Genomic DNA, 246,432 nt, shown 5'->3' on the forward strand with positions numbered 1-246,432 from the left:
TAAGTATTGTCACTCATTGTGTGTTGTCAAAAGAAATAGGGAAATGTGGATCACACCTCAAGAAATGATGGGGGATTTTATGTACACACACGAACACATACAAATACACCCTATTCGTATGTATTTAGAATGACATGTATTAATTCTATATGATCTTATTACTGATGATGAAATAATCATGCACTTGATAAAATAAAAGTTAAAGAGAAAATAAAAACATTACCTTAAGAGAAAATAGCAGCATTTTTCAATAACTTTTTCAGAAGTTCTTTTTAATAAAGACTTTTAAATATTTATCTCAGCTCTGATAGTAACTCTACCACAGTACAGCTGGAAAAATACAATAAATGAAGGAATAACATAGGAAAAGTCATTTGACTAATGAAGATGACAGAAAGCAATTGACATTTTATAGGGATTAACATGCTTAAACCTGCAGTGTTCTCATGAGTCAGGGCTCTTAATGTCTTAATATATTTTCCTCTGTGAATTTGACTCCATCTTTCTATAACTAATAAATTTTTTTATGAATTGTATTTCCAGTTACTGACTGAACTCTGCTGTGTGTCTCGAAGTCCATTTAGGACACTGCCCTGTATTACTTTAGTTTGTAGGTACAGAAGTGTCGGCATCAGTGAATTCACACTTCCCAAGCACAATCTCTGATAGCCAATATTTGGGACATCAAAACATCCTATTAATTTTGAGCAGCTAGGTAACTTTGCAAAATCTCATACACATGTCTAACTTTCTGGGGCAATGAATGGCCATTTCAGTGCTTCTCATCTATTTGTGAGGGACCTGGCATCTGATGCCACGCAACAGGTTGCTTTGTCACTCAGAAATTAGTCTTCTGACCTGCACTAACAGCAGCAAAACTAAATTTATTTGCATACGTCACAACTTCAATTAATATAATTGGTTTCTTCAATGTCAAGGATCATTAGTCTATTCTCATCTTGAGTTGACAATGCAAAAGTTAAGGTCTTCTTTCATCTTAAACCTTTTTAGGTCATCCTCAGTTTTAATTATCAAATTGGGGTACCAGAATGGATAAGAGAATGACAGATAGTCAGACTAGAGATGACTGAGAATCAAAATTAATATATTTGGGATATTTTTAACATACTAAACGTCTATGTAGCCTGAATAGTGTCAGCATTTCCTAGAGGGAAAAAAAAAGTTCTGTACACTTACATATACCTAATATACATTTAAAAATAAATCGTAGTGCACCTCTCTTCCTCACAGAATACCTACTGTTGGAGTAGCAGAGGAGGCAAAAATATTTTGTGCCACTTATCTTTGCCATCTATCTGTGCCTGCAAAACTGAGTTTTGTATTTGAGAAAAAAGTAGGTATTTTCTTCTCTTTTTCCAAAATAATTTTATTTTATACCTTTAATATTTCCTTTCAGTCTGGTTCACTAACGAAAACCAGGAAATTTATTGCAGTTCAGCATTCATTTGGGTTAATACTACATTCATATACACAAAGGAGGGAGAAAAAAGAATCAGTCTATGCTTCACCATTGCACCTGCTCATACCACAAAAAAACTCTTTCAGAATACCACAAAAGCAAATGTCAATTAAGATCTATAACAGCAATGTTAGCAGCATATTTAGAAGTTAAAACTATAAATATTATTTTACAGCAAATCTTATTGACGCTGGGTTTCAACTTCATCTAACACTGGCTTCCCAAAGGAAGCAGAGCGCAACATATAGAGTCAGGAGACTTCTTTTTTTTTTTCCCCTCAACAAATACCTCCTTATATGACCTTCACTGCAGTAAGTCATCCCTCATTTGCATATTAAATGAAGATAATAACAGACATTCTAGAAATGCTGAACCTCATCAGAATTTATGGTATCAATGCTTTTCCAAAACAGTCATTAAAACTTACTTCAGCAATGTTTGTATTATTTAAATATTAGTGGTTTGTTGCTGAAAGGTGGCTCAATGTTGTATAATAAGCAGGAAAATGTGGAAGGGAACCCCTGGGCTAAGCAATGTTTCTCTTTATTGAAACTAAGGCATTACAGTCGCCATCCTCACCTGGTGTAGACGGGCAGAGAGACAATCATATCTCACTGGGCAACACCACCACAAAAAATCAGAGAAGTGATTTCTCATTTCCCAATTTAGAAAAATACCTTTGGCAGTGGGTGACTTTTAGCACTTTGCCAACCTTTTTAATGCCATTAAAACCCATTGCAAAGCAAGGGGCTTCAAAGAACCCCCCACTGCCAGCAGTCTCCAGCCATCCTCCCCAGCAAATGCTTCACACCAGTCAGGAAGATGTGGACTCCATTCTGCTGGCTTCCACAGCCTTCCTGAAAGACCTCGCTCCCCCTTTCCTCCACCACAGTCCCTGTGGTGGTGGACCAACAGGAAACCCAGATTTGTTTGGCATTACCAGCTCCTGCAGCAATACTTGCCCCAGTGTAATATATGTATCTCATATATGCATAGATCCCACATAAATACATGTGCGATATCACAAGACATTGATTCAAGCAAAATTTTCTAATAATTGCACTAGGAAAAGAGAGAAAAAAATTGAAAAACAGACCATAAGTCTTAGACACATTGCTCAGATGCTCATTTAATTGATCCCGTGCCTTGGTCTGAACTTCTCATAGAGCGCATGCCAAATTAAAGACAGTAGAAGAACCTAAAGGAATCAATGGAACGCCTGTCATTAATTGCAACGGAAATGAATCAAAATGGTTGGTAAAAGCCCTAAGCACATAGTGTATTGCTTCTTTCCTCCTCAGGGATTTTACATCACCCCACAATGTGCCAGTATCCACCTGCCTGGCCAGGACATAACATAAAGAAACAGCCTATGGACTCCCCAGCAAGGCACTCAGTGTCACTGGAACAACTGTTCTGTGTATCCTCCAGTTCCATTCCCAGTTGTCCTTTAGATGAATTCCCAGAAACCCATTTGTCCTAGAAAGTTTTAAGATGACAGAATCTCACAGCGTGTAATCACAGTGTGGTACCAGAGGAATTTGAAAATTGTCATAAATGTGGAGGAAAACAATTACAGCAATTGGACTAGGGATGTACTTCCGAAATTTGTGCTGTGAGTAACAGGCAATGGAAGCACACGGAGAATTGCACTAGCTTCCACAGGTCTAAGGAACTGTATAAAAGTGCTCACAACCCCACACTCCTCACACCGCTCCTCTTGGTTTACTCTCCTCTGTGAACTTGGTAAGTTCAGATCCTGCTCTTATAGATATTCATCTAACTTGGGAATGAGTCCTTTACTAACATTCTCTGATCCATAGCGATGGTAGAAGTATCTTATCCTTTTAATCTGTATAGTAAAAAACAAAAGTGGGATATTGATGAATGAACCTTTGGATATCACTGGTTAAGATGTGAAGCCTAGTAAGAAGTTTTGTCTTCACATATAAGAAGCCAACATCTCTACTTCTTTGGCTTTTTAAATGGAACAGAAATTGCCTTTCTTTACTTAGCAGACCATTTTCAGTGTCCTTGCTAGAACTGGCACTAACAAAGTATGAAAACTGATGTTCCATGGGAAAGGGAATAGTTTACAGGATGAGATTAAAACTAGACAAGGAGACTGACTTTAATGAACTCGTCATGTTGTGTATGAATGCTTCTGGGAACATTGGAAAATGCTGTGCAGGATTCAGGTCAGGCATTAGGACACCTCCACGTGCATATCCTGAGCTGCAGACAAGCTGCCAGGATTGATCTCAGCTGCCTGTTCTGGGTGCTTGGACACCAAATGACACGAACACATCCCTTGGGATGTGTGTCTGCAAGCTGAACCTTCTGGATCCAAAGTCCAGAAATAGAGTGTTATGTTCACTTTTAAGAGGAGAAGCTAAAGAATACAAACTGTGTCTCATGATCAAATCTAACAAGCAGGGAGCACAGAAAGGGGCTGGATAAAATAGAATTACATCCAAAGGCTGAGGGATTTGTTTAATATTTCTTTCTAAATCCACCATACTCATGCCACTAAGCCACCACTGCTGCCGCTCCCTGCAAGCTGAGCCTGCCATTGACCTGCTGCTTTGTTTCAGGTTTGCCTGCCTCCCTCTACCACCCCAAGATGTCTTACTGCTGCAGCTACCCATGCTACACCATGTGCTGCTCACCCTGCTACAGGACTGTGTGCTGTCCCCGCAGCTACAGCTGCTGCAACCCCTGCATCTACCGGACCCTGTGCAACTACCGGAGCAGGTATAGCCGCAGAGACTGCTGTAGCTACGGAACCACATGCACAACCCGATACTGCTACCCTTCCTGCTGCAATTACATCTATAGGTGCTGCTACCCTTGTTGTTAAACCCACTGGCAATATCCCTGCAACAAGAATCCTGACCCGGCGAGCAAAGACGAATGGCTAAACTCAGAGGCAATGTCTGTAGAAGTGCAGAGCCCCTGTGACAGCAACCAAAGTTCCTGAGAGCGGGGAGCTTGGTTGATCTCTACTATTTCTTGACATTTATATTTTTGCTGTTCTTTCTGCTGCTTCCTTTTTTTCTTAACTATGACTTGTTTGTTGATCCTCTCCTGCATTGAAACCCTTTTACACCCCTTCAGCCATGGGAGCAATGATCTGCAGTTCATCTGACGCTTCTCACAGTTGCTGCAGTGGTGCTAAAGGACTTCTGCAAAACTAACTTTCGTGTCATCTGCATTTTCAATAACTACTTCCAGTAAGGTGCCGCAGTACTGTGTAATGGAAAAGTATTACAGCTGTCTCTCCTTTGATCTGGATTTACAAGTACTTAAAGGATGAACAACCCAGCTTCAACAAAGAGGAATGTTCTGTACAGCACCGTGCAATGACTCATCTTCTATAGCTCTTTCCAGTATCCCAAAACTGTAATCTTTCTGTATCTGTGCCAACTCCTTTTCTTACTGCATTAAATTTTTTCTGCATGAAAAAAAATAATTGGAGTCCCATTTGTTGTCTTTCCTCTGTCCCTGGTTTACATGAATATGCTGAGTGGTGGCATTTTCGAGGGACTTTCTGCTTCATATGCCTCTATGTTCAGAGCAGCTGGCCCCAGTAAATACTCTTTTCTTCTCCTCTACCCCTCAGAAATTTGAGAAATGCCACAATTTCTCCCTTTCCCTTACTTAATTACCAGATTTAAGATTAACATATTTCAGCATAACTGGTGGGGCTGCACCTCGAATGCTGTGTTCAGTTTTGTACCACTCGCTGCAGGAGGGATGCTGAGGGGCTGGAGCGTGTCCGGAGACGGGAACGGGGCTGGGGAGGGGGCTGGAGCACCAGACTGATGAGCAGCAGCTGAGGGAGCTGGGGGGGGTCAGCCTGGAGAGGAGGGGGCTCAGGCGGGACCTGATGGCTCTCCACAACCACCTGAACGGTGGCTGGAGCGAGGTGGGGTCGGTCTCTTCTCCCAAGTGACAAGAGGAAACAGCCTCAAGTTGCACGGGGGGAGGTTTAGATTGGATGTTAGGAAAAAATTCTTCACAGAAAGGGTTATCAAGCATTGGAGCAGGCTGCCCAGGGAGGTGGTGCAGTCACCATCCCTGGGGGTGTCCAAAAAATGTGTAGATGTAGCACTTGGGGACCTGGTTTAGTGGTGGGCTTGGCAGTGTTGAGGTAGCGGTTGGACTTGACAGTCTCAAAGCTCTTTTCCAATCTAAATGACTTTATGATTCTATGATAATAGGGCTGTAATAGTCTTTATAATGATGTTTCAAAATTGAAAAGAATTAGTCTCAGGCCTCTGTAAGGAGTATATGAAAATGTTCAAGTGAGCAGAATATTGCCCTTTTCCTGGAAACCAAATTCAAATGTCCTTGTTCTGGAGTTACAACTTCCCATCGCACTCCAATTTAACAGACAAATTCCATTATGAGCCAGTGGAATGTAGGGAAAAATAAAACCCCATACTAAAAGCAATGGGAAAAGAGTCAAGGAGGAAGCGGTGGCTTTTCCTGTCTTGATGCTGACCTTAAAAACTCAAAACACTGCCTTGATCTTCCACACAGACACTGGGTAGAAGAAAATCCATTTCTGCAGGTGCAGTTACAGCAATTTGCTAAATCCAGGGACTAAAAACTAGACAACAGAAAGAAAAGTGGGGGGAAAAAAGAGGGGCAAATAGTCCTTAAAAACAAACAAAAAAAACCATATGAAGCAGTTCTCAGTCTCCCCATGGTATTTTGGTAGCTCTTGTCTGCTAGCCACCCCTGGCCAGGGAAGCAGTGAGAAAGTGCCATCATCTTCCTCCTCATACAGCCACAGTCTCTCAGTTGTGGAATCACAGAATCATTTAGGTTGTGAAAGACCTTTAAGACAATCAGGTCCAAACTGCCAAGCCCACCACTAAACCATGCCTTAGAGCACCACATTTACACATTTTTTAAACACCTCCAGGGATGAATGGTGACTCCACCACCTCCCTGGGCAGCCTGTTCCAATGCCTGACAACCCTTTTTGTGAAGAAATTTTTCCTTACATTCAATCTAAACCTCGCCTGGTGCAACTAGAGGCTGGTTCCTCTTGTCCTATTGCTTGTTATCTGGGAGAGGAGACTGATCCCCACCTCACTACAGCCTCCTTTCAGGTAGTTGTAGAGAGCCATAACATTCAATGGGAGAGAAAAAAAAGGTCAGTAAGATCAGTCATGACGGCTTTCTTCCAAAATACAGCCTCTGAGTACACTTCCCTAAACTGACAGACAAAAACACCCCACAGCCATGCCTCAGAGGTGCCAGCCAGTGGATATCCATTTCTCCTACCAAGCTATCTACACTGCAAAGAGCAAATTCCTCCCACTTCTCCATCAGGGAACCCCTAATCTTTCAACCCTGATCTTTCCAGGTCCCTTCCAACCTGGGCTGTTTAATGATTCTATGCTAATATGTAAAACACAAACTTATTTCAAAATTAAAACACCTGATGAGTCCACACATTTTCAGTTACCTAGGACCTCTTCAATATCAGATCACAGCCAGTGATGGATCGTGTCCTGATCACATCACATTAGCCCAACAGCAGCACTGAAGTATTTTAAATGAATAAATTATTTAGAATACACCAAGCGAAAGCCCAGAGCTGTAGAAACATGCATAACCAGAGATACAGCTGAAGTTTCTTGCAGCTGTAAAAGTCTGTGTTTCTCACCTTGAGGAGGGCAAGTCTCTACATGCAAACCCTTGAGTACACAAAGTTTAAAACTTTGCCACCCCACCTGTGTGATGCTATTGTTTTCAAGATACTTAAGAAATGCAAGTGAAAAATAAAACCAGAAATGCAGTATTGATGCAGCAGAAGTTTTAATATGAGTGAAAGGCAGATACACCTTTAAAGGCATACAGAACTGAGAGACTACATTCCCGAAGACACATTACACCCTGCCTATAACCATTCATTCTGAGTTAATGTTTTGTACATTACTGCAACAAACATAAAGACAGTTTACAAAAAACTGCGGTATCGAAGAGAAGCAAGCTTTTGATCAAGAGCAGAGTCTGAGTGGAGAAAGATCAAGCAGACACTGAGCAGTGTAAAGATGAATCATCACAAGCACTTCAACAGCAGCGCAGAGCCCTCAAAGCCGCGGTGGAGGGTGGCTGCTGTCACCAGGGCTCTGCGTGTCGGGGACCACTGCTGCCAAGATTCACCGTCCATCTGTGCTTGCCAGGCCTGGGTTGATCTTCACTTCAGGGATGTTCCCGCTGGGTTTAGCAGGGGTAGCAGCTCCCGTAGCCGAACCTTTGGCCATATCGATAACCGAAGGGGGAGCCGTAGCGGCCAGAATAAAAGCCTGGGTAGTTGTAGCAGTCCCCAGAGCCAAAGAAGCCCCTATAGCCACCATACAGACCCCCAGAGCCATAGCAGTCCCCAGAGCCATAAATGCCCCGGTAGCCGTAGAGACCGCCATAGCCGTACCGGTCCCCAAAGCCGTAGAGGCTCCGGGAGCCATAGAGGCCCCCGTAGCCCCGGTAGCCACAAGGGCTCCCACAGTCGTAGCTCCGGTAGCTGTACAGGCTCCCGTAATTGCAGGGAGAATAGCAGTCATCATCGCACTGGCCTTGGAGGAAAGTCATCTTTCTGCAACTGAGGCAAACCTGAAATGCAACATCGGGGAGGAAAGCAAAAGTAATAAATACTTCCAGTGGCAGTAACAGTCTTAGAGCCCACAGACTTCCCCACTGGCCCCATGACACCAAGGACAGAAGTAAAATTATGACCAAATTCCTCAGCTCCTTCCTACATCCCATTTCAGATAGGATGTAATTTCTATCAGGCAGATTTCTATTAGACAGATTTATATCATTTTCTCTTTTACCCACCGATTGTAAACTATTCTATTTCTTTTCTTGCTTACTGAGATTGGTGAAAGCATTGACGGTGGAATATACCTGCTACAGATCAAACCCTCCCTGCTGCTGTTTCAGGATTTTTCTTAGAGAATATTGTTAGGAGTTAACAATCCTAAATTTCTTTTAGGATATCAGCTTTGCATAGAACTCTACATTGCCAGATCCTTCAAGAAAGCTTAAAGCAGCTCATGCTTGCCATGGTAATACACTTCAGCTCTTCGGTCCATTGCTCCAAGTCTCATTTCAGTAATTTACACTAATTCTGATGAGCGTCTGGAAAGGCTGACAGCAGACGCAAGAAACTACGGAGCATTGGCACACACAAGAACATCTGCTGTCCTGCCAAACAGACCTGAAGCCTTCCCTCAAAATAAAATCGATTTATGGAAGAACCCTCTGAGGGCCACAGTGGGGAGACCTTTCTCCCCATCTGCTGGAGGCAGCTCTGCAGACCCCACAGCCAGGAATCCTTCACAGGGAGCCGCATACCCCAGGTACCAACAGGACCAGGAAAGATTCAGCCCCAGCTCTAAAACTTGAACCTGCCAGCTCCTGTTCTGCAGAAAGCACAGCTAGAAGGAACAGAGAAATCCTAAATTTCAGAGAAGCCCCAATCCTAACATAAATTATTAACCTGAAATTTCTAGTCCTTACGAAAAGACTGGATGAAGAAAAGGCTTACCGAGTTCACCGGGAGGAGAAAGGCAAGAAAGAGAGCTGGTGAGGAGTCTGGAGCTCCAAGTCCTTTTTATACTGTTTCCTTGCCTGCCTGGCTTATCTAAGACGCCCTGTGTATTCAAAAGATTTGTAGCCTTATTGGTTGGAAACCAAATTTGCCTGTACACGTCATATCTTCAATTAATATAATTTTCTCCATTGTTTGGGATTATTAGTGTGTTCCCAGCCTCCTGTATGTCACATGTATTACAGGTTTCTTTCATCTTAAAATGTTCTGGGCCAACTACATTCCTGATACTATTTTATTGTCTTCCCTGTCAAAACTGAAGTTTATTTTTATATGATATAAAAGCATTTATAAGTTCCCAATGCCATTGGAGAGAGAGTAAAAAAGTAAAATTTTCAGTAAAAAAGGAAAAACCTTCCCACATGTTAGAAAATATCCATTGTTCACTAGAAACTCTGATGCGCCACGGCACCAGGCTTCCCGTTTAAAGGAAATGCAAGCACATATTTAGGTATTTTATATTAAGCTACATAGTAACTTCCGAATAAATCTTAATTGCATTCTTCTAAAATGTTAATGGTGCATAAAATTCATGCTGCTGCATGAGCAGAAAGAATGTTTTCCACAGAAATATGACTACAGCATTGTTCACAGTTTAGCTCACTAGAGGGCTTGACCGTGAGTTCAGTAGAACAAAGTGAAGAATACAAGTATGAACCTGGTCTGGAAAATAATAGATGATAAGGATTTTGTGAGGTGTACTAAATGTTATTTTCCAAGGAACCATGTTAATATTTTTTTTTGCAAAGAATCACCCACAAGTATCAAATATGGTACAATAGTGAGGAATGCTGGAGTTTACTGCAAAGCTCCTTGTATGACCTTCACCTAATTTCTGGCATTAATTTGAATATAAAATAAGGGTAACAATGAGCAAGCAGGATGTTGAGGCTTCCTCAGAATTTTGAATACCAAAGCACTTCATAAACACTCATTAATGTTTTCAATTTGCAAAGTGTTGCAGTATTTAAATATTAATAGTTTGTGTATTTAAATATTAATAGTTTGTTACCGAAAAACACCCCAGATTTAATAATATGGTCACTTATAAGACACATCAAGGTGTCTTGCTTCTAGGTCCTAATAAGTTGATGCATTATATGTTTTATGACAGTAAAAAAAACATTTAAAAAATCTTCTAAAATCAGAAGAAATATTTGGGAACATTCATAAGGCAGTTGAAACATTTCTTCAAAATCACTGTTGTAGAACCTGAGAGAAAAATCAAGCAAAACTGCTGGCAAGAAATCCCCACAGGACCACTGGGCAGTATGTACAGGTCATGATGATGTTGAATAGAAGCTCTACTACATTTCGGCACACCAAAGAAAAGCCTACTCCTTTTCTCCCCTGCGTGTTGCACCATAAGATGCAAAAGCCAAGTGAACAGAATACCTACAAGGAGATTGCGCAACCAGTAATGGTCTAAACATCTCCCAAAATTATTCCTATCCACCCAACTACAAAGAATTCCATGCAATTTTACTAGAAATGTGCTGATCCCCTTTCTTCTTGTTTTAAGATGAAAGAAATTCTAAAGGTATTACATATGTGTCATAACTTCGAACTTTGAAAATATGAAAATCACTGGCTCCAATTACATCAATTTAAGGAATAATGCACACAACAAGATACGTTGTATAACTAACACCTAAGTTTAAGAAGGTATATATACGGACCTACACCTCCGAAGTTTTATCCACTTCGCTTGAGCTTCTCCCCTCGCTGAACCACGTAAGTCAATACTGGCTCTATTCTCTTTCCGATATACAAATATTTTCCTGTATATATCTATATTTTTGTATAAATATGTGTGTTTATGCACATGGACATATCTATAAGAAAGGTACAGGTGTGTACATATATATATGACATACATAACAGGTGTCTATGTATGTGTAAAGATTTTCTGTAGGCAATTTCTTGTCATTTTGGAGCTAATCCCAAACAAAATTCTCTGCAACATCATGGAATTCCTTCACTGAAACTTTTTACTCTTCCTGAGCTAATTTAATAGTAGGGTTTAAAGCACTGAAAATTTGAAATTTACTGCCACAATTTTGAAGTCATAAGTAATTTCCAGTTCCAGATTATTTTCATTAGGTGTTGGGAATTCAGATCCCTAGATAAAAACTTTATGAAACATTTATTACTTTAAGTAGACAACCTGGAAGGACATTCCTCCATTTCATCGCATTCTTTGAGTTTATCCCATGCTGAGTAGCACGCGGTACTACAGGAGACAAGGGGATGCATGTGGTGGGCTGTTGGTCTCATCTGAATAAGCATCAGTACCTGAACTAGTATATTTTTCTTTAATTTGTTCCAATTTCTCTAACTTCTTGGGTTGGAAAGTTCTAGTTCTCCGTTGGTAAAAAGCATATTTTCATGTATAGTCAGCCATTTCCAAAAGTTAAGGGGAAAAAAACCAGAAAAGTTGTTTGGGATTCAGAAGATTAGAAAAATAAACAAGATGGTTAAGAGGATGAAAGAGACCTGCAGGAGGGACCAAGCTACATTTCCTCAGCTCTGCCCAAGCTCTGAGCCTTCCCTCCTGCTGTCAGCAGCCCATAAACTCACCTTGCTTCTGGGTGTGTGTTTCAGGTTTACCTGCATCAACGAACGATGACCTTCTACAGGGACCTCTATGACAATGGGTGCTACTCACCATTTGGCTATGAAGATCTCTACGGTTTTGGGGGTCTGAATGGCTACCGATTTGGGAGCCCATATGGCTTCTACCGGGACCAGTACCGATATGGTAGCCCATATGGCTACAGAAGCTTTGGGAACCTCTATGGGAACAGAGGCTTGATCGGTTATGGAGGCTATTATGGGTATGAGGACTCGTATGGATTTGGGTATGGCCACCCCTTTTCTCGTTTTGGGAACAGATACAACTGCTGAAAATGCTGTTGATGCTGAACCAGCAGAAACAGCAACGAAGAAATGAAATGTGGACATGGATTCATGGCTAAGGTTATGGTGCTGAGAAGCGCTGAGCACCCATGCCTCCGGCTGAGTTCAGTGGGACATGTGGGTGCCAGGCTGCATAAGACTACCCCATACATAACCCTCTCTAATATCTCCTGTTTCTTCAACTGTTACTTTAAAGGGCAACTTGAATTACAGCAAGTACTGAGGCGTCTTTTCAGCATGTAGATGGAGGAAAGCAAGAGTCTCGGGTGTGAGTAAATTACCTTTTAAGTTAATTCACATCCACTTTGTATCGCCATATTAATAGCAGTTTCCTTAACCACCATGAACAAGTCCACTTTGCTCAGCTACAAACTCCACCACAGATGACATCTAGCAGAGAAGCTCCTTTTATACATCCCTGCTGTGCCTCATCTGGCAGCAAACATGATTTACAAGCAACTCTGTGAGCAAGAAACGCATCTGGACTGTCAAGCTCCATTTCCACAAGAGAAATCATCCTCCAGCATCAGACACTCTAGTTGCTGAAGACCCTTCTGTAAAACTGCAAACTTATTCTTTATTACTCACTGTTCCGCATTTCCATTAAAATTACTCTGCTGAATAGTATCAGGTGTCCAGTCTTCTCCTTTTGTCTGTGCTCATACACCACTGTAAAGGGACCAGCATCACTGCCACCCTAACCAACCACAGAACCATACCTTATGAGGGGGGTCTAGGCTCTAGATGTTAGAAAGTATCACCAACCACATCTCGATCTGAAATGCTCCAGCCCCGACTCATTTCCCAGAGCAGGAAGGAATTCTACCTTATTTTAACAAACCTGTGACCCTGGCTTTACACAAATACTGTTCCAGAAAAGGCCATCACCTGACTGTCTGTATTACCAAATACACACAGTCCTGGAGCAAACTGGGGTTTGTGCTTGAAAAATAACTTTCAAAAGCAAGAGACTGAGTGGAAGTCATGGTCTGCCAAGGAAAGACAGCAATGATGCTCAAGGTTAAAGACACTTAAGAGAAAAAACCATAGGCAACCAAGCCATGACCATTTGCTGGAGAGATCTCCTTTGCAAACTGAACAGCCAGGTTATTCAAGGAGTTCTTGTCAGCCTCTACCATGTCACCTTAGGAGACTGAGTAGTCTTAATTTAGGTTTATAATATTAAAGATTATGATCTGGCATGGAACAAGGTGGTTTGACAAGCACAGCCTAGACAAAACTGTATGGGTCCCATGCAAGCCCAGTCATACATCAAAGACATCACCAGAAGTCAAAATTCTTGCTGCACAAGTGACTGTGAGGGGGCACCTCTTGATGATTTTCAAGAGACAGGCTACATGGCTACCCCTTCTCTTCTCATGGTGGCCACCTGCACAAGCTTTTCTGCATTCCTTAGCTGACAGAGCGCAGTGGAGGAAAGAGTCAAGAAAATAACCAGTGGAGCAGATCAGAGAAGCCCTTTCACAGGCATAAAGCCAGTCATAGTTAGCAGAACAGTCCCCAAGGTTTAAATGCTATTCCTCCAGTCCAAAGTCCATTTCTTTACATTCACATTGTTGCTTTCACTTAAACCATTTGACCTTGACCTGGATGGTAGCAGAAGACGAGCCCCACAGATCTATTTCCTTGTCTAGGAAGGAGCAGCCACAACCAAGAGATGGGCCTGATCTGCTACCTCATTGCTTGGAGGTCACCTCTTTGTGTCCTAGTTTGAGCAAGACAGAGCCAGATCAGGATGCCCCAGGAAGAGGGTAAGAGCAGCAACCTCCACCCTCGCCTCCTAGCATGGCATGTTGGCAGTAAATCAGCACAACCCTTTGAAACTGGCAAAGCTATTAAGACATCTTTTGTAATCCTTCTGCTAGCTGCTGTCAGCAGCAAAATGGGCTGGGTTCCCCAGGGAAAACATTAACAAACGGTGGAGTCTCCCAACACAATAAATTCAGCTTATCTCACTTGGATGCCCTGTGGCATGCAAGGCTTTTCCCACCTGCGCGTACAGCACAGAAGGGCTTACACGGAGCTGCACAGGAAAAGAGACAGAATAAAACATGGAAAACCAAACATTTGGGTGAAACCTCTCCCTGCCCAAGGTCCTTTGGCCCCAACTTAACACCAGCCCCTGTCCATGTCTGCCAACGTAGCAGTATTTACGACGCTTCCAACATCCCGCTTGGTTCATTACCAGCGGTGCTATCGCTTCCGACAGCGGGTGCAATCACCACCCAATGCCTGGGGAACATGACCCACAGGCTGTAATTGCCTGCCAACCCCAGCCTTCCCAGACCTGTCACCTGCCTCTGCCACACTGTCCCAGAGCCACCTGGGCACCACCACACTTCCCTTCTTGCTTTGAAGGTGCCAGTGCTCTGGTTGCAGCTCCAACTCTGTGTGCATTGCTGTGGGTGCCCAAATGCAGCTGGCTGCTGCCTCCCAGCTAAGCCACCTCGGCTCTCCCTTGCACTCTCCCCTCTCCAGGGATGCAGAGCACAGCCAGGATCTCCTGCCCTGCTGCAGATCAGCCTCATGCAAACACTGGAGCCCAAGCACCACAGGGAGGGAAACCAATTTCTCCCCCCAAGGTGCGCCTACCACAGGGCTCTCAGACTTTAGTTACCAACCAGGGACTGGCTCATTTTACTATCTACTCATTCAAGAACATCAGGGTGATTCAAAAAGTCCCAAATCTTTGCAAAATTGGGGTCCATACACACACCCCATGCATCAGCCAATAGCACTGATGCTCATTTCCCATGGATCCATCCTAACATCTCAGAAAGCTCTGAGTTTCTGATACACCTGTTCTGTGGTGTGTGAAGCGCATTTTTCCCTGTTTCATAGGGTTTTGTGCCCTAAGGCTTAAGAAAAGTTGGATGATTAGAGGAACTTTGTGCCTGCTTATGAGATATTATCATAAGAGATGACAGATAGCTAATTTAGCTAACAGAAAACGAATGCCTGTAATTTCAATTAAACTTCTGGATGCCAGTCTGAACCAGGATGTATTTACTGCATGCATGTGGGAAATTACCAATTTAAATGCACCTTGTGACAACCCACACTTGAGGCATGCTGCAGGAGATGCCTCCAGCACAAAGATACACTGCAAGAGTGAGGATCATCTTTAAAGTGGAAACTTATCCCTGACTGCTGCACAAACTGGACTAGAACATTTTTAAAAAAAAATTTTAAAGAGTGCAATACTACAACAAAATCTTTTATGAGAAGAGAAAATGGACCATGGTATAGGAAAAGGGGCCTTACTGGAAGCAACAAGAGAAACAAGAAGCATTTCAAAATTCACCATATTTAGATGAATATTTTTATCCATAAGGCAATAACGAACCTAAAAGACATTAACAAATACTTCTATCTTGGCAGCTTCTTAGTAAGATATTAATATCTTTAGTCCTCTGAAAGCCTCAGAGCATTTCACACAAGTAGCTTTTGTATCAAAATGAGTAAAAAGTGTATTATAAATAGTTCTATAGAAATCCACTGGTAAAATTTCCTATTTTTACTGACATTTGGTGTTTTGTGGTAAATGCGTCTCCACTTATTACATGGAAAGTGGAACCTGAGAGGCCTCAATAATAAATTTCAGTTCATTTCCAAGTACACCATTAGCACAACAATAAAGATTCCTTCATCTGGTTTCTGAGGTCTGGGAGATTTCTCTTTTGTAGGGAAGGATTTACGTGGTTGGTGAGAACCCGGGTTAATCACCTCCTCTAAGGCTCACCAGCAGTCAATTACACACCATTACAATGCCAGGTCAACTTTGTTTTCCTTACATGTCAGGGTAATAATTCTCCAGAGAGCGACTAGCATGAAATAATCCAGCATTCCCATGCCAGCTTGCAACACAGAAACGCTGTAACAAAGTATTATGCATATATATATATATATGCATAACATTTCAAATACAGAAGCATGGAAAGCTTGGGAAACTTTTATTGATATATTCCTCAAGAAATTCAAAATTCTGTGAGCCAACATCACCGTGCATAGGGTATATTGTTGTAAAACATCCAGCAGAGTGGTAAAGCCAAGAATTTTACACTCAAAACCAGCTGCTTTTACATAACATTTGGCTTCAGATTCTTCTTAGTAATACCAGCTACTCTCCACACGCCTCTGCTCTGATGCATTGTATCGCTGCCTAGATGGGGAGGTTGAGCCTGAGGACACCAGGTAACACTGTGCCAGAAAAGCCGATACTGAGGAAAGAGCTCCAGACCAGGAACCATGAAAGCAAAGACACGGGCAGCAGGTCATGAAGAGACAGATATAGCACAGAGGTTGCTGTGGGAAGGAGATGCATGCACAGTCCGCTGCCAGATGTCTCAAGGATATCATTGTCCTGTAGCAGGCTGACAGGGTCTGCTTAGTGCAGCGAGACAAAAGCACCTGAATTAGGAGGAGCAGAGGGGAACACACATGTATGCACGCACGCATAGAGGCCAATAACATGTTGCAATGTCATGTTTAATAAGAAGCAGATCATACAGAGGTAGGATTATACAGTACAGATTACAAATTGCCCACAACCTATGGTTTGATGCAAGATGATTCATGTAGTAACTGATGTTGCTTCCTTGTTGCAGCTCTGTGTTGATACTCAGCCCTGATCATAGCAAGACGCATACAGCACAGAAACAGAGCATAGGCTAGTTGACTCCGCAACTCCTTTTTTTATATATCGGTATAAAATAAATATACACCAGTAGCCACAGAAAGAGCCTACAAAGGGGTCTATAATGGTTATCGTACCAGATCCCTTTATATTGCCACAATGATACCTACAAACCCCCAAGGAATTAGTAATACAGTCCATAGCATCAAGAACGGAGCACTTAGAAAGATGGGAAGGCATTAGAAAATCAGGAAAGATAACCTGAGAAGGATGTAAATGTTTTTTTCAGAAGATCTGAGCATGTACGGATGTGTTTAATGGCATCTCCAAATGCTCAACCCTTCCTAGATGCTGTGCCCTGGAGCTCAGCCACATGTCTACATCCTGCTTGCCATCTCCTGGACATTATTCTTTCAGCAGCAACTCTCACTAGGTTTAGCATGGTCTACAGCTTCCAACCGGGTACCCCCGTCCCCACCTGGCACCACCATAAACATGTGAGCCCCCAGGAGCACGGGCGGCACTAAAGCCAGTTCCAGCTTCAGGAGCTCCTGCAGATCCCACGACGCTCTGCTGCGGGAAGGTGCTGAGGATCGGTCCAGGGAAGGTCACAACCACCGGCGGAGGGTAGATCACCACTCTGGAGTCGGGACACTGCCGAACACAGGGCTCGTTGCAGCTGTCAGCGATGGGCTGTGGAGCAGCCACCCCACACGGGGAGGCACCACCATCAGTGCATGTACCCGAGCGCACCATTTTTCAGGGATGGTCAATCTGAAGTGGAAGACAATGGTATAGAAATAAGGCACAAATTCTTAGAAGTTTCACAATCAAATATTATAATAAAAGTCTGCTGATAGGCTGGAGGGAAAGGTGGAATTTTCATAGCTCCATTCCTAGAAGTTATCTATAAAGCTTGTATTGAAAACAATAATGTCTGGAAATCAGTTTTGAAAACAATAACATCTGGAAATCAGTTTTCATGAAAAATTGATTGAAGCCCACCATCCAGATCTGCATTTACCAAAGCCAGCAGCTCAACAGTCACAAATTTATTAATTATATCAAAAAAAACTTCAGACTTGTATCAGAATATTCGCACGGCATTCACCTTGACTTAAAACTGCAAACAAAGGCTTTGTTAGAAAGTGGAACTCAGAGGAAACTTACCTACTTCACAAGAGAAATAAGAGAAATGATCATACAAGATCTGATGTTGAGCACTTTTATACTTGCTCTTAGACTGCCCAAAGCATGAATCACCTGTGTGCATAACATCCTAATCAATTACTAAACGCATTTCTTTCAAGACTTAACCTTGTTAATGAATGCCAATTGTTTTAAATAAATCACTTTGTAATTATTAGTTTGTCCCTCTACCGCGTATGACCTGTACTTTACTGCCTTCCAGTCTCTGCTGTTTCAAAACTTTATATAGAGGGGATAACTCTGCATCTTGGAGAAAGACAAAATGTTTATATGGTTTATGCTTCACATTCTCCATGAACAGACTCGATCCTGGGCAGGTGGTAAACAGCCATTTGCTTGAAAGAAAATGTACTTGACTCAGCCCAGGAAATGTTGCAAAAGCGAGGGACAACCTGCATCCTTGGCCTAGGGGTGGCCAGGTTCACAGCTGCGTGATGAAAATGAGCTAATACAAAGTCGGGTCAAAGCTCTGGCACACTGAAGAAATCCTGAATTTTTATAGAGTTATATGTACCCAAATAAGTCAGTGCAGCTCTTCCAATTAGACACCAAGCATCTGTTGCTTTAAGTATGCAAGCTTTGACAATAAAAAAGAAAAGGAAAAAAGGGTAAGGCCATATTTTATGTGAAATTTAACGCCCCATATTGTGAAGCTATAAATCATGACCTGATTAGGGGAATGGCAAGAAGACAATAAATACGGTGTGGCTTAGGCAAGACCTTGTCAGACATTTTTTCCAGCGAGTTGCTTCTTCAATAAAAAGGCACTGAAAGCCATTATAATAACAACGCTCGTTGTGTATATAGGAGGAGGGGAAGATGCATTGTGGAATCCCAGTTGGTGATGTACTGAAACTGCAGGTGTGGGGTTATCGTCCGTGTTAAACAGCAGCATGAGGCAGCAGCTTTCTGACACCCAGCAGCAGAGTCAGCAACAGGTGCCAAGGATGGCTGCGGCGTGTGCCATACCGACACTCCCACCAGGCCATCGAGGGCAGCAGCTTGTCCATTCTGATTTACACTTCATTTTACTTAAACATATTTTGCTACTTCTGTAGTAATAGAGGCGACTTATTTGGGCTGTTCTATTATACTAAACCTCACCTCAAAGCCTTCTGCCTTTGCCCCAGCAGCCTGTTCTTGCAAGGAAAAGCCTTCCTTTGGTGGAGTTAGAGGTGGTAACACTGCAGAACAAAGTTTCCCCCTTCCAAGTCATCTCATCTTGTATATCATCAGATTGGCAGTAAAATTACTTTGAAGGACAGGACTAGACCCCATTGCACTCTATGCTACGGCGGAGCAGAAACCTCAGTCAAGATTTCCACAATGATGGGAAGTGACTGGAATGCTTCCCTACTTTAACTGCATACTGAGATTTATATTCATAGTCTCATAATGTTTGATGATTACATATTTGTAATTCCTTTGGAAAAATTGGCTCTACCTTTTCTATAATTGAAGATAACAATGTGAATGACAACATACGTCTTTATCTTAGCTTAGACCTGGTAGCAATTTATCCCTGACGTAATTCCTCAAAAACATTGGAATTAAATACCTAATTACTGTTTTCAAGTTAGACAGCTGAAAATAAAACTGAACATTAAGTCCTATATATATTGAGAAATATATTAATAATTCTGTCTTGAAAAGTCAAGATCTTCAATCCCATGCAAGAGGAACCTACATTGCTGGGATTTGTTTCCTTCTCTGCTGCAGACTGCTTGGGGTTAATGTCACTGCAGGGTCCACTTATCTGAACTTAAAGGTTAACAACACTGACAGCAGGCATGCCAATGCTTTCTGAAAGCATTTTCAAAGCACATCGTAAAAGCTCATTAGTGTTCTAAACAACAGATGTTGTCATATGATTATTTTTTTTAACAAGAGTATTACAGCTGCCAGCTCAAAGGCTACCAGAGAAGACAAGGAAATAAAAGTGATGAGTCAACGAGTGAACCATTGCCAAAACCCAGTACCTAAAGAGTGCGTCCATAAGGAAGCAATGCAACAAAACAGTGCACGTGTCAGCTCTATTTACCAGTCAAAACAAGCTTAAGAATCAGATTCCAGCATCTTGAAAGCTAACGATACTAAATACAAAAATCATCAGCTTTGTATCCACCAGGAGACAGAGAAAACGCCTGAGCTGCAGACAAGCCATCAACACCTTCAAGCCCTTGAAGTGCTGACAGGACACATTTATTATGTATTTAGCCGAAATGTTAAGATTCTTCAAAAGATTTTAATCGTCCTCTGTCTGTAAGGATACGCAGGACAAATGTATTAACCCTTAGGGGACCAAGCTGGAGGTCACCACAAGAGCAGGGAGATCTCTAAAGACATCCATCTGATTACACTGTTCAAAAAAGCAGATAAAGAATCCAACCCATCCCTGAGATCATTGAAACACCACAACAAATGGATCTAATTTAGGAAGTTTAAAACTCTAAAAACGTGTGTGGTTTAGTGTGCACACCACAGCAGATGAGGCAGGAACCTTAGAAACAATTACATCAATTACATGTTGGCTTTGGCTAATAAGGACTTTGAACCCAAAAAGGTGCCCTCTCCACCAGTCTGTCTAGGGAAGTATAATAAAAGTAATTTGAGGCTCAGATTTTCATCCATTTCCCTTTGTTTCTCCTCCTTAAATCAGCTCAACTGTTTTATAACCACCACACTACAGCTAAATAGGCTGTAACCTTGAGAGGCTTAGCACATTTAATTTTATAAAAAAGACCACAGACATGAGAAGCCACTGAGGTTTTTCCCACTTTGTCTTAAAGTTAGCGATATCGGAGCAGCTGTGAAGAGAGCAGTTGCAGGGGGAGCTGAATTTGTTTCTTACTATAAGTATGGAATGAATAGTGTGCAGCTTTTAGAAATAAAGTCTGGTGAAACCCTGGAATTACATTTATTTTCATTTGCTTTACTTCAGACAGCAGTTGTGCACTCCACCTTTCGTTTGCATTAAAAGATTTCATTTTACTGTTGCATTTCATGCTTTGCTGCTCTCAAAGGAAAAAAGCTTTCTGATGAACAAGGCTTTAGATACCCCATGAGTAGAAGTCCAGAGCTATTTTATTTCTGAATGACCAGCCACACAGCTTGATGCCCAGCTTACAAAAAAAAAATAATAAATGAACCACAGGACGGGCTTGGAGGTGTTCTGTGCAGTGGAAAACAGGCATCAAGGCTGCTTGGTGGATGTTTGCAAACAGCTCCAAAATTGTTGCCCTGTACACTTAACCAAACCTACCACTCTCCACTGGCCCAGCCTCAAACCACCCAGCACCACCACGTTATTCTGCGGAGAATGACACACTTTCCCATAACTTAGCCTTCCATTAGGTACTTTGAATTTAATAGTTGTAAACAGCCACAGAGACAACACGCTTTGAAGAAAGCCAGTGCTGGGCTCAGCATCACAAGAAGATTTTAACTGCTTCCAGCAAATGGGAAAGAGAGAATTTCCCACCCAGACATATCCTCTGCTACACAGTGCACCACTACAAGGGCTCTCAATCTTATCAGCTGGTCCTGATACTTCTCATTGATCCATGTGATAGCTCATGCATTAACAATAAGCCATGAGCCATGAATTCACCAGGAAGGTTGAAGAAGGAAAATAAACACCCATTTTTCCCATTGCCAAGGGTTATTATCCAGCAGTGGAGGCTGTCCGTGCTGCGTTATGAGCGATGCAATAGAAAGGTGAAGAGCAATGATCTGCTACACCCTGGTGCTACACCAAGGTAAATGCAGAGATGGAATTGCTAATAAACGCTCCTGCCTTTGAGTGTTACTGCTGACTTAAGCTTAGCTCACTGGACATTGCGTTACCTGCATGCCCTCTGGGAAAATATTTTCCCTTGAAGCAGATGGCATTGGCTATTGCTTGATATCTTGTGATATTAAGATGAAGCACAGGTCTTACTGCCTGTAGCCATCATTTTGTCTCAGAACAAGGGGTTACAACAAGAGCCAGTATTCAGGGTTCTAACTATATTCCCCTTTATAACATACAAACTTGCACTGTATATACTAGCTATGGAAAATCAGGGAGTTAAAGCATGAAATTCAGCCAGTGTTTTCCTAATGAAATACTCCAAGCTGAAAAGAGGGAAAAAAGGGCAAGAACATTGAACTTCATCAAACCACAGTCACGCCTCATGGCATGACCTCTAACAGAGCCTATTCTCATCCCACACCTCAGCTTTGCTCTACTGATAAATTAAGCTGATCCTCACAGGTACCATGCTCGGCAGACCTATGTTTACCCATTCATAAAACAAGAATAGCACTGACAGAGGCTATTAAATAACATCTTCATAACACAACCTCTTAAAACTCCTCACAAACGCTTGTTAATGTTTTATATGAGCAAAGCTTTTCAGGCTGAACTGCATTATAATGAACACCAGCACATACCCAATTTAGAGGCTGCGTCTCAAGACATCAAAGGCTATAATTACATCACACATAGGGAGCAGTTTCCCTTCTGATGGACAAGCGCAAGGCACACACAGAGGCAGCATCCACACAGGCACAGCTGACATCTAGGTGCAAACCAGCAGCTCTTGGGATGGTCACAGGGTAAGATAAGAGGGTCAGTAGAAAGGGATTCCCCCCCTTGCTGTCACTGGGACACTAACCTAGTCCAACCTGGAAATTCCTTGTTTCGCAAAGGACACCAACCAGATGCCACCAACACATTTGCTAATGAACTAAGAGTCCCCGTAGGACCACAGCTGCCTGTATAAAGCACTGCCCAGGCAGCCAAGCTTTATATCCTTTGCAAAGTCACAATTCCTTGCAAATTAGCTATGCCAGTTCCCCAGCAGATTTCCATTTGCCACAGGACAAATCCTGGACACAGCTCTGAGTGTTTTGGACCTCACCAAAAGACAGTACCAGCTTGCCTGCACACCTTTTCCACTGGCCTTGTTTCAGCCGTAAAAAGCAACCAACTGCAAAGCCTAATAAAATCAGGGAAGGACTCTTATTAAGTTTGAAGAGCACTAGAGCAGCCACACAATGAATAGCTGCGTGCATCAGCCTCATTTTGCAAAGCCGGATTCTTCAATGCCCCCAGCTGCCTACCTGCATTGAAACGAACAAAAGGGGAAATGGAGCGAGGAAGATCATTGCCCACTCCCCCCTGCTGCTTCCTAATTGCTGATCTTCTAAAAAAAAAAAAAACCACACCACACACCACCACCACACTTTAGAAGAACGACAGATAGACGTAACAAATGAGGTCAATGGAATAAAAGGTTATCTTTTATTTCTCCCATAAAGATTTAAAATGGAAAGAACCCACAGGGTGTGGGGTGCATTTCGTGGTATTTGGGAATAACAATATATTAATAATCACAAGTGAGTAAAATAATTATAGCCAATGAAAAAGTTCCATATGAACAAATTGTCTCCTGTATCTAATTAGGATTTGATACACAGCAGCTCAGGTTTTCCATGCAGTCTTAAAAGACAGTATAAAAACAAGCATTTCCAAGCTTTCAATCCAGTTCTTACTCTCTGCCGTGAACTCGGTAAGTTATTTGCTTATTTCTGTCTCTAACTAGCAAAATATCCTTTTTTGGTACTTTGAACTTGAATCTATATCCTGCAGAAATGGTCTGATGCTGAGAATTAAGATGTTTTTTTCTTTTAAAGGATCTTTTGTGGGTATGTGGGGTTTTTTTTACAGGCATAGACAGATACAGGCTTTTAAAGTTGAACTTGAGACTTACAGAACCTCCCTCAATTTGGCATGTGATGTTTCCACTTTGATCTGGCTGTCTAGGTACCTGTATCTTTAATTTGCTTTGAAAAAACTGAATTCTAGATTTCTCCTATGTTAGAGGCCACTGATTTTAGCAGTTCAAATAACTACTTCTGTTGGCAGCTGATTTTTACCATCCTAGTTGGAGACTGATGTAGATTACTTCTGTTATACCACAGAGGTTGATTTTAATCTGGAATAACTGAAGGAAAGTTTGGCTTCTGCATATTCAAGACCCCTGTCTCTACACACTTTTGGGGAGGTTCTTTACAAAAGCAAATATTACCTGCCCGCTTTCAAAATATAGCAAGAAAACCCTGATCCAGTCCTGCCTGGCATTTCTCCCACGTTTGCAGTGACTTGTCAGCTGACCAGCAAATGGAGATGATCTACAGTAGCTGGGACCTGACCCTTGAGGGCTTGTCCTTAGAGCAGTCCTGTACATCTGCAAAAGCAACTGCCACCAAATTGCAGAGTACAGACACCCAAGTGCCATTTGCTAACGCTGAGGAAAGCTGATTTGAAGTCAGATTTTAAATGTTAATTAGGAACTTCAAGGTCTCGGCACTTCTCCATGCTCAATCTCATCTTTGGAATGGACACCTCTTGTCTTCCAAGTATGGAGAGGCTTCTCCGATGTCCCACAGCTGGGCAATGCCTCTTGCTGGCAGCTGGGGCAGACCCTGCACCCTCCAGCCCTCAAGGCATCCCATCTCCTTCCCAGGACCAGTTCAGCCCTGGCAATACGGGGTGTCCACAGGCTAATCCAGGCAGCTGAGGTGCAGACACCAGCAGACACCTCCTGTGATTCTTGCAACCCTTTGGTCTCCAGCTTTAGTGGAGAAAAAGCAGGGAGTAGAGCAAGAGACAGCAGAGTACAGAGCAGCCAGTAAAAGAGCTACACAGCTGCATCCTGAGATGCAGAGAGTTATATTTGACTTTTTCTACTCATATGGGATACTGGCAGTTTGAGCCAGACTCGTCTGGTCCTGAATGAACATTAGGCATTTAAAAATAGACCTCTGCCACATCACCCTGCCAATTACAAAGATAGCAATACTCTGTTCTGCAATTTAAAGTAGCATAAAGAAGGGCAATACTTCCTTTTGCTGTACCTATTGCCAGCAGAAAGCAATTCCAGTTTCAGCTGAAGCATCGGGAAAGCAAATAAATAATAGCCCTTGCCACAACAAGATGAGAACCTCAGCACTAATCCCAGATACGCCATTGCCTCACTAGCTGAAGCATGTAGGTCACTTCGCAGCTATGCCTGGAACTCCCCTTATTCTTGGGATAATAGCTACCTGCTCCACAAGACACCCGAAGCTATGACAGGGATCGCTAGCTAAATGCAATGCTGTGCAGTTTCTGCTATGGAGATGAGGGCTGAGAGTGCAGCAAGCTCAGAGCAGAAAAACAGCTTGTCAGATAAAACGAGTGATCTGCAGGGAATTCCTTTACCTTTATTTCCTACTTTATTTTTTAGGCTCATCTCCATCCCAGAACAATGCCTTATTATGGGTACCAATACAAGCAGCAGTACTATATTCCAGGTGGAGCGAAGTGTGCCACACCGGTCTTCACGCACTGCCACAACCCCAGTGCGGTGAGGTGCACATCATGCACACCATGTGCTTCCAAAGGCACCAAGCTGTGCACCGTGACCAAGACCGTCCAGAGCAGCCCCAGGTGCTACGCACCATGTTCATCACGATGCGTTGAGACACACATTGTGGAAGACCACTCCTCCTCCTGCAGCTCCAGGTCTCCTGGTCTGTGCACCATGGCATTCCCTCAGCCCCACGTGCAGGGCAGGGAACATCTCTGCGTGACACACTGCGGACAGCCAGCCATTACGAGATGCCCTCAGATATGCGCTCCAGCTCCCATGTGCCAACACAGCGCGTGTCCATACTCGTACCAGTGGTCCAATAGCTACCACTATAACACCGGGCACCAATAAACTCCATGGAGGTGCCCACAGAACAGCCAGGTGATGAAAAGCAAGACACACACCCATAGCTGAGTTCACAGGCACAGCTTTCAGAAGCACAACTCTTCTGTTGTGACCACTGGGGCTTGCAGACAACCTGACCCCTTTACAAACCAGCCCTTATTTAATCCTCTCTGTGTTATACTCTGCATTATGTTTAGAGGTCTCATAGCTTCATCATTATGGTCTCCTGTCATCTACAGAGGGCTTGGATTTCAACAAAGACAGTTTTCCCACGACTGCCAGTGTAAGTGATACCTGAGTTTTACCATGGGCATAATCACTCACATGGATGACATTGTATCTTCAAAGCAGCTTCAGCTAGCCCAGTGCCACCAAAAACTAGGTCCTTCCACGCTAACACTGCTAAGAATACACATTTCTTTCTGCTTTCAACAGTGTTCCAGAGGAGATTTTGTAAAGAAACTGGTTTCTAAATCTGTGCTTTGTTCTGTATGCAGCCAACAGAAATAAGTGAATGTAAAATGGTGGAAAACAGGACTTGACTTTCAAGTCAAGGGGGTCTACTATGTGAAGCAGCTCACTCTGGAAGCACTTACTACTTAAATATCCACCTCTGATGTACCAGCTGAAGTCAGAGAATACTTGCTGTATAGCCTGCATTACTTTATTCTCTGTGGTAAATAACCATCATCTCACATAATAAAGCCTCTACTGCATCAAACTATCTGCTTTCTATTTTGGTGGGTTGGTGGGTTTTTTTTCATCCCTTTTCAGACTTGACTCAGAGCAGAAAATCCCCAGTTGTACAGCAGCCATGGAAAGACAAGCTCTGCTTCCACCTGTGTGGGTAATACTCAGCTTCCCACAGTGGATTCTCAAAACAACTCACAGAAAAGCTGTAAGATGACTAACACAGTGAATCAATAAGCTACTAAACACTGGAATTGTCAGGGCAGAGCTCTAACCCCTAGACCACAGTGCTGCACGCGGTACAGCATTCAGCTGTTCACAAATCGAGGAGTTATGACCCCATCCACCACTAAATACCAATTACATTTACCCTAAATCATTCCTTGTGCATTTGTAACCTGCACCCCAGCAATTCCTTGTGGTCGGTGGATTCAGGGAACATGAGGGAGCCCCAGGCAGGCACACATTCCCTCACAGCAGAGCAGCCAAGGGCTCAGCACAAAGCCCTCAGGCAGTCAAGGACCCACAGTGCCACAAACACCCAGCCGTTCAGAGTAACGCATCAGTATCAGAACAAGGCATAGCAGAAATTAGATTGGCATTGATTAATTTTTTTTTCTTCTATCAGCCTTGACATTCATTGAAATCGATAATCCCAAATACGTCGCTTTGTCACAAGGTTAGGCAAGCTACAGGACTCCAAATTCAGTTAGATTTGCACAGCAAGGAAGCATCTTTTAAAAGAACAAAAGGTCTGAAGCTAGAAACAAAGCAAGTAGACTGTTTTACAGGGAAAAAAAAAGAGAGAAAAAAAAAAAACACACAAAAAAAACCCCAGAGACAGCAGCTCTGAAGAGGCACCACTTCCCTGGAGTCAGCAGAGGTGAGGATGACTTATGCCTGCTCCAGATATGCCTACTAGGAGAAAAGTAATAAAGTTATGCTCTCCACCAAGTAGCCAAAGGGCATGCCTCTAATGTGGTCGCATTCAAAGGAGGGTGAAGCTGTTTGGCAGTGCCCAGCAAGGGGAGCGCTTCCCATCCCCTCTCCTGGCTGCTACGCTACAGCCCGTGAACATGGCACCTCAGCAGGCTGAGGTTACAGCAGCAACGTGAGCAAAAGAGCCATTCTGCATCTCTCCGCATGGTTTTTCACCCATACCTTCATGCTACACCCAGGTTTAAGTCTTAGGTAGTCAGAGGTTTCAGTACTGTGTGTTCATCCAGGGAACTTCACTGTTTAAGAGCTCGTTACCCCAGTTCATCAAGCTCTCTCCATCACTTGCCCACAAACACTTCTCATTTGCCCAACTCTGCTGAGCTCCACCACTTCTGGACAATAGCATTACAACAAAAATGTGTGATTTGTATTTAAATGAGTCTTGCAATACAGCTGTCTGCTCTTTCAACAAGCTGGGTGGCAACCACCACGTTTTTATTATTCCTAATTAAAAGCAGAAAGGGTGAGAAATTAGGAAGGCATTTAGTGTCTGCCATTCCGAAGTCTATCAAATTTTCAGAGCTGACTACAGAGGCAAACAGATGCATCACTGTGATTAAATTCAAAATGCCACGCAGTCAGGTTAGCCCGGCCCAGGGAGCCAGGGAACATCAGGGCAGAGCTACACCACAAGCCCACTGGTCCAGCAGCAAGGGCAAGCTGCCACAAGGAGCTCAGCACCAGCCACACAGCCCTGCCCTCGGACGCTTACAGGCTGAAAGCAAACAGCAACTCTGTCACCTAACACAACGCTACATTAGGTCCTCTATCACTGAAGATTACAGGATTAAAATCTTTCAAAATGAGAGAGCTTTCAGCAGTAGCTGATAACCAGCAGTTCTTGGTAGCATCACAAAGAATAATTTGGATGAACCCACCAATAAAAATATTGTAAAAGTACTTAGCATCACAATCTTTCCAGTTTCAGGTGGGAGAGCTTAGGAACATGTTAGAAACCTCCGTCCCATCCCAGGTTTAAATCCTACTCAGTGTACTTGTCCCCAGCCAGTCCCACAGGAGGGAACCACCTGACAACCTGGGGGCTTCTCAAAGAGCACATCAAGTTCTCAGCAAGAGTCAGCAGGACCTCAAAGCGTTTGTAGTCTGAAGTCACATTCACAGGGTGAATTTGCTCTCTCCTGATCAGCTTTGGCTTACCACATACCTACAGTTCAAACCCCAGCGGGAGGAGAAAGAGAAGGGCTGCAAAAAGAAGGACAGAAGCATGTGATTTACTTAACAGCGGCATCATCTCTAACAGGTAAGAGCTGAAGCCAGCCAGGAGCATTCTGTAGCTAAGAATTTGCTCTTTAGTGAATTTCTGATGCAATTCAAAAGCATAGTATTTGGTCTTTTGACTCCCACACTATAAAAATCATCCTGCCTCCAACACTAGCAGCAAAGCATCCAAAGCAGCTGCTAGCACACAGTAGCCAACGATTCACAGGAAAGCAGACCCAGAGGCTCCTCTTGCTGATGTGATGGAAACGCTTTCTGCACATGACCAAAACCATGCATTGCATCAGCTGGGATCGGAGCACAGATCCATGGGAAAGCAGGTCCCTGCATGTCCCCCAGAGCTGCATTCCCAGATCCCAAACCAGCACCAGCTCTGCAGCTGCAGCCCATCTGCTCTCATCATTGACAGCACCTGCTGCTCAAAGCCTTTCACTTACTACTGTTCCACATATGGCATTCAGAGTCTATTACTTTTTCAGCTTGCTGCAGACAGTAATCTGCACTGGAGCATCTCCTTGTCACGCTCACAGCTGTCACCTAGGGGATGTGTATCTGTACTTCAGCCACTTGCACTGGAAATAAGTGGATTTCCAACAGCCCCGAGAGCATCCCAGTTATCCCAACACACCTACAACCACAGCCCGGTTAACACAGCTTAGCTGTGCCCTCCTCCGGACACTGGCAGCTTACACAGTTCCTGGTTTGTGCAGGATCTCCAGCAGCAATGAAGCTAGCAGCTGCTTTCTTGCAATTAGCCAAGCTGTATTTTCTTCTGAAGCATACAGTAGCTCCTTCCCTCCTCAAAATGGGCCAGGTCAAGGACACACTTCAGTGCTGACAGCCCAGAACTGAGCATCTGCTCAGCACCCAAAAGCCAGTGATAGAAGAGAGCAAGCCAAAGGTTAAGATGTTGTTCTCCAAAATGTTAGGGAGGTGCTTAGATGCCACAGAGGGGTTGAAAAGTAGGTAGGAGCCTCTCAGACTTTCTCCCCGCAGTCTACAGCCCAGATATCAGACAGAATCCTGCAAGCCAAGGCTTTAACACCTTGAGAAACTACAGAAACAGCCAGTGGAAAAAAGAAAAAAATCAAGAGCTAAAGCAGCCCCAAGATTATTCCACCTAGAGATGGCAATAGTGAAGCACAGCTCTCCATAGCAGCACACAGGTTAAAACCACCTGAAACCATTTTTCACCACAGCTCTTGATACAGGAATTAAGTTTCTGTGGTGATCTCACAGCAGGGCTGCCTACAGATCTGCAAGCTTTTCTTCACTCATAAGCCTTTTGCTTGGAGAAGTCTCCCCCTTACTAAGATAAAGCAACCCTAGGTGGGTTTGAGTAGAAAAGCAGCTTGCAGATAAATGAACTGATATAGATACGAAGCTGTTTCTGGAGAAGGAGACAAATCAGGGTTTCCTCTGCCATTCAGGCAGTACGATCACTAGCACTTCCTCAATCCATTGCACAGAAGAACAGAGAAGCAGAAAAGAGCTTAGCACTGCATTCAAAACAAGTTTTCCTGTTTCTAAGATCCAGAAATCTCTACAGGCTTCACAACGCTAGCTTAAATAAAGTATCCTACTCATAACTGAGCCCTACACCAGCAACTCTTTCAAAGGATCCTCCCGCATCAGAAAAGAGCAAAGGTTTAAGGGGAGACAGTTGTATTTAGTGTGTGCCTGGATCATTGGCTAAGGAGCATGGGGCAGCTGAGAGTGATCTGTCTGAAAAGACATAAAGGGGGCATGGGCTGGGGTTTGTGTGTTGTATATAGGGAGGGAGGGGGGGGTGTTGGAGCAGCATTGTTTGTTAGTGTTGGATTTATGTCTTGAGGGTTTTTTCTTTTATTGTAATATAAATCTCCTAATGTAGGTCTTTGGCTGTTGAAGTGAGAGTTGTGATCTGGCTTTAGTAGTTTATTGAGCACACTGGATGTTATTGTAATAGATCCTTTTAAATCTCTTATGTGCTGGGTTTGGGGAGAGCTCTGTTGCTGGTTTCTCTCTAGCACAGCAACCTGTTCACAACTCCTATTGCTTCAGAAGCAGTTTGCAGACCTTAATATGTGGCTCTTTTCTATTCAAATCTTCTAGAAAATCAGAGCATCCTAGAAGCTGTCTGAGTTAACAACAGGCTTTGGAGGGTTTTTGTTGGTTTTTTTTTTTCCTGTGGTGATGATGTGCTAAAAAAGGTGGGGGTTTTGGGACAGGGTTAATATACTTTGAAAGATGCTTGTTGGTTTTGCTAGCTTTGGGAGAAATGGCAAAAGGTGGCTGAGAATAGCTCTTGAGGAAAGCCTCTTCATGTGTTTATGCAATTCTTTTAAATTCCTAAACACTCTAGCAGATGTGGGAGCTTCTTAACTGTGGGATTGGAGAAGCTCTCCTGTCTGAGAAAAGTGACATCAAGCTCTTCAAAGCAAAGAGCATCAGCTAGATGGTCGTAGAGCACCATCCTGTGGCAGTGCAGGTGCTGAGCTGGAGGAATGTGTTCCCTCCTGACTCACCACCCCTCGTTCCCGGTAGAGCTGCAGGTGCTTGCTGTAATTAGCTGATGTGTAAACAGAACTCGGCTGATCCCCAGCCCAGATACTGCTGTGGATGCAAACTGGTGAGGAGTGAGACAGGCAGATGAGGTATTTGCACAACACTTGTGGAAGGTCTGGTGTTCTCCAGGCACATCTGTAGGGCTCAGCCCCTGACTTGTGCTGGGAAAAAAGGCGATGTTTCACCTGCAGCTTTGTCGGGCTTTGTTCTTTGCTTTGAAGGGGGAATCCGAGGTGGTGTGTAGGGTGATTTTGGCAGTTAAAGAATGAACGTGGGTGTGGGAAGACAAAGCAGCACAGGAATGGCGTGCTGTGCTGTTGAAATTGCAAGTTGCTGCACTGATGACACACTTTGGGCTGTAAAGTCAGTGATAAAGTGATGCAACACAGGCCAGCAGTGGGGATCTAGAAGAACAGGTATATGATGCTAGAGACTCCTGTGTGGTGGTACTGGCTTGCCCATGACTAAGTGAAGTGGTGCAGAAATGGGCCAGCTTTGAAAGGAAGGAAGAGGTAAACCTGACAAATGTTAATATCACATTACTGTGAGAAACAAAGGGTTTCAGCTGCAAAGGCCAAATTCTAAATCTTCCTTGGCTGTGGAGGTCACAGACCTCACAAGATCCCTGGTGCAAACGTGCCAACTCCTTTCCACTCCTGAGGGACTTGCTATTTGACTCGAGTTTCTGGGAGTTTATATGTGGCTGTCCACACCATCAGCTCCTGCATGGGCCCATCATATCATGGCCCTGCTCGTATCCTGTGGGGATGCTACAAGCAGCTGGAGGCTTTGAAAGGAGAAAATCTGGTTCCATTGCTGCCCTTGGTTGTGTATAGCAAGTCTTTTCACTGCAGGAAGAAACAAGGTTTACTGCAGTCTGAAGAGGCTGCCTTTCTCCCTTCCACCCCAAGTCCCTTCAGCTTTCTCTGGGTGGTGCTGATGGGATGAGGGTGCAGGGGACTGACCTGCATTGCCATACAGCTGTGCTGTACATGTAACTCTAGGAGGAAAATCTGGGGGGACTCTTCCCCCTGGAATGTGTGTCATAGAGACCTTCTTCAGGTGTCCCTGCCCCATGCAGAACATAGTGTTTCTGATGTGCCCTACTCTGTCCTATAAAACAGATCTTGGTTTTGCTGTCCTCGACTGGCATCCCCATGTAAGTAACTAGGAATCCACTGTTGAAGGGGAATTTCCTAATTATACTTAAAAACCATGATGCCCTGGAGCCATGAGGCTTCCCCCTGCTCCGAAGTTATCAACTTAAAACCAGTGTTGGTTCTGGTGGACCCTGTGGCCTAATTCAAGGTAGCTATGTGGTGCCATGAGCTGGGGTCATTGGAAGGGGTCCCCTGTGTTGGTGGCATTTCTTACTCCAGCTGTCCTCACGTTACTCTCGGACAAGCTGATCCTGATTTAGTCTAGAAGCCTCTCTTGTGAAGCCTATGGGGAGTTCCCAGGCAAATAAATTAACTGTCGGATATGACCACTGATGATAATGAATGGAGCAATTATGACTTTCCATTTGAGGACTGTAATTTTAATGGGCTGGTGCAAACCAGCTGAATAATATGGGAAGGAAGCTGCATCAGTGTCATAGGTAAAAACTGGGCAGATGACCCACTAAACAGCTGGGTGGATCATAAAAATAGGAAGCTATGCAGTTAAACTTGCCAGGTGATGAGCAGCTCCGTCTTCCCAAGGAGTGTGTCCTGCACACAGCCATTGTCACCATGGATCCATAGTGGACAGTAAAATGAGGTTGGACATGACTCATTTTGAGTGCTGCTGATGCTCAGGTGACAAATGAAGTGTTCTTCAAGCAAGCTCTCCTGGCATCCCAGAAATGCTCCTAATCCCTATCGGAGAGGGGAGAATGAAAAAATGCCTGCTGCTGAGGAGATTCTCCTAGGGAATGAGGTGCTAAGGCAGTGGCCATCACCTCATCACCACTCCAATCTCCTCTGTAACCCAGTCCCATGGGGTATTGTGCATGGGCTCTGCAAAACTCCTGCATGTGAAGATAAAATGCTTGGTGCAAAGCAGGATAAAATAGACTTACCCCAATATTTAGTGCTGCAGGTGGTGAAATAAGACAGCCGTGTAGGTTTATTGCCCCCCTTTGCCATGAATGCTGTTCTCTTTTGGAAGAGCTTGAAATCCTGAGTTAGGGAGGGCATGACCTGCCTGCTTGGGCTTACTGGGAGACAGCAGAATTGCCTTCCCTGAGGAGAGCCTGCTGCATAAATAAGCTGTGAATTTATTTATATATATATATATATATATATAAAAAAAAAAAAAAATGAAAGGCCTGGCTCTTCTCATGCTGCTGTAACCCCGGAACAGCTTCATCAAAGCCAAAGGACTTTAAAATATTCCTTGCACCTGATGCCAGTGGGTTGGACAGTGGGCAGATGCCAGATGCTTCCCATGAGCATCCTGTCACATGTCCCATTTCCAAAAACATGGATGTGTCTCAGCCACAGCCCTGAGCTGAACGCATCAGTAATCTTCAGCCTGAACACCCCATAGCTGGCTGGCAAACAACATTTTCCCTTATCAGGGCAGGAAGTCTGGCTCAGGAGGTGATGCGTCTTTGTTCAGCCACCCTGCAGGACCCTGGGGTGGGTGCGGTGCTGGTGGTCCCTTCTGTATCTCTTCCCCATCTGAGAATGAAATGCCCTTTTGCCACCTAATGAGGTGGCCATGGTCGTGGAGCTTGCTCTCTGGTCACCATCTAAGATGTGGGAAATCTAATACCAGAGGTAATGGGCTTGTTTGATTGGAACTGGAATTACATAAACAATATGGACCAAAGATTTACTTTTGAAGGAAGGTAGTAGCTTATTACTGTGGGATTTGCATTGCTTTATGCCTGGGCTTTTCTGGGTGCTCTGTGTGTGCAAGAAAACCAGGAAGGAGCTTTCAGAAACCAGCCACTTCCCGTGATGTGGCTCTCGCACAGGATGCGCTGTTGCTTTCCTCATCACACTCATGATGCTCGTGCCTGGGTCTGTCTGGCCCCATGGCTGCCAACACCAGAGCTGTGGAGGGGAAGGGCAACTGTGGTGTCGGAGGGCACCATGCCTGCAGCACCGCGGTGCCTTTCATCATGTTACCCTTCGTGCTTCAATCTTTGCTGTCATTACAAAATGTCTCAGCGATGAGACTGTGGGTGTGATAAGAGATCTGCATATCTAATGTAGCGGGGCTATTGCTCAATTTTGACTTATCTTCCTTTTTGCTTTATCTGCCTGTTACTATCTTACTTGGTAAGGCTTGTCTCTAGGTTGAGGTATGCCAGAGGAAACAGTAAAGACCCACGTATAATTTTTTTCGTAATATTCTACTTTTTTCAGTAGACATTTCAGTTATTTAATAGTAATCATTTCTGTTTGCCAACGCTGCTGTCTCTTATCACATTCAGCAAACATTGGTTGAAAAAAGTGAAATAACAGGAAAAATAATTGCCTTCTGTTGTTTGGTAGAACATTTATGTAATGATCTAAGTCTGATATCAGCAAAGTATATCACTTCCACACATAACCTAGTGAGCTAAAAACCATTTGAGGTGACCAGCTCTTTGGTATCTAGCAGACTCCAGGTGCGGTATAGCATCCAAGCACACCCGCCACCAAATTTTGTCAGATATTGAGCAGAGCAGTTGGAAACCCTTTGATCTCAAGGACGTTTCTTTGATGTTGCCTCTGTGATTTAAAGCCAGACAAACTTGTGTTAGTGTGAGCTTTGCTTCATGCCATGGCAAAGCTGAAGTACTGGACAAGTGTTACCTCCACCAATAGGATGGGCCCAAGTCATCCTGTTTCATATCTCCCAACTTTCCATCGTAACACGGGTAATCTCCCAATGAGCTTCGGAAGAATGAGGAACTAAGATGGGGGAAAGAAGAAAACCAAAAACAGGGTGTGCCCATGGCTTTAATCTGTGTGGTAAACTGCAGGGACCAGATAAAAGTGAAACCAGGAAAGGAAGCCACAGCCGGACAACTGACTGTTCAACTGCCAAAGCCACGGTCTAGTAATAATCAGGGAAAGTTGGTCCTCTTGGGGTACACAAACCTTGTCATCACCATGTCCATGTTCCTTGGCAGAGAGATACAAATCATGTTGAAATTAGGAGAAATACTCACAGAAAGCACCCTACCCAAGACCACAGATGGTTAAGTATTGCAATAAGGGCCAAAGGGCAATTTCTCAATGGGCAGACCTGGGGGGAAGAGCTGGTACTGAGGAGGGGGAAGGATTGAAAGCTTCAATCCCAAAAATAGAAGCAGAACCCAAGGGGTGGAGGCAGAAACAGTTCCAGATTAGAAATAATCCTTCCTGCACCCATCTGACACCAAGGATTAAGTGGGCAGGGAGGCAGGCTGTGCCTCGTCTGAAGAGATGGGAAGTGAGGGGACAGGTGTGAAGAAGAAGTGATGCTGTGGGGAGGAGAAAAGCTATTCCTGCTCAGTTGAGGTGGATCCACGTCCGCAGGACAAGGGTGCTGACTGCAACAGGGCAGGGGCTACCACCACAAACAAAGAATGGCATCAATCCTGGCCAGGGACTGTCAGCCATTGCCAACACATGTTGCACCTGCTGTCTGGGTGCCTGGTGTACCCAGCAGCGAGTCTTGCATCACCGAGTTGTCTGGCAGTAAGGGCAGGCTGCCTGTCGGGTGAGAGTGGGTAGGTCTTGCTTTGGTGGCAGTGAGCTGATGAAGAGATAAAGCTGTTCTGAATATTCTTCATGAACAACTGCCTTTTGTGAGGACCACTGAGCCCAGTCCCTAAAGGCTCAGAGCAGATTGGGGTGCAAGGGAGACATCATGCTCCAGTTGCCCAATGTGTGCCCTGTGTCCACCTCGCTGGCGCAAGTGTCCCACAGTGCCCCAATGTGCATCATATGGAGATGCTGAACATCGCAGGTATTTGGTGCATTAGGCCATTTTATTAAATGTTTTGCCATATTCGTCTACTGAGGGAGAAACTGGAATCTTAGGGAGAGATGGTTTACATCAAGGAACAGAAGAGAATCCTCCATCCCACCACCACATTGTCTTTGCCTCCCCATCCTTACCCACCAGCCTGTGATGTGCAAAAAGCTGGAATAAAGAATTCAGCAGAAAATAATCTAAGGGCTTCAGAAACTGGAGTTTATGAAACTTCAGACCTCCAGTGTGCCTTGGTCACCCCAACATCCATCCCAGCTGCTACTCGTCATCCGGCAGAAGCGTGGCCCTCTCTTACAGTCTGGACAAATGTGAGGATCATACCTCTTTCATAACCCACGCAGAGGATATAATCAGGAGGTATCGAGCAAACGCATCATGAGAACACGTATGCCTCTGTGGCAATTATACTCCACCCTCCAAGCTGTGCTTCGTAGTGCACAAAAATATTCAGTGCACACAGTGTTCTTTGGGGGTCTCTGCATCAAACCACTTAAAGAGAGCTCTGCCCCCCCAGATGCTGGGGAGTTCTGCCTCTGCAATGTGATTTTCCTTCAATTAAGGAGGGTTTTATCTGGAGATGAGGCATTATACTGGGAATTTAAAGTTCTGGTTAAAGCCCCAGCCTTGAGACTTTCCCAAATCACGCTCCCCTATGTGTAAAACAGGGACATAATTCTGCTTTCTCTGATTTCTAGTCTTTGGTACTGAAACTCCCATTTATATACCTAGGAAAAGGGGCCTTCAGTAGTGAGGAGCGGCTGGTTGGAAGCAAAGCACTTTTATAATTAACAGATGAATGACCTCAGTTAGCTCAGCCAGGACTGAGACTAGCTGTAAAGCTGATATCAGTTAAGGTGAGCATTCAAATTTGCTGTTGAAATGCAGGAATATGGTCTCAGATTCTGATTTTCTTTCTGTCTCTTAACAGTGTGGAAATACTACTGTTTTGCTGCTTGCAATGAGTCCTTTTAACAAAATGCCAGCACCTCTGTGCTGCTCTGACCTGCCCAACCAAGCTAACAAGCCTCATTTAGAGCAACCAAGTCAAGCTTTGTTATGCCCCACTCCCCAGCACACGTACCTAAAATCCCAGGACTCATCTTTTATGTGCCAGAACATGCTAAACCTCTTACCACTGCATCCTGACTGCCCTTGATCTTAAGAGCAGAGATAAACAAGCTGTTCTAGATATGCTAAGTATATGCTACAACCACAGCCCTTAATTTGGTTTTCAGACAAACAATGATTCCCTTAACATCTATCTTCCCTGCCCTACTTACCTCCTCAGTCCTGGCGCATCACAGAGGGGCTTTGTTATTACCTGTGATTGTGTCTCCATCATGTTAAGAGCTGTATAGTCTCAGCTGGGTGTTTCTAGATATAAAAATAGCAGTTGTATTGTAGAAAGTACTGTACTAAACCTTAGGGAAAGACAAGGTGGTAAGGGGAAGTGATTTTTATTTTATTTATTTGGCTCTACCTGCCTGCATACTCATCCACATACTCTCAAGAAGCTGGAGGTGTATGAGAACCTGGTGTAGCATCACTTGCAAGCCACACAAGGATCACCAGGTACTGCATCTGCTGGGTTCCTCTTAACTGGCAGCAATGAACTGTGTTTTGTGGCAAGCCTTTCATAAAAATCAGTAATTATAGTGGAATATTTTGCCCCAGTCACTCTCCTTAGTTCCTGGGCGAGGTTGCAGCCTGCTGTCCAATTTCATTATTTTACACATTATACAGTTACCATCTGTCTCCTTGCTGGCATAAAAGAAAACCCACTAGTGGTATGAATATTTTTCTACCCAGAATATGGCTTTGCACGTTGCATGTTTTTACAGGTGTTTGAAAACTGAGGGTGGCTGATAGACTTCCAAAGGTTTTTCTAACAGACAATGGAAATATATTCTGGGGCCTCTTACAGGTAAAACCCTGCAGCTGTCCCACAAAACCCCTTTCAGGCGAGAGCCTTCAGCAGAGCACTGTTCTTGAGAGAGGGTCTCTTGTCCTCTGCCACCAATGGTGATACCTATTTCCTCCCAGGAGGGTGGCCATGTGTGTGTGGGGGGGGGGGGGGGGGGGGGCGGTCAACAAAGCTGTCAGGCACCGCTGACAGAGCAAAGCATCATCGGAGAGTGCAAAGATGAGATAAGGCTGAGCAGGTTTCATGCTCCAGGGCAGGAAACGCACACGGGCAAAGCAAGGAAGGAGGCACCAGCAGAGACTACAGGTGGCACAGCCTAGGGCTCTCTGTCACAAAGCGTGGCTCTGAAATAATAAAGCAAGCTACGGCTGCCTCAGTCAGCTCCATCTGAGTGAAAGATCCTTCCAGCACTGCCACTTAAGAGCTTGCCTGCAGCTGGAGGGTTTTATTGGAGGAACTTGCTGCTGCTGTTGGTAATAATTCCAGTTTGGCAGAAGAAAAGACATAAAAAGTGTGAGCAAACTGTATATCCAGACTAAATCCCCCTGCGGCCCTTACAGTTAAGGGATGAGGTGCTACAAGAGGAGAATGACAAAGATGACCCTTTTTATCTCTTAACCCATGAGTAAATGTATCAAAATACTGTGTGCAGCCTGCAATAAACAATACTCTTTCAGCAAGAGGGCCTTTCACTATTCTTATATCCTCCTGGGAGGTTTAAAAAGAGCTTGTTATATATTTATCTGCCCACTGGATATAAAACTCCCAGTATTGTCCTGATTATTTTTTTTCAAAACTGCTCCTTTTCTGTTATGTTCACTCTGCTTATGACAACGTAGTCAATGCCCAGAGCATCCGAGAATTTCTCACTGCTATTGTGTATATAACTACCAGTGAATGTGTCAATGAAATAGCTTTTGGACTTTCCTTAAAGCTCAAATTATGTAAACTGGCCATGTCCCCTGGCTATGTCAGGCACAGTTTAAGCAAAAACACCAGGAAGTACCAATGAAGCTATGAGTCCACCACCCTGAGGGCAAAGACACCTCTTCCAGTGCCTGCGCGGCTATAGGTGACTCCCATGATGGGAAGGGATGTGGTCACCATGCTCTCCATGCTCTTGCAGTGCCACTAGCTCGCTGCCATTACTATTAGAGAGGACAACCGTCCCCTCTGTTCTTGTGCTGAGGTCTCTGCAGGCCAGCAGGGGTAAAACCAAAATGGTCAGAGTCCTAAACCAGCTGCTCTTACACCACTGCAAGTCTACGTGAAGACCACTTCACTGCTTCTTTGGCTGTTTGGGCTTCCTTCCTCCATTTTTCTGTAGGTCAAATCTTCCAAGGCTATAAATCACCTGGAGCCTCCCAGATTTGCATCACTTCAGGCTCTGGCTGTATAGGCATGTGTTGTCTTTGGGGAAACTTAAACTCATTGGACCAGCGTCCAATGTGTGTCCCTACAGCCCCTGGCAATAACGTGGGTGTCATTAGAAACATATAATACACTCCTACCGGTCTGCCAGTTGCAACACAATATAATGACATGCCAGAGCCATGTCTGGGTGTTCAGAAACATTTTCTAGAATGAGAGATAAATTATCTATGTCTATAAAGACAAAAGTTTCTCTTTGTCACCTCCTGTTTCCTTTCTGGAAGGTTGGACCCCTCTGTGTAGGGCAGATGTGAAAATAAACCACTTATTTTTCTGAAAATCCAAGAGTATGTCTGCTTTCCTCCATTTCTTCACTTTACTTGTAGTAGGTGGAGCCATCCAATAACTTTAATATAGGCGAAAACAAAAGAGGTGGTGGAAGGAAGATACCAATCAGAAATGACAAGCCCAAGATTATGCCAAGTAAGTGGGTAGTTGTGGTTGGGTTTGGCTGGTAAATAAATCAATCATTGTTTCTTTCCAAGAGGAGGACTAGATACTATATAAAAGTTCTCACACACCACGTTTGTTCACTCCATTTGACTTCTTTCCACTGGTTCGTGCCGTGGGACACGGTAAGATATCTCATGCTACTGATGAAAACTAACTTGGCTGATTAGCCTTGGAATGCTAAACTGGAAAAGGTGGGAGTAAATATGGGGTTTGGGTCTTTAGTCAAAAAATTCTTCCTTATTTACAGTCAGGTTTTTACTTCCTAATGATTCAGTCTGTGGAATTACTTAATCCCACAAAAAAGGGGGAGAGCTGGGACATAGAGAACATGGTCTTTGGAGCCCCTCTGATTTCATTGGGCCCAACACCATGTGGCAGCTCCTAAATACTCTTGAAATATAAATCTTAAAAAGGGCAGGAAAAAGTCTTTTTGCAGGTACTTCACAAGGAGTGGGAAACAAAGGAACTGAAATACAAAATGGAAATCTATTCTCATTTTCCAGCCTTTTATCTAAACGGGAAAGCATTCTCTTTTGACTACCATTTTTCTTGGAGGAACCACTTTCTCCCCTGGCACGTTTGGACACTTCAACCTGCTGACCTGTAGATCATTTTCATTAGTAGAGCTGTCACTTACCTGATAGAGGAGTATAAAGTACTACTGCCTGCAGACAAGGATGTGGGCTGTGGTGGGGTTCAGTGCCGAAGAAGTGCTCAAACTTCACAGCATCCCTGTAGGTTTCAGCCTTGGGCACAGGCACCCATCAAGCCTTCGCAAGTGGTGACCCAGAGCATGCTGATGAAGCTTTGTGCAGCTGTGTCGGGTTTTTTTTTTTTGCATTGCTGACATCTTTCCCACTGACTGTTCCTTTTTCTTCTATTTTTAAAGAAGAAATAAAGCAGTCACTGTACTCTTTTGAAAGCAAGATTGAAGCATTTCAAAGTGCAATGAAGTTATTGTTATGCAAATGACGACCTGTGTTCTTTGTTTCTTGTATGACATGGAATATTAATACCTATCCCCAAGCATTACAATCCTTTCACAATTCCCAGACCACATTTGGATAAGGGTAATTCTGGTGCACCACAGCCTTGTGTACCTCTTTCAGTGGCACACCACTCTTGCCAGCTTGCTACAAGAAGGAATTATTAAGGAATGATTACGGTTGCACCTGTCCTAGGAAATAAAAAGACCAGTTATATATGGATAGAGGAGGTCTTGTAGAAGACCTGATCAAGGGATATGGAATGAGCTGGAAACTTCCTAGATCTTTCATGGTAATCATTTTAAATCATAAATTCCCGAGGTTGCATTAGCTATCAGAGGTGGATGGGGGGTGCAAAAAAGGGAGCAGAAGACATTTTCATATATTGGCCTGTCTTTGGAAGGGGATGGGGAGGCACAGTAACACAAATTTTACTCCCCCTGGGTTTGCTAAGGTTTTTTTTTCTTTCTCTTGGAGGACTTCTCGACACCTGGAACGATGGGCTCCCACCAGCAGAAGGGTGACGGTCAAGGGATGTCTGAGCAGTCTGGTGGATGCCATGGCAGTGGTGGTGGAGGAGGTTCATGCCACGGGGGTGGTGGAGGAGGATCTTGCCACAGTAGTGGTGAAGGAGGATCTATAGGATACCAGACCCAAGGATCATCCTGCCACGGAGGAGGAGGCGGCAGCAGCTGGGGCGGTGGTGGTGGTGCTATTTATCAGACTCACATATCATCATCATCCTCCTTTGGAGGAGGAGGAGGAGGTTCAGGCCATCAGAGCCAAGGATCCATCAGCGGCGGCGGTGGAGGTGGAGGAGGTGGTGGTGGGTCAGGCCACCAGGGACAAGGACCCATCTGCATTATTGGAGGAGGAGGAGGTGGTGGTGGCGGAGGCAGTGGTGATTCAGGCCACCAAAGTCAAGGCCCCATCTGCATTGGAGGTGGTAGCATGGGAGGAGGAGGAGGAGGAGGAGGAGGAGGAGGTGGTGGTTCCAGCCACCAGGGCCAAGGCCCCATCTGCATTGGGGGTGGTAGCATGGGAGGAGGAGGAGGAGGTGGAGGAGGAGGTGGTGGTTCAGGCCACCAGGGACAAGGCCCCATCTGCATTGGGGGTGGTAGCATGGGAGGAGGAGGAGGAGGTGGAGGAGGAGGTGGTGGTTCCAGCCACCAGGGCCAAGGCCCCATCTGCATTGGGGGTGGCAGCATGGGGGGAGGAGGAGGAGGAGGAGGTGGCTCCAGCCACCAAAGCAAAATGCCCATCTGCATCATTGGTGGTGGTGGTGGAGGAGGAGGAGGTGGTGGTGGTTCAGGTCATCAAAGCCAAGGCTCTATCTGCATTGGAGGAGGAAGCGGTGGTGGAGGTGGTTCCAGCCACCAGGGCCAAGGCCCCATCTGCATTGGTGGTGGTGGTGGTAGTGGAGGAGGAGGTGGTGGTTCAGGTCACCAAAGCCAAGGCCCCATCTGCATTGGTGGAGGAAGCGGTGGTGGTGGTGGTGGTGGAGGTGGAGGTGGTTCCAGCCACCAGGGACAAGGCCCTATCTGCATTGGTGGTGGTGGTGGTGGTGGTGGTAGTGGAGGAGGTGGTGGTGGTTCAGGTCATCAGAGTCAAGGCCCCATCTGCATTGGTGGAGGAAGCGGTGGTGGTGGTGGTGGTGGTGGAGGTGGTTCCAGCCACCAGGGACAAGGCCCCATCTGCATTGGTAGTGGTGGTGGTGGTGGTGGTGGTGGTGGAGGAGGTCATCAGAGTCAAGGGCCCATCTGCATTGGTGGAGGAAGCGGTGGTGGTGGTGGTGGTGGTGGTGGAGGAGGTCATCAAAGTCAAGGCCCCATCTGCATTGGAGGTGGCAGCATGGGAGGAGGAGGAGGAGGTGGTTCCAGCCACCAGGGCCAAGGCCCGATTTGTATTGGTGGCGGTGGTGGTGGAGGAGGAGGTGGTTCAGGCCACCAGGGACAAGGTCCCATCTGTATTGGAGGCGGCAGCATGGGAGGAGGAGGAGGAGGTGGTTCCAGCCACCAGGGCCAAGGCCCCATCTGCATCATTGGTGGAGGTGGTGGTGGAGGAGGAGGTGGTTCAGGCCACCAGGGCCAAGGCCCCATCTGCATTGGGGGTGGCAGCATGGGAGGAGGAGGGGGAGGAGGAGGAGGTGGCTCCAGCCACCAGAGCCAAGGCCCCATCTGCATTGGGGGTGGCAGCATGGGAGGAGGAGGTGGTGGTGGTTCAGGCCACCAGGGCCAAGGCCCCATCTGCATTGGAGGTGGCAGCATGGGAGGAGGAGGGGGAGGTGGTGGTGGTTCAGGCCACCAGGGTCAAGGATCCATCTGCATCATTGGAGGAGGTGGCAGTGGAGGTGGTTCGTCCAGTTCTGGAGGTCTATCCATTCAACAGCAGACCCAGCCAATCTCCTGGCCACCGCAGACTAAACACAAGTAGTGTCTGCAGAAGGGACTGTCAGATCAAGAAATCCCAAGATTCAAACACGCCTCACATTTCTTTCTCTTTTAAATTTAAAAATATTTGCATCATTCCTTTCTCTTCTTCCTTGGGATTTTTCTGTCCAGCTCCCCAGCTGACCAGAACCTCTGGTGTTGTGTATCAATAACTTCCAGCCAGGGTTGTTTCATATGTCTGTTATCTGCCTCAATTTTCTAGTGCTTGCCTAAGCAATAAAACTTGCAGTTCTAGAGAGCTTCAGTGTCTGAGTTGTTCGATTTTGCTTTATACCACGGCATTTGCATTATTTCCTTCATTATGGTTTTATTCCAAACTAATGCTGTTGCAATAAGCTCCAGAGCACAAGTGCATTGAAAACCCACCTGTAGGGGAGATGCTGGATTCACTAAACACTCTTAGGTCATCTTCTAACGTCTGTTGCTACTTGTGATCCCGACTTTTGCCCATCAGATAAGGTACCACAAACTTAAATGTTGCAGTCTCTCTACCTCACCAAAATGTCATGCAATGCCCAAGGAAGTTTTAAATGGGTCGGGAGAGAAAAGATGCAAAATAACTCTAGTATAAAAGATTACAAGGTACTAGTAGGGGTGTGAAGGTGAAGCCCTTGCACGTGCGTGGTGGTGCAGGAGCTCTCGATGCTCCAGCTGCACCAGGCAGCTGTGGAAGAGAAATGAAGGGTCTCTGCAACCCTGGCTCCAGCTGTGAACTCCTAGGCAGGGACAGGACTTCAGAAAACCCCTGCCAAGGGCTGAGATGCAAAGCCTAGAGTAACTAGGGATCTCCTCGTTCCCACATGAATAAAACACAGCTCCAGGTATGAGTCTTCAGAGGGAGTTTCCCTATGGGAAGTGATTTCTTTGATGTGGTGTACTTTGGCAATTAGCAGGGAAAGGAAAATAAACCTTCTCTGCTTGCACTGTTCTACATGAGGCAGATGACAGACGGCTGGAAGTGTCCGAGAGGAGAAAGGGTGACCCGCACCTAGAGTGGGTAAAAGCTTCACATTTACATATCCCTCTACCCTCTGTCCTCTCCTCCTTGGGGACCCCAGGGACACGAGCATTCTCAGCACATGTCCAGACGAGCTGGTCCAGCCCATGCAGCCACTGGAACAGCTGAGTTACCTAAGACCGTATTATGGAAAGTCATAGGGTGCTAAAATACCAGTGACTGGGAGCTGCGCAAACACTGCCATTGCCTGCACGGTGCTGAAAAAAAGCCTGGGGTCCTACTTCGAGGAGGTGGGAGTGTTGCTGTTGAACGTCCCTACACTCAGAAATGTCCCAGGACCAAGAAACCCAGGAGCCCGGTTTCAGAGGTTCTCCGGGTGACAGCAGGAACACAGCGCATCCTCAGATCTTGTTCCTTCTTCAGAAACACTAGGGCCACCTCCCAAACTCGGATGAAATCATCCCTCTGGTTGATAGCCATCAAGATGCTGATACTGGATGGATGTTGGATCGGGTATCCTTTACCTGCAGCACTTTAACTCCTTTCTAAAACAGGCAACACCACTCCTCTCAGAGCCAGTGTAAAGCCTACCTGACCTCTGAACTGTCCATAGAGGGGCGGTCAAACAAAAATCTTGATCAAAGCTTCACTGGTGTAGTGGAGAAGAACAGGCATGTGAGATTCCTTTGCTGCCCCAGCAACAGCAATCCTATGCAGTGCAGCCTTCTCCGTTCCCCTGGGCATCTCCATAGTCTGTAAAGCACAATAAACATGGGTGTCCACAGTCCCCTCCACTGACCGTCACCACCCCATCAGCACCTCCCAGCTCAAGCCAAGGGTGCTAGCTGGAGTCCTGCAATCCCACCTTGAAAGTCAGCTGCGGGAGCTGAGCTCACACGTGACACCTGCAGCCAAACTGCAGGCAGCCTAGGAAGTGATGCACTAGAGAGGCATTGATCTGATTGAGTGAGTCAGGACAAGTGGGCTGAAGGAGGACAGTTAAGTTAGTAAATAAACCGATCACCATTCCTTTTGATGGCTCACTTCCCAATTGGGGAAAGGAGAAAGGGTATAAAAGTTGTTGGATCCCACGGTGCTGCATACGCTCAGCTTTGCTCTGTGGGACACGTCGTCACAGCTGAGAAGGGTGAGTCCATTTCTGCTGGAGGGAGCAGTTCTTCTCTTACCTTCAGGTTTGCAAAAGATAAAAGTCTTGGTAAAGTGATGTCTGATGGGGAGTGGCTTGAAGGGCTGGAAGGTTGCACTGATGAGTTTAATCCTGTGGATATCAGCAGAAGCAGGATCAACCCGCACTGCTGAGAGTCATGTTTCATCAGTATAGAGCTGGAGGTGGAAGAGCTGTGGGATAAAAGACTTTAAGTGGTGAGTTCATTAACCTGAGCAATCTAGGAATCTGTTAGCAAAAGGCTCTGTGTGTGGCTGGGATCTATGGAGCACAAAGTACAGAGAAGGAAGGGAGTTCTTCAGTTCTGGACATGGTCTGCCAAGGTCATCGGGCTGAACACAGGTCCTTCTGGATGGCAGAAACCCCGTGACAACACTGGCTGCTCACGAGTAAAAATCATGCTGTTCCTTGCAGGGTCACTGCTCAAAGATGTGCTCCAGACAGACCTCCGGAGGCTGCCATGAATCGTCATCCCAGTCCAGCGGATGCCACAGCGGGGGCTCCGGCTGCCACGGGGGCAGCTCCTCCAGCTACCAGGCACAGGGCTCCTCCTGCTGTGGGGGCTCAGGATCGGGCAGCTACGGCGGGGGCAGCGGGGGCTCTGGCAAGATCATAGTCAGCTCGGGCGGTGGAGGAGGTGGATCCTGCTGCAGTGGGGGCTCCTCAGGCTATGGCATGGGAGGGGGGTCCAGCGGTGGCAGTGGGGGATCTGCCCAGAAGATCATCATTAGCTCAGGTGGTGGAGGAGGTGGCTCATCAGGCTGCTGCAGTGGGGGATCCAGTGGTGGGTCTTCAGGAGGCAAGATCATCATTGGAGGTGGAGGCAGTGGCGGGTCCTCTGGCTGCTGCAGTGGAGGATCCAGCTGGGGTGGCATGGGAGGAGGATCCAGTGGTGGGTCTTCAGGATCAAAGAGCATCATTGGAGGAGGAGGTAGTGGAGGATCCTCTGGTTGCTGCAGTGGGGGATCCAGTGGTGGGTCCTCAGGAGGCAAGATCATCATTGGAGGTGGAAGCAGTAGTGGGTCGTCTGGCTGCTGCAGTGGAGGATCCAGCTGGGGTGACATGGGAGGAGGATCCAGTGGTGGGTCTTCAGGATCAAAGAGCACAATTGGAGGAGGAGGTAGCGGAGGATCCTCTGGATGGTGCAGTGGAGGATCCAGTGGTGGGTCCTCAGGGGGCAAGATCATCATTGGAGGTGGAAGCAGTGGTGGGTCGTCTGGCTGCTGCAGTGGAGGATCCAGCTGGGGTGGCATGGGAGGAGGACCCAGTGGTGGGTCTTCAGGATCAAAGAGCATCATTGGAGGTGGAGGCAGTGGAGGATCCTCTGGCTGCTGCAGTGGAGGATCCAGCTGGGGTGGCATGGGAGGAGGATCCAGTGGTGGGTCTTCAGGATCAAAGAGCATCATTGGAGGTGGAGGTAGTGGAGGATCCTCTGGATGGTGCAGTGGGGGATCCAGTGGTGGGTCTTCAGGAGGCAAGATCATCATTGGAGGTGGAGGCAGTGGCGGGTCCTCTGGTTGCTGCGGTGGAGGATCCAGCTGGGGTGGTATGGGAGGAGGATCCAGTGGTGGGTCTTCAGGATCAAAGAGCATCATTGGAGGTGGAGGTAGCAGCGGATCCTCTGGATGGTGCAGTGGGGGTTCCAATGGTGGGTCTTCAGGAGGCAAGATCATCATTGGAGGTGGAGGCAGTGGTGGGTCCTCTGGTTGCTGCAGTGGAGGATCCAGCTGGGGTGGCATGGGAGGAGGATCCAGTGGTGGGTCTTCAGGATCAAAGAGCATCATTGGAGGAGGAGGTAGTGGAGGATCCTCTGGATGGTGCAGTGGGGGATCCAGTGGTGGGTCTTCAGGATCAAAGATCATCATTGGAGGTGGAGGCAGTGGTGGGTCCTCTGGTTGCTGTGGCGGAGTATCCAGCTGGGGTGGCATGGGAGGAGGATCCAGTGGTGGGTCTTCAGGATCAAAGAGCATCATTGGAGGTGGAGGTAGCAGCAGATCCTCTGGATGGTGCAGTGGGAGTTCCAGTGGTGGGTCTTCAGGAGGCAAGATCATCATTGGAGGTGGGGGTAGCAGTGGGTCCTCTGGCTGCTGCAGTGGAGGATCCAGCTGGGGTGGCATGGGAGGAGGATCCAGCGGTGGCAGCGGAGGATCTGCCCAGAAGATCATCATTAGCTCAGGCGGTGGAGGTGGTGGCTCATCAGGCTGCTACAGTGGAGGATCCAGTGGTGGGTCCTCAGGAGGCAAGATCATCATTGGAGGTGGAGGCAGTGGCGGGTCCTCTGGATGCTGCAGTGGAGGATCCAGTGGCGGCAGTGGCGGCTCCTCAGGCCATACAATCATCATCAGCTCCGGAGGGGGCAGCGGTGGGTCCTGCCAGTCCATGCAGCAGAAACGCCCTATTGTCATCCCCAGCATCCAGTCCCACCAGACCAAGCAGGCCTGCCACTGGCCCCCCAGCCAGCAGAAGTAACAGCCGCCCGTGGCCTTGGCACTCAGCAAGAACAGCCCTGCCTCTGCCATGTCACCTTTTTCCCTCCAGACCTGGATCTCTGGGCCTGTTTCTCCCCAGCGTGTCCTCTTCCCTTGTCTTCCCTTGACACTGCATCCCCGTGCTGAGAACTCCCAAATGGCTTTTCTCACCCACCAATATGAAGGGAAATAAAGATTGCTGTGTACAGAAAGAACTGCTTTTACAAGGTTGTTGTTATCTTTTGTCAGTCCCCTTTTTGCTTTCAAAAAGTGAATAATACATCAAATGCCTTCAGCTGTGATATGTTCTTCAGCCTGCAGTGCTGGAACAGATGGTTATTAATACATCTTGCTTGAGAGAAACCTTGTGGCTTAAACAGATCATCATTGTCCCTCTGGCAAATAACGTCCACCTTCTTGCAAATAATGTCCACCCAGGCTGCAGTTTTAATCCAGGAAATAGCCCCACCTCAGTTTCCCCTTCCCAGAGGAGTAAGCAGACCACAAAATCTGAGTTTCATTTCAGGGTTTTGCCAAGCAGACAGCAGCATTATTTGGAAATACGGTTGGGTTTTTATATGCTTCGTTTCTCCAGATTTATCGCAAGAAACACATTCATTACGGTATGAAACATTCAGTAGCATTTGTGCTGAAGTCAGCAGCAAGTCCTCTTCAGGACAGGTGTGATCACAGTCTTGCATTCACCACATTTTAAGCCAAGAGGGGGTTTTGTCCATCTTGCACACCCATCTGGTAGGCAGGAAACAAAATTAGGAATAAACAGATCATTGGCCGTGCAAACGCTTCTGCCTTTTGCAAAAAAATTGGAGAGTTCTTCTCTCACCAGCAGTATCTTCATCACATCCCATGCTCTGAACATTAGCATTACTGTGCATGAAAGAAGCTGCTGGGAAAAGGGGTTGTAGGATCTGGCCAAGGTTTTTCTCTCTCTCCTAGCCATGCACACCAAGGCAGCATCCACTGAGGTGTCTGCAGTGAGGAGACAGCATGAGCTCCCAGCCCATCCAGAGGGTGACTGGACTGCAGGGCAGCAAAGGGCCCAGATGGGGCATCAGAAAACAGGCGGCGTGGCCCAAATCTGGGGCAGCTCCACTGTGAAGCCTTTTGCATCCACCCTTGCCTTTGTCCCACATAGCTATTAAAGCTGCTCTTTAACCTGGGGGGAGTTGTGGCAATGCCGGTCCCTCCCACAGCTGTGGTTCCAGCCACCCTCTTCCTCTACGTATGGCAAGTGCCATACATGTGTGTGTCCTGCAGGTTCAGCGTTTCCAGTCCCTGCAGGGTCCAGCCTTGAGGTCTCCACACACTAGGGTTTGCAGAAGCACCTCTCACCACCCCTGCTGAGAGCTTCCACAGCCTTCCCTCACACCCTGGGTGATGAAGAGCTACAGATCCTAGGTGCCCCTTTGTGCAAGTCCTTACAGGTTAAATGCAGAGAAGGGATCAAGGTGTTACGATGCTCCGTAGCGCAACGCCTACACCTCACATGCGAGAGTCAGAATTGCAGTAAGACTCAGATTCCACTTTGGTGATGGGAGTGGAGCTTAGGCCACTGGAGGGAGTTCAAAGAAAAATTAAGGAAGCCCCCTGCATCCACGTTCCTGGTGCTGATGGTCCTGTCCCCATACCAATGGAGTTGCGTGCATGCTCAACCTTGTGTTCATTGTGACAGGGCTTGGCAGCCTGCTGCCACTGTCATGCATCCTCTCAGCTCAAACCCCCCAATTACACTTTCCTCTACTCAACCTCCCGTGAGGGTGGATGCTGTTGTCAGCCTCCAAGCATGCGTGACGCAGTGACAGGATGAAGCTGCTGCAAAACATAGCAGCCAACGCTGTGATAACTGTGCTGACAAACTGTCATTCTGCAACAAGCAAAATGTGCAGGTGCCTTTCCAGCCTCAGGTGTGGGTGGCCTGGCCAGTGAAGCAGGACCCTTATAAAACGGGTCCTGCTGAGACAGAGGAAATGTTTAATGTCCTAGAGTTCAAGGGCAGGGTCTTGAAGGTTTTCAAATGCACCTTTGCAAACAGAAAGTTTTCAAGACTTCCCCCACGACAGCCCGGTGATTGGGCCCCTGGGAAGCTGGAGCTGAGCACAGACCTCTCTGCTCAATCCACCCTCATCGTCCACCCTGGGCTCCCAAAAGGATAAGGAGAAATGGCCCCCACGTCCCTGCCATCCTCATGGGGCCCTCTGAAATGAATCTAGGCTGAGGAGCTCCAAAGCGATGCGCTGCCCCACCAGAGGTGATACATCTGGCCTGTTGAGCACATGGTTGCCTTTCCTAGCAGGCTGGACATGCTGCTGCTCCCCATCCAGATTCCCATCTTCCCAGTCCTTGAGGAAACCCTCTTTCCCAAAAATTTCCTGGGACTCCACTCTAGCAATCCTCCACCCTTGTCCTTCCATCATGCTCTGGCCCTAACTCCCTCCAGCCTCCATCCCTCAGCACCTGCTCTGTCTCCACTCTCTGCTGAGCACCCAAGAAGATGCAGCCAAGCAGAAATGCATTGGGGAGCCCCCAGGGTAGACCCCCAGAAGCCATTTCCCCACAACATCTCCAAGCAAGACTCACGGAAATGAATCATTAGGTAGAACTAGCAACTGCAACGTTGAACGTCATTGCTGCATCTCCTTCGTATCACCTATCTGCTGCAAGTGAGTCAAAGAAGGAGGTAGCTAAAGCCAGGCTCAGTAAATAAATCTATCAGCATTCCTTAGGGTGTCTCACTTCCCTTAGGAGCACAGTGCATACGATATAAAAGCTCACCTATCCCAAGGCTCCTCATACACCTGCCACCAAGCCTTGAACGCATTTCCAGTTGCACTGAAGGTAAGCCCATTGATATGGAAACTTTTTGAACCCCTATGCAGAGAGGTTGCTCCACCAGTTGGTCTCCGAGCATGCTTTGAGTGAAGGAACCGTGCCGGCTCGACACTGGATGGGGTTGACTGAAAACCAGTTGGTGTGCCACCAGAACCGCCTTGCTTAGAGAAAGGCAGCTGGTACTCCAAGGGCGCACAAATGTGGCTGAGTTTTCAGCTGCTGTGAGCTTTAGCAGACTATACATCCAGAAGGGCATATAGTGGGACTAAGTTTTATAGACTACTGGCTCTGAGCATGTCAGAGTATGTGTGCAGATCTCTGGAAGTACTCTCAACCTTCCTGCACACAGAGTTTTTTGGTAACTGCTGTGACCTGCAAAGTGGTCCCTGGGTGATTTCCATCACAGGTCCTTCCTGCAGTCCAGCACGGGTGAGGGAGTTGATGAAGCTGCCATTCCTATAGCACTGCTGAAGATGGGGCAAACAGGATATTTCATGGATACCCCTCCATGTCTGGGTTACTGTGAAGGTTCAGTAGCACATCCAGGACGCTCCTTTCTGACAACACCGTTCCTTGCAGGGTCACTGCTCAAAGATGTGCTCCAGACAGACCTCCGGAGGCTGCCATGAATCGTCATCCCAGTCCAGCGGATGCCACAGCGGGGGCTCCGGCTGCCACGGGGGCAGCTCCTCCAGCTACCAGGCACAGGGCTCCTCCTGCTGTGGGGGCTCAGGATCGGGCAGCTACGGCGGGGGCAGCGGGGGCTCTGGCAAGATCATCATCAGCTCAGGCGGTGGAGGAGGTGGATCCTGCTGCAGTGGGGGCTCCTCAGGCTATGGCATGGGAGGGGGGTCCAGCGGTGGCAGTGGGGGATCTGCCCAGAAGATCATCATTAGCTCAGGTGGTGGAGGAGGTGGCTCATCAGGCTGCTGCAGTGGGGGATCCAGTGGTGGGTCTTCAGGAGGCAAGATCATCATTGGAGGTGGAGGCAGTGGCGGGTCCTCTGGCTGCTGCAGTGGAGGATCCAGCTGGGGTGGCATGGGAGGAGGATCCAGTGGTGGGTCTTCAGGATCAAAGAGCATCATTGGAGGAGGAGGTAGTGGAGGATCCTCTGGTTGCTGCAGTGGAGGATCCAGTGGTGGGTCCTCAGGAGGCAAGATCATCATTGGAGGTGGAGGCAGTGGTGGGTCGTCTGGCTGCTGCAGTGGAGGATCCAGCTGGGGTGGCATGGGAGGAGGATCCAGTGGTGGGTCTTCAGGATCAAAGAGCATCATTGGAGGAGGAGGTAGCGGAGGATCCTCTGGATGGTGCAGTGGAGGATCCAGTGGTGGGTCCTCAGGGGGCAAGATCATCATTGGAGGTGGAAGCAGTGGTGGGTCGTCTGGCTGCTGCAGTGGAGGATCCAGCTGGGGTGGCATGGGAGGAGGATCCAGTGGTGGGTCTTCAGGATCAAAGAGCATCATTGGAGGTGGAAGCAGTGGAGGATCCTCTGGCTGCTGCAGTGGAGGATCCAGCTGGGGTGGCATGGGAGGAGGATCCAGTGGTGGGTCTTCAGGATCAAAGAGCATCATTGGAGGAGGAGGTAGTGGAGGATCCTCTGGATGGTGCAGTGGAGGATCCAGTGGTGGGTCCTCAGGGGGCAAGATCATCATTGGAGGTGGAAGCAGTGGTGGGTCGTCTGGCTGCTGCAGTGGAGGATCCAGCTGGGGTGGCATGGGAGGAGGATCCAGTGGTGGGTCTTCAGGATCAAAGAGCATCATTGGAGGTGGAGGCAGTGGAGGATCCTCTGGTTGCTGCAGTGGAGGATCCAGCTGGGGTGGCATGGGAGGAGGATCCAGTGGTGGGTCTTCAGGATCAAAGAGCATCATTGGAGGAGGAGGTAGCGGAGGATCCTCTGGATGGTGCAGTGGGGGATCCAGTGGCGGATCTTCAGGATCAAAGAGCATCATTGGAGGTGGAGGCAGTGGCGGGTCTTCTGGCTGCTGCAGTGGAGGATCCAGCTGGGGTGGTATGGGAGGAGGATCCAGTGGTGGGTCTTCAGGATCAAAGAGCATCATTGGAGGTGGAAGCAGTGGAGGATCCTCTGGATGGTGCAGTGGGGGATCCAGTGGTGGGTCCTCAGGAGGCAAGATCATCATTGGAGGTGGAAGCAGTGGAGGATCCTCTGGCTGCTGCAGTGGAGGATCCAGCTGGGGTGGCATGGGAGGAGGATCCAGCGGTGGCAGCGGAGGATCTGCCCAGAAGATCATCATTAGCTCAGGCGGTGGAGGTGGTGGCTCATCAGGCTGCTACAGTGGGGGATCCAGTGGTGGGTCCTCAGGAGGCAAGATCATCATTGGAGGTGGAGGCAGTGGCGGGTCCTCTGGATGCTGCAGTGGAGGATCCAGTGGCGGCAGTGGCGGCTCCTCAGGCCATACAATCATCATCAGCTCCGGAGGGGGCAGCGGTGGGTCCTGCCAGTCCATGCAGCAGAAACGCCCTATTGTCATCCCCAGCATCCAGTCCCACCAGACCAAGCAGGCCTGCCACTGGCCCCCCAGCCAGCAGAAGTAACAGCCGCCCGTGGCCTTGGCACTCAGCAAGAACAGCCCTGCCTCTGCCATGTCACCTTTTTCCCTCCAGACCTGGATCTCTGGGCCTGTTTCTCCCCAGCGTGTCCTCTTCCCTTGTCTTCCCTTGACACTGCATCCCCGTGCTGAGAACTCCAGGATTAACTGCCGTTTCTCCGGCTGTTGGTGTTGGGATGCCTTTGGCAAGGCTCTGCTGCTTTTCCAAAGAGCATTTTAAATATCCAATAAATGTAATAATATCTCAAAGCTGCCTTTTTGGGGAGTTTTTTTTTTCTGTGTTCTCAACCAGCATCTGATGGTCTTGGAAGTGGAAGTCTATCTGATGAGTCATTTCACTCCTATTTTAATGAAGATGAGGGGTTTCAGTAGTGCATTGGTGTAAATGCAGCTCTGAATCCACCCAGGTTATAGCCCCAGAGAGTCTGTACCTTTGTTTTCCCCCAGACTCAGTGACAGAGTAACAGCACAGCCTAAGATGTGAAGTAACCACAGCACCCAACATGCTACTGGCTCCCATGGATGGTGCAGCCATCCCAGCTCATGGCTCTAAGTCCTCTGAGGTACCAGCACCCAATGACCATGTCTGTGGAGCAATGAATTGCTGCTGGGAGACATGACCACCAAGCTCAGTCCTGATCAGCAGGGATAGGGCCAAGCCTCAACAGCAGCTGTTGCTGCCCAGGCTGGCCAACAACAGCATGCCAATGTCCACGTCCCTGCCATCCTCCCCCTTCCCTCCCAGATTTGCAAACCTCAGAACATCTCTACCCAGAGGGTAAGCCTCACACACTGAGTCAGCCAAGTCAGCCTTGGGCCAGGCAGAAGGAAATAAGCCCAGCAGCAAGTCCCTCAGGCGATGGCACACACTCCAAATCATGCCTCCAGGCTTTAAAGCTCTCCTTAGCCAAGATTTTGAAATCTGCTTTGGAATGCTAAGGGTAGCACCACCTCCCCTGTGCACTGCTTTCTGCCCAGTAGACTTTTGCCAATTCTGGCACTCACTGTCCCCACGGCAAAATGTCTCAGAGCTGAACAGATCGAGTTCAGCCCAGGAGACACGTGCTGCGGGGCTGAGCTGGAGCATCGTGTCAAGCAGCACCACCAGCATGGCCATGACACATCTCCCCTGCATCCCTCCACATCAGTCTCCCTGGAGTCCTTGGTGCTCTTTCCAGAAGGACACCGCATATGAAAGTGCAGAAGGAAGGCACTTGGAAGCATAATCCTTCATTAGAGGAATAATCCAGCCACAGTGGGCTTAGCTGTTAGGACATTCACACCTCTGCAAGTCTCTCTAAGCTTTCTCAGAGCATCTCTAGCACCCTTGCAAAATATCTGAGCCAGGCCCTTCACTTTTGACAAGCTTCTGGTTTGGAGGCAAATGTCTTCCTCAGAAAATCTCCCACTGGAGCCACCAGTGAGATGCCAGAGGGATCAATATGCTGTGCGGCCACCAGACGCTTTCTGAGCATTTGCCTTCCCCTCTCCCAGGTAGCCATGGATCACATCCACCCTTGCAGCGATGTCCTGAGCCACAAGCACTGCCACACTGCTGAACCACAGCCTTCTTGAACCTTCCCTGAGCAGGACCTGGTCACCACCACCCTCTGCCCCACACTTGTTAACCCTCTTGCTTAGCATTTCCCTACACCCATGCTCCCACCCACCTTCCCCAGTCTCCCCCTGTGTTGCCACCTCGCTGGGGGCTGAAGCAGTCCTCGGTAGCTCAGGGCAGGAGCACAGGAATAGGATCATTAAGCAGAAGTAGCAATTACTGCCACATGCAACTCAACAAGCAGCGTGAAGGAAAGATATTGATCAGATGTCATGAGTCAAAGCAAACACTGAAATCAGAGTTTGGTAAATAAATCCTTGCCATTCCTTAGGGTGTCTCACTTCCCGTAGATGTTGGACGCCGTATAAAAGTTCCTGTCTGTTAAAGCTCCTCGTTCAGTCGACTTTTATCTTCTAAATGTGTTTCCGATGGCTGAGGAGGGTAAGTCTGCTCTTTTCTGGGACTTTATTATTCCATATTCATGGGAAATATCTTCATTTGAGATCTTGACATGTGCTTGCAGCAGTACCCACGCTGCCTGAGCATCCACAGCAAAGTTCTCAGGACCTGTAGGGTTTCTTGCTGTGGCACAGATCAGATCACTAGGAAGCAAGGTGAAGTCAGGTCACTGGACTGGGACCCACAGGGCTCAGCAGGCTGAAAACCCAGATGAGCCTCTAGTGAGACTAGTATGTGGTGACTGCACAGTCTTTTCAGTTTTGAACACATTTGCAATGTGCAGGACACATTTTTTATATTATTTAATTGCAAGCCTATGGTGTACTTCGTAATGGTTACATACCTCTATAGCTGTGCCGATTATTTTATGCATAGACCTTTTTGGGGCACTACGCAATGATGGCAATAACCCAGATGGCAACGTCATCTTGCATGGAAATTTTGATCTGCCACTCTTGCAACAGTTTGAAAACAGGAACAAGGACAATCCTTGCTGTTTTTACAGCTCTGTGATTACAGTCATGAAGACGAGTGGGGAAAACCATGGCAGTTACTAGATGCTAAAAGATTATACTTCCGATTTTAATTCGCTAGAAATATATCTTGGAGATAAGAAAGAGAAAAGCTCTCCCAGTAAGAGTCAAAATACTCTTGCATTTGAAGACGAGCTAGGCAGTACCTGGTTTTGACCACATCACCTGAAACCTGCCCACCTGCCATGGTGCCAAAAGTAAGCAAGACAGTGCAGGTTTGATTGTTGAGGGTTTTTTCCTCTTTCAGATTTATCACTATCTCCGAGGGAGATGTGGCCGGCGGAATAGGGGCTACAGCAACGAGATCTCCTTGCACCACAGAGGACACTGCACGGGCAGTGGGAGGATCTCAGGCATCCGGGGACATGGCTCTTTGTCCTGGGATGGGGAAGGTTCGGTCATCTATAGCCGGAGACCTTCATCTTGCCAGCCCAGGCCAACATCATCCCCCTACAGTGCTGAAGGGGGGTACAGATGTGACAGTGGTGGATCTATTGTAATAACCAGTGATGACAGCTGGGGGACATGTAGCTGGGGCGCTGCAGGGAGGACAGTCCCAATCTATGGCACCAGTGGGGGAACGGGGTGCAGCAGTGAGGACTCGGGCCATAACATCATTGGCACCGCGGGCGGGGGTGGAGGATCCAGCTGCCACAGTGGGTACTTGGGCATCACTGCGGGAGGAGACTCTGGGTATGGATACAACGCATCACCACGAGAAAACGTCTTAACAACAGGGGGTGGCAGCGGTGGGTCCGGGTACTATAGTGGAGGATTGGGCTATGGCATCGGGGGATGCTCAGGCCCAGAGCTCAGCTCTGGAGGTGGTGGATCCCCCCAGGCCACGCAGCAGAAATGTCCCGTGGTGGTTCCCGACGTCGAGGCCCACCAGAGCAAGAAGAGCAGTCACTGGCCCCCCAGCCAGAAGAAGTGACTGACACAGTAGCCCCCCCTGCTCAGGCAAAAGTGCCTTGGATATGCCCCAATGTGGCTTTTCCCCATCCGTGTCATTCCGGTCGGGGAGCTTTGCATTCCTCACGTGGGGCTGTGCTAGCAACATTGCTGCAAGCACTGCTGGGAAAAGTGATTTGTGCTTTGGTGACGGGGAAAGATTCTTCTCTCCATCTCCTTTTGCTCGTGGGTTGGAAAATAAAACTTCATCGTCTGTGGGAAATTCCATTATTGGAATTATTTCTTTAACTTCTGGCTCCTTCACTCAAAATACAGCCAGACACTCAAGGAGCCTCCTTCACAACACAAGATTTACCTTCAACTTTTTGGATATATATTTTCCAACCACCTTCAAATGTAATATTAATTTTACTTTTAATAGAATTAAAATACATCATTTTCCACAGCAAGAGAAGGTTCTTGATTTGGCTCTTGCTGAGGCCAGAGCTTCCCCCGTGCTGTCCCCATCAAATGGAAACACCGTGCCCTGTCGACAGCCTCTGCACGGGTACGTAGGCCAGGCTCTGAGCTACGTTAAGGAGATATGAAAAGCTCCCAGGTGATTTCCAACTGATTATTATTTACAGCGTGACCTTGGGAGTGCAAGGTTGTTTACTTGGAAACAATTACACGCCAGGCTCCTGGCCCAGAGAGATTGCAGGGGATGTTGTAAGCCGGAGCACGTAAACCTTAACACTTGCACCAGTTGCATGAGGCAACTCGACCAAGCTCGTTTGCTTCTTGGCAGTAACCTGTTTCATGACATTTTTTGATAGGGTCAATCCCTAAATTAGGCACGGGAAGAAGATGGTTCCTCTGTGCTGTGCTGGTGGGATAGCACGGTGGAGGCTTGAACATCCAGTGCCGGTTGTTAACACGGTATTTGCCAATCATTCAGTGTTTTGGGACTGATCCTTGGGGTTTTTTGACTCCTCCGTATCGGTAATGAAGGAAAAAAACACCCACAGATCTGTGCCCATTTAAAAGGGAGACAAAAAAGCAAAAATCACATTTAAAAAATATTTTTTACCATTGCTGCTTTCACTGACCTGCAGGGATTTTGAACCTTTTAGCTCAACAAAAATCCAGAAAACTTTGCCCCAGTGATTGTAAAACACCACAACTTACAAAAAGCAAAATTTTCTGAGATCTATCCCCATGTTTGGTGCCACAACAGTTATCTTTCACACTGTAAAATGTTGTAAGACTGTGGTGCAGGGAACATTACACAAGGTTTTGTCATCAGCCATATTAAATTCCATTCTAAAATTAGACAGTGTTATCATTAATTTGCATCTACTTATATTTTTTAAATCTACCACTTTGTTATTGATTTCTGTTATTTTCCCTGCTTCACCTGATAGAGCATCAAAGGTAGCAAAAGAATTCAGAAACCTCAAACAACTTCCAAGAGACTTCCAGAAAACTGATTAGAGTTTGGAGTATTTAAAATCTTCTTATCTATTCAACTCACTGACCAAAAACCATCTCAAAATTTCATTTAAAAAAAAAAAAAAAGCAACAACAACAAAAAAAAAAAAACACCAGAAAATACAAGACACTTTGAAAGTATATTTCTTATTCACTGTCCCACCTGGCCGATTCATGAGGCTTGTATCAAAAAAGCACTCCACAAGCTGAGGTGTTAACTGAGCTAGATGATGGAAGAGCGTAATAAAGTCAGGGGAGAAGGAGGATGCTCTTGCATCCAGAGCTTGAACAAGGAGCTGGGGCTGCATCCCACTGCCTTTCTCTGCAGGCTGGAGCGGCTGCAGCTCACCTCCAGCATGAGGCTGGGAGCTGGTGGAGGCTGGATTTTACACACAGGCATACACATGAGCCCTGGGAGATGCAGATTTCCTCCCCACTCATTGCGCAACAGGGGAGGAACGAGTCATCCATCCTTCATGGCTGGTGAGCTGTGGTACTGCAGGACTCTCATCCATGAGCGTGTGGGTGCTTGCAAAAGCCGTGGCCCCTCTGCTTCGGCTGTTTGTAAACAGGCAGGCTGAATGGTAAACATGAATCTGGCTTCTTGATGAAAGTCACTAACTGGCGCCTCTGGATAGAAGCTGAAGAAATTGTTTTAGAGATAGCAAGCGGGAGCCACCCCTCTGGTTCAGATGGTCGGTCGATCTCTGCCCAACAAATCCTTGCCGACTCCCATGTTTGCAGAGGGAGTTAAGATGCAAAACGAGTAAAAACACAGAGTGAGCCCTGCTGAAATTGCACAGTCAAGCTGCTAATGGGAGGGAAAAGGAGAAACCGGGGCTGTTGCAAAGCCGTGGTTGCACAGATGATTGCACCAGGGCCTGGCGAGAACTCCAGGCTTGCAGCAGTCTGCTGCTTTGCACCCAGGGTGCACCCATCCTGCCCCAGGGAACAGCTGGCTGAGCTCAAGGTGCGTGGTGAGCTTGGGTACCTGGTCTCTGAGCTAGCACTTTACTCACATCTTACTCATGAATGCAACGTTTGCCCAAGTGGCTTCTGTAGGCACACATTTCCCATCACGAACACTGGCTGCTTCAGGGGCAGGCAAATAAAAAAATGCAAAATGTTATAAAACCCAGAAATTTTAAAAGAGCTATTCGCTTTGGGGCCTTTTGGTATTGGCCAGGAAAAATGTCAGCGATGGAAATTAGTGATAACTACGTCAGTATCGGTGAAACGGCTATAAAATCAGACATGAAGTAGATGGACACAGGTAGAGAAACTGCCCCACATTTTTGCGGTATTCACAGGTATAAGCCAAGACTTCCAAAAGTGGGCTGGACCACTACCTGGCTTTGACAGGTCTCTTTCCAGTCGTAGCTCTTGGAGCCTGCCACAGTGGCCACAGGCTTCATTATCCTGGTCTTACTGTTCTGGGAAATGACACAGTCAGAGAGCGGAGATCGCGAAGGGACCTTCAGCTGCCAAGCTTCTGGCACCTGCAGATGTCTTACAGGGTGAGGACAACTTTAAAGATGCTTTCAGAGTATGTGTGATGATGACTTTCTAAAAACTCAGCATTTTTTATGGCGAGGACCTGAAAGTGGTGGCTCTTGTCCACTGCAAAAGACCCCAGTCCTGCCAAGAGCTGTTGAAGGTGACCAGGCATTGTGACCTCTCCTCCCTGCCAGACTTTGGGCAAGAGGTTTCAGGAGGACAGAAACCCAAAAAAAGCACCACCTTTGCCATCCATTTTGCAATATAAAACTCATCCGGGCATGACGGTGAGACAGTCGAGCCACCCACACAGTTTTCACTCTTGGTGCATTACAACCTGCATGGGGCAGGGTGGCAATTAAAGCTGTGTAACACAAGGAAGACAATCTACTCTATGACAAGTCAATCAAAGAAACCGGGTTGAATAAGCTTTTGAAGGTGGTGGATAATTAGAGGTGTGGCTGTTTTGTAAATACATTGGTCATTTTTCCCCAGGGGTTTATTGCATTTTCAGGAAGAGAGTTAGGAACCGTATAAAAGTTCTCGGAAGGGAGAGCAGCTCATTCACTCAGCTCCCCTCCTTCTTCAGAGCCTTCACAGCCTTCAAGGTAAGTTGCTACTACACGGCTAACATTTCATCCCTATGAAAATTTGCTGAACTGAGCTGAGCTATGCTCTAACAAAGATGAGCCTCTGCAGGCGCTGGGATTATGGGGAGCCAAGTTCTTGCCTCGGTGGCTGGGACAATTTTGTGCTATCAAAATTGGTCTCAAGGCTGCCTATGCTAAGAAGCAAAATTTATTATTCTTCTGTATTTGGTCTACTTCGGTACTTGGCATTCCTAGTTTCCAAAGGGCAAAGTGGAAATAAAAAAGTAAAGAATGGGATTTGGGAATGAGTGGGAGACAGCAGGCTGATCCTTTGTAAGAAACCTTGCGTTAAGCTGGGAATTTTAATTGCACTTGGGAGGTAGACTTCTTTACTAAGCTCCTTTGGAAAATGTCAGTCTTCAGGAGTTGAAAGTATTAAGCTACCCTTGAAGAAATGTAGGAAAGAACTCAGAAGGCAGATTTAAACTATGAGAAGAAGAAGTAGCATGAACAGCCTTTGGCTCATCTGGCTGCATGCTGGGTGCCTTCTGCCTCCTTGAAATCTCAGCTCCCCTCAAAAGGGGATTTAGATGTGCACGTGCAATTTTCCTCATGCCTCAGGAAAATGGGCACTGGTCAGCCAAGGGTCCGCAGGGCATGGAGGGAGCAGAGGACGCAAGGCAGAAGGAAAGCACAGGAGTCTCTTCATTCTGAGCACCTGCCTTTGAAAGTGTGTTTTCCCAAGGCTCTAATACCACCTGTCCTGGCTGTAAATTCACTGGTTGTGCGAGGACCCCTCGGGGCTGTGAGTTTTTCAGACCCTTGCCAAGATGCCTCTTGCTGGTGCAGCATAAACTGGCAGCCCACAGCGCATCTGCTGCTCCGTTACACAGCTCAGAGGTAACCCCAGGGTGTCCTGCACGAGTGCTCGTGGGATGCAGCAAGGGAGAGCAGGGAAAAGGCCCCCAGAGTCCAGCAGAAATGGGGAGATCAGGGCTGCTGGGGGTCTCATAAGAGTGCTCAGGTGGTGTAGGCTGATCCGGCACTGCAGAAGTAAAGCCCCAAGTCAGGGAAAATGGACAGGCAGACAGGCAAATCCTGCCGAGCCCCAGCAGGCATGTAAACACATGAAGGAAATCTGAACCCAAAGCAGAGCAGGGGAAGCACTCTGCTCTTCAAGCATCTAACGACAAAGGTCTCTCCTTCCCAGGGACTGCCACACCAACTGAAAAATGTGCTCCCGTGGAGACAGAGGCTGCCACAGCACTGAGAGCTCCTCCTGCCACAGTGGAGGTTCCTCCTGCCACGACAGCGAAAGGTCCTGCCATGGCTCTGAAGAGGTCATCTGCCACGAAGTGAACGCCGTGCAAGATGTGACGCCAGTGGTGGTCCTCTCTCCCCAGTGCCCTGCGGCCACCGTGCCTGGGCAGGTGTCGGTAGCCCCTGCTCCCTGCCAGCAGCAGCAGCAGATCAAGCAGCCAGTGCAGTGGCCCCCGCAGCAGCAGCAGAAGTGAAGGGGCAAGGATGAGCCGACAGTCAGCACATACCATGGGGCTGCACGTCTCCCCTCTCCCCCGCAAGATGCAGCCCTGAAGCTTGGGCAGGTCCTGCCCCTTCCCTCCAGCACGTATTACCTCTCCCTGCTCCTGATAACGCAAAGTGGCATTAGCATGGCAGAAATGTGATTTGCCTTGGCGCGCACGAGAATTTAAATCCATTAATTTCCTGCTTCTGTCTCCAGTAGCAAAGATGTGATATTAAAACCTAAAGCTCACAAAACATGCTGGCGTCCTAGTGTTTTTCCACCATCACCCTCCCTCCTTATCTTTAGCATCATCCCCAAGCCTACCTTGATTAACAAAAGCTGCTTTTCACAACTTCCCCCACTTCCCATTGCACTTCAACAGTGGTGATGTGTCAGAGCTCAGCTCCCCAATCCCCACACCTTGTGCATCTGCCAGACAATTCCAGATGCTGGGTTTGGAAAAGCCGTCTGGGGTTGAAAGTGCAGATCAGCATCTCTCATCAATCCCAGCCCTTGGCTCTGCGACAACTGGCCCTGAGCCTCAGACCCTCACAGGCACATTTTGAAAGAGCCAAAGCTTTGGCTTCAAGATGCATATAGACAGCTGGTAAGCACAAAGGCGGATCCATCTAGGAAGTCTGAAAATCACTAATGGCCATAAACAAGAAGGTATAAGCAAAGTAAGGGTTATGTCACACTTTATCGTCCTTCTGACCTGTTCTAAATAGAGAATATGGGGTTAGACAGATATTTTGTGCAAGGTAACTCTACCTTCTTTGAAAATCCCAGCAAAGTGTCCCTACTGCCTAGATGAAATACTGGCTGATGCAAAATAAAAGGGGGTTTAAGTCAGGCCATGCATTGCAGCATTGACTCCCAATGTGAACTCCAGTCCTGTAAACACCGTGCATACCTCGAAATCAAGAGCAAGATTGCCAAAGACAAAAATGTTCCCAGTTCCTACCAAGATTTAAGCTAACTTTTCTCTGCAGAAACCATAAAAGTTCTGAGCTTTCCTTGTAGATGTAGAGAAAAGGAATACCAAATGGACAGATGGCCAGAAAAATTAGCAGCTGTATTTCCCACCACACTAGATTCACCCACAGGGTCTCCTTCAGCATCCACCAGCACGGAGGCGGATTGCTGCAGGAATCCGTGCCTCTGTGGGATGAGAGAAGTGTTGTGTGTAATGCGCTACATCTTTAATTAGCAAAGGGTTTGCACTGAATCTTTGAAAGGAACAAGAAACTTATTATTAGCACTTGTTTTATTATTACTGTTAATTAAAATAACGAGGAACATCATTCCCATGTGCAAGGTACATGATTGCAGGTGCAAGGAATGAACATCAGGTCAGAGACGTGCAGCTCTGACTGTGCACGGAGGCGCTGCATGGTGCCGCCAACGGTCCCTGTCCCCCCAGACCCCCAGGTACCCCTCTGCCAGTGCCAAACCCATCCCGTGCCAAACGGGAGGTTGAAACAAAGCCAGACTGGAGGCTCCAGGCTGAGTTTGAGTCTGCCTGAAAGCGTTTTGGGGGAAGGGGAGATAAAATCTCCTATCTTAATTCTTTCTAAGCAGTCCAAGTTCTCACCTACGCTCTTGGCTAAGCTGAAGCGCTGCAGGTTGTGTCATTCCTTCAAGGAGACTTAGGAAGAACTTGAGGAATAGAGACAGCAAATCTCTCCTGAGCTGGAGTTTTGTTATCTCAGCAGACACATCTGGGAAGTGAAGCAGGAAAGCGGATTGCACAAATTCAGCAGTAAATTGTCCCCACCTTCCCCCTGCCACGAAGGCCACAGCAGCAGCAACGCCTGTGCTGAGGGCAACCTCTGCAGAGGACATTTTCCGGATGGTGCCTCCATCAAGTCAGCAGGAGAGGAGTGGGCGAGAAACAGACTGCAAAAAGCATGATAAACCCAAGGCAAATACTAGAAAAGTAAGATGCGGGGGGGTGGGGGGGGGGGGGGGTGGGGGGTGGGGAGCAACAAGCACTGGGGTCCTACACAACCCTTCTGGCTGTGTCGTGGATGCATACGGTGGTGCTGCGATGTGAGACTCTGCAAGCATGCCAATGTGAGGGTCCTGCACACCCTGGTCTCCCATCAGTTGTAGCATCCCCCGTAGCACCTCTCAGAGCATACCTCACAGCTCCGGCATGCCCCACACACCTCACAGCTGCTCACCAGCTCCCTGGCAGAGCAAGAAGACCTGCTTCCCCTGCACGGTGCTGGCTCAGAGCAGACTGAGCGGCGGTAGCTGTAGTGCCGAAAGTCGTGGCCACCCTGGCATGAGTCTGTGCCACTGGCGCAGCCGGGGCCATAGGCATAGCGGAGGGGGGTGCGCCGGGTGTCCAGCCAGGAGCCTGCCGGGTCATACCAGGTTGAGTTCAAGTTGAAGAAGGATTCCCTCCCAGAAGAGCATGCCATTTTGGGTGGTGGAGTACACTTAAAGGAAAGGAAGCTCGGTGTTGGAAGCAAGACAATGTCATCTTATGCATTTTTTTTATGTACTTAGTGCACTTCAAGATAAGCAGAGCCAACCAGAAATAGAGGATTTACCTACAGCAAATTTGGATTTCTTTTTCCCACCTGTTTCATCATTGTCTATAAGGTATTTGCTGGATGACATACTAGATACTGTAATATTTTTCCAGCAAGTGAGATATTTATTCCAAAAACCTAATTTTAATTGTTACTTTCAATAATTAGATATCATTTATCAATGAAAGAAAATAAATATTCCATAGAAAGTATCTCTCTCTTGCACTATTTACAATAAACAAGCCGTTTGCTTTTAGGTAGAGCCAAGTCAAGTGGGTAAACACAGAGCCACAGTCTACAAATAAGTTTCCATAAATGTTCCAGATCATCAGTTAAATCACATACCTCAGCCAACAACAGGGAAGCAGTAAGAGAAGTAAAGTCAAACTGAAGGGAATGGCCTGAAACAGGGGAACTTTATAGAGCAGGAGGCTTCAGCAGTGAGGCATTCCTGCAGAATGGGGGCTTTGCCCTCCCCTGACCACTGCTACTTTTATTTGCTGCCCTTGATTCCTGATATTTACATCTGTCACACTTTTTTTATCATATTCTCTGTTTATGTAACAGCAGATTTACTCCCATACTTAATCAAAGATTTCTAAGGGCACTGCCTAACTACAGCCTAAATAAAACTTTGCAGCAATGTATTTATAGGCTTATCCTATACATTGTGATACTGAAGTACAGATGTGAATGGACCTGTTTGAGGGATCCCAGTGACTCAGTAGAGCATCACCCAAAATCAATTGTGCCTGATGTCTAATCCACAATTCCATCCCAGTGTTGACACATTCTTGCCTTTTATGGGACAAGAAAATGTAATTGATAGGTTGGATGGGCATGACCTGTACGTAGACACGGAAAGACTGAAGTTCATCCATGATTCACAGGAGAATCCAGGCTCAGAAGCATCCACCTCTACTGTATTACACTGGTTTATTTTTTCTTGAGCTACAGCCATGTCTAATGCATATTTCCGTGAGAGCTGCAGCGATGCCACGGATGAGTATTGAAAGCAGCAGTATTAGCACTCTGTCCCAGCTAATAGTCCAACTATCATCTTCAACATCATTGTCAAATTAAAGATATTAAACCTTGATCTGGGGGCAGCACATGGCCCACCTCACAACCTCAACTACTAAAAATTTCCAGAAAGTAAACTAAAGACAGGTTTTATTTAAAATGTTGGGGAAAAAAATTAGAAGTACATAAAAGAAGGAGAGAGGAAAATAGGAACAGGAGATTAAACCTCTAGGAATGTGAGCAGGACTTAGCCTGGTGGGTTCACCTCAAAGCACTCTGCTCCAGGATTTGGTACCACTGCCATCGACACCATATTGCAGAATCAGAATAAAACAACATCTATAAAAGATATATCGGGTTTGCATGGCAAGGTTTTGTAGCAGGGGGGCTACAGGGGTGCCTTATGTGAGCCCCCATGTCTGACAGAGCCGATGCCAGCCAGCTCCAAGATGGACCTGATGGTGGCCAAAGCTGAGTCCATCAGTGATGGCTGGTAATGCCTCTGGGATAACATATTTAACAAGGGGCTAAAAAAAACCCAACTGTGCAACTGCAGTTGGAGAAAGGAGTGAGAGTGTGAGAGCAACAACTTTTCAGACACCCAGGTCAGGGCAGGAGGAAGCAGGGGGAGATCCAGGCACCAGAGCAGAGATTCCCCAGCAGCCCGTGGTGAAGGCTATGGTGAGGCAGGCTGTCCCTCCACAGTCCACGGAGATCCACGGTGGAGCAGATGCCCACCTGCAGGCCAGGACACATCATGCAGACAGGTTGAAACTGTCAGTGCAGGACATCTTTAGGGTAATGCTAAATCTCTCATTAAAATATCCGGTACTATTGGGCAATTCAGCTGGAGTATTCTGGCCCTAAACGTAACCTGCATGACTTAACACTAGTAATCATTTTTCTTTCTCATGGAGGTGCGATCACGTTTAGCTCTTGGTCCATGTGACATCCTGGCGCAACTTGAGGATTTGGTACTTCTGAATGACAAACATCTCTTCCGCTTGATACTTGTTGTCCGTGACCAGATCCATTAGTTTCTTCAGTATTGGCGTCACTTTGTGTGAAATACCTTCCAATCTCTTTCATAGGGAGGTGAAGGAATTAGAGTGCTATTAATAACCCATGGGACAATTATACTGCTAAAAGCACAGTGCATCAAAGGGAAAATGAGGGAAGCTGAACACAGCGGATAGAAATGGGCTGGGATATGTAATTAGGTTACACTTGCCAAGAGATGTCTCATGTCCCAGATAACCCTTTGGAAGAGTATAAAAGGTCTCTCATCCCAATTTCCTTCATTCGGTTCTCTGTTCCTGTACACCTACATTTGTGTTGCTGAAGGGGTAAGTCCAATTTTTCTATTTCTCTTGAGTTTCTTCAGCTCATACAAGCTTTGGTAGAGTTGGAGTATAATACTCACTCCCCACCTCTGGACCTCGGTGATGCCAGAGCCCAAGTTCCTGTTACCCACAGGAGCTGTTCTATGAACACAAATGACAAGTGGGATAGATTGGAAAATACAGAGGGAGGACAGTCAGAGGACTTTATGGAAAAAAGGCTTTGAAGCTTTGGAGTAGAAGGCACTGGAAGGCCCAGGGCTGCGTACGGGCAACAGATGTTTTGAATAATTTCTCTCTGAAAAGCAAGTTGCATCTCTAAAAGGTCGTGTTTTTAGTGGGGGATATAAATCATCTCCAATACTTAATCAGCACTGAAATAATTTTCTTATCCCTGAAGAACTAGACATTAGGAAGAAAATGGGGAGTTTGAGAGCAAATTAGAGAATAGAGGTATGCTCACACACATCAGGGCTGCTGTACCAGCATGACCGTCTCTCTCTTCCCTACAGCTTTGCCAATACTCCACAAGATGTGCTCCCGCAGGTCCTGCCACAGCCACGAAACCTCCTGCCACGAATCCCACTCCCCCTGCCATGACTCGGGGCCCTCCTGCCACGACTCCCGGCCCTCCTGCCATTACACCATCCAGAGGCAGCCCGTGCAGAAGTACAACTACGTGACGCCCTGCTGCCCCCCGGTGCAGACCTATTGCCCCCCTGTGCAGCGCTATTGCCCCCCCATGCAGAGCTATTGCCCCCCGGTGCAGCGCTATTGCCCCCCGGCCCCCTACTGCCCCCAGTACACCAAGAACATCTGCAAGCTGCCACCGACGTACCCCAAGTACTAGCAGCAGGATCCAGCCCCAGCACTTGGACCTACCGGCTCGCTTCTCCCTTGGATGCTCTTGATGCCTGAAGCTTGAACCATGGGTTCTCATTTCCCATTCTAGGCTTGTGTGAATCCTAGAATACTTCATCTTTTCTTCAAAATATAAATCAGATCTGTTTTAATTTATTTAGCATGCAAGACCCAGCTTATGTTCTTTTCCAAAAGACTGGGAATTATTTATCTTGGCAATGGCTTGCATACAATGTGTCAACCTCCAAAACACGCAAATGAGACAATAAAATTTCATTTCCAAAAATAGAAAAAGTTTACAATTTTTTTTATTCTTTGACCTCTTTACTTGAGAATTATCTTTACTTCTGACTTCTTAGACATTGCTTCTCATTCTTTTCTTTCCAAACTTATCACAAAAAACCCACATTCCGAATTTTCAAAGTGAATGAAAGCCAGTCATTCCAGATGCATTTCTACAGCAGCCGAACACATTTATGCGCAACATACAGAGAGCTCAGCTATACCCTGTTTAGCCTAGGACTGTCTTCCTCAGTCCCCTGCTTCAGCGGCACCTCATACTTTATGTGTCACTCTGACTCAGAATTACAAACTTTTTGAGGTGTCCCATAAATGCAAATAGGTGCCCAGAGGTCTTCTCTAACCCGCCTTTTTTAACTGAACTGCAAATTACTGCTCTCAATGAAAACTGCACACACTTAAAAATAAATGCTAAATCTCTGTCTACTTTTTTACAACCTAAGATTATCCTTATCTTCCCAGTCACCAGCCCATCTAGCTGAGACATCTGTTCTAGAACAGGATCGCTCACTTCCTTCTGCCAGTGCCTGTTTCCCTGCATCACAAAGAGCTCGACAACTTAAAGCTTCACCTTAAGTTGCTAACTTTGAGTATCTAAAAAAGGGTGAGGTGAATGCACCCTGCGTGATAGGGAACTGACACAAGGGCCTTCCCCAAAAATACCATTTTAAAAACCTAGATGGACAATTTCTACATTATTTATAACTCTCAGCACTTTTCAGAAGACTGCAGGTGAGACTTTCCTAAACAAGGGCTAGCTCTGAAAGATTTTTTTAAAAACTTCTTTTTGTTGCTGAATCACAGCCTTGAAAAATAAATAAAAAGAACTTTAACCAGGACATGAAACCATGCTTTCCCAGGACGTATTTTCAAGTTCAGAATGAATTAGCATCTCGCAAAATTGTTGTCAGAGTAGCAACGTAGCAATACTTTTTTTTCCCCCAAATTGGACATGAAAATAAACCCTGAAAGATATGAAGACCACCCCAATAGAGATAGCTGCTCCCTTCTGAACTCGGTGAGCAACTTTCAAGACCCACTTGTTCTAGTTGCATGAGGACAGACCCATGGGATGCTCCTGAGGAGTTCCTGCAGCACCCACCGGGATCAAAGTCACAGGAAAGGAACAATTACCCATTTCATTGTCCTAAATTAAAGCCTGGGGCCACTGTGAGAGAAACTTGGTAGTAAATAGTAAAACGCTGCAATGTGCAAAAACTACAAAACTGCTTAAGATGGGAGCCTGAAGCAATTTGGGATCTGAAAACAGGATGCCAATAGTTAATAGCTTCCCAGCACAAATCCTTCCTGCTTAGGATCTGAAATCCCCTTCTTCTAGGAGGAGTGTAAACAGGATAATATCGTGGCACAATGGAATAACAGCTGATGGGTGATGGACTCACAAACAGAATGAAAAAAACTGGAATTGGGAACATTCTTCTGGTGTCATCTCCGGTGTTGAGGCATTAGGTGCATTTGAGCTAGTCAAGAGGACTTCCCTCTAAGTGGAGTACATGTGAGTTGTGGCTGTTAATTACAGTCCCTTGTGTCACAAAAAAACATATCAATCAAAACGTGAGTCTGCCATGCAGACCAAGGGGCAGCATGCGGGGTAGAGTCAACACTTTTGAATTGTACGTTGATGCAATACTGGTTGCCCAACAACAAATCACTTAATAACTCTGGGGTTAGGCTCATTTTTAATATGTAAATATGCAACTGCCTTCAAAATTCCCTTATAAAGCAGATTGGGAAATTCACTGCCTATTAACAAGTTAAAGAAAAAGTCATAATTGTTCTTCCTGACTCTGTCAAATCGGAAATGCTAAAAACTAGACACAGAAGATGAATGTGACTACTTAATTGTCAGCATTGCCAAGAGATGCATAATTTCTTGGACAACCCTTTGGAAGATATAAAAGTCCGCCATCCCCTGTTCCTCCTTCATTCAGTGTCAGCTCTCAGTGCTCTTCCTTTTGCCTTCTCAAAAAAAAAAAAAAAAAAAAAGGTAAGTTGGATTATTTGATATATCTACTATTGAGCAGCAGGAGCTCACATAGGAATTCTAGCTGACTAGTTCTGCATTTAGACCTTACCTTTGTCTTAGAAATTTATTAATTTCAGTGACTGAGTGCCTGAACCTGTAAGCTACACGAAGGGTGCTCATGGTCTGCTCACAGCAGATGGGATGACCAAAAAATAGGAGTAATTGAAAGACCACGTCTGCAAAGACACAGAGTCTTTGGGATCCAGCAAAGAATGAATTCCCAGACTAGCTGGTGATGGAGGGAAAGACACCTCAGACAAGTCAGTGCAGTTTTAGAAGTAAATTTTACCTTAAAAAGCCAACAGTAGCATCTTGGTAGGGAAATTCCCATCAGAGCTGGGCCATCGTAGAGTATCCCCCAAAAGACAAGGCAATATCACTTTCAGGGTCAAGATACCCCATATATTACAAAACAAAGGAAAACAAAACTTCCCATACCACTACAAAAAAAGATCCAAGGGAAAGGCAGAAGGTTACAGTGGGGCAGCCGTGACAGCTTGATGGTCTCTCTCTTCCCTACAGCTTTGCCGATACTCCAGAAAGATGTGCTCCCGTGGGTCTTGCCATAGCCATGAAACCTCCTGCCACGGATCTCGGTCTTCCTGCCACGGATCCCACTCCTCCTGCCATGACTCGGGGCTCTCCTGCCATTACACCATCCAGAGGCAGCCTGTGGAGTACACCTACGTGATGCCCTACTGCCCCCCCATGCAGCGCTATTGCCCCCCGGTGCAGCGCTATTGCCCCCCGGCCCCCTACTGCCCCCAGTACACCAAGACCATCTGCAAGCTGCCACCTACATGCCCCAAGTACTAGCAGCAGGATTCGGCCCCAGCACCTGGACCCACCGGCTCGCTCCTCCCTTGGACACTGTGGCCACGGATCACCTCATCCTTACTGAAATCCCTGTGTCTCTGCCATGTGCCTCACTGCTGGTCTGGATGAAGTGTTCCCCTAATTATCATTTAAGGTGTCATTCTTTCTAATTATTCAGGAAATGTTCTTTCTAATTATTTGGTGCATAATTACTGTTGGGAATCTTTCTGTGCCATGCACTTCTCTTTCAGACTCATCCAGGTGAGGGAAACAATAAATCTTGTAATTCATGAGACCCGCATTGTCTTTCTTTATTCGCTTTTTCCTTTAGACTTTTTTATTTTTTATTAAACTTCCGTTAAGTTTCCTCATATTCTCAAAGTGCCACGATAGTTAGTAGCCAATAACAACAATTTCCACCTTCATTTGGGAAAAACGGGACACATTAGTAAAGGAAAAAATTCTCAGCTACCATAAACCTACATCAGCCTAAAGGGCTGAACAGAACAAAGTTTCCCCTGCTTACACCAGACTATGAGCTGGTCTACACAGATTTTTGTCCCATCATTTTGAAAAAAGAGCAAAGACAATTTAATTCAGGCTCTTTTGTTCTGGAGACAAGCACAGCTCATTAAATGAAAGAGGAATAATTAGTTCATAAGCTGCTAATAATCCTACTCAGTACATGCAATAATTTCCTTCAAGCTCAACTTTGGAACTTGGGCAAATAAATGTTTTCAAATATCTTCAGACCTCTGAGCCTCTGAAAACAGAAGTCACAAACTTCTTCATATTCTAGTGTTGTTTGTCACCAATATGTATTTTGGAGCAGAGAAATGGGTTAGACCTCAGAAGGTCCATCTCATGTAAGACTCCTGTGCACTCACGTAGACCAGATCTGAGCACCACAATATGTTATTATGGAGAGCTCATAAACCAAACCTTGCTGAATGTAACTGAGCAAGTACCAGTCACCACATTGCTCTAAAAATGACGCTTCATCACTGGAGGTTGGTCTTCCCTTACATACACCCATAAAAGAACCGCAAGCAATGGGTGGTAACTCTTTAGAGATCATGTTTTCCTTAGCAGGATCTGAATTTAAAAGATTCAGAAACATTTTTTGAGGGGGTGTGTAACAACACCCCAGTTTTGGAAGGCTTTTGAGGAGGTAGAAAGATTTCAGATGAACATCAGTGTGCAACTGCAGGCCAAAGCACGGAGGGAAGGAGACACAGCATCGGCTTTGCTGACTGGGCAGCTGCAGCCTCTCCTGGTGTTGGACCCACAACTGAGTCACAAAATGTCCCTGAGGAATCCGTGCAATCCTCCCTTCCCACACAGAACTCACCACAAGCAACTGTATCGCCTCTAGCCTGAAGAAAAGCTGTAGGACACCCATACTTTAGAGAGAGCTTCTTGTTAGCAGTCAGCGAATTACTCTAATGGGTAACATTTTCCAAAGTTGATGAGTTATGGGCTTCATTTTCTTGTGCTTCAAAGACCAAGTCAAACAGGATTATAAATCCAGCTTTAGTGCCCATAATTTCCCCACTAATAACAGAACCCAATATTTGCTCACGCTTCAGCTCAGATGCTCCCTTTTGCTGAATCCTCTGCTTTCCAGACATCTCTGCAGGTAAGATTGGGTGAAAAAAAGTACAAGAAATCAGCGAAGGGAAAGAGAAACCAAGGAACAGAAAAACTGAACATACTCATACCCTGTACGGAGCTCATCACCATTCCTCTCTGATCTTAAGTACTAAATAAGCTTTGATACAAGTGGAACATCCTGATGTGGTCAGCCAAGTCATCAGGCAAGTCAAGGAACGTGTGAAGAATCAGAAATAGTTTCTTTTTTGCCATACCTGGGGACCGAAGAGATTGTGCCAGCCTTCCCAGCATCGTGCCATCCCCATGAGTTGCAGCTGGCAATCCCATTTCCTCTTGGCATTCAGCAACGTGTAAATTAAAATCCTGAGCTGTCACCTGCACAAAACGGTAGGCCTACCCCAGGAGTCAGCATTTCTGAGACTTAAAGACCTTTCTGTCACTGATGCAATCCCAGTTGCCCATTGGCAAGCTAATTAACACCTATGAGATTAGTGTCCGTCTCCAGGAAATGGGAAAGAAATGCCTCCCAAAATCCTTATGTGCATTAGGAATTACATATGGGATGAAATACAATGTGACAAAGAGGAAATGCTAAAAATAGAATAGCGCAAACATCCGCGGGATTGAGTGTGGAAATAATTAAATTGTCATTGTGAAGAGGTGTCTCATATCCGAGATAAACTTCTGGAGCTGTATAAAAGATCACTCAGCCCAGTCCTCCTCAGACCTTCGCTTCCAGACACTTCTCCCTGTAGCTGAAGAAGGTAAGACTGATTTTACTATTTCTGATCGTGCTCTGTGAAGAAACCTCCAGTAGAGGTTTTTATGGACCTCCTGGGAGCTGGGACTTAACTAAAGGCTTTCTGCTTGCAGCCTCATGGTGCTCTGAGTGCCATGGTGCATGGCACATGGAGGGAGGAGGACCACCGGGGAAGGTGCAGCAAAGGCACACGCAGGGACCCTCGGGCGACACAAGCTCCGTGCCCTTCCACAGGGGAGATGGAGTTTGGGAGTGGCTCGTGGGGCTCGTTGCATCAGCTCGCAGGGACCTGGCTTCACGCAGGAATTGTCAGAGCAAGCCCTGCGGATAAGGCAGGACGGAGGGTGCATTCAGTTTGGGTTAGGAAGGCAAAAAGAAAGGGAGAAACAGTTTGCTGGGCATCTCAAGATAAATATTTTTTTAAAAAAGGGGAGGGAATAAGAAATGAATGTGGACCTCCTCTTACTCTGTTCATCTTTTGCTCCTGACAGCTTTGCCGATACTCCACAAGATGTGCTCCCGCAGGTCCTGCCACAGCCACGAAACCTCCTGCCACGAATCCCACTCCTCCTGCCATGACTCAGGGCTCTCCTGCCATGACTCCCGGCCCTCCTGCCATTACACCATCCAGAGGCAGCCCGTGCAGAAGTACAACTACGTGACGCCCTGCTGCCCCCCGGTGCAGACCTATTGCCCCCCGGTGCAGCGCTATTGCCCCCCCATGCAGAGCTATTGCCCCCCGGTGCAGCGCTATTGCCCCCCGGCCCCCTACTGCCCCCAGTACACCAAGAACATCTGCAAGCTGCCACCGACGTACCCCAAGTACTAGCAGCAGGATCCAGCCCCAGCACTTGGACCCACCGGCTCACTCCTCACCCAAAGCCTCAAGCCCATCTCCTTGCTCACTGCTCGCCAGCCGTGCTGCTTCTCTGCAAACAAGCACTTTTAAAACAGTTGGAAGGTAGCGCGATATTAGGATGATGAAGTCTCTCAGTTTAATGAACTTTGGAGCTGTTATCTTCTTCCTGCCAATGCAAAGCTCACTGTCCACTGGGAATGGTTTCTTTCTTGCTTTGCTGCTTCACTCTCCAGCAAGACAATAAAAATTTTATCTCAAGCCTACCTAACAGTTCTGGATGTTTTCAGTCACCACTCCATCATATCTGCTTGCATGGTGGCATCAGTTTTATCTCATGGGTTTAGAGCCATGCTTTAATCACTGGTGAAAATAGATAAAGCAGGAGGAACATCAAGGAAACATGAAAGTCAAGGAAAATGTCTGTGGCACCTACCAGTGATGCCAGGAGTGCTGCAGCACATGCAGAAGGCTAGGAGGAACACGTCGGGTTAATTCCTGATAAAACCAAATATTTGCCCTGAGCTCGGCAGACATAATGGGGGTTTCAGAGTCACAGCCGGGGGGCTTGGTCTGCACATTCCTGGTTTTACTGCAGATGCAATCTTTAAAAGCCGCCGCTATATTTGGAAACAAAACAAAGCAAATCCTGCAGGGTTTGGAACCTGCCTTGGAATACCCTCAATTAAACAATTCCTACAGTGTAAAATGAGAGAAGCTTTCCCCAGCATGATTCATCCACCCCAGGGCAGGCATGGGAAATAGGCTGGATGAACTGGACATTGCAAGGACCTGCTAAATGGCCGGTTGGTATAGAACTAATTGGAATTAGTTATTTGCAGGTTATGGAGAAAATCGTTATTACAGAGGAACAGCCTGCTAAAAAGTAAAAGTTGCAAACAGGATGCAGAGGGCAGTTAATGACTCCCCTACACTCCAGCTGTTGCCATGGCTGAGAGATGAGTCATTTTCATACGACCCTTGGCAGCTACTTTAAAAACTCCTTTCCTTACTCACTCTTCACCTCTCCGCCGTTGAGTATTGAGTCAGTAAGGCTTTCTGTCCATAGGAGCGTGTTTGCCTTCAAGTATATACATCCACTTCCCCTTGCTGCCCCAGGCCTCCAACTTTCTATTCTGTGATTAATCATGGCGCTTTTTATTTCCTCTTCCTTTCCCAAGTCCCACAAAGAGCACGAAGCCTCTGAGCTGGTTACGCTTCCTGCTGTGCTCAAGCTTGAAGTTCCTGTTAACTTGAGGATGAGAAATGGCCGCAATTACAGGGAAACAAGACAAAGGTGGTTTTGTTTCTATTCTATTCTAAGCTTCTGTCAGCCCTGGAGAGGTTTGACACCTGGAACATCAAGGAACAAGCCTTAATGAATGCTTTAGCTTGTTAGAATACCTTCTTTTTTAATTCAGAGGCCATGGACATTTGGCAAGAGAAGTCCTCTATACCTAATGCTCTGGATAGCTTAGAGGAACATTTCTGCTCTAATGAGTATGTGCTAAATAACCTAACAGTGGATTTCCACAACAAGGATAAATTGTGAGCAAACCCCGGAGGATTAACAAGGAGGAATTCACCTTAGCTGTTTCACGGTGAGGCTTGCTTCACTGCATCCATAATTCTCAAATCAGAGTGGTGTTACTCTGGGCACCTTACAGAGCCTGCTAAGTTCATTCACTCAAGATTAACTTTAATTGGGTTGGGGTTTTTTTTACCTAATTTGAATATTATTTTTTTTTAACTTCTCTTGTAACATCAGCTATGGGTCTCCCAGCTTCCTGTGGATCTGTCTTACATGGCTTTAGACACCTCTGATGTTCATATCCAGTTCTAACAGTAGTGGTGGGTTTTATGACTCAAGGGACACTGCATGAAGCAATGCACCAGGTTCGTACAAAGTCAAGCAGAAAACTGCCTCACTTTGACTAATATCGCTTACTTTACCTCGCTGCTCAGGATCCAACTTGTCTGTCTTTTCTCTGCACGCTCAGAAGTCCCCTCCTGGCCACCTCCCAGGTTGCCATGAGCCAGCTTTATTGTTAGGCGAGATGCAGGTACTCAGCTTGTGTAAATCTCTATCGTTAATTAGATTGTAATGTGTGGCAGTGACCTGGTCTAACCCGTCGTTAGCATGAAGCGAAACTCAATAGGGAATGAAGCCTGTGTTTTAGTGGGCAGGAACATCAACCTTGGAAAGAGCTTGCCAGGAGAAGTGGTGACTTCATGGTGCTTTGAATTCTTCAGAGCAAGACTGGGTAGCATTTTAAAAGCTGGGATGTAGCCAGATAAAATCATTAACTACTCAACAGAAACCCATGCTGTATGTCACCAGAAGTCAAACTGAAGATTCGCGGTGACCCATCTTGTCCTCAGCATCTGTGATCTGGATTGCACCGTCTTTCTGTATAAACAGAAACAGCCTGAATCTTCTCTCCTCCACCTCAGCAGAAATCAGGGCATCTCCAGTGAAGCTGTACCCTGTAGAGGATGGTGGTCAAGGGTCTTTCGGTGCTCTGCTCCCACAGCAGCCCTGCTCCCCGGCATGATCTCAGAAATGAAATATTTAATCACGTCAGTCATGATCGCAGGTCCCGTGAATTTCCTCTGACCGGAGAGAGATAATTTTTTTAGAAGACGTAGTTTAATTTGAAATCCTAAAGATGCTCAGGGCATCACATGAGGCCTTCAGGCTTTCATGCAAAATAAATATTAACGTCATTAATGAATAATTGCAACATGATCATTAACATCAGAACTAATGAATGTCAATGGGTGACTGAGAACTGAGCATAGAGTTATTCAAAAAATAACATCCGTAGGTGGATCTTTCATTACTCAAGGGCATACTAGGACTTAAAAAAATGGAACTGGAATTTTGCAGATCAAGTTATGCTAAGTGGAAACAGGATGTAAAACTTCCAGAAAAGTTTTGTGTTTTGCTTTTATTTAAAGTTGTCCAAAAGGAACTGGAAAAATATGGACTCCAATTTGACCCAAACTCTATTCCAAATTTCCATAAGGAATTTTCACAGTACTTTGCACTTAAAATTTCTGATATTGGCAAGGCCAATGGCATGTGTTTTCCCATGCATGGATGGAATGAGGCAGCAAGGGATGAGATGTCAAGAACTTTCTGTTACATATTTGCCCTTCTGATGATCAGAAACCCTGAAGACAGACATTGGGCTTCACCATTTCTGCATCCAAAACCAAAACATGGGGCCTTGGAATTACACTTCCTGGAATTCTATTTTTAAAAATCATATTGAGGAGTGACTGACATCCAGAAGGCCTCTGCATGCCTCTGAAATCAGCTGCTCCTCAATCTTAATTATGATTTTTATGTTAATTGAGTACTCACTAGCACTGAACAAGCCACCTAGCATCTCAATATAACAGCATTACCATATGCAAAATGAGCAGAAACATACCTCCACCAGCATCACACAAGAATTAACTTGACATTAAAAAATTGTAAAAAATTTACAGAACAGATTGATAATGACACAAAATTGAGGGGCTGGTCAAAAACCACGAGGCAAAGACTAAATAGATGAAGGGACATTCAACAAGTAAGTATAGGCTTAGTGCGTAAATCACAAATTGCTGTGGGGTACCTCATTTCCGGCAGGACAATTTTGAGCTAAATAAAAGGTCTCCCCATCCCTTTGCTCCTCACTCAACTGCACTGCTCAGCTAGCACGGTAAGTGTTAGCTATTAGCAGTGTTCCTTGATAGCAACGGTTCTCATTTGGGTTTGGTCAAGCAATGAATTGAAATGTGTCTTTGTATCCGGTCTTTGTGGGGTGTTGGGTGAGATGACCTTTAAAGGTCTCGTCCAACCTAAGCTAATCTATGACCTGCAGCTGTCTCTGAAAACCAGATTTTCCTAGCCTGTTGGTCCGTTGAGTATTGCAAAAGACAGTTGGCAGAGAGAGCCCAGCGGAAAACAAGCTTCTTGGGATGGAAATCCATGGAGTGATCTTCATGGATGAGCACAGGAGAATGAGTTTCCAGGACAGTTCAAAAGATGCAGAGATATCGCTGGGATGGTGACAGGTGGCTTGGTTTCTGTAAGGATCTTTTTTTGCAGCTCAGGAGAAATAAATGGGAAGTGGTGTGTGATATGGCTGTTGCCCATAGGCCTAGGTGGTGGCATTGGTATTGGACACAAGACACATCTGTGTCCTAGGAAAGATGGGTTGTGTCTGAAAGTACATTGTGTTTCAGGTCCTCGCCCCTTCCAGCCTTGACTACGCTGCAACATGTGCTCTACTGGATGTTGCTCCACCGGGTGCTGCTCCATTGTGAAGAGCAAAACAGTGTGCTGCAGCCAGCCGTGCCAGAAGACCATCTGCTGCGAGCCATGCCAGACAAGCGTCTGCTGCAGCCCATGCCAGCAGTCCTGCTGCTGCGACCCGTGCCAGAAGCCCTGCTGTGACCCGTGCCAGACAACTGTCTGCTGTGACCCGTGCCAGAAGCCCTGCTGCGACCCGTGCCAGAAGCCCTGCTGTGACCCATGCCAGCAGTCTGTCTGCTGCGACCCGTGCCAGAAGCCCTGCTGTGACCCGTGCCAGAAGCCCTGCTGTGACCCGTGCCAGACAACTGTCTGCTGCGACCCGTGCCAGAAGCCCTGCTGCGACCCATGCCAGAAGCCCTGCTGCGACCCGTGCCAGACAACTGTCTGCTGCGACCCGTGCCAGAAGCCCTGCTGCGACCCATGCCAGAAGCCCTGCTGCGACCCGTGCCAGACCACTGTCTGCTGTGACCCGTGCCAGAAGCCCTGCTGCGACCCATGCCAGAAGCCCTGCTGTGACCCGTGCCAGACAACTGTCTGCTGTGACCCGTGCCAGAAGCCCTGCTGCGACCCGTGCCAGACAACTGTCTGCTGTGACCCGTGCCAGAAGCCCTGCTGTGACCCGTGCCAGACAACTGTCTGCTGCGACCCGTGCCAGAAGCCCTGCTGTGACCCGTGCCAGCAGTCTGTCTGCTGCGACCCGTGCCAGAAGCCCTGCTGTGACCCATGCCAGCAGTCCTGCTGTGACCCATGCCAGAAGCCCTGCTGTGACCCATGCCAGCAGTCTGTCTGCTGTGACCCGTGCCAGCAGTCCTGCTGTGACCCGTGCCAGCAGCCCGTCTGCTGTACCAAGGTGTGCCAGCCATCCGTCTGCTGCTGTGGCCAGCGACCCTGCTGCTGCTATGGCTGCCGTCCCTGCTGCTGCTCTGGATGTCAGTCTTGCTGCTCCTACGTGGTGAAGAAGAAGCCCGTCATGGTGTGCTGCAGCCCCGTGCAGTGCTGCTCTCCCATGAGGAAGTATTGCATCCCCATCCAGCAGTGCTGCGCCGCAATCAAGAAGCGCTGCTGAGCCAGCTCTGGGTAACAAAAGCAGCTCTGCCAGCTCCCATCTCTGGTTTGCAACAAGAACAGGCACAAGGAGATGAGAACCTGCTCATTTGCTTCCAGTTCACATGATGATGGAGTAAACGCCTCGCTATTCTCTTCTTGTTTTCAAATTTAAGCTGTCTTCTTTCTGCCCTTTGATTATTGAACATCTACTCGAATGTATCACCCACTGCACATGGGAAAGAGCTGTTAGATGTTAGTGGCGCTGTTAATTCTCTTCTTGGTGTACAGGTTGTGGGGTACCTTTGCTGTCACTGTGATCGTTCTTCATTTTCTGTCTTGACTTGTAGGCAATAAAACTTAGCATTAAGCAAAACGCAAAATCTTGTCTTTTGGTTATTCTTACATTTCTTTGCATGGAATGTGCCTCATTCTGTGCCATTTCCTATACGGGCAGCCTTCCTGATGGCTACAGATGTTCCTCCATGGCACAGCAGAACACTGGGGAAACAAAGAGCCACTCAGCCATGATTCCCATTGGCATAAATTAGGTCACAGCTGAAGACAGCAAGCAAAGTAGTATGATCCCTTCTTGCATCTACTGATCATCTGCCTCAGTTAGCTCAGTTTTTTACTATAAAACTAAAGGGTTAAGGTAAATAAAACTTAAAGGGGACAGGCTGAAGGAAACATGTGTAACTCCACCATCTGAAAACATACCACCCTATAAGATGTATAGGAACTCATCCCTGATACTGGAATAGGTACTTCAACAGGCACTGAGAGGAATTCACTACTCACTGATCAGCAGGCATCACCTTCTTCTACTACCATCTTCAAAAACAAAATTTCAGAAAACACTTTACATCGGTGAATTATTTTTATGTGAGCAGAGATTTTCATATGCAGCATTCCTGGATTACAGGCAGTGGAATGAAACTCGGGTGTTAGCATACAACTTAAAAGCTTCATTCCTAAAATAGCACACACATGAGTCAACAATACCTTTTCTACCTGGCTGGGACTTCCTTTACTATTAAAATTCAGGACTCAGCTCTGAATTGCATGTCTCAGGAAAATGCCTTGAGCACTGTCTTGATTATTTCCCTCAACAAAATCTCCAGAGCATATACAAAGTCTACATTAGAATAATCTTCTCTACCACGTTAGACTCTTCTGAAAACATTATTCAGGTCTTTAGGAGTTTTTTATTAATAGGCAAATCAGGTACAATATACTGGCAGAAGGATATCCTATATCGTACCATAGCATACTATACAAGAAGTGCATTCTGTTAAAGGAAATCTTGTGAGCATTAATTTCATCACGTGTTGGAAAAGCTGCCATGGCAGATTCCTCCCCACTCACAGAGGTACTGCAGCACTCAAATTTACATAACCACCATGGAAGTTTACAAAGACATCATGGCACGGCATGACATGGCATGTAATAGGAATTTAGTGTAGATGATGTTATTTCTGACCCAACTATGCATTAAATGTCAGCATCTCTCCAATATCTGTGATCTGCATAAGACCCTGATTAGCAACAGCCTTGCAGGGTTCACATCCATTTCTAAGAAAGACATGGACCTGTTGGAGTGAGTCCAGAGGAAGGCCACAAAAATGATCCAAGGGCTGCAGCCCCTCTCCTACGAGGAAGGGTTGAGAGAGTTGACATTGCTCAGCCTGGAGAAGAGAAGGTTCCAGGGACACCTTATTGCAGCTTGCAATATTTAAAGGAAGCTTGTAAGAAAGATGCAGACAGACATTTTGGCAGGGCCTGTAGGAATAGGACAAGGGGGAATGGTTTTAAACTAAAGGAGGGGAGGTTCAGACTAGACAGAAGGAAGAAATTTGCTATGCTGAGGGTGGTGAGACCCCAGCATAGGCTGCCCAGAGAAGCTATGGATGTCCCATCCCTGGAGGCATTCAAGGCCAGGTTTGATGGGGCTCTGAGCAACTTCGTCTAGTGAAAGGTGTCCCTGCCCATGGCAGGGGATTTGACTAGATGGCCTTTAAAGGTGCCTTCCCACCCAAACCATTCTATGATTCTAGCACAGGGATCATCTTGGCCAATATGGCAACAATAAAGCCTGATAAAAAGGCGATGAGTGACTTATTTGGTGGACGACATGTTTGAGGGTTTACACAAAGAGGACATTACTTCCTTCAGGCAGGTGTCTGGCTATTATCGCGTGACCAGGACAATGCTCCCCTAGGGACAATTCCAGATGAGACATCCAATGTCATAGGAGGTCACGTTCCCATCTTGGGAAGATACTACGTGTCCCAGCCACCAGGGATCACCTGCCACCACTCCAGCCTCACATTCCAAGTCTGCTGAACATGATACCAGCCTTTATTTGCCATTAATAGTTGCTGCCTCCGCATCTTAGAACTCTCATTGCTGTCACATCTTATCAGATGAAAACTCCATCAACACCTTCTTCTTCTCACATGGCATTGTGCTGGCTCTGCACATGGCCACAATTCCTCCCCATATCCCCAAGCCCATTTCATAATATCTGCCTTAATTCCAGCCATCTTATCCATTCCCTCCCGGCTGTTCCATCAAGCTTTGCACGTATAACAGCCTTGGCCTTAGCATACCGCAGCCCAAACAACTATAAGCAATTGCTGGAAAAGTCCTGTTGGGTGCCTGAACTCAAAGCATCTGTGAGATACAAAGGCATGGAGCGATGCACTCAGGATTGGATTGCCAGTCCTGAGCCTCATGCTTGCCTACAGTGGCACAGAATCAAGTTGTTAGTGTGAAACACTCAAATGTGACCATCACAAATACTATTAAATGCAAGCTGTCTCGGTCTCGCGGGCATTAGGAATAATCTCAGGAAATGGAGTGTACAGAAACAACACAGAAAAAAAGCTAACATGTGTGAACTACTGCTTTGAAAGCTGTTTAATTTAAACTTAACCCATCCCTTCCATGGATGAAAAAAAAAAAGTAATACTTTAGCTGAAATAAAAAGCAGGGGGGGTGAGGACCAAGCACCACAGCGGGAGACCCAAGAACAAAACTGAGAAAGCAGAAACTCTTCAGTCTTAACTTTGACCACACAGCCACCCCTCAGAAGCAGGAAAAAAGGATTCACATTGACCAATAGTTTCCACTGGTCCCCCAAAATCCCAGCCAAGCACAGAAGGGACACATGAGCGGTGACATTTCCAAGTTCCAGGCATGGTTCTCCCACTCCTTCAGCACCCGCCTCCCCCAGGCACATTGTAAGTGTCTCTGTGTCTCAAGGTCATTCCTCGGGAAGCGGATAGGAATGCCTTCCAGCTACCTCCGGCTCCCATTAATGCAAATTCATTAGAAAATTTGTGCCTGTTGTTTAGCTGTAACAACTAATTCCAATGCAGAATTGAGGTGGTGAGCAAACAGAAAGAGGTAAAGATTAAATACCAGAAGACACGTGAGTGGCGTATACTGGGTGATACACAGCAAAGTCAGAATTGCTGAAGAATGCTTCATTTCCAGGGGGATGGCTTTGAAGCATATAAAAGTCCTCCCATCCTGGTGGTCTCCATTCGCTCACCTTGACTTCTCCTCTCTTGTCCTCACTGGTCAACAGGGTAAGTCAGAGCTTACTGCTTGCCTTTTCTTCTGCATTCTACCGTACTACTGTGTGCTTTTGCAGGAAGCCATCAAGGATTTCTTGTACTGTCTAGTTTGGGAACAGTTCTGAGGTTGGTTTTGGGGTCCACCTGGGTGGCTTCTTTCTGGTGGAACCAGTGTTGGACAATATGCCAAATGCATGGGTGTCCGATGCAAAAATCTGGAGATCTCTTGGACAGGCTGTTATGGGATTCTAGACAGCTGGGAATTCCCCAGTCAGTTTGGGATGGACTTTGGGATAAGCATGTTGCAAGATGCCTAAACAACTGGGACATTCAGGCAGAGAAAAAGAGAGTCTCTCTGTTCCTTCCAGCTTTGCCTACACTACTACCAACAACATGCCCAACGGAGGTTGTGGATGCTGCAGTGGAAGTAACTACTCTGTGTGCTGCTACAGCACCAAGAAGCCGTGCTGCAAGATGCCGATGTGCTGCTCGCCCATGCAGTCCTGCTGCCCCACCACCTGCTGCATGCCCATGCAGACCTGCTGCATGCCCATGCAGACCTGCTGCTACACCATGAACAATGGAGGCTGCTGCGGTGGCAGTGGCGGCAGCTGCTGAGGTGGCAACTAAACCCACTCAGTGAAGGGCAGGCAGGGCTGCACTGCCTGCTGCTTCCCTGCTGGCTCATTCGGTGTTAGACATGGATACGGATACTGCCCTAAATGCTCTTCCTCCTTTGCTTAGAGACTGTAGATCTTCTCTTCTTTGTCTACCTTTAATCTCCAAATGCTTGTAATGTGCTTTGAAACTGCTGCCCACTGATCAGCATGATTTTCCTCTGTAAGCACTAGTCCTGCTGTTAATTTTCCTCTTCGTGTTGGGATGTTTAATTCTTTTCATCACTGTTTTGCTTCAGTCTCTCTGAAAACCAATAAAATCTGTAGTTCATGACACTGCAAAACTCCTGGTGGTTTTCTGTTTGCTAGCTGGTGAAGGCAGGGTGCATCACCTCACCTATTACCTTTTCTTTGCATTTTTTTCCAGCGTTGGGATGTTCCTGCCTAAAAGGTGCCAGCTAGGGGGGGGGGGGGTTGCCTACACAAGAAAAATCAGTGCATCCCTGATGCAGTCCTGAGCTTCTGCATGGCTCTATTCAACCATGAACTGAGTGTCTGTCATCTCTCCAAGCAGTATTTACCCTCTCACTATAAAACTAGAAAGAAAATAATACATAAACTTGCAAAGGAGCTGAAACAGTTTGACACATGCACATCCCAACTAGGAAAGCTCCGTGTATTTCGAGCAGCGAGAGGTCTGCTTCAGAACCTGCAGACAGTCCCTGTAAATGGTTTAACATTTATGAGGTGGAGGTCTTGCCTCTGCTAAAATGTCTGGGTTACCAGATATCAAGTTAAAATATTAGAACAAATGGTGAGAAACCTCCACCATCTTCAAGGAGCGATTGGGTCAGTAAGAGTTGTACCAAAATATAGCATGCAAGATCTGCATCACAGTCTTCATCCTGTGTTTAATGCCCTTTACTGCCTCTGTTTCCACGGAGGAATGCGCCAGTCCCTTCTTTGCATTAAGCCCACTCAACAAAGGCCATTCGGTTACGTGGGTTACACGGATGGCTGACACAATGACCATTGGTGGGAAATGCCCACCTAGATCATCACTCCTTGCAGCTGCAGGATTTGCCAATGGGAAATCTCCCTCTGGAGGCACAAGTGAAGTGTGCCCCTTTGCCTCATTATTTCTTTGTAAATTAATCAGTTCTTATGGGCAGGCAAACAATAGATATGACTTCTTATACTGTACTGAGAGCTTTTGTGGAAATTAGCTGAAATTTACAGCTAGCAGCTTAAACATTAATAATAGCTAAAGCAGACAAAGCTAGGAGCTTAAACTTTAGTAGTTAGAGTAGACAAAGCTTATAGATTGTGGTATATGAACTGTAGCAACCATATTACAACGTTTGGCTGAAACTGACCAAAAAGGATGTGATACTGTGTGAGAAGATGACCATTTAGCAACTGCTTAGTAACAAAACAGCAAACCAACCAAGCCAATAAAAAGGAAGAAGAACCCAGACCTTAGTTTTACTATTGGTCTGAACTATGAGGGGTGGGAACTTAGATTGCCCAGAGACTTTTTTTGTCCAGGATCCCTTTTTGGAGGCACCTAGCTTGATCTGTAGCACTATTAATAAAAAGTACTTTCATAAAGAATCTATATTTCAGCTTATGTGGAAACTTGGAGTCAAACTCGGTTATGGTGGCTGGCATGTGTAATTTCCGTAACAGAGCTGCTCCGAGGGGACCGGCTGGGAAGGTAATGCCATGCATGTTCTTCTACTCTGTCTGGAGAAGTTGCAAATACATGTGCTGCTTCTCCAGCATTTCACTCAATGAATTACTCTCATTCCAGGAAAGCAGGGAAAGGAGCTGGCTGCATTTACTGCAGAGGTGAAGCAGCACTAAAATCACAATCCGCTCCCCCTCGCACCATGCAGAAAGCAAACCGAGGCCCCTGCTAGCATTCTCGGGGTTGGTAGCAGCTCATCTAGGAGTACCCCTCTTTGGAGCACTGCAGGGATCCCGAAGGATGTCAGGCAGCAGGCAGGGAACTCGCCAGGCAGGCTCCACCATCCTCTCATTAGGCAGCACTCCCCTCAGGATAATGTGGCGAGGTCTTCAAATGACAGCTGCAATTTTAAGCCGTGGAAAAAATTCCTCCCAAATACCCTGTGTTCTTGCCAGCATTCAGCCCCACAGCAAAGCGCATTGGAGGCAGTGGCTGGCGTTAAACAAGCATTCATCCACCCTGGCTCAGTTGCCCAAGGCTCTGCCTTACCTTGACCTTTCCCCCATCCTCTCTCCCTCCCAGAAAATGGTTCCACCTCAGCAATGTCTCTTCCTGCATCACTTCTGCGTCCCTGCTTCCCACTTAGCTCCATGACGCCAGTTAGGACCAGTTTTCTGTGTTTGTCACAACTCTTCCACCTTCATCTTCTTCTCCACCTCTCGGTCCATGTTGGGCAACTTCATTTACAACTTCAAACACCCACAGAGTCCTGTACAACCTCCAACTCTAAACATCCCTCCTTGCCTGCTGAGGAGCCGGGCAGGTGGACTTGCTTGGTGCCAGGGCTCCGGCACACAAGGGGGATCCAGCTGGATGCAAGGGAAGGTTGCGCAGCGACATGTTGACTTGCAGTGCACCATGCCCAGTCCCAGAGCCATGGCTCCTTGCCTTGCCATTTGCAAAGGCAGTGCTGCCCCTGGACCTTTTAATTAAAATGAAAAATATTCCAAAGCGAAAATTCAATTCAGAGTTTTCAAAAATGTTTCTAGGAAAGCAGCCCCAGCAAAGCAGAGCAGGGACTGAAGCGCTCTTGTGCTAGTAATGCCCACGTGCAAACCCAAACCCCCCCAGACTGGAGGATTTACACAAGTTTAGGCAAGCAAAAACACAAAGATGGCTTTGGCATCTCAAAGATGCTCTTAGCATGCATGAGGACACAATGATCTTGCATGGAGTCACATGCAGGTGACTGAGACCCCAGAGCCAGCATGACTCCCAACACATGCCAAACACATGGTCTTCTTGCTCCCTCTTCACATGCATGTCCTATGACCAGGAACAAACATACCTATTTTCGTGAAATTTTCCAAATGTTTGTTTCAAACACCAGTCCGATGAAGCAACCTATCATGTGCCTGAAAGACACAACCCAGGGGTTCAGTTTTGGCTCTCATACTGACTCAGCACCAGCCCCTGCTGAGTAAGTCCCTTAGCATCTTTGGCTGTCACTGTTTGCATTCGTCAAACAGATACAAGGATGCATTTTTTGGCTCCCTTGCAAAGCTGCAGAGAGGATAAATTCATTAGTATTCATAGAAGCCCTTTGATTATCTGCAGGCTAAACAATTATGAGGCAAAACAAAGGTAGTTATCACAAATAATAAGGCAAAGAGTAAATACCAGAAGACACGTATAACTAAAAAGTATGGGTTTGGGTTAGTAAACAGGGAAGTTCAAATGGTCAATGGCTGTCTCACTTCCAGGAGGTAGGTGCTGAGGACTATAAAAGGTCTCCTGGCCCAGCTCACTTCATTCGCTCGTCTTCTCTTCCCTTCAACTCTCCTCACTCTTCAACAGGGTAAGTGAGAACATCTAAACCTTCCTTCCTTTTCAAAAAAGAAAAATGCGATGGATGTCTTATAACAGGATCCAGATACAACTGGGTAGCTGGGCTGGGATTTGAAGCTGGGCTTCTATGAGCTGTGTACTAGGAATCACGGGGATGAGCTAGAAGCATTGAAGGATGGAGAGGCTACAGGAGTGTCAGCAGGGCCATGCAGACCGAGGGGACGGAGGGCGGCTCAGGACGGCTCAGAACAAGGGCTGTGTGCGCTGTGCTGTGTGATTCTTGCTAAGACATTCGGAACAGCCTGGTACGAATAGGTGGGCATCCACATTGCAGGAAGAAGACAGAGTTATGAGCAAGATTTGCTACAAACAAGACAGCACTCAGTTTCAGCTCCTTGAATCTCAGAATTTAGCATAAACCGAGCTTTGAATTAATTCTGTATTTCCAAATATCCTGCTCCCAGTCACAGACTCTCTCTGTTCCTTCCAGCTTTGCCTACACTACTACCAACAACATGCCCAACGGAGGTTGTGGATGCTGCGGTGGAAGTAACTACTCCATGTGCTGCTACAGCAGCCCTAAGTGCTGCAAGATGCCGATGTGCTGCTCGCCCATGCAGTGCTGCTGCCCCACCACCTGCTGCATGCCCATGCAGACCTGCTGCTACGTCATGAGGAATAACAATGGAGGCTGCTGCGGTGGCAGTGGCAGCGGCTGCTGTGGTGGCAACTAAACCCACTCAGTGAAGGGCAGGCAGGGCTGCACTGCCTGCTGCTTCCCTGCTGGCTCATTCGGTGTTGGACATGGATACGGATACTGCCCTAAATGCTCTTCCTCCTTTGCTTAGAGACTGTAGATCTCTTCTTTATCTGTCTTTAATCACCAAATGTTTGTAACGTGCTTTGAAATTGCTACCCACTGATCAGTGCAATTTTCCTCTGTAAGCACTAGTCCTGCTGTTAATTTTCTTCTTGGGGTGTGGGATGTTTAATGCTGCTGATGTATCATACTCCCTTTTCTTGCTTTAATCTCCAATTAGTCACAAAAGACAATAAAATGGATAAGTTATGACACTGCAAACTTCTGGTATATATTTATTCATTTATCTTTTGAACTATAGCTCTGGTCTGGGACTTTTTTAGCAGTTGCTTAGTTTCTGAATATAATTATATTTTCAACTGTTTCTCATGCTCCTGATGACAGCAGCACAGCATACGCAGTAAACTTCTTGGATTAGTCTCTCATCTGGGGAAAAATAGCGTTTGCTAGTGACAGTTCGTTACCTAAGCTACACGAGTATCCTCCTGGCCATGCAGTTTCATGCTGTCTTTCCTCTGCTTTATGACCATGAAGATACACAGTCTGCAATCAAAGCATCTGTATGGTCCTAAAGCCAGAGCTACAGGTTGTCTTTGTTAAGGGAAATCTTTCCAGCAAATTTGCTGAGCTTTAAAGCAAGCTTCTTAAAAGGCTGGGTATCTTGTCTATAAGGTTAAATAGACCAGCAAGCATGGTCTGCATGGTGCAGGGAGAGAGGGAGTCATTGAAAGATGTGGATATGTAAGTCTAGCCTGAAGGTTTCAGAAATACTATCTAATTTCACCTGGAATTCTAGTAAAATGTGGCAAATTTTAAGAGAGGAGATTCAGAAATTAAGTATTTGCACTTCATGATTTGTAATATCCTGGGGAAGGGAACTGACTCCAAAACATCTCTTCTAAGATGAAAAAAATCCAAAACCAGCATAATCCTGAGACTGGGGTAAAGGGCTATAAATCTAAAATCCCTGTTGGCCCTTAACAGATACCAAGGGTTTTTCCATCCTTACATGCAAGCCCTGTGGCTTCCTGCAAGGCAATTTGCATTTTTCCTGTAGCTGAAGAACAAATTATCTCAGCAGTAGCAAAACTGTCAGGTCCAAGCATGCGCCCTGGAGTCACACCCCTGAATTCTGCACATGCTTTTCCCTGTGATTCAAACCTGAACACCACCGGACAAACCTCTGAGCATCTCTTAGAGACAATCTACTGTGGAGCGAGCACAAGGAAATACCTTTTGCACTGGACAGCCCCGGGGCTGCTGGCAGAGATACTTTGCTGGTACTTAAAAAAATGCCTTGATCGTCCACAGAAATGCAAAGTGGAGCAGCTGCATGGAAAATGAGTCAAAGCAGAGATGTCAGAAAGGTCGATATGGTGCTTGACAAAGCTTGACATTGTTGGTTTCTGAGGTCAGCATCCCTTTGTAGTGTCCTTGTTCCAGATGTGCAGCGCATAAAAGGGCTTTCGGTGTTGTAGCCACTCACTTGACCAAGATGCGCCTCACTTGGAAGAGAGTTAATTCATTTAAATAGGGGAATATACATCCCATCCACAGCCTGACGTGGTCCAGCCCAGCGTGCTGTGTCCATAGGGAGCCTGTATTCAGAGCTCATGCCTTCCAGTCATCCATGCCACACACAGGGCAACAACATCTGCCATTCATCATAATCCTGATGTCACCCTTGCTTCCCTCACCATCTCTCCAGCTGGCAGGTTTCTCTGTGCTCTGGCAGGTGATGAGCATCATGTCTGGGTATCACAGACCTTCCCTGACAAACAAGGTCCAACCTGCAGCCCCATCCGCAAAGCCAGCTGGAAAACTTCCCGTATTTTTCAACAAGGCAGTAAAATCATCTCACGTCAGCTGAGCATCAGGCTGGATTTCCAGCTGTGGGTAAAATGCCCAGAAAGCAGTTTGGGGAAAAACCTCAACTCCATGGAGCACACCACGAACATGATTCCTGGTTTAGGGTTGGTCAGGGTGGTGTTAAGCTGAAACAGAGTTGAAAAATCAATCACTTCTCATTGAAAATGGAATTTCACTGTTTTTCCAATTTTTTTCCTTTTTTTTTTTTTTAAATTGCTCTTTATTCTGGCAGGAACCTTGCTTGTTTTCAGTGATAGATTTTTCTCTGTTTTCTTTCAGGTCCGTGAAAAATCAATATGTCTGCACCAACACCCTGTTTCAAGGCATGAGCCATTGGGCACCTGAAGATGGGGACCGGGCACCAGTACCTGTGGCCTTTTTTGAGGTTTTCCCACTACCACGAAAGACTCCTTTTGGGCACATCACTCAGCATTACGGTATTCCAGGTATCCTTATCCCAGGATCCCATCTGACTAACATTAGGTAACAGCGTATTTGAACACGACCTATGGGAGAACTAATTAGATAATGGCCACTGCATATGCAAAGAGCTAAGCCGACGTTACATCAAGGCAGATGCTAATTGCAGCTGATTAATCCAATAGCAAGTGCCAGAAAAAAATATACATACAGAAGTGGCACTCACGGCTCAGCTATTAATTCCCATGGCATGCCTCATTTCCAAGAGAGCTCGGCCATGTATAAAAGCTTTCAGCCCCAGCTCTGTCCTCAGGATTCACGCTCCCTGCTCAGCCCGTCTGTCACAGATCACAGGGTGAGTTGGATTCTCTCAGCTGTCTTCGATTCCTCTTTTTTTTTTCATAGAAACAGCAGAAAAGAAAGAAGTCGGTGGGTGTTTTTTCTTTTTCCCAGACTGCTTATCCCCAAGCGCTTGGCCATCTCTGCCACAGGATGCACTACCATAAAGGCAACAGCTATCAGGATTTGTGCTACGACAGCTCGGTCTGTGGCGAGAAGGGCTGGACATGGCACGGTTCCACAGGGTGCTGCCACGAAAGTCCCGTGGGCACCACAGATGTGCCCCCATGCCATGACCCCGGCAGCCTCAGCCGCGACATTGAGGGGTCCTGCCAGAGCCAACCGCAAGGCTGCCAGCCCATGGAGCCATGCCCACCCCAGAGCTGCTGCCCACCACAGCAAAGCTGTAATTTCGGGAAGCCCCGGCGGCGGGTGGAGGTGAGCCACGTGCAGCCCGTCTGCCCCCCACCCATGAAAATCCATCGCCGGCCGCTGCAGCAGTACCGCCCACCCCTGCACTGCGAGGAGCCGGAGTGCTGCAGCAAGCCCCGGCGGCGAGTGGAGCAGTGCCCCGTGGAGGATGCTTGTCCCCCCGTGATAGTGCATCCCCGGCCGCTGCAGCATCGCTGTCCCTGCATCCAGCACTGCCGTCCACCCATCCAGCACTGCCACCCACCCATCCAGCACTGCCGCCCAGCCGCCGTGCCCCTGCATCCCGGCCAGCACCAGCAAAAACAGGTTCCTCTCTTGCCACCCTGTCTGCAGAAGAAATGAGCACGGGGCCCAGCGAGGCTCTAGGACACCTCCCCAGCACGTGCCCACACACCGCGTGAGGGATGCTTCGTTCCTCGCCCAAACTGCTGATGCTCTTACCTCCACTTTCAGCGCGATGCGATGCCACCGCGGCTGATGGCTCATTGCTGCTCTTTGCACACTGGATTCAGGGTCCACAGCCCCCTGCTCCCCCCCAGCACTGACACTTTAAATTCCCAAGGTCCTCTCCCACCAGGGAATAAGCTTTAATCATCCAGACCCCACTTCGCTCTTCCTCAGGGTAGAGCAGATGTTTCTTCACTCTTCTGAGAAGGTGAGCAGCCTGGGGATGGAGAAATCGAATGGAAGGAGCCTGAGCGAGGACGGGGAAGCAGCCTGTCACAGAGTCACCTTCTCCAATTTTAGCAGACTGTGATTTCAAGGTCGTTTGAAAACAGAGACAGGACTGTACTGGGTAAAAAAGTACACACTGCGACTGCAGGAGCATCAAGGACTCCAGCAATTTTATTTTCTCCCTGTGTATTCAAGAATAAAGTTGAAAAAATTTAGTTGACACTCGCTTCTCTTTTTTTACCCCCAAAAATATTACCAGCTCTATAATGAGAGGCTGTTAAAAAGTCATGGAAATTCTCACAAGGAAACTTGTAAATCTAAAATCGAAATTCCAAGTTCACACATGAAGATTTCAGCTCCGGCTGCAGCAGTTCCATCTGGCTGAACTCCATCTGCACGCTGTAAAATCCTCCCCACTGTGGTCACCCTCCGCAGAACTGATGGATGGACTTCACTATGGTCCAGATCTAGGTACAAACAGTTTGCTCTGTATTGCGTGCCATCACCTTCATTAGCTAGATCATAACACTGCACCGGGGAGGCCATCCATCATATAAATGTTAATCATGATAATAAGCATGTGCCCCAGCACGTGAGCTGTGTCTGTGCATGCCAGGAATGCCTTTTCACTCCCTGCAGGAGGATGCAAGCCAGGCTCTACCTCTGCATCTCCCCGCTGCCCGGCTCTTGCAGGCATGCTGGTAATGTGTTGCATCTCTCTCACTTTGCCAGAAAAGCCTTCCACTAGGTGCATTAAAATATATATTTTTGTTTCTTTGTACTGCCTAAGCACAGCCCCCGTGTGTCTGCACAGCCACTAGCAACCACCAAAGAAAACAAGAAAGAAAAATGAAATTCATTCTTGTTTTCTTAATGCAGAAAACCACAATTCATTTTTCTCACCTCTAATTTTAACCAAATGAAAAACCACTTGCATAGGAACTTTAACTTCCGAAATCTCTTATTTTATTAGCTATTTTCTTCCCAGCCTCTTCTCACTGAAGCCAGTTCCCAGGCACCGTCCCAGTGCGGTGCCCAAAAAGCTGGCTCAGACCCCACAGACCAAGGGCCAGCTAGCCCTCACAGCAGTGCTTGCTGATCAGCTTTGGTCCACCTTTCCTGCCAAGCTGCTTTTCACCAGCTGCCCCGGCCCTGCCATCCCAGTTAGTCTATTCCAGCTGCAGGAGCAGTTTCCAGCCTGCCCGCATCCCATCCTACAGCAATTTCATAGAACCATAGGATTGTAGAAAGGTTTAGGTTGGAAGGGGCCTTAAAGATGATCCAGTTCCACCCCCCTGCCACAGGCAGGGACACCTTCCACCAGCCCAGGTTGCTCCAAGCCCCATCCAAACTGGCCTGGGACACTTCCAGGGATGGAGCACCCACAGCTGCTCTGGGCAACGTGCGCCTCCCTCACAGGGAAGTATTTCTTCCTAATATCTAATATAAGTCTCCCCTATTTCAGTGTAAAGCCATTCCCCCTTGTTCTATCACCCCATGCCTTTGTACAAAGCCCCTCTCCAGCTTTCTTGTCAGCCCCATTAAGTACTGGAAGCTGCTGTAATGTCTCCCTGGAGCCTTCTCTTCTCCAGGCTGAACAACCCCAGCTCTTTCAGCCTGTCTCCACAGCAGAGGTGCTCCAGCCCTTGGATCATCTTCCTGGCCTCCTCTGGACTCACTCCAACAGCTCCATGTTCTTCTTATGTTGGAGGCCCCAGAACTGGATGCAGTGTTGCAGGTGGGGTCTCACCAGAGTGAAGCAGAGGGGGAGAATCCCCTTCCTCGACCCACTGGTCATGCTGCTGGTGATACAGCCCAGTGTTCGGTTGGCTTTTGGGCTGCCAGTGTACATTGTCGGGCCATGTTGAACTTCTCATCCATCAACATCCCCAAGCCTTTCTCCTCAGGGCTGCTGTCAATCTGTTCCCTGCCTAGCCTGTATTTGTCCTTGGGATTGCCCCAGCTTGCATGCAGGACCTTGCACTTGGTCTTGCTCAAATTCATGAGGTTCGCACAGGCCCACCTCTCAAGCCTGTCAAGGTCCCTCTGGATGGCATCCCATCCCTTCAGCATGTCAACCACAGCACACAGCTTGGTGTCACCAGCAAATCTGCTGAAGGTGCACTCGGTCCCACTGTCCATATCACCAACAAAGGTGCTGAACAGCACCAGTCCCAGTACAGACCCCTGAGGAACACCGCTCACCATCAGTCTCCACACTCACCCCAATTCAGTGCCACCTGTAGATTTGCCAAGTCCACCCCATTATTCAGGACATTAATGAAGATGTTAAACAGCACCAGCAGGATGAAAAACAGCCAGTTTTTCACCCACCAGGTAGTTTACCCACCCAGTCCATACCTCCACTAGCTGCCAAAAGCATTGCAGAGGTTGAGGTAGTACCATCCATCACACTCCACTGTCCACAGAGCCAGCGTCTTCATCACCGAAACCCGTCAGCACAATTTCGTGACTCTGAGCTGGCTCTTTCCAGTCACCTGATGGTGTTTCAGGCACCTGGGAACGCTCCTCATGGATAGCAGAAGGGGAAGGCCAGGACATTAGCACTGTGCACATCATGGCTCCTGACTCACAGGTCACCCTGTAAGTGTCTCGGTCCTGTGGAGATGGTGAATAAGTACATTATTACCTGCCTCACACAGCCGATGTGTGGCTTAAATGATGGGAGTCCTTTATGTGCACCTCTTGGTAACTACATTATAATTAAGAGATGCTTATCAGGAATCATGAGTCAAGCAGAACATGCCAAGCACTGGGAACAGCATCCAAATGGAGGAGATGTTTTGCCAATAAACAATTTTAGTCCTCGTTCCTGCAGCGTGTTTCATTTACAAGGGGAAGACTTGGGACCATATAAAAGGCCTCCGTCCCTTGGCCTCTCACAATCTGCTCCCCTGGTCAGCGTCTGCCTTCCCCTGTGAATTGGGTAAGACACATCCCGGAGCAGACGGGTTCATTTCTGGATGGGTGTCTGGATTCAGGATGTCACAGACCTGGCATGCTTGCACTTTCCTTCAGACCACACAAGGGCTAGAGGGCAATGGGATAAGCCAAGAAAGAAGCTGACTGGGGGAATTGGGGTGGGATTTACAGCCATGCCACTATATGTTGCAGTGCCTTGTGGTTGCTTCTGAGCTTGGAGGAAAAAAAAATCAAGGTTAAGGTCAGAAAGACAGTTTGGACATAATCCGACCATTATTGGGCAACTGCAAGGACTTCCTTTAGTTCCAGGCTTTCAGGATAAGCGAGGTTGACCTGTGTGTGGGTCACTAAAGCAACTTTATGAGAAATTAAATGAAAAAGAGGAGATGGAAATGCAAGCCTGTCTGGCCATGTGTTTTTCAGGTTTTTCCCTACAGCCTAAACATGATATACTCTTCTGGAAGAGAATCATACTTCAACTTGAACTCAACCTGGTATGACCCCTCGGGGTCCTGGCTGGACACCCGGCGCACACCCTTCCGCTACGGCTACAACACCTGCTCCTCGGGGTGCGACGGTGAAGGCATTGAAGGCATGAGAGGGCACAACTACCGTCATTATGGCTATCGACAGCCAGTCTGCTCCGAGAGATGCCACGGCTATGCTGCAGCTGATTCGTGCCACGGAGGAGGGGGGTCGAGCTGTGCCAGGAGGCCCACGTACAGCTATGGGTCATCGGGGGGATGCCACAGCTACGGGAGGTCAGTTTGCTCTGAGAGGTGCCATGGGTCCTCGGGTTCGTGCCACGGAGGTGGTTCGAGCTGCGTCAGGAGACCCACATACAGCTACGGGTCGTCAGGGGGGTGCCACAGCTACGGGAGGTCGGTCTGCTCCGAGAGGTGCCATGGATCAGGGTGCCAGGGGGGGAAGCCCTGCTACAGCAAGCCCGCACAGTGCGTCCCCCAGTGCTGCCCAGTGCAGACCTGTCCCCCACCGGTGCAGCAGGGCTGCGTGCCTGTGGCAAAGTGCATCCCAAGCCAGCAGCAAAAGCAGGTCTGCAAAGTGCCAGCTCAGAAGATAAAATAGAGGACATGAGGAGTGGGGATGAATGGGGGAAACTTCTCACTCTTGCAACACTGTCCTGATGGGCAGCATGTCCCATGTTGCTCAGGGATCCCTACTTTTCCTGTCATTTTGCTTGTAACATGCTTTGAAGGTGTAACCCACTGTCTGTGAAATATTAAGCACTGTTCACCTCCTTATTTCACAGCAGACATGGAGGCAATAAAAAGCTACAGTTCATAACCCCCTTGCATCAGCGGTTTCTGCTTCATCCCTTTGAATTGTTTCTGTTCCTCCTTGTTGGCAAAGCTGGTGCCTGCAGCACCCCCGTTCACCCTCACATCAAGGTTCCTGGTTGATTCAACCTGATTTATTCCTACTCTAGACAAGTTCCTTGTGGAGAAGTAACTAACAGTTTTCATCACAGACTATTTATGCAACCCAGCAATTAAATACTAATTTACTAACGTAAAAAGAAAATCCACACATTTCATCAGAGAGGTAAAAATGAGTGGGTCTGCTTGGCGCGTCATTTCATTCACTGATGAGGCAATGGGTACAGTTCGACTCGTATCATGAGCCTCCAGAAAAATCCCCAAGAAAAAAAGTCAGGAGGAGGGTTCAGGAATGGGAATGGCATGGCTAGTGCAGAGCAAGAGGAGATGCTGAAGCTGGTAGAAGAGAAATGCTTTGGCCCATGGTCCATGAGACCTTCAGAGAACACAGGCATGACAGAACTTGTCTCACCCCAAGGGAGGCAGCTCCTGCAGGACCTACGTGTCTTCAGCAGCTGATAGTGATGCTCAGTGCTGTGCTGGTGGCTGAGAGATAAAGATGTTGAGAAAGACCAAGGAGGGGTGAGATCTCTCAGCCTGAAGGCTTTGACCCAGGGAGAAATGGGGATCATCTGGCCAGGAATGCATGTCAAATGGAAATTAGGAATGGGTTTGTAGATGTCAGGTGGGCACTTGGCTGGACCTACTGTCTCTAACAGGGTAAAAGGCCCCCAACTCCTCGTGAATTATGGCCTGGTAGGGTTAGAAGAGGGTTCACCTGGGCGGACTGTTGCAGCAAAGCAGGGATCTGGATCCAGTGACTCACAGCATCGTGTTCCCAGTGGCTCCTCGCACCTCACCCAGCCCAGGTGAGGTCCTCCATCGTCTCCATCTCCTGGTGTCCTGCCTGGCCCAGCCTGCAGGATGTGACACATCGCAGAATCAGCTGCTTCACAGCATTAATGGTGGAGATTGCTCCTGCAGCACCGTTTGGATAAGGAAAAAAAGTAAGAACAGGCACAGGGTGTACCTTCCTGGGATGGAATTTTTATAAGTGGACACACGGGAGCTGCTGACGTGCTCTGCCCTGACACCGCAGCGAGCCTTCCTTGCCAACCTCTTCCTCACACGTGTGCAGAGGCTAATGCCAGCGTGCACTGCAGAGCACACGGTCCCCATCCCAGGCATGGCTTGGTGGGGTGGCCCAGCCTGGGGGCAGCCCAAATGCCCACCCCATTGCAATGGCACAGCTGCCCCAGTGCATGCAACACCACTTGTGCAAGCCTCGGGGACCTCCGTGGAAAGGAAAGTGCCGGCAAACTATGACAGCTAAGGATGGGGAGTGGGCAAAGGCATCCAAATCCACCTTCAGATACTTCTGGAGCTTGCTGGGCTGTGGAAAACAGGGATGGAGTAGACCTCAAGAGGGCAGCTCCTGCTTCCCACGCACCAGGGCAGAAGTTGTTTTGCTTAAGCTGTTTTGAAGTAGATTTGTCTAACCTCTATTGAGAGGGATTTCACATGATCAATCCCTGTCTGAAACAAAAGAGAAATCTTTGTGTTTCAACCACTTTGCAAGGATTTGGAGGTTTGAACTTGTACCTGGGGTGTCCCTCAGATCCTTCTAAGATCTTGGCTTTCTTCTGTGCTTCATTTATCCCCTTTGTAAACAGAAAACCAATAACTGAGATATGGAAGAATCATGACCATGTATAAGCCACCCCAAATCCATGATACAAACTGGGGAACAAACCATCTCCTGAGATTTGTATTAGGACAACTGCAAAAATTCCTTCCATAAAACCAATAAATTACCCGAAGAGGAAAATAACCACCCACTCAGAACAGGATCAAGGGGTGCAAGGAAGCCTCTCCCAAAGGCAAGGAGCTTTGCAGGAGATACATGGAGCTCAGAGACCAGATGTAGGGTCAGTACAGTCCAGTCTTATACATGGGTCCAGGTCTCCGACGTGCATGAGCATCCTCCCCACCAGACCATGCTCAGGTGAACGTCTCTATCACTGAGAGAAATTATAAACATGTTTGTCACCATCCACGTGATCTGGGGTGTGATTAGTGTATCGTGAATAATAGTTTCACAAGAATTTTCATTCTTCATTCACGTTTGTGAAATAACCCCAGACACATTCTGATTTCCTCACATATCAATTCGTTCAAGTGATTCAGCTCCATTGGTTAGCAAAGAATTTATTTGACTCTATTTTATTTTAATTCGATCTGTGCTATTATTAATATTACAGTGGCCTCTAGAGTCCTGGATGAGATCAGGCCTGGTGTGCTCAGTAGGCGGAAAGACACTTTTCTCCCCAAAGCACAGCATTAAATCAATGGAGACACAGGCCCTGATGCCGTCCTCAGCGTGCAGGTGAGGATGGAAGGACAGAGGGAGGAAAGCTCTAAGAGCCACAAGACTTTCCCCCCTACTTTTTTCTGCAATCATAGTGTAATAAAGATAACAGCAGATATTTGGAACAGATATCGTGGGAATGGGACACTGCTGGAGACCTTTTCTCCTTCTGAGGCTCCTACCTGGATTCTCTCTGTCTCCTCTAGGGTTTAAAATTCCTTCTGTTTGGCTTAAAAGTCTCTCTTTGAGCAAAGAAAGGGCTGACTTGAAATACTGCAACACTCCTCTTAGTGTTGTTTTACTCAGAAATAGGTTTCTCTTTGATGTTACACCCCAGCCATGTCCCACCACCTGCGTTTGCCTGCTCCTGTCGTCCCAACCGGACACATCCAGCAGGATTTTGCTTCAAAGTCTCATATCACCATCTCCCACCTCTAAATCTCAAACCCAAAACTCAGTGACAGCTTTAGAGCCTGGAGGCAACTCAATTCTTTTCGTAACCCACCATGGCCAAGCCCCATCATCCCAGCAGGGGTGTGTGGCCAGTGCTGGCCCCCAGGGCTCAGCGGAGGATGATCACACTCCTTGTTTTTAGGGCACCCCCCACATAGACCAGCCCTGGTCTCTGTGCTCACCTTCTGCCGCCCCATCATGTGCTCATACCTGCATCCTTAATTCCCTTTGCCTCCTTCGCCCACTCATAACCTAGATTTTTTTCCCAAGCTGCCCAAACACACTCATTTTCCTACACACCACCATGGTCTTATTTGTTCTCTTTCAAGACCTTTTTATTTTCTGGATCCCTTTGGAATCCAGTCATCAGCCCACCTCCCTATCCCACCTTCCCACCCACTACCATTTTTGCATTGCCTACTTGGGCTCACAGCTGCTTTGCATTAGACACAAGAAGCAGGGAAATGCTTTTGTCAAAGGCAGCAAGACCATCCAGAAACCTCCCCCTCCCTGCATGTGAACCACACCAGGCGTGGTGGGCAATTAACATTTTTATGGAGTAACGAGAGGAATGGTGATCCCAAAGGTGGGATATTGATCTGCTCAGAATACCATGAGTCAAAACAGCAGTGTAAAAACTCTCCAATTAGCAAAGTGCTCGGGGTGGTGAACAAGCAAGTCCCTCTGGTAGGAACTCGTCTTGTTTCTGGAGGAAAAACACTATAAAAGATCTGGCACCCGATTTCTCTTCATTGTCTCAGCTTCACATCTCCTCTTGAATTTCTGCTGAACAGGGTAAGTTCGGCTGGATCAAACTTTTGCGCTTTTAATGATCGTCAGCTTTGCCCTGACCCTGAGGTCTTGACCGCTTCTCCTACACATCTCCTCTCTGTCACTGGGTCTGGTCACAGTTGCTCTGTCCTTCTGCCTAGGTTGTCTTCTCCATTCATGTCTATACATAAATAATAGAAAGCAACTAGGAAAAATTAAAATTTGCTGGTTCAGTCAGGAGTCTCCAGATCTAGCTCTGGACTTTGTCTTGCCACCACTTCTCACTAATCAGCAAGTGCTTTAACTTTTATCTTATATATTTGCTAAACACAGGAGAGAAAGGAAAGACTTGCTCAAAGGAAAACAGCACGGAGCACTTCTGTACAGGTCAGAGACCGCTACGGGCAGATGTGCATTCCACATTTTTCTCTTTTCTTCAAGAACCTGGCTTACAATGAGAATTTATTCTTGATATATAATCCCATCTCACTAGTCATTTATTACTGCTAGCTGACAGATGTGACAGTGTCTCTTGCCTTTGCACCCACTCAAAGATGATAGTCTTCCCAGCAGGTCTGCAAAGATGTGCTCCCGGCAAGACAAAGACCAGTGCCACCAGCAAGAACAATCCTCATGCCACAGCAGTGAAGGGTGCCACAGGAGCTGTGGTGGATCTGGATGCCATGGGAGCAGTGGTGGATCTGGATGCCACGGGAGCTGTGGTGGATCTGGATGCCACAGGAGCAGTGGTGGATCTGGATGCCACGGGAGCAGTGGTGGATCTGGATGCCACAGGAGCAGTGGTGGATCTGGATGCCACGGGAGCAGTGGTGGATCTGGATGCCACAGGAGCAGTGGTGGATCTGGATGTCACAGGAGCAGTGGGGAATCTGGATGTCATGAAATCAGTGGGGGATCCTGCCATGGAAAACCACAGGATTGCCAGCAGCAAATTTATCAAGTATCCTCAAAGATGAAGTGATCAGGACATTATCTGCATGTTACACACACGCATGTCCTTGATCTTGTGCTGAGTTCAGAAAGCTTTGCATGTGTCCTAGCAATCTTCAAAGAAAATGTCTCCTCTCCCTCCCCTGGAGAGTCCTGTGCCTCTGATGAGCTTATCTGTGGGTGCTAAAATAAACTGGGTACATTCACACGGGTGCAGTGCTCTCTCTATCAGCCTGTGACTATATATGAGCCATTACAATTCGGAGATCATCAGGGTTCCATGTTCACGATTTTTCTTTCACCTGCGTTATCACAGTACAAGACTCCTTGTGTTAACAGCCCTGCAGTTTCCCTGCCCAGGCACAGGCCACAGGGGTAGGCATTGTCCCTATGGACTCCATAGGAAAAGAGACAGAATAAAGTTTTTTAAATGCTGACATTGCAGGAGGCTATTTATTACTGGCCTCCTTTTTTTATTACTTTTATTTTATTACTTTTTTTATTACTTAGGCCTCTAGAGTGCAGGCAGCTCTCCTCCACGCAGCCTGCCCACAGAGATGGACACCCAAAACCCTCCACCAAGACCCCATGGGCTGCATTGCACAAGCCCTCGGGGCCAGCTGTGGGCACAACTGTGGGGCAGAAAAAGTCCTAAGGCAAAGGCACCCGTGGTGGGGCAGAAACCCCTTTTTTGCCATCTGGCCCCAAGGTACCATCCTTGGAGCAGGTATCTCCACATGTTTACAACAACCCCCCCCAGCAAGCCTTTCTAGAAACCCTCTGCCCAGCACTTCAAGAGCCCTGGGTCGAGCCAGGGGCGTTGCAAGATGGTAGCATTACCCAATGAGCTGAGAAATTTCCTCTCAACCTATAATTAAAAGGAATTGTGTAATTTATTGGTCTGCTATTGCCATTCATGAAATGGATGCTGCCCTGCTAAGATTATTCTCAAGTGTGTCACGATGATCAGAAATATCTGGCATTGCTGAAAAGGGTGCAGATGGCAGATGGCTCCCGGACCAGGCTGCCTGCTTTTAGTGTAGGAATTGTTTGAAAAAACTGGTGGTGGGGGTCTGGCGTTTGCCTGAAGCCCCCATTGCAAACTGCATTTGCATATTAAGGTGGACAGCCACCAAATCTAGAGTGACTGGGACTTGTGGCTGGGTGCTGCTGATCATTAACAAACTCAAAACAATTAAAACACGAGGAACTGAACACAGCACAATGTTGAGAGCCAAGAATTACTTTGAGTCTTTTTTCACAGAGAGAATTTCTGATGCCAGAACAAAATACAATTAATCAGAAGTGTTCAAGCCTAGGTATAGTTTGTCCTGATGCTGTTCTAGATCATAACAACAATTTAGCAATACAAAAGAAGCAATTAGGCTGCTTACCTAATTCATTAACCGTGCCCTGTCCACTCACCTTTCCAAAAATCGTCCGTGTTTCAGTAACAGCAAATATGTCGGATGTTTTTGGGGTTGCAGGAACCGCTCAGGACTTGTAGTGGCTTAACGAAGGTTCAGACACTTGCATTCAAAGCAAGAGTTTGCAAGAGGCTGGCGAGGCTCCTCAACGTCTGGCAGCTTGTTCCATTTTCCAGCCACTTCCCAAAGGATGCCGGGTCTCTCAAACAGCATTAGCAAAGGTGGGAAGAGGCTAAGCCTCCGTCTGACTGTGGTCAGCATCTGGGAATAGCATAAAAAACTCAATCAGCATGGAGAAAGAAAAATAAAAGGTAGGAGAGGTGGACCAAAAATATCAAATGCTCGAGCATCTCTGCAGGCAAGTGAAATATTTTTCAGCCAGTGTTGTCCATGCACTTTTGCACTGACAAAATCATAGCAATTCCCTGTTTCAGCTAGCAATAATGATTTTAGTCTTTTATTCGTGCCTGTTTAATTACTGAAGTGTCTTCCACAAGTAATGGCAGAAAAGAGCAGAACATCTGGTGCCTGAAGCACTTCCTAGCCCAAGCAGCAGAGGCAGAGGAAAGGAACAGGGACTGTCTCAAATTATTGCTTGCAATTAGCTGTCAGTGCAAACGTGGTACCTGGCCTGGCCTGAAGGCTCACGTGGGTCTGTGCATCTGTCCCAATAACACTCGGATTTGTTGGCCAATTACAAGCTAATTGAGGAACAGGGAAAATTGCTCCAAAAAAGGATGTTCCTACAAGGTTGGAGAAAGTCCCCGGGGTCTGCCAGCTCCCCACGATGTGGCAGCCACCCCAGGCCACTGTGCGTCACTGAAGACAGCACCCATGGGAGACCTTCTCCTCCACATGCCAGCACTGAAGCCACTCACAACCTGGAAAAAAAAAAAACAAAAAAAAAAAACCCACCCATGTTGCCATTCCAGAATTACTCACAAGCTGAAAGTTAACCACATAATTATGTACCTCACTAATCCTGGATCACTACTCTGGGCAGGTCTTCCCCCTTCCAAAAATAAGAATCCCAACTGCCTTTGGTTCTTCTTGTAACAGCAGGAAACTTTTGACCAACAAAAACGTTGTATAGGGGTTATCTTTTCCCCCTCCTCACTACTCTACCATATTTCAGCTGGTTTTAAGAGAAATGAGCCAACAGTGGAATCAGTCAAATTGCTGCTGAGGAAGAGTAGTCTTCCATGCCAAAGGTGTTGTTGGCACTTATAGGACTCTCTTGGCTTATGGGCATTCGCAGCACTAGAGCACCCCAAGGCATTTTAAAAGAATGGTGTGATTTAGCCGTGGACATCCCTCCCCTAAACGCAAAGCATTCCCCAGCTGAGAGCAAGACCAAAAACAAACTGGCAAAGCTGTGGAAACCAGGGCCACCCACACTACTCCCCCACTGGAGCTAAGCACAGGTAGAGCTGGCAATTAAATATTTCTGCGGCACAGGAAAGACGACCGGTAGGAAGAGGCAATACCCAGCACAGATGAGGTGAGTCATGCGAGTAACCTGAAAAGTGGGGAGGCAAAAAAAAAAAAAAAGCCATCGATGAATTAAATGAACCAGCAGACCTCTGTGACAGGGAGGTGCTTCATTTCCAGATGGGATGTGCAGAGAGGGTATAAAAACGCTCGTGTCCCGGAAAGCCTCATTCCCTCCTTACCCCTTCGCTGTACGAGCATCTCAGGTAAGAGGGGTGATGCTGCGGGGCTGCAGGCTCAGGGCAGTGTTTGAAACTGGCTGGGAAGGGGATGGGTTTGGAGCAGGCTGAGCCCAGCACCTTGTGTTGGAGGTTGGGGATTGCTCTGCGGGTGCTTGGAGGAGGGAGGTGGGGTGAGGAAGGAGCGCGGGGGATGCCAAAGAGAGCAGAGACATTTGGGGTTGGAGGGAGACTCTGGGATGATTCTCCCTTGCCTCTGGGAGCAAGATGGCTCTGCTTTGGAAAGCCAGCCATGGTCCGCAGCTCTGGATGCTCCCACCGTCTCCAGCAGTACCTTCAGCAGGGCAATACCGCAGGTGGTACAAGAAGACGGTGAGAAGTTTAAAGGCAGTTGGGGGTTCTGGCTAAGACTGGATAAATATATAGGCAGATTTGTCTGCCCTGGAAGAGCAGAAGCAGGAAAGGAAAGTCCCTGGCAGCTCCTCTCTCCCCACAGGTCACCCCCAAACACAACGATGTGCTCCCGCCAGGACAGGGACCAGTGCCACAGCCAGGAGCGCTACACCCGCCAGAGCAGCGGTGGATGTCACAGCAGCGGTGGCGGTGGCTGCCATAGCTCCGGCGGTGGCGGTGGATGCCATAGCTCCGGCGGCGGTGGCGGCTGTCACAGCTCCGGCGGTGGTGGTGGCTGTCACAGCTCCGGAGGTGGTGGCGGCTGTCACAGCTCCGGTGGTGGCGGCTGCCACAGCTCCGGTGGGTCCAGCTGCCACAGGACGCCACAGATGCAGGTCCCGCAGCAGCAGCAGCAGCAACAGCAGCAGATCCACCAGCTGCCCTCGCAGAAGATGAAGTGATGGGGTGTCCCCCACAACCCTGCTCCTGCAGCAAAGCCAGGCACAGACCAGCTCCCTCCAGCCTCCGCAAAGCTTTGCAAGCCCCGAGGTTGCCCGGCTACAAACCCCCTCCCCTGCCCTCCAGGACCATCGTGCCCTGGCAAGTGGCATCACTCGTGCCTCCGCCTGATGCATCAGGCTGGGCTTTGGCCCCAGGAGGTGTCCATGAGACAATAAAGCATTAAATTTCCCAGATCTCTCTTGTGTTGGCATTTCCTTAAGCTACTCATCCTTCTTTTCCACACATGCTATAGAGACACAGCTGGCTATAGAGGAATGTCTCCTTCTCTGGAGACATTCCAAACCTGCCTGGACACGGCTCTAGGAGAACCTTCTTTAGCCGGGGGTTGGAGTAGATGATCTCCAGAGGTCCCTTCCAGCCCTGACCATTCTGCGATTTGGCCATAGGGTCTATACAGCCGCTAGCAGGTCATGTACCTTAACCAGGGGAAGACACCCCTGGGAAAGCACCCAGCCCATCACCACGTGTGCACAAGGAGCCCATTTAGCATTGCATTTTAGGGAGAATGATATTGCTGCGTAAAACAGTGCTCTTGAACCCAGCAAAGTCTTCTCGTGCTTTCTGAAGCTCGTCACACACATGCCAGATGAACTCGGCAGATAATCCTCCTCCATGAGCTGAACTAAGGGTTGCAAAGAGTCAAGGGAAGAGCTGGCAGGGAGAGAAGCTGAATCCACCTCCCGGCACAGCCAGGACCTGGCAGGGGTGCTGCTGGAAAGGCAGGGAGGCAACCAGGGAAGGGGTTTTGCAGCTGGGAGCTGCGCAGAGCCTGGCCCAGATGTGTTACAGCCCAGTGCAGAGCCTGAGGGAGGGGAGCCCTGCCGCCAGCCCCGCTCGTCCCAAGAAAACCCTAGAAGGGATTACTATGTTTTGAGGTTCCTTTCCTTTGCCTTTTAGGTTTTTAACCTAAAAAATACTTTTTTTTTTTTTCTCTTATAACCACAATAAAAAAGGACAGAGGCTTCTCTGCTTCCATTTTGATGTGATTTCTTTTAACTGAAAGCTGAATTAGCACGTCTGAGAGGCTGGGGACGGCAAGAAAAACACCAGCCGTTATGAAACTTGGTACAGGGTTGGTTATACTGAAAATATATGTCCTTTCTCATTGAATGCATGAGCTCATCACCTGAAAAGCAAATCATCATTAAACTCTCCTGTGCAGAACATCACCCCTGACCTGGGCAAGACACGACTGCTACAGATATCCTCCAGAAAAGACAAAAACTGGAAGAAATGCAAAAAAAAAGAAATGTAAACAAAAAAAGAAAGAAAGAAATGCATTTTTCCCTCAGACTTTAGTCACTGGTTATTACTTTGGGTAGAAGGAGGGATGCACAGAGCAATAGCAAGAAGCTCTGTGAACATTGTGCTCAGCCTGCACAGGAGCCAGCCCCTCCTGAGCATGCACGCACTTGCTCCAACAGCCACATGGATTCCGCCTGCAGTGCGCACAGCTCCAAGTGGGTGTCTACCCAGTTCCTCTGCTAATTACAATTGCAGCCACCAGTTTCTGTACGAAATTTTATGACATCAGTGGCAGTCAGCACAGTAAATGCCGGCTGCATGTCGTGCTGGGTGAGCCACAGGTCTAGGAGGTTGGAGGAGAGCTTTGCAATCCTCCCCATTGCTGACCCCTTGGGTAAGACGGATGACCATTGCACCAGGTGGGAGGTTCGTGATGGACACTTCCAAGTATCCAAAATTTCCAATGTGAGTAGCATGATCCATTCATGCCCTGGGGACACTTGCAGCCCCAAGGGAGGTTTCATTCCCTTGTCACCACATCCTCCCCTGATCAAGCTGGTCCACGTGCACAGGGACCCCAGCGCCAGCTCAACCCCCTGCCAAGGTTTGTTTGCCTGGAGCCAGGCAGGAGCCACCCAACAGCTTCCAGAAGAAGCAGGAAGGAGCTAATTTTCAATGCCACTAGCGGTGCTGAGCACGACGAAATAGCACTAGTTGACGTGTGCCTTGGGAAAGACATTGGCTTCCAGTCCAAATAGTCCAAGCCCCAGTGCTATCCCCTCCTCCCTTGGAGAGCTGCCAAAGCATTTCTTTTGGGCAACAAGGTGGATCTTCATGTTTGTTTGTGTGGCTGCCGGTGTCATCTTCTATCTCAGACTTTTTCTTGCCTTTATCCTGTAAATAAGGAGCTGTGGCCCTTTAAAGGTCAATGTACTTTGTGTGGCGATGAAGTGCTGGGCAGCTTTTCAGCCAGGACATGGCTGTGCAGAAGGGCCATCTGTGGAGCTCCAGCTTGGCTCCAGAAGATGGACCGATGAAGCAGGCAGCACCAGATGGGTCTTTTAATTCCTCGGTCTTCATTCCCTGATCTTTGTCATTAAGAGAATGGAAATAGCCAGTCTTTGTCAACTAAGCCCTCAAGGAGCTTGTTCTGATGTATGTGAACGTAACAGGACTTGCAAGGCTTTAAACAGTCCCCAGGACCATCTTCTGGCTGCTTAGATGCCTTCTGGGGGGGGAATTCACACCCTTTAAGTCAAGGAGAGGAGCCAGAAAACCTCTGCTGAATACCTGAGACCCTTCTCTAGAGGAATCCCAGGAGGACCTTGTCCTCACCCCGCTGGCTGTCCCCATGGCCATGGAGGATCTTTCAGACCAAGCATCTCAGGGAGAAAAGAGGGCAACTTTCTACTCTTTTTTGCCTGGATTATTTCTGGCTTTATCTGGTGCCTGCTCAATAGCAGGGATTAGACTCTGAGAGCAGAGCCTCGTGACATGGGGTTATAATTATGCCTGGATTTAATTTAACAAAACAAACCCCAAAGACGGCCTTTGGAAACCCAGGCACCCACAGGTTTTCCTATTACGGACAGGTGAGGCTGACAATTAGATACTTATGTGGCACAGGAAACAGATAAAAAAGGAGTGATACCCATCACGAGTGAGTCAGGCAAGCAATGTAAACAGAGGGCGGTTTGATGGGGATTGGGTATTAAATTAATAGACTGCTATGACAGAGAGCTGCCTCATTTCCGGGGACAAGGGATCTGAGATGTCTATAAAACTGCTCCTGTCCCAGGATCTTCATTCCATCCACTTGCTTTCCTTTTGAGCTCAGGTAAGTCTGGCAGCGCAGATGGATTTGCCTTCCTTGGGGACTTAATTCCCAGCAAGGGATGCAGAGCACGGGTTTAATGCAAACCCTGCTGCTGGGGTGCGACGATGCTCGCAGGGCAGCAGGGATACAGAGCACGGGTTTAACGCAAACCCTGCTGCTGCATGCATGCAGGGATGCTCGCAGAGCAGCGGGATGCAGAGCATGAGTTTAATGCAAACCCTGCTGCTGGGGTGCGAGGATGCTTGCAGTGCAGCGGGATGCAGAGCACGGGTTTAATGCAAACCCCGCTGCTGGGGTGCGAGGATGCTCGCAGTGCAGCGGGATGCAGAGCATGGGTTTAATGCAAACCCTGCTGCTGGGGTGCGAGCATGCTCACAGGGCAGCGATACAGAGCACGGGTTTAGTGCAAACCCCAGTACTGTGTGCGGGGATGCTCTGAGATCAGAGATGAGGATCTGTCTCACGGCTGGGCCATGCTGTACTGCTTACACCCAGCTGATGGAATCCTCCATCAGTGGATGCAGGGCACTGCTCCAGACCTGGGGGGTCTCCCAGGATCCTGCACAGGAGTGCAGGGGGTGGGATCACAAACAGGGCAGGCACAAGGGCTGCAGGATTGGGGCACTGGGACAACCAAGGCAGTAGGACATGCAGTAGTCCCTGACAGCTCCTCTCTCCCTACAGGTCACCCCCAAACACAACGATGTGCTCCCGCCAGGACAGGGACCAGTGCCACAGCCAGGAGCGCTACACCCGCCAGAGCAGTGGTGGATGTCACAGCAGCGGTGGCGGTGGCTGCCATAGCTCCGGCGGTGGCGGTGGATGCCATAGCTCCGGCGGCGGTGGCGGCTGTCACAGCTCCGGCGGCGGTGGCGGCTGTCACAGCTCCGGCGGTGGTGGTGGCTGTCACAGCTCCGGTGGTGGCGGCTGCCACAGCTCCGGTGGGTCCAGCTGCCACAGGACGCCACAGATGCAGGTCCCGCAGCAGCAGCAGCAGCAACAGCAGCAGATCCACCAGCTGCCCTCGCAGAAGATGAAGTGATGGGGTGTCCCCCACAACCCTGCTCCTGCAGCAAAGCCAGGCACAGACCAGCTCCCTCCAGCCTCCGCAAAGCTTTGCAAGCCCCGAGGTTGCCCGGCTACAAACCCCCTCCCCTGCCCTCCAGGACCATCGTGCCCTGGCAAGTGGCATCACTCGTGCCTCCGCCTGATGCATCAGGCTGGGCTTTGGCCCCAGGAGGTGTCCATGAGACAATAAAGCATTAAATTTCCCAGATCTCTCTTGTGTTGGCATTTCCTTAAGCTACTCATCCTTCTTTTCCACACATGCTATAAGGACATAGCTGGATTAACAAACATGGTCATGCTATTTGTGCAGGGCTGGTTTATCTCTGAACCCTCATGATGCTCCAGTCATCACCCATGGTTGGTATGGATCATTGTTGGGTGCTCACCAGCTCTGCTCTCGTCCATCAGCCGGGACCAACAAGTCATAGGGGAAGCACAAGAACATCTCCCCATCCCACAGCATGTCCCGTCTGGGCCCTACACCCCGAGCATGGCATGGGTTGTGGGTACCCCCAGTGCTGCCAGAACCCCAGGGCTTTGCATCCCTGCCCCATCCCCCTGGGACTTCCCCACCACAACAGCTTTGGGCAACTTCCTACCCAGGGAGACTGCTGGTGATCACCAGGTGGCTCACAAAAATCAGGCAGGCATTGTCTTGTACAGTTTTTATTGCTTTTTTCTGGTGTTACAACCATTTATGTAAGAAGGAGAAAAATAAGCCCCCCCAAAAAAAAATATTTGGATATTTACAATGCAGCAACATCACGGTTAAGACGGCTGATGTATTAACCCATTCAGACAGGTGACAGCTGAAGGACCAGATCCTGCACTCATTAGCTGGAGAGGGATAATCTACTGCAGAAAACATCCATCCCTGTAGCACAATGATCATAAAGCAACTCCTTGCCAGAAACCACATCTTCCCCGATTTTCCAGAAACTTGCAGATGGGGATATAAATACTACAGACCTGATAACTACCTGCGGTACTTTTTTCCAGTGAAACTCAGGGTTTCTACCATCCCCCTTGCTACTAAAACAGCCTTGGGTAGTTGGAATATGTATCAGGAGCCACATTTTAACCAAGCACAGCTGAGGAAAGCAGCCCTGTTTCTTCACCCACTGGCCACTCACTGTTGGTAACATTTCTTTGTGCAGTGCTGTGCAGGTTAATTACATGAAGACATAGGTGAAAGATTTCCATAAAATAATAATTTAAAAAAAATAATAATAAAAGAAGGCTGTGCTTCCCTTTTTTTAATGGAAAAAACGGCCAACATGCTGCCCCAGCTGCATTTCTTAGACTGAAACATCCTCATAAAGTGTTGAGGTGCATTTTGGACATCTCTCCCCCAGACCTGTGGGAATTTTGCTGTTGACTTCAAAGGAGCTGGAGATGAACTGCCATCCATAGACCTTTAATTTTCCCTGAAGAACTGCCGCTCTTTATTCATTATTACTGTACAGCCTGAGTCAACTAATTGCATGGCTCATTCCAGCCCTATTGACTTGTGATTTTTCACTTTCTACCCATTAAAAACAAAAGGAGCTCATGGAGGAAGGGGTTGATATGCCAGCCGTTGCTCTACCGTTGTGTTTATGAGAAGAAAACAGCAAATCTGCCCCCACCCACCCACCCCCAGCCTTCAAGCTGCATTGGCAAAGCACCCCAGAGAGAAACCTGTGGAGCATCGGGACAAAACAAGAGACCCAGGGTTATTTTTGCCTCATGGAGGTAATACATGAAGTGGGGCACGGTCTTCACATCTGCGCCATCAATGGTGCAAGGGCAGGCATTGCCTGCACCGGAGGAGCAGAGAAAGCCCAAAAGGTGATCATACCGTGCCCACATGCTGCTGGCACCTCTGTCCTTTGCCCACAGGGCAATTCAGGGATCCTACAGGAGAGGAAAGAAAACCCGGGGGGGGCAGTTCGCCTGTGACCACCCCAAAGCCCTGCTGAGGTTGGCATCCCTCCCCGCCAGCCTCCATTTCCCCACCGCCCACCCTGCAATACCTGTGCTGTGCACTAAGCTTGTGCCAAATAATTGTGCGATTTTATTGGAATTATTAGAGCTGATTAAATACTCTCTAGGTCCCCATGGAGCTGGATTCCAGCTCCTGCCTCCATCCCATCCTCCCCGATGGATTGGGCTTGCTGGGACAAGGGGTAAAGCAGACATGGAGAGCTATGCACCACATCAGGGTGACACCAGTCCCAAGGAAGGATCCATCCCCACCTCACCAAGCAACGCAAACACTGTCTGGGGGCTTTGCCTGCTCACTGAGCTCCCTGAGCTCTCCCTTACCTCCTTGTCTCTGTGGTCCAGGAGCAGCAGCGGCCACCCTTCAGTACACAGAGTGTTTGGTAGAGCCCCTCTCCTTCTTGTTCATGGGCTCCAAGTCCGAATCCGGCAGGCTGGTGATGTATCTGTACTTGCTGGTGGGTGACCTCTGAGAGGAAAGGAGCCCATCAGACCTTCCCAAAGGGGCAAGGTGGCAGAGTGAGGTCTGGGGCCCCTTATTGCAAGGGCAATGCAACAGAAAGGATAGTCGCAGCAGGCAGAGGAGGCTGCAGAGGCCAGTGCTGAGGTTTTATAGTGTGGTATTACACCTGGATTTGCCCAGGGAGGAAACAGAGGCGCAGCAGGACCAGGCATCTCTTCCTCACCCTCACCCTCCCATTCTCTGCAGGAAAATGGGGACAGTGGGACCAGGAAGGTTCCATGGGAACTGTGCTGCCTTGCAATGCAAACCCAAGGAAATTGCCCATGATGCTGAATCCCAGAAAAATCAAATATTGGAGAAATCCGATTGCAACCCTGGATGTAGGGTGAGTGTTGCAGGACCCCTCAGCACTCCCGACCACCCCTAAACATCACCCCAGCACCTCTCCCATCCATGTTTGCACCCTCCAGCCCGTACAGTTACCTTGACAGGAGCAAACTCCTGTTGGATCAGCTTCTTGAACTCACTTCTACTGAATGGCTCAGATTTCTTCCCCTTCCTGGCATTGCCCTGGTAACTCTCCATCATGTCAGTGATGGCTTTGATGAGCTTAGACATGTCTCTAGTCCTGGAGAGGAGCAAAACTTGAGGACAGAGCGAGGTGGCAGGGACAGCTCTGCCCCATAGGAAAACCCCCGCGTCCCCTTCCAATAACTCAAAACTTATTCAGTTCAGCTTCAGCCTTTCTAAATTTCTTTGCCAAAGGTAAAAAGAAACCTCCTTTTGCTGGATGCTGAAAGCTGGGCTGCCCTTGCTACTCTCAGGACTTTCACCTTAATTTACTTCATTTCTCCACATCCCTACTCCCTGCTTAAATTAAAAGGAGGAAGCTCCCTGTAGCCATCTCAGGAACTTGTCGGGTTCAATGAATCAGCTCTTGCAGCTACGGAAAGTGCCGTGTCTCCACACCCGCCGCGCTCGGGGCTGGGCAGAGGGAGTCCGGGCAGCTCATCCTTGTGCTTGTGTCTTTAGACCATGCTGCCCTGAGCCCTGCTGGGAAGGACCGGTTGCAAAATGACCCTGAAAACATAAAAGCTCATTTCAAGTACAAAAAGAAACGGCGGAGACTCACCCTGCTCACTTGCATCAACCAGCCGACGGGTGCAGATGGGACTGGTGGGAGCAGCTCTGTGCAAGCTCCTTGCAGGCTGCCGGGGCGTGGGTGGAGGGTGAGGATTCCTTCCGGTCAGTCCTGTTCTCTGGCTGCCTCTCTGCATTGCTGCGCTTCCCAGGGAGCCTCCCTCATTATCCTTCCCTGGGGAGGATGTTTACCAGCACACCTGGGAAAGTTGTATGTAGGTCAGTGTGCAGCTCTGCTCTCCGCAGGCGTTGCTCCGGGACCCGAGCAGGGGGAGCAGGGTTTTGCACAGGGGTTTGCACTGGAGACATCTCCTTGGATAAAAAAAAAATAAAATAAAAAAAATCCCAACCAACAAAAGCTAATCAGAGGTTCTCTTCATAGATGAAAGTTTGCATTGAGCTTCCCCCAAAAGGTTGTTTTTTTTCCTTTGCGACCAAGGTGATTTCTGAGTTCACAGGGCTTTGCAATGCTGAAGCTTAGAAAATGTCATTAAAAAAAAAAAAATCCTGCAGAAAAGGTGTATTTAATCTTATTTTTGAGGCTGTCTCATGTGGGCTGCCACTGGGCCCAGACTGCAGTCATGTTTGCCCAGCTTGGATGATGGCGGCAGTGCTGGATTTCTTCTGCTAGAAAGGAGAAAGAACACTGAGCTGCTTTGCAAACAGGGCAACATGCTCCTGTGAGGGATGACAACATGGGGACTCCCCGTGACACCAGCCCCAGGTGGCCATCACCAACAGGATTATGAGCTCCCTCCCGCGGGAAAGTCGCTTCCCACACATCTCACTGGGACAGGTACAGCCACCGCCCGTGCCAGCATCGTGCCCTCGGTGCCAGGCTGCACGTCAGCCCCGATGGACCAAACCCAGCCGTGCATGGGACCAGGCTGCACATCAGCCCTGATGGACCAAACCCAGCCGTGCATGGGACCAGGCTGCACATCAGCCCTGATGGATCAAACCCAGCCGTGCATGGGACCAGGCTGCACATCAGCCCTGATGGATCAAACCCAGCCGTGCATGGGACCAGGCTGCACGTCAGCCCTGATGGATCAAATCCAGCCGTGCATGGGGCCAGGCTGCACATCAGCCCTGATGGATCAAACCCAGCCGTGCATGGGGCCAGGCTGCACATCAGCCCCGATGGACCAAACCCAGCCGTGCATGGGGCCAAGCTGCACGTCAGCCCTGATGGATCAAACCCAGCCATACATGGGTCCCCAGGCTGCATTTCTGCCCCGATGGATCAAACCCAGCCATGCATGGGGCCAGGCTGCACGTCAGCCCTGATGGAGCACACCGAGGCTTGCATGAGGCCAGGCTGCCCCAGAGCTCCCAAGGGCAGAACAAGGCACAGGGGCTGCAGGGATGCTGTAGCAGCCGTGACAGGATGCTGGGCTCTCCGCCAGTTCTCTGTGTGGTCTCAGAGAAGTCAATGACCCCAGGTTTGCTCACCTGGAAAGGGGGTGTAACAAGCCTTCCCTGCTATGAAGGGTGTGCCAGCTTTCATTAAGGGCTTAGGCACCATCCCAAGATTGTCAGATAGGGTACGTAGCCAGATGAGATCATGCTCTGCATCAATCTTCCCAGGCGGCATTTGCAGGGGCAGGTTCACAGCAGCGTGTTTGGGTGAGGAGGGGTTGCTGGAGCCAACCTGTGCCGCCCCCGTACCACTGCTGACACTGCCAGCACGGCACAAGACGTCTCTGCAATTAAGTGGGTTGTAAATGAGATGCAGACCACGGTCTAGAGCTAAATTTTACCCTGGCACAGTGAGGCAAGAGGCAGCAAGTCACTGCAAGCCCTCTGCAGCAAGTGCTGCCCGGCACATGGATGCTTTCGGTGGGAGCTGGATCAGCTCAGGGACTGCTCTCACATGTATGATTCCCTTGAGCTGGAGCTTTTGGGAGAGCCCCCAGCCCTGGGGACTCACTTCAGGGCTGTATTTGGGACAGCCAGGCAACTGGGCACAGACAGCAGCACAATTTACCCCGCAACCTTCTGGGGTACAGCCTTGCCAGGTCACTTAGCACAAACCCCACAGTGAGACAGACATCCCCACGACGTCTCTCCCATAAGCTGGACCACCTGCTGCTCTTGGCCATGCCTTTGATGGAGACGTAGGCAAAGGAGCGTTTCTCATGGGCTGGAGTCATGCCGATGGCCAAGAACTCAGGGTTTAAGGCTTTATGTTGGCAGGTCTCTATCTCTGTATAGTGATCTTGGAAGAGCATCTCTCTGCCATGGGGATGGTGCACAGCCAGGTGTGAAAAGGACCCCAGGACTGGGGATGCTGGGGGGGTGGCCAGGCACGGTGGTGCAGAAGCCACTGCACCAGGCAGGAAACGCTTGCAGAGAAGGGCAACACATGGCAATGGCACCTACAACCACCGTCCTCCTCCCTCTGCCGCTACCGCCCTGATTAGCACACATCTGCCCAGGGGATGAGGGGAATTAGGAGGAAAATTGCTCTGAATCACCCTGAGCAAGTTCCTTCCGCCAGCTACTCCCTCTGAGCCTGCTGCCACCACGATGCCATCCTGCGGCAGCACGTCCCCATCCACAGCAGCGTCAGGCTGGCTTTGCTGGGCTCTGAGCACTGCTTTGACCGTGATGCCAGGTCAGCTCCTGGCCACGGGCCTCACCAGCATGCCGGGACCAACCAGTTTTACCCCACTGTGCTCATCCCTATCAGCGTGTCTAGACTGATAGCAAATGTGATGCACATGGTACATCAAAGTCCCAGCTTTCCACAGCTCTGAGCATTGCACAACCCTTCCTGTGTCAGCCACCGGGCTGCTGACCCCACATGGATGGGTCTGGAGGGGGTGAAGGGTGTCTGCAGCAGGTGGAGGGGGTCTGTGGTGGGCAAGGCAGCCATGCAGGAGGGGGATGCTGGGGCTGAGCTGTGCCTCCCAGCTGGGACTGAGCTGTGCCTCCCAGCTGGGACCCAGCTCAGCCCCAGCTGGATCACATCCTCTTGTTGCAGAGTCGTTCATAAAACCCAGCCCTGTCAGTCTCAACTTTTCTTTTCCAGTCTGGGTGCTTTGGGAGGGAGTCAGCACTGTGAGGAGCTGGCAGGGCCACTCCAAGGCTGTTTTGATGGGACAGGGTAGGGTGGCAGTTAGGGGAGACATTGTCCTTGGGCAAGGTGGAGGCTGGGACACTTGGCAGGGCATGAACACAAGCTGATGGCATTGCACATCACCAGGGCGAAGCTCAGGAAGAGGGGTGTGGGGTATAACTCCCCCCCAAACAGGGAAAGGAGGTAGATTTAGCATGTATCTGCATCCAGCGTTTGTGTGCTGTGTTCAGCTGTACCCTGGAGGAACTGCAGCGCTTCTCCCTCCTCCTGCTCCCTGTAGGATGCAGGTAAGAAAAGCTGATGTGGTGGTGAGAAAGAAAGGAGCCTTCACCAGCAAGAGTGCATGGGTGTTTGAGTGGGGGGTGGGGAGTGAGAGAGGAGTTCTGGGTGTTTGCAGATCAGTGTGTGTCCTAACGATGCCAACTTAGCCCCAAAAATCAGGTTTTGTTTCAGACACGTAAATAAAAATATTCCTGCTAATTGCAAACAGCACTGGTGATGTAGATATAAGGGATACGATGGGGGGGGGGGGGGGGGGGCACTGCCTGTGGTCCGTGGCCTCGGCCGCCCTGGGGTGCAATCCTGGCCAGGAGCACGGGCTCCTTGGCTTGCGCTGGGGCTGGTGGCTACCCCGACCGCCGCGGTGGCACATGCCACCAGGTGGCAGCAGGAGCCCGAGCCTCAGCTTGCAGAGGCCAAATGCTGCCTTATAACCTGGGGGCGAAGGTCAGCTGGGGCTGGGGGCTGCCCCCCCCACCCCCCCCCCACCCCCGCCTCCTGCTGTGTGCTGCTCGCGGAACCTGGGGAGCATCCCCAGGCAGGCAGTGGGCAGCAGAGCATCCTGCCCGTCAGCCTGGGCGAGCGTTCCCCTGCGGCACAGCCCGGTCACAGATGATGCGCTGCACTCGTTAAGACAGATATAGCGATATGTTTGTTGGCATAAAATCCAGGGATTTGGTCAAGTTTGACGTTAGATTTTGATGTTTGATGGTAAATGTGGTGGTGGTTTAACAAGAGTCAATGGCAAGGTACACCGGATTATTTACCGCACTGGGGCAAACAAAACTATTGGGAAGACCTTCCCGTTGCATCATGAGGTTGAGAAAGGACCCCCCTGTGTTCCAAACCCCTTCTCAGAGGGGAGCTCAGGCGTGCCTAGATTCAGACTTAGTCTCAAACTTGGCCAACGGTTCATGTCCAAAGGATTATACATGCTCAATCAATCCTTTATACTGCTTAGCTAATGCTTCAATGTTTAGCATGCTATCGATTCATTGCCGTAACAGATTCTCAGTAAGCAATCCCTCAGCCTTGAGGAGTAACCTTGAGAGGCATCCCTGCTGAGGGGGAGGTCCTGGCGTGCAGCTGGCCACCATGCAGGAGGGTTCAGCAGGCACGGGGCCATCTGCTCTTTATGGAGTAAAATAATCAACTCGGTCACATTTGCATGCCAACTGCAGAAATTAGTTTCTCTCGCACTTGGCTTGAGTCGGACCTTGACCAGCACTTAAGTTGGCACGCCGTTCACAATGGCCCCCTTGACTGTTGTGTTATGTCTCCCCCAAATTCCCTTTGAGTCAGATCTAACTATTGGGATCTGGATATGACCATCACAGATGGTTATCACTTGAGCACCATCACAGAAATAAAAGTCAGGATGGGGAAGCATCCCCACAAGCACGGTTGGCATGTATCCAACACCACCTTGCTTGCATTGCTTTGGCATCTTCTCTGTTTGGGAGCTGCAAGCTCTGCTGGGGTGAAAGGGTACATATGGATTTGGGGACTGCTCTGCTATTACAGGAGGACGTGGCGGTCTCCTCTGCTTGCTCACAACCCTGTGTTGGTGCCCTGGTCCTCCTGCGCTCAGGGTGTGGGGTGGCTGGTTCTTCACCACCTCCAGTGCAATGGTCCAACAGCCTTGGTGGGTGACACAACAGGAGTCCTGCACCCTGGGTTTCAGGGGAGCGTGAAGTCCCACTGTGTTGGCAAATATCCTGTTGCATCAGCCCTGTGAGCTCTGAGGCTGGATCCTGGGGGAGGGTCCCAGGGTGGTTTGTGGGTGCTCCCAGCACCCAGATTTGTGTGCATGAATTCCCTGCATGGGGAGACCCCTCTTCTGCAGAGTAAAGAAAGGCTGACCACCCACATGCAGGGTGATGAGCTTCTGGAAAGCTGATCTGCTGCAAATGGGACTCAAACCACCCTTGTCCTGAAAGCTGGGCATGTCCTTATAGGCCAGCCCTGGGGGCAGCTTGGTTCTTGGAGTTGATGTGCTTCTGCCCTGACAGGGTGGTAGCAACAAACCAGCTCCACTCTCTCCCTTGGGTGTAGGGCTCTTACCTTCTCCAGAGACCCTAAAGTGCTGTAGGATGGGGTGCATGACCCATTTTGGGGTGCAGGATTGAGTGTTGGGTGCAGGATCTGGCTCCAGATGGGACCTACCACCCTGTGCAGGCTCAGATAGAGCTGAATGGTCCCTGCAGCAGATCCTTTTTTTTTTACCTTGTAATAAAGTGATGCTTCAGATGTCAAAACTGACTCCAAAGGAAGCTGAAGCAACCTGGCCAGCAGTGGTGAAGCAAACTTGGGGCAGTCTTGTGTTAACCAGTGGGCTTGCTTCAGCGCTGCTGGTTTGGGGAAGCTTGAGGCAGGATCCTTGCGATTTCAGGGGTTTGACTCACCCTTAGGAAATCACAACTGTTCCTTTTTTTCCCCTGCCTCTAAAACACGCTTGTAAGCATGCAGGGGGAAGGCTGCTCAGCAGTGTCACAGGCATGTCCAGCCACCCGCTTGGGAAAGCAGCTGTTAATCACAGGCGCCTCCTCAGTGCAAGCTCAGGATGCTCAGAGTGAGGAGCTGGGGTTGCTCTCGGATCTTGTCCGCCCAAAACCCGGTGGCTGGCCCCCACTGCCGGCTGTAGCACTACAACTAAATGCTTCCAGCCCCACACCAGGGCCCTGCAGAGCAAAAGTGCCCTAAAAAGCTGCTCCTCCAGAAAAGAGTGCTCATCCATCCCCATCCTTCCTTCCAGCTCTTGCCTACCAGGAGACCTCAGTCCTGGGAGAACATGCAGAGTGTTTTCAGGCCAAAATGGGCTTTTTTTCTAGTTGGAAATGCAAAGACTTGTCAAATTTTACTGCCTTCCCTGATCTACAGAGCACATTATAATGTAAGGATTATCGTGCACACCCACTGCAATGCACCCTGCTCTCCCCAGGCATCCACCTCACCCCCGTGAACCTGCAGCCTGTCTCCAAGGTGGATTTGCCCAGTTTAAAGCCATACTGGGAGAGAGCAAGGTGCAGGACTTGCCTGGAGGAAAACCCACGCAGACACAGAGTTCTGACAGCCTCAGGGCAAATCTTTATTTGGCAGCAAAATCATCAAACTGGAAGGAAGGAAAGGAGGGAGGTGGGAGGGGGGATGGAGAGGAGAAAGCTGGGGGCTGCAAACACTACATGGGTGCCTTTGGCCAGGGACCACATCCTGCCTCAGTGGTGGTGGTGCTGGTGCTGGTGTTTGTGCTGCTGCTGCTGCTGCTGGTCCTCGACTTCATGGAGGTGTTCGTGGGTGGCAATGGTCACACGGATGATCAGCAGCATCACCTCGCAGAAGCTGAGCTGCGCATCCTTGTTGATGTCGAGGTCTTTCATGATTTCGTCAATGGTGGCCTTGTCTTTCACATTCTGCAAAGGGACACGATGAGGGTGAAGTCCCATCACTCACAGCTCAAGACTCTCCCCAGCCTTGCTGGGACACCCACAAGTGCCAGGTCCCCAATAGCCCGGTGTTGAGTGGTTCCAGCCTTGTGTCATTGTCACCCATTGCTTTGGGTACCGCAGTGATTCACTGCTCCTGGATGGTAAAGGACCTCTCAGGCAATATGATCCTGATTTCTACAGATAAGGTGACGAGGGTAAATATCTGGTTCACCCAGACCTGTGTGGGTTTCCTTCATCCGTCTTTACGGAGCATGTTTGGAAAGCAGCAGGGAGGGTCTGGGCATAGAGCAGAGTGGGAAGGGGGTGAATCCAGATCCTGGAGATATTTGGGTGATGGGTCCAGTGTGGCCCCCTCCCCCTGTGGGCACTGAGAAACCCTGCTGGGACTCCACTCACCCTCAGGTAGTTCGCAAGCTGCTTCTCAATCATGAGCTTCAGCTCGGTCTTGGTCAGGGTGTCTCTGTCCCCCTCCCGTCTCGAGTACTGGTGGAAGACATCAATGATGACATTCATGGCCTTCTCCAGCTCGGAGAGCGGTTCCTGGGTCTGGGAGGTCTGGAAGGAAAACGATTACAATGAGTAATGTCAGGAGGCACAGCAGATGAGGATTTCTGATGTAAACCAGTGAGGCTCCAGTACAGCCACCTGCCTCACGCCAGATGAGGACGCAGCCTGGTTTTGCTCAGTTATTCTTGGGGGGGGTATAAATTTGAGCTGGGTTTGGGTTTTCTTGTATCTACAAGCCAAAGGAGACTGAAGGGGGTCACAGCCTTTGCCTGCTTCTGCTCTGGGATGTGCACTACAAATCTTCAAGAGCCAATTTTCCCCTCCCAAGGTGCCTTATGTCAGTCAGGCACTGCTGGAGCAAGGCTCCCAAAGTAGCTGGTGGCACTGCAGAAATCTCTGTGTCTTTACAGAGTGTGAGATCTGACGTCCATGACCCCCTTCACTGGTCAGATGTGCTGTGGGGAACATCTCCCAGGGAGAAGCATCTCTCCTAGTGGGTAGCGCTTGGATGAGCCTGAGTGGAGATGGTTATCCTCTGCCAGCAACTGATGGCAGCTCACGCAGCGAGGAGAGGCTCCCTGAGGGTCCCTGCACCTCCGATGGCCCAACAAGCACCTGGAAAAGAGCATGGAGACATCAAATGCCCATCACCATTGCACTTGCCTTGCTCATCTTGACAGAGTAGCGAGATCCCTTCGGGCTGGAGTGGGGCTGGTCCCAAGCACGGCATCTCTTATAGCCTGGCCATCCGCCTGCACCACTCACAGGTTGTGAAATGTCTCTGTTTCACCCAATTCCAGTCCATCTTCATGACATACTTGTGCATTGCTTAAGGCTCCAGGGTAGTTCCTTAAAAGGGGTCTCTGTGGCTTTTCCTGCAAGGCTGGTGAGTCATGTTCTTCGGCTGGGTGGCAGGGAGGTGGCCAGGGTATGGCCATGTCCCCTTCACCCCCTCCACCTGGTTATTGGGGCTGCAATTCTCCATCAGCTCTCAACAGAAGTCTATTCCCCTTGGCTTCTTCAATTCCATCTATTTTACTCTCCTCTGTAGGGGTGTCTTCTCATGCCATGAGGCAAAGGGGACCCACAGCATCATGCCTGCACTTCTCCAGTGAGCCAGCACTGCTTGGCCCCGTAGCATCCCCATCCTTGCAGAACTGGTGCACACAAGCACCGCACCTGCGTCCAAAAGCATCCCACTGTCCCACTGCATCTCACAGCCCAGCACTGATGGCGCGGCTAGGGTCCACTGTGTGACACTGGGACAGAGCTGGTACTGAGGGCAGTGCTCCAATGCCGGGGGACCACCCCCTGCCCGCATCAAGCAGCTCTTTATGAAAGACCCATAATAGGGGGCAGGTCCCCAACCTGGCAGGGCTCCAGAAGCTTCATTTCATCTCCTCAGCTTAGCACCAGCTTGTGTCAAGGGTGGTTTCTCCCCACCTGAGGAATGCGCTGAGCTGCAGAGGCCAGGTGTGGCTGAAAGGTGTATTTTTACTTTTTAGGATTGTAGCCTCACTTTGTGGTTTGGGGTTGTTTTTTCTCAGTGTTGCAGAGACTCAGCGCAGCTGCTTTGGCTCAGAGCAGCTCAGATCAGGAGCAAAACGAGATTTTCCAGTGCTTCTTCATTAAACTGCTGTGCCTGCTGATTCAGCTGACTTGTTCGGGGGTTTGTTTAACCTGCCAGACACGATGCTAATCTCAGGCACAAAGTAGAGGCCAAAACGGGGCCATGGCCAGGCCTGGGGGCAGCTCCAGACTTGCTGACATGGGGCAGCACCGTCTCCCTGCTCAGGGACGCAGCCCCAGTCCACACACGGTGGCCACCCAGACTCCAGCCCTCGCTGGTGGGGGTGCACTGCATTTCACAACAGGAGTGCTTTGATGCACAAAACAGCTGGAGAAGGGCTGGAGCATTTCACAACAGGGTTTCGGGGACCATCAGCTCAGTTGCAGGGTTTTGTAGCAATTTCAGGAAACCATACTTTGGGTCATTTTATCACCCTGGAGGTGGGGAAGAGCAAGGATGGGTTACGGGATGTGGGACGGGCCAGGGATTTCCCAAGAGGGATGGCAGCCAGACCCTTGGATGTGCCCACCAGGCAGCAGGAATGATCCCCAGCTGTTTGGTTTTCAGATCCCAGCGCAGTCACTAAGGTGACCAGGGAGCTTGGGTATTGCTGAGGGTCAGGGGAACGCACGCTAGCACGACTTTTTGCCTGGCTCCGCGGGTCTCCTTGCAGGGGAAGCCTTGCTGCCCAGCCGTGCCTCGAAGCCATCCTGCAGTCGCTGCAGCAGGCTGCAATCCTGGGCCCAAGGCCACCAGGATTAAGCAAGCTTGCTGGAGCTGCAGAGGGGAAGGAGAGGGAAGCAGGCACCAGGCAGCGGGCAAGCAGCCCAATAGCCATAGAGAGCAAAAGATCTGGTTCAGGGTGACCGGCTTGGTTGTGCCCTGAGGACCTGAGCCTTGGCAGGGCACCCAGTGCTTGGCGATGGTTGCAAAACTCTTTCAAAACACACATTTACAGGCAAGTGGCGGGCTGATGCGGGAAGAGGGCATGGCAGGGTTTGTCACAATGCGGTTTGTTGTGTTTCACAGCAGGTTTGAGCCCAGGATCAGGACAGGACGTATGTTTTGGTTGCTGTATGTGGTTTTAGCTTGGGGAAGCCAGGAGATGCTCTCTGAGTCTGAACTCCTGAGCACCTTTGAGTATCATCAGACCAGTGATGCTCCAGCTGTGACCTGGCACAGGCAGCCTGGAGGTTTTCCCACCCTGGAGCCCCGGGGGAAGGGATTTCCCAGTCCTTTAGCTGGAGCCAAAAAGCATTCACATGCGTCTCAGCCATATCAAACAGCTACAAACTTGGTTGCTTGGCAGGCACCACCTTGGTCCAGCCCAAAGGGACCTAAGAGCCAGCTCTGCTGTTCACACAGGCATGGCACAACTGCTGCAGGGTGCTGGACCCTCTCCAAGCCCTCCTGGAGCCCTGGCAGGTTGCAAGGCTGGATCTGGCCATTGCACCTGCCCTTCCTGCTTGTGCTGCAACATGCAAAGCCTTGCTTGTGCTGGGACAGTCACCTTGCTCAGCCCTGTGGGGTGGCGGTACCTGAGCACTTGGTGGGGAAAAGAGCTGAATTACAGTGTATTTAGTACCCAGAAATGGTTTGTTTGGTGCTGCAAGACATCTCCCAGATGGCTCAGCCAGGGGCAGATGCTTGTGTCCTGCTGGAGTCCATCAGGGTTTTGGTGAGGATATTTTACTGCTGGAAAACTGAGATGGAAACCATCTGGGTGTTCCATCTTGGCTGGGTAGCAAGTGATTCAGCAGGGTTGGGAGGGAGCACTCCAAATGACTTGTCTGTGTGGGAAAACTCTGAAATTTGAGTTTTCGTTGGGATTTAGGGAGAAAATTTTAAATCTCAGAATTTCCCACGGACTAGAAGCTATATATACAGATATAGTAACTTGTGTGTGGCGCTTTTTTTCCCCCTAAGAGGTTCCTGGCTTGTTCTTGTACAGGCTGTTGTGTTCTGTTGTGAGCTGCTGTTGTCATAGATATTAAAGCATTTTTCCTGCTCATGGGTGATTCTGCATCCAAAGGATGCATTTGACATGGCCAAGGGGAAAAAGCTAGATGAGGATGGGCGAAACAGGAGGTGCTTCCCCAAGCTAGGCTGGCTCTGCTCTTCCCAGTCTATGCAGAAAACTTCCTCTGTGAGGAGAAAAACCTCTAAGCCATCAGCTGCAACATGTAGCAGTTGCGTAAAACCCTTGCAGAGCTCAAGGACTGTCTTGCACTGGTCTTTTGGCCATTAATACCCTCATAGCCCACCGGTCCAGCATTCTTCACATCCATGAGATGGATGCCAGAGGGAGTGCTAAAATAGGAAAGACTCGGTGAACTTCAAGCGATGCTTTATTGTCTCACAAGCATGAGTGATTCAAGCAGACAGAAAGCAGCCAGAGCCCAGTTCCTACAAGCAACCCCGTCTGAGTTTTTTGCTGCTCGTGCCTCAAGGCTCAATCCTTGTCTGGTCCACAGCGGTCATCCTTGTGGCTGATGCGATGGGCATCATCAGTCACCTTGGCCAAGACGATGGTGAACTCCTTGAAAGTCAGCTCGCTGTCCTTATTTAAGTCTGTCTCATTGAAGAGACTCTGCAAGTAGCCAGCACGGTTCCTGCCCTGGAATTGGGGGACAGGACATGTGTTAGCATGCCCCCTCCCTGGGCTGCACATCCACTGGTGGAAACAGAGCCAGCTTCATTCTTGCATGCCCTGGGAAGTTTTTGGAAGCTGCAGGACCATTGTGACCCTCTCCCACCTTGCAGTTAGCCCCTAGTTAAAACCCCAGATGGAGGGCATCTTGTCCCAAGCCCCTTTGGCCACTCAGTACTCCTGCAGTGGCAGGAGGGGTGGGCATGGGTAACCCCACAGCACATGGATGAGCTGGGTCTGAACACGGAAACCCACTCTATGGACCACAGCTGCAGTGGAGACTGCACCCCATTCCCCCAGGAGCATCCCTGGAGGCAACCTCCGCCTCCCTGAGGAGAACATTCCTCCAAGGACCACAACACTGTTCCCATGGCACTCACGCAAGCTTGCAGGAAGGTTGGTGCCTGCTCAGTCAGCAGCGTCTTGAAGTCATTGAAGTTGAGGAGGTCAAGCTGGCCCTCCCGGATGCTGTAACGGTGGTAGACATCCACAATGGTTTTCAGGGCTGCCTCCAGGGTGCAGTTTCCAGGCAACTTCCCAGTCTCGTTACAGGTGGTTGTGGTGTGGGAGCTCACAGACATGGCTGAGCTCTTGAGGTACCTGCAGAAACTGTGGAGAAACCTCAAAGCCATGAGATGCATCAAAAATCAGGCACCCCATGTCATGCTCTTGGGCCCTCAGCCTAGCGGCAGACCCACACCAGGAGCCTTATCTCACTGGGGCTGAGCAAGCCAGCAGCACCCGGCATGCCCGGGGGCAGTTGGCGGCTCCTCGGCACAAAGCAGGTAATAAGTGGCTTTAGGAATATTGCTGTTTTACGGCATCACCTAACCGCCTCCAGTTTCAGCTTTGCCCAAGAAGCAGCTTGTTCTGACGGACCTGGAGGCATTTGTCAGGCATGTTAGAGAAACCCATCAGGCTGCAGTCGCCGATCTGTACCGCGCCACTGACAAGTAAGGCAGGAAGCACAGTTCAGCTGTGGGTTCCACTGCAGCCTCTACCTGACCTCCTTCTCTTTGTGAACCTCCTCTTTGGGCTGCAAACCCTTTTCACTGCAGATACTGAGACCCTGCTCTCTGCTGGGTGACACCCCCAAAGGGCGCTCTCCTTGCCAGTAGAAACGATCACACCTCTACTAAAGATGGCACAGCAATGCCATTAATTTATACTTGTCTTGTAGGCAAAACCAACCTCCTACGCTGCCCCAAGTAGAAAGCATCACCCCGGAATAAAACGGACATGGCATGAAGTGCCACATTCAAAATTGCTTCTCCCTCATCTTATTTCCTGCAAAAATCATTGCCGTGGTACTTACCCTTGTCTCCACGGAGGGTTTGCGGAGGATGGGTCAGTTGTAGTGATCCAAAAGCCTGGGCAGCCCTTTTTATACATGTCTGAGGTCCTCTTTCATCAGAGACAGTGACACACCTGCTGCAAGCAACAGCTTGAGTTAGTGTTTCCCGTAGCTGGAAATTGCAAGGTGGGAACCTCTGAACCCTTCCCTGCTTCATACCTCTGCACATAGTTCCTGGTTGCACCCACCAGGCTTTGGAAATGCTGTCCTTCCACCCCACTGTCACCCTGACAGCGCTGAGCTGCTCGTGTGCTGGGCGAGCAGTGGGGGAAATGCTGGATGTGCCGTCACGCCACAACACGAGTCTAAAGGCAAAGTCCGTCTTGGTGAAACTTGCCCAAACTTTGCAAATTTTGCTGAAAATGCAAATTGTGCTGGTGTAGGAGGCAGATGGGTTGTTTCGGAGATGTGGATAACTTTGGCCTTTGGTTGTCTTTAACGTGATCTGTTTTGTTTTCTACAATACCAACTGGTGGAACACTAGCAAAGATGAAGGCAGCATCCGCCTTTTCACTGTTTCAGAGAGTATTTTCCATCATTTACTATTTTCACATCACTTGTAGCAGACCTTTCCTCTTGCTCCAGAAACTTTGTGGAGGAAACTGGGCGTGAAGGAAGAAGAAAATCTGAGATCAAGGTCTTTACTGACTTGAGCATTACCTAGCAAGTTTTTGGCAATTCACCTCTGTGTGCCACCCACCCTGTGTTAGTAGAACAGGTACTGGAAGAATGAAGAAACTTTAAAAAGCTGAAAAAACAAGACAATAGATTCCAGGAAGAGGGTAGGAACAGAAAAACAGAAGAGTAACCATTCCTGTTTGAAGATGCTTCTTACGTGACCCGGGAGCAGTATCAAGAATTGCTGCATGAGTTTTATTCTGGTATCCCTGACTCACTTCATTGCTTTTTTTTGTTTTCCTCCTCTGCTCATTAGGGACTGTCAACAATCTGAAGCTGCACCCTCATTCCGCAGTTGGCCTTGCAAGGCATTGGCCAAGGCTGGATTTTTGCCCCGTGTGCTTGCGTAGCACCAGACAGCCCTGTGAACTCTGAATTCCCACCTTTCCCACCCAGGTTCCCCAAAATGAGGGGGCACCTCGCAATGCCAGTCCCACAAGGGGAACGATGTCAGAGTGACACTCGGGTGCCCTGGCAGGACAGTGAACGATGCCTGCCTCTGGGGGACAAGGGCTGCTCCCCGATGGATAAATTGTGGAGCCCGAGTGATCGCTTGTGTCACCAAGTGTGAATAACCACGCCATAGCCCCGTGCTTCCCTTTGTGGCTCTGTTTCACATGGGACAGGCTTCTGGTTTCAGCTGATGTTGGAAATGACAGAGCCTCCTCAGCCTGAGGGTTTCCCACTCAGTGAACAGTCACTGACAGACCCAGGAGCTCTTTTCTGCTCATGTATCTGCTTCGCCGGGAGCCTGCAGTGGCTTGTGAATCTGGAGTGATCTGGAGGTTGTTGCCCCACGCTAAAAAAACATCCAACTTTATTGTGCAGAGTTAAGACCAGCTCTCAGGAGCCTCTCAGCCACCTTCTTTTCTGTGTTGGGGCTTGCAAGACGAGCGCTGGTTGCTTTGTGCATTGCAAAAGTGTTGTGTGCACCCCCAGCTCCAGAGCTGGGTCTTGGCAGCCACCTGGGGAAGCAGCTCCAGGTTGTGCTTCACCCCAGCATGTCCTGGAGCAGGTGCTGAGAGGGGCCAGGAGGTCCAGGGCTGAGGATGCTGTTGCACAGCCACCGGCTGCCCCTACCTGGAAACCTCTGCAGTGTGATGAGGTGCTACATGCCCCATCATCTGCTGGGGTGAAGGGTGCTGGGGTCAGCCACCCAGTGCAGGGAACCTGCTGAGCCTGGGGAAGGCAGCAGTGAAGGAGTGTACCAAGGGGTGACGTGTTTCAAGATGGGCAGCCCAGGCAGCCTGTGCTGCTCAGCTAGCACCCAGTAGTGCTGTTGTCCTGGGACCCCCCAGGGGTCAGGGTCCCCCCCATGCCACCTTCTGTCTCCCAGTATGGTGATAGGTGCTTTATATATATTTTATATATACATAAAAAAAAAAAAAACCCACTGTGTTTGCCCCCCCACATCCACAGGCTGGGTGCATGTTGCACCCTCCCTGGAGACAGCAGGACACATAATACAGATGCATTTGGTGCTTGAAGAAAGAAATTTTATTTCAATGCTATAGGCAGAAGCAGATGACAAAGCTTTGGTTACAGGTTTGTGCTTGTGGACAAACAGACGGGATGATGTTGCTGGAAGAGCACAATCCCATGGGCACAGTCACCCTGGGAACTGCTTGGCTTGCAGGGACCATGGCCCTGGTCTTAGGCATGGTCATGACCATGACCAGAGTGCTGGTCCTGGCTCCTGTGATGCTGGTGGGACCTATTGTGGGCATCAATGACTACAAGATTCAGTGTGGTCAGGAACTCTGTGAACTTCAGGCGACCGTCATGGTTGTGATCTGCTCTGGCAAAGAGTTTGCTTATGTAGTCATCAACGGTCATGTCAGGCTGCAGCAGGAGAAACATGAGAAAGATCAGCCAGAAGCACAGTGGGGTTCAGGGTCACCCTACCAGCCCAAAGCTACAGCATGAGGCTCATCCAGTAAGGATTGCACGGTTTCAGGAAAACCCTAGAAAAAAAACTTCCCACCCTTTTGGGAGGCTCACAACCACCCCTGTGCCCCAAAGAGGCCACCGCTCCTGCAAGTTCTGGTCAGTGTTGGGAGAGCTGGGCCACACTCTGCTCTTACCGGCATGGTGTTGCGGAGGAAGGGCTTGGCAGTCTCCTTCAGCAGCTCTGAGAACTCAGTCTTGCTCAGGTAGTCATCTATGGGGTACTTGATGGCATACTGGTGGTAGATGTTGATGGCGCACTCCAAGGCGAGTTCCAGGTCAGTCTTCATCTTGCTAGGAAGGGACAGACAGCAAAACATTAACCCAACGTTAACCCCCTTGGGGAAGAAGGACTGCCTTCTCCTCCAGAAGCCCCAGCCGTGGTCAGCCTTGGGCTCATCCCGGTGGCACAAAGCCTGAACTCACCGTTCAGCAGGGACCTGCTTACCTACGAGCAGCGCTGGGGCTGACTTCTGCAGATGGCAATCGGGAGGATGGGAGCGGGCAGGAGCAGTGATGGCGCGGTGGAGGTGAAGTCTCTTTTATACTCTCTCTGAGCTATGATTTGTGACACCCTCAAATTTCCTTCGGGGCAATAACCCCGGGAATTGTGCAAGGCTAGGTAGCACACCCAGGTGGCTATTTCTTGCCTGGCTCCAGGAACTGGCTGCTCCCAGTGTTATAGAGGGAGGGGACACACCAAACTCATCAGGGCAAAACAAGGAAACACCAAAAGAGACACTTGCAGGGAACCAGCATCATGGGTCAGTGACAGCACAGGGGCTTTCCCAGGAGCCGGGACATTCCTGCAGAATGCGGGGGTCTTTGCAGAGATAATGGAATTTTTCCAGATCGCACAAAAGGTACTGGGTGAGGGTCTCCAGTGGGATGATGCTAGGTTTTTTGCCAATGGGGTATGTGGTTTGTCGCTCCTGTATCTGCCCTGATGCTGCTGAATTTGGTGCAAGGTGGGGCATCTTCCCACAGCACATCACTGCACAGGTGCTGGGGGATGGCCAGTGCATCCCACCCCCCTGTCAACCCCTCCAGAATCATGAGCAGCATTTCTCCGGAATTGTTTATTAACAGCTAGCCAGGGAGCAAAGCTAAAAGTTACAAATCCGGGCAGGCCAGGATCCCGGAAAGCTGCCAGCCAGTTTTAGGAGGTGACATTTCCTGGCAGCTGTAATTCCTGCCTGATGATAACCGAGGGCACTGGCAATTGCTGCCTGTTCCCAGTGTTGGGGGGATGCCACCACATGCGGGAGACCCTGTGGTGTTCCCAGGGCTGCTAAGCCCTGTGTGTGCTGGGGGAAAGATGGTTGGGGGGGGCTGGTGAGGAGCCTGTGCCCAAATCCACGCTTGGTGGGATGGGCACAGCAAAAACCCTGCACTGGCCATTAAGCCTTTTAGGAGATGAGGACAGAGGTGGTGATACATCACCCTGTCAGCCTCCTAATCCCGGAGTGTGAAGGATCTGTGCCAAAAAAAAAGCCTAAATTGCAAAAGAGTGAAACAAAGGGACAGATTGTGTGATGGAGGTGGGCACACCCTCTCCGGGAAAGGGAGCAGCGCAGGGCTGATCGGCAGGACATAGGTGCACCGTTGGCAAGATGTGACGGGACACGTGTGGGGAGGTGTGAAGGGGTGTGCCTGTGTGATGTGGGAAGGTGGGAGGAGACACAAGTGAGCAGTGGGTCCTCACGCTGCTGTTTGCTGCCCAACCTGCCAGGGAAGCCACTTGCCCACGCAGCGGGAGCTCCTGGTACATGCCCTGCCTTGTGGCACGGCTGCTGTGCTGCGGCAGCCCACACTCGGGGGCAAGCAGCACCCTGGGCTGTTGACATCTGCTCGTGGCTGGGTGTAGCTGTGGGGCTGGCAGCGATGGTGCCCCAGGGGTGGAGCCAGTGCCGCCCCCAGGGCACGGCAGCAGGGCGGTGACAGGGTGTGGATGGATGTGGCAGGCTGGGATGCTTATGAACAGCACCGTGCCAGCTTCAAATGTTCACAGGTCGGACATAAAAAGAGCTGAGGGCTTTAGGGGGGGTCCCTTTCACCTGCCTCTGGGATGCAAGTGCGGTGCAGCCACATTCTCAGCTGTTTCACCGAGCCTGGAAGGATGGACACTTTTTTTTTTTTTCTTAATATTGATGTTTGGCTGAGGGCTGGATCTCAAAAGCTAACGTTCATGGAACAACCCCTATGCCCTTCATTTCAGGGAGCAGGGGGATGAGCTTCAACCCCAATTTCCTGCCAAACCAACCCTTGCAAAGCCAAGGGTGCTGTGCCTGGGTGGGAGTCCCAGGCAGAGCATCACCAGCACCCAGAAGGATACCTCTGTGGGGACATGAGCTCTGACTCTCTTGCTGAATCCCTCCTGCCCATCCCAGCAGGAAAAAAACAACAGTGCCATCCATAAGGTTTTAATTTATTTAAGGTTCAAATATTGCTGTGTTCCTAGTAACAAAACTTTATAACAGGAGATTTCAAAAAACTTTACAAAAGGATCTTGAAAGGCCCCTGGGGACCCTGCCCCACTGGCTGGCCCAGCTCTACATTTTGCATTCCTTCAGTGTAGAATCAGTAGATCGTGGCCAGGGTCCCCAGGAAGGTGACATACTCCTGGAATTCACTTCCTCATCTTTTTTATGGTCCAGGTCTAGTCCCTGCCACAGCTGTGGGCAGCTCAGCGAGCAGACATAAGCTGGTCCAGCCCTGGGGCAAAGCCCCTGCAGACCCAGCTTAGCACAGCCCCCAGGGTACAGCCCTGAGCAGGCAGGGGGCTGCCCCGCATCCCCACCGTCGTGCCCCCCGGGGGTGTTGCATCAGCTGGGGCCGGTGGCTGCAGGGTGATTCACGGGGCGCAGCCAGATGTGGCTCCCAGCCACCTCCCAACGGGGCTGTCGAGGGGGCAAGGCTGAGCTCAAAGCCTTCAGGGCATCTCTGCTCGCCGGTGCCTCCAGCAGCAGCCCCCAGCCGACTGATGAAGGTCCAGCTCCCGGGGGGGGGTGAGGCGGGGGAGGCATCCACATCTGGAAGGGGTATGCTGCACATCTGGAGCCTGCCATGCAAGCCCAGGGTGGCCGCAGCTGTTCAGTGAGGGGGGGAAAGGGGGGTCGGGGGGGGTGGGGAATGGAGACTTACAAACTGAGCGGGGCAGGCTCCGGTGTGGGGAGGGCTGTGGCTGCGTGGCTCCTCGGTTTATAGCCAAGGGCTGAGTCCTCCCGTGGTGGCGGCCCAGGACGGCTGGGGGGCGGGGGGGTAAGTCACTCCTCTGCACACCATAACCCCACCCCGAGCAGGAACGCAAACAAAACCCTGCTCAGCAAGGATTTGCTTGGGGTGGGGAAGGGACAAGGGTCCTGCAGGTGGCGGGACAGATGCTGACCCCCTCTGAGCTTAATTATGGTTTAAAAAAAAAAAGCTGTTAACCTGTCACTGTTATCACGGCGCTGGTGGGAGGGATTAATCCTTGTGAAAGCTCCTGCCTCACCTTGCACGGCCACGAAGCGGTTATCGGGGCTGCAGGGCAGGGTGCTGCCAGGCAGAGCCGGCCGCTGACTCACACTAACGTGGCCGGCAGGATCGGCCCAGCGGGTGCTTTACCAGGGCTCAGGGATGCTGTGCCCACGCTGCAGCAAACCCCGGCTCAGAATCGCCTTTGCTCTCACTCGTCAGCTGGTACCTGCAACGTGGGTCTTCCCTGGTGTGACAGCCCCCCTGTTCCTGGGGAGAGAAACCCCCCATGGGAAATCACACAGAGGACTTTTTAAAACAACCTTTATTGAAAGAGCATTGGGAAGACAGCAGGAGGGTCGTGGGGGTAGTGACGTAGCCCAGAGCCGGTGCCCCAGGCTCACTTCTTGTGTGGCATCTTGTCAGGGTAGTCCTGGAAGAAGTCATTGCACATCATGGCCATGCAGGCCAGGAAGGTCACGTATTCTTGGAAGTCCACCTCACTGTCGCTGTTGCTGTCCAGGTTGCGCATGAGCTGCTGTAAGCTGGCCTCACTGGTTTGTCTCTGCCCGGGGCAAGAGGGGGGTTAAAATGGGGATTTGCATCAAGGGTCACATCCCTGAGTCCCAGCATCGCCCATTGGATGTGGCACCCCCTGCCCCACACTTACGCTGAAGCTGGGCAGCTCCTTTGTGAGCATCTCCTTGAGCTCCTGCTTGCTGAGCTTGTACTTATCCCCCTCCTTCCCCGAGTACTTGTGGAAGGTGGAGACAATCACAGCCAGCGCCTGCTCCAGGGGACACGCCATGAGGGATGCCAGCAAGCCTGGAGGCACCAACCGCGAAAGTGGGTGAGAGCAGAGTTCAGCATCCCCAGGCACCCCCACGCTAGGGGGCCAACGGTCTCACCCAGCCCCCCAGACCCTGCAGGCTGCTCTGGCGCCCCACTCCTGAGCACACACCGGGATGCATCACCGTTTCCTCCCCAGTCTCACCCTCCCACTAGCAGCCAGGCTGGGTGTTGCCATCTGACACCGGTGCTGAGCAGAAAAGCTCCAAAAATTCCATGGCAGAAGGAAGAATGTGGGGGGAGGCAGCAGCCCCCTCCTGCCGGAGCCAGGCACAGAAGGGGCACACGCACTTTTCCAGCCCTTGGAGGTTAAATGCCACCTTCGAGCTTGGTGGGCTGCAGCAGGAACCTCATGCTCAGCCCCAGGGGAAAGCCCCTGCAGGGGGACCCACTGTGGGGTGGGGTGGCTGCGCCATCGGCAACATCTGGAGGGCATCTGGAGGGCTAGGGTGGTGAGGGGGAGCAGAACGTGGTAGGAAAAAAACAACTCACCAACAGCTCAAACGAAACAGCCGAGGACAGGCAGGGCGGGAGGCGAGCCGGCGTCAGGCCACGGCATTTATAGCCCCGCCTGGGACACCTCCCTCGCTACCCAGATGGGACGGCACCAATGCTGATCCAGCGCCTGGCTGGATGTTGGCTGGCAAAGGAGGGGAGGAAACCCCGGGAGCAGCCCTGCCCCCCCACCCCACCCCCACCCATCCTGCACTGCCAAGGGGGCTGGTTTGGATTAGAAAGAGCAAAATGTTCCCTCGGGGCTGTGCAGGGACCACCTGGCCAAGGAGAATCCCTAGGGGCAGGGGATGAAGGAAGGGCGGTGGGCACCTCGTCCCACCGCCACCAGCGATGCCAGCACGTGGCGAGATGCCGCAGGCGGTGCTTTTGGCAGCACCCCCAGGGATATTTGGAGCCACACAAACCTGAGTGGCGTTTGTCCATGGCTTTGCTGTTGCGTGCTGGGGTCTGGGTTTATGTGAGGGTAGGGGTTTTTTTTTTCCTGTTTTTAACTCGACTAGAAGCAATTTCTGTTTCCTAACTGTGAGGGCAGCGCGTCACAACACCCCATTGTGTAACGGAGCGCTATTTTGGTGTCTGCGTGTCCCAGGCATGTGTCAGAGAGCTACAGGGCTAAGCCAGGAGATGGCAATTTGCAGCTCCCCACCGTGGGGCAAACCAGCTCTTCACCATGGTGCAAGGGCTGAGGAACACCCCCAAGTGTCCCCGAGCCTGGCTGAGCCCCCTCGGGTCAACAACACCTGCTGCTGGGGGGACCAGAGTGTGAGAGGCAGGGGCTGAAGCCCCGATGCCCAGCAGGATGCAAAACTGCACTGAAAACCCCATGGCATCTCCCCGGGTTGGGGGTTTCTTAAAGAAAATCATTTTGGCAAAAGAAACCTCCAAGGCTGAACCTCATCTCCCTGTTAGCAAGTGCAAACTGGTGTAAAATACTGGGAGGGGGCAGAAGCTCCCCAAGGAGCTCTTTATAAAGACCCTGGGAAGGGGCAGAGCAAAGTTTGGAGATGCTGGGAGGACCGGGGCGGGGGGGCTCAGGAAGGACTGGGGGTCTCAGGAACAGGTTCTGCCAGGGGTCTGCTCTGCCACGCAATGACACAGAGGCTTTGTAAGGGCTTATTGAATCAGGGACGATCCCTCTGGGGTTTTGGGGCTGCTGGAGAGCAGCTGCTGCACCTTCTGCAAACCAGCCCAGACCTGCCGGGAGCTGCTGCGGCTGGGGGGAGGGGGTGGGGAGTGGGGGGTGAGCCCCGTGCTTCCTAGCCAGTATCACAGGTTGATGTGCTCAGGAAACTGTCGCTTGCCTGCAGCCCCACAGCTCCATGGTAGACCCAGGGGGCTCAGGTTGACCCTCTCCAATGCAGCCCCTCAGCGTGGGCTACCCCACATCCCAGGGGGGAAGGGTCTCGGACAGCTCTTCTCTGTGGGCACTGGGGATGCACTCTGGCTTTTGCTCTTTGCACGGATCTTGCTGCCTGGTTCCTCCGCACCAGCTTTCTCTTCCCAGACCCAGCGTGTTGCCCAGGGCAGGTCATGCTGACCTCCAGGCTCAGGGAAGTTCATAGGTTTTGAGCTAAACATGCCCTGAACCTCCCCCCAAGCCAGCAAGGACAGATCGGGGAGCGGGGGGGGATGTCCGGGTACATTGCTCAGAGGCAATGCCGATCTGTTTTGCTCAGTCTTTTCCAAAAAATGCCTCCGGGGGCTGAATCGCGCTGTGGAAAATCCCACAGAGCTGGAGGAAAGCATGAGTCACCCAGCTGCCCGCTACCCCGCAGTGCACAAAACCCCGCGGATGCAAGCTGAGGCTTTGGAAAAGCTTTTATTGAGAGCCCCACGGCCATGCGGTGGGCAATGGTGGGGGGGGAGGGGGTGTCACTTCTTGCGGGGGTGCTTGCTGGGGCTGTCCTTGAAGAACTCGTTGAAGCCCATGGTGATGCAGGCCAGGAAGCAGACGTACTCCTTGAAGTCGACCTCGCTGTCTTTGTTGTGGTCCAGGTCATTCATGAGCCTCTTGAACTCTGCCTCGTCCATTTGTTTCTGCAAGGGGGAGGCAGGCAGTGGGTATAAGCAGTTTTGGGGCGCACGGATGAGCAAGGTGCTTCCCTACCCAGCCCTGGCGCTTGCAAGGAAGGATCTAGAAAGCCCAGGCTTCCCTCCCTCTGCTTCGGAGGGGGATTTTCTCTTTGCTTGTGGAAGGAGGTGGCCTTTAGAAACATGGGTGGCTTACCTACGATCTGGGGCATGCTGGCACGGCTACAGCAAAACTGCCTCTCGGTCATGAGAAAGTTTGGCTAAAAAGTTTCTCTTTCCTCCTCCCAGTTTAAACCACAAGCCAGAAGGGGAAGTGAGGGTTAAAAAATTATTAAAAAATTGAAATCGGAGCATGATTCTCTTTGCCAATCAAAATATTTCTGTGGGTCTAAGAAGTTTCCTTTCGGTCTGAGCATGCTCCAGCACAAGTCCTCCTGGCCTCGCCTCTCCTTTTCCCCAGGGCTTGCCCTGGAGCACGAGGTTTCCACGTGCCACATGTGGGCTGCATCCATCATGCATGCTTTGGGGAAATTCAGCGACTATCTCAGCTCACCCCAATTAGCACCATGGAAATGCTACGTGGAAAGACCCGAGGGTGGTTTGCTCCTGCCCCTGCAACACCTCCCTCCCACACCTGGACACCTCTGAGGGACGCACCCCCATGGCCACTTACGCTCCCAAAGACGGGCAGCTCCTTGTTCAGCAGCTCCTTGAGCTCTGCCTTGCTGAGTGTGTACTTGTCCCCTTCCTTCCCTGAGTACTTGTGGAAAGTGGTGACCATCACGGCCAGTGCCTGCTCCAGGGGGCACGTCATCGCCAGCCTCCTGCGTGCCTGGAGGGCAAAGCAGCAGGGATGGGGTCAGGGCAGGCTTGGGGGGGTGACAGGAATCCATCCCCTCCAGCCTGCCCAAATCGTTCTGCAATGCTGCAGAGGGGTGGCTGCAACCCCAGCACCTCTCGGGGAGGTATTTTGGGGTGCAGCAACCGCTGGGTGAGTTGCAGCTGGAGAGCAACGCTGCACAACAGGCGATGACACGCGAGGAAGGGGATCAGAGACTCACCGGGGTCAGCACAGGTTGGGCAGCAGCGAGGAGCCGGGGTGCTGCAGCCGGAGCACGATGGGCATTTATAGCCCAGCCAGGGTGGCACTGCCCAGCGTGCCCCGTGCAGCCCCCTCGCCTCCAGGCTTTCCCAGCAGCTCCACACAGGTGGTTTCGCCCACGCCTCATTTTTGCCTAATGACCTGTGTGATCCCATTAGAGGGAGGTAGGTGGGTTTGGGTGCTGCTGGAAGGAGCTGCCAGCCCTACTGGGGAGTCTGGGGACAGAGGCATGAGTTCAAGGGGTGAGCGCATGGACTGGGAAGCGCTGTGACAACCCTTGGGGCTCCCCAGAGAAAGCTGGTCACCAGCCCACATCCCCCTTAAACCATCACTGCACTGTCCCCCCAGCTGCCAGCTTTCTGGGTGGCCCCAGTCTCCCCCAGACAGACGGTCCCAGGCACTTCCATCCCAGTGACCCCAACACAAATGAACAGGCTCCACAGTGGGGCTGGGGAGGTGACAGCAGATTTATTCGAACCATGGGCTGGGGCTTGCTGGCAGGGCCATGAGCCTTAGCGCAGAAGTCGTTGCAGGCCATGCTGAGACAGCGTAGGATGACCACGTACTCCTCGAAGCCCATCATATTGTCCTTGTCCCCCAGGTCCTTCAGCAGCACCTGGGAGCTGTGCTCATCCAGCTGTTCCTGGCACAGAACATCAGCGGGGTCAAGGACGGCACTTGCTGGCCACGGCACAGGTAGGCATCAACTGCAGTGGGTGTTTTCAGCAGAGGGGGGGAACCTGTTTCAGGGAGGAGCGAGCCCTACCCCAAGCCCCACACCTTCCCCAGCAGTGGGGAGAGACATGGTGGCGCTGGTGGGGCTCGGTCCCAGTGTCCCCGTGCTTGCCCCCATGAGGCTGGGCAGCTCCTTTAGCTCGCCCTTGCTCAGCTGGTGCTTGTACCTCTCCTTCCCCGAGCGCTTGTGGAAGGTGGCAGCGTTGGAGGCCAGGGCTCATTCCAGGGTGGTGGCCATCCTGGCAGGAGGCTGCCCCCAGGGGAGGGTACCTGGCTTTTCCCTGCAAACCCCCAGTTATGGTGGCATTACCATCCATCCGCAAAAGCCCATCTAGTTTGGAGGAGGGAGCCAAGGTAAACCCTCGTCTGGTGAAACCCAAGGTGGCCTGGCCTCGAGCATCTCGAAGACAGCCAGCCTTTCTGCCTCTGGTGGTTGCAGAGGAAACGTGTCTTCCTTCTCCCAGGGATCTGGCATCCAAAGAGGATGATGGGGGGAACACATATTCAGGCCTCTTCTGAAATCTTGCAAATCTCGCGGCACACGGGACCTCAAGGCTGGTGCACCACTAGGGCTGAGCTAACAGCTGGTGTGCAGTGCCCGGAGCTGATCCCACCGGGGGCACGAGGACCAGAGCATGGCTTTGAGCTCCCTGAATTGGGGCCAGCTGCGGAGCCTGGCAGCCCCATCCCTGTTGCACACCCCCACAGCGTCCCCCTCCCTGCCCGCCGTATGGTGTCATGCAAAGTGCCCCAGGGCTTTCCAGGAGGAGCACCCAGGGGTGCAGCTGCCGAGCGCATGAGCACACAAACCACCCCCTGCCCACGCGGATGCCCGTGCAACACTCTCTCCAATGCACCAGTCCCCTGGACACTGGCACACTGCAGCAACCCCTCCTGTGCCCCCCAGGCTCCTCATGCACCCACGTTTGCTCCCAGCACCACCAGGGTGGGAAATAATGTGACAAGCACAGGGGGGGCAACTGCTCACAGCACCAGCCCGGATGCCCGCGTCCTGTGGGAAAGTGTGTGATGGGGAGGGGTTTATCCTGGATTGTTTCCATGTGCTGCTGGCTGATCTGCGTCTAGAAATAAGAGGTTGGGGGTGGGTTGCCCCTCACCCTGAGGATCCCTCCTGCTTCCCATCGCTGGGATCCCATGTGAGCAGCTGGGCGCAGTGCCCAGCCAAGCCCTACTCACCCCATAAGAAGTGGTGTGAGTCACGAGCCCTGCCCTCACCGGAGAGGGATTCCTCCATCGTGACTCAACCGCAGCCCTGCCCGGCTGCTCTGCTGCTCCATCTCCCATGGGGGCACCCCCAGTTCTCCCGGGACCCCTGGCGCTGCAGGGCAGGGGAAAGTGGGCTGCATGGGCAGTGGGACAGGCAGGAGCCAGTGATGCTCCTGCATCGGGGAGGGGAGCACCAGGGTCAGCGAGGGGGGCTGGCTGGAAGGGGATGGGGGGTCCCGGCTCCAAGGTGCAGACATACCCCTGCTGTGGGAGAGGGGGTCGCGGGGGGCCACCGCCATGCTCAGAGGCTCAGGGCCAAGTCCCCTCCCAGTGGAAAATCCCCAGCAGGCGCCAGGGCTGCCGGCTTGGGCTGCTGCCAACACCATGGGCGTCACAGGGCGCCATGAGCCAGGCTGCAGCTTGCTCCTCGCCGAGCACTGCCGGCCCGGGGTGTCCCAGCATGAGGGGGGGCACGGAGCTTTTCCCCATCCCCATCCTCGATGGGGGTCATGCAATGTGCCAAGGTGCAGCAAAGGAATTGGGGTCCCCTGAAACACCCCAAGGTTAGGACGGCCATGCCCTTGTGGTGCACAGATGTGGGACTGTGGTTCCAGGCTGCTCAGGACCCTGCATGGGGATGTGGAGAGGGTCCCCCATGACATGTGGCCACAACATCCCCACCCTGTGCCTCAGGCAGCAGCTTGGGGTGCTGTGGGGCCAGTGGGGTGCTGGGAGGCCACAGTGTCTGCTGACACCTCGTGGTGACTTGATCAGCCCCAGGGAACACATCCCTGCAAGGCTGGGCACGTCGTGACTGCGTGGGTGATGGGCGACAGGGCAGACACCCCCCCTCTTGGCCCCCCACATCCCCTCGGTGCAGGCATGCTGCAGGGCAGCCCCCCGGGAAGGCAGAGCCTCAGCATCACCCACTGCTCCTCCAAACTTTATTGCTGCAATAAATAACCACGGACGGGACCATACCACTCCCTGAGCCCGAAGGACCAGAGCCACCAGGCAGTGCAGGCAGGTAAACCCTTCACCAGCTCGGGCAGAGGGAAAGGCACCCTTTCCCCAAAAAGACCCCTGACATGAAGGGGAGCTCCAAGGGGAAAGGGGGTCCCGGTCGTGATGGGGTTTCTGCCAGCGGGGCTGTGTCCCAGAGGTCTGAGAACAGACAGAACTCATTTCCTAGATGAGGGGAAGCCTCTCCCTTTGCTTCTTGCCCAGCAGCCTGGCAAGGACAGGGCTTGCAGGAGAGAGTGAGGGCAGGGATGGCATGGTGTGGGGCAAGGAGGAACCCCCTGAGGCTGTGATGGCCTCGCACCCCCCAGCTCCCACCCACAGGGTCGTCCCACCCCGATGGCACCCTGGCATGGCTCGGTCGGCAAAGCCGTGGGAGACCAGGGTGTCCCGGGACAAGGGGGGGCTCAGGGTGGGTGTAAATCAGTGTGGCAGCAGGAGAGGCGAGAAGCGGGGAGCCATGGAGAAGCAGGGGCTGAGCCTGGGGTGCTGAGCCCCGGGGAGGGTCCGGATGCCGCCGGCTACTTGGTGTGCTTGATACTCTGCTCCTGCTGGCGGATGATTTGGGCGATGGGGCTGGCGATGCCGCCTATCAAGGTCCAGTACTCCTCGAAGCTGATGCGCCCGTCTTTGTTCTCGTCCAGGTCGCAGATAAGCTTGTCAGCCGCTCGACGGTTCCCGGTGTCCTGGGGGAGAGAGTGGAGCTGGTCACGCTGAGGCAGTGGGGAAAGCAGGATGCAGGGTGGGGGGGACCCATGCAGGTACGAGGAGCCAGTCCCCCGGCCCCGCGCGCCCCAGCCTCACCGTCAGCATGTGGTTGAGCTCACAGCTCAGCATCTTGCGGAAATCCTTCTTGCTGATGCGCCGCGGCTTCTTGCAGCAGCAGCGACGGCTGGAGTACTTGTCAAAGTTGTTCACCAGCACCTGGACGGCCCATTCCAGCTCTGTGCATTCTGCCATCGCTGCCTGAGGTCACCTGCGGGGATGGGGGTCAGGGATGAGGGCCATGGGACCCTCCACATGCCCATGCTGGAGGACAGGGGGTAGAAGGGCAGGCGGCATGTCACCAGATCTCACAGTGCCATCACTCAGTGCGTGCACGATGGTCTCTGACGCCACCAGCCCTGGGACCACCACAAGCCCCCGGGCAGCCACAAAGCAGCCCCCATGGAAAGGCAAAAAGCCAGCAGTGCCGATGTGTGGAGTGCTTGTCTCCCCACATGGCTGCTCATACAGGCTCACCCCAAAAATCCTCCATGTCATCTGCCCCGGCGCAGCACCCGCCCCATGCCAGCTGCCCCACCTGCCCCCCCAGGGCGGTGGCCTTGGCGCGTGGGACGAGGTGGCAATTATGGCGCTGGGGCCGCGGGGCTCTGCAGTGCCAGGGCCGCGGCCGCTGGTTCCCAGGGCTCATTAGGGAGGAATGGGGCTGGGAGCTGTGCGGCGGCGGCGGCGGCGGGACAAGGGCAGGAATTACCGGCCAGCCCTCCTCTTGCTTCACGGCTCCAACAACACCCTGGCGGGGCAGGTCTGAACCTGCCCGAGCCCCCCGCAAACCCAGCCAAGGGCGTCCCCCATGCCCCAGGGTCCAATCTTGCCTGCCTGCTTGATGCCTGGGGTCGCCCCCTTCTCTCCGTGGTCCCCAGGCTGCCCCAAGCCAGGAAGCTCCTTCCTATGGATGGACCCAACAGGATGGTCCCCGTCACAGCGTCTGGCATCCGCATCCCAGGCAGGATGCAGAAGGCAGGGACGGAAACCATGTCACTTTGTTCGGCCTTGACTCTTTCCTGCCCCGTCGGTGGCCCGGAGTGGGGTGAGCTGGGGAGCGTTGCTCCCCGTCATTTCACTGGAGCCACACTGATTTACACCAACCCAGGGTACAATGCCGACCGTCACGGCAGCGGTGGCTGCACAGGGCTGGGAGGAGGCCACCAGACCGGCCAGCATGAAGTCCAGAGGGGTGGCCCAGCACTGTCCCCCACTCTGGGGGCATCATCCAGGAGGGTGTCTGCAGCTTGGCTGCTCCCCAGGAGCAGGCAGGACCTGCCCGCTGTCCCAAAACTAGCTCACATCTCCTCTCTCTTTGTACTGATCCTCCCCAACTCAGCCCCGGGGCCGAGGACGTCGGGACATCAGGGTGGTGACAAGAGACGCGAGGCTCAGCCCTGGGCTCACCGCACTCTCGTGTTCATCCCTGCGTGCCTCGGCATGGCTGTGTACCCTCTGAGCCATCTTTGTCCCCACTGGAGCCTTTGCTGTGCCGCAGCCCAGGCCCACACCATCCCACGACCGGGGACCATCCCCAGTTTGTAGGGTGCTGGGCACCAGTGTGGCTTTTGAACAGTCCCACTGCTGTGCCTGGCACAGCCCCGCGAGAGCTGCTCACCAGAGACCTCCAGCTCCAGCCCTTCCTTATGCCGAGCCATTAATTGCCAACAAAAGGTAATCAACAGCACGCAGAAAAAAGCACCCGCTGCACACCCACCCCTTGCACCCGCTGGGGTCCCCACAGGCAGACCCCACGCCAGTGCCACCAGCCCCCTGCCACCAGCACCCAGACCATCCTCAGGGCATCATGGCTGCTCCTTCACTGCTGACGCATGGCACCAGCCCATCTGCCGCAGCACAGCCCGCGTGGCCCCGCCATTGCCTCCACCCTGGCCCCACCACGTGCCCCCGGGACCAGCCTGGGGCACGGGGACGCTGTCACCGCAGCGGGATGTGGGGATGCCGGCATGGCTGCAGCAGGACTGGGCACCAGGTGGGTGGAATGGGCAGGACGGGGCTCACTGGCTGCTCCGCTTCTGCCACTGCTGTCCCACCTCTTCTCTCCCCTGCCCCTCTTCTTCCTCGCGCACTCACCAGCACCAGTGCCCGGAGCCAGGACCCACAGCCAGGCACAGCCCCAGCGCTCCCTGCCCATGGCGCCAGCATTGCCGTGCACAAAGCACCGGGGAAATGCCCTTTTTCCAGAGGCAACCCCTTGTGCCAGGCTCTCCATAGGCACCAGAGGCCGATGGATGCTACCAAGCCCTGTGCCAGACCACCCGCCCCCTGGCCCAGCTCCCCCCGGTGCTCCCCCCTCATTCAGCAGGTCCCCTCCACCCCGGCTCCACGCGCGCGGTGCTGCCAAAGGGCTCAGGGGATTTCCACCGCCCAACCTGCAGCAGCACGTTCCAGGGCTGCTCCTGGTTAAATATCCACCCGAAGGGTCCCGATGCCAGCTTTCCCGTCCCCAGCTCAGAGCCTCACCTGGCTCCGTCGGGGGGTCCCGCTGTGTCCGTCTGTAACCTATTTGGCAGCACGGGCAGTGGAAGCTGATTACACCCGCTCTCTCCTCACCTTGCACCCATACCGCTGGGTCCAGCCGGGCTTTTAAAGAGGATCCCACCCCTCCCTGACGTTCCCAGGGCGTTCCCAGACTGGGACTTACCTGGGAAATGGCTCCCTGCGATTGCAACACCTGGACAGGTTGGTGCGAGCAGGGACCCGCGGTGGGCTCCAGCTCCCTCCCAGGGGCTGCTCTCTGCATGGCTGTGGGGTGACGGCAGGAGTTTGGGGGCCACCTCAAAAGACCCCACCACTGGGGAGGGGTGGCGGGCTCCCAGCGGCGGTGGTTTACCAGGCAGGATGTAACTCCAGCCTGGTCCCAGGGTTTACAAACGCGCCGCCATCCAGCCGTGCACCAGCAGAAAGCCTGGCTCCTCCATCCTGAGGTGCATCCCCCCCACCCACCCTGCTCTGAACTGCCCCACGCACGCACCGCCAGCGAGGCTGGCCAGTTGAGTCTGGTGTGGCACAGGATCTGGCCACCAAGGTGGGGGGTATCATTTATTTGAACTTAAACCACTTGTTCTCAAGGGTAAAAGGGACTGGTGTGCATTGCTGGGGCCCTGGAAGCACAAGCACCAGCTCCGAGCAGGGCTGTATGCAGCGCTCAGCCATCTCTAGATGCACCGGGACAGATAAGGCTCTTCTCAGCTGGTAGCTGTGCTTGTAAAGTCACATCCATAATTAATTGTCCCACTAAATTGTACCCCTGCACGTCTACCAGAGCAATGGCACAGCGATTTGATGCCAAGATTAGATGTGGGCATTATGGGGAGCTGCATATTTAAGGATGCAAAGTAGGTGGTGATATATTACAGGCAGGAGCCACCTGCTCAGAGGACCTTTGCAACTCTCGTCCCGGAAAAAACGATGTGTGTCATACCAGCTCTCCACTGGCTTCTTCCTAATCTCAGTTGGGAGGAAGCAAACCCGTTCTCGGCCGAGGTGCTCTGGTGTCGTTGATGCAACATCCCAGGAGGGTGGGAATCCCTCCCCGACCCTGCAGGCAAACAGCTCACCTCTGAATCATGGGTTTTCATTACTCTCCTGTGCCTGGCAGATGTCACAACCGCATCCAGGCCCTTATTTTTACAAGGCATCCAGGGCGTGTGCATGTGTTCAGAGCAGCCACGTACCATCCAAACCCATCACAAGACAGTTCCCAGCCATTTTGATCACCCCGATGGTCTCTCTCCTGGTCCCCACCAGCTCTGGGTCTGAAGGGTCAGGAGCAGTTTGACTTCTGGTGGACAAGCTCTGCCCCATGGGACCCTCTGCAGAAGGGGGACACTGAGCCCCGGCTCTGGGGGTCTTTGGTGACCATGTGGTGGATACCCTGGAGCCACCGCTCCCGCACACAGCAGCCACCCTGGCACGGGCAAATGCCTTTCTCGGCGTTTCCACCACCACGGTGCTGTGCCCATGTGATCAGCACTGACTCACTGAGGGGCACCGACCACCCTGTCGGTGATACTCTGATGGGATGTCGGTGACAGGCTGAGCTGTTCCTACCATCTCCGAGGACTTCCCAGAAACAACAGGTACTTACCGAGGATGGCTCACGCCACAGGAATTGCCATCCTCCTGACAGCACACCATCACGCTGGGGATCCGGTCACCAAACCAGAAATAGGACCCAGGAGTCCCCACTCCCACGGCACATTCCCAGCCCAGTGTTGGGAAGAGGATCCAGGAGCCCCGGCTCCCCTTTCCCCCCCATCACCCCAACCATTTGACACATTTCCTGTCTCTAATTAAATGCACACCACACCTTTCTGCCTAATTTCCATGTATTTATTTCCAAGGCAGGAACAATAAATAGTCATTCTCGTTGTGAAATCCACCCCAAGGTGAGAGGAGACAGAGGGTGGCCTGTGGCCGAGCCGCGGTGTCGGTGCTGCCGTGCCGGCTGCCAGCCCAGGAGGACCTGCCACCCTGGCCCAGCCTCGGATTTTATCATCTTTCTCTGGGGTTTGGTTCAGTTTTGGTTTGTTCATTTTATTATTTTTTTTCTTTCTTTCTCCACAGCACAGAGCCCAGCAAGGTGATGCAGGTGCTGCTGAGGTGCCCGCATCTTCTGCCTTTTTGGGGTCCCCGTCCCCATCGCACCTCCAGGGATGCCCACGGGCACCTCAGGGACACAGAGCTCAGCAGGAAGGGTCCCGCGATGGCAGCAGAACGGGGGGATAACCGGGCTCAGCAGGTGCCCTGCACCCTCTCAAGGCCATTTATTCACCCTCCATGCACTTGGTGCCTGAGCTAATTGCTTCATCCCAGTGAGCCACCGCTTTGTGGCATTTACTGTTTTCTAATTTGCTGTAATTACACAGAAATCCCATGCTCTCCTGGCACAGGTGGGAGCTCGCTGCTTGTTTCACGGCTCTTGGGTCTTTCTGAGCCCAGGACTTCGGGGTCTCCCCCGAGTTCCCTCCATCCCAGCACAGAGCCAAATGCCCAAAGCCCCCAGGGTACCCGCTCCGGAGACGTGGCCCTGGCTCTGCTTGTGGGGTCCCTGCAATGGGGACCCCAGGGCAGGAACCACCCCAGGAATGGGGCATGTGCAGAGGCCCATGCACACCCTCAGTGCCATGCACACCCAGAGCACCGTGCACACCTGCAGTGCCCACACACCCCCACGGTGCCACACGCACCCCCAGCACCATGGCCACCGCAGCACCGCGCACACTCACACTGCTCATGCACGCCCACAAGACCGTGCACACCCGCAGCATCCTGTGCATATCTGCAGCATCCCTTGCACACCCACAGCATCCCTTGCACCTGCACACTCCGGACTGAGGCCAGCAGGGCTGTGCAACCCAGCAGCAAGCGATGCTCAGAGCCGCAGTAGCTGCAGCCCTGTCCCTCCTTGCCCCTGCTTTCCCTCTCCCACAAAGGACAAATGAGGTCACCCCATCCTGATTTTTTTTTCCAGTGTTTTCCTTTATTAATTTATACAAAAATGGTTGCAAGTGACGCAAGCTGATAACAACCCGCCACCATCCCAGCCCCGAGCCCAGCCGCCAGCCAGGGGCCAGCATCCCTGGAGAGGGGCAGGTGGGGGAGCACCATGCAGGTGGCACCCCGAAACCTGGGCAGGCGCAGGGCACCACAGTCCCTGCACCGGAGGCAGAGCAGGGAATACACCCAGGCCATGCGCAGCAGTGTCGATACCGGCCTGGAGCCCGGGATGGCCCCCGAGGTGCTCGAAGGCAGAACTGTGGCAAAGGGGCTCCCGTCGGGTGGCAGGGCACAGGGCCGGGGGGACGAGCCTGCACATCCAAGGGATTTGGGGGGAAAGGAGCCAAGTCCCTCTCACTGCGATGCTCTGGGGCTGGGGGACCTGCAACTGGAGGGTTTTCAGGGCCAGAGGTGGGACAGCTCTGGGGGTAAAGTCTCTGGAGCAAAGGATGGAGAAAGGCAGCTCCAGAGCCAGAGCCAGGAACCCCCTTGCCACCTCCCTCCCGCCGCGGCACGGGCCAGAGCTGGGGATGGGAAGGGAGGTTTCCTGACGGGAAGGAGAGTCGAGAGAGGGCAGGGATGGAGCCGGGGAGGGGGATCCCTCTGCCCTGGCTGGGGACGCGGGGAGGAGACGAGCCCCCTCAGGGGCAACGCTGCATTTTCCCAGGCGCATCCCACCGGGACCAGCAGCCTCTCACGTTTCTCGGTGCAGAGCCTGAGGCCTCGGGCGCCTTCCCGTCTCCCACCACCCTCTACTTCCTCCGGCAGCCCTTGGCTGCGTCCCCCATCATGTCCCAGTACTCTCCGAACTCCAGCTTGGCTTCGTCAGGGTCTCCCATGCATTCGATCTTCTCGTCCAGTGGTCCAACGCACTGCAGCAGGGGTGGAAAAAAGCATCGGGGTGATGGGGCGGCAGGGTCCCGCAGGCAGCCCGTGCCCACCCCAGCTCCCCCTGCCCATCCCTGGGCTCTGCCCTCACCTTCCCCAGGTGGGGCAGCTTCTGTACCACCAGCTCCTGCATCTCGTTAGGCGTCAGATACTCCTTCTGCCCCTTCACTGCATAGCAGTGGAACTGGTTGATGACGGTCTCGATGGCCCGCTCCACGTCGGTGAGCTCCTGGCAGTCCTGCACGGGGAAGAGAGGATGAGCGCCGGTGGGACACCTCGCCAGGTGGATGGGACATCCCCCAGATGGCGAGGACAAGCCCCCGAGTAGATGGGACACTCCCCGAGCAGCTGTGCCAGTGCTCTCTGCAGATGCTCAACCCCTCTGCAATGATGTGATAAACCTCCTTATCAACACGACAGCCCTCTGTGCTGATGTGAGACCCCCTGAGCTGATGTGAGACCTCACCGTGCAGATGTGAGACCCTCTGCACAGATGTGGCACCTCACTGCGCAGGTGTGAGACCCCCTCTACAGATGTCAGACCCCGCTGTACAGATGCGAGACACACCCCCCGTACAGATGCAAGACCACTCCACACAGACATGACACCACGCCATGCAGATGTAAGACTCCGCCATCCAGATGTTGCATCCAACCCACTGCCCAGATGTTGCATCCCTCCATACAGGCTCTGCCTAGCTGCAGTACCCCCTGTAGCTGCCATACCCCTCCACCTCGAGGTGACACCTCTCCCCACAGACGTGTCACCCCCCGTCTCTGCTTGCCCGGACTTCTCCCTGCCCGGGGCCAGTGAAGCTCAGCCACCCCGGCGTCTCCAGGCACTACACCCACGGCGCGCGGGGGCCGCCACGGCCGTCCAGACTGGTTCTTCCTCTCCTTTGCACAAGCGGTGGATGGCGGCATGAGTCAGTGCCCAGGACAACTCGGGCGCCTGCCAGGATGGGGCTTGGCGGTGACAGAAGCCCCTCTCCCTCCCCATCGGGGCTGCAGACCCCTTCCCCCAGCTGGATGGGGGGCAGAGACCAGCCTGACCCACACGCTTGGCTCCCCGGCCACTCGGGCTAATTAGCCAAAGCTGCATTTGAAGGGAAACGATGGTGAATCACTCAGCATCTGTGGTTTCCCCTTGAAACACTACTAAACCACATCAGGCGATGCCCATTAGGAAGAACCCAGCAATCTTCAGAGCCTCAGCCCAGTGCCCTGGCTCAGCTGGCTGGGGCCAAATCCTCCACAGGTGTAAAGGGGAGTGGGCTGGGCACCTCCCATTTGAAAGCCGAGGAAAATAGAAGCCTTCCTGCTGTTGGCATCCTTGGAGAGGTTGCAAGGAGCGAATGCAGCTCCCAAAGGTGAGTCCACAGGAGCTGGAGAAAGCTGCCCAGTTCCCTGAGCTTTCAAGCGGCTCCAAGCCTGCAGCACCAGGTCCCCTTGCCCAGCACTGGGGCAGCGTTGCCGAACCCTGAAACACCCCCCCAGCTCCTCTGCTGGAGTCTGGGCTGGCCCAGCTGCGCTGCTCTGAGTCACCCCGTGCCCCAGGGCTGTGCTCTGAGGGATGGGGCCGTGGGGGGGTCACCCCTGTGCCCCGCACCACGCCAGGGGTCCCGGCCCTCCCAGTGCCGCAGTGTCGCTCATGCACCTTGCGCTTCTTGCGGCAGTTGCACTGGCCCATGCTGGTCCTCGCGGCGTCTGTAGATCCTTGGTGGCTGAGGCTGGGGGGCTGTCTTCTCCGGTGGGGTCTGGAGGAGCTGACGGGGAAGAAAGCCAGGCTCAGCTCTCGGCTTGGGGGGAGTTTCCCCTCCTTCAGCACCGGGACTGAGCGCAGGGTGAGGAAGAAGCCCCAGGATGCGGTGAGCTGCTGGGACATGTCCCAGCAGCAGGAGCGTCCCTGCCTCAGCAGCAAGTCGTGGCAGAGCCAAGCGTGGGAGCAGGGGTGGTGTGGAGGGGCGGTGGGACCCCTGGGCACAGACCCCCATCCCGTGGTGGCAGATGGGCCACTTACCTGCTCCACGGGCTCTCCTGGATCTGCGCGGGCTGTGGCACGCCGGGGTTTTATACCACGGGGAGGTGTGAGTGGGAGCTCCCTGCGCGCCGCCAGCTGCGGTGTGGTGCAAGGCGTCTCATTTCGGAGCCTGGCCCAGGGCCAGCGTGGGGCTGGGAAACGCCTCCTTCCCGGCCACAGTGATGGTTCCCCATCCAGCCCGGCCCGGCACAGCCACCCAGCACCGTGTGGGAACGGGCACCGGGCACCGGCTGGCTCAGGGATGGGTCATCCCATGGTGGGGATCTCACCATTTCCCAACAACACCAGGATGTGAGAGCAAAATGCGGGGACTGGGAGCTTGGTTAGGGGTGCTGTGCCAGTGCATGCATGTCCCCTGTGCCACCAGGACCCCAGGGACAATAGGCATTGATGCTACGGAGGTGGTGGCTGCTGCGGCATCGGTGCTGGAGGTGCTCCTGAGCCCCACCCCAGTCCCAGCCACATCTTTGCCATCCATTGGGGTTCCACTAAACCCCACAGCCCAGCAGGAAGGTGTTTGTGGGGCGCAGGGTGGCACCCTGCACGCCAGACCAGCACAAGGGCCATTTGGGAATGACCCCATCCGTCGCAGGTTCCCCGCAGAAGCCACCCCAGTGCAGAGTGAGCCCCAAGCCACCACTCGTGTTGGGCTGGTCCCCGGGCACAGACGCAGGCAGGGGAGGAGGTGGGCTGGCCAAATCAGGAGCCCCCCGCTAAGAACAGCAGTGATGCTCAGGCTCAGGGAAACCTCTTTTATTAGCTCCACAGCAGCTGAGCGTCCCCACCAGCCCCGTCACTTCTTCCCTGCTTTCTCCCTCCGCATGGCCTTTGCCAGCTCCCCGATCAGCCGCCAGTACTCGCCAAATTTCAGCTCCTCATCATTGTTCACATCCAGCTCGCTCATCTTCTCCTCCAGGGAGGGGACGTCCTGTGGGGAGGACGAGGGGAGGCTCGGCTGCATCCCGGTCCCCAGCGAACAGGATGGGGATGGGGGAGCAGGGGCTGCTGCTCGCTCTTGCTTGCAAGTCTCAGGGTACCGGGAGCAGCCCCCCAGCTTGGGAGGACCCAGAAGGACCCAGCTGCCCCCCCAGCCACCCCACACATGCAGCCCCTTGCCTCACCTTCATCAGGTTGGGCAGCTGGAGCTGGACCAACTCCTTGAACTCGTTGACTGTCAGCGTGCCCTTCTTGCCCTCCTTCCCCGCGTAGGTGAAAAAGATGGTGACAATCTTCTCAATGGCCATCTCCAGCTCGGTCAGCTCGCCCGTGGCCATGATGCCAGGGCACGGCAGTGGCCCAGGGCTGCAGGGAGATGAGCTGAGAGGGGGGTTGAGGCAAAGGGGTGTCCCAGGGAGGTGATGCCTGGGGTGCATCAAGGGGCACCTTCCCCAGCCCAAAGTGCAGCGAGTCTGAAAGGTCTCAGCTCAGCTCTGCAGGGCTGAGAGGGGCTGTGGGCTGCCCCCCTGCCCGGCTGCTCCCCCGGCACCCATCGCTTTGGCTAGGTCCCCGTCCCCCCCAGCTGGCACAGGGTGGGGGAGCAGAGCCATTCGGTGATGCCGCTGCCATCCGGCACAGTGTGGCACGCACACCACAGAGACAAGCAGATGGGGGGACATCAGGAAAGGGATGGGGGTACGGCAGGGATCCCCAGCACCACTGTCATTCTGCGAGCGCTGGAGACACAGTGGCCAGGATGGAGACAGCGCTGCAGGAAGCGACTGCTTACTTACCCCCCTCGCCTGCGGCAGGGATCTGCAGGTTGCGGCCCCCCGGGAGGTTTTATACCCTGCGCGGCAGGAGGGGAGAGCGCAGCACTTTGTCCCCCTTGCCACGGTGTTGGATTTCCTGTTGCAGCCGGACGGACGCACAAACACCGCCCGGGCACGGAAACGTCCTCCTCTTCTCCCTCCCCACGCGGGCAGCGGACCAAATGCAGCGCTCAGCCCTGCTGGTGTGAACCTGTCCCGGTCTCCGTGGGACCGCCTGGGTGCTGCTGCCGTGGGGATGAGTTGGTGGGGAGCAGGATGGGACCACGGGGCAGAGGGGAGGGATGCAGGAGGACAGAAGGGGTTTGCTCTGGCTGGAGCATCCCACGGGGCTCAAGCATCACCCAGACCTTTCCGGGGATGCTGGGTGGGTCTCACCCACAAGTGCAGCCGTGCAGGGCTGGGGTTGCAGGGGGGGTGAGGACGTGGCCCCCAGCACCCCGCTCACGTCCCGCCATGCCCCGACACGGTGGCTGGTCCTAGCCCACAACCCAGCAGCCCCGTGGTCCCCAGGCCGGGCTCAACCCGCACAGAGTGAGAGTTGTGACTCAGCCACCCGCTGACATCATCCCTATTAATAGTGGGCTTTGTAAAAATTAATTAATCCAAATTAATTAGGGGGTTGGAACCGCCCGAGCGTTCCCCTTTAATCATTGTGTATTTATAACATGGCAGCCTTGGCAGGTTTCCACCTGGGAGACGGAGCAGCTCTGCACTGCAGCATCGCCGTTCCCACGGGGTCCCCGAGCCATGTCCCCCACCCTGGCACCAGACAGACCCTATGTGGCCCCATGCCACAGCCCCGGGGCGAGATGGTGCGGACAGTGCAGGTGACAGCATGGGATGAGGGTGACATTGGGGACTGTCTCTGCCTGGAGGATGGCAGGGATGTCCCTGACTCCCAGCCAGCCACTCCATCCCCACACGCCGCAGGGGCTGTGTCCCGGCGTCCCCGTGGCAGTGTGACACCAGACGTGATGGGGAGTGAGATCAGGGTGAGCAGCCCCCCTGCAAGGACAAGCACATGGCAGTGGGGTCCCAGGGAGCCTGGTACAGCCTTGAAGCCCTCCACCAGCGGTGTTTTGGGGGTGCAGAGCAGGGAGGTCCCTGGTGCAACGCCACTGTCACCAGCCTGGTTCCTGCTGAGCCCTGACACACTCACTCCACCTCTCCACAGGGATGGGGAGGCTCCAGCCAGCACCAGGCAGCCCGGTCCCCACCCCACACCCGTCACACCAGCTCATGGGGGAGGAATTGGCTTCCTGCAGCCCCATCCGGGCCGGCCCCCTCCCCGGGATGACGGGGGGACGGGGACGGGACTTCCGCCGAGCCCCACGTCAGGGGACCGAGATGGTCTCTTGGGAAACCTCTGGGGTGAGTCAGGCTCTGCAGGGACGGGGACAGGTTTGGGGTGAATCACCAGCCCTGAGAGCCAGGTGGATCCATGACTCGCCGCCCCTGGAATTCGGGGTGATGGGACGGGGTAAGGAGGCAACAAGCGCTGCAGCAGCCTCACGACAGGATGCAGCCAAATCAGAGGTGGCAGGAGAAACGGCAACTCCCGGTTGAGCCCCAGATCCCCACTCGGGGCCATCCCCATGCGCAGGGGGTGGGGACCCAGCCTTGGGGACCCACCGCTCCTGGGAGGGGGCAGAGCATAGCAGGACCCCATGTGCTGAGGCGAGAGCTTGGGATGCAGGTGCATCCCCCGCCCCACACCCCCCACACCCCATGTCCTGGTGTTGTCCCCCACCTGTCTTGTCTGGGGACCCCAACCAGGGACGGTCACCGTGCCCTCTGCAGGTGCCACCTCACCGCACCTATCGGGGCTCCTTGAAGGGGAGCGTGGTTATCTGAGGCTGCAAAACTGGGCGCCCGGTGCCATCGCAATGCTGCCGGCCCTGGCACCGCAGGCGCCCGGTGGCTCTCCCCGTTCCAAACCCCAGGGATGGAAAAGCCTCTTCCATGTTCCAGCGATGGGATGGAGAGACAAGATTGGCCCAGCCCCGGCACCAGCAACTGGAGCAACTGGTTTAGCTGGGTCAAAGTGGAACATGGGGAGTCGCAGTGGCTGAAACCTGTTCCAAGAAGTGTGTAAACCTCCTGGCATGTCCCTCGCTGCTCCCGGTTTGGTAAGAGCTTGTCCTGAGGATCTGCCAGCGCGGACACGCCAGGCGTGCTCTCCCCACGGCCGGCACCGCAGCGGCACAGAGCCCGGGGCCACCCCCTCCAGTGCCCAGGCCATGTCCCCACCGTGTCAGGGTTTACCCTTGGGCACCCAGCCCAGCTGGTCCCACTGCTCGGGAACCACCTGGACAAATCCTGCTCTCCAGGGAGGTTTGGGGTTTAATAAGAGTGGGGCAGAGCCCCTCCGAGCACAGCCGGAGCCCTCGGGGAGCTCGGCACAGGAGGCAGTTGGAGGTACCGGCACAGCCGGTGCCTGGGGCATGGTGGCCCCGGCTCCGTGCCCACTGCCGGGGCTGGGGTTGGGTTATTTTTAAGCTCAGGACCGGGCGGCGATGCCTGTTCCCGTCACAGGCAGCTGCTGCCCGACTGGGCAGGCGACACAGCCCCGGGGGCCAAGCCTTCCCAGAAGGGGCGGCCGGATCCTGCCCGCTGCCGCGCTGCACTGGGGACAGGGGCACAGGGGCTCCGCCGCCGCCAGCCTCCACGCCAACACCGCCATGTGAGTGCCACTGGGGTCCCTCCCCATCTACCCCTGTCCCCAGGCTCTGGATCTGGCCTCTCTGGGAGCTCACCAGCCCCAGGACCCCCTCCCAGCCCCATACAAAAAACAGGAGCCTGAGCCTCCATCCGGGACCCCCACTTTCATCCTGGACCTCCACCTCTGTCTGGGACCCCCCACCTCCAGCCAGGGACCCCCTTTGCAGCCACCTCACCTGCCCCAAGTGCAGGACAGGGGTTGGACCCCCAAAGACCCTGCACATCACCCCAAACCCCCCAGTACCCCCCATGCCACCCACCCCAGAGCAGGGCAGTGATGGTGGGGTGGCCACATGGGGTCAGGGGACCAGGTGACAGAGTGGTTTGGGGGGGTCCCCAGTCCAGAGGGGGTGCCATGCAGCCACGGCATTTCCCAACCACAGGGACCAGGAGCGCAGGAGATGGAAACAGAGGGAGCAGGATGTAATTAGCCCCAAATTAGGGCTGGAATCCGGGATAAAGAACCTGGCACCACCCCACTCTTGCAAAAAGCCAGGACGCTGCGCCGGCAGCTCCCAGCAGCCCCCTTGTAGAGGGGGGACCCAAAAAGGGGGGACGATCGTGCCCACCTGAGTTTGGGGGCTCAGCACCGCTGCTGTTCCCCCAGGGATGCCCGCGCCGGGGATCGGCCCCACGCCGCCCCGATGCGGGGCCGTAACGAGAGCCGCGGCAGGGCCAGGATTATCAGCATCGGCGATGCCAGCTGGGGAATCTGGTTTCTTGGCCCAGCCGTTGCTGGAGCAACCTCCGGGCTGGGATTGTGGGGCTTTTTTAATTTGACAAGAGGCCTTTCTGTGTGCGGGGAGCGGGTGGCCCCGGGGGGCCTGGGCTGAGTCACCCGATAGCCCCCCCCGGCTCCCCCCGGCCCCGGCTGGCTCCCGTTGCAAGGCCGAGGACACCGGATACCCGCGCGTTATCGGCCCGGGGGAGGAGGGCTGGGGACGGATCCGGCACGGCACCGTGGCGCTGACAGATGGGGGATGCCGGCGGGCGCCGAGCGGGTGACGCCGTGGGGTCAGACCCCGGGCATGGCGGTGCCACCGGCGGAGCCAGGGCCCCGGTGGCGGGATCTGCCCCGGGGCTGGTGGGCAGAGCCAGCCGGGGGGTGGCCCAGTGAGGGACCCCCCTGCCCCCCCCACACGTCCCCATGCCCCCTGGCACCCTGCTGCTCCACGGGGCCACAGTGGGGCCAGCCTCAGCTGTGGGGGGGCAAGAAGGGGCACCCGAGGTTTAGTATGGGGAGGGACATGGAGCAGCGCCCCCCCCCCCCCCAAAGTGGCTCTCCGCATCACTGCCCACCGCCACCCCATAAGCATCGGTGGGGCTGGAAACGTTCCCCTGCATCATCCCGGGGTGAGTGGGACAGCGGGACGCTGCGTCCTGGCCCCCTCGAAGGTGGCCTGGCGGTGCCAGCCGGGCTGTCCAGCCCCGGTATCGGATCCTCCCGGAGGGAGGGGGCTTGGAGCTTATTTAACGTCCCCGGCTGGCTCAGCCTGGCACACTCGAGCAGCGGGCGGGCGGCGCAGCGCGGAGCTCAGGTGAGCACAGGGCCTGGCTGGGGCACGGGTGCCCTGGGAGGGGGCAGGTGGCCAGGGCCCCCTCCCACAGGAACACCCTTGGACCCAGCCTTGGGGAGCAGCGGGGTGCCCCGAGACCCCCACAGCCCCACTCTGCCCAGCACCAAGCATTCGGAGTGGAGGCCACGGCATGCGATGGTCCCCGGCAGAGGATGGGGCAGGGGGTGGCTGTGATTTGGGGGCTGCCCCTCACGGCAAGGGGGGCTAGCGGCTGCCCCCCATAACGCAGCGGGTGCCTCCCCGCAGCTGGAGCTATGGCGTCACAGCTGGAAGGGGCCATGGAGACGCTCATCAACGTCTTCCACCACTACTCGGGCAAAGAGGGGGACAAGTACAAGCTGAGCAAGAAGGAGCTGAAGGAGCTGCTGCAGAGCGAGCTGGGCTGCTTCCTGGAGGTAGGGACCGGCCATGCCGGGGCCCCGCGGCCGGGGGCTTCCCCTTTCCCCCCATGCCCTGGCGCAGCAGCGTCCCAGCAGGCTGCCAGCCCCAGGGCTCACCCCATCACCCCACCCCACAGACCCAGAAGGACACAGGTGCCGTGGAGAAGATCATGCAGGACCTGGATGAGAACGGCGACGGGGAGGTGGACTTCCAGGAGTACGTGGTCCTGGTGGCCGCCCTCACTGTGGCCTGCAACACCTTCTTCTGGGAGAACGCCTGACCCAGGCCTGTCCCCACCACCGCAGCAGCCAGCCATGGCGTCCCCAAAACGCAGAGCCCCCCACCACCCCCTGCAGCTCACCCTCCACTCCCCAGCACACCCCGGGGGATCCCACTGGGATCCAGCTCCACAATAAAGGCACCGACCCAGCCAGAGGCGTAGTGAGCTCTTTCCTTTCCAGGGTCGCGGGTTCTGCCCTGTCCCCCCCGGTAGTGCTGCTGGGGATACCAGGGAGCCTTCCCTCTCCCGAGCCACGGGGTCACAGGGAAAAGCCACCCTGGGTCACCCCAAGAGCCTGGGGACATCCCTGTCTCCACCCTGCTCTGGCTCCTCCATCACACCCTGCGCCCCACCCTGCCCCACAGCCCGGCATCAGCCCCGAACCACCGCGGGGCACGGCACAGCCGGGGCGGGTGACCCCGGCCTGCACTGGGGTGTCGGGGTGCAGGACATGGGGGTGCAACACGGGGGCACGAGGGTCCGGGCAAAGGGGCAACCGCAGGCCAGGACTTGTTGGGGGCCCCGCCGGAGGCGCGGGCACCGCGCCCCGTAGGGCCGGAGGAACCGGTTCTTATCTCCTCGCCCAGCGGGCCTGCAGCCAGCAGCCCCCACGCTGCGGCCCGGCCCGGCCCGGCCCCGCGCAGGGCCGCCAGCGCCATCGTCTGCCGGGGCTGGGGCTGGCCCCGCTGATCCCCGACCCCCCAGCCCGGCTCTGGGCCCTCACCCCGCGGCCGGGCCCTACACACGGGGCCTGCCGCAGCACAGAGCGGGGACACCCCAGGGGCAGCCCGGCCACAGGCCCGGCCAGGCTGCGGCGGGGACCGGAGGCCCCGTGAGGCCTCCTCAGGTCTTCGACGCCTCCGCCCCCGCTCTGGCTAGGCCCCGCCGGGGGGGATCGGCCCCCACCGCCGGATTCAGGCGGCCGCCATTCTCCCGATCGCGGAGGTAACCGTGCACAACGGGGCACCGACCCCGCCGGAGCCCGGCCAAGCCGCCGGGGCCAACGCCCGCCTCAGTGAGGCGGAGGGGGCCCGCCACCGCCCCCCGCCCCCCGCCTCGGCACCGCCCCCCGCCTCGGCACCGCCCCCTCGCCCCGGCACCGCCCCCCCCGCCCCGGGGCACCAATGGCCGAGAGGAGGAGCGCTGCGTCACAGCTGCCCTGCCCAATAGTAGGGGGCGTGGTGACGTCGTGGGCTCTACGCCTGCGCTCTACGTGTGGCTGCCGCCATTTTGGCCGGCGCGGCGCGGGCGGTGGGAGGAGGAAGGTTGTCTGTGGTCGCTGCCGCCATTTTGTCGCGGCCGTTTGAGTGCGGCGGGAGCGGGCGGAGGGCGCCGCAGCCAGCCCCGCGCCACCCGCCAGCCAGCCCCACCGGAGACCTGGCGACTGTCTGCTTCGGTGAGAGCGGCCGGCCCTGGCCGGAGGGCTGCGAGGGGGGCGCTGAGGGAGGGAGGTCGCGGGGGCCCCTCAGGGGGCCGGGGGGCTGCGCCTTGCCCTTTGCGGGGCGGGGGGCTGCTCCCGCACAGGCTTTGTGCGCGCAGGGCCGGCCTTTCCCCCCCGGGTCGCGGGGCAGCTGTCGGGCGAGGCTGGATTGACGGCCCGGCCCGGGCCTCGCCTTCCTCCCCGTGCTCGGCCGGCGGGGCCGGGGCTGCCTGCGGGCCTGAGGGAGCGGGGCTTCCTCCCCGGCAGCGCTGCGGCTTGTTGTCCAGGGAAGATGCTTTTCCAAAACGCTTTCTAGCTGATGGGCTGTAAAACATTGTAAAGAAAGCCTTTTGTTCAACGCGTTTGGGGGGCGAGTGCTTTCGGGCAGGCATCTAAGCATGTAAATTTAATACCGATTATTTAAAAAAAAAAAAGAGAAATCGATCTGCGTAGCTCGTGGGTTCGAGCTCAGCGCGTTTCGGTAGCGTTCATCACTGTGAAAGCGCTCGGGCTGGAGCTGTGCTCTGAAGGTCGGTAACAGCTGAATTTAAATCCCTTTGCTGCTTTCCTGAGGTATGTGGCAGGCTCTCATGTTAGAGCCGCATTAGGACTGCGGGTGAGCCGCCTACCAGGGCACTGGATATTAAAAAGGCATAGCGACTGCCCCCTTATCGTTTATTTCTGGCCAGGTGGAGGCAGTTGTAATGGGAAGGTAGAACCTTAACATTTTAAAAGCGTATGGGACTTCTGTAGAGTAATCTTAAGAATTTTATTGCCACGTGTATAGGTCTGTTCAAAATAAATCGGGGGTTCCGTGTTGCTGATACTAAAAGCTTAGGAACTGTGGCAGTGCCACTGGGTGCCACACTGAACAGGACATTTGGGTGCCATCCTGACTACTGATGGACGGCATTTTGGCAGCGTTATTTCTGCCAGCGGTGAAATTTTCACTTTCAAAACGGATGACCACTTAGTAGGCATGAGATAGCATAACTTGTCAATTTATTAAACCTGCTGTATCATGGCAGTGGCCTGGAAAACTTATTAAAAATACATTAATAGAATCTCATTCTTGATTCTCTCTGCCAAAGGAGCTGGATGGCATGGTTTTTGATGTTTAGTCAAGTGAGCGCAAGATCTCCGTGCCGTTTGTTAAATCCAGTTCTCATGTCTTGCAGGTTCTCTTGATCTGAAGATGGCTGCACAGTCAGCACCGAAGGTTGTGCTAAAGAGCACCACCAAGATGTCTCTGAACGAGCGGTGAGGAAGCCAACAGCAGCTTCAGCTCATAAGAAATTTTTTTACTTAATTATCACTGTCCAGTGTCCAAAAACCAACGTGGTTTCTGCCCTCTTTTAACCTCGCTAAAACATGCAGATGGCTATGCACCTCTGTCTTAAACTGCAACAAATGTGGTACTCAAGGTTAAAAGGGCAAATGTTTTGGAGAAATTTATCCATAGCCGTTAATATTAAACTATTCAACACGTAAATATGGTGGGATGTGTTATAACAACAGAGAGAAACCTCACACCCTCCCTTTTTCTTCCACATGTTTTTACATTTATATAGTTGACACTGCAGCACGGTAGCATGTTACCTAAGCTGCAGCAGGCATGCTGCTTTGTCCGAGGTAGACACACGTGCATGTGGTCTGGCCTGTAAGAGGCATGCAGCAGGCCATTAAACAAGCCCAAAGGCCCTTTAACAATGTTTTGGGCCTTGTAAGAGGCAAATGCTTTGCTTCATCTCCATCTCCCTCTCTTTTTCTTGATTTATTTCTTTCCTCTGTTGAGTATTCTTCTGCTTTTCCATGCCATTAAGCTTTTGCAGTTCTACAGTGACAACTAACAGTGATGCTGCCGTTACGTTTCACTTTCTTACTAATCGCTCTTGGGTTAATTACGTTAGTATCGTTGAGCCACGGATAAAGGGGGCCATTTGTGTGCAGTTCCTGCTCTAGCAAGTGCTGCAGTGAGATAGCCTGAACCTGTGCTCAGAGCTTCCCCTAGGAAAGATGAGCCGTGGCGCACAGGGAAGGCTTGCTGGCCTGTTTTGTTTTGGTCAGTCCATATTCCTCATCTGTAAGTGTTTTCTTTTGCGGTCTTGTGTAGCTCCCAGGGCACAGGAGAAAGCTGATGGGTTGCTGCTAAGGAGGCTTACCATCTTGCTGTATGTTCTGCTCCTGTATAGCCCTGAAAGGCAGAAGATGCTTTGTGCATCAAAGAAATTGCCAAGTGAACTGTTTATAAGTGAGTGCACTTGGGTGGTGGCATTTCTTGTGGCACCAGTTACGTGGCGCACCAGAGGCACCCCGGTCTGTTCTCACGGCGGTGGCTCTTGTAAAGCTGCCTGCTGGCATTCAGTTTCTAAACTATTTTCTCAGATCTTTGGGGGTTAATTTGGCTTTTGCAGTCAGATTTCAGTTTGCTTTTTTGTTTCTGCAATGTCCTCTCCCATCTGTCATGATCATCTCTGCTTACTGCTTGTTTTCATTCCTTCTGCCATTTCTTAAATCAGTAACCTAAAGCTTTATCACTTCTGAATTAATATACAACATCATTTCTGAGTTTCCAGTTCTTGCACACTTGTGGAAAACAAGGAATACGTAATCCCGTATGACGTGACCTAAGTACCACTCTTTACATAAGGTTCATGGGATCTGGAGATCCAGTCTTGAGAACCATGAAATGCCAATAAATGTATGTAATAAAGCTTTATTTAAACACCCATTTTATTCGACCTTGAAGCTTTACTAACATGCTGAAGAACAAACAGCCGATGCCAGTGAATATTCGGGCTACCATGCAGCAGCAGCAGCAGCTAGCCAGTGCCAGAAACAGAAGACTGGCCCAGCAGATGGAGAATAGACCTTCTGTCCAGGCTGCTTTGAAGCTTAAACAGGTGAGAGAAAGTGGCGTATTTTGGGGCAGCCCATTGATGCCTTGTCACCAGCAAATGGCTTTTCACGATACAGTGGATTGTGAAAAACACTCCTGAAAGTTAAAAATGAGACACCTAGAAGGGACTTGCAGAAAATCCCACTTTTTACTTCAGTTAAGTAACGCTTTGTAACTTACTGGTTAATGTTATTGAGTTGGGTTTTCTTTTTGTTCTAGCTGTTCATATCTCCTCTCTATTTTTTCAGAGAAATGTTCTCATTCTGGGTTTCTGGATCTGCCGAGTGCTTCATCTCTCAATCTAGCTGCAGTTACAATTGCTGCAGGTTGTTTCCACTACTCACTATTCAGTTGAGGCTGGTTGCTCCCATCCCCAACTCCACCCTCTCTTGGTGCACTCCACTGATAGCAGCTGGCGGCAAGGAACAGATGAACAAACTTAATTTCTTGATTGCTTATGAATGCAAGAATGCAGGCCTGGTTTTAAGACGTAGTGTTGGATTCTCCATATATAAGGAGCCTTTATCATTCTGCGTTTCGGTGATAAATACTGCATTTTAAGGTGTGTTCCTCAAACTGCTTTGTGGCATAGAGCAGAAGACCTAAGCAGACATGCTGAATTTTGATCTCTGCTGCAGTCAGCGTGCTTCTCCGCCTCCGGTCTTACCGAAGGGGTGGCAGACAAAATCTGGCTCCGACAGAAACCTCAGTGATCCACAGAAGAGCACTGTTTGTTTAGGGCCTGCTCGTTGTCAGACTGTAGGGGGTTTTGTGCGTTTTAAATGCTATTTTTAAATGGGAAGGCTTCAGTGAGATTAGCTTAAAATGCGTGTGTAGGGCATAAATTGAAACCTGTGGGGTAGTGCCTCGCAGCTGTGCAGTGAGTTCAAATAGTGGCGCGGTGTGACTTGACTACAGAATTAGTTAAATACAATTCTGTACATTATATCGCATGTGGAGAGAAAGCCTTGGAAATTTCTTAGCTGAGCTGCTGCTCCAGATAGCTGGAATACTTAAGACCTGCCACACATGCTCATATCCAGGGCTCGCTCTGATAAAGAGGAATGCAGCTGCTGTTTAAGATCTCTCGAGACTTCTGTTGTAAAACCAGACCGTGGTGCCAGTTAGCCTAGCAGAGCTCGTAAACAAAAGGTTTGGAAATGGTAGTCTGAATTATTTTCTGCTTAAAATAAAAACAGCTTGAAAAGTTCAGATTTTCACAACTGGAAAGTGGAACAGAACTGAAAGCCCAAAGTTTCTGCTTGCTGAATTGAGGTGCCGCAGAGGAACAGGGAAGAGCTAGCCTTTGGCTTAGCTCTTAAACCCATTTGATTTTTATGTTGGGCGTAGGTGTACTTTCACAGTCTTCTGGAACTAAAAGGGAAGGCCGTGGAAGGGTGTTGCAGGGAAATTTGGAAACCTGGTTTACGTTGCGTTGCTCTTCCCAGATGGCGGGTTGCTCTGGCAGTTGAGGTAGTGTTTGGATTTTCTGAAGTGCTATACTGGTATCGCCAGGAGCTTTTCTGATCCTTCTGGATGTGCTGGGGAGCGTTGATCCCAGTGATCGGTCGCCTGTGCTTCAGAAAGGACTTCTCTGAACTCCTGCGGAGCACTGCTTGTCCTAGAGTCCTGGGTTTGTGTTTTGCATCCTCTGCATCTGAATGCACAAGTGTTTATAGGTAAACCTGCTGTGTTTGGGGTTTTTTTTTTCTTAAAATGTAAAAACCTTTACACTTGACTGTGTCTCTAGACACACATTTACTGAGTAGCTGGAGCAGACCATGGTACTACCGCTCCAAGCTAGAGCAGAAGGGCGAGCACTCTTGGGGTGTTTCAGTACCAAGTCCAGCAGCTTATCTTAAACTCTGATGGTAAGTGACATAAATGAGTAATTGGACGTGGAACGTACTCATGCTTTCTCATCCCTTTCTGCCAGCAAGGCTGGGCAAAAGGAGAGAGGCTGACATTTTATAGGCTGCTACAGCTGTTGGAAAAACGAATGACTATCTAAACTCGGAGGCAGTAGAACTTAAACTCTCAGTACAGCTGCGGAAGAGACTGATTTTGGAGGAACCAGTTCAGCTGTCCACGGCCTTGGGTCAAGTAGACAACCAATAACTTCAAGCAACTCTTGGAATCTGTAGTAAGATACAGCTTTTATGGCTGTTCTTGTCACCTTACCTTCGTAGGGCCAAGAGCTCTTGTCCTCGAGACGTGCGTGGAGCTTCCCACTGTTGCTCCCTGTGGGGTTCAGCAGTGCCTACGGGGACTGTAGCCTCCCCTGTGGAGACCAGATTGGTGTTAACCGTGGTGGGATGTAAACTGGTGGTTCAGCTGCTGCTTTGTGAGCAGCTGAGCCGTCTCTCTGGCAGTTCGTTATAGGCATTCGAGGACACGAGCTGCCGCGGCTGGCCCAAGGGAAGCCAGCTGTGTCTGGAATCTGGCGGCTGGACATAAATGACGTGGGGTGGGGAAAAAAACACCAAAAAAGCCAAAACCAAGCAAAAAATACAACCAACCCTAAAACGACTTCAAAAGCCAGATATACAAAGATGACTGTTCTGCTGGCGTTCTGGCAATTTCTTCAGTATAGTTTTCATGGTATAGGTGGAAAAGTTGATGCTTTTCCTGGCTGTTTCCGTAGTCTGAGTGGAAGGCGAGCCAGCATGGGGCAGTAGGCCACTGGGAATGATATCCATGGCGTGTGGCTGCACAGATGTCACTTGCTCTGCTGGAGGTAGGTTAGGCTCGGGCCACAGCAGGGGTAGTTGCTTTCTGTCTCGGGGATTTGCTTGGACTGTCACCTTCGAGCGGAAGGCATTAGTAGGCTGCCTCATGGATTAAGTGTCTGCTTTGATTTGGACTGAGCAGCACTGCTAAAAATGGAAAAAAAAAACTTCCTTCAGAATATGCAACTTTCTTGTCTCTGTACAAACACTTGCTTCCAGGAAAGGTCTGTGTTCTCTGTTTGACCTTCACAAATTATCCCTCCCAAAGCAGATTTGATTGTCTGTTTTCTTGAAGCCTGATTCTATATTGCAGAGAGCTGATGACCCTCTATTTCATTCTTTAAAAATCCAAACAACAAAAAAAAGACCACACCACTTGTATTGATAGGTGATTGCCATGCTGTTTGCGTTGCAAGTCTGAGATTGCTGCATGATTTTCTCTTTTAAAAATCTTCTATTCCAGAAGAGCTTAAAGCAACGCCTCGGTAAAAGTAATATTCAGGCACGATTAGGCCGGCCGGCGGGACCCCTTGCTCGCGGAGCCATGGGAGGAAGAGGACTGTCTATGGGGCAGAGGGGCTTGCCACGAGGAGCCATGCGTGGTGGCCGGGGAGCCAGAGCTCTGCTGAGAGGAGGAGCCCCGCTCAGAGGTCAGTCGCAGCGCTGAACGGGAGTTGCTTACGTGTCGGTGATGCTGGGTTTTCTGACAGCCTGACTGATGCTGTTGCTCGGTCTGAAAACTTTGTAATTTTTTTCCGATTTGAATTCACTTTATTGAAGGTCAGAGCCTGCTTCGTGGAGGAAGGGGTATATCCCCCAGGATGGGCCTGAGAAGAGGTGGCATTCGAGGTCGCGGTGGCCCTGGAAGAGGTGGTCTGGGCAGAGGCGCCATGGGCCGCGGGGGACTTGGCGGCAGAGGTTAGTGCGCACAAGCTTCAGGCGTGACACATTGCTGCTGAATAATTAGAACTAAGCTTTAATTCTTTTTCCTCATTAAGGCTAGCACGCTGACGTACATGCAGCCCCCAAGCCCCCTCCCCCCGTCTTCCTGAATTTGTGTACAGCGTAGTGCTGAATTGAGGCTCTTGTCCCTGAAATGCTTTGCCAGCTCTGTGCCTAACCGAGAGCCCGGGTTATGTCGGTGTTGCGAGAGGGGTTCTGGGAGGTGGCAGCGAAGCTGTCTGCTCCTGCAGGTATCGCTGGCTGCGTGATGCTTTGGGTGGCAGTCAAGGGTGCGAGTGATCTCCCAGCATGTTGAGGAAGACTGTGCTGTCACCCCGCAGTAAAGCAGATGATACGGAGCCTGTGTAAACCAAGAGGCAGAAAACAATTAGCAAAGGGGAAAAAACTTAACAGGAAAAAGCCTAAACCCCTGCAAAATACACTGAAATCCAGAGTCTGAAACTGAATCAAGTCTTGGGTGAATGAACTTGTTTTATTTTCGACAACAAATGAGAGCAGCAGTGAAGCAGGGAGTGTGAGAGGAAATGCAGGAGACAGCTGTTGATGTTTCAGACAGATGTTTGGTTAGAGCAGCAGCTCCCTCGTGTTACTTGGGGATTGGCCCAGCGTTTGTAGGAGTTAGAGCAGACGGTTATCAGGAAGCCGCCTCTCTTGAGAGCTTTGGCTTGTAGCTTCAGTTCTGTTTCTTATCCTGACAAACACATCCTGATCGATGTGAGCTCTTGGGTATCCTATATCTGAAGTAGCCTGAAAACCTCTCCATCCAGAGTAGTGTGTCTGTAGGAAAAAGTTGCTGTTAACGGGTGATGGCATTGCCACTTCGCCCAGAGCTTGTGCCTGACCTGGGGGTGCGCAGGACCTCGGGATACGCTCTGCAGGGGAAAAGTCCGCAGCACGTGGGTGGGATTGGAACTCGAGCAGCAGAGGTGGGGAGCTTGAGCGTAGCTCTTAGTCGTGGATCAAATGCCTGGGCTTCTGGACTGAAGCAGAAGCGGCACGGGAGCTAATCCAGTGCAGCAAAACCTGGGCGGGTGGGGGCGGGGCTGCTGCAGCCATGCAGGACTTCCCCGGGGACGTGCTGAAGCGCTGTGGTGCTGTGTTGTCCATGATGCTGCATTGTCCATGCACCCGGGGAACCCCCGAGGCTCGGTCTGGTGGAGTGTGTAACCCTAGTCTTGTCTCACCGTAAGGTCGCGGCATGGCAGGCCGGGGACGAGGGGGCTTTGGAGGTCGTGGCAGAGGACGGGGACGGGGACGAGGATCGGCACGTCCTGCGTTGACCAAGGAGCAGCTGGACAACCAGTTGGATGCTTACATGTCTAAAACAAAAGGACACCTCGACGCCGAGCTGGATGCTTACATGGCTCAGACAGACCCGGAGACAAACGACTGAAAGTCGTTCCGAGAGACTGTTGTTGAAGTTAGTGTGTTATGTCGATGCCCATAAGCTAAAAATGGAAACCCTGATTCATGCTGGAAGGACCCGCAGGAATAGGGAGCAGCCCTGTTCTACCAAGAGATCAGACTTTAGTGTGTTCCTTTTAATGTTTTGATACTATATGTTATGAAGTCTTTTTTTTTTTGATTGTTTTTTATATCTTTTTTCTTTTCCCCGAGTACTCCAAACATGAATGTCACCGATCTGTTGCAGTTAAACCGCTGACATCAGCGCTGGTGACACGCACCGTGCAGCACAGCATGGCACACGCTGCGGTGGGTGAAGCACTCGGTGGTGCTGGAATCGCATCTTTATGTGCCTCTTGGGCTCCGGGGCTGCATTTTGGGATCATCCGTGTCCCAGAGTGTGACCGAAGGGCTGAGTTGATGCTCACCAGTTCAGTTTAACCCACCTGAAGCCAAAAAAACCCCACCCTCCTCCCAGCAGGGCAAACAGGCCAGGTTTAGTCGTAGCGCTTCTAGACGTGCCAGTCTTACTTGGCACAAACTTCTGTTGGTAGCCAGTGTTGTGTTAATGCCTAGGTTGAAACCTTGGTTTGTTGAGGGTTATTTTTTTTTCCTTTGTTTTTAGATCATTTGATTATTTTTTTTTTTTGCATTGTGTTTGAACAGATGGCACCGGTGGTTTCTGTATCTGCAAGAAAACCAAGTGTTTGTTTAAAGGAATTGGAACCAGCAACATAAAATTACAGCTGCGGCGGCAAAGCGTGATAGAATTGTCTCTTTTAAAACACGGGGTCCAAAATTCATCTGTTACCTTTCGGTGTAACCAAAACTGCGTCCTGCGGTCAGACCAGCTGCCTGCACTTACCCCGATGGGTCTGGGAAGGGGTCTGTGCCTCCCCCCTCTCCTCAACTTCTAAGTTCAGCCATTCTGTGAACTGTTCCAGTTTCAATGGAATCTTGTATTTCTGGTTTGTTGTAACAAAGGAGAAATAATTATAAAACCGATGTGGACTCTCGGTGCTGGTTTGTTTTTTTTTTTTTTCATGGAAATGGGTTGGGGGGTTTTCCTGGTCAGGGGTAAATTTACTTTGTGGGGGGGAGGAGGAAGCCAAGGGAAGGTGGTATCCTCTGCTGTGGGAGGAGTCGGAACTTGTAGAAAGGTTTGGGTTGGAAGGAGCCTTAAAGATGATCCAGTGCCACCCCCTGCCACGGGCAGGGCCCCCTCCCAGCAGCTCGGGGTGCCCCCAGCCCCATCCAGCCTGGCCTGGGACCTTGCCAGGGCTGGGGCACCCACAGCTGCTCTGGGAGCCTGTGCCAGCGCCTCGCCGCCCTCACAGGGAAGAACTTCTTCCCGATATCCCACCTAAATCTGCCTTTTTTCAGCTTAAGGCTGCCCCCCCCCCCCCCCCCCCCCCCCCCCGCTGTATCCTTATCCTTGTATCTTGCCCTTGCAAGAAGCCCCCTGCCTCCAGCCTTGGTGGCCCCTTTGGGCACTGGGGGCTGCTCTGAGGTCCCCCCCGGAGCCGCCCCTGCTCCAGCCCGGCCTGCCGCCGGCACCGAGGGGGGTGAGGATGATGGTGATGCCGGGGCTGCCCCGGCTGCGCCTGTAGCCCACCCACCCCCCGCCCGGCCCTGCCTCCCCCCGCCGCTGCCGGAGGGTCCCTGGGGCGGCGGGAGCGGGGCCCGCCTCGGCCGCCCCGCCCGCGATGGAAGCGAGGCCGCTATTGGTTGGCGACGCGACCGCCGCCTGTCACGGCGCCTGCTATTGGCTGCGGCGCACCAGCGCCTCACGCGCTCCGGCTTCTCCTTTTGTTATTGTAGCAAACAAGTTGCAAAGCGGCGGCAGGAGCGGGCAGGGAACGGGCAGGGACCGGCAGGGAACGGGCAGGGACCGGCAGGAGCGGGCAGGGAACGGCAGGGAACGGGCAGGGACCGGCAGGAGCGGGCAGGGAACGGCAGGAGTGGGCAGCGACCGGCAGGAGCAGGCAGGGCCACGGGCAGGGACAGGCAGGAGCGGGTAGGAGCAGGCAGGGATGGGCAGGAGCAGGTAGGGCCGTAGGCAGGGCTGTGGGTAGGGACTGGCAGGAGCAGGCAGGGCTGCGGGCAGGGACTGGCAGGAGCAGGCAGGGCCACGGGCAGCAGCAGGTGGGGACAGGCAGGAACGGGCAGGGCTGTGGGCAGCAGCAGGCAGGGCTGGGCAGGGACAGGCAGCCGGAGGAGATGCAGCAGGAGCCGGACCCCGAGTGAGGAGAGCCGGGCGGCGGAGGTGAGTAGCCGGCCCAGCCCCGCTCAGCGCTTGCCGAGTCCCACGGGGTCGTGCCCCCTCCTCGAGGCCTCGCGCCCACCCGTCACCCCCGCCATGCCCACCCACCTGCTGCTGCTGCCCCCAGCCCCTCGCCGTCAGCTCCGGGCCTCGGGGAGCGGTGGCCGCGCATGGGGGCACGAGGCCACCACCTGCTTCGGGAGACCCCTGGGCTGCTCCCCGCTCTCCCCCCCCCCAGCAGCCCAGCTTTCAGGCCACAGGGGACCTGGGGACGGAGGTGGGCCCCTGCCCCGCGAAGCCCTGGGAGCTGGGGTTTGGGGCAGGGGTGGCCTGTTGGCACCCGCTTCTCCAGGGCAGCCCTCCCGCCTCCCTCCCAGCCTCCCGCCCAGAGCCCAGCACAGGGAGCATCCCCCTACCCAGAGGGGGACCAGAGCTGGGCTGGGGGGGCAGAAGCCGGGCTGGCAGCAGGGAGGCGCAGGCAGGAATGAAATCCCCACCCAGGCACCCGCCTTTGTCCCTGTCCTTGGGATTATCTGGGAGCAAAGTTAGCGGCCGAGGAGATTAGGCCGGAGCGGGTGTCCGTGCCGGGGCTGCAGGAGCTGGCTCCAGGGGACAAGGCTGGCTCCGGCTGTGCGACGCAGACCACGGCATCAGCGAGGTATTGTAACGGCAGGAGCGATGCGGGGTGGGGTGGAGGGGAGATCTCACCGAGTGCTCCCAGCCACCGCATCGCCGCAAGGCAGCTGGAGCCAGGGAGAAGCCGTCTCTGCCTCCTACTCACCCCAGTTTGCCCCAAAGCAGACTGGGCAGAGTTTTGGATGGGGCCGGAGACAGCCCTGGCCATTCGAGTCTTTTCTGGAGCTTCGGCATCGGCCGCTCACTTTGCTCCCAGATAATGGGAGCTGGGGGGAACTGGGACCGACGCTGGGGCTCTGCCAGCACGATCCCACACAGCCCCTGCTCACAGGGAGTCCCCGCCACCCTCTTTTGCCTCTTCTGGCCTCAAATTTGAGCCTTGAGGCAGAGGGTGCAGGGCAGGCAGGGACCCTGGGGACGAGCTGGCTGGTGGGGAGCAGGCAGGAGTGTGCCAGTGTCGAGGCTGCACCAGGCATCCCGGGAGTGGGTGCGCGAGGCTGCATTAGCACCCATGGGTGAACCCCGTAGCCTGACGGGGGCTCAGGGCTGTGCTCCAGCCACGGGGGACTCCGCAGGGCCCCTCCAGCATCCCCAGAGGTGTCCCCATGGCCGACAGCATCTGGCTTGTCTCAGGCTGGAGGAGCCCCACCAGCAGCATCACTCCGGCAAGGGGGGGCCATGGCCCTGCACCCACGCTGGGGGGAAGACGCAGGCAGGGTGCTGGCAGGACAGCCTGCCTCCCGTCCCGCCGATAAGCAGCGCGGAGCAAGGGCTGGCGGTTTGTTGTGTCTGCCGCCAGCTCAAGGTTTTTCCCAAGCCCTGGAGCGTTGCAGCCACCGCGATGCAGAACCAGGACCCCACGGCAGCGGCACCGCAGCAGGCGCAGAGCCCCGGCACGGGCACGGCCGGGTGGGGGGATGCTCACGGGGCCCCGGCACGTGTGCGTGTGTGCAGCTCTTGGCGTGGACACAGTCTGGCAGGGGAGGCAGGAAAGGGAGAAGCCCAGCAGCGAGCGAGGGGTTAAGGAGCGGCGCCAAGCTGGGGCTCTGTTTAGTCTGGCCCCCACACCCTCGATAGGACAGGCAGCAGCACAGGCAGCAGCGGAGCATGCGTCCATCACTCCAGCCCGGAGCGAGTGCTTGCACGCACGCACCCTTGCACACTGCACACACGCAAGTGTCCTCCCTGCCAGGCTGTTGTGTGACATGGCGGGTGTCCCCATGCACGCCGCGGAGCGTGATGCCGTGGCCCAACTCTGCCTTTGTGGCCATCAGAGCCAGGGATCGTGGGGAGCTGGGGACACCCCGCGTGTCCCAGCATCGCTGTAACCCCTGTGCCTCCTCCCACCCCAGGCAGGGACCCCGGAACGCAGGCGTCCAGGCTGGCCCCCCACTTTGAGGTGACATACAGCTTTGTCCCACGTCTGCCTCGCCTGCTACATGCCATTTCAGGGAGCTGCCCCATCCCCGGTGCCACACAGGGGCCACGTGTCCCACTTGCCAGCACGGTGTCTGCCCCGTGGGCACAGGCACCCCGTACCAGCTCGGTGGCCCATGCCACAGTGGTGGCCACACAGGCGAGGGCAGAGGGGGCGGCAGGTCCCCTGCTGCGGGGTGACAGGCAGGGCCGTGCGGTGCCGTGCCTTGCAGGGGAGCAGCGCCATGTCCCTCGGCGCGCCCACGAGCAGCGACGTCTGCCTGAGCATCGTGCACAGCCTGATGTGCCACCGGCAGGGCGGGGAGAACGAGACCTTCGCCAAGCGGGCCATCGAGAGCCTCGTCAAGAAGCTCAAGGAGAAGAAGGACGAGCTCGACTCGCTCATCGCCGCCGTCACCACCAACGGCGCCCACCCCAGCAAGTGCGTCACCATCCAGCGCACCTTGGACGGGCGGCTCCAGGTAACCCTGCCGTGCCGGGACACCGGGCACTGGCTGCCTGATGGCCCCCCATGCACCCCACGGCGCTGCCCGAGTGCGGGGACCTGGGTGCTGGGGTGCCCCATGACCACCTAGACCCCACAACCCTCCCTGAGCTGGGGGGGACCCAAGTGCCCCGTGACACTCCCTGCAAGCCCTCCCCAAGCTTGGGGGATCTGGGTGTTGGGATGCCCCCGGATGCCCCAGCCCTCCCCAAACTGGGGGGGGCTTGGGCAGCAAGGGGCCCAGCAGAGGGACGTCCTGGGGAGGGGCACACAGGGGGACCCCTGCCATACTGAGCCTGCAGCTCTGGGCTGGGAGCCACGCTGACTTCAGTGTCTGGGCTTGCGCCCACCCACCCACAGCTGTGGCCGCCCCAGCGATGGAGGGGGGGGGGACAGGGACAGGGACAGGCAGAGGTGCCCACCCTGCTGGGGCAGCCGCACTGAGGCAGGGGCAGCTGCAGGCAGCGTTGCCCCCAGCCCGCGGACCCCCCCTCCCACTGCGCTGGCATCCCCCGGCGTCTCTGCCCCCCTTCCTGGGATGAGTCACTGTCTGGCAGCCTGCGAGCAGGGGTGGGGGTTGTTATGTCTGGAGCCGGGGAGGCGCAGGGGGAGCCCCCCCAGCCGCCGCAGGGTCCCGGCCTGGCGCCAGCCCCTGTGCTGGGGGGGGATGCTGGGGGGGGGTCCAGCATCCAGGCTGGATGCAGTCAGCTTGGAAGGGGCGGGAGGCGGCGGGGGGGACGACATGATCCCTGCGTGCTCTCCTAGTCACAGCGGTGTCCCCGTCCTGTGTGCCCCCCCCAGGTGGCCGGCAGGAAGGGGTTCCCCCACGTCATCTACGCCCGGCTGTGGCGCTGGCCCGACCTCCACAAAAACGAGCTGAAACACGTTAAATTCTGCCAGTTCGCCTTCGACCTCAAGTACGACAGCGTCTGCGTCAACCCCTACCACTACGAGCGCGTGGTGGCCCCCACCATCGGTGAGTCAGTCCCACCAGCACCCCTGGGACCCCCCAGGGGGGCCCGCCCTGCTCCCCATAACACCCCCCCACCCCATCTTCCCCCGACAGGTCTGAGCATCCAGAGCACAGGTGAGACCCCGGCACGAGGCCGGCGGGGAGCACCCCCAGAGCCAGCATCCCCCGCTCCGCTGCGGGTCCCCGTGCCCCCCATGGTCTCCGGTGTGTGTCCCCCCCCCTCCCCAGTGCCCCCCACGCGCCTGGTGAAGGAGGAGTTTGTCCATGACTGTGTGCAGATGGAGGTGCCGCCCGGCCGGGAGCAGGGGGCCAAGCGGGCGCTGCATCTGCCCCCCGCCGAGCCCTACCGCCAGCCGCTGCCCCCCCTGCAGCTCCCCGAGTCCCCCCACGTCCCTGGGAGCTTCTACCCTGCGCTGCCTATGTCACCCCCAGGTGAGACCCCCCCTTAATCCCCATCCCCATCCCCTGGGAAGGGTTTGGGAGCACCAATCTGAGCCCCTCCACCCCCCCACAGTGGCCCCCAGCAGCTCCCTGCTCTCGCTGCCCCATGGCGAGGGGCTGCTACAGGTCACCTGTCCCACGCCACCCCTGGCCGCCCCGGCGCAGCCCCCCCCCCAGAATGGCTACCCCAAGCCACCCTACCACAGTGAGTACCAGAGACATCCCCTGTCCCCTGGCTCGGTGGGGGTCCCGCATGGGGACGCCCCACCCTGTTCACCCCCTTTCCCGCCCCAGGTTCACCGGTGAGCTGGACCAGCGCAGCCATCTACGCACCGAGCCGGGGGGGGGCACAGCCCACCCCCGGGCCACAGCCCAGCAGCCGGAGCCACCCACAGCCCCCACTCCACCACCCCAACCACTACTGTAGGTCTGGGGGGCCATGGGGCTGGGGTCACCTACGAGGTCCCAGCTCTTTTGCTGTGCTGACTCCATCTCTGCCCCCTCCCTAGGGCCCCCACACCATAGCTCCGGACCATACCAGCAACCGGTGTCTACCCACCCTGGTAAGCACCCCCAACCCTAATTAACACCCTGGTGATCACCCCATCCACGCCGTGGCTGCCCTGATCCCCCCCATCCGTGTGTGTCCCCTCTCCAGGGCCGGAGTTTTGGTGCTCCATCGCCTACTTTGAGATGGATGTGCAGGTGGGGGAGATCTTCAAGGTGCCGTCCAGCTGCCCCGTGGTCATCGTGGATGGTTACGTGGACCCCTCAGGGGGGGACCGCTTCTGCCTGGGGCAGCTCTCCAATGTGCACCGCACCGACGCCAGCGAGCGGGCCCGGTGGGGCAGGGGGCAAGGGCCGGGGGGACACAGGGCAATGGCGTGGCAGAGGGTTGGGGGGCAGCATGGAGAAAAAGTGGGGAGCGGGAGGAGGATGTGTGTAGGCGTGAATGAGGGATGAAGGAATGGATGGGGTAAATGGGGGGGGGGCGGGTAATGTGGGGATGAGACCTGGGGCAGAAGGGGGAGATGGGGGGCAAAAGGGTGTGTGTGGGGGCAGAGGTGATGTATGGGCGGGGGTGATATAGGGGGCAAGTGGGGGATATATGGGGCAGAATTGGGGATATAGGGAAAATGGGTGATATAGGGATGAAGGGGTGACATAGGGGGCAACTGGGGGGTGATGGGGCAGAAGGGGGGATATTGGGGGCAACTGGGGTGTGTAAGAGGCAAATGAGGGTGATGGGGGAGGAGGGGGGGATATAGGGGGCAACTGAGGAGTGATGGGGCAGGGGCAGGACATGGTGGGGAAAATGGGAAATGTACAGGACAGAAGGGAGGGAGATATAGGGGGCAAATGAGGGATGTATGGGGGGGATATAGAGGGCTAAGGGGCATTTGGGGGGCAGCCAGGGGGTGTGGGTGCTGATGGCCTCTGTGGGACAGGCTGCACATCGGGAAGGGCGTGCAGCTGGAGTGCCGGGGCGAGGGCGACGTGTGGATGCGGTGCCTGAGCGACCACGCCGTCTTCGTGCAGAGCTACTACCTGGACCGGGAGGCGGGGAGAGCCCCCGGGGACGCCGTGCACAAGATCTACCCTGGTGCCTACATCAAGGTGGGGTGGCCCTGGGGGGACGCATCCCCAGGAGGCAGGGACCCCAGGGATGAAGGGACCCTGGTGGCCACGTTAAAAGGGGTCCTGGGCAATGGGTCACTCATGCTAGGGGGCAATGGAGGGATCCCAAGGGTGGAGGGACCCCTGTGCCTATGTTAAAAGGGGCACTGGGCAATGCGTCCCCCATGGTGGGTGGCAATGGAGGGACCCCAAGGGTGGAAGGACCCCCGTGCCCATGTTAAAGGGAGTCCTGGGCAAAGTGCCCCCATGCTGACGGACAATGAAGGGGCTCCAGGGATAGAGGAACCGTGCTGCCCATGCTGAAGGGGGTCCCCAGAGTATCACCCTTTGGTGCCACCCTTCTCAGGGGTCCCCCTGTGTTGCCCCCCAGGTTTTTGACCTGCGCCAGTGCCACCGCCAGATGCAGCAGCAAGCGGCCACAGCCCAGGCTGCAGCCGCCGCTCAGGCCGCCGCCGTGGCCGGGAACATCCCAGGTCCCGGCTCGGTGGGAGGCATCGCACCCGCTGTGGGTGAGTGAGCCCCCAGGGCTGGGACGGGACCCCTGTGGCCATGGGGGTCCCCAACTCACAGCTGTGTCCCTCCTGGACAGGTCTTTCAGCAGCGGCGGGGATCGGTGTGGATGACCTGCGGCGGCTGTGTATCCTGCGGCTGAGCTTCGTCAAGGGCTGGGGGCCCGACTACCCCCGGCAAAGCATCAAGCACACGCCGTGCTGGATCGAGGTGCACCTCCACCGCGCCCTGCAGCTGCTGGATGAGGTCCTGCACACCATGCCAGCTGCCGAGCCAGGCCCCTTGCACTAACCCCTGCCCCTCGTAATTTAATTTTTGTAAAAAAAAAAGCAAAAAAAAAGCCAAAAAAAAAAGGAAGCAGGAAGTACCAAAACCACACAGTGGGGGTTTGTTTTATCTGTTATTTAATGAATGGGTTTGGGTTTTGCTGCCTGGGTCTGCACCTTCTGCGGTTGCTTGGCGCTGCGGAGGGCTGTGCCTCCTGCTAGGCCCACAGCTGGGCCTCCAGCTGTGTGCCTGCTGCAAGGCCAACAGCTGTGCCCCCTGCTAGGCCACAGCTGGACCCACTGCTAGGCCTCTACCTGTGTCTCCCACTATGCCACAGCTGGACCTCACATTAGGCTACAGCTGGGCCCACGGCTGTGTCTTCAGCTGTGCCTCCTGCCGGACCACAGCTGGACCAACTGCTAGGCCTCCAGCTGTGCCTCCCGCTTGGCCGCAGCTGGGCCCACGGCTAGGCCCCAGGACTCCATTTCCCAGCGGCCCCCGCGGGGCGGAAGTTGCGTATCCCGCCCCGCTGCCTCCATTTCCCGTCGGCCCCTGCGGTGTCAGCAGCGCCAAGATGGCGGCGGGGAGTGGCGGCCCGGCGGCGCGGGAGCTGTTCGCGGAGGGGCTGCTGCAGTTCCTGCGGCCGGCGGTGCGGCAGCTCGACGGACACGTCCACGCCGTCAGGTCCGGGAGCTGGGGGGAGGGAAGAGGGGCCGGAGCCTGAGGGGGACGGCGAGAGCGGGCCCGAGGGGCAGGGAGCGGGGCCGGAGCCGGGCCGAGGTGCGCGTACCGGGGCGGGAGCGGAACGGAGGGGCATCTACCAGGGTGAGAGCGGGGCTTAGGGGCAGAGGGGCGGGTACAGGGGTGGAGGGGCAGCGTCGGGGGAAGGTGGGGTGGGGGAGGACTTTCGGAGCACCTGGAGAAGCTTAGGGGTGCCAGGGTGGGGAGCTGAGGGGCTCACAGCTGGGCTGAGCGAGCTGCAGGGGTTGGCGCCCCTGAGGGCAGGACCCCGGGATGGGGGGGGGGGGGGCGTTAGGAGTACACATGGGGTGGCACTTAGAGGCAGAGGGCACGTAGCAGGGCTGGGAGGAGTTAGGGATGGCAGGTAACCAGGACTGGGAGGAGATTAGGGGCAACTGGGGACACTGGCTCTCGTTAGAGGGGGAGTAGGGCTGGCTCGTTAGAGGGGGAGTAGGGCTGGGTTGGGGGCTGCGGGGGTGGGGTCGAGGGTTTTGCCCTGGCCCCCAAGCTGTCTTCTCCGCAGGGAGAGCCAGGTGGAGCTGCGGGAGCACATCGACAGCCTGGCCACAGGTGAGGCATGTGGGGGGAGTCACCTCTGCAGCCTGGCTATGGGGGTGCAGTGGGGTTTGCCCCACATCCCCTGGGGGTCTGCGGTACCCTGGGCCCACTCCCCCCACTCTGCCCTCTCCCCAGAGCTGTGCCGCATCAACGAGGACCAGAAAGTGGCACTGGACCTCGATCCCTACGTGAAGAAGCTGCTGAACGCCCGGCGCAGAGTGGTGCTGGTCAATAACATCCTGCAGAACGCCCAGGTCAGCGCGGGGACCCTGAGGGTGGTCAGGGGGCTGCGGTGTTCAGGGGGAATCTCGGCTCCCCCTGCTCTGATGGCTGCTGCTCCCCACCCCTCTGCAGGAACGGCTGCGGAGGCTGAACCACAGCGTGGCGAAGGAGGCGGTACGAAGGAAGGCCATGCTGGAGGCGTCGGGCAGCTACCCCCAGGGCCTGCCCGGGAAGTGAGGCCCCCATCGTGGCACCGGGCCGGATCCACCTCACACCACGGCTGCGCCGACAGCCCCGGGAGCTGGGCTGGAGCAGGAGTGGCCCCGGAAGGACAGCGACTGGAATGGGCAGCTGGTGAGGGGAGCAGGTATCCCTGTTTGCAGCAGCGTGCTCCTGAGCTTCCGCAGCGCGGGAAGGGGGAAAAAGTCCTGCAGAGTGAGGCTGCAGCTCTTCAGCTGCAGCTGAAGGAACCGGGGGACCCTGAATTGTATTTCTAGATTTGTAGGCACTGTAATAAAAGTGACCGTGCGTTGCTTATGGGCTGGTGAGGTAGTGTGGGTCTAAACGCTCCCGTGTCACGGCCCCAGCCTCTTGGGGAAAGCAGAAACAGGCAGGTGCTGCCAGCAGAGAGGTCAGGCTGGGGTTCAGCAGCCCCGGGTGGGTTTTCTTCAAGTTCAGGAACTTCCTCCTGCTGTTAGACCTTTTTCTGGCCTCCTTCTACAGTGAGCATCTTCTACCTGAACAAACAGGACGCGCTCCAAAGGAAGGAATGCTTTAATATGTGACTTAAAAAACCCACAAAAAACCTAAAAACACATACGGGGGCCAGGTCACATCAGCTGGCTGCGTTCACTGAGGACAGGGTCAGTCCTCCACTCGTGCTTCACATCCTTCAGCCAGCAGCACCTGGCGGTGGGGAGCCCTACTGCAGGGGGAAAGACGGGCTGTTGAGGGGGGGGCACCACCCTGGGGCAAACCCTTCCCTCCCCTGCCCGGAGCTGCCTTCTTGCAGGCGGCAGTACTGACAGGCTCTACCTGGGCGAGTCACTCCTGCGTCTCCATGCTCTCCTCCTCCTCGCCTGTAGCAGGTTCTTCTTGGTTCTCTTCTTCCTCTTCTCCTTCTTTCTTCTCTGGAGGCTTCTCGTAAGCCTTCTCAGAAGGTGTCACTATCACCCCATCCCACGTGGACATTTCGGAAGCCAGGTCTGCAAAAATGGGCTCAGGGTGACTTTGAGCAGCACAGACGGACCCTGTCCCCAGGACGTGCAGGGAGAAGCACGACACCTCCCCAGCTTCGCTGCCTCCTCCCTACTGCTCCGGGCTTTAATGAGTCACTTCTTGGACCCCTTAATTTTCCTCCAGCAACACAGAAAACCAGTCCTGTTCCCCCGAGATGCTGACAGCCTGCCTGGAGGAAGACCCACGCATTGCACCGACCCCACTTACAGCTAGCATCACCCTCTTGGCCGAGGATTTTCCTGTAGCCTCCATGTGAGAGAATGCGGACAAGCGTCTGCGCGGTGTAGCACACCATGTCCTGCAGAGAGGAGGAAGAGTCAGAGCGCGGTCAGGTTCTAGACCCTTCTCCTGCTGCGGGCAAGGCAGCTCACCTGCTGTTCCAGGGTCATAACTGTGTGGACTCTGAAGTTTCCACTCTCGCAGGGATCAGTGATACCAACAGATCCAGGGAGGAAGAGCCCCGCTGCCAGGATCTGAAGGCAGCGCCTACAGGACAAAGACATTTCAGGTTAGAAACTAGTCTGTTCCAGCACAGAAACACAGCCAGGAAGTCTGGAACTAGCACATCTATGTGAGGAGTCTGCTTCTGTCTCCAGTTCGGTCCCTTCAAGCCCTGAGGTGCTGCCGCTTTTATTTGGTGTGTTCAAAAGGGGTGGTAACAGGAATTTATACCAGCGAAGCAAACAGCGACAGACCTGTAGGCGATGTTGAGTGCCAGGGGCTGCCTGGTGGGGTTGTTCATCACGGCGTAGTGCCCCTGAAGAGATGAAAAAAGAAAAGAGAGGGTTTAGGATGAGAGCGGCTCACAGCAAAGGAAGTGCAAGAATCCCAATTCCTGCTGCTGCTGGAGCCCAGGGACACACAGAGAGCTGTAAGTTGGCTACGGCATGCCCGGCACACCATCAGCGTTCGCCCACGTGCGCTCACCAGCAGGTCCAGAATCCAGGGTGTGAGGGGCTCAAAGCCAGGGAATCGAATTCTCAGGTCTTTCAGCAGCCGGATTAAGACCTTCACCCTGGAGATGGCAGGAGGAGGGTTTGTAATGCATCAAGTGCCCTTCTGCTGCAGGAACAGCCTTTCCTTTTCCCTGTTCTCTGTAAAGATTATTCCAGCTGGGCCTCAGAGCTGCAGGGCCAAACTCACGTGGACTGCGAAGCATTCTCCTCGAACCAGCGAGCATGTCTGATGGCAGCCAGGGCGCTTTGCAGCACTTTGATGTCCACTGAAAGAAGCAACAGAAATGCCCCTGGTTTGTTTGGTTGTTTTGGGTTTTTTTTCCAACCAAAAGCTGAGTAAGTATGGGCCAGGGGAGGCCAGCTGGCTCCCCGCCACTCCGGTGAAGGTTCACATTGTGGGGCTGAGCTCTTACGGTGTAGCTCGGGGTCCAGCTTCCGGAGGTTGGGCGGTACCGTGGTGATAAGGATCTTTACCGTTGCATCCGCAGAGCTGATCTCGAAGCCGGTCTCGTTGGTCAGCATGGTCAAGACTGGGGAGAAACAACAAGAATTCCTCATGGAGGAGCTGGAAGACCTTACCAGCATGCGGGAACACGGGAAAGACCACAGATCTTGGCAGTGGCGCCAGGCTCAGCACCATACCCTTTAGACAAACCCCAAAGCTCACAGGTAAACTGCCTCACATCAGCCTACATCCCCCTCGACCCCATATGATGCAGAAGAGCATCCCACCTTCACTGGGGTCCTGTGCTCTCAGGCTTTCCACGACTTTGTTTCCCAAGGCTGCCACAGCTTCCACTAGGGAGAAGCAGAAGAGGCGGTCAGAGCGGGTATGAGCGCTGCAGTCCCCTCAGCAGCCATGCAGCCGCTACTCACGGGTGGGCAGGATTTTCAGAATCACAACTAGATCAGCCACGTTGTGCCCCGTTGTCATGGTGCCCTTCTTGTAGGAACCCACCTGGCGAACCTCTTCGATTTGCTGTTTGAAAGAGCAAAAATTGGAGAATTTAATGCATGTGCTACGTTTCTGGGAGTCAGCATGACTCTTTAAGACAACTTTGAGCTGGGTTTGGTAGCTAGAACAGCGGCATTGCTTCTACCAAAGCATCTCCCCACACAGCTTTTTCTCCGAGCTTGCCAGTTTTGAACTCACCACTTCAAATGTTCCTGGTGCTACAATTAAGTTGTCGATCACGTTGTTTATTTTGGTCACCAGAGAAAGAATGGAAGCCTGAAAAGGAATTGGAGAGGGGTGGTGTTATCAGCCAGTTGTCCAAACTTGAAATAATCTGATCTTGCACAGTGTAATGCAGACAGCCCTGATGCAAGGTACATAACAGGTAAAAGAAACACTTAAAAATCACTGTTCCAAGAAACTCCACCCGTATCTCTACTGCAGTCTTTATTTCAGAGAAGCAATTGTTTTTTAGGCTTGTAATGACTGCACCTGGCTATACTCTCTGAAGGACAGCGTGTCTTTGCATTCTCTTAACACTGCAGTAGCATCCAACCAAAGAATTTAAGGCAATTTTCAGCACAAAACCTGTTCAGCAGCGGTCGGAGCAAGATCCTGGTTTCTCTTCAGTAAGGCTTCGCTGAACGCAGTCTCATCAGCGGCAGGTTTTACGCGGGGGAAAGCCATTTCGCACTGAAACGGGATCAGATATCAGACTGCAACGCCCAAGAACAAAACTTTGGTTCAACCCACTCACCAGCAAAATTTACTCCGATTTTTTTTTTTTTTTTTAATTCTCCAGCGCTGTTTTCTCTTCGCTTACTGCTTTTACAAATTCACATTATCCTAAGGGAGGGAGAGCCCGTATGCTCTCACTGTGCTCTGACAGGAACAGCAGGTCTTCAGGAATGGCAGAGGAGCCACCAGTGTGCCCATGCAACTACAGGGTGCGAGACAGGGCAGATCTAATTAAGAATGGGTCTATTGAGGATTTTTATTAACTGTATTACAGTTTCTTTGTTTGCAGATGGCCAGAGCTTTTCCATTATGGTGGGATTCAAAGCCATGGCCTGGAAGGGAAATGTAAGTGAACTTGTTTGCCTTAGAAGCCACGTGTCTGTAATGGGCAGATGCTTGGTAGAAGAAGGAAATTATTTCCTCCTATAAAAAGGTGGGAAAAGCATGTTGCTCTTGGTCCTGTGAGGACCAACGTGGCAAAACAGCCTGGAGAACATCTGACAGGGGAATGGCAGCTGTCAGAGTAACCTGTCAGGTCTGTGCTGGAGCTGACAGAATTGAGGGTCTGGGTGAGTAGGGTGCCTTAAAAAGCAGGAAAAACACCCTCAGTTAAGGCATTTATTTGTTGTGATTATTACTCAACTGCATCCTAGTCATCCGTACTCCGAACAACAGAGACAGTAAGGAGGTCTATTTCGGGTTAGGTTACTGAACCAACAGCATTTTCAGTGAATTCCTTTACTAAAAGAAGTCAAGCCACCAAAGTCAGCAAACGAGGTTTTTAAGATGCATCTTTAAACAAGGAAAAGTCCCGCAGCTGTTGCCTGCAAACAGCTCCATAGGAGAGGGTTACTCACGACATAGAAATCAAAGGGGATGTGCGGCACAAAGGGCCGGAACCTAAAGGGGGGAAAGAAAAAAAGAACTTTATTCTCTGCGGGGATGTCTGCCCGCTCGCGGCTTTTGTCATCACCAGCACACACTCACTCACTCACACACACACTCACACACACTCCCACCCCAACCCCCATCACCATTTCGTCGAGGTTTGGTCCCGAGGCGCGAGAAAGGCCCTACAGAAACAGGACAGGTTTCTTCGTGACCCCCCTACCGCTAGCTGACCCCCCCGCCCCGGTGCGAACCGGCGGTGGCCGCCCACCGGGGGCTTCCCAGCGCTGACAGACACGGCCCGGCGGGGCCAGCCCCCTCCCCCCGCCCCCAGCTCTACGCCTCACCGCTCTCCTGCGCTACACTGCACGCTGGCACCCCGGTCCCTGCGCCCCGGCAGCGCGCCCCGGGGGGCGGCCGCAGCCCACCCCTAGGCCTGGCACGCTAGAGAGCCACCCTCGCTAGAGCAGAAGCCAGACTCGCCCACTGCCAGGGCCTCCCCTGGAACCAAAGCGTCCGCCGCGGCCTCGGCCTCGGTCGCCCCTGCGGAGAGAAGGGAGGCGGCGTCAGGGGGGGCGGCCCGGGGGTCCCCGGCCCGGGGGTTCCCGCACCCGCCGCCCCTCACCTCATGGCTCCGCCGCTGCCCAACAATGAACGCCGCTGTGGAGACCCCGCCGGGCTGCGCTCCCCTGACCCCCCAACAACCCGCCCGCTTATTGGGTCCCGCGCCGCCGCGAGGCTGGCGGCCGGGGAGACGTTCGTTGCAAGCTATTGGCTGGGGTAACTGTCAAGCTGAGGAGGAGGCGGGGTGAGAGGGGCCAATCAGGGAGCGGGCCGCGCGCGCACGCTGGGCGGTGGGCGGCCGCTGGAGGGGGTACGATGCTCATGAATGGAGCGGGCGGCTCAGTGCGCATGCGCGCAGCGAGAACCTCTACTTATGGCGCCGGGAGAGACTACCCACCAAGCAGCAGAGTGGCGCAGCGGAAGCGTGCTGGGCCCATAACCCAGAGGTCGATGGATCGAAACCATCCTCTGCTAGCAACACTTTTCCTACCCTCCACCCCAGTTTCTTTTCTTAATTAGCGCCTTCATTAATAACTTTAATTTTTACCGTCGCCTCTGGTGTTTCCTAATCCTCTCCGGAGAGACTGACCTTTTCCAGCTTTGCCCGGCACAGCAGGGTACGGTATGTCAGAAGTGTCCCGGGATGGCCGGGGTCACACGTGTCCCCAGGAGCCATGTGTGTCCCCACTGCACCCTGTGTGTCGTGGAGGGGGAGCGCCACGCGTGTTGCCAAACGCTGTGCTTGTCCCCAGCATGGGAATATGCCGGCGGGGGAGCACCACGCGTGTCCCCAAACCCACGCGTGTCCGCAAAACCACGCGTGTCCCCAAACCCACGCGTGTCCCCAAGCGCTGAGCCTGTCTCTGGATCCACGCGTCTCCCCCGAGCGCTCCCAGGAGCACGCAGCCCCCGGCGCAGCGTCTATCCAGGGTAACCTCCCCGTTCCCATGGGGCTGCTGTGACGGTGACATGGGGCAGGAGGTCCCAGGGGGCGTGGGGAGGGGGGAGGAGTGGCCGAGCCCCCCCCACCCGGGGGCTGAAGCCTGGTGGGCTCCATAGGGATGCGACGGGGTCCAGGGTGTTTGTTGTGCACTGATGAGTTTGTCAGGTCTCAGCCCGCCACTGGTGACCATGTAGCAGGAGGTGGCACCAGGAGTAGGTGACCACGGTAGCCACGACATGCCGGGATGGCGTGCCACCCCCATCCTGGCGTGTCGTGGCTACTGTGGCCAGCCACTCCCAGTGCCACCCCTGTCCTGGCGTGTCGTGGCTACCATGGCCACCCACTCCTTGTGCCACCCTTTTCTGGCATGTCATGGCTACCGTGGCCACCTACTCCTGGTGCCAGCCCTGTCTGGCATGTCGCGGCTACTGTGGCCACCCACTCCTGATGCCACCCCTGTCCCAGTGTGTTGTGGCTACTGTGGCCACCCACTCCCGGTGCGACCCTGTCACCTGCACCTGGTGCCACCCCCGTCCGGCATATTGTGGCTACCATGGCCACCCACTCCCGGTGCCACCCCGCCATCCCACATCCCACGAGTGGGGATATCCCCACCCACCACCGGGCGGCCCCATCCTCCCTCCCGGCGGGAAGGAAGGAGTTAAGCTCGGTGTGGATGCTAACGGCCCTTTGTGTCACTGGGGGGGGGGGGGGAGGAAGGGCTCAGCCCTGTCACGGGGGAGAAGCCACTCTCCGTGGGCGATGCTGGCGGTGCTGGCCCTGCTCTGCGGTGCGGTGACGGTGGCGGCGACAGCGGGGACGACCGCGTTGACTTTAGCTGTGGTGTTACCCGAACACAATCTCACCTACCCGTGGGCTTGGCCACGAGTGGGACCAGCGGTGCGCTTGGCCGCCGCCACCGTTAATGCCCGAGCCGATTTATTACCGGGCTTTACCCTCCGGTGGGTTTTCGGTAGCAGCGAGGATCGGCACGGTGTTTGCTCTGAAATGGCTGCGCCGTTGGCCGCTGTTGACCTCCAGCTCGCTCATCACCCCGCTGCATTTTTGGGACCCGGGTGCGTCTACACGGCGGCCCCAGTAGCCCGCTTTACAAGCCACTGGCGGCTTCCACTGGTGACAGCGGGTGCCGAAGCCCACGGCTTTGACGACAAGCAAGAGCAATTCGGGTTGACCACCCGTGCTGGTCCCAGTCACCGTAAACTGGGTGAACTGGGTGTGCAGCTCCATCGGCGTTTCAATTGGACCCATCGGGCTTTACTGGTTTACTGGGATGAGAAACTGGACGACCGGCCGTACTTCTTCGCCGCCGAGGGGCTGTACGTCCAGCTGCCCACCCTGCGCAACCTCACCGTCATGGACGTCGTCTTCCGCGACGGCGGCAACTTCTCCTTCATCATCCAGGAGATCAAGCAGAAGGGACGGAGTGAGTGCTGGGGGGGAACGGGACGCACCGACGGGGGGTGGTCCTGCTGCGGGCTGGCACGGGGAGAGGGACCGGGGTGGCGGTGGTGGGGTGCTGGGGCAGTGCATGGGTGGGCATGGCTGTGCGCGGCTCTGCACGGCTCCACGCGGGGTGAGCACGGCTCTGCACGGCTCGGCACGGGTGTGTACGGCTGTGCCCACGTGTGCCCGGGTTCGCACAGCTCTACACGGCTCCACGCGGGTGTGCATGGCTGTGCACGGGTGTTCATAGCGGTACACAGCTGAGCACAGCTGTTCAAAACTTTACATGGGTGTGCACGGCTCTGCATGACTTTACACGGGTGTGCACGGCTCAGCACGGTTCTGCACAGCTGTACACGGGTATGCATGGCTCAGCACGGCTCTGCATGACTTTACACGGGTGTGCACAGCTCAGCACGGTTCTGCACAGCTGTACATGGGTGTGCATGGCTCAGCACGGCTCTGCATGACTTTACACGGGTGTGCACAGCTCAGCACGGTTCTGCACAGCTGTACACGGGTGTGCATGGCTCAGCACGGCTCTGCATGACTTTACACGGGTGTGCACGGCTCAGCACAGCTCTGCACAGCTGTACATGGGTGTGCATGGCTCAGCACGGCTCTGCATGACTTTACAGGAGTGTGCACGGCTCAGCACGGTTCTGCACAGCTGTACATGGGTGTGCACAGCTCAGCACGGCTCTGCACAGCTGTACACGGGTGTGCATGGCTCAGCACAGCTCTGCATGACTTTACACGGGTGTGCACGGCTCAGCACGGTTCTGCACAGCTGTACACGGGTGTGCATGGCTCAGCACGGCTCTGCATGACTTTACAGGAGTGTGCACTGCTCAGCGCGGCTCTGCACAGCTGTACATGGGTGTGCATGGCTCAGCACGGCTCTGCATAACTTTACAGGAGTGTGCACTGCTCAGCGCGGCTCTGCACAACTGTACATGGGTGTGCATGGCTCAGCACGGCTCTGCATAACTTTACAGGAGTGTGCACGGCTCAGCACGGCTCTGCACAGCTGTACATGGGTGTGCATGGCTCAGCACGGCTCTGCATGACTTTACAGGAGTGTGCACGGCTCAGCACGGCTCTGCACAGCTGTACACGGATGTGCGTGGCTCAGCACAGTTGTACATAGGTGTGCATGGCTCTGCGCGACTGTACACAGGAATGCTGCATAACCACACACGCATCATGCATGTGCTGCCCCATCCTGCACCCTGACACCCCCCCGGCCCCCCACCCTGTGTCATGCCCCACCAGGAGCTGCTGAGCGGGGCTACCTGCCCCGGTCCCCTCTGTGCGGTTGGCCCAGGCTGGCTCTGTCCCCGTCCCCATCGGAGCCATCCCGGGTGGCACCAGGGGAGCGGGTGTCGGTGGGGCTGGCGCTGGGTGGGTAGCCTCTGGCACCCCCAGCCTCGCCACCTTGCTGCTCACCCCGGGTGGGTGCTGCTTTGAGGCCCCGGGGTCCTGGTGGGTGGCACGGCTGCGTCCCATGCTGGGCAGCACCCCGGGACCCCACCGGCACCGTGACCCCCTGCTGAAGGGGACCATGGCAGTGGGGTGGCAGCACCCACCGGGGCCACCGTGCCGCCGAGTCAATCTCTGCCGGGATCTGGGCCACAGGGAGGAGGAAACAGAGTCGGGAAAACAGGAAACCTGGGCCTGGCGCCTGTGTTGGAGGGCAGAGGCGGGCAGGGCACGGGGGGGGGGGGGGGGGCGGGGGGGGCAGGCAGAGGGGGTTGGGACCCCCCAGCTCCCCAGCACCCCGCTTGGCCACCCTCCACCCACTCAGCAGCATGACCCCACCGCGTGTCACCTCCCACGTCAAGCAGGGACCCTCGGGATGCTGAGGGTCTCGGGGGGTCTCCCAGGGACGGGGGGGTCCCGGGGTGCCACGAGCTGTCTCACCCTGCGCAGTCGTGTACGTGTGCTGCGCCCCCGGCCACGCTGCGGGAGCTGATGCTGCAGGCGGGGCGCGAAGGGCTGACCCGCGGCGACTACGCCTTCTTCTACATCGACATCTTCGGGGCCAGCCTGCAGGGCCGCCGCTTCCCCGAGCCCCAGCAGCCGTGGAGGCGGGGGGACCGCCACGACGCCAGCGCCCGGCAGGCCTTTGAGGTGAGCCGGGGCTCTGCGCTGGCACCCACCGCACATGCGTGTGCATGTGCACGGGCTCCCACCCACGCATGTGCATGTGCACGGGCACCCAGTGCACCCACATGTGTATGTGCACAGGCACCCACTGCACACATCTGTGCATGTGCACAGGCTCCCACCCACGCATGCATGTGCACGGGCATCCACCACACGTGTGTGTGCATGTGCCTGGGCTCCCACCCACATGTCTGTGTGCACAGGCACATATGTGTGTGTGCATGTGCCTGAGCACCCACCACACCCACATGTGCATGTGCACGGGCTCCCACCCCTGTGTGTGCATGCACAGGCACCCATCCACACATGCATGTGCACAGGCACCCACCATGCACGTGTGTGCGTTTGCGCAGGCACTAACCCCCATGTGCGTGCCCCCCACGGGGAGCGGGGCTGCGGTGGGTGCCGGAGCACCCCCGTGCCCCCCCCTAGCTCCCGGCTGCTGGTGACCCCCGAGGAGGAAGGAAACGGGATCAATGGTGTCGGGGCCCTGCCCCGCGCCCAGTGTGGGACCCCCGGTCCCCTGGAGTGGGCAGGGTCCCTGGCCCCGCTGCCAGCCGCTGTCCCCCCCAGGCTGTCACCATCATCACCTACAAGGAGCCCGAGAACCCCGAGTACCGGCCCTTCCTGGCGCGGCTGAAGGATGAGGCGCTCACCCACTTCAACTTCTCCATGAAGGATGATTTGGTGGGACACGGCGGGATGGAGCCAGGAAGGCTGTGGGGCACGGGGGGGAGCTGGGGCTGCTGGGGGGCTGGGGTGGTGCTGGGGACAAAGGAACAAGGGGACACAGGGTTGAGCTGGGGACAAGGGGACATGGAATGGAGCTGGGGACACGGGATGGAGCTGGAGCTGCTGGGGGACATGGGATGGAGCTGGGAACATGGGATGGAGCTGGAGCTGCTGGGGGACAAGGGAGCTGGAGCTGCTGGGGATGTGGGATGGAACTGGAGCTGCTGGGGGACACAGGATGGAGCTGGGGACAGGGGATGGAGCTGGAGCTGCTGTGGGACGTGGGATGGAGTTGGGGACATGGGATGGAGCTGGAGCTTCTGGGGGACATGAGAGCTGGAGCTGCTGGGGAACATGGGGTGGAGCTGGGGACAAAGGATCAGGGGATGGAGCTGGAGCTGCTGGGGGACACAGGATGGAGATGGAGCTGCTAAGGGACATGGGATGGAGCTGGGGACAGGGACAAGGGGATGTGGGATGGAGCTGAGGCTGCTGGGGACAAGGAGCTGTGGGATGACCTAGGGCTGCTGGGGACAAGGGGACAGGGACCCCAGGCTGTGCCCCATCCCCGAGCCATCTCGGTGCCACCAGATGAACTTCATCGCGGCTGCCTTCCACGACGGGGTGCTGCTCTACGCCCAGGCCGTCACCGAGACGCTGGAGCGGGGAGGCTCCATCACCAACGCCTCCGCCATCACCCGCCAGATGTGGAACCGCACCTTCTATGGTGAGCCCTGTCCCCGTCCCAGCTGGGTGCCACCCACCAACCCCGTTGGGAGGATGATCCGTTGGGTTTGGAGCCCCCACCCATGGACTGGTGTCCCCAGGGTCCCCCCTACCCCGGCAGCCACTCACCCTCTGTCCCCAGGTGTCACCGGCTTCCTGAAGATCGATGAGAATGGAGACCGGGAGAGCGACTACTCCCTGTGGGACATGGACCCGGTGCTGGGGGACTTCCAGGTGAGCCCCACTGCGGGGGCAGCTGGTCCCATGGGGCAGCTGGGAGCCCCCTCCCACCCATTTCTTGCCCCCCCTCCCCAAGATCGTGGCCAACTACAATGGCACCACCAAGAAGATTGAGATGGTGCCAGGGCGTGAGATCCACTGGCCGGGGAACATGGTCCCCTCTGACGTCCCCCCCTGTGGCTTCGATAACAGCGACCCGCTGTGCCGCAAAGGTGAGCAGTGATGGCGGGGGGGGGGGACACAACACGAGACCCCCCACCCTGGGCACCCACTGGCCCCTCACCACCCTCCTCTTGCTGTGCAGCCAACCTGTCCACCCTGGAGGTCCTGTCCCTCGTGGTCAGCCTGATCCTCCTGGCCATCACCGTCACCTCCTTCTTCATCTACAGGTGGGGGTGCCGGGGTCGGGGAGGGTGACCCCGAGGCTGCGCTGCTGTCCCCAGAGGTGGGGGGACACAGGCGGGGGGTCTCACCCTGCCCTCCCGGCACAGGAAGCTGCAACTGGAGAAGGAGCTGGCGGCCGAGCTGTGGCGTGTCCAGTGGGAGGACGTGCAGATGAGCAGCTTGGAGAAACACCTCCGGAGCGCCGGCAGCAAGCTCACCCTCTCCCTGGTGGGCACCCAGCCCGTCCCCAGCCCCGCTCCAGAGGCAGGGACCTGGTGCAGGGCTCACCCCGTGTCCCTTTCCCCAGAGGGGCTCCAACTACGGCTCGCTGATGACCATGGAGGGACAGTTCCAGGTCTACGCCAAGACGGCATATTACAAGGTATGGGGGTGCGGGAGCAGGGGTGGGCACCCACCACCCCACCGGGCACCCACCACCCCACCAGGCACCCATCACCCCGTGTCTCCCCAGGGCAACCTCGTGGCTGTGAAGCACCTCAACCGCAAGCGCATCGAGCTGACGCGCAAGGTCTTGTTTGAGCTGAAGCATGTAGGTGGCGCCCGGTTTGGCATCACGCGGTGGGGTGGGGGTGCCCAGCCGGGTGTCCCCTGGCTGGGGTGGGGGGTGACGTGAGCCTGGTCCCACACCCTGCTCCCGGCTTAGATGCGGGATGTCCAGAATGAGCATCTGACCCGCTTCATCGGCGCCTGCACTGACCCCCCAAACATCTGCATCCTGACGGAGTACTGCCCGCGCGGGAGCCTCCAGGTACCAGCAGGGTCCTGGTCCCTGGCAGCCGTCTGGGGCTGGAGCTGCTCCCTCCAGTGCCCATCACCCAGCGTTGGGGCTGCACAGTGCCCATCACCCATCGTTGGGGCCACACGGTGCCCATCACCCAGCGTCGGGGCTGCTCACAGCAGGCAGATGGGTGCTGTCCCCCATCCCTGGACCATCCCTGGTGGGAGGACAGCAAGGTGACCCTCATGTCCCCAGGACATCTTGGAGAACGAGAGCATCACGCTGGACTGGATGTTCCGCTATTCCCTCACCCATGACATCGTCAAGGTAACGAGATGGTTCCCACGGGGGTCCCCATTCCCATGGCAGGGGGGCAGCGGGTCCGATGGCTCTCCATCCTGCCAGGGGATGCAGTTCCTGCACAATGGGGTCATCGTCTCCCACGGGAACCTCAAGTCCTCCAACTGTGTGGTGGACAGCCGCTTCGTGCTGAAGATCACAGACTATGGGTTGGAGAGCTTCCGCGTAGCCCCCGATGGCGAGGACTCCCACGCACTCTTCGCCAGTGAGCAACCTGCCCATCCCCCCACCCCGCCCCTGCCTGGGGTCCCTGCCTGGCCTCAGCCCCCTCCCTGGTGCCACAGAGAAGCTGTGGACGGCGCCCGAGCTGCTGCGGATGGAGTCACCGCCGGCCCGCGGCACGCAGAAGGGCGACGTTTACAGCTTCGGCATCATCCTGCAAGAGATTGCCCTGCGCAACGGCGTCTTCTACGTGGAGGGGCTCGACCTGAGCCCTAAAGGTGGGGGGGAGGGCCAGGGACCAGCTGATGGGTGCTTGGACGAGTTGATGATGGGTGCTCGGACCTGTTGGCGATGGGTGCTCGGACCTGTTGGTGATGGTGATGGGTGCTCAGACCTGTTGGTGATGGTGATGGGTGCTCGGACCTGTTGGTGATGGGTGCTTGGAACTGCTGTCAATGGATGCTTAGACCTGCTGCTGGATTCTTGGTCCAGTTGATGGGTGCTTGGACCTGCTCTGATGGGTGCTTAGCCCTGCTGATGACTTATTGGACCATCTGACAAGTGCTTGGACCAGCTGATGGGTTGTTGGACCAGCTGATGGGTTGTTGGCCTCACTAGATGGGTGCTTGGACCAGCTGATGGGTTGTTGGCCTCACTGATGGGTGCTTGGACCTGCTGTGATGGGTGCTTGGACCTGCTGATGGGTGCTTGGACCAGCTGATGGGTTGTTGGCCTCACTGATGGGTGCTTGGACCCACAGAGATCATTGAGCGGGTGAAGAGCGGGGAGCGCCCCAGCTTCCGCCCCTCGGCCAACGTGGGGTGCCACATGGAAGAGCTGGGCCAGCTGATGCAGCACTGCTGGGCCGAGGACGTGCTGGAGCGCCCCGACTTCAACCAGATCAAGGTCCAGCTCCGCAAGTTCAACAGGTACCTCTGGCTCCCCCAGCCCTGTGGGCAGTGGGTGACCCCGAAAAAGGTCCCTGGATGGGTGCTCACCCCCTGCCTGCAGGGAGAGCAGCAGCAACATCCTGGACAACCTGCTGTCGCGCATGGAGCAGTACGCCAACAACCTGGAGGAGCTGGTGGAGGAGCGAACCCAAGCCTACCTGGAGGAGAAACGCAAGGCTGAGGCTCTCCTCTACCAAATCCTGCCCCAGTAAGCACTGGGGGGGCCCCCGGCCCCTGTGCACCCCCTTACTGCTGGGCACCACACCGGCATCCCCTGCCTGCCCCAGGCTGGGGTCCCCCGTGGATGCCCTGCATGGCTGGGGGTGCTTGGAGGGGCTGGGGACCCCAAGGGCTCCCATGTCGCTTGGGGCTGGGGGTGCTTGGAGGGGCTGGGGACACCAAGGATCTCCATGTTGCTTGGAACTGGGGGTGTTTGGAGGGGCTGGGGACGCCCCCAGACTGGTGCATGGCTCCAGGTGCCTGAAGGGGCCAGGGACCCTAGGGACCCCCCAACATGCTTCATGGCAAGGAGTGCTTGGAGGGCTGGAGACCCCCCAGTTCCTTGTGTCATGGCTTTTTGGGGCTTGGGGTACCTAAAGGGGGCAGGGATGACCCCAGACCCCCAGCATGTGTAGGGGTGGGGGTCCTCAGAGGGACCAGGGACTACCCCGGCCCCCCATCATGCCTCAGAGCTGGGGGTCCTCAGATGGCTGGAGACCCCCAGGACCCCCTGGCATAGCTGGAGGCTGGGAAGTCCCTGCCTTCAGGAGGGGCTGGGGGGCTGTGCCCCCCCCATAACCCCCCCCCCCCCGTCCCCCAGCTCGGTGGCGGAGCAGCTGAAGCGGGGGGAGACGGTGCAGGCGGAGGCTTTCGACAGTGTCACCATCTACTTCAGTGACATCGTGGGTTTCACGGCGCTGTCGGCCGAGAGCACCCCCATGCAGGTGGTGACGCTGCTCAACGACCTCTACACCTGCTTCGACGCCATCATCGACAACTTCGACGTCTACAAAGTGAGCACATGCCAGAACATACATGAACACGCATGAACAGGCACGCACCACGGGTCACGCCGGGCACCCCAGCGACGGCGTCAGCACCCAGCACCCGTGGTGTGTCGCAGGTGGAGACGATCGGGGACGCCTACATGGTGGTGTCGGGGCTGCCGGTGCGCAACGGGAAGCTGCATGCGCGTGAGGTGGCCCGCATGGCGCTGGCACTGCTGGACGCCGTCCGCTCCTTCCGCATTCGCCACCGGCCGCAGCAGCAGCTCAAGCTGCGCATCGGCATCCACACGGGTCAGTGGGGACGGGGACGTGGGCAGTCACTGGGGACAGGGGTGGGGACGGGGCACCCCACAGGTCAGTGGGGACGGGGACATGGTGGGGTCACTGGGGATGGGGGTGGGGACGGGGCACCCCACAGGTCAGTGGGGACAGGGACGTGGCACCCACATGGGTCCATGGGGACAGGGACATGGCACCCCAATGGGTGAGTGGGGACAGGGATGGGGACATGGCACTGATGTGGGTGATTTGGGACAAGGATGGGGACATGGCACCCACATGGGTCAGCAGGGATGGGGACAGGGACATGGCACCCATGTATGGGTCACAGGGGATGGGGACATGGCACCCACACGGGCTCATGGGTGGGGGGACACAGCACCCATGTGGACCAGCAAGGATGGGGGGACAGGGCAGTCCCTGGGGCTGGGGGGACTCCCAGCCCTCTCACAGACCCCAAGGATGGGGAGGGGACATCAGCACCCAGGGGGACAGTGGGGCCATGGAGATGGGAGCCCCCAGCAAGGGGGCTGGGTCAGCCTGGGGTGGGGGGCTCACTGGGTGTCCCACAGGACCCGTCTGTGCTGGCGTCGTGGGTCTCAAGATGCCCCGGTACTGCCTCTTCGGGGACACGGTGAACACGGCCTCGCGCATGGAGTCCAACGGGGAAGGTGCTGGGGCACCCATGGGTGCTGTGGGCGCTGGGCTGGGCACCCATGGGTGCTGTGGGCGCTGGGCTGGGCACCCATGGGTGCTGATGGGACACCGCCCCCACCAGCCCTGAAGATCCACATCTCGGCGGTGACCAAGGCAGTGCTGGAGGAGTTCGGCTGCTTCGAGCTGGAGCTGCGGGGGGACGTGGAGATGAAGGTGAGCTCCAGCCCCCCCCCCAATGGCTGCCCCCGTGGGGTCCCCTCAGCATCCTCATCCCACAGCCCCACAGTGCCCCCCCCCGCACCCCCACCCCAGGGGCAATGGCTGCCCCCCCCGCACCCCGACCCCTGGGACAGTGCCCCCCCCCCTGCACCCCAAACCCTGGGGCAATGTCTCCCACCTCCCTGTACCCCGACCCCCTAAGTCATGGACCCCCCCCGCACCCCGACCCCTGGGGCAATGCCCTCCCCCCCCCAACCCCGACCCCTGGGGCAATGGGTGCCCCCCCCACACCCTGACCCCTGGAGCAATGCCCCCCCCAGCCCCCTGCCCCCTCTCTCCGCAGGGCAAGGGGAAGGTGAGGACCTACTGGCTGCTGGGGGAGCGCGGGAGCAGCACCCGGGGCTGACCCCCCCGGGGGGTTAACTCCCCCCCCAGCCCCCCGGGGCTAAGCCCGACACCACCCCCACAGCTCCCCCAGACCGGGGCCAGGCTGGTGGTCCCCGCCAGCGGCCAGGGGGGCCAGGCATGCCCCCCACGGCACCGCCCCCCACGAGCTGAACCCCGAAAGCTGCGGGGGGGGCCCCGTGTCCCAGCAGCCCTATGGCCTGGCCCTGGCACCGGGGGGGGCCAGGGGGGACACGGGGGGCCGGGGACAGTGCGGACCCCCGGGGGGGGGTGCACTAGAGCTCTAATTTTTGTAATAAAGCTGGTGTGTACGCATTCGGCGTGGGTCTCAGTGGGGTCCTGGGGTCCCCCCCTGCGTCCCCCCACACCGCCTGGTCTCACTGGGGTTCTGGGTGGTATCGGGGGTCTTCCCGTGTAGCAGCAGCTTCACAGGGGCACAAGCGCGCTTGCGGGTGGGGGGGGGGGGGGGGGGGAGGGGGGGGGCGGGGCTTGGCAAGACGGGGCACCCCGGGGGGGGAGGGGGCGGGTCCGGGGAGTCTGCGGGGCCAAAGGAGCCGGGACCGGGCAGCGGGGGTAGCAGTGGGGACAGGGGGTGGTGGGTCCGCGGGGCGGGGTGCTGGGGGGGGGCGCCAGGGCAGGGGTTGGGGGGGGTCCCAGGGCCGGGGGGGGCGGGATCCCCTGGGCAGGGGGCGGGGGGGGGTGTCACCGGGGCAGGGGCATTCCCCGGGGCAGGGGGATTACCCAGGGCAGGGGTTGGGGGGGATCCCGGGGCGGGGTCTGGGGAGGTCCCCAGGGCAGGGGGTGGGGGGGTCCCCAGGGCTGGGGTGGGGGGTCCCCGGGGCAGGGGGCTGGGGTGGTCCCCAGGGCAGGGGGCTACCCAACGGGGAGGGTTGGGGGGGGTCCCGGTGATGCACACCCCGCGGGGGGCTCAGGGGTCCTGGTCATGACCGACCCGGGGGGGTCGGGGGGTGCCGGGGGGGCCTGGCCGTGCCCGGCCAGGGGTGCTCTCGGGAGGGTTCGGGGGGTCTCGGCCATGCCCGACCCCAGGAGTCCCGGGGGTCCCCGGCCACGCGCGGCGCCTCGGGGAGCGCGAGGGCGGAGCGTCCCTCCAGTTCCGACCCGCCCCCGCCATCCCATTGGCCGAGGAGACCGTGGCGGCCCCGCCTCCCGCCCAGCTCCCCGTCCTGTCACTCCGAGCAGTATCTCTGCTGTCATTGGACAGCAGACGCGAGGGGCGGGTGCTTCCGGCCGCCTGGCGCTTCCTCTTCCCCCCGGGCCCTCCTGTCCCTCTCCCGGTGACTTCCGGTCGCGGCGCTGGGCGGGGGGTGCGGAGCCGCCGCTCCCCTCCCCCCCGGCACCGAGACCCCCGCCCGGTGGAGCCCCCCCCGCCCCGCCCTGCCCCGTCCCGCGCCGGGGGGCCTGTCACACCCCCGGCGCCCCCCGCCCCCCGCGGCGGGGACCCCCGGGACCGCCTCCCCACAGGCCTCCCCCGGGGGCCGCTCTCGCCACAGGCCTCCTCTGGCGCGGCCGACGGGGACCCCCTCCCCGCGCCGGCACCCCCGCAGCTCCCCCCGCCCCGGGCTCTCTCCAGAGCCCTCCTCCCCTAGGGCTGCCCCATCGCACAGCAGGGCGCCAGGCCGCAGGCCCCAGGCCTGCCCCAGTCAAAGAGCAGCCCCTCCACCCCTGCTAAGGGGAGGCAGCCCCCTGTACCCCCCCGTCCGGGGGCAAGCCCCCCCCTGAGGAGCAGGCAGGGGTGCCCCTGTCCCCTCCACCCCATTGCTTCCCATTGCTGGAGTGGGGGGTGCCCCGGAGGGGGGGGGTATTTCCCATAAACACCCCTCTCCCCATCCTCCCAGGAGGAAGAGCTGGGTGGGGGGGCTTACCAAGCGAAAAGGGGGGGCTCCTCTCAGGCCAATCCCCCTGGATAGGGGCTGCCCTCCTCCCTCTCCTCCCCTCCCCCAGCCATGGAGATGCAGAAGGGGAAGGGGGGAGCAGCAGGAGGAGGAGGGAAGTTGCTGGTCTCCACTCTTCTGGATGCCAAGGATGAGTTGGAGGAGGTAGGTGCCTGGGGCTGGGGGCAGGGGGGCTCCAGGGGGTGGGTTACGGGCTCAGCCCCATGCGGGGTGCGGGCAGGGTGACGCACACTGCTCCCCTTGCCCATTCCTGTGTGGGGAAGGGGCCCGTTTGAAACAGAAAACACCTCCCAGCTGGGGTCTCCCTGCCCACCTGGCCCTGGCTGTGCTTGGGCTGGGCAGCCGCAGGTTGCGGAGCAGGGTTATGAAGCTTGCTGAGCGCCGACAGGACTCATCTTTCCAGCATCTGTGAAACTTTCCGACCTGTGTTCACCAGGCCCCAGGTTACACAGCACTGTCCTACTTCCCACTGAGCTTTTCTGCCAGCAGCAGGATAAGAGACCTGGTTCTTTTACAGGTGGGGAAGGTTTGGGATCTCCCCAGGACAACTGGGATCTCCTCCTGATGTGGAGGAGCTGTGGAAGAGCCGGTAGCGCAGGGACCCGGGTGAGCTGGACATATGGCTCAGGCCCTTCTATAATGCGGATTGACACCTGGCTTGTGGGGCCACCCCAGCGAGCGTTTGGGGATATTCCTAATGCTGGTGTAGGGCCGGCTTCCCCGGTGCCATGGGTGCGGCAACACACTTGTAAATGGCTAGACTTGTGGGAGAGACCGGTTATTTATTGTGTGATGGAAACGAGTGTATTTGGGGCTCATGAAATGGTGCAGACAAAAAAACAAAAACATGTTGGATTTCAATTGCAGGAGAAAAATAGGGTGGTAACTGGAATAGCTAGGTCTCAAGGTCTGGAAACTGTCCTTTGCCATTTAGAGTGTATTTATATTCCTTCAAAGCACTCGTTGGTCCCCATGTGTGTTTTGGGTCCTGTCCAGGTCTGGACAGAACGTTCCCAGCTTCAGACCCACGCAGCTCTGCGAGTCCAGCATGGCCGGGAGCTTTGGTTGGGCTCGAATTTGGTTCCAGGCTACTGAAGCAATTCCCCTGCAGTCTGGGTCGCTCTCACCTGGATCTTTCCATGAGAGTGTCGAGTCTGGGAAGGAGCCATCAGGAGTCAGCGAGCGCGGTGGAGCTCAGTTTTGATCATGGTGATGTATCCGGGCAAACGCAGGTACCAGAAGGAGAGGACATCCCAGAGATAAGCTTTGTTTAACCATCAAGCCTTCCTCCTGTGCCTCTTAAACCACTGGGAAGCAGTGCCTTAGCCTAGAAGCCCAGTCAGCTGGGAGAAACTGGTTTGGGCATTAATTATATCCCTGAGTGCTGATGGATTTACTGTTGCAGTTTCATGGTCTTTGCATTAAAGACTCCAACAAACAGGAAGCAGAGCGTACACAGGAAGAACCGTGCATGATAGTTGCACGTTGAGTTTTCACAGTAAACAAGCTGCCATCCTTGATGGGTGAAAGGATGAAAGGAAAGGAGAAAAACCTCCTCTGGTCTTTCCCTTCAGCAGTTGTCAGAGCTGCCCGTGGCAGTAAGTTGAACACACCTGTTTCAGGGAGAGAGGTGATCAGGAGGATTGGAGCTTGTAAAAAATATATCTCCTACCAGGTGTTAACACAAAGAAATCATCATCTCGTTCCACTGTGGGTGTTGGTAGAGGCAGCAGAGCTTGTTGCAGGAACGTGAGCCATTAAACTTGCCCAAAGGTAGAAATACTGTTTTCAAATACCATACCTGGTGTTTGAAAATACAGGACCTCCATGCCTGGCAGGAGCGAGCTGGTGTGCCTCTCGTGTATCCCAAGATGGGAATACCAAACCCTGATCCTGCTAGTCCATCAGCAGGTCTCAGACCAAAGACATTCTGTGACGCTGAAGTTCCTTGCAAAGCTCTTCTGGTGGTTCATTGGCTGCATTATCTGCCAACAAGTTGTCTTATTTCTCACTGGGATTTTTCTAACTCTCTTTTGCAGCCACTGGATCTTGTCCTCCCTTTCAAATAATTCATCTGCTTTAGATTTGAGATTTTCATGGGTTTTGCCCCATTGCTCTTTCATAATGCCATAGTTGGGCCTGGAACAAAGCCGGTTTTACAAAGGCATTATCTCTGCATTACTGACCAGTATATCTTCTTTCATATTGCCTTGGAGTGGAGAACTGTTGACCTCTTTCTCAATAGCTTCTTCACTGCAGTCCCTTTGATATGCAAAGGAGTCACTAATCAGTTCCATAATCGGCATGATGTGTTTGCATTTTAATCAAGAAGCAACTGTGTAGAAATAACCTTCTTGGAACTTGCTTAGTGCCTGTCTTAGCCTGCATTTGCCACTTTTCCCTGCTGCAAACGGGTCACCGCTCTGTTAACCGTAGGCTTCAAGGAAACTCCAGGAAAGCGAGACCTCATTTTGCTGGCAGCCGCGGACACTCGCATCGCTGCCGTGGCCAAAACGGTCCAGCTGGGCCCGCAGCTCTGGCGTGGTAGCTCTGGCACTGGCAGAGAAGGCAGGGCACATCTGCCTCGCACGGCAGCAGAGCTCTTTATGGAGGAGTTTAATTTAGAACGACGTCTTGCTGTGTGAGCGGTAGCGCAGGAGCGAGACCCCGGTGTTAAAGGAGCCCGGTGGTCGAGCCACTGTGCGCTGGCAGCTGGGAGCCCTGCTCTCCACTTGTTTGCTGGCTCTCGGGTGTATCGCTGCTGTGAGAGCATGTGGTGAGCCTGCAAGTTCGTGCAGTGATTCTGTCTCCACCCCTGAGGTGGCACCACAAAGTGGGGTGAGGATTTGGCGTGCCTGCGCCCAGAGTCACGCCGCTCTGCTCAGGTTTTTCCCCGCACCAGAGGTAGACATCAGCTAACACCGGTGCCCAGCCTGCTGGACAGGAGAGAGCCACGGCTGCGGGGGGCTGCTCACACCTTGCGTGAAGTGTGGGCAACTCTCTGATTTCTCTCAAGTTGAGTGGAAGCCTTTGCCATTTGCTTCTGCGGTATTTTCATCCCTGCACTCTTGTCCCTGACCAGTCCTGACTTGGTGGCTCTTCCTATCACTTCATCCCTTGGGGTACTTGCCCACAGACATCTGCTCCTGCCGTTTGTTCTCACTCAGAAGCTGCTCAGATGTTAAGTGACGAGAACAGAAGGTTTCCAGGCTCATGCCCTGCTGTCCGGGGGGTTCCCACAGGGACAGGAGCAGTGGGTCTTGCACTGCAGAGCTGCTGGATGACAAGCTCTGGCTTCCCTGCGCTGGGGACAGCGTGTCATCTCGGGGTACGGCTCCGCTCCCAGACTGACAACCCTGCCACAAATTCAGCCTTTGCACGACTACATTTTGGCCTCATATCAAAGTGACATCAATATTAGTGTCACTGAATAATCATGCGTTTACTTTTTGGCTCTTTGAGCGGTGTCAGTGGAGTATTTAAAACCCAAACCTGTGGATAAATGGATGTTGATGAAGCGGTGGCTTCTCCAGCTGGCAGGAGATTCAGAGCCCTGACGTGAGCCAAGAACGGCTGTGGTGGCACTGGCTGTTTTTCTGTCCCTTCAGGTGTTTGGGTGGGGGTCAGAGCAGCCTCTGCTGTATCTTGGCTCAGTGAGGATACGCTCGAGTGTATCTGCTCTTCAAATTTTGTGACGTTTGGCTTTTCTCTGTTTCAGAGACTAGAAAGGTGCGTGGGCATCGTCACTTCGCTAACCAACGGGCTGTCGGAGAGGGAAGCTAACGATGCCCTCAATGCTCACGTAAGTGTCATCTCCTCGAGACGAGGAATCCTGCCTGGATGAAATCATTCGTGGTGGATTGTACTTGCACAGATCTCTGAGGGAGCGGGCGTGCAAGGCAGAGGGAACAGGCAGATACAAGGCAGGGGGACGGAGCCCGCTGCGTTCTCGCGGCTCTCAGCCTGTCAAGGATTCCCAGAGCTATTACAGTTAAAAGACAAAACAACATCGTGGCTTTAATCCTTGTCTAGTCACCTCTTCGGAAGCCGACCTGCAATGCAATTTCTTGCTGAAATCTGGCTGAGTGTGTGTCTTGCGGCGTATGCGTGCTGTGTACGTGTGCACGCACGCAGGAGTCTGTCACCACACGTGAGCGTCTCTTGTTTGTGTTTCTCATGTATTTTTGTACTCCTGTGCTGCTCAGATCAGCTTTTTCCTGGCCTCCAAACAGCCAGACTCCAGACCACTGGAAAGGGCAGGTTCAGCCTTTCTGCTGAGGGATGGAGCATTTATTTCGAACTCCACGTAGTCTTAAAATACTTGCCAGCAAGCCACAGATGTTACCGTATAAGGAAAACTCGTGTGACATGTTAATGGGCTCTCGGACATGTTGGTTGCATTTTTTCCTCCCCAGAACACCTTGGGCTGTTGGAGTCAGTGGTACAGAGTTGCCTTCCCTTAATGGGAAAAGGTCGGCAACCCAGGCTGGATTGCAGGGCTCTGAAGCTCGTGAAATGTTTTCCCAGTGTCTGTGAGAAGAGCCTGGGCAGGTTCCCAGCCAGAGGGCAGGGCGCAGGGACCTGCTGCTGTTCTTGTCTGGGGGTTTGTTGCCCCTCAGTAGCGAGATACCCTGCAGTGGTGCCACTGAAGTCGCTGGGAGGCTCTCGCTGCTGGGGGGTTTGCACCAGCATCAACTTGGCAATGGGGTAAAACGTCAGGGAGGCCCGCTATGTTTCCTGTATTCCCTTATGATCCTGCTTTGAATTCCTTGCAGGCTGCTGGGCGCTCCGTTGACCCACCCATCTGGTGGGTCTCGAGCGGGTTTTCCTTCTTCTGTTGCTTTACTGAGCTTCCTCTAAGATCCCACCTCACCTGCTCACCCACGGCACTTGCGTTTTTCTCTCTCAGATCTGTAAAGGAACCCCCCAGCACGAGGAGATCTGCCTGGGTCTTTTCACTCTGGTTTTAACCGAACCTGCTCAGGCACAGAAGGTAAGGCACGCCTGCGCCCCTCGCCGAGCGCGGAAAAGTTTGTCCCTGAGAGATTTTGCTTTCCAGGCAGCTGGGGATTCAGAGCTTGTGGAAGTTTTGGGTCTCGTGCCGGCATTGGAAGGCGCCTGGCTGGAACCCTCCGCGCTGAGCAGTGTTTATTGTAGCAGGGCAATGACTTTGCTTGAACCGTTCCTGGGTTTGTTGCATCCACGTGGCACAGGGGCAGCAGCAGCTGCTGCTCAGGGGAATGCGGATGCTGCCACCAGGGAAGGGGGCTCAGCTGGGCTCTTTCACAGCCCTGGAATTAATTGGTTTTTTTGCTGCGGGAGACAAGTACTGATTCTTAAAGGAACTGTTAAGGCCTTGCCCAGTTTCTGCCTTGTCTTTGGAGGCCCGGAACGGATTTCCATGCTGGAAGCCAGATGTAGATGACAACAGAAATAATCACCTAGACTGTAGAGGAGGAACATGTCAAATTCCTAGAGAAAATTGCTTTTTAGCAGTTCACCTCTGTTAATTTCACAGACTGGATTTAATTTTTAAATAACTTTTTAACAACGCCGTAAACTGTGATTTTTAGAATTGTAGTTAATCACCTACAGGAAGGTGAATGTTTTGTATTCTGAAGATCTTGGGTGTGGATTTGTCACTGTTGCTACAAACTGGGGGCGGGATTTGAAAATGATGTTTTCTTACAGAAACCAGACCTATTTCTGGCAGCTACAAGGAAAAACAAAAGCGCTGTTGGAAAAGCCATGCATGGCAAGTGATACCCAGGGGTCTTTGTATGGATGCATTGCATTTAACAGGGGTTGCACGGAATTTGGAAGGGTTGAAGCAGACTTTTGAAGTTGGCAGGGTCTGCCACGAGCATGGCTGAATGGTGTGCCATCTGGGATGCTCTGTAAATCCTGGCGCTGTGCTGGACCGAAGGTGACTCACACAATATTCTCTCGATTTAATCACTGCAATGAGGGCAGAGCTCTCCACCAAAGCAACAGATCTGCGTTAGCTCCTGGAACTCATAGTTGCCTTGGCATTGCTGGGTGGGATGGTCCTTGGCCATGAAGGTACAGCTCCGTTCCTCACAAATCACCTCTTGAAAGCAACATGCACTTGTCCTGGGAGTCTTGAGGCCTGGCTGCTTACACTGCTGATGTGAATGAGATTCCTCTTCGGTTAGACGGCTGTGTTTGGCTCTGTCTCTTTGCTGGCGTAAGGCCTTCCCAAACCCTGACTGCAGAGTCCCCAGCCCTGCTGTCCTTAGGCTCTGGCCTGATTCTGCTTCGTGTGCTGAGCACAAGACTTGGAAACCTGGAGAGGCTGAATCCAGCTGAGGCTCGGAGCACTGCTGGACACATCCTTGTTTCCAGGACTCTTTGGGAGCTAGAGTATTTCTAGTTGCTGACTAGCAGCGCTCTGCAGGATCGTCTTCCAAAGGGTGAACCTCCTCCTTCACATCAAATAAAATGCTCTTCTCCCCTCTCTGGGATGTGGTGGACCCTCTGGGATGGGTGGGAAGTGTCCAGGCACCGTTGAACAAGCACTAGGCTCATGGAGCAGGCGCTTCTGTGCGCTGGAAGCAAAGGTTGAGCGAGCCTGGCATGCCCCAGTTTTCCATCTGCATGGCACTTGCTGGCCATCCCGTTGTGGGGGCCAAGAGAAACCCACCCAGAACATTCCCCTCCATGGTCTCCCCTGGCAAAGGGGGACAAGGGGGTGAGCAGTCCGGCGCTCTCGCTGGCAGGCACCGACGCCGTCTCTCTGAGATGGCAGGCCGGGGGCATGCTTTGCTGTTCATGGCCACATTAATTAGAGGCGGCTGGTCTTCCTGCTCTTGTCAGGTCTGCTCTTCGGAGCACGTTACTTTTCTTAGGGAGTAATTGGATCTGCCAGTCTGCCAGGCTCTGATGTCACCAGTTGCTGCCACCTGCCCTGTATCCAGACAGCAAGGACAGGAAGCCAGTCAGTGATTTTTCTGCCAGGCTTTGGGGGTGAGTTACTCCTTGCCTTTGCTCCCTGCCTATGAAGAGGGGTTAACGCTTGCCAGACCGATAAGGCATCTCAGGAGACTCTTGAGAGAGCTCTGAAATTCTCACACAGAGGGCAGAGCTCTTGTTCATCTTCCAGTGAAAAACCCGCAGGTCCAGGATGCTCAGCGCAGCCAGCCCAGGTCACCTGCAAGAACTATTCCCACATCATAAAATTCCCGCAGGTGAATATTTGGTGTCGGCATCAAACCCAGTGAGGTTGGTGTGGAAGCGGTACTGCCCTGAGCCAAGCGTACCCCACGAGGCTTTGCCATACTCCTGGGACCTGTTGTTTTGCCAAAGGAAAAGAATAAAAGGATGTGGTAGCTGGCCATGTTTACATTCTAGGGCAACAAGTGCTAAAAAACCCTTGAAGCTGAGCAGGGCACGCAGTGCCAGCACGCGAGCAGAGGCATCTCGTGCTGTCTGCTTCGTCATCCTGTTTCCTCCGTGGATGCCTGTCCCCAGCATGTGGATCCGGCTCGTCTCGCAGCGTGGCCTCGCTGTCCCCCAGCCGCATCAGCTGGGGCATGGAGGGGAGGTGGGAGGCACTCCCTCCTCCTGGAGAGGCTGTTTAAAACACATCTCCGTTTTTTTTTTGGGGGGGGGGGGCGGGGGGGGCTTGAGCTGCCCCATCCCCTTGCTGACCGATTACAGAAACGGTGGCACAGCGGTGGCGGAGGATGGGCTGAAGCACGCAGGTCTCCTCCTCCCTCTTTGTTGCCTTGACACCCCGACCACCACGAGAGATTAGCTGTGCTAAACTTGTCCAGCTGTGAGGAGGGACACTTGACCGCCTTCAAATATCAAAGTGACAGCAACTGATCCATCAGATCTCCCTCCTCCGCCTGGCACCTCTCACTTTAATTAACACTCTGCTCTGGGATCAGAGTGCACGGAGCCCTCCCCGCAGATGAGTGCGGCGCTGCCCTGGCATCTCCTCCATCATCTGCCCGCCGTGTGCCTCTTCTGCCCCGCTGCTGGGTGGGAGGGGGCCTCTCTCCTCCACTCGGTGGTTATTTTCTTTTCTTTTTCTTCTCCCCTCATTTAAAGCGAACATTTATCATTTGTTCTCTTCCGTTAATTAAACGGCCTGTGCGAGCAGCGGCTCCAGTCTGCTGAGAGCGGGGAGGAGACGATGGATTGTTTGCAGCCTTGGCAATAATCAAGAAATTCAAGTTCTCTCCCCACCCCCCAGCTGCTGGAGCCCTGAAGATTTTCTCCCCGCACTTTCCTTTGGATTATTGCTACCATCCTTGTGCCAGAGGCTGTTAGGCAGGGGTCCACCGAAGCAACCAGCCAGTGCCGTGCCGTACTGCCATGACCCTGATTAAATGGGACCTGTCCTCCTCTGGCAGGTTGTACTTTGGGCCAAGGATCAGCAGCATCGTAGGTACGGTTCGAGTTCTGGTATTCTGCAGCGTTTGCTTCTGGGATTTGGGGAAGCATGCGGTCAGCAAGGTGAAGAGCTGCCAAACTTCCCTAGGTAACAGGACTACGGTGTCCTTCCTATGGGAACTTAAATACTCAACCAGAAGTAAATCCCTTAGAGGATCTCTTCGAGCTGTGTGTGTTCCAGCGCTTTGTCCTGAAGAGGCTGCCAGAATCAGCCCAGCCAGCTGGGAAGCAGTCCACACTGTCAGGGCCATGTCACAGGACCTCTTGGTGGCTTTAAATGCAGATGTGGACACTACACCTCGCACACATCTGGCAGAAAACCAAAGCCTAGGCGTTTCACCCAAAAAAGCATGAGTTCTTTGAATGTGAACGGACCAGCAAGAAAAGCTACTAAGGTGAAAAACGTTCATCTTGTTGCCGCTCCGAAGGATGCAGGGATGCACCTGCCTGTGAGAGGGAAGTGCCAGGGGCAATGATTGGCCGTAATCCTGTCATCGAGCACAGGAGGTAGGATCCAGGCAGGGTAGGGACCTGGCAACACTGGTGTTTTCCAAACAAATTAAAAGCTTCTGCTCCCTGGCTGGCTGTGTCCTAGACCCGCTTCATCCCCTGCGTTTTCCCGTCGCTGTGGTGTTACGTGTTTCTTTCCCAGAGCTGATACAGAGGACGGGGAGATGTTGTGCATTCCTGATCAGGTGGTAGCTGTCTGTGTGGAGACTCTGAGTCTGGTTCTGCTTTGTGGATATTCATTTAGCATTTCAAAAGCAATTAAAGGCCCCAAAGAGTCTACACCTCTTGGATTCTGGGTTTTTTCGTTTGGGATTTTTTTTTTTTTTTTTTTTTTTAACACATTGCTCTATAAAAACAGGAGGGAGAAAGCCTGAGCACAGGGAGTCTAATCAAAGTGATCTTTTGAGGCCTCATTAACTCTCTAAAGGAGGAGCAGAGACCAGACCCCTGCTCTCTGGAATATCATGACATTTACTGGCACAAATTAACGTTCATGCAGAACCATTTAGCAAATTACTTCCTAATCACCCTCCACCCCCTGCTGTCCTGACCAGAGGGGAAGGGAGAGCCAGCACCTTTGCTCTCTGGCCAGCGTTTTGTCTGGCTGCTGGTGGCAGTCAAGGATGGAGAAGGTCCTTCCCTTCCCTACGAGAATTCCCTCTTCCCATAGCAGGGCCCCAGCAAACCTGCTGGTCTGGACCGTGGGCAGGATGTTTGGACTTCTAACCCGAAAGAAGCCAACATGGTAGCGTGGTTTTGAGCCAGCCGGTGTCCAAATTAATCTCTGTCTGACCCCAGAAGTCTTGCGTGAGCAGGAGCAGAGATGATCCATCTCTGCCTCTGCATCTCTGTGGAGCTTCCCTGCAGCCATATTGGACCACTATCACATTGTAGTGACCTGACGTCCTGCCAGCATCTTCAGGGCAGCTCCAGTTGGCACTGGTGCCAGGGAGATTGGAGCAACAGGGGGGCTTAAGTGATCTGGATGTGACCGTTTATTAACTGATCCTTCCTGAAGGATCTCTGCCTTTGCTCTCTGGTGTTGGTCTCTCCAAAGCTGTGGCAGGGTGCAGGGAAGGCTGGGATGAGGGGACAGGGACATGCGACACTGTTCTGGAGTGAGGAACATTGGCTCCTGGGGCTAAATCCGGTGAAGCCCAGAGGATTAACGGCTTTCCCTGCTTGGCCCTGGGGTGTTGATTCAAGTCGCCCCACGGCAGCCTGCTTGCCTTGACGTTCCTTCCCTGAGATGCGTTTATTTGCTGTTATCTGCTCAGGTTTGATAAAACCGTTGTACGTTTGCTGTTACGATCCTTCCTCTGTAACCATCTCCCACTCTTCTCTGCTGCAGTGCTACCGGGACTTGGCACTGGTCAGCCGAGATGGCATGAACATCGTTCTCAACAAGATCAACCATATTCTCATGGAGAAGTACCTGAAGCTGCAGGACACCTGTCGGACCCAGGTGAGGAGAAGGTCTTCTCCCCAGAATGGCAGAGGATGCACGGAGGGGTTGGAGTGTGGAGGGCCTGGGGGGTGGTTGGCACCAGTGGAGCTCCTTTGCTCCGTGTTAAGGACTCACCTTTGGAAGGGAACCGTGGCGGCGTTTGCCAGCCGAGGCAGCCGTGGCGTTGGGGAGAGGTGTCGTGGGGGAGGCGGTGGCAGAAGCTGCACTGATCTCTCCCTCTGCTCAGCTGGTGTGGTTGCTGCGGGAGCTGGTGAAGAGCGGGGTGCTCGGTGCGGATGGAGTCTGCATGACCTTCATGAAGCAGATCGCAGGTGAGTGATCCCATGGGAGCGAGGTGACCGCTGGCATCCACCCTGCTCGTGCCAGCAGGCTGGGCGCTGGCGGTGGCGTACCAGGGCTGACTTGTGGCACGCTGCACGTGGGGTCAGAGCCAGAGCTGGAGCTGCCGTGCAGCCAGGTCCGGACAGGCTTCCCAAGTGTCTGTGTACCCAGCTGGCGGGCACTGAGCCTGCCCCAGCCTGTCGGGTGAGGAGATCTCCCCAGGGAGGATGGAGCAGGGGATAAGTTTTCAAGAGTCTGTTGCTCCCAGCAGCCTCATCGAGGGGTGAATCACAGAGAGCCAGGAGGCTTCTGGCAAATGCTGGAACAGCCAGGAAGTGTATTGGTTCCTGTTGCTGCCAGCTTTCACTGTGTAGCACTGCACAAGGGCGCCGGGGTCATCCTTAATCCCTGCTCCGAGCTCTGGGATGGCAAGAGCCATGCACGTCTGCTCCGTAACTCATCGAGAGACGCAGGAGGCTGCTTCACCCCACGAGAAGTCGGTAGCTCCACCAGGGAGCTGGCCATATGGTAGCCTGTAGTGTGTTCCCCCCAGCCCTCGGTGTAAGCACCCCACGGCTGTGCACGCATACACACGCACACACGCACACGCCTTTCCGGATTCACAGGAACGGTGCCTCTTCCGTGTTCTCTGCTCGGCGCTGGCCGCTGACGTCCACGAAGGAGGAATTAATGTCCCACCGTAAAACCTGACATTGTGTTTTTATTGTATGCGCCTGTGACACAGGGCTGGGCAGCCTGGGTTGGAAATTGCCGTATCTGCTCTTCAGGGGAGGAAGAATGGAGAGGGAGGGGACGGAGTCCTGAGTGCGAGCCAAGCTGCCCTGGCCCTGTTGTCACCGTGTAAACACAGAACATTTTAAAAACCACTGGTGAAGGCATCCCTTGTTTCCCTTCAGTTGCACCTCCCCGTGCAGGGCCCCTTCTGTTTTGGAAGGATGCCGCTGTCTCACTTCTCACCACTTTTACGATGCCTTAATTGTTATGATCCCATTGTTTTGGCTTGCCTGCTTTAGGCGTTTTCTGTGCCCTTGGAGCAGGAGTCCTGCTCTGCTTCCAGCAGCGTCAGCCAAAGGCTCCAGCTTCGTGCTGAAGGCCCACGCTGAGGGCGTGAGACACCGCTTTGTACACCTGGCCTGTGTTTGAGAGTTTGGGCAGCCTTTGCAGATGCTCTTTCCCCTTCGTAGGCTCAGCAGGTGCAAATATTTTCTCCTTTCCAGCTACCGAATCTCATCCCTTTATGGCTTCTCCTTTGCTTTCCAGAAGGATAATTACTGATTCCATATTATCATCGTTATTTTGCGAAAGTACCGTTGCAGCAAAGACCCCCCTGATCCCCTAACAGGCACAGGCAGGCACTTGTACCTAGAAATTGCTCTCTCTAGGAAGAGCCAAGCGTGTGTGGCGGGCAGAGCTGGAGCAGGCAGCAAGGCGTGCTCGGGGCAGGGAGCAAACTCCTTAACTAGCTTTGCCAGATGGGGAATGCGGGGAACGAAGCGGTCGGTAGCTCGGTTGAATCAGGTGACAGAACCACTCCGGTTCATCTGACTGGCGTTTCCCTGCCGCTCTTTCAGGTGGGGATGTGACAGCGAAGAATATCTGGCTGGCTGAGAACGTTCTGGAGATACTGACGGAGCAAAGGTACGGCTAGTTGGGAGGCACTGGCGGGGGCTGGTGCCTTTGGAAGAGAGAAGCAGGATGCAAGGGAGAGCACACCTCGAGGGAGAGCACACCCTGTCTGCCTGCTGAGGGTGCTTCTCCTGCTGCCTGTGCCCGAGGCAGAGCCAGGGCACTGTGTTTGCGGTGACAGCCTGCGTGGGAGTGTGTTGGTGGTGTTTCCTGCGCAAAAGACCTCTGCATTCCCTTCCTGTCTTGCCAAGCGTATTTTTAAGCCGTGGCATGAATTTCTAGCTCTCGGAACCCTCTTGCTGCAGGTTGTGTGGTGGGAGAGTGTCGTGAAGTCCCTCCGCCGGCAAAGCTCCTCCGCAGGGTTTGAAGAGGGGAGATGCTCTGTGCAGGCGGGTACCTCTCCCTGAGCCGCGTGCAGGGACACGGCGATGGCTGTCACCTAACGTGCGTTGGCCGGTACCTCGGCGGGCAGCCCACCCTCTGGGCCGTGGGGTGGCATTGCCTCGCGTGGCTGAGCTTGGGTCCAACATCCCAGGAATATTTTTTTCCCGAATTTTCCAAGCTGCGGGGGAGGTGTTCCTTCTGGAGGAGTAGGACACAGTTAATTGCCCAAAAAGCTTCCTGTGTTTAAACAGCTCCTGCTTCATCAGGGCTGCAACTTTAATTTGTCGTGGACAGGCCATCTGGGAAGTATTGTCCTATGGGCTTAGCATTGTCCTTTGTTGGCAAAGCATCCACTAATTGATGATAAGCAGAATTCCTAACTGCAGCCTTTGGCTGGGCAGAGTCATTATTTTTAAATAGCCTATAGCTTTTCACCAAGCGCTGTCTATAATAGCAGCGATTCTCCTAAAATTGCTTATTACGGCGGTTAACAATCAAGTTGTTAAAGCATTTATTTGGCCGCAGCTTAACAGTCCTAGTGATTTTTATTCCGGGAATAGCTGTGTGGGTGTGTGCTGCTGCGAGTGCCATCTAGTGCCCTACTGTGCCTGGGAAGGAGAGACCCCCCAAGATCTTCTGGGCTTGGCCAACCTTTGGATCGTGGCTGTATTTCCCCTAAGCTCAACTCTTCTGTTCCCAACCCTATTTAAGCCCCTACCAGCTCTTGATGTGGTCTTCTCTGTGTGCTGGTACTACTTGCTGCTGCCACTCTACACCTTGGAGCATCTTGGAAGTGCTCCTCATCTCGCCAAAGCTCTTGTCTGGCAAGGAAATCACTGCAAACCGCTGGACTGTGGGAGAGCGAGCGGCTTCTCCAGGGTGATCCAAAGCCACATCTGGCCGTGGGTCTGCAGGAGAGAGCTCCGTGCAGTGAGTAACAGCTGAGCTCTGTCACTCGAGAGGAGTTTGTTGGAGGAGCAGATGTGGGAGGAGAAGACTCTGCTCCTGTCGAAGGTACTGCTGGAGCGTCAACGCTCCGTGTTGTAGCGGCACAGGAGCTGCCTGAGCACAGGGAGAGCCGAGGGCTGGAAGTGGAGCCCCAGGGAGAACCTGCAGCTCTTTGCTGGGATTTATGTGCTTTGATTAGGGGCAAGCCAGAGCTTTAATTAAAGCCACGCATGTGAGGATCTGGTGCCACATTCAGAGTGTTGAGTGCTTGATTTAATTAAAAACAGTGATAGCAAAGCTGCTTCTCAAGCACTGCCCGCCTTGCAGCAGAGGAAAGTCCGCTGCCTCTCAAAAACCGGGTGTTAATTTAGCTTCTTGCTGCTAATGGCGGCGCGGATGCGATGCTTCCTCCGAGCGTTTTCGTTTTCACTGCCTGTTGGATCAATGAATCCTGTTGCCGTGGGTGGCTTTTGCCCTGCTTTGATGGCATTTTTATTTTCTGCACAGCCCTCACTGGGAAAGGGGGAGCTGCTGACCTGCCAGCCCCCCGGGATCCCAGCCTTAATTACTCCCACATCCTCCCAAAGGTAACCTCCGCTCAGCGCCGTCCGACTAATTAACCTGCTCCTAGCATCCAGCTAGACGCAGGGAGAAAAGCCTGGGAAAGCAAACGCTTGTCACGGCTTCCCAGGCTCCCTCCCCACCATGATTTAGGGCAGCTGACTCATTTGCCACTGGGCCAGTGTCTCTTCAGGTGGCCACGGTGTTACAGCTGCGGCACGCAGCGGCGCTTCCATAGGACCTGCTGATTTCCAGCTGGCTGAGCCCAGGGATGCTGGGGGTGATCAATCACGCTGGAGGCACCGAGTCGGCCTGGGCTGTTCTTGGCATCCAGCACAAATAACCAAGCTTACGAGGTCCTTTTTTATGGACTGAGAATATTTATTGTTGGGCTTAGATAAGGGAGGTTGAGAACGCGGCACACCCAGCAGACAGGGCGGCACAGGCAGGAGACAGCGGCGGAGCGGCTGATGGAAACGCTGGGGGCTGTGGTGCTCCGAGGGCGCGGGGCTGGAGCACCCACCCGCGCTCAGGACGCGGAGCCAGTTGGCTGAGAAATAAATATCTTTGTTTATGGGTGAAGGGATGGAGTGCACCCTCAGTAAGTTTGCAGACAGTAGCGAGTTGGGCAGGAGTGTGGATGGGCTTGAGAGCAGGGGGTCTGCAGGGGGGTCTGGGCAGCTGGACCTGTGGGCTGAGGCCGGTTGTGTGAGGTGGGACAGGTCCAGCAACCCCCCACAGTGCCGCAGGCTGGGGCAGAGCAGCTGGGAAGCTGCCCGGTGGGAAATAACCTGGGGGGGGGCTGGCTGATGGCCGGCTGGGCAGGAGCCCCCAGTGTGCCCAGGTGGCCAGCAGCATCCTGGCTTGTAGCTGGAACAGCGTGGCCAGCAGGGCCAGGGCAGAGATCACCCCCCTGTAGTGGGCACTGGTGGGGCTGCACCTCGAGTGCTGCGTTTGGTTTTGGACCACTCGCTGCAGGAGGGATGCTGAGGGGCTGGAGCGTGTCCGGAGACGGGAACGGGGCTGGGGAGGGGGCTGGAGCACCAGACTGATGAGCAGCGGCTGAGGGAGCTGGGGGGGGTCAGCCTGGAGAGGAGGGGACTCAGGGGGGACCTGATGGCTCTCCACAACCACCTGAACGGTGGCTGGAGCGAGGTGGGGTCGGGCTCTTCTCCCAAGCAACAAGAGGAAACAGCCTCAAGTTGCACCAGGGGAAGTTTAGATTGGATGTTAGGAAAAAATTCTTCACAGTAAAGGTTATCAAGCACTGGAGCAGGCTGCCCAGGGAGGTGGTGCAGTCACCATCCCTGGGGGTGTCCAAAAAATGTGTAGATGTGGCACTTGGGGACATGGTTTAGCGGTGGGCTTGGTAGGGTTGGATTTGATGATCTTCAAGGTCTTTTCCAACCTAAAGGATTCTGTGATTCTATGAAATCCGCTTCCAGAAAGCCAGCCCTGGGTGCGGCCGCCCTGCGCTGACCAGAGGTCGGATGGACTCCTGCCGTGCCCGTGATGGAGCTGTCACGTCTGTCCCACCACAGATGTAGTTACACCCGCCCCCTCACCACTCTCACTAACGGTCGATCTCAAGCGCATCTGTTTTGCCCCAGTTGTTGCTATTTGGCGCTTCCAGCTTCCCGACAGACGTGACTGCTCTTTCCCTTCTGCCCCACGCACTGTTCTCTGCTCAAGCCAGGGCAGGAGCAGCAATTCTGCCCGCAGCGCTGCGGGAGCTGCTGCCAGCCCAGCACAGGGCTTGAGAGCTGCCCCGCTTTGTGACCTGCTGCTCACGATGCCACCGGCTTTGCTGGATTCATCCACTTGGCACGCTGACAGCCGGGGAGCGTGAAAACACCCCTTGCACGGGTGCGTGTGCGAGCATTTGGGGCCTGATCCTACGGGAAGGTCCTTCGTAGCTTGTCCTGGTGCGTTGTCTGATGCTGTTGTGGCTGTGGGGACCAGTGAAGAAGCTCCTGTGTGGTCAGTGGTAGCATCAAGGTCAAGTCTATTCATGGGGCAGTTGCCCCCGGTGCTCGCTCCTGAGCATTTCGTGGCTTGCAGTTGCCGATACCTGAGATGGTTGTCGCAGCGAATGTCTCTGTGGGCTTGGAAATTCACCCAGTGCCTCCCATGAACGCATCTGCCACCCTGCTAGAGAGCTTGGGGTGCGAGCACCCAGTCGGAGCTGGGAACGGTCCCTGGGTGAACACTGGGCTGGTGCAACAGGCTGGAGTCCCTGCCCTTGCTGTTTCCTTTGTGCCTCAGTTTCCTCTGTCCTGAGTCTGCGTGTTTATGTCGCTTCTGGCTGTGGCTCCCTTGCAGAGGTGGCTGAAGTTTTTTTATTTTCTTCTTTTGCAGAGAGTGGGTACTGAAGAGCAGCCTCTTGATAGCCATGGCGGTGTACACCTACCTCCGGCTCATCGTGGACCATCACGGCACGTCTCAGCTCCAGGTGCTTCGTCAAAAAGAGGTGGATTTCTGCATCTCCCTCCTCCGTGAACGGGTGAGCAAAGCAGGGGAGCAAGAGGATGACTGGGAAGAGAGACCTGCCTCTCTGGGGAGCCTGTGCCCGCGTGTGGTGGCGTTGCCTGTGTTCCTCGTGCAGCTGGGAGCGTGAGACGTGCTGGTTCCACGGAGTCACCTCCCAGTTGCTCTGTACAGGCAGCGATGTGTGGCTTGTCCTCAGGGCAGGCACTCTGGGTGGCTTTTGGAACCCATTTCCACCAGCTGTCCCCTCTGACTGCAGGCTGTAGAGGGAGGGTGGCCCTTCTGATTATTTTTTTTCAGTAAGGGGCTGCCTTATTTCAGTCTCTCTTATACAGGCCACAAGGGTTGAAACCGTTCCCTTGCTGCTGCTCTGGCACCCAAGCGCTTGTGGCTTATCATTGCTGCAAGAGCATCGGCTCCTCCCTCAGGGAGGCAGCCAGTGTCCTCACAGGCTTACAGAGAACACAGTAGCCACTTCAGGCCACTTTTTGGTCTGTATCATGCAGGAGAAGCTGCCAAAGCTGGGTGTGGGCAAGAAATTTCAGCATCCTAGCCCTGCGGGCCATGATGGCTCCGCAGCTCCCTGCCTGCTCTCCCCTTCCTCCTGGCTGGGCAGGAAGGACCAAGTGTTAAGTCTTAGCCTCGGAGACTGGCTGCAGTCCTGGAGAGAAAATGTCAGATTTATGGGCCGATTGTTTGCTTTACAAGAGAGGGAACATTTTAAAATAGCTGCTGACCTTCCCGCCTGTCACCCTGCCTCTCAGAACCTGCTAGCTTCAAAAGAGGGGCAGGCTGCCAGGGGCAGGAGTGTAGATATTGTACAAAGAGTGAATCATCTGGAGCTGGTGGTAAGGTTGAAGGACTGAGTGTTCCTCCCTTCCCCTCCTCCTGCCCCTCAGTGCCTTCCCCCTGCTCAGGAGCAGGTATGCAGTAAATGAGACTTTTCCTCTCCTTTCTCCAGTTCATGGACTGCTTCATGATCGGCCGGGACCTTGTGCGGTTGCTGCAAAACGTTGCAAGGATACCCGAGTTTGAGCAGCTCTGGAAGGACATCATCCACAACCCGCAGGTCCTCAGTGCACAGTTCACAGGTAGGCAGGGCCCCGACCGAGGGGGCAGCCGGCTCCGTGTGGGAGAGCCCCTGCCACGGACCTGCTAGCCACAGGCAACCCCCTCCTGCCCTCGCACGCCCGGGTGGCCAGGCTGCCCTGACTGCCGGCCCATTTCAGGGAGAGCTGGAGTGACTTGCCCAGCAGCCGTTTTTCATTCTGCGTTCCCTCTGGCCCAGGTCTCGGGACGGTGTTAGAGCGGACAGGCCCTGCTGAAGGAAAACACTGGGCGCCTGGGCTCCTTCCAGATGCTCTCTTAGAGAAGAGCATGCAGAGAGAACTGTAATTACACTGTGTGTTCCCACCTCCAGAGCCCCTCGTCACTAGAAGGAGATGCCTCCAAAACCAGCTTTCTGGCAGCTGCAGGGAGCTTAGGAATAGGGGCAGGGCCAGGACTGGTCTCCCGTGGTCAGCTCTGGTGCTTGGCAGCTTTTGCTGTTTTTTTTAAAATGCTGCAGAGGCCTCGGAGGCATCTGGGCTTTAAACCATCCTGAAAAACAGACACTGCAGGCTGCTGTCGTGATAGCTCCTGAGAACGCAGCTGGGCCACAACAAGGGTCATTAAATTATATTGCTTGTTCTGGACTTAACACTTCCATAATTGCAGTTGTTGCTTTTTTATTTAACTAACTGATTTATAAGCGGAGATGAAGCTGGAGCCCCAAGATATAAAGTGTTCGAGTCCTTCGGACTCTGCAGAAAAGAGCCTGATGAGGAGCTGTAAAGCAAGAAGTCCAGAAGATGCAGCAACAGACACTTTCTAAATGAGATTTTCTTTCTCCCAGTAGCCCTGCCCGCCTGGTGTGCCAAACACTCAGCTGTGGAGCTCTCTCTGCACAGTCTGGGTTAAAATAGACATGCTGGAGAGAGGGTTATATTTGTAATTTTTGTTAGTATAAATTATTCCCTTCTCTAAGGGCTGTCACATCATTATTTGTCTGCAGCAATTCTCGTATGTCTTTGGAAATGGGGCTTTAAAGTGTTCTCCCCCCACGCCCAGTGCCTGCTGTCCTCTCAGGGCCCATGTTAACGTCACGTTGAAGATCTCAGATACGCTCACAGTGCATCATTTGATTAAATGCTCCTTAAACTCTGCGATCTCTGGCTTCTCCCATCTCCAGAACCTCTCTCCTGTCGTTGCTGGTCTCTGCTGAGGGCTGCAGTTCCCCTCTCTGGGCTGGCAGCCTGCGGGGCTTGCGGAGGCAGAGGAGTCTTAGCCCTACACCTAAGGAAGGCTCGTGTATTGTATTTCCAGGGCTCAGCCCTGCCCCTTCCTGCAGCTGTACATTCACTAGAAGCATTTCTTAGCTCTGTCTGGGTCTCCCCAGCTGAGTGCTGAGCCGTCACGTCCACGTTCAAAGCATCCTGAGGCACCTAACAAACGTCCCTCTGGCTTCACTTGCTTCCCACACCAGTAGGGACAGCTGGTCAGAGTTATTTCCTGGTTTGCTGCCAATTTTAGCCAAATGACCCATCAAAACAACCCCTAAACTGGGGCTAACATCAGTGCTCCTGTTGTACTTTCTTCTGACAAGGTGCAGACTCCCCGTGGCTTTTGCCCTTTCTCCTTCGGTTCCCTTTTTCTTCCGTTTGCCACCACAACCAGCGGCCCGTGGTGCTGCCTGGTGGTTTGTAGCGGTGAGATGATGGCTCTGGGGGGCGAGGTGGGAGGACTCTGAGCAGAAGCCGGTCTGTCCAGGGGTGCCCTCCTTCATACTTGCTCATGCAGAACCTGGAAAGCCCCCTCCCCAAAACACTTTCCCCTGCAGTTGGTCCTAACGCTGCCGCTTTGCCCTCTCGCCTGCTGCTGCGAGCCTGTAGCAATGGCTCTGCAAGGTGGCTGTTACCTCCAGCAGCTGCCCCTCCGTGCGCTCTCGGGTTTGTGTCGCTCTGTAACCTCCAATCCGAGTCAGTCTTGCTGAGCTTCATGCTCCCGCGACCAGGGCCAGAGCCCAGCAGCACCAAGCACGGGGAAAAGCGCAGCAGGGGATGGCTCTGGGTGCAGGATTCGTCCTTCCCTCCGAGCAGCTGGGAGCTTTTAACAAGCCAGGTACTGCTGTGGCTCTCTTCCCCCACTGCGCAGCTCGCTCTGCCCTTTCTGAGCTCCACAGGAGCTGGTGTCCGTTCTGTCTGCTTTGAAGCTTCCCTCCTCCAGCCATCCCCCAGGTGTGATCCTCTGGCCGCATGGGCAGAAGGACAATTTCCAAACGGCGAGAGCGCAGAGCTGTCCCCCAGCTGCGTCATCGCTGCCCTGCAAACCCTTCAGGTCTTGTCCAGCAGCAGCAAAGCGTGTTCGCTCAGGTCATAAATTCCTCCTTTTTGCAACCATCTGGAAATGAGAGGGGCTTTTGCAGCCTCTCTCTTTCTCCTTCCCGTCCTCCCTTCTCTCCACGCGTGTGCATACGCAAGTTTTTGGTTCTGTCTGACCTTTGTTGTTACACCTGGGGGGCTTTTACTCCAGGGGAGGAATGGGACTGACGTGCTGGCACAGCCCAGGGTGAGCACTCTCTGTGCCAGCCCTGCTTTTTGGTACCCAGGTCGAGGGGTGGGAGATGGGGAACATGCTCTGCTGGTGGTTACAGCTTGAGACTTGGCATCTGTGCTTTCTTATTTCTCTTCCAGATCTTGTCGCTGTGCGTCCTCGCTCCCTTTCTCCAGGCTTTCCATCCTGGCATCCTCATTAGTGATCTCTGACAAAAGCTTGCTCCAAACAGGGGCTGGTTTAGACCTTTTCCAGCCAAAATCTTGATCCCTCTCCTGTAGTCTTGGAGAAATGGAGCTTAATGCTCCGAACTCAGCTGGCTGCAGGGGTTGGTCGATCCCTGCCTGGATCCCGTTCAGGCCGTGTGATGCAGACTGACCTCCCTGTCTCTCCCCAGGTGTCCTGCAGCTCCTCCAGTCAAGGACTTCTCGCAAATTCCTGGCCTGTCGCCTCACTCCCGACATGGAAACCAAGCTGCTCTTCATGACCTCACGGGTAACTCCCTCATGCTTGCCGGGGGTCCTGTGCCAGCAAGGGGGAGGAGGGCACGCATCCTTGCCCGGTCCACGGGGCACCAGTCCCGTTCCCATGCTGGCACTGGGCACAGGGAGGGAGGGCAGAGCACCAGTCTGGGCAAAGGGCAGAGCTTTACTGGTGCGAGTATTTGTTGCTTCTGGCATCTAAGGGCGACAGGAGGGGGAGAGGCTGATGTAGATGGGCCTGAGACATCCAGGGTATTCATTAAAAGACACAAAACAGCTTTGCAGGAGAACATTGCTCCTGGCTGGCCGCTCTCCAAGGCGAGCGTTTTCTCTGAATGGCCGCGCTGCGGTGGGTTATCGGAGCGCCGGCAACAGCAGCTGTACTCGAGAGAGGCCAGGAGCTGCGCAGCGGCAGCACCGGGGTTAGCTGTTATCTGCACTCACACAGCAGGCAGAGCTGCTTCCCCCTCCTCTGCCTCTGGCTGCTGGCAGGGGCTGCGCTGTGCCGCACGCGGGGCGTGTGGTCCCGTCCGCTCCCGGCGTGAGAGCGCGGCACAACAGCCTTTTGGCTTCCTCGGTCCCTCTGAAGATGCTGCCAGCACGAGGTTGATGGGGAGCAGGGCGTGAAGCAGAGCTGGCTGCAAGAAGCAGCTTAGAGGGCAGCAGGGCATGGTTCTAGCACCTTCCCCCAAGCCTTGGGCAAAACCTGCGTCTTTCGCTGTTGCCTTCAGGTCCGGTTCGGCCAGCAGAAGCGGTACCAGGACTGGTTTCAGCGGCAGTACCTGTCCACCCCGGACAGCCAGTCCCTGCGCTGCGACCTCATACGCTACATCTGCGGCGTGGTCCACCCCTCCAACGAGGTGCTCAGCTCTGACATCCTCCCGCGCTGGGCCATCATCGGGTGGCTGCTCACCACCTGCACAGTGAGTCCCGAGGGCCAGATCCGAAAGCGAGTCACGTAATCGCCCGGGATCTCTGTCCCTGGGGAGAAGGGGGTAACCTGCTGCTGCTGGAAGCTGTTGGGGAGGTTGGGATTCGGTATTTGCTGGCTGAGGTGAAGGAGGGAGTTGCAGAGCAGTGGTTAGGATGCTGGCCTTTGTTCTGTGCTCTGGATTTTAGTCCTGCTAAACTGCTGCGCGTTGGATCCTTTGGGATCTGTTTTCCCTGCATAAACTTCACCTTCTCACTTCCAGCTAGTCAAGCCCTTCGTTTCTGATTTATGCTTATGGCCCATCTGCAAGGCGGGGGGCCTCTGCTGTCCCAGTGCGGTGCGAGAAACTCCTCGTTATATCCTTGTCACCTCCCACCCTCTCCACCCAGCCTGCTGTCCCTTGTCCCACCCAGGACTGTGACCCACAGCACTTGCCAAGCAGAGCAGAAGCTGCCAAGGAAACGGCTGTTTCCGTGCCCACGAGCACGTGTAGCCGATCACACCAAGTGACGTGCAGGGTCCGGCTGTACGTGCTTCAGGGTCGTGCGTGATTCTGCACTTCATGGAGCGCGTGGCTTGTGATTCCCGATCTCAGGGCTGCCTTGGCCTCTGCTGCTCTGCCTGCTGCCCTGCCTGCTTTCAAAGCAGGCAGGTTTACTCAGGAATTTCCCACCCTCTCTGCAAACTCAGTCTGCGCAGCAGCAGCTGGTACCCAGCGGGGGGGTTTTGCCAGCTCTGCCCCCCTACCCTGCTGGTGGGAAGAGCATCACCGCCCCCCACCTCGCAATAGCAGGAGCCAGCACATCAGGCATGCAGAGGGATCGGGTGCTCAGCACTAGGTTCATTAGGCAACTTGTGGTTTTTTTTCTCTTCTCTAGTCCAACGTTGCTGCTTCAAATGCCAAACTGGCCCTATTCTATGATTGGCTCTTCTTCAACCCCGAGAAGGACAGCATCATGAATATAGGTACTCCATGGGGAGTCTTCCTCTGAATGGGCAGGGGTCAAAAAAGGGGTTAATGCTTTCCAGAGCTGGTAAAGGTAGGGGGATCTGGTGGGGAAAGCCCAACAGATCCATCTCCAAAGGGCATCAGTTCCTCCCCTGCCCTGAACTCCTGGGATTTGCTGGATTGCAGGAGAGCTGCTCTGCTGGAGCCACTTTTAACTGTAGTTTTTGTATCCGTGGTAGGAGCAGGCGTCTTCCTTGAGGTCAGTGGCTGCCCCAGAGCATCCCTCCCTGAGGGCAGGTGGGCTGCCTGCCTGTGGGGCTGTCCCGGGGCGCAGGAGCAAGGACCAGTACAGCTGGGGGCATTGCTGGGAGCTCCTGCCTGCAGGGAAGTTGGTTCTGGCCATTGTTTAAAGCCTAAGCATTATTTAGGAGCTGGATGAGGGCAAGGATTGTGTACAGCCCAAAAGAAGGGGGCTCCCTCTGTGACCGAGGGGCAGAAGGCTGGGTCTGCGGGAACTGGGGGGGGACACAGGGGACGTGGGCATCACGGTGGCTCTCAGCACAGGACTCCCTGCTCTCTCCTTCCAGAGCCTGCCATTCTGGTGATGCATCACTCCATGAAGCCTCACCCTGCCATCACCGCCACGCTGCTGGATTTCATGTGCCGGGTGAGCTGCCCCTCGCTCTCTGGGGAATGACCTGGCTGGCCAAATGAGTTGCATGACGCGGGTGGAGCGATGAGGGTTGTGAAAGCGACCGCTGGGGTCCATGCGGTCCCTGTGCCACCAGTGGGACAGAGAGGCCCTTCAGGAGTGACAATAGAGGACGCTGTAGAGGGAAACAGCCGTGGTCTTGTCTGCTTACACCAGCCATCAATGCAGAGGCGACGCTCCAAAGAGGCAGGTCGCTGTGTAAGCCTCGGGGGCTTCCTTTTAGCCCCCTGCGCCTGTCCGTGGTGCAGGGCGGTGGCAGTGTGCTGGCCAGGAGGTGCTCCCTTAGGGACTGCAGCCCTCCAGCTGTGCTCTCCTCCAAGCGCTCCCCACCGCCCGTCAGCGCTGCAGCAGCACGGTGGTGTCGGTCAGTGCTTCTCCTTCTCTGCCAAGACAGAAGCTGGGAGCAGCCAAGGGGTGAGCTGCACAGCCCGGCTCCCTGCGGGCTGCCCCTGCTCGGCACTGAGCAGTCGCCAAGGGCAGGAATGGTAGTGCAGGCTCAGGCAAGACGGATGCCTTCACTCCCCAGAGGGTTTTGAGGCAAAGGCCCATTGCCTTTCCACCCCACAGGAAGGGAATTTCATGAATCCCTGGAGCCAGTGATACTGGAACAGCAAAAGAGTGTCATCTTGCTGGCCATTCTTCAGAGCCAAAAAAGAAAAGAAAAAAAAAAAAAAACCCAACCCACAGACAAAACCAAAAAGCTGCTCACCCGTCTTTTTTTTTCTGCATTCCTCGGTACATCGTCTGGTGTGTTCTGCCCTGAGCCTCTTGATTGCGAAATAGCCGGCAGAGTCGCTCAGTATCTGCTGGCAGCCCTTTTAACCTCCCCTTACCTATGCTAAATCAAGGAGGGATTTTCCCCAGTTTCGTCAGGCATACTGCTGCAGATGCTCAGCCAGATTATTCTCCTCTTAAAACCATCCACCAGAGGCTTTGGTGAGTCCTCGCGGTCTCTCGATAAATCCAGGGCCGTTCCTGGAGGTCGGAGTGTTGTGCCCATGTGTCATTCATTAATGGGAATGCCACTGTGGGAAGGCTTGTAAGACTTCCCAGCTCTGCAAATAAATCCTTCCAGAATGATGAGCATTAGTAGGAAAAAGGCTTCTGAACTGTTCCCTTTAGTACCTAATGAAATGCTTGGCCCAGTGTCATCCCCCGAGGGCAAACAGCATCTCACTGCAGCAGGGGACGAGTCAGACCCACCATCTGCCTTTCAAAGGCTGGCTGTCCTTGGGCAGGGAGCAGGGCTGGTCCTGCCCCTGGGTCCTGCGGGAAGCAGTGCCAAGAGTTGCTGGTTCCAGTAATTTGGTCCCCGGGAGGGCAGATGGTGTTTCTTGGAAGCGGGGTCTTTCCGTGGCACGAGCTCTGGAAGAGCTGCGAGTTGCATCATGTTCCTCCCTCACGTCCAGCACACTCTGCGTGCTCCTGTCCCCAGGCTGCCCGTGTCCAAAAGCAGCTGCTGGCGGAGGAACTAGGTGGAAGGTTCCTGGAATGACCCACATTTCAGGGAGGAGTCCTCTCGCTCCCTCCAGAAGCAAAGGACTGCATGTGGACAGAGCTGAGTGTCGTTTAGGCTGCCCTTCTTGTATTCCCCCCACTCCTGCAGCCGCCGCTGCTGCTTGGAGCGTGGCCCTGGCAAGCCCCAGGGCTTCCCACGGCTCACGAGGCAGCATCTCTGTGTTTTTCTCATCCCTGGGAGATATTTGAGATGGAAAAGCCAGGAGCATGGGCTGGTCCCCCTTCTGTCCACCCTCCACGGGATGCTGCACTGGGAGAGCTCTCCTGCCCCTCGGTCAAGAGCGGCTGGGATGAGTCAAGGGTGACCCAAGAAGCTGGCCGATGGCCTTAGCTAGTCCTGTGTCCCGCCAGCTGGCCCGGACCCGGTGGCAGGCAGGAGGGTTCATGGCACTAACACGGTCGTTCTCCTCTTTTCAGATCATTCCCAACTTCTACCCGCCGCTGGAGGCTCACGTCCGGCAAGGCGTGTTCAACTCCCTCACCCACATTGTGGAAAAGCGAGTCCTGGCGTAAGACAGCCCTGAATTTTACTACATTTATACAGCTGCTGTGCACCCATTTTCCTGGGTCTCACCAGTCAAAAATGATCTCCAGGCTTTGTAAGAGCCGCGGAGGGCGTTTGTATTGTGTATGAACCATGGACGAAGCCATAGTTGGGTCTTTGTGGTGCTGACGCTTGTCCTGAGGGCTGTTCCTCGAGGCAAGGGAATGGGTGGGTGAAGAAAGCTGTAGCTTCAGAGGAATAGGAATGTCCCCAGCCCTTTTGGGTCCCCAGGCTGAATGGAGCAGCCTTGCTCCTGGTGCTCCAGCCTGCAGACAGCTCCAGCACCAGCCAGGTTCCCCCTCCCAGGAGCTAAAGCCACTTCTCCCCTCCCCGTGCACCTTCTGGTGGCACAAGGGGACACTGGTGGCGAAGGGAGGGGGCCTCAGCTGAGCTGCAGGACAGAACGTGGGACCTCGTAGCTTGTGGTCCTTAACAAACCAGAGCCCTGACGTAAGGGGGGGATCCCCTTGCACATCTGCTGGGGTGAAGTTACGCAGCAGAGCGCTGCAGCCCGGCTCTTTCTCATCCCTTTCCCTTCCTACCCCCCCCGACACAGACATCTGGCCCCTCTCTTCGACAACCCCAAGCTGGACAAAGAGCTCCGTGCCATGTTGAGGGAGAAATTCCCGGAGTTCTGCAGTTCGCCCTCACCCCCCATCGAAGGTAGGGAGCAGGGTGCGTGCGGAGGGAGCCCGTGGTGGGTGCTGCCTTCCCGGCGGTGGTGCTGGCGCTTTCCCCGGCTGCCCTGCAGCCTTCGGGGGCTCCCACCGCGACTCGGGGAGAAGGGGGCTCCGGCTGCTCCTCGTGATGGATGGTTGTGGTCTCCCTTCACCTCGGCCCTGCTGCACGCTAAAGATGCACGCTACCCCTTCCTCTCTCTGCTCCGTGGGGGCTACTTAGCCTTTCTTCTCTGTAGGCTAATTGATTAACATAATTAGGTTAAACAAAGAGCAAGCATTTCTAAGCCCTATTTAACAGGAGAGCACTGCCGCTTTGCCAGACCTGCTGGGGGGCTGTACGCGTAAGCCTGTCCGGTTTTCCTGCTGGAGGGGCTGCGCCGGGTGAGGGGGGACCCCCCAGCCCCCAGGCCTGCTGCCCTGAGCCTCCTGGCCTCGCTGAGCTGGCGATTGGGGGGGGCTGCTCTGCTCAGGGGCTGGGGCTCAGCACTGAAGGGTGCTGGGCAGCTGAGCTGGAGAACAACCCGCTCCCGCCGTGCTCGGCGCTGGCTGGGGATGGCTCAAGTCACCGGGAGCGCCCTTCCCCAGCTGCCCAGGGTCCGGCGCTTGGCCGGATCCGTCCGTTTGCAAAACACACTTATTTCTTTGCCGCCCGTGGGCAGGATGCACCCTGCCCCGGGCTGCCAGCCCAGCCAGCCCAACCTCACCTCTTCCCTACGCTCCTGCAGTCAAGATTGAGGAACCCGTTTCCATGGAGATGGACAATCATATGTCAGAAAAGGATGACAGTTGCTATGACAACGCCGAGGCCGCGTTCAGTGACGATGAAGACGACTTGAACAGCAAAGGTGAGGAGTGCAGCCAGCCGGCTGGTGCTCTCCAGCGCTCCTGCCTCACCGCAGCGTGACACGCTGCCGTTGGCCTCTGTGCCGGAGAGCGTTTCCCTGCTGGCTCACGGGCACCTTCCCTTCGTGATGGAGGACTCCCCAGGCAGACTTCTGCAAGCATGGTTCCCTCAAAGCCCCTCTCCCACCAGCAGCAGTAATTGTGGTGCTCCAGGCAGGACCCCCTTCCCAAGATCCAGGTTTCCCTCTGTGGGACGGGGTGGTGAGGGCGATGCTCGGCTGCTTCCCCGGCCCTGATGGGCAGGCTCGGTAGACCTGATAGAGATGTGTGCTCAAAGGGAAAGGCTGCTGGGCTTCACCTCCTTCCCCAGAGCTCAGAGCCTTCGAACGTGGCGCTTTCTCCACCCGTGTGTCCTCTCCAGGTGTCTGATTAGCCCCCAGCCCCGCTGCGCTACATGCTTGGGCATCCCTGTGGCAGATACCGTGCCGGCTGGTTGGTTTGGGAACAGGGTGTCTCTGTTCTCGGGCAGCTGCTAATGAGGCTTGGGCTTCTAATTGCTCAGCCACACGGTTTTCATTACACTCGCTCCTTCTCGAAGCCATGGGGCTGAGAAGCCTACATGAGGCCAGAATTGCCTCTGCTCACTCTCTGGAGCCAGAGGCATCTCGGGCTGTTCCTGGCCGTGCTGGTGGGACTGGTGGGCTGCCTGCTGTGCTGGAGGGTTATCCCTGCGGCAGGGGAGGGGGCGCAGGCCCAGGATGGAGCAGGGGATGTGACACTGTGCTGTAGCACTGTCTTCAGGAGTCCCACTGAGTTCTGCCAGGTGCTTAGAGGCCCCCAAGAGGGACACAGGCTCGAAAGCCTTGTGCAAGAGAGGATTTTTGCAAAGGGGATCGGCCACCTTGCCCCGTCCCTTCGTGGCAGCTGCTTTGTGAGGGCTTCTGCCTTGACCGTGGCGCTACTGGACTCTGCTGCGGTTCATTTTTGTGGCCTGGAATGAGCCTGGAGGACGAAGGTGTGGAAAAGCACTTGGGGTATCTCAGTCCCAGAGTCCTGAGCATGAGTGTTTGTGCCGGGAGTGGAGAGAGACCTGCGGGCTAGCGATGTTTGTGGAGCATGTTGAAGGACAGGCGAGGCGTCAGGGTTGGAGGTTGCACTGAACGGGAGCCACCGTCCCAGACACCCCCTGCATTTGGATCCCATCCCACCTTCCTACTCGCTGTGACCTGGACACATCTCCAAAGGGTGAAGGCAAGATCTGAGGCTGGGGGCACGCCGCTTGTCCTGGGCTGGTGACTGTCCCCGCAGCCCCACACAACTCCCGCTGCTAGGACAGAGGTTGCCTCCGGTGCTTCTTAGATGTAGCTGTTGGGAAAATAGATTATTCCACTGTTGCTTCCTTTGTTGCAGGGAAGAAGAGGGAGTTCAGGTTTCATCCGATCAAAGAAACCATTGTGGAGGAGCCTGTGGATATCACACCGTTCCTGGACCAGCTGGATGAGTCACTGAAGGATAAAGTCCTGCAGCTGCAGAAGGGAAGGTTGGTATCGTTTGATCATGTTTGATTTCATGTTGATCTCTTCAGGGCAGCGACACACGAGACCTTTCAGTGCTGTTGTACAATGCTGCTTGCTCCAGAGCAAGGCTCATGCAGTCTCCTGGCTTGTCCGCCTTTAACACAGAGAGGTCCTCCTGCACCATTCCTGTGGGAAATGTCCAGTCCCGGTGGTTTTGAAAGGTGTTGGGTTAAGAGCCCTGTAAGTCATCCTCGGAGCAGGCTCAGACCAGGACACACCAGCAGTTTGCTGGGGGCTACAGCATTTCTCTGGATCAGGGACAGGAAGGCAAAAGCTTCAAGTTTCATCTTTCTCCGCTGGTGGATCAATGAGGGGAGCCCGAGTGGGCTTTTGGGGCCGTTGCTGCCTGGCAGTTTCAGTACATCTCTGCATGGGGCACGTTCCCCACAGGGAGAGATGTACCTGCGTCTGCATGTTCTCTGGACTTCTCCACCTCCACTCCTGATTTTCAGTGACCTTGGAATGAAATCCCTCTAAAGAAGGTTAAGAAAAAGCTCTTGCTTTGCAGACCTTGGCATAGTAGACTGATTGAACGTAATTTATGTCTTTATGGCTTCAAGTTCATTTAATCTAATGCTTTTAGTCATTTAATTTGTCTTGCTGCAGACAACCTCGGGCACTTTTGTAAGTAGGTGCTGTAGCATTGCGCAGCGTGTTCTTCCAGGGCTGGGTGCCTGCAGCGTGAGCTGCTGAGCCGTGCCTTCCCCTGAGCCTGGCACCAGCACAAAGCAGAACCTCCTCTGCCCTCAGGTCCTGGGGGGGGCTCCCGAGCCGAGCCAGCTCAGCACAAAGCCCCCTTGTCCCTGCTCTCGGTATCTTCCTATGTAACTTGGATTTCCTCTTGTTTTTGTGCTCCAGCGATACGGAAGCTCAGTGTGAGGTCATGCAGGAAATCGTGGATCAAGTCCTGGAGGTAACGGCACAGACCTGGGGAGCAGCGCTGCTGCCTGCCTGTAAAACCAGAGCAGCTGGCGTGCGGTGGGCCGCCCCCCGAAAATGGCACGATGCAGGAATATCGGCGGCTGTTAAACAGCCCCGAGCTGCTGCTTGCGGCTGGGCTCTAGCACGCGAAGGTCGCTCCGTCCCTGCTCTGTTTCCTCACACCCTGCGCCCGAACGTCCCCCCACAAACGCTGTCAGACGGGACGTGGGGTGAGGCATGCTCACATCTTTGACCCCACGCGGCTGCTTCGGGGGGTTCTGCGTGCGCCTGGGATCTGCCAGGAACTTCTAGAGGACATCTTGGATTATTTTTGTTGTCTAGTAAAACCAAATTCTCACTAGCAAAATATTATTTCCCCCCTGCCCATGTTCACAGACTTTGGAAGTGATAGTATTTTTTTGAGAAACATCTTGAGCAGTTTCTCTCTCTAAAATTGGGTTTAGAAAATGCAGCTGATACTTGGGTCTACTCCGTTGCTTTCGGCCCTGAGCTTTGTGCTCAGGAGAGGCTGCAGCAAACCCTGCCCAGCGAAAGAGCTGCGGGTGTTTTCCAGGAGCTGAGCGTTCGGAGCGGGGTTGCATCCCCTGCCTCTAATCAGCCCCCTCGAGAGTCAAGTGGCCTTGTGGAGTATGAGTGCAGCTTCTCGCCTCTGTAGGAACAGGAGGAAGGGGCTTTTCGGGGTCTAGGTCCTCGTTACCTCGGTCCCTGATTGCAGAGGGAGAGCTGAGCTCGGTAAATGACTAGCCATTAGAGGATAAGTGTCCCACAGTGTGATTGTGGAGTGCTCTTCAGAGCTGGGCACCAGTTAGAGGCTTGTCTTGCTGATGGGCAGCCCCTGGTGCTGCAATACAGCAGCAAAACGGCTCCCGAGCAGCTGGGGGTCTGTCCCCTGCAGCAGTGACTCTGCTGGGACCCCTTCGGCTGTACCTGGGCTGGGCAGGCAGGGCTCGAGCTTGCGCTTGCTCCTCTCATTCCTTCCTTTCTCTCTACCAGGAGGACTTTGACTCGGAGCAGCTCTCGGTGCTCGCATCCTGCCTCCAGGAGCTATTTAAGGCTCATTTCCGTGGTGAGGTTTTGCCTGAAGAAATCACGGAGGAGTAAGGATCTTTTTTTTTTTAATTTTCTTTTTTTCTTTTTTTTTTGTGTCTCATCCTTTCATACTGGGACTTGGGCTTTTCCCGGTAAAATAGTTGCTGTTTTCGGAAGGCTGTGCTGAAGCCAGCAGCTTCCCTTGCGAAGCAATCCAGGGTTCACAAGCGGTCAGCGTGGAGCTGCTCAACAGTTGTCACATCCAGGGGCTCAAAAGAGACCATCCTCCCCCTCCCCACAAGCGCAGGCAAAACCGGCTGGTGCTTGTGTCCGCACTCGGTTTAGGTGATGCTCTGGTGGCTTCTGGCTGGCTGACTGGGGCACGTGACATCCGAAATACTCCGGTCCCTGCTGTGCTCACACAAACCAGCACCCTACGCTCTTTTTCTGGGATTTTATATTGGGCACGGAGTCAGAGCTGCTGGGCTTTGTTAGTGGGACCGTTCCTGCCTCCTCGTTAGCTAGAACTAACCCTTGGTGGCCCCAGGACCGCAGCGAGCGAGGTCCAGGGATTTTTCCCAGTCGTTGTTGGGGAGACGCAGAGGGTGGGTGCTCACAGAGCTCTGACTGTCGCGTTTGTCCCGCAGGTCTCTGGAGGAGTCGGTGGGGAAGCCCCTCTACCTAATATTTAGGTATGTCTGTTCTGAAATGTTTAAGAATTTAATTAGGGCTTGCTTGTCTGCTTCCCGACCACCCGTGGGTGTGAACCCTGTGGGTCTAATTCTGCACACCCCTGCTTGCCCTAGGGCTGATCCCAGAATCAGAGGAGCTGGTGGTTTTGTGTTTTGTTTAGTAGAAAGACTTAAAATACAGGAAAATCACGGCTCATTTGTGGAAGCCTGGGATCCCTGGGTAACTGAAGTTTGCTGGCTCCTGACCCCTCGGCTGCTGCACGCCCTGCCGTCCTCTGCGGCTGGGGTGGGAGAGGTGGCCACTGTGGCCAGCCCAGAGGGTGCCACCACCCAGCACCACGAGCTGGGTTTCCCTGCAAGCTGCTGGTGCTCGTCGTTAGCGGAGGAGCTGGTGTGCGGCATCCCGGGTAACATTGCTGTCTCCCTGTCCTCTCCTCCCCAAGGAACCTCTGCCAGATGCAGGAGGATAACAGCGGCTTCTCGCTGCTGCTGGATCTCCTGTCAGAGCTCTATCAGAAGCAACCCAAGATTGGCTACCACCTCTTGTACTATTTAAAAGCCAGGTAGGCCAGCGGGGATTGCGGAGAAGCGTCCGAGCTCCGACTTGGCTCGCGCTGCCTCCGAAAGACAGCTCGGCGTCGTACCACCATCCCGCTGCGGCACGGGGCTGGCCGGCTGCCGGCTCACCTGGGCACGTCTCCTTCTAGCAAAGCCGCAGCGGGGAAGATGAACCTGTACGAGTCCTTTGCCCAGGCCACGCAGCTGGGGGACCTGCACACTTGTCTGATGATGGACATGAAGGCCTGCCAGGAGGACGATGTACGGCTGCTCTGCTACCTCACCCCCTCCATTTACACGGAGGTAAGGCCCCTGCCAGGCGCCAGGGACCGCGGTTCAGACGCACGGGGCATCCCCTCGCCCTCCTGCAGGCTGGCTGGGGGCTGGGCTGCCTTGCTGCTGAGCTTCGGGGCTGGTACGCTGCAGCAGAGAAAACGTAGAGCCTGGAAAAAAGAGATCTGTCAGGCTGAGCCCAACGCAGTCTCCATCAACCCCCAGCCTGACTCGACGGGGGTCAGCGTGCCGCCGTCGCCATCGACGTTCAGCTGCCGTCCTGCCTGCTCACGGCCCCGTTGAAGCCTGACGCGGGTGGCGAGGTGCTAACCTGGCTGCCCCACACTGGGCTCACGCGCGTGCCCGGCTCCCAGCACCACACTGCGTGCTCCCTGCTTAAAGGGGTTTTTGCTCTTGGCTGCTTTTCTTCTGGCGAGCAGCAGGCGAAGGCTCCGAGCAGATGTGTCGAAGCGGGGCGGGGGGGGGAAGCAGTGCTGGGAACGAGCTCTGCTGCCTGCCCCGAACCCCGGGGTTTTGCACGAGGTTTTCATGCTTTCAGCGCGCGGTGCTGAGGTGGAGCCAGCGGGACTGAGCAGAGAGCGCGGTTGGGACGGGGAGCCGGGCTTCTGCAAGGGATGGGTCACGGCTCGCTCCGGTTCACACGGGCTGCCTGCTGTTCCCGGGATGCTCGCTGCCCAGCGCGGGCTGCAGCCTCCTCTCTGACATTGCAGGGTGGAGGCTGCTTCCAGCGATCGCCCGGCTTCAGGGAGCGGTGCTGGGGCTTGGAGAGGGGCAGGGTAACATCGTGCACTCCGCATAGACGTAGGGGTCACAGTTCTGCCTGTACTTTCTCATTCCCTGGGAGGAATGAGCTGGCCCCACTCCTCCCTCCTTTCTGGCTGGTTCAGTGGGAACATCTGCTGGGTGTTGAGGCCGTCCAGCCCCGTTCCTCAGGAGTGCTTCCCAGGGGCTTCGGTGGAGAAAGGGGCACGGCAACAGCCTGGAGAGGGGAGAAAAACCTGCACAAGAGCAGGCACCGCACCTTGCCGCAGCGTGGTGCCTGCTCCGGGCAGGATCCTGGTGCAGAGCAGCAGCCGGATCCCCTCCCTGGTCCTGGGGGTTCAACCTTGCTCCCCAAAGTGGCGTCAGGCTGTTGCTGCCCCCGTGGGCACAGTGACCAGCTCCCGTCAGGCAGAATGTTAAAGTGAATGTCCTGAGAGCTGCCCATCGGGACAGCCAGAGCCCAACAGTGCAGCTGTAGCTCGCTGCCGCCAGTTTTCCTGGCCTTTTGCCCCGTGTGTTACTTTTTTATTATTATTATTATTTCCTCATAGCGCTGTGTAACACACGAGGCCCTGGAGCAGCGAGCGAAGCTAGCAAGGACGGGGAAAAAGGGGGAACGTGAACTGCTGGGGTCTGGCTGACCTCTGCCACCCACCAGGGAAGCAGCCGGGCTCCTGGCGCGGCTCTGCCGGGACCGGGTGCTTGGTGCCGGCTGCATCTCACGCATGTGCTGATGCCAGAGCAGCGAGCTGCCTTGCAGCCCTTGGCCTGATCCTGCCCGCTGCAGGCTGCGCACAGAAACCAGCCCATCAACCCTCCTGCGCTTCCTTGGCTCCTTTTCCCCTCTTCCCGCAGCCACTTCCCCACCGCCTTTAGGAAGCGGTGCTGGTCCTGGTCCTGGTCCAGGCAGGGCGATGCTGCCCCTCACAAGGAGGAACGTGTGCGTGTCCGTGAGCCGAGGAGGGGGTTTGCCTCGGCTGCGGCGATGGGAGCTTTCGACCGGCCTCTCCCTCATGCCTTTTCCTGAGCCCTGCCTTGCTTTTGTGCTCTTCCAGTTCCCAGACGAGACCCTGCGAAGCGGCGAGCTGCTCAATATGATTGTAGCTGTCATAGACTCATTCCAGGTAAGGAGGGGACCGGTGGCAGAGGTGGGAGGAGGCAGCACATCCCCGAGGTGGCAGCTCTCCATCTCCTCCGCTCCCGGGGGGTTTAAACCTGAATTGGCTCATCCGCAGGGGATGCAGGGCGGAATGTTTAGTCCTGTCCTTGCCCCCGTGCTTGGGTTGAGGCACGGGGCTTTGCGAGGAGCCCCCAAACCTCCAGGCATCTCTTTCCCATGAGCTGCTGCTTGAGAAGGGATCCCTTAAGTTCCCTCTGGGTTCCCTTGAGAAGGCTGAACCCGCGCTGCTGCTTTCCAGGGATCTCCCTGCCCGCCGAGCGGCGTCCCGAGGGAGATGGGTCTGGCTTCGCAGGCGCTGGAAAAAAGCACTGCCACGGCCAGTGCTGCGGTGGGCAGTCGATAATAATAATAATTATTATCAATAATCCCATTGGCAGGGAGGTGCTTAGTGCGGCTGGGGAGATGCAAAGCCACGAGCGGTGGCATGAGGGGCACGTGTGTAGGCGCAGGCAGCGCGTCCCCTGCGGCCGGCGGGCGCCCACCTCTCCCCATCCTGGTGGGAGATCCGCCGCCGGCTGAGGGGTGGAAGGCCAAGCCCTCGTTAGACCCTCCTGGAAGGAACCTTTCACCGTGGTCACACCGAGTTGCCATGAGCAACCCAAAAATAGTCAGGGTGAAAGCTGGGGGGGGGGGGGAGGTGGGCACGGGCAGGAATGCTGCACTGCGTGTTTCTGCTGTCTGGGCTCGTCTGGAGCGTGATCTGCCGATAACCCTTTAACTCGCCCTATTTATACACCATTCCCGGCCGGTCCTGCTTTTCCCAGCTACGCAGGGGCCAAAACGCCTCGCCAGCAAGTTTTGCTTGGCAGGCTGGAGCTGAAGCTGGGTACAGGAAAGGTTTGAGTCACGATGCCCTGACCCCCCCCCCGCCCCCAGCTCAGCCCTGTGCTCCCTCCTGCTCCTGGGCTCTGCCCCCTGCTCAAATGCAGAAGTTTTGTTTTTCCCAGCAGAGGCCCGTAGCGTTTCCTCTCCCCTCCCTTCGCCAATTCCTTCATTCCTTCCTGTTATTCTTCATCTGTTTCCCCACGATGCTCTGGCTGGGTGGCCCCCGCGCCCGTCCCGCATGGGGTCTGCGAGCGGAGCCGTGGGGCAGCTCGGTGTGCCCCCAGCACCCTGAGCAGGCTGGACCCAGGAGCAGGGGGCAAGGCAGATGAGAGCCAAAAGCAGGGAATGGTGCTCCCCAGCTCCCATCCCTGCTCCGGTACAGCCTGGGAAGGCTCCCCGTGCATCCCGGCCCCCTGCGTCCACCTCTCCCGGGGATGAAGGGGGTGAGTCACTGCAGGAAGCACCACGCGTCTGGGTAGTGTCAGCTCTCATCCTGCAGACCAGGGACCACCCAGGGCCCCCAGCAGAGAGGGCTGGGGTTGTCGGAGCTTTCCCAGCAGGCTGCCAAGCCCTCCCCGCTGCCAGCCCCTGGGTGGGCTTTGTGCATCCAACAGCAGAAGCCTGGGTCTGGGGGTGCCAGGAGCACGAGGAGCGGGTCCCCATCCCACCCGCCCTGGCCCAGCCTGCGGGAGCTGCTGGCTGTCCTGCCTGACACTTGCTCCCCAGCCTGGGGGTGGGTGTGTGAAACCATTAACCTCTCCTTACTTCTTTGCCTCTGCTGGTCCCTGGTGCTGCTTAACCCAGCTCTGATTTATGAGCCACCTGCAGCCCACGGCGTTTCTGAGACTCCCCGCTGGATCTCTGCTCTTGCAGGGATGCTTGATGTCGGCAGAGCGACAGCTTCTGTGCTTGCTCGCCAGGCCTGCCAGTGGTCGCCTGCGTGAGAGGGCTTCTGCAGAGCCCCAGCATCCCGCTCACCCCCTTTTCTCTGCCACCCAGTTGCAGGAGCTGGTGTGCCACGTGATGATGGGGAACCTCGTCATGTTTCGGAAGGACTCGGTGCTGAACATCCTGAGTGAGTAGCACTCCTGCAGGGGAGGGTGGGGGTGAAAGCAGGGAGCAGTTCCCAGGCATCCCCAAGCCTTCCTGCCCATCAGGCCCCCGTTTTACAGAGAGACCCCCAAATCCCCGGAAAGGGAGAAGGCTGCAGCCGTCGTCACGGCTTTGCCCTTGGCGATCAAGGGGGCTGTAGCCTGTGTCAAGCTGTGCTAGGTCAGCGATGCCGCACGTGGCTGCGCCACTGCAGGAGAGAGCCCTGCAAGAAGCCGGCTGCTCATGCGATGCCCGAGAGAGGCTCCTGGGCTCTCCGTGTTTTGCCGAGGTCTGGATTTCCTCGTGGTATTATTGCTGCTGCTTAAAGGATCGGTGCCCTAAACCGGATTGTTGGATTTAGCAGTGTGGTCCAAGCTGTGAGCTCTAATGGGCTTTGCCGGGCTGGCTGTGCGATGGGGCTCCACACATCGGCAACCTGCCCAGGCAGAGAGGGGGGAAAAAAAAAAAATAAAGAGGAAGGTTCCAGAACGTCACCCAGCTCCAATGTCCCCCAGCTCCGCAGCCTCTCCACGTGGTCCCAGCTGCTGCGTCTCTGGGGACGCGATCTCGTCACGGCGCAAAGCCGTGGCTGGTGCGGCACGGTTGGCGGTTCCCTGCGGTGCAGCAGCTGATCGGGGGGTGCCAGGCCTTTCTGGGGACAGCAGTAACCTCTTCCCGGGGTGAGGGCAGCTGGGAGGTGGTGGCAAAAGGGCGGTCGGAAAAGTTGGAGCCGGGATTTCCCTTTGGTTTTCTGTTGACTGTGACACCCTGAGAGCAAAAAGGCCCTCGCTGTTGTTTGGTCTGTCCCTTGGACCACCCTGAACTAACAGAACAAGCCTCTCGGAGGGCCACCAGCCCTTTGCCAGGGCCACAGTCCCCCCAGCATCACCAGTGGGTGACCCAGTTCCTCATGCGGCTTTTTCATGGGGCTTCAGCTCGCATCTCCGCAAGCCGCTGCCTCTCACATGGTAGAAAAACCCTTCCGGTCCCCAGCCAGCGCTGCGTTTCACCCACGCGTGCCCTGTGGCTCCTGCTCCGCCGTCGGAGCTGGCCCGGGCTGCAGCCCTCTGGGCCGGGGTGGTTTAGGGCAGAGCCGGTGCAGAGGGCTCGGTGCACGGGGACCGGCAAGTGTTTCCCGAGAGAAGCCCCATCGCCCTGATCCGATGGCTGCCTGGATCCAGCTTTGGTGTTACACAAGCTGCAAGCAGCGGTCTAAGCCCATTAATTAAAGAGCCTTGTTAATTCTCTTCCTCTGAGCCCCGAGCAGCTGCTTTCATGACTTTGCAGCTCTGCCACCCGCTACCCCGGTGCCACCTGCCAGGTCCCCAAGCCCCCGCTTGGCCTGGGCACGCACGGGGCCGCCTGTGCTGCTCCCACAGCTGCCCTGGCACGGTGCAAACCCCGACACGCCACGGGGCTTCAGGCACGGCACCCCGCTCTGGGATGGAGGGATGGGGGGGACGGCGGGCAGGAGCAGCGGGGCTGTGCAGAGCTGTCTGCGGTGGCTCCGGCAAGTCCCTGCCATTCTCTGGGCACCATGCGGGGCTCTCCTCACCATCCTCTACTTCCTTCTAGTTCAAAGCCTGGACTGGGAGACCTTTGAGCAGTACTGCACCTGGCAGCTCTTCCTTGCACACAGCATTCCTCTGGAGACCATCATCCCCATCCTGCAGCACCTCAAATACAAAGGTGAGCGGTCCCCTGTGTGGGAGAGGCACGGCCCGGGCCGTGGTGGCCAGGAGCTCCCGTGCTGAGCGTGTCCTTTCCTTTGCAGACCATCCGGAGGCGTTATCCTGCCTGCTGCTGCAGCTGAGGCGAGAGAAGTAAGTGCCGCAGGGGCACAGGGCAGCGCAATGCTCTGCGGAGGGTTCTGTGGCCCCTGGCACACCGCGGCTGGTGGCTTTCTGGAGCACTATCAGCATGGCAGGGACAAGGGGACACCACCCGCTCCGGCTTGGGCCACTGGAGATGCGAAGTGTGGGGCAAAGGGCTCTCGCTGGTGCTCTGCAGCTCCCTGGGGCGCGTGTCCTGCCCTAGAGCCCCTGGGGACAGCGAGGGGTGGGCACGTGTGACAGGACCCCAGGCGGAGTGCCCTTGCCGAAGGCGGCGGCGGCTCCCTGCCGTGCCTCAGCTTTGGCAGCACCACGGGCCGAGCACCAGCGCTCAGCCCGAGGGCCAACGGGGCCATTTGTCACCTGGCCCATCCTGGAGGCCACCGCTTCATGGAGAGCAGGAGCCACCTCAGCGTTGATCTGCGCTGCCTCTGCCTGCGCAGGGGGCACTGGGCACATCCCACCGCCCTTGATTTGTTTTCATTATTGTGGTGAATTAATTAGCACGAGGCCGGCTAATTAATCCCAGCTCTAAATGGCGTTGGTGAAAAGCCCATGGTGACAGAGAGCGCAGGGGCGAGCGCAGGCTGCGAGCGTGTGGTGGCACTTGTCCCACGGCGGGGAGGGCGCGGGGCTGGCAGGACCGACGGGTGACACGGGCTGGGCAGGGAGCTTGGTGGCAGCTGGTCCCCAGGATTCCTTGCCAGCCACCCCAGGGAAGCAGAGGGTTGTGAACGGTGCCCGTCATCCCCCGAGCCCAGGAGCCAGCGCCGCTGGGGCTGTCACCGAGCGGGGGGGTCCCGAGCGGCGTTTGGGGGAGCTCGATCCCAGTCCGGGCTGTGCCAGGTCCCTCCCGGCACGGCAGCTCCACAGGCTGGTCACATCCAGGTCCAAAGTGTCCCATCAGGGTCAAGTGGGCAGCAGTGGCAGAAGAGAGGACCCCAGCTGACCGGGGTACAGGCCACTCGTCCCCTTCACGTGCCCTTCCCCGTTTGCCACAGGCCCAGCGAGGAGATGGTGAAGATGGTGCTGAGCCGGCCCTGCCACCCAGATGACCAGTTCACCACCAGTATCCTGCGGCACTGGTGCATCAAACACGACGACCTCCTGGCCGAGCACATCAAGTCGCTGCTGATCAAGAACAACAGCTTACCACGCAAACGCCAAAGGTGAGGGTCCGGCGGGGGGGGGCACAGCACCCCCCAGCCCGGCAGCCGAGGGACGGGCTGCCCCGTGTGTGGGCAGCCGCGGTGCCACGTGCGGTGAGCGCAGCGTGGGCATGCCAGCCCATCCTGCCGGTGACGCCGTCGTCTCCTTGAGGCTGGGACGGTGCCGCTGCCCCCCAGCCGGCCAGGACCCTTTTATCCCGAGCCCGTGACCCGAGCGGTGCGGGGAAGCGCTGTCAGCAGCCTTGGTGCTCCTCTGCCGCGGCGCTGGCCGGGCAGCCCCCTTGCTCAGCACCGCGGTGCCCGCCCCGGCACGGCTGGGTGTTGCCGGAGCGTCTTTTGGTGCAAATAGCCTGCCGGCTGGGATTGGCTTCGTCCCCGCTGGGATGCTGCTGCCTCTGGGGTGCATGGAGTCGGGGTCCCCCGGTGCAGTGGGACTAAAGGATGCAGCCAGGCTAAGCCGGAGCCTGCGGAGGTTAAATCCTGGCTCCCGGGGGCAAGATTCCTGCTCTCTGCCTTTGGAGGGAGGGGGCAGGGGGCTTGTTCCCGGCCCCCCTCCCCGGGCAGAGCTCTGGGTGCGGGAGGAGGCGGCTGGACCTGACTGTGGCAGCCTGGGGGGACGGGAGAGCAGCACCGGGATGCTGCAGCTGCTCCTGCACCGCTGCACCGGCTCCTGGCCACGGTGGCACCTGAGATGCCCCCTCCCCCGACCCCAGAATGTCCCTCGGCGCGGGGCAGGGGCGCTTTCGGCTCTTTCCCAGCCCTCGCTCCAGCCTCAAGGACCAACATCGGGCTGCGAGGCAGCGTCAGCCCTCGACGCTTGCCAGGGCGAGAGGCTCCTGGTGCCGCTGCCTGCACCGTGCTGGGTCCCGGCAGCGCGGGCGCGACCCCCGCCACCGGCAGCCCCTCGGCCGGGGTCTGGGTTTGGGGCAGAGGAGGGTGGGCTGCTCCAGCAGCCCCCAGCCCGCTGCGGCGGGTCCCCTTGCCGGCTGGGTGCCTGCGGCCCTTTGCTGGAGTAGGAAGGACATCTAGTGTGGGAAAGCAGAGCAGCACCGCGCTCCCACCGCAGCGGGTCCCCAGGGACCCCCAGCCAGCACCCGGGGCACGGCCGGCTCGCACGGAGCCTTGCCGGGAGCTTTGCCGGCACCGGGATCGTGCTGGTGCCGCTGGTGCCGGTTGCACGCCAGCATCTCGGCCACCTCTGGGTCCCCACCAGGTCCCCAAAGTGGCGACTGGGGAGTCTGAGGCTTCGTCTGTTCCTCCGCGTTAACGGCCTTTCGCAGCCGAACAACGCGGCTGTTTTCCCTGTGGTTCCGTTCCGGGATCCGAGGCGTATCCAGGTCTGATCCCCGCTAATTAGCGGGCAGCCAGCTGAGCCCTGGCTGTTGGCAGCACCCCGGGTGCTGGCACCGTGCACCATCCTGCGGCCGAGGCTCGGCGCGGGGTGCTTAGTGCTCCCCAGAGCTGGCGGGGATGGAGGCAACCAGCACCCTCAGCAGGATTTATCCCCTTAATCCCTGAGCCGGAGCAGCACACACAGACCCCGCATGTGCCAGAGCCAGAAAATGAGGGGCAGCGCAGGATCCATCCCAGGGCCCCCCTGCTCTGGGTGGGGGGGGGCACCCTGGGGCAGGGTTGTCTGCACCCCACATTTTTTTGGGGGGTTGGGGGTGCTGCTGCAGGGCCGTGGTGCTCGGTCCCCCCACAAGCGGGGTGCAGCCTGTCTTTGGGGGGGGACTGGCTGGGGGTGGGCAGGAGGAGCAGGGTGCTCAGTAACGGGTGCTGCTCCTCTGCCCTCAGCCTGCGCAGCTCCAGCAGCAAACTGGCCCAGCTGACCCTGGAGCAGATCCTGGAGCACCTGGACAACCTCCGCCTCAACCTGACCAACACCAAACAGAACTGTGGGTACCACCGTGCAGCCGCCGCATCCCGCGGGCGCGAGTGGGAACCGGGATGCTCCCGCATACTGGGAGCCCCTCACAAAGCAGCCTGAATAAGAAGCCCTGGATGGGGGCGGGGGGGTGTCCACTGCCTCGGGGGGTGGGAGGCACACGCTGTCAGGTCTCTGACCCTCGTTTCTTCTGGTTCCTCGACAGTTTTCAGCCAAACTCCGATCCTGCAGGCGCTGCAGCACGTCCAGGCCAGCTGCGACGAAGCCCACAAGATGAAGTGAGTCAATCCTGCCCTGTCCAGCGCCGGGTGGCCTCAGGACCACGATGGGGGTGCCCTGACAGAGCCTGCCCCCCCCACCCTGCCCCCCCCACCCCCTGCTTCCTTCCAGGTTCAGCGACCTCTTCTCCCTGGCCGAGGAGTATGAAGACTCCTCCACCAAACCCCCCAAAAGCCGTCGAAAAGCCACCCTCTCCAGCCCGCGCAGCCGCAAGAACGCGGCGCAGCCGGCCAACAACGAGGAGGAATCGGCTTCCAGCAGCGCCTCGGTAAGCCCCCCCGGTTCCCCCCCGGCACCCCGCAGCCCCCTGGCCACAGCCACACCTCGAGGAGGCTCAGGCAGGAGCGGGGTCCCCCCCCCGGTGGCGGTGACCCCCCACTTGCCCCTCTCCCGGCACAGGAGGAGGAAGACACCAAGCCCAAACCCGCCAAGCGGAAAAGAAAAGGCTCCTCCGCCGTGGGTTCGGACAGTGACTGAGGGCTCTGCCCCCCCCACTCCCCACCCCCCCACCCCCCCCAAAAAAAAAAGGGACGCTTTGGGGATGCCGTGGTGCCCACCGACCCTGCCACGCTGGGACAAAGCCATCGCCAGGACGGGAAGGAGAGCGCGGTCCCCTCCAGGAGCCGTGGGGGACACCCCAGCTCCCACTGTGGTGGCCGTGGGTCTGTGCCCACCCTCCCCCCGTGACTTTTTACCTCTTTTTTTTTTTTTTTTTTTTTTTTTTTGGGGGGGGTGGGAAGGGGCGATTTTTTACCAACAGCCGGGGAGGGATCGGAGCATGCAACCCCGTGCCCCAGGACCTGGCTCCAGCCCCTGGCCACTCGTGGGGCAGTGTGGACAGGGCTCCCCGAAAGGGGACACGGCCCAAGAGGGGACACGGCACCACGGCGAGGGGAAAGGGGGGATCTCGGGGCGGGGGGGGGGGGGGGGGTTGCATCACACGTCCCTATTTTTGGTATGAGAACTGTAAATAAACAGTGCAAACTGACGTGCTGCTCCAGGATGCTTTGGGGAGGGAGGAACGTGTCTCCCTGCCTGGGGGGGCGAGGGGACCCCAACCCCCCGGCAGCCTCCGCTCCCTCCCAGGGCGCCCCCGGGGGGGCTGCTGCGGGGGTGGGGGGGGACATGCCAGCGCCCCCCGGTTTGGTCGCCGCTCTGCCCCCCCCGCCCCATCACCCCCAGGGCTGTTATAGCGTTTTTAAGTGTTTTTAAAAAAAACAACAATAAAAAAACCTCTCAAATGTTTTTGTACAACGAGGCCACCGCTCTGTGCCGTGTCCCCGGGGGTCCCCGCGCCCGGTGTCCGTCCCCCCCCCCCACTCCCCCCCCCCGTGGTGGTGCCAGTTCCCCCCGAGCTGGAGAGGGAATCTGGGACAAGGCTGGGAGCGTGGGGGGGGAGGCTGGGGGAGGGGAGGGGACTGGGGTGAGTGGGAAGGGGGTGGGGACATGATGGAGGGGCTGGGGGCGGAATGGGGGGGCTGTGAGGGGGAGCATGGGCCGGGGGATATGGCGGGGGAGGGGCAGTGGTGGGAGGATGGTGACACGATGGGGGTCTGGGGGGGGGGCAATGGCTGGGGCGGGGGGGGTGAGGTGGCTGAGACAGTGGGGGACAAGGGGCTACAATGGGGGTCCCGGGGGGGCGGGGCAGGACTGGGGTGGGGGACATGGGGACACAGTGGGGGGGGGACAAGGGGCTAGAATGGGGGTCCCGGGGGGGGGGCGGGGCTGGGGCGGGGAGCGCGGGGTCCCTGCGGGGGGTGCCGGCCGTACGGCGGGGGGGCGTGGCCGGGCTGTGACGGGGGCGTGGCCGGGGCGTGCCGGAGGCGTGTCCGAGGGGCTGGCGGAGGCGTGGCGGTGAGCGTGCCCCAGGGGGGGCGTGGGGCGTGGCGGGGGCGTGTCCGGGGCGTGCCCAGCGGCGGGGGCGTGGTCCGGGGGCGTGGCGGGTGCCGGCGGCGGGCCATGGCGCTGGCGGCGCTGGCGGCGGTGCTGGCGCTGGTGCTGCTGCAGCGGCTGCTGCGCCCGCACCTCTGGGCCGACCTGGCGTTCGCGGCGCGGGCGGCGCGGTGCCGGCGGCGGGCGGGCGGCGGCGGGGGCAGCCTGGCGGCGCGGTTCCTGCGGGCGGCGCGGGAGGCCCCGGGCCGGCCCTTCCTGCGAGCGGCGGCGGGCGCGGAGCCCTACGGGGGGGCGGCGCGGCGGGTGGCGCGGGTAGCCAACGCGCTGCGGGGGCGGCCCCTGGCGGGGGGCGCGCTGGGGCCGGGGACCACCGTGGGGCTGCTGGTGGGCAACGAGCCGCGCTTCGTCTGGGGGTGGCTGGGGCTGGCGGCGCTGGGGGCCCGGCCGGCCTTCCTGGGCACGGCGCTGCGCCCCGCCGCCCTCCGGCACTGCCTGCGCGCCTGCGGGGCGCGGGCGCTGCTGGTGGCGGACGGTGAGCCGGGGAGGGGGCTGGGGGGGGTGGGCACCGGGGACGAGGGAGGGCACCGGGGGGAGGTGATGGAGAGGGGGCTGGAATGGGACCGGGGCTGCGGGGGGGACCAGGGGAGTTGGGGAGGGGGCTGGCATGACTCTGGGGGCAGAGGGGGAGCAAGGATGGAGGGGGCACCGGGGGGAGATGGGGAGGGGGCTCCAATGGCTGCGGGGAGGACAGGGGCTGCAGGGGGACCAGGGGAGTTGGGGAGGGGGCTGGCATGACTCTGGGGGTGGAGGGGGACCAAGGATGGAGGGTGGCACCGGGGGGAGATGGGGAGGGGGCTGCAATGGCTGCGGGACCGGGGATGGGGGGGGCACAGCGAGGGGGTGGCTGCAGGAGATGGGGGGGCACTGGGGGTGACAAAGGCTCAAGGGACAGGCTGGTACCGGGGGCACAAGCGAAGGATGAAGGACGGGGCTTGTGGGCACCGGGGATGGGGGGGGTGGGAAGGTACCGGGGGCAGCAGGGTGGTGCCGGGGCCACTGTGGGTGACAGGCTTAGGGGCACCGGGTTGGCACTGGGGGTCTCCAGGGGAGGGGGAGTCCGGCCAGCCTGGGGGTCCGGGGGTGGTTCAGCTCAGGGGCGATGGGGGGGGACACACGGGTCCCTCCAGTTGTGCCATGTTTTGGTCCCCCCCCCCCAACTGGCCCTATTGCTGAGCCCCACATGGGCCCTGCCTGGTCGCCCTGGGTGGGGGTGCTACCCACAGGCACGGGTGGGGAGGGTCCCCATCCCCACCCCACGCTCGGGGGTGCCATGGGCTGCGCCCTGGACCTACCCCCCGCCAGCCTGTACCCCCCTTCACCCCAGACCTGTTTGCGGCGGTGGAGCCCATCCTGCCCAGCCTGCAGGAGGATGACATTGTGGTGTGGGTGCTGGGCGCGGGGCCGTACCCCCCCGGCGTCGTGGCCTTGCAGGAGCTGCTGGACGCAGCCTCGGACGAGCTGGAGCCCGAGGACGTCTGGCAGCCCGAGGACATGAACGACACCTGCCTCTACATCTTCACCTCCGGCACCACCGGTGGGTGCCTGGGGCTGGCGGGGTGGGGTGCCCTGGGTGAGCCAGGGGGGGGCTCAACGCCATCGTCCCCCTCCCAGGTCTCCCCAAAGCCGCCCGCGTCTCCCACCTCAAGTCCATCATGTGCCTGAGCTTCTACGAGCTGGTGGGAGCCTCCAGCCGGGACGTGGTGTACCTGGCGCTGCCGCTCTACCACATGGCCGGGTCCCTCCTGGGCATCGTCGGCTGCATCGGCATCGGTGAGCAGGGCCGGGGGAGCCAGGGCCAGCACGGTGATGTTGGGGGGGGAGCGTGTGCTGATCCCCCACCCCATCCCGGCTTTCTGCAGGAGCCACTTGTGTGCTGAAGGAGAAGTTCTCAGCCAGCCAGTTCTGGGATGACTGTCGTGCCGAGGGCGTCACTGTCTTCCAGTACATCGGGGAGCTCTGCCGCTACCTGGTCAACCAGCCCCAGGTCGGGGGGATGGAGCTGGGGTGGGGGGTGACCCTGGGGGGGCACCCCCACATCTGACCCTGCCCCCCCGCAGCGCCCTGGGGAGCGGGAGCACGGGCTGCGGCTGGCGGTGGGGAGTGGGCTGCGCCCCGATGTCTGGCGGAGCTTCCTCCAGCGCTTCGGCGCCATCCGCATCGTGGAGACCTACGGCATGACCGAGGGCAACGTCACCCTCTTCAACTACACCGGCACCCCGGGCGCCGTGGGCCGCAGCAGCTTCATCTACAAGGTAAAAGGGGAGGGGGCTGTGGCCCCCCACCCCGCGCCCGGCTCAGCAGGGTGCTAACGCCCACCCGGCCCCTCTCCCCAGCTCTTCTCGCCCTTCGAGATCGTGCGCTACGACGTGACGGAGGGAGCACCAGTGCGGGACGCGGCCGGGCGCTGCATCCGTGTAGGGACAGGTGAGTGCAGGGATGGAGGGTGGTGGGCTTGGGGGTCTCCCCATGGGTGCCCCCCATCACGTGTCCCCATCCCTGCAGGCGAGACGGGGCTGCTGATCGCCCCGGTGACCCCCCGGACCCCCTTCCTGGGCTACGCCGGCAGCCGGGAGCTGTCGGAGCAGAAGCTGCTGCGGGGGGTGTTTGCCGAGGGTGACACCTACTTCAGCACCGGCGACCTGATGGAGCAGGATGCGGCTCAGTTTGTCCGCTTCCGTGACCGCACCGGGGACACATACAGGTGCCAGAGCCCCCCACCTATGGGGGGGGCACCCCCACCACCTCTGCCTTGCCCCATGGGGACAGTGCAGCAGCCCCACACCCCCTCCGCTGCATGGCTGGGGGGCTCATCCCCATCCTGCTCATCCCCATCATGCCCTTCCCAGGTGGAAAGGTGAGAACGTGGCCACCACGGAGGTGGCCGAAGCCTTGGTGGCCCACGAGTCCCTGCAAGAAGCCACCGTCTACGGCGTCACTGTGCCAGGTACCGATGCCCCCCCCATGCCAGGGCCAGTGTCACTGCCCCCCAGCCCGGCTGTGCCCCCACCCCAGCCCTGCCCTTTCCCGCAGGCCACGAGGGTCGCGCTGGGATGGCGGCGCTGGTGCTGCGCCCCGGCTGCCGGCTGGACGGGCCCGCGCTCTACCGGCACGTGGAGCAGCTGCTGCCGCCCTACGCTTGGCCCCGCTTCCTCCGGCTGCAGGTAACGGGGTGGGCTGGGGGGTCCCCGGGGGATATGGGGGGACCAGGGGGTCCCCAGCCCACCCCATCGCCCTCCCAGGAGCGCCTGGCGATGACTGAGACCTTCAAGCAGCAGAAGGTGCGGCTGGCGCAGGAAGGCTTCGACCCGGCTCGTGTCCCCGACCCCCTCTTCCTGCTGGATGAGACCACCAAAGCCTACGTGCCCCTTGGCCCCGCACTCTGGGAGGGGGTCCTGGAGGGGCGCCTCCGCATTTAGACCCCACCTGGGTGCCCTGCACCTATGGGTGTCCTGGGACCGGGTGCCCAAAGCACCCCAGGTCTGTCCCACCAGCACCAGCTGCCACGCGGGCTCCCTCATGTCCATCTGGCAGGTCTCCACCTCCATCCCGTCGTCCCTGGGTACCCCACATCCGTCCAGCTGTCCCCAGGTCTGTCCGGCCATCCCCTGGTCCCCACATCCATCCTGCAGGTCCCCAGGTCTATCCCACTGTCCCCATGTTCACCCTACAGTCCCCAGGTCCACTCTGCTGTCCCCAGCTCCCCACATCCCTCCCAGGGGTCCCCACATCTGTCCTGCCATCCTGCTGTCCCTAGGCACTCCACATCCATCCTGGGGGTCCCTACGTCCATCCTGGGGGTCCCCACATCTGTCCTGCAGGTCCCCACATCCATCCTGCCATCCCCAGGCATCCCACATCCATCCTAGGCGTCCCCATGTCTGTCTGTCCCCATGTCCCTCCCGGGGATCCCCACATCCGTCCTGCCATCCTGCTGTCCCTAGGCACTCCACGTCCATCCTGGGGGTCCCCACATCCGTCCTGCAGCTCCCTACATCCATCCTGGCGTCCCCAGGCACCCCACATCCATCCTGGGGGTCCCCATCTCTGTCCTGCGGGTCACTGTGTCCGTCCTACTGTCCCTGTGTGCATCCTGTCCCCCCTGTCCCCACCTGTGGGTCACCTGCCCCAGCCACCAGTGCCTTCCCCCCAGGCCAGAGTCCCCCTCTTTATATGAACAAACTTTTTCGGGTTTTTTTTTTTTTCTCTTTTTGGGCAAATAAACTTTTGTAGCAAGTCTCATCGCTGTCACCCCCCATCCCACTGCAGGGCTGGGGGTGGAGGTGTCCCCCCCAAGGCGGGGGTGGGGTTTTTCACCCAAGGGCTCAAGGCTCCAGGATGGGGACACCAACGCCATCAGCCCCCCAACCCCTGGGGGTGGGGGGGCTCAGGTGATCCCCCTGAGGATGAGGAGGGTCCCTACTTCAATTCAGGGGCTCCATCCCCCCCAAACCATCCCCAGCCAGGGCACACACACCCCCAACCCCAACTCACCACACCAGCGCATCAAAAGTTATAAACCATTCCTTTCTTTATTAAACATAGCTTGCAAGTGATAAATATTACAAAGGTTGCTTTTTTTTGCTTTTTTAAAATTTTTATTTAATTTTATTTTCATCCTTTCTCCAAAAATTAGCTTATTATTTGTCCTCAGTGGCCACAGCCCCTGGCGGCAGCGCCGAACCGGCTTCGCTTTGTCATTAAACCGGATTTTAAACACAATGCGAAAAAAAAAAAAAAAAAAAAGAAAAAAAAAAGGAAAAAATCCCACCAAAACCTTTAATTTGTGCAAAAGGCCCAGTGTCCCCCCCCCCCACCCCCATCAGCTCAGCTATGCCCCCCCACACACACACTCCCTGCACCACTGTTTTTGCTGGAGGTGCAAGTTTGGGGGTCACTTGTGGCTGCTCCCCCCAGTTCTCAAGCTCAGGTTGGGGGGGATGGTTGTCCCCCTACCCCAAAAAAAGCTACCGCAGAGCTGGGGGGTGGGTTTGAGGGAGCAGGAGGCAGCAGTAGGGCCAAACTTGTGGGGGGCTGGTAGTGTGGGGAGTAATTGTGGAGGAGGGGCATGGCATGGTGCACCCCAAAGGGGAGGGAGCAATGGGAGCTGGGGGGGGGGGGGGGGGGGGGGGGGGGGGGGAGCTCTGCACCCAAAGCTCTGCTGGGGGGCACAGCAGGGATGTCCCCATTGGGGTCACACCAGAGATGGTGGGGTGCAAACCTGGGGGAGGAAGAAGCACCAGGGAAAGGAGATGGGGGGTGCAGAGGGGGGGGAGCCCGAAGCTGATGGCAGCCAGGAATGGGGGGGACAACCCTGCCCCCCTCCCCCCTTTCCCCCCCAACCCATCTGGGTCCAGGGCTGCCCCATGCTCACCCCCACCTCCCCTAAAGCTGCTTTTGTGCCATTTCCCTGCAAACTGGGGACGAAATCCTGCAAATTTGGGCCAAAATCCTGCAAACTGGAGCTGAAACCCTGCAAATCCAGCCTGACAGCCCAAAGTACAGGACCAACAGCCTGCAAGTCAGGGCAAAACCCACAACATTTGGGCTAAAATCCTACAAATTGTGGCTGAAATACCACGTGACACAAAATCCATCCAATTTGACCCAATATCCAGAAATTTGGCATAAAATCCTACAAATTAGAACCAAAAATCCCAAGATCTGAGGCTGAAATCGCACGGATTGGTCTTAAATTCTTAAATTTGGCCTGAAATCCAGTAAATGGGGCTGAAATACTGAAAAACTGGAGCCAAAATACTACAAATCAAGGCTGAAATAACACAAATTGGGCTTAAATTCTGAAATTTGGCCTGAAACCCACCAAATTGGTACCAAAATCCTGTAGATTTGGCCTGAAAGCCAGAAATTGGGCCTGAAACACTGCAAATTGGAGCCAAAATCCCACCAATTGAGGCTGAAATCCCACAAATTTGGCTTAAATCCTGAAATTTGGCCTAAAATCCAACAAATTGGTACCAAAACCCTGCAAATTTGAGCTGAAATCCCACACATTAAGACCAAAATCCCATAAACTTGGCCTGAAATCCAGCAATCAGCCCTGAAATGCTGCTAATTGGAGCTGAAATACCACAAATTTAGGCTGAAATCCACCAAATTTGGCCAGAATTCTGGAAAGTTCACCTAAAATCCAATAAATTGGTACCAAGATCCTGCAAATTTGGTCTGAAATCCAGAAATTGGGCCTGAAATGCTGCGAATATGAGATTAAATCCCACAAATTGGCCTGAAAGCCAGCAATTGGTACTGAAATGCTGCACATTGGACTCAAAGTCCACAAACTGAGGCTGAAATCCATGAATTAGGCTTAAATCCTGCAAATTGGCCTGAAAGCCAGAAATCGGGGCTGAAATGCTGCAAACTAGAGGTGAAATCCCACAATTTGGCTTAAAATCCTGCAAATTTAGCCTGAAATCCAGAAATCGGCCTGAAATGCTGCAAATTTGGCGTGAAATCCAGAAATCGGAGCTGAAATTCCATAAATTTGGCCCAAAAGCCAGAAATTGTGCCTGATATGCTTCAAAATTTGGCTTAAAATCCTGCAAATTTAGCTTGAAATCATGAAATCGGGCTTAAAATCCCACAAATTCGGTCTGAAAGCCAGAAATTGGAGCTGAAATCCCATAAATTCGGCCCAAAATCCAGAAATCGAGCCTGAAATGCTTCAAATTTGACGTGAAATTCCACAAATTTGGCTTCAAATCCCCATAAACCTGGCCTGAAATTCAGAAATCAGGCCTGAAATGCTGCAAATTTGAGCTCAAATCCCACAAATTAAGGCTGAAATCCACCAAATTTGGCTTGGATTCCAGATATTTGGCCTAAATTCCACCACATTGGTACCAAACTCCTGCAAACTTGGCCTGAAATTCAGAAATTGGGCTTGAAAAGCTGCAAATTGGAGCCAAAATCCCATGAATTTGGCTTAAAATCCTGAAAATTTGGCCCAAAAAAGCGGATATTGGAGCTGAAATCCCACAAGTTCAGCCCCAAAGCCAGAAATCAGGGCTGAAATACCTCAAATTTAAGCTGCAATCCCAAAAAATTGGATTAAAATTCCACAAATTTGGCCCGAAAGCCAGGAAGTTGGCCCAAATTCCTGAAAGTTGGCCTAAAATCCCACAGATTTGCTCTGAAATCCAGAAATCAGATCTGAAATGTTGCAAATTTGAAGTGATATCCCACAATTTGGGCTTAAAATGCCATAATGTCAGCCTGAAATCCAGAAATTGGGCCTGAATGCTGCAAATTGAGTTGAAATTCTAAAAATTGGTACCAAAATCCCACAAATTTGGCCCGAAAGCCAGAAATGGGAGCTGAAATCCCACAAATTTGTCGCAAAAGCCAGAAATCGGGCCTGAAATGCTGCAAATTTGAGGTGATATTCACAAATTTGGCTTAAAATCCTGCAAATTTGGCCTGAAATCCAGAAATTGGAGCTGAAATCCCATAAATTCAGCCCAAAATCCAAGAATAGGGCCTGAAATGCTTCAAATTTGAGGTGAAATTCCACGTGTGGCTTAAAATCCCATAGATTCTGCCCAGAAGCCAGAAAACGGGCCTGAAATGCTGCAAATCTGAGCTGAAATCCCACAAATTGGTACCAAAATCCCACAAATTTGACCTGAAATCCAGAAATTTGAGCTGAAACGGTGCAAATTGGAGCTGAGACCCCGGGAACAGAGGCTGAAGCCCCAGGGCTGGGGTTAACCTCCGGGGGGGGTCGCGGGGGGGCTCGGGGGTGGGGGAGGGGAAGAGGAAGGAGGCCGCAGACCGCAGGTTGTTATAGATGTATATTGTATATATGCCAATGCAATAATAAAAACAGTGCAAATACAGTTACAGTTTATAATACTCGTCCCCCCCCCCGGCCCCGCTCCCCCCGTGCTCAGCGCGCTGCCCCCCCCCCCTCATTTTTGTGGGACACCCCCCTCCCTGCCTCCGGGGCTGCTGGTGCCGCGGGGGGGGGTCCCAGTTTGCGTGTGTGTGAAAGGCACAGATTCGGGAGGTGGCCGCCGCCACCAGTGCATCGCCGGGGCCGGGGGGGGGCCACCGGTCCCATGTCCCCCCCCCCCCCAGCACCATCCCCCCCCCCCCAGCCGAGCCGAGCCGCCGGGAACCCCCCTTTTGCACGTTTCATGTCATACACACGAGGTCACACTACGAGAAGGACGTGACGACTTCCACAACACCCATGGCTAGGCGGGTTCGCTTTCCGGATTTTTCTTTTTTTTTTTCTTTTTTTTTTTCTTTTGTCTTTTTTTTTTCTACACAATGTACAATTTTTTTTATTATTTCTTTTTTGTATTTTTTTATCTTTTTTTTTTTTTTTTTTTTTTTTTTTTTTAACGTGTCGAGAAATAGCTTATATACACGAATGAGTCCTTGTTATAACATTTCGGCAGCAATATCATAAGCTAATGAAGGGTCGGGGCCGGGGGGGGGGCAGGGGGGAGAAGTTAGAGGAGGAACGGGTTATGCCTTTGGAGGAACCAAAAAAAAAAAAAAACAAACCAAAAACAAAACAACCCCCACCCCACCACCACCCCCTCCCCTCAAAAAAAAAAAATCCCAATAAAAGCATTTTCACAAGCGGATCTACCCCTAGCTGTAAAAGAAATGCAACAAAAGCGGGAAGAAATCCTTATTTCTGCATCCAGAGGAGAGGGGTAAAAAGGGAGGGGGGGGATTTCTACCGTACATCACATCCCTGGGGGCTGGGGAGGGCTCAAGCCAAAAAAAAACCAAAAAAAAAAAAAACCAAAAAAACACAGAACAAAAAAAAACCTGTTAAACCTGCGCAGGTCACAGCCGAAGCCTGGGGGGGGCCCGGCGAGACCCCCGGCACGGCTTTGGGGTCTGTTGGGGCTGGGCGGGGGGGGGGAACTGCCTGCAGACCCCAGGGCCAAGGCTCCCACCCCAGCCCAGCCCCATAACCCCCCACCCCAGTGCCCCACCAAGATGGGGGGGGGCGGGGAGCAAAAAACGGGACCCCCCATCCCCGGGAGCGCATTTCACTTATAGCACCATGAAGTCGGCGTCTTGTTCTCCATCGGTTCCCCCCGCGGCCGCCCCCCGGCTCCGGCGGGAGAGCCTCAGCGTTAAGTATTGCACTTGGTTTTGGGGAATTTTTTTTTCTTTTTTTTTTTTTTTTTTCCTTTTTTTTTTCTGTGGTTTTTCTCATCGTTGTTATTTTTTTTTCGTTTGTTGGGGTAATTTTTCTCATAATTTTTGTAATTTCATCTCAACCCATGCGCCCAGGTCACCTCGCACCTCTCGGTAACACCTGATGGGGGAGAATGGCACTTGAGCGAGATATGGGGGGGACACGGGAGGCTCGACCAAGGACCCTGGGGGGGGGGGGGGGGGGGGGATGGAGGATCAGCCAATAAAACGAAACAAACCCACCCCAAAATCAGCAAAAATTCAGGTTTAGCCAAGAAAAAACAGTTCGTCAAAGTGCTCCCGTGGAAGCAGGGTGAGAAAAGCTTGGAAAAGGATCTCAGCATCCCAGGGAGGGGGGGGCATGGAAGGGGGGAGCCAGCTAAACAAGATTAAAAACAAAAAACCCCCACAAAAATATATATATGTATATATATATATACGCCACTACGCTTCACTAGCTTCCAAAGAACCAAAAAAACCCCAAAATTAAAAAAAAAATAATCCTTTTGCCTCTGGAGGGCCCCGGGGGGGGGGGGGGGGGGTCGGGGCACCCAGACCCCTCAGGGGTTAAGTGCTCATTGGGGGGGGGGCTGCTGGTGGGGTGGGGGTCCCCCTCACTGGTGGAGGGGTGGCATTTTGGGAGAGAAGACGCCTTGTCCCCATTGCTGGGAGGGTGCTCCTGCCCCCCCCCCACCCGTCGAGCAGCTCCCCACGGGCGAGCTGGCGCTTCAAAATTGCACGAGAAAATTTGAATGTCAGGGGGGAAAATAATAATAATAATAAAAAAAAATGAAAAAAGGAAAATTAATTAAAAAAAACAATATATTTTTAAAAAACAACCAGAAAACTCTCAGGAAACTCCGGGAGTGGCAAACCCCCGCGCAGACACTCGGGTTTGGGCACCAACGGGTCCTGGCAGGGGCGAGGGGATGGGGGGGCACCTCTGCCGGGGGCTCTCCGGCAGCCGGGGCACGATTCCCACTGGCTGGGGCAGGGGTCGGAGGAGGAGGAGGAGGAGGAAGAGGAGGGGAGGGCCCGTTAGTGTGAAGGTTAAGTGCAAATCGAGCGTTTCTCAAGACGACTTTTCGCGGCTTATTTCTTGCTTTGGGTTCGTTAACCGCCGGCCGCAGCCCTGGTACCACGCGGCGATGCCGGTGCCGTCCCCATCATCCACGAGGGCTGGCAGCAGGTGACGGTGACCGCAAGCGGCTCCGGAGCATGCAAGAGCGCGGAAAGG

The 246,432-nt window shown here is 53.9% G+C and overlaps 28 protein-coding genes and 1 non-coding gene across 41 annotated transcripts; 19 read left to right on the top strand and 10 right to left on the bottom strand.

Moving 5' to 3' along the window:
- Positions 1-4,467: 4,467 nt before the first annotated feature.
- Positions 4,468-154,822, top strand: S100A1 (S100 calcium binding protein A1). 3 transcript variants are annotated; one of them, XM_055697097.1, is made up of 3 exons: positions 4,468-4,472; positions 154,252-154,403; positions 154,526-154,822. In XM_055697097.1, exons 2-3 carry the CDS (start codon positions 154,263-154,265, stop codon positions 154,667-154,669), a joined length of 285 nt encoding a protein of 94 aa, XP_055553072.1. In that variant the 5' UTR covers positions 4,468-4,472; positions 154,252-154,262; the 3' UTR covers positions 154,670-154,822. The 3 variants fall into 3 exon arrangements, with proteins under 3 accessions (XP_055553072.1, XP_055553071.1, XP_005434782.1); XM_055697096.1 differs by lacking the exon at positions 4,468-4,472 and adding an exon at positions 152,373-152,393 and having other exon boundaries at positions 154,255-154,403; XM_005434725.3 differs by lacking the exon at positions 4,468-4,472 and adding an exon at positions 153,845-153,969 and having other exon boundaries at positions 154,255-154,403.
- Positions 7,724-17,442, bottom strand: LOC106630836 (claw keratin-like). The gene is made up of 2 exons (XM_055697221.1): positions 17,165-17,442; positions 7,724-7,952 (listed from the first exon to the last, which is right to left on the bottom strand). The coding sequence occupies exons 1-2, from the start codon at positions 17,440-17,442 to the stop codon at positions 7,724-7,726; spliced, it is 507 nt and encodes a 168-aa protein (XP_055553196.1).
- LOC106630835 (scale keratin-like) lies at positions 11,736-12,017 on the top strand. Its single transcript, XM_014276369.1, has one exon. The coding sequence runs from the start codon at positions 11,736-11,738 to the stop codon at positions 12,015-12,017; it is 282 nt and encodes a 93-aa protein (XP_014131844.1).
- Positions 45,892-47,931, top strand: LOC129734286 (uncharacterized). The gene is made up of 4 exons (XM_055697086.1): positions 45,892-46,018; positions 46,100-46,432; positions 46,616-47,303; positions 47,556-47,931. Exons 1-4 carry the CDS (start codon positions 45,892-45,894, stop codon positions 47,929-47,931), a joined length of 1,524 nt encoding a protein of 507 aa, XP_055553061.1.
- On the top strand, positions 51,375-53,333 carry LOC129734287 (loricrin-like). Its single transcript, XM_055697087.1, has 5 exons — positions 51,375-51,501; positions 51,583-51,915; positions 52,099-52,554; positions 52,660-52,842; positions 52,924-53,333. Exons 1-5 carry the CDS (start codon positions 51,375-51,377, stop codon positions 53,331-53,333), a joined length of 1,509 nt encoding a protein of 502 aa, XP_055553062.1.
- On the top strand, positions 67,330-67,647 carry LOC114014623 (putative small proline-rich protein 5). Its single transcript, XM_027799020.2, has one exon. The coding sequence runs from the start codon at positions 67,330-67,332 to the stop codon at positions 67,645-67,647; it is 318 nt and encodes a 105-aa protein (XP_027654821.2).
- On the top strand, positions 73,707-74,024 carry LOC114014621 (putative small proline-rich protein 5). The gene has a single exon (XM_055697095.1). It carries the CDS (start codon positions 73,707-73,709, stop codon positions 74,022-74,024), a length of 318 nt encoding a protein of 105 aa, XP_055553070.1.
- LOC114014622 (keratin-associated protein 5-4-like) lies at positions 78,326-79,426 on the top strand. The gene has a single exon (XM_027799019.2). The coding sequence runs from the start codon at positions 78,326-78,328 to the stop codon at positions 79,424-79,426; it is 1,101 nt and encodes a 366-aa protein (XP_027654820.2).
- Positions 90,745-91,365, top strand: LOC106630833 (keratinocyte proline-rich protein-like). The gene has a single exon (XM_055697222.1). It carries the CDS (start codon positions 90,745-90,747, stop codon positions 91,363-91,365), a length of 621 nt encoding a protein of 206 aa, XP_055553197.1.
- On the top strand, positions 95,086-95,727 carry LOC106630832 (keratin-associated protein 5-1-like). The gene has a single exon (XM_014276365.1). It carries the CDS (start codon positions 95,086-95,088, stop codon positions 95,725-95,727), a length of 642 nt encoding a protein of 213 aa, XP_014131840.1.
- Positions 100,154-100,552, top strand: LOC114014624 (sericin-1-like). Its single transcript, XM_027799021.2, has one exon. It carries the CDS (start codon positions 100,154-100,156, stop codon positions 100,550-100,552), a length of 399 nt encoding a protein of 132 aa, XP_027654822.2.
- On the top strand, positions 104,134-104,472 carry LOC129734288 (loricrin-like). Its single transcript, XM_055697092.1, has one exon. The coding sequence runs from the start codon at positions 104,134-104,136 to the stop codon at positions 104,470-104,472; it is 339 nt and encodes a 112-aa protein (XP_055553067.1).
- On the top strand, positions 108,319-108,657 carry LOC129734289 (loricrin-like). The gene has a single exon (XM_055697093.1). It carries the CDS (start codon positions 108,319-108,321, stop codon positions 108,655-108,657), a length of 339 nt encoding a protein of 112 aa, XP_055553068.1.
- LOC102048930 (protein MRP-126-like) lies at positions 118,698-120,386 on the bottom strand. Its single transcript, XM_055697089.1, has 3 exons — positions 120,250-120,386; positions 119,476-119,634; positions 118,698-119,043 (listed from the first exon to the last, which is right to left on the bottom strand). Exons 1-3 carry the CDS (start codon positions 120,256-120,258, stop codon positions 118,849-118,851), a joined length of 363 nt encoding a protein of 120 aa, XP_055553064.1. The 5' UTR covers positions 120,259-120,386; the 3' UTR covers positions 118,698-118,848.
- LOC114014620 (protein S100-A8-like) lies at positions 123,568-124,405 on the bottom strand. Its single transcript, XM_027799012.2, has 2 exons — positions 124,187-124,405; positions 123,568-123,773 (listed from the first exon to the last, which is right to left on the bottom strand). The coding sequence occupies exons 1-2, from the start codon at positions 124,385-124,387 to the stop codon at positions 123,609-123,611; spliced, it is 366 nt and encodes a 121-aa protein (XP_027654813.1). The 5' UTR covers positions 124,388-124,405; the 3' UTR covers positions 123,568-123,608.
- Positions 127,374-131,022, bottom strand: LOC102048753 (protein S100-A7-like). Its single transcript, XM_055697090.1, has 3 exons — positions 130,930-131,022; positions 127,923-128,079; positions 127,374-127,680 (listed from the first exon to the last, which is right to left on the bottom strand). Exons 2-3 carry the CDS (start codon positions 128,073-128,075, stop codon positions 127,492-127,494), a joined length of 342 nt encoding a protein of 113 aa, XP_055553065.1. The 5' UTR covers positions 128,076-128,079; positions 130,930-131,022; the 3' UTR covers positions 127,374-127,491.
- LOC102047673 (protein S100-A4-like) lies at positions 131,550-132,724 on the bottom strand. Its single transcript, XM_014276370.3, has 3 exons — positions 132,583-132,724; positions 131,912-132,066; positions 131,550-131,806 (listed from the first exon to the last, which is right to left on the bottom strand). The coding sequence occupies exons 2-3, from the start codon at positions 132,047-132,049 to the stop codon at positions 131,642-131,644; spliced, it is 303 nt and encodes a 100-aa protein (XP_014131845.1). The 5' UTR covers positions 132,050-132,066; positions 132,583-132,724; the 3' UTR covers positions 131,550-131,641.
- LOC102047505 (protein S100-A4-like) lies at positions 134,380-135,451 on the bottom strand. The gene is made up of 2 exons (XM_005434727.4): positions 135,311-135,451; positions 134,380-134,643 (listed from the first exon to the last, which is right to left on the bottom strand). Exons 1-2 carry the CDS (start codon positions 135,449-135,451, stop codon positions 134,479-134,481), a joined length of 306 nt encoding a protein of 101 aa, XP_005434784.1. The 3' UTR covers positions 134,380-134,478.
- Positions 138,632-140,456, bottom strand: S100A16 (S100 calcium binding protein A16). Its single transcript, XM_005434726.4, has 3 exons — positions 140,320-140,456; positions 139,526-139,697; positions 138,632-139,407 (listed from the first exon to the last, which is right to left on the bottom strand). The coding sequence occupies exons 2-3, from the start codon at positions 139,679-139,681 to the stop codon at positions 139,243-139,245; spliced, it is 321 nt and encodes a 106-aa protein (XP_005434783.1). The 5' UTR covers positions 139,682-139,697; positions 140,320-140,456; the 3' UTR covers positions 138,632-139,242.
- LOC102048583 (protein S100-A14) lies at positions 144,988-148,546 on the bottom strand. Of its 2 annotated transcripts, XM_027799010.2 has the most exons (4): positions 147,921-148,546; positions 147,558-147,666; positions 145,992-146,138; positions 144,988-145,884 (listed from the first exon to the last, which is right to left on the bottom strand). In XM_027799010.2, exons 2-4 carry the CDS (start codon positions 147,588-147,590, stop codon positions 145,765-145,767), a joined length of 300 nt encoding a protein of 99 aa, XP_027654811.1. In that variant the 5' UTR covers positions 147,591-147,666; positions 147,921-148,546; the 3' UTR covers positions 144,988-145,764. The 2 variants fall into 2 exon arrangements, with proteins under 2 accessions (XP_027654811.1, XP_005434791.2); XM_005434734.3 differs by having other exon boundaries at positions 147,558-148,546.
- LOC102048409 (protein S100-A13) lies at positions 148,680-149,824 on the bottom strand. Of its 2 annotated transcripts, none has more exons than XM_005434733.3 (3): positions 149,672-149,824; positions 149,063-149,243; positions 148,680-148,869 (listed from the first exon to the last, which is right to left on the bottom strand). In XM_005434733.3, the coding sequence occupies exons 2-3, from the start codon at positions 149,213-149,215 to the stop codon at positions 148,735-148,737; spliced, it is 288 nt and encodes a 95-aa protein (XP_005434790.1). In that variant the 5' UTR covers positions 149,216-149,243; positions 149,672-149,824; the 3' UTR covers positions 148,680-148,734. The 2 variants fall into 2 exon arrangements, with proteins under 2 accessions (XP_005434790.1, XP_027654812.1); XM_027799011.2 differs by having other exon boundaries at positions 149,063-149,258; positions 149,672-149,819.
- Positions 154,823-155,883: 1,061 nt separating the features above from the next.
- Positions 155,884-165,100, top strand: CHTOP (chromatin target of PRMT1). Of its 3 annotated transcripts, XM_055696945.1 has the most exons (7): positions 155,892-156,065; positions 157,268-157,349; positions 158,839-158,992; positions 162,181-162,367; positions 162,498-162,635; positions 163,871-164,100; positions 164,751-165,100. In XM_055696945.1, the coding sequence occupies exons 2-6, from the start codon at positions 157,285-157,287 to the stop codon at positions 164,071-164,073; spliced, it is 747 nt and encodes a 248-aa protein (XP_055552920.1). In that variant the 5' UTR covers positions 155,892-156,065; positions 157,268-157,284; the 3' UTR covers positions 164,074-164,100; positions 164,751-165,100. The 3 variants fall into 3 exon arrangements, with proteins under 3 accessions (XP_055552923.1, XP_055552920.1, XP_055552921.1); XM_055696946.1 differs by having other exon boundaries at positions 162,184-162,367; positions 163,871-165,100; XM_055696948.1 differs by lacking the exons at positions 162,181-162,367; positions 162,498-162,635; positions 163,871-164,100; positions 164,751-165,100 and adding an exon at positions 159,237-161,603 and having other exon boundaries at positions 155,884-156,065.
- Positions 165,101-165,959: 859 nt separating this feature from the next.
- Positions 165,960-172,842, top strand: LOC102048236 (mothers against decapentaplegic homolog 4-like). Of its 5 annotated transcripts, none has more exons than XM_055697107.1 (13): positions 165,960-166,155; positions 166,208-166,350; positions 168,633-168,881; positions 169,706-169,880; positions 169,971-169,991; positions 170,106-170,309; positions 170,392-170,523; positions 170,613-170,741; positions 170,828-170,881; positions 170,977-171,160; positions 171,767-171,935; positions 172,327-172,465; positions 172,546-172,842. In XM_055697107.1, the coding sequence occupies exons 3-13, from the start codon at positions 168,645-168,647 to the stop codon at positions 172,755-172,757; spliced, it is 1,656 nt and encodes a 551-aa protein (XP_055553082.1). In that variant the 5' UTR covers positions 165,960-166,155; positions 166,208-166,350; positions 168,633-168,644; the 3' UTR covers positions 172,758-172,842. The 5 variants fall into 5 exon arrangements, with proteins under 5 accessions (XP_055553082.1, XP_055553084.1, XP_055553080.1 ...); XM_055697105.1 differs by lacking the exon at positions 165,960-166,155 and adding an exon at positions 166,849-167,005 and having other exon boundaries at positions 166,223-166,350; XM_055697109.1 differs by lacking the exon at positions 165,960-166,155 and having other exon boundaries at positions 166,189-166,350.
- Positions 172,843-173,261: 419 nt separating this feature from the next.
- Positions 173,262-174,791, top strand: SNAPIN (SNAP associated protein). The gene is made up of 4 exons (XM_055697113.1): positions 173,262-173,417; positions 173,998-174,044; positions 174,168-174,286; positions 174,387-174,791. The coding sequence occupies exons 1-4, from the start codon at positions 173,308-173,310 to the stop codon at positions 174,489-174,491; spliced, it is 381 nt and encodes a 126-aa protein (XP_055553088.1). The 5' UTR covers positions 173,262-173,307; the 3' UTR covers positions 174,492-174,791.
- A 232-nt stretch (positions 174,792-175,023) lies between these two features.
- On the bottom strand, positions 175,024-179,765 carry ILF2 (interleukin enhancer binding factor 2). Of its 3 annotated transcripts, none has more exons than XM_055697110.1 (15): positions 179,656-179,765; positions 179,514-179,573; positions 179,000-179,042; positions 177,993-178,097; positions 177,603-177,680; positions 177,326-177,428; positions 177,182-177,247; positions 176,863-176,979; positions 176,637-176,715; positions 176,421-176,508; positions 176,189-176,250; positions 175,865-175,979; positions 175,701-175,791; positions 175,290-175,459; positions 175,024-175,179 (listed from the first exon to the last, which is right to left on the bottom strand). In XM_055697110.1, the coding sequence occupies exons 1-14, from the start codon at positions 179,658-179,660 to the stop codon at positions 175,299-175,301; spliced, it is 1,173 nt and encodes a 390-aa protein (XP_055553085.1). In that variant the 5' UTR covers positions 179,661-179,765; the 3' UTR covers positions 175,024-175,179; positions 175,290-175,298. The 3 variants fall into 3 exon arrangements, with proteins under 3 accessions (XP_055553085.1, XP_055553086.1, XP_027654806.1); XM_055697111.1 differs by having other exon boundaries at positions 179,000-179,041; positions 179,531-179,573; positions 179,656-179,764; XM_027799005.2 differs by lacking the exons at positions 179,000-179,042; positions 179,514-179,573; positions 179,656-179,765 and adding an exon at positions 178,786-178,993.
- A 231-nt stretch (positions 179,766-179,996) lies between these two features.
- TRNAM-CAU (transfer RNA methionine (anticodon CAU)) lies at positions 179,997-180,068 on the top strand. Its single transcript has one exon. It is a non-coding gene; the product is annotated as a tRNA-Met (tRNA).
- A 1,211-nt stretch (positions 180,069-181,279) lies between these two features.
- NPR1 (natriuretic peptide receptor 1) lies at positions 181,280-191,304 on the top strand. Its single transcript, XM_055697183.1, is given in 22 exon segments — positions 181,280-181,981; positions 183,934-183,959; positions 183,961-184,134; positions 184,744-184,857; positions 185,494-185,629; positions 185,771-185,862; positions 185,945-186,080; positions 186,173-186,257; positions 186,360-186,480; positions 186,560-186,634; positions 186,725-186,802; positions 186,917-187,021; positions 187,247-187,318; positions 187,397-187,556; positions 187,636-187,791; positions 188,274-188,442; positions 188,525-188,671; positions 189,284-189,476; positions 189,587-189,761; positions 190,322-190,420; positions 190,528-190,619; positions 190,969-191,304. Coding segments are annotated over 22 exon segments (3,150 nt in total). The 5' UTR covers positions 181,280-181,299; the 3' UTR covers positions 191,032-191,304.
- A 936-nt stretch (positions 191,305-192,240) lies between these two features.
- On the top strand, positions 192,241-235,302 carry INTS3 (integrator complex subunit 3). Its single transcript, XM_055697030.1, has 30 exons — positions 192,241-193,087; positions 196,662-196,745; positions 197,853-197,936; positions 203,226-203,339; positions 203,569-203,653; positions 205,256-205,322; positions 209,562-209,706; positions 210,652-210,781; positions 213,679-213,776; positions 214,495-214,686; positions 215,573-215,660; positions 216,231-216,310; positions 218,291-218,382; positions 218,974-219,080; positions 219,823-219,942; positions 221,351-221,480; positions 222,376-222,430; positions 223,453-223,556; positions 224,136-224,180; positions 224,624-224,743; positions 224,888-225,041; positions 226,850-226,918; positions 228,799-228,874; positions 230,467-230,580; positions 230,666-230,714; positions 231,725-231,892; positions 233,690-233,790; positions 233,986-234,058; positions 234,171-234,327; positions 234,459-235,302. The coding sequence occupies exons 1-30, from the start codon at positions 192,995-192,997 to the stop codon at positions 234,534-234,536; spliced, it is 3,072 nt and encodes a 1,023-aa protein (XP_055553005.1). The 5' UTR covers positions 192,241-192,994; the 3' UTR covers positions 234,537-235,302.
- A 681-nt stretch (positions 235,303-235,983) lies between these two features.
- SLC27A3 (solute carrier family 27 member 3) lies at positions 235,984-240,251 on the top strand. The gene is made up of 10 exons (XM_055696960.1): positions 235,984-236,484; positions 237,337-237,546; positions 237,624-237,782; positions 237,872-237,996; positions 238,070-238,264; positions 238,346-238,436; positions 238,515-238,713; positions 238,859-238,956; positions 239,043-239,173; positions 239,252-240,251. The coding sequence occupies exons 1-10, from the start codon at positions 236,019-236,021 to the stop codon at positions 239,426-239,428; spliced, it is 1,851 nt and encodes a 616-aa protein (XP_055552935.1). The 5' UTR covers positions 235,984-236,018; the 3' UTR covers positions 239,429-240,251.
- The last annotated feature ends 6,181 nt before the right edge of the window (positions 240,252-246,432 follow it).

The sequence above is a fragment of the Falco cherrug genome, chromosome 19 (assembly GCF_023634085.1).
Source record: "Falco cherrug isolate bFalChe1 chromosome 19, bFalChe1.pri, whole genome shotgun sequence".
Classification (NCBI taxonomy): Eukaryota; Metazoa; Chordata; class Aves; order Falconiformes; family Falconidae; genus Falco; species Falco cherrug.

Excerpts from the sequence above, each read along its gene's own strand:
- LOC106630835 (XM_014276369.1), top strand. The coding sequence starts at position 11,736 with ATGACCTTCTACAGGGACCTCTATGACAATGGGTGCTACTCACCATTT.
- LOC106630836 (XM_055697221.1), bottom strand. The coding sequence starts at position 17,442 with ATGGTGCGCTCGGGTACATGCACTGATGGTGGTGCCTCCCCGTGTGGG. Across the intron at positions 7,953-17,164 it reads CATGTTTATGGTGGTGCCAG|CCTCTACGGCTTTGGGGACC; the intron begins GTGGGGACGGGG and ends TGGCTCCCGGAG.
- LOC129734286 (XM_055697086.1), top strand. The coding sequence starts at position 45,892 with ATGTGCTCCAGACAGACCTCCGGAGGCTGCCATGAATCGTCATCCCAG. Across the intron at positions 46,019-46,099 it reads GGCACAGGGCTCCTCCTGCT|GTGGATCCTGCTGCAGTGGG; the intron begins GTGGGGGCTCAG and ends GCGGTGGAGGAG. Across the intron at positions 46,433-46,615 it reads TTGCTGCAGTGGGGGATCCA|GATCCAGTGGTGGGTCCTCA; the intron begins GTGGTGGGTCCT and ends GGTGCAGTGGAG.
- LOC129734287 (XM_055697087.1), top strand. The coding sequence starts at position 51,375 with ATGTGCTCCAGACAGACCTCCGGAGGCTGCCATGAATCGTCATCCCAG. Across the intron at positions 51,502-51,582 it reads GGCACAGGGCTCCTCCTGCT|GTGGATCCTGCTGCAGTGGG; the intron begins GTGGGGGCTCAG and ends GCGGTGGAGGAG. Across the intron at positions 52,843-52,923 it reads ATCAAAGAGCATCATTGGAG|GTGGAAGCAGTGGAGGATCC; the intron begins GTGGAAGCAGTG and ends TCATCATTGGAG.
- LOC114014623 (XM_027799020.2), top strand. The coding sequence starts at position 67,330 with ATGTGCTCCCGCAGGTCCTGCCACAGCCACGAAACCTCCTGCCACGAA.
- LOC114014621 (XM_055697095.1), top strand. The coding sequence starts at position 73,707 with ATGTGCTCCCGCAGGTCCTGCCACAGCCACGAAACCTCCTGCCACGAA.
- LOC114014622 (XM_027799019.2), top strand. The coding sequence starts at position 78,326 with ATGTGCTCTACTGGATGTTGCTCCACCGGGTGCTGCTCCATTGTGAAG.
- LOC106630833 (XM_055697222.1), top strand. The coding sequence starts at position 90,745 with ATGCACTACCATAAAGGCAACAGCTATCAGGATTTGTGCTACGACAGC.
- LOC106630832 (XM_014276365.1), top strand. The coding sequence starts at position 95,086 with ATGATATACTCTTCTGGAAGAGAATCATACTTCAACTTGAACTCAACC.
- LOC114014624 (XM_027799021.2), top strand. The coding sequence starts at position 100,154 with ATGTGCTCCCGGCAAGACAAAGACCAGTGCCACCAGCAAGAACAATCC.
- LOC129734288 (XM_055697092.1), top strand. The coding sequence starts at position 104,134 with ATGTGCTCCCGCCAGGACAGGGACCAGTGCCACAGCCAGGAGCGCTAC.
- LOC129734289 (XM_055697093.1), top strand. The coding sequence starts at position 108,319 with ATGTGCTCCCGCCAGGACAGGGACCAGTGCCACAGCCAGGAGCGCTAC.
- LOC102048930 (XM_055697089.1), bottom strand. Across the intron at positions 119,044-119,475 it reads AGCTTGCGAACTACCTGAGG|AATGTGAAAGACAAGGCCAC; the intron begins GTGAGTGGAGTC and ends GTCCCTTTGCAG.
- LOC114014620 (XM_027799012.2), bottom strand. The coding sequence starts at position 124,387 with ATGTCTGTGAGCTCCCACACCACAACCACCTGTAACGAGACTGGGAAG. Across the intron at positions 123,774-124,186 it reads CAACCTTCCTGCAAGCTTGC|GGCAGGAACCGTGCTGGCTA; the intron begins GTGAGTGCCATG and ends CCCCAATTCCAG.
- LOC102048753 (XM_055697090.1), bottom strand. The coding sequence starts at position 128,075 with ATGAAGACTGACCTGGAACTCGCCTTGGAGTGCGCCATCAACATCTAC. Across the intron at positions 127,681-127,922 it reads TCCTCCGCAACACCATGCCG|CCTGACATGACCGTTGATGA; the intron begins GTAAGAGCAGAG and ends CTCCTGCTGCAG.
- LOC102047673 (XM_014276370.3), bottom strand. The coding sequence starts at position 132,049 with ATGGCGTGTCCCCTGGAGCAGGCGCTGGCTGTGATTGTCTCCACCTTC. Across the intron at positions 131,807-131,911 it reads AGGAGCTGCCCAGCTTCAGC|AGACAAACCAGTGAGGCCAG; the intron begins GTAAGTGTGGGG and ends TGCCCCGGGCAG.
- LOC102047505 (XM_005434727.4), bottom strand. The coding sequence starts at position 135,451 with ATGACGTGCCCCCTGGAGCAGGCACTGGCCGTGATGGTCACCACTTTC. Across the intron at positions 134,644-135,310 it reads AGCTGCCCGTCTTTGGGAGC|AAACAAATGGACGAGGCAGA; the intron begins GTAAGTGGCCAT and ends TCCCCCTTGCAG.
- S100A16 (XM_005434726.4), bottom strand. The coding sequence starts at position 139,681 with ATGGCAGAATGCACAGAGCTGGAATGGGCCGTCCAGGTGCTGGTGAAC. Across the intron at positions 139,408-139,525 it reads AGCTCAACCACATGCTGACG|GACACCGGGAACCGTCGAGC; the intron begins GTGAGGCTGGGG and ends TCTCTCCCCCAG.
- LOC102048583 (XM_005434734.3), bottom strand. The coding sequence starts at position 147,785 with ATGTCCCAGCAGCTCACCGCATCCTGGGGCTTCTTCCTCACCCTGCGC. Across the intron at positions 146,139-147,557 it reads ACTGCCGCAAGAAGCGCAAG|GACTGCCAGGAGCTCACCGA; the intron begins GTGCATGAGCGA and ends TTCCCCGTGCAG. Across the intron at positions 145,885-145,991 it reads AGCTGCCCCACCTGGGGAAG|TGCGTTGGACCACTGGACGA; the intron begins GTGAGGGCAGAG and ends CCCCTGCTGCAG.
- LOC102048409 (XM_005434733.3), bottom strand. The coding sequence starts at position 149,215 with ATGGCCACGGGCGAGCTGACCGAGCTGGAGATGGCCATTGAGAAGATT. Across the intron at positions 148,870-149,062 it reads AGCTGCCCAACCTGATGAAG|GACGTCCCCTCCCTGGAGGA; the intron begins GTGAGGCAAGGG and ends TCCTCCCCACAG.
- S100A1 (XM_055697097.1), top strand. The coding sequence starts at position 154,263 with ATGGCGTCACAGCTGGAAGGGGCCATGGAGACGCTCATCAACGTCTTC. Across the intron at positions 154,404-154,525 it reads AGCTGGGCTGCTTCCTGGAG|ACCCAGAAGGACACAGGTGC; the intron begins GTAGGGACCGGC and ends CCCACCCCACAG.
- CHTOP (XM_055696945.1), top strand. The coding sequence starts at position 157,285 with ATGGCTGCACAGTCAGCACCGAAGGTTGTGCTAAAGAGCACCACCAAG. Across the intron at positions 157,350-158,838 it reads AAGATGTCTCTGAACGAGCG|CTTTACTAACATGCTGAAGA; the intron begins GTGAGGAAGCCA and ends TCGACCTTGAAG. Across the intron at positions 158,993-162,180 it reads CTGCTTTGAAGCTTAAACAG|AAGAGCTTAAAGCAACGCCT; the intron begins GTGAGAGAAAGT and ends CTTCTATTCCAG.
- LOC102048236 (XM_055697107.1), top strand. The coding sequence starts at position 168,645 with ATGTCCCTCGGCGCGCCCACGAGCAGCGACGTCTGCCTGAGCATCGTG. Across the intron at positions 170,524-170,612 it reads CCCCAAGCCACCCTACCACA|GTTCACCGGTGAGCTGGACC; the intron begins GTGAGTACCAGA and ends TTCCCGCCCCAG. Across the intron at positions 172,466-172,545 it reads AGGCATCGCACCCGCTGTGG|GTCTTTCAGCAGCGGCGGGG; the intron begins GTGAGTGAGCCC and ends CCTCCTGGACAG.
- SNAPIN (XM_055697113.1), top strand. The coding sequence starts at position 173,308 with ATGGCGGCGGGGAGTGGCGGCCCGGCGGCGCGGGAGCTGTTCGCGGAG. Across the intron at positions 173,418-173,997 it reads GGACACGTCCACGCCGTCAG|GGAGAGCCAGGTGGAGCTGC; the intron begins GTCCGGGAGCTG and ends TCTTCTCCGCAG. Across the intron at positions 174,045-174,167 it reads CATCGACAGCCTGGCCACAG|AGCTGTGCCGCATCAACGAG; the intron begins GTGAGGCATGTG and ends CCCTCTCCCCAG.
- ILF2 (XM_055697110.1), bottom strand. Across the intron at positions 176,980-177,181 it reads AGCACAGGACCCCAGTGAAG|TCTTGACCATGCTGACCAAC; the intron begins GTGGGATGCTCT and ends GTTTCTCCCCAG. Across the intron at positions 176,251-176,420 it reads CCTGGATTCTGGACCTGCTG|GGGCACTACGCCGTGATGAA; the intron begins GTGAGCGCACGT and ends TCATCTCTTCAG.
- INTS3 (XM_055697030.1), top strand. The coding sequence starts at position 192,995 with ATGGAGATGCAGAAGGGGAAGGGGGGAGCAGCAGGAGGAGGAGGGAAG. Across the intron at positions 205,323-209,561 it reads GAGATACTGACGGAGCAAAG|AGAGTGGGTACTGAAGAGCA; the intron begins GTACGGCTAGTT and ends CTTCTTTTGCAG. Across the intron at positions 210,782-213,678 it reads CCTCAGTGCACAGTTCACAG|GTGTCCTGCAGCTCCTCCAG; the intron begins GTAGGCAGGGCC and ends GTCTCTCCCCAG.
- SLC27A3 (XM_055696960.1), top strand. The coding sequence starts at position 236,019 with ATGGCGCTGGCGGCGCTGGCGGCGGTGCTGGCGCTGGTGCTGCTGCAG. Across the intron at positions 237,783-237,871 it reads CGTCGGCTGCATCGGCATCG|GAGCCACTTGTGTGCTGAAG; the intron begins GTGAGCAGGGCC and ends GGCTTTCTGCAG. Across the intron at positions 238,437-238,514 it reads CTGCATCCGTGTAGGGACAG|GCGAGACGGGGCTGCTGATC; the intron begins GTGAGTGCAGGG and ends CCATCCCTGCAG.